Genomic DNA, 222,360 nt, shown 5'->3' on the forward strand with positions numbered 1-222,360 from the left:
GCTGGGGGGCTGTCTTCCTGCGGCAGGCTGTGGTCTCTGCCCCTCAGCAGGAACCCCTCGTTCCAAACCCACCGCCTCTGTTCTGTGCCGGGCTGGCCTCCCTCACCGGGGCACCTGTAAACTCAAGAAAAAACAGCTGAGTGCTTGGTTTTTTCATACAAAGAAGTCACTCCGTTAGACGTTGTCAGACATTTATCTGGAACAGTAACAGCTCTCTGCACTTTGTAAATAGTCCAGGCAGGATGCCTTCCCTTCGGGCCCTTGAGACTCAGGCCTGGGTGTGCGTGAGCGTCTGTGACCAAGTGGGAAAGAGGCGGGGCTGATCCTACAGAGGGGCGGCGCCCCTTCCTCCAGGAGGGCTCTGGCTCGGCTCCCCAGGCCTGTGGTCTCTCTCCTCTGGGTAGTGCCTTAGAGTGGGGGCTGTGCCAGGGCAGTGGGCCCAGAGGATGCCTTGTCGCAGAGGCAGTGGGTAGGGTGGCAGGGGGTCTACCTGGAGCTTGGATTTCAGGCCTTGTGGACCCCACCAGCCCTGTGTGGCCCTGCCCCCAGCACCGCCCCCCCCTTGGGTTCTGAGCTCGTTCCCTTGCAGGCAACTAATCCTGTGCCCCGGGTCAGATGCTAGGTGTGCAAACAGCTATCTGTTGAATCAGGACCCAGTCTAGTGGGAAACTTGGCCTGTGGGGTAAGTGGACCCCGCCCCCCCACTGGACAGCAAGTTGTGGGCATCTAAAACAAGCCCCCACAGGGTTTGGCTTTGAGCAGCCTGATGTTCGTGTCCGGGGCTGCCGTGTCACCTGGTCTTGGAGAGCTCCATGGTGTTGATGTCCCTAAAGCCGCCCTGCGGATAGGGCTCGGGGATGGGGCGGGAGGAGGGGTCTGCTCTCGCAGGGCACAAACTGCAGGTAGCGGTGTGGGCCTCTGGCTCGGAGGTGGGGTGGGGTGACGAGAGGCCCTCTCTGACTGAGGCCTCCCAGAGGGGCAGCTAAGCTAGAATGTGAGCAGAGTCACTCCGGCTGCACCTCTCACTGCCAAACAGGACACGCGAGAACTGGAGAGAGACCAGGAAACCCACCAGCAGTGCCCCTTCGTGGCCTCCCTTCGTCTGTGTGGACGTTTGTCCTGTCTGTGACCCCTCGAGTGGCTGCAGTTAAGTCCTTGCTGATGTGCATGTGGATGTTGACTGACGGTGCTGGGAGGAAGAGCTCCGTGCGCCATCTTGTGTGGTTCTTCTCTTAGAGAAGGGGTCAGAGGGCATTCCACAGCATACGTTCTGGAAGCGATCCCCAAAAACCCACCCATAAAATGTATGCCAGCCTTTGTCTCCAACAGGGTACGTTTCCCCACACCTCACACACCCCGTTGTCATGCTTCCCCTCTTTCCAACCAACCGGAGCAAAATGATACTCAGTGCCTTATGTTTTACACTCTTTGGTGGTTGATCAGCCTGTGTCTGTGTGTATTGCAGATTGGCCTTTCCTCTAATGTGAAGTTTTGCAAATTTTCATTGTAGTGTTCATGTTTCCCTTATTAATTTGTATGAGCTCTTTATATATGTAGCTTTGTACCCCCACTGAATTTAAGCTTTTTATGTGGTAAAATCTGACTGTGACTTCTGATTGTGCACTATATTTAGAAAAACTTTCTCTGCTTCCAAATTATAAAAATATTCTCCAGCAGTTTTTCCGGTATTTTATTTTTCAGTTTAGCTCTTGAATCTAGGTGGGATTTATTTTGTGTAGGGTGTGAAATAACTATAAATTTAATACTTAAAAAATTGAGGTATGGTTTACCTATGGAGAAATGCATGGATTTTATGTGTGTAACTCAGTCAGTTTTGACAGATATTGCCCGTGTAACCCATCCCGTACCAGAGAGCAGGACATTCCCGTCTCTCACCCAGGAAGTTTCTTTCTGTTCTTCCCGGCTGGTTCCTGTCTCCAAGAGGCATCTCCTGTTCAGGTTTCTTTCACCATAGGTTTGTTTTTTCCTTTTGTGGAACTTCATATAAACAGAACCATGCTGTAGATTACTCTGTCCTGGCTTCTCGCTCAGTTTTTTTTTTTGGCTCGCATTGGTTTTTGTCGAAGCGAATTCCATAGTAAGGATATGCCAAATTTGTTTACCCATCCCCCATTGCACGAACATTTGTGTCTCTAGTTGGGGCTATTATCAGTAAAGCACCTGTGAACGTTCGGGTACGGTCTGTTTGTGCGCATGGGATTTTGTCCGGGGAATAATCCCTGGATGCGGGTTCCCCTGGGGCTGTGCCGTTCCACACCAGTCATGTGTGAGACAGCTCTGCTTGTGTCCCCGCTAATACTAAGTGCTTCCCATCTTTAATTTTGCCTAGTCTGGTGGGCGCGTAGTGGCATTGTGGTTTTTATTTGCATTCCCGATGACTAATAATGAGCACCTTTTCAGACACTTCTTGTCCATGTGTAGATCTTCGTTTGTAAAGTATTCGGCCTTTTGTGTATTTTTTAATTGGACTGTCTTTCCATTATGGAGCATACGAGTTCTTTGTGTATTGTACATACAAGGCCTTGTCAGAAGTATTTAAATGTTTTCTCTCAGTCTGTTACTTTGTGTTCATTTCCTTAAGAGCAGAAGTTTATAATTTTGGGCAAGTCCAATGTCTCTTCTGGGTGGGGGAGAGGTATTTTCTCTGTCCCACTCCAAGGTTGGGAAGATCATCTGCCATTTCCTTTTAAAGCATTATAGTTTCAGATTTTATATTTTGGTGTGTGACCCATTTTCAATTAATGCTTGAGTAAAGAGGGAGGTAGAGGACATTCCTGACCAGTGTGGGCATTCAGTAGTTCTGTACTTACTTGATTTTTTTTTAAAAATCTGAAGAGTCTCCCACTGAAATGCTTTGGCTCCTTTGTAGAACATTAATTGATATGTGCATGTGGACTCCATTTATGGTTATTTGCCTATCTTTATGTTTTTATTACTGTAGCTTCATTTTGAGTATCAAAATCACATGTGGTATAAATACTCCAAATTGTTCTTATTCTTAAAGATGATTCTTTAACTATTTTAGCTATCCTAGGGCCTTTGAATTATTTTTTTAAGATTTTTTATTTATTCATTTGAGAGAACAAGCAAGAGCATGAGCAGAGGGGAGGGGCAGGGGTGGAGGGAGAAGCAGACTCTCCACTGAGCAGGGAGCCCGACAAGGGGCTTGATCCCAGGACCCTGGGATCATGACCCCAGCTGAAGTCAGACACTTAACTGACTGGGCCATCCAGGCACCCTGGGCCTTTGTATTTTTATGTAAGTTTTAGAAAGAGCAAAAAAATACTTAATAACGACAACAAAAAGCTGGTGGGCTTTTTTAAACTTTTAAAATCAACTTCGTTGAGATATAATTCACATATCATAAAATGCACTCATTTTAAGGGTTCCATGAATTTTGACGAATGTAAGTACTATAACTACCACCACCATGATCAAGATGTAAAGAACACCTTCACTGCCCCCCAAAACTTCCCAGTGCCTCTTTGAAGTCCACCTGCCCCAGGGGAGCTGATCTGCCCTTGTCAGTATAGATGAACAGTTCCCGTTCTAGAATTTTCTATAATTGGAACCATACAGCGTGCGCTTCGTTATCTCACAATTTAAAAATATATGTTAAGCCAAAGATGCCAGGTAGAATCTCACACTTTGAGGAGAGCTGCAGGACAGGACAAAGAGCCTTGCTTCTCTGAACCATTTGAGGATAGCCAGCTTGAGGCTCCGTTGTCCCTCCAAGGACATCCTCCTGTGTGACCAACACCAGGACGGTGCTGCTCTGCTCCCGTAGACCCCATGCGGCATTTGCCTTCGTCCAGCCCCACTCGCCGAAGCACGTGGGTCCAGCTCGGCACCCTGTTGCATTTAGTGGTCCTGTGTTTTCAGTCATCTTCAATCCGGAACAGTTGTGTCTCCTTGGTTTTCACTTCCGAAGACTACAAGTCAGTTTGCTTGTAGAATGCCCTCTTTTTGGATTTGTCCATGTCCTCTGGGTTAGATGTAGGTTGTGCATCTTTGACAGGAATGCCACGGAAGGGGTACCGTGTTCCCAGCGCGTCCCGTCAGGTGGCCCACGAATCGGATTTGGTCCACGTACTGACAAGGCGACCTTTAGTCATTTGATCACGATGGTGTCTGTAAGCCTCTCCCACTGCAGTCTCCATTTTCCCGTTGAAATTCATGAACAGTCTATGGAAAAGCACTTGGAGACTGTGTGAAGATCCCATCCTTCACCACACTTTGAACTTATTTGTAGGCATATGGACTCACAATTTCCTATTTGATTCAGTGGGTTGTAATCTTACTATTATTTGCGTGGGTGCCAAAAATGTCAAAAATTGGACGTGGTGGGCACTCTTTCAAGGTTGCTTCGGTCTCCTTTTGACATGTCTTGTCCTTCATGAGCACGTCTTACTTTATGGCACGTCAAAATGTCCCAGGCTCATTTTCTGCCTCCAACCTGGTAGCAGCCCATTTTCCGAAATTTAAATTGACCAGTTTTGCTACTTATTTTCTCTCTATCTCATCTGTTCTTCGTTCCTTTGTTTCTTTTTTTCTGCTTTCTTTCCTATTAAATCCATTCTATCTCCTCAGTTGGCTTATTAGCTGTACCCTTTGTCGTTTAGAGATTGCTCCAGGGTTTACAATATGAATATGCATCTTCCATTCAGCACAGTCCACCTTCATATAATATTACATTGTACCCTGTTACGTATATAATATCTTACATCTCACATGAGAACTTGACAGCAGGATAATTCCACTCCCCCAAACCTTTGTGATATTGTCATACATTTTACTCCTTAGAGTTTATACCCCAAGACGTTGTTACTACTTTTGCTTTAATTAGCCATTTATTATTATTTTAATTTGTGGCTTGTCTACTCATTTTTTCACTGGTTTCTCTTTTTTTTTTCTTGTAACGGTTTTATTAAAATACTCAAGCACGCTTGTTTGATTGTATTTGGCTTTATTGTGCTTTGCAGACACTGCGTGTTTTACGGACCGAAGGTCTGTGGAGACCCTGCTTCAGCAGGTCTGTCGGGACCATTTTTCCAGCAGCATCTGCTCACTTCTTGCCTCTGTGTCACATTTTGGTAATTCTTGCAATATTTCAAAATTCTTCATTATTCTATTTGGTATGGTGATCTGTGACCACTGCCCTTTGAAGTTACTACTGTACCTGGGGCGCGTGACCCACGCCGTGTAAGATGGCGAACTTACCCAGCAGGTGTGTGTTCTGACTGCCCTGTCGCATGGCTGGTCCCCGGCTCTCTCCCCTCGTCAGACCACCCCGTTCCCTGAGGCACAGCAGTACTGAAATCGGGCCAGTCAGTAAGCCCTGAGTGGCCTCTCAGTGCTCAAGCGGAAGGAAGACTTGCAGGGCCCTCACTTTAAATCAGATGCTAGGAAGAATTCAGCTGAGTGAGGGAGGCCTGTCGGGAGCCAGGCCTCTTGCACCAAACAGTAGCCACGTTGTGAATGCAAAGGCAGCGTTGTTAAAGGACATCACAGGTACCGTTCCTTTGAGCACACAGTGATAAGAAAGTGAAGCAGCCTCCCTGCTGACATGGACAAAGTGTTAGTCGTCTGGATGGAGGATCAACCAGCACAACCTCACCCGGAGCAAGGCCCTGACTCTTCTGTTCTGCGCAGCCTGAGGAGGTGAGGAGGCTACAGAAGAAAAGTCTGAAGTCAGCAAAGGTGGATTCCTGATGTTTAAGGAGAGACGCCACCTCCGTGACATGAGGGCAGGTGGAAGCAGCCGGTTACCCACGAGATGTGGTTGAGATCATTCATGAAGACGGCGACACTAAACAACAGATTTTCAGTGTCGACAGAACAGCCTCTGCTGGAAGAAGAAGCCATCTAGGACTGTCAGAGCGAGAGAGAAGTCAGTGCCTGGCTTCAAAGCTTTGGGGATCAGGCTGACTCTCTTGTCAGCAGCTAAAGTACCTGGTGGCTTGCAGTTGGAGCTGGTGCTCATTGACCTTTCTGAAAATCCCTGGGCCCTTGAGACTCTTGCTCCATCTCTGCCTGTGGTCTGTAAATGGAGCAAGGCCTGGATGACAGTGTGGTTTGCTGAACACTGGAAGCCCACTGTTGAGACCTCCTGCTCAGGAAAAAGGGTTCCTTTCAAAATATGCCTGCTCCGTGACTCTGTACCTGGTCCCCAAGAGCTCTGATGGAGGCGCACGATGAGATGAATGTTTTCATGCCTGCTAACATACCCTCCATTCTGCAGCCCGTGGGTCAAGGAGTACTTCCCACTTCCAAGTCTTAGAGTTTAAGAAATACATTGCGTAAGGCCGTAGTGATTCCTCTGATGGATCTGGGCAAAGTAAATTGAAAACCTTCTGGAAAGGATTCATCATTCTAGATGCCATTAAAAACACTCTGAATTCATGGGAAGAGGCCAAAATGCCATGGTAAACAAGAGTTTGGAAGAAACGGACTCTGAGGAGTTCAGGCCTTCAGTAGATTTCACAGCTGCGGGTGTGGTGGAAACAGCAAGAGAACCAGGATCAGGAGCGGCCAGAGGTGCGCAGGCTCGTGGTAGGCCGTCCGCGGCTGAGGGGCTGCTTCCTGTGGCTGAACAAAGACAGTGCTTTCTGGAGAGGGAAAGTACTCCTGGTGAAGATGCCGTGAAGACTATTGAAATGACAAAGAATTTAGAATATCGTTTTATGTGATAGTTGTTGAAGCAGCAGCAGAGTTGAGAGGATGAAGTCCCACTGTGGGTAAAATGCTATCAGACAGCATCGCCTGCTACAGGGAAGTCATTCGTGAGGGGAAGAATCGATGCCGCAAGTTTCGCTGTCATCTTATTTTAGGAAACTTCCCTGGACCCCAGCCTTCAGTGCCCAGCACCCTGACCATGGAGGCAAGACCCACCCCCAGCAAACAGATTGTGATTCACTGCAGGCTGAGTTGATGGTTAGTGTTTCTTGGCGCGTAAGTCCTTTTTAATGAAGGGATATGCATCACTTCTTTTTTTAGACGTAATGCTGTTGCACACTTAATAAACTTCATATCTGGCTTCTTGCAGTGTAAACATAACTTCAATATGCACTGGGAGACCACAGCCTTCGTTCGACTCGCTGTATTGTGATAGTCCGTTTATGGTGGTTTCTGGAACCCGGCCCTCCGAGGGCCTCTACCGGTTACTCTGAATACGAGAATTGTATGTTCCTCCAGGTTGAAAGCCGATGATTTCAAAAGCATTTATTGACTAGTCTTTCCTTCCCACAAACCTTAACGTCTCGTCTCCTGGCTTGTGTGCTCACACACGCCCTTTCCTTTCGGCCGCGCTCTCCTGGTGGTTTATTCCTTTCACGCATGTGTCTGAGTTCCTTACATTTTCACATAGAAAACATCTGTTGTCAATACAGTACAGAAAGGAAGCAAGTTTAAAGTCCACCCACCCCCAATGTCTTCCTCACGATGAACAGTTTCATGAATATCCAAATCTTTTATGTAAAAATATATCAATAAAAAGAACAATAGCTACCATTTCTCAAGCTCTTGCTGTTTGTTTGACTCAGTGCTTACCGCATCCAGACACTGTTAAGTGCAATCATTTAATAATTGTGTTGACCACACAGTACAGAGTGTCCTCTCCTTGACAGATGATGGAGCTGATATTAAGGACCATGCCCGTGGCCACACAGCTCAACGTGGCAGGGTCATGACTGACCCTCAGTCCAGTTCCTGGTCCCCTGGTGACCCCATCGGGTGCCGTGGTACGTCCAGGCCTTTGCCCACCTGGGGCTCTGCCTTATGTCATTGTAGGTTCCTTCATTTTATGTTTGTCCTTCTCTGTGAAGCAACTTTTCATGTCCTTTGCCTATTTTCAGTGAAATTGTTAATCCTTTTATTATTGATCTGAAAGAGCTCTTTGGATAGCAAGAATATTCATCCCTTGTCTTATGCATCAATAATATTTTCCAAATGTGCTTATTTACTTTGTTTATGATGGGTTATTTAAAAATATATATTAGGCTTTGAGTGCTTTTTTTGCTTCTGCCTTAAAAGAATTTCAAATTCTTCTGCAGTCCAATTTGGCAGCTTCTTCCTTGAAGTTGGTAGTTCTCAGCCCCTGGCTGTGCGGTGCTGTCGTGGGTCAGCCCACGACGCGCTGTGCAGAGGCTTCCGGACCTGGTGTCACACTTGAGCTTACAACACCCTTGCTGCTGTCCCGGGGATGTCACTTTACATTTGCACCAACCTCCCTAGAATTTCTCTGGAAGGGTACAGAAACGACACGGGCTACTGCCATTTTATCTTGTTAGGACTATTCTTTCATTGCTCTTTTCCATGTTCTATTTCTCATCTATTTCTCATCATTTTATTTGTTCGCTCTTTCAGATTAACTTTGTTACAAATTTGTCAACTTCCTCCCATCAGTCTTTATAAAAATCCCATTTCTCCAGGGGAAAATGTCCAGAAACAATGTCCAGATCCCCAGGTATGAAACTCAGGAGAGAAATCTGTATGGATTTGGGAACTACCAGGACCCGAGCAGTGGTTCTCAGTGGGGGCGACTCTGCCCTCCAGGGGACATTTGCTAGATCTGGAAACAGACCTGGTTGTCACAGCGGAGAAGTACTGTGAGATTTGCCGCCATCTAGAAGGATGCTGCCAAACAATGAAGAATCCCCTGCCTCCAAATGTCAGTGGTGTCCAGGTGGACCAACCCAGTGATGGAGAAACTAACTGAAAAGGTGGGGGTGGGGAGGGGCAGTGAGAGAGTCTAGCGCAGGCCAGTAGGAGCCCGGGAGTCACCAGCTGGGCAGTGGGGGCTGGAGAGGAGGCCAGCTGACCACAGATCTCCCAGGCTGGTCAGGGAGCTTGGATTTTGAAAGTCACAGGGAGAGTGATGTGGTAGGAGCTGTGCTTTGGACAAAAGGCTCTGGCTGCTGAGGAGAAGGGACAGGGAGCAGCCCTCCACGCTGGGCCAGGGCAGAGAGGAGGGAGGGACCAGGAGCACTTCCGGAGTTGGGGTAGGCAGGACAGGGCAGTGTGCTGGGCACAGGGAGTAGGAAGGGTCTTTAGCAAGCAGTTGTCCTACTTGTCACCCAGCATCAGGTCACAGGAGAGGACAGCAGGGAGGAGCACAGACCTCGTTCTCTTCCTCATGGGCTTGCATTCTAGCCAGGGAAACAGGTGAAAGAGTCACAAATAAATGCACCCTAAGAATGTCCGGACGCTGTGTAGGAGAAGCAGCTGTTACGATGATGCAGCTCCTGGCTGAGACCTGAGGTGTGGACCGAGTTGTCCAGGCAGGGACAGCATGTGGCACGTGTGCGGACTTGTGGACGGCAAGGCTGGCGGCTAAGTGGCAGCCACAGAGAGCCCTGGAAGGGATGCGGGTGGGGTTGTGACGCCGTTAAGGTCGCAATTTGAACAGGCCACTTTGGCTGCAGAAAGGGGACAGGACAGGGCCACGGTGTTCCTAGGTCACAGACAGCACTGGCCCAACAAGTAGGAAGGTGGCCACACTGATGAAAGGAGATGGAAGGGGCCCAATATCTTTACTTTTAAAAATTGCTTATATTTTTTTATTTAAAAGCTTTTATTAAGGTAAAATTCACTAACATAAAGTTCACCATTTTAACCATTTTAAAATGTATAATTCAGTGACATTTAATAAATTCACAATGTTATGCAATCATCACCAATATCTAATTTCAGAAAATTTTCATCATTCCAAAAAGAAACCCCACACCTATTATCAATCCCTCCCCCACTGGCAAGCACTAACCTCCCTTCTGTCTCTACAGATTTCCCTATTCTGGAAACATTTCATAGACTAGAATCATATAATAGGGGGCTTCTCATATCTGGCTTCTTTCAGTTAGTGTGATGTTTTCCAAGTTCATTCATGATGCAGAGGGGATTAAATGTACCAGGGTTTTATTAGATGGTATTAGGTGACAATGAATAGATACTATTATTACTGGAAATAAATTGGGAGACAGTGGGGAGGGGGCTGGGGGAGCCATCAGATGGGCGCAGCTCTGACTTTTAGTGAAGACAGTGACAGAAGGCTGGGTGGGAACATCCGCCATCACTGGGCACCTGACTGGCTCAGTAACACCAGCGTGGAGTCCTTGACCCAAAGAAGTGTGGCCATGGCACGAAGGCCATGATCGATTTGGAGCATATCAGCTGAGCCCCTTGTGAATTGTGTTTCTTATAGTTTGAGGACTCCTGTTTTCACGGCAGCCACAACTGTTTAAAATAATAATAATGTCCTGTGTGTGTTTCTTTTAAGAAAGGCTGAAAATTAATTAGCTAATCATCTACCTGAAGAATTGAATAAACCCAAAACAAAGGGGAGGAGAAGAAATATAAAGAGTAGATATTAATGAAATAGGAAACACACATATGATAGAGACAATCAGTAAAGCCAAAAATTGGTTCTTGGACAAGATTAATAAAAATAGCAAACCTCTGGAAAGATTGAGAGAGAGAGAGAGAAAAATACGTAAGTAATAATAGGGACTTAAAAGCAAACACAGCCATAGATACAACGTAGATTAAAAGGGTGATATGAAGAACTTTGGGCTAGTACATTTCTAGAAAAACAGAACTGAATCAAACTGACCCAAGAGGAGATAGAAAATCTGAACAGTCTTATAACCCTTATAGATAGAGAATCAGCAATTAGAATCACAAAGAAAATATCAGCCCCAGCCAGTGAGTTCCACTGAACTTTTAAAGTACAAATTCTCTATAGAAATGCTCCCCAACTCACTTAAAGGACAGCATAACCTTGATACCAAACTCTGGTAGGAATGGGCGCAAGAGGAAAACTGTGAGGTGATGTTCAGAGACCAGCTGTGAAAACTCCAGACAAATTGTTAGTAAACCAAATCTCACTAGTGCCTAAAGGCAATAATCAGTCATGACTAAGTTTGATCTGCCCGAGGAATGAGAGGGTGGTTTCACTTCAGGAGATCAATTACTGTGAGCCACCATCTTAGTGTACAGGAGAAAAACCAGATGACCCTGCTAATGCAGAAGAGACATTTGGTAGGATTCATCATCTATTCATGGTTAAAACTCCTAGAAATTAAGACTAGAGGAGAATTTCCTGATCTGATGAAGGGCACCTACTTTTTATAAGGGACATAACAAACATGCTTCATGGTGAAAGGTTGAGAGTATCTTAAGATGAGGAATGAGACGGTGTGCCCACCGTCACATTTCGGGACATCATTGTACCAGCTGGCACGGGAAGATAAGAAAAAGAAACACAAGATACAAGAATTGGAAAAGGAGAAATGAAACTTTATTTTTTCAATATTATCTACATAGAAAACAAATCTAACAATAAATAGTTAGAATTAAGCAGAAAATCTAACAATGTTGCTTATACAAAATCAATATACAAAGAAAGCTGCATTTCTAAATATGAGCAACAGAAAATGTGACTAAAAATTGAATCCTTTATTATAGCATGAAAATGTAAAGCACCGCAGAATAAAGCTCATATAAATGTGTAGGACCAATAATTTATGGAGAAAATTATAAAACTTATTGAAATAAACCAAAGACTGCTCAGATAAATGAAGATCTATATTTTGCTCATGCATTGAAAGTCTCAATATCACAAGGATGTATATTTGCCCCAAATTGATTCTTTTTTTTTAGATCAAGAGGGAGAGGGGTGGGGGGGGCAGGGGTGGGAGGGGCCGAGGGAGAGGGAGAATCCCAAGCAGACTCCGTGCCCAGCCTGGAGCCCAATGTGGGGCTCAATCTCACGATCCTGAGATCATGACCTGAGCCGAAATCAAGAGCCGGACACTTAACCCACTGCACCACCAGACACCCCCCACAATTGATCTTCTGAGTCTATGCAATTCCTGTCAAAAGTCCATTGTGTTTGTATAACCTGACAATTTGATTCTAAAAATTACATAGACAAAAGAAGAGCAAGAATAGCAAAAATTCTCCTAAAGGAGAAAACCAGGTAGGGATATTTACCTTGTTGTAGAGCTTTAGTAATTAATACAGTATGGTGCTGGCACAGAGATAGACAAATCGATCATCTGAGCAGAACCGAGAGCCCAAGGGACAGACCCACACATACACACAACTGTGGTATATAAAAGAGCTGACTTTGCAGTGGGGAAAGGATACCTTTCAACAAGTGGTGTTCTGACAATATAATTATATAAAAAATTAAAGCAGACTCCTGCCTCACATCATACAGAAAAATTAGTTGCATGTGGTTTAAAATGCAAAAAGCAAATGTACAAATTTTAGAAGAGAATATAGGAGAATGTGCTCTAAACATTCCAAAATAACATTCCAAGAGAGTATCTTCACAAGAGTAAATTAAGGAAGAATTTCCTATGATTCAAAAATCACAAAACACAAAGCAAAAATTGGGTAGATTTAGGTTACATCGTAATAAATATATCTGTATCACGAATGAGAGAAGGTTTTGCAACACTTACATCTGACAGGCTCATACAAGAACATGCAAGAACTTCTACAAGTCATTATGGAGAAAAATGACCCCATCAAAGGTGGATGAAGATTTGAATGGGTGATTTGATAAAGGGGAAGCATGCATGGGTAATAAATATGGGAGAAGCTGCTCAACTGTATGGGTAATCAACGAAATGCAGATTAAAAGCCATAGTGAGATATTTGAAATGCCCACCAGATAGACAAACATATTGTCCTGATAATACCAGAGTGTTGGGGGGGTTGCTGAAGGAGCATCAGTCGTACCCTCTGGGTACTAATCTAGTGGTACCCAGTGAGGCTGAGATCCTGTCCCATGGCCTAGCAATCCCTCTCCCCGATTTGGGTCCCCTGGAGCTTCTTGCCCATATACCAGGAGAACTATCTTAGATGTTTATTGGAGAATTCTTTGAAATAGCAGAAAACATAAAGTAGCACGTCTACATCAAAGTAAAATGGACAAATAATTGTACAACAGACTAATATATGTGATGACAACAGATGATTCACAGCTGTATGTGAAGTGACAACAGAGTATTGAGTGGAAATAAAGTTGCAGAAGGATACATGCAGTTCAGTTCTATCAACAGCTTGGAGAACTATACAAATATTGTGCAGGGACACAGAGGGAGAGAAGGGTGAGCATAAAATTCAGGAAGCCGTGGCCTCTGCGGGCAGTGGAGGTCGGGCGGCACACAGGGGCTTCCTGGGATATCCTGGGTCTATTTCTTAAGCTGGTTGGTGGGTTATTTAAACCTTATGCATATTTTATGATTTGCATGTACTTGTTGTTTGATTTTAAAAAGTAAATAGCAATATGGGGACGATTGGGGAGGGTAGCCAAGAGCGGGGGGCATGCAAAGGGGGCATTTGGGGGCCTAATTCAGAAGGGGGGTGGCCCAGTGCTTGAACACTGAAGGATGCAGATAAGTTGGAGGTGCAGGAGTCTTGGATTCCTGTTCTATTTACCTTTATTACTTAAAAAATTAAATATTAATTTATAAAAAAAAAATTCCTCTTAGTTCTCCCTCCCCAAATCCCCATATGGGAACCCAACACATAGTGGCAAAGGTGCAGTCTAGAAGGGGAGGTACATCTCATTTACATTAGCATCAAAAACATAAAATACTTAGGAATAAACTTAACCAGGGAGATGAAAGATCTGTACATTGAAAACTATAAGATATTAATAAAAGAAATTGAAGAAGATACAAATAAATGAAAAGACACCCCCCTACCACACACACACACACACACACACACACACACACACACACACACCCTGTGTTCATGGATCGGAAGAATTAATATTGTCAAAATGTCCATACTATCCAAAGCTATCTATGAATTAAATGCAATCCCTATCAAAATTCCAATGACATTTTTCATAAACATAGAAAAAATAATCTAAAATTCATATGGAACCACAAAAAATCCCAAATAGCTAAAGCAGCCTTGAGAAAGAAGAAAGCAGGAGGCATCAATCTTTCCGATTTCAAACTATATTACAAAGCTATACAAATCAAAATAGTATGGTACTAGCATTAAAAACAGACAATAGACCAATGGAACAGAAGCAAGGGCCCAGAAATAAACCCACATATATACAGTCAACTAGTATTTGACAAGGGAGCCAAGAATACTCGATGGAGAAAGGATAATCTTTTCAATAAATGGCATTGGGAAAACTGGACATTCACATGCAAAAGAATGAAATTGGGCTCCTATCTTACACCACTCACAAAAGTGAACTCGAAATGGATTAAAGACTTAAATTTAACACCCAATACCATAAAACTGCTACAAGAAAACATTGGTAAAAGTCTCCTTGACATTGGTCTTGGCAAAAGTTTTTTTGGATATGACACCAAACCCACAAGCAACAAAAGCAAAAAACAAGTGGTCGTCAAACTGAAAAAAAGCTTCTGCACAAGGGCACGTGGCTGGCTCAGTCGGTGGAGCGTGCGACTCTTGATCGAGGTGTTGTAGGTTTGAGGCCCATGTGGGGTGTAGAGATTACTTTAAAAATAAAATCTTTAATAAAAAAAAATAGGGGCGCCTGGGTGGCTCAGTCGTTAAGCGTCTGCCTTCGGCTCAGGTCATGATCCCAGGGTCCTGGGATCGAGCCCCGCATCAAGTTCCCTGCTCGGCAGGAAGCCTGCTTCTCCCTCTCCCACTCCCCCTGCTTGTGTTCCTGCTCTTGTTATCTCTCTCTCTCTCAAATAAATAAATAAATAAAATCTTAAAAATAAAATAAAAATAAAAAGCTGCACAGCAAAAGAAACCATCAACAAAATGAAAAGGCAACTTACAAAGTGGGAGAAAATACCTGATAAGGAGTCAATATCCAAAATATATAGGAAATGTGTACAACTCAAGAGCAAGAAAACCCAAATAATCCAATTTTAAAATGGGCAAAGGACCTGAACAGACATTTTCCCAACGAAGATATACAAATAGCCAACAATTACATGAAACAGTGCTCGGCACCACTAATAGTCAGAAAAATGCAGATCAAAACCACAGTGAGATATCACATCTATTAAGATGGCTAGTACCAAAAAGACGAGACAACAGGTGTTGGCGAGGATGTGGAGAAAGAGGAACCCTTGTGCCTGTTGGTGGGAATGCAAACTGGTGCAGCCACTCTGGAAACCAGTATGGAAGTTCCTCAAAAAACTAAAAATAGAGCTACCATATGATCCAGTAATCCCACTTCTGGGTATATATTTAAGGAAATGAGACTGGGATCTTGGAAAGATGTCTGCACCCCATGTTCACTGCAGCTTTATCCACAATAGCCAGGACATGGAAACAAGCTAAGTCTCTATTTACAGATGAATGGATAGATAAGATGTGAGACATGTGTACAATGACATATCTGAGTACAGTCCTAAAAAGGAAATCCTGCCGCCCGTGACAACATGGATGACCCTTGAGGGCATTGTGCTGAACGAAGTAAATCAGTTGGAGAAAGACTCACTGACATGTGGAATCTAAAAAAGCTGAACTCACAGAAACAGAGTAGGATGGTGGTTGCCAAGGGCTGGGAGGTGGGGGAAATGGGGAGATGTTGGTCAAAAGGTATAAACTTCCAGTTATCTTAATTAAGCCTTCTTACTACAACAACAAAAGGAAAGGTAACTATGTGAAGTGATGGATATGTTAACGACCCTTACTATGGTAATCATTTTACAATATATACACGTATCAAATCATCACACAGTACACCTGAAACTTACACAATGTTAAATGTCAGTTATATCTCAGTTAAGGTTGGGAAAAAAGAAGGGGAGGGACGTCTGTAGGAGATGCTGAGGAGGTGCTGGGCTTCTAGGTATAGTGGAGGGAATGGGGGCAAGGCCTCTACCCTCCAAGAATGGGCAGGGGGCTGAATTTCGAGGACAGTGGAGCATGATGACAATGCTGTCGCCAAGCATGGGGCAGTACCAACTTGGCGACCCCTGAAGACTTCCTTGGGGGGGACCAGTCTGTCCAGTGTGTGACCTTCTGCAGCAGCTGGAGCCTCATGGGGGTACTCCTGGAGGTTCAGGGTGGGGCATTTGCCAGTGAGTAGGACAGAGGGTGAGGGACCAGGGAGCCCTGGCAGGAAAGGAGGGGGCTGGGGAGTAGGAAGCACTGAGATCTGGAGGGGGCTGTAGAACAGGTGAGCTGGAAGGCCCAGGGAGGAAGAAGAGTGTAATCAGGGGGTAACGGGCTCCAGCCCCCTGTCCTAACTTCCTCACTCCCAAAGATGCTTCCCTCTGCATCCCGCTCAGCTCAGAACTGCCTGCCTCGCCACATTTCCCCAGTGGATTCTCTCTTTTGTTCCTGCGGATGAGCATTCCAACCTGCTCCTCCTCCTCTCAGCCTGCAATGCCCCTTCTCCCTCTTGGTTGATTATCTTGTTTCTTATTTCACTGAGAAAGTAGAGCAGTCGGAAGACAGTCCTCGTCCTCCCCCCAATCTACCAACCCACCTGTGCCTACAATCACGTGGCTGTTCTTCCCCTCTGCTGCAACCAAGGAACTGTCCCAAGTCCTGTGCCCTCTTACCTAGACTAGGCAACACACCCTTCTCACACCACCAATTTTTCTTTCTATTGAGTAATTTCAATATGCATATAAAGTCCAATAACATCCCCATCTTAAAAAAAAAAAAAAAGCACATAAACTCCTTAAATGCTGGGCCTCTCTTTGGCTATATTGTACCATGTTTCTGCTCCCCTTTGCAGAACAACTCACTGCACAAGGTGTGTGCCCTGCTGTATGCAGTTCCTCATGAGTCATCTGCTTTAATCCATTCCATTCAGGCTATTTCTTACTCTTCTACGGAAACTGCTTTTATCAAGGTAACAGGTGCTTCTGTCTTGCTAACAATTGAATGTTGGTCTTCATCTCTCCGGATTGCTCAGCAGTATTTGGCAGATGAGTATAACCTCTTTCTTGACATATGCTCCTCCCATGGCCCTGGAAACTGGGCTCTCCTGATCCTTCCCTGCCTGAATTCTCTGGCTGCTCCTTCTCAGGCTCCTTTTCACCTACTTGATTCTTTCTGAGTGCCCTCCTGTCCCCCGGGCTCTCTGCTCTCTGTCCACACTTATTCCCTCGGTGATGATTTCTGAGTCAGGCAGTGGTCTGCCAGGTGGCACACTCAAAGGGACTACCTACCATGATGTGCAGGGTATAAAAAAACTGCGAGGGACTGATGACTCCAGGCGCTGGCACCGCTCCCAGGTCTGCAGAAACAAGGAGAGGGAGCAGGATCCGGAAGGGGCTGACAGGAGCTGGGACCTTCAGTTGAGACTTATGGCCAACCCCAGGTGAGCCAGCAGGAGAGAGCTCGGGGGATACATACCTTGACCTTGTTCTTTTCTTCCTCCAAGTGCCTACTGGTGCTCCCCATCAGCCGAGTACAACCAAGAGCTGGATGTCAAGGGAGTGAGCTGATGCAATCTACACAGGTCAGTGCATGGCACAGAGCAGATGGGGAAGGGCAGAGAGAACGGGAGGGGCAGACACAACACAGCTTCCAGATTCATATCTCCAGCCACGACCTATCGTCTGAACATCCCTTGCAACATCCAACTGCCTACTCAGCATCTCCACTTTTATGTCAAATACAAAGTTCTTAATCTCCACCCTGTGATCAACAAGTTCTTCCCTCATTTCCCTGCTTCAGTGAAGAGTACCAATCAACAGTCAGGTAAAAAACTAAGAGCCTCCATTCCTTCTCTGGCAAGTCTTATAAGCAGCGCATCAGCCATCCAGTCAGCTGCACGATAGAGCCCCTGGGCATGATGCTTCTCATCCAAACCACACCATCTCTCCTTTGGGCTGCTGTCAAAGACCCCCCAATTTCTCCAGTGACAGGCCTTTTGGCAGCCTCCCTATACTTTTCCCTTCCACTTTGCAGCTAAGTGACCCTGTTTATGTCTGGGTCATTACGTGCCCACCTCAGTGTGTAATGTCAGTCCTCGTCCTTTTTGCTATACATCTACTTTCCCACCCTCTTGAAACCAGGAGTGGTACATGGTTCAGATCTGCCCAACAGAGTTTAAAGAGAAATTTTCTGGGGAGCTGCTGAGAAACCTTTCCTTTGTTATAAAAGGATGCTATGTGTTTACTTTTAAAAAATGGATGTCTTTTTTACACCTGCCCCTTCTTTCATTTGAGATGGTGGTATAAAGATGGGATGCTTTGGGCTGTGGTAGTTACCTTGGGCCATGAGGTGACAAGCATGAGGACAAAAAGTATACACTGCGACCATGGGAGGGAGGAAGGATGGAAAGAGTCTGTGTTCCTGAAATGGCATACTTTAGGCCTTTTTATTAAGTGAGGTTAAAACCGCACCGTGTGAGCCACCGAGAGCTGGCTTGAGTTGCTCACCTCTGAATGCATCCTGGGCAACACTCCCCAGCCCCCCGCAGTCTGTTCCCTACTCAGCAGCCAGAGGGATTCTTCCAGAACTGGAGTCATGATGACCCCTCTGCACAGAACTCTTCTCTGACTTTGAGAACCGAAGTGGGAGCCCATAACTCCATGAGCACAGCCCAAGGTTGCCCCTGGGCCCCTGTGCTCTGTGCTGGGCTCACTTGGCACCGCTCGCTTCCTGACAGAGGTCTTCCCCGACTCAGTGTCACTTGCCATCCTTGTTCTGTTCTCACAGCACTCACTGCCACCTGGTGCTGCCGCCGTATTGATTTGCTGTCCACCGGTGAAGGGGACAGTGTGCGACATCTGCTTTATCCCCTCAGTCACTCACCAGGAGTGATTCCAGGAGGCCTCTTATCTGAGTGTTGTGAGGACTGAACGAACAAATAGTGTGCGAATGGAATACAGCAGTGCCTGCACGAAGTAAGCACTGTGGAAGCATTTGTCATTCCTCGTGTGAGAATGTCAGCTCCATGAAGGCAGAGCTGGGAGCCTAGTGCCTGGCATCTGATAGCTGTTTAGCGGAGTCGCTCAATGGATGGAAGGATGGGTGAAGAGCACACAGCAGGCTCTCTTTAATTGTTACTGAATGGATGATGGAACAAAGGAATCTCAGCTGAGATTTTGGAGCTGATTCAGTGCATGTTGACAGGAAGGCCTAGGGTACGATTGAGGGCTGAGGGGTCCCAGGACAGAGTTGTGCATCCTGAAAACCCAAGACCAGGGAGTTGAGAGCATGGTCTATAAGGATGTGAAAGACTCCGAAAGGATGGCAGGAGAGGGCCCGGGAGCCAGCATCTTGGAGGAGGCCAGTGGTCCGCAGCAAGGGGAGTGAGGTGTGGGAAGAAACATGGGGAGCCAGGGGCCTAACCCTCCGCAGTTTGGGCTGGAGCTTCTCACGGCTGGTGACGCCTCCTGCTCCTGGGGGCAAAGGAGGCGTCCATTGGGGCCGCTCAGCCCGGCGGTCCGTCGAGGACAGCCCTCCCCGCCCGGCTCCCGGCCGCAGCGGCCGAGTTCAGCATCTGGCCAGCGCCCGGAGGGGCGCGAAGCGGGACGCGCAGACGGCGCCCGCTCCCGGCGCCCGCCCGAGCCCGGGGCTCAGCCCGGAGGCCCGGGGACCGAGGCGCAGCCCAGAGGGCGGGCGGCGGGGACCGGCCGCGGGGGACAGGGCGGGGGCGGCCAACTGGGGGCGGGGCGGGCGGCATTCGGGCGGGCGGGGCGAGCGCGGATTGGCCGGGCGCCGCCACGTGACCGACCCCTTATAGGGCGTGGTGCGGGCGGCGGAGTCGGGTGCGGCGGCGGGGCCGGGCGAGGTCCGGTGTGGGTCCCGCGGCTCCGCTGCTGCTCCGCTCCGAGCGCCTGGCTGGCGCGCCCCGCGCCCTCCCTGCCGGGGCCGCCGGGCCGGGGGATGCGCGCGGCGCCCAGGAGCCATGGTCCGCTTCGGGGACGAGCTGGGCAGCCGCTATGGGGGCGCCGGTGGGGAGCGGGCTCGGGGCGGCGGGGCCGGCGGGGCGGGCGGCCCGGGCCCGGGGGGCCTGCAGCCCGGCCAGCGGGTCCTCTACAAGCAGTCGATCGCGCAACGCGCGCGGACCATGGCGCTGTACAACCCCATCCCGGTCAAGCAAAACTGCTTCACCGTCAACCGCTCGCTCTTCGTCTTCAGCGAGGACAACGTCGTCCGCAAATACGCCAAGCGCATCACCGAGTGGCCATATCCTGCCGGGGGCCGGGCCGCGAGGGGGCCGGGGGACCGTCCGAGGTCGAGGGGACAGGGACCGGGCGCGGCGTCCGGCGTCCGCGCCCCGGCGGGTCTGGGAGGGGCGGCCTGGGCGGGGGTGGGGGGGAGCCCGGGGCTGGGGCGGGTCGCGTGCGGCGCCCAGTGGCCATCTTTCCCGGGGTCGGGAGGAGGGTGCGACCTGGGGAGAGGCGGCTCGGGGACGCGGCTCTCGGCGAGGAGGGGGCGGGGCGGGGCTCCGGGGCCCTCCGCGCGCCGCGTGTGCGTGTGTGTTTGAGTGTGTGTGTGTGTGTGCGCGCGCGTGCGCGCGCGTGTGGTCGTGGTGGTGGTGGCTGCGGGAGCGGGATGGACGCTGGGCGGAGCCCCCTGTCCCTGGACTCGTCCCTTCACTCCCTTGGTGTGGGTGCAGAGCGCGCGGCCAGCCTGGAGGGCACCCGAGGGCGAATCCGTGTCTGTGTAGGTGTGAGCACCCGGGTGGACGCGAGCCCAGGCGCGTGCTTGGCTGCAGGTGCTTGCGTGTGTGTGCGGGCATTACATGAACCCGGTGTTGCGCGTGCGTGCGTTCGGGACTCTGGGTACATGTATGTTCAAGTGCCTGTGTAGGTACATGTGGCTACGTGTCTCTAGGTGGGAGTGTGCGCCTGCGCGGGGTCCTTCCTCCAGCCTCGCGCGGGGGGCGCAGTCCCCTCCCCTCGGGTCGCGGGAGCCGTGCAGAGCGGGGCGGGGGCGCTGTCCGCGGTGCTGACGGCCGCCAGGACGTGCCGAGGGGCTGGCCGCCCAGATGGCCAGAGGCTCCGCCTCGAGGCGGCCCCGAGGGTGAGGGTAGGCAGGGCGGGGTAGGCTTCCGACCGGTCATCCTCAGCCCCTCCGGAGGTGGCCTCGCCGCGCCTGCTGCACTGCGCGCCGTGCGCCTCCTCGCCTCCCCTCCGCCCTGGCGCCTCCTGGCCGGTCCTTAACCCACGCACTCCGTTTGAGTACATGATCCTGGCCACAATCATCGCCAACTGCATCGTGCTGGCGCTGGAGCAGCACCTCCCCGACGGGGACAAGACGCCCATGTCGGAGCGGCTGGTGAGCGGCGGCGGGGGCTGCGGGCGGGGCTGCGGGGTGGCCGCCGCTTGTCTGATTCCACGGCCCTTTAGCATCGGTGGCTCGGTTTAGCTTCCTCGGGCAGGGTAATCTGCGTAGCTCTCTTCTCCTTTTAGTGGAGGAAAAGGTGAGAACCCAGGCAGCTGACACCTCCCTCAGGGCCAGGAGGACTGGGGTAGCTAGCGCAGCCCTGATGGGAAGGATGGCCTGAGAGAGGCCGTGTTAGCTAGCGGCTATCTGCCCTGGGCCACTAGCCACCCCGGACCTCAGATGGGCTGTTCAGTTCCACCGCCTTAAGCCCTGATCTAGGAAACTAGGTGAAACCGGGGGTGGGGGAGGGGCATTCATAATGGCCCAGGGAAATGTCAGGTTCTGGGTGAGTGCCCAACTTTCTGGCTGCCCAGGGGCTTTCCTGGGCAGGGCTCTGATCGTCTTTGGTCCCTGTGGTATGGTCCTGGGTCTAGGGATTGTCCGCCTGTCCTTCAGAGTTGTCTTTCCTGGCTCTGCTTGGAATTCCTTCCCCATGGGGAATCCTGTCCCCTTCATATGGGAAGCACTCCTTCCCAAGTATTCTTCCCAAACATCCTGAATCATTTTCACCCATTCCTGTCAAGAGCTCCACAGATCCCTGTGGTGTCCCCTGTTGCACATGACAGTCAGAACCCCAGGGGCAGGGTCTCTGGAGGGGCAGAGGGTGGTATTTGGAGCAGTGAGCCTCATTTCAAAGGTGAGGCTATGTCCCCTAGTCCCCAGTCTTTGCTCCTGACCTGAACCCTTTGCCGGGGATTGGTGTAGGCTCCTAGGCCTGAGAGCAGGGAGAGAAGCAGGTGCAGGGGTCTGGAGAGGGGGTCTGGGGCCTGGCTGGAGAGCTGCTAAAGGTCCAGGTCCCTGAGACACAGCCCAGCCTCTCCTAGGGGCATGGGGCATCGAGAGGAGAATCCCTCTTTCCTTGTACCCTGGCAAGCGATTGGTCCTCTCCACAGCTCCTTTCCCTCACTTCAGTGGAGATAGGCAGGAGGTGATATAGGGACTGTTCAGTGTTTGGCGTGGGCCCTGAACGCCCCCTCCCCGTCATCACAGGCCCAGGGGTGGGGAAGGGAGGACAGAGGGAGGCTGATTTGGGGCTGCTCACAGTTGGGCAAGGCACCAAAAGAAGGCAAGGAAATGGACGACCAGGAATGGGCGGCTCCCTGGATCAGCCTTCTGCGGTGCTCGGAAGGCCAGGGGTTTGGGTTGTGGGGAGGAGGGCTGTGAAGACAGCACAGCTGTGCCGCCAGGCCTGAGTGGGTGTGGCCCCTGTGGGTGACTCCTGCCCCGTGTGGAGCCAGATAGGGTCACCGGCTTCCTGTGGGCCCCTTGTGCGTGCTGGCGTGGCACGTGCTTGTGGTGGGCGTCTGCTCTGGAAGCTGGAGAGGAGAAAGTGAGAGCAGGGGACCTCTGCAGACCACAGGGTGTGGCCATACCTCCAGGGAAGTCTGGCAGTGGTAGGGCCAGAAGGAAGCGGGCCAGGAGATGGTGGCGGTCAGGGACAGGGAGGCCAGTGTACAGCGGGCAGTCTTAGGCTTGTCCCTGCGGGGTGGCAGGCTTGAGTGGGCCAGCCGGGCATCTGGGCAAGTCTGAACTCCTGCCTCCCAGGTGAGGGAAGGTTTGCTTTGAGGTGATGGGGGGTGGGCTCTTGGGAAGACAAGCAGAATGTGCTCAGCCTGGGCCTGGCCTGGAGGCCTGAGGAGCCCTTGCTGACCGTAGTCCTGAGTGCAGACATAGGCCTTCAGACCTATGGATGGAGAGAAGGCTGGAACACAGAGCAGGGTCTGGAGAGAAGGGGCTGTGGCAGCGTCAGGGCTCGGGCCTGGAGGCTTGCTAGGGCAGGAGGCTAGGTCGTGCAGGTGCTCCCTTGTTTGCCAGCCTGGACTGGGGTGGGGCCTCCACAGCTCCCCGTCTCTGGGGGCTCTGCTTCCCAGCCACCATCAACTGCCCACGCAGCCTGTAGCCAGAACCGTAGCTGGCAGTCCCGCTCCACCCCCAGCCAAGCCCATGGCTGTCTGCCCACCCACCCCTCCCCAAGCCAGCCCTCCAGAGTGGGGCTGGGGAAGAGTAATGAAGAGAGGGATCTGGGGGGGCCCACCCCATCTCCTAGCTCTGGCCTGCTCTTTTGTGTGTCCGGAAGCTTTCTGTGAGGATGTGTTTGTTAGAGCCAAGCTGTTTCCTGGGCCAGATGTCAGCAGCCCCTTCCCTTGGGGAGAGGGGTCCCTCCAACTAAACTAGACCTGAAGCTTCTGGGGGATGATTTCAGTCATGAGTCAGCATCTGGGTAGCAGGATGGGGGAGCTGGGCCATGATGGACACTGGGCTGACTGGGCCCCTCGGGGAGGTAGCTTCTGCCGTGCACAGCTGGGAAGGCCCAGGCGGACGGTATACCAGGTCAGATGGGGAGAGCTCTTGAGGACCAGGCTTCTTGGGGGAGGAAGGCACAGGCCGCTGGCCCTCAGTTCGAGCTGAGAGCAGCCACTAGGAGCCAATCTGGCCCGCCCCTCCCCTGCAGCCCCAAGTGAGCGATGCCCCGGTCACTTACCACACCGTCTGTGCGTGTCTCCATGTGGCATCCTCCTCCCCGAGCTCTCTACAACTTGTTTCCCACCTTGCTCAGCACCTCAGCACCAGGGGGGCCTGGCCCCAGTTGATGCTCTTGGCTGAGTGACAAGATTGCTTTGCTCACACTGTTCCCTCCACCTGGAATTCCTTTCCTTGCTGCCTAGCTGGATGTCTTGCTCTCCAGAGGCTCCCTGAGGCTGGGCTGTATTTGCTCCCCCAAGATTTGCATTTGCATGTTATGATTATCCAGAAGATGTGTGTTGAATGAATAAGTGGGTCCTGGGCTGCACTCTAGGGAGCTGAGACATTATCCAGGCAACTTCTGCAGTGGTTGGAGCCCAGGATCAGACCCAGATCGCCCCTGGGTTTGAGTACGGCTCTGGTTCCAACAAACTGTGAGTCTCCAGCCCAGTTCCTTGACCTCTCTGTGTCTGTTTCCTTTAGAAACAGATGATAATCGTGCTTAACACATGGGGTGTTGGATGGATTGCAGAAAAAGCCCACAAATGTCAACATTGCTTCCCCTTCTGCAGGGTTTCGAAGGGTAGGAGGTCCCAGGATGCCTCCCCGCTGTGACTAGGAGGTCACTGGCTGTGGGAGCAGGGCCCCATTTCCTGTTGGGACAACAGGGCAGGGGAGCAAACAGGCCCATGATGAAAGTGCTGGGCTGGAGAAGTCTGTGGGCGGTGAGGCTGAGTGGGAGGGGCAGACCTGGGGCAGTGAGTGTGGCCTGCCGGACTGGGGGTGGTGGCGACCCTCTCTCTGCTTCTCCTCAGGACGACACAGAGCCTTATTTCATTGGCATCTTCTGCTTTGAGGCGGGGATCAAGATCATAGCCCTGGGCTTTGTCTTCCACAAGGGCTCCTACTTGCGGAACGGCTGGAACGTCATGGACTTCGTGGTGGTTCTCACAGGGTAGGCGGCCAGGGCCCAGGCTGTGCCCTTCTTGGGGCTGGAGGTTGGGCAGCAGTGTCCACACTGGGCCGCGGCGGGTGCGGGTGGCTGCGTGTGAGGAGACGCCCGATTGCCCCCCCGCCGTGTGGGACTGGGCGGTTGCCCGGGTGTGGTGATCTTGGCTGAAAGGCCCACTCTCAGTGTTCTGTGTCAGGTGAAACCACTCACTTGCAGAGCCACGGGTGTGGGCCCGCTGCCTCTGTGGCTGGGCTACCGTGGGGGAGGGGCTTCCCCGGGCAGGGGGAGGGCTCTGGGCTCCAACCCTGCCCATGTCGGCCTGTGGTCTGGGGGAGGCACCACGCACGCGCTCCGCTAAGCTGTTTCCTGCCCGAAGAGCTCCCTGGGAAGCGCATTCTTAGCGCTCTGTGCTGTGTGTGGATGAGCTTGTCAACGGTATGTGTTTCCACGGTTTCTGGCTCCGGGAAGGTGCTTAATCAGTGTGTCCTTTCCTCCTCAAATGGACCCTGATAATTACCACTTTGTGATTCCCAAGACAAGCCAGGAGGTCTAGAAGTTGACTTGGGGACGGGCTGGGGTGCAGGGCGCAGACAGAGCACCTGCTTGTCGCCACTGAGCCGCTCCCCTTCGGGGTCTCAGTCTCTCCATCTGCCTGGCGGGTCCTTTAGAGCCCCTGCCCTGCTTCTCTGGCCAGCAGGCTGAAGGCTGGAGCTTCTGCTCTGGGGGTGGAGTGGGTGAGTGCTTGGGGAATTTGCTCCATAGGACCTGTTTGCACAGCCCAGGCCCCAGAGGCCCCACCCCAGGCCAGGGACTGCAGTCTCTTCTTCCCTGGGGCCTTGTGGTCCCCGGAGAGGCTCACAACCCAGATCAGAGAGGAGGGAGCAGGCCCCACTGTGGCCCAGAACACTCCTTCCCAAGGAAGGGTGATTGTGGCCAGGGCCTCCACCCTTGTGCTGGGCAGAAGCTGCCCAACGACCCCTTAACCTGCCTTGGTGCAGGTGAGCACACGTGTGGAGGTGGTTTGGGCAGAAGGCACAGGAGGGAGGAGGTGACCATGAAAGCCCCAGGTCTGGGGCTCAAGCCTCCCCGGGCTCCCTGCATGTGAGAAGACACAGACTTGGCTAGATAGCCTCTGGGCTCCCGAGCCAGGCTCTCAGGGTGCCTGCCCTGTCCTGGGGGACCTGCTTCCCTGTTTGCTCCAACTGCTGATGGCTCGGCCCAGAGTGTCTGTGGCACACGCCAGCGAGCATCAGTGCCGAGCTGGGCTCTCATCTGGCAGGTGTCCCTGGAGGGACGACGGAACTGTCTGGGGCTCCTCCTGCCTCGTGCTTTCCCCCAGGGCGGTACCCTTTCACCAGCACCGATGGCACGGGCGCCTCTGAAATCTGAATTAATAGGTTTTCTGCACAACTCTCTGATTTCCATTCCCTGTTTCACGATGACTGGGAAGGGAAGGGAGTGGGGAGCCTTCTACTGGGAGATGTGGGGTTCCACAACGTGGTGGACACAGGGGCGCTCCCTGCTCCAGGGTGGGTGTGGGGTCAGGGCGGAATTTACCAAAAGCCCTCTGAGGCGTTGTGGAGACCAGCAGCCACACCGCTGATGCTGGGGCGGGGGGGATGCTGGTGGTGAGTGCGGCCCCTCCGAGGGCAGGGCACTCCCCCCGGTCCGCTGGGCGCAGTGTAGGGTGTCTAGGGGTGTCACTGCTGTTTACATCACTCCCTCTCTCTAGACGTGAGTCCCTGAGGACAAGAATGGTGTCTTATTTTTCAGGGTGTCCGCAGAGCCTAGCTTGGGGCGGGCCCCCAGGAGAGATCAGAGAGTGTCTGCTGAATTAACGGGTTACTGAGGTGGGGGGTGCCCTGTGTTCTGCCCTGCTGGGAGCGGGCTGGGTGGTGTGACCCTGCCTCCCAGGATGCGATCTTTGGTGCTGAGTGTTTGGGCTTCTGGGAACAAGGCAGGGAGGCAGAGGAGCCCCCACTGACCCCTTGGCAGGACCCCTGGTCTTCTGATTCCCGGTCCAGGTTGCTGGTCCCTCAGTGAGGGCTGGGAGGGACCTCCTGAGGGTAGGGCACCCCGGGCTGCTCTCCTTGCTCTGGGACACACAAGAGAGAAGAGGATGGGCCCACCTTCTGGAAGCCCCAGGGAGAGGGTCCCAAGGGTCCTGAGACCTTAATGCTGGCCCCTGACCCTTCTTTGGAGACCCCTCCATCCGTCCATGTCTTTTCTCTCTGATCTTCCCTTGCTTCTTCCCGAGTACTTCTCTCCTGCCGTTCTGTCGTCCACCGCCCCCCAATCTCTCGGCGTCTCTGTCCCTCCTTCCCTCCTCCTTCCCAACTTTCTTGGTCCTGTCTCTGTATTTCTAACCCTCTCTGCATTTCTGACCCTTTCACTCTCCTTTGTCCTCTCTGTCTCTGTTTCTTACCCTCTCATTCTTTCTTGCTGTCTTTCTCTTTTTGGCCGTGTTCTTTGTCTCTCATCTGGGACGCAGACTCTCTGCTCTGTGTCCGCAGGAGGAGGGCCGGGAGTTGGCCCCGGTGGTTTCCAAGCTCCCTCTCTCTGCACATCACCCCCAGAGGTGGCTCCAGGTTGGGAGGGGACCCCCGGGTGAGTAGGGGGCTCACGTGTGGGCCCAGAGTCACGCAGGGCTGCTGTGTTGCTCCTGCTTGCAGCTCATGGGACTTGTGAACCTGGGTGTGTGTGCCTGTGCCTATGGGGTAGGAGGAGGCCCCAGGTCTGTTTCGGCGTGAGTGCTAGCCAGTGGGGAATCCAGGGAGCTACCCTGACCCAACCCCTCCTGAGCTGAGGTCCCTGTGGGTAGCCATGGGAGGGGCATTACTTCTCATTACTTTGTTGTTTTTAATTAGGGTTTACTTAATTGGTGCACAGAGGGCTGGAGGCCCATGGTAGGGAGGGGAGGGACTCTGCTTGGGAGGCCGCGTTGCTTGGTGAAGCCCAGCTTGTCCCTCGAGGCCAGCTGGGGTCCCTATGCTTCTGAGGCTGGTGTGCAGGTCATGAGAGGAGCCTGGGGTGGGACGGGGACTCCACCCCTGCCTCAGGGAACCCTCTTACCCTCATTATACTCTCCTGTAAACCAAGCCTACGTTCACCCTTGGCACGGGGGTCACGGCACCTAGTCCTAGCTCCACGGGAATGAGCTGAGGGGCTGCCCTGCCTACAGTCCCTCTCATCCATGCCTCTGTTGCTGGAGCTGCCCTCTTTTGACACTCCCCCTGCTAATCGTCATTTGTTAACCACTCAATACTCATTTATGCAGAATTTGCTGAGCCTCTGCCAGGCGCTGAGGACACAGCTGTGAACAAGACCACTGAGCCTCTGCCCTGTGGGCCGCTTTCCAGGGGGCACAGTCTCCGCAACCCTACTGTTTCTTCTTAGCATAAACAGTCTTCCTAGATCATTATCCTTCACTTACATGTGATGTTTAGTTGTGCCCTCCGCCGCCCCCGCCCCTGAATATATGCTTGACAAGGACAGGTCTTGACCTGTGCGCTTCATGGCCATCACGGTGCCTGGGGGTGGGAGCGCCATGAAGATCACTCCATAAATGGAAACACCATGCTTCAGTTTCCCACGTGGAAGAGGGAGTAAGGAGTGCAGAATGTGGGCTGGGAGGCTGCTGTGTGTGGGATGCTCAAAGTCCTCCATGATGAGTTTGGAAGGACATGAGGGGTGAGCCGTCTAGATACTCGGGGAGGCTGTGGCTGGAGGTGTCAACGCAGGACGCAGGTGTACCGATGGTCTTCCAAGCCCAGAGCTAGACGGGATCCCTGGGGACGCTGCCCACACGAGGCCAGGGACCTGAGTCTGCAGGTTGGGACTGGCCAATCAGGTGGGTGGAGAACACAAAGAGGAAAGTGGATGGTGTTTCAGGAAGGAAGAGCTCTTCTTGAACAGAGCAGGAGGGGGGCACACAGCTGAGCATGGCATTCAGCAACACGCAAGTGCTGGGTTCTTGACGGTAGCTTGCTGGGAAAGGCTCTTACGGGGACGGAGGAGGGGTTCCTGGTGAGCACCTGTGGGCAGCTCTTCTTTTCAGGGAGTTTTGTAGCAAAGCAAGGCAGAAAGCTGGGGCAGTGGCGGGAGGGAGCTGAAGGGGCAGGACGAGGGCTACAGCCTGGGTGCCGGTCCGGGAGGCAAGGACTAGCGGCGGCTGTAGACAGGAAGTGCCGGAGAGACGTCCTGGGTGGATGAGGGGAAGTGGGATCCAGAACCCTGGCATCCATGTCTGTTGATCTCGAAGCGGGAAATGGGGGAGGAGCTGAGTGTGCACTTGGGATGGCCGGTGAGGAAGCAGGGCTGGCGCACAAGTTCTCAGACTGTTGTGTTACCAGTGAACTAGGCAGCAGCCCATCGGCTGAGATGTGGTGTGGGACAAGCTTAGGGGCCGATGCACAAGGAAAGGGTATGAGATGGGGAGGGAAAGGGAGAGAATGAATGGGAGGGAGGGAAGAAGGATGGATTCCCTTTGCCCATATCCAGTCTCCCACCGCTTCCTTGGCTTCCATCTCTCTTCACGTTCTCTCCTTTACTCAGTGTCTGGCCGTCCATACCCTCGTTCACTTGGAAGGTACTTGCCAAATGCTCTAGTTGCTGGGGACACGGTGGTGACACGGAGGCTGCCTTCTCTGGGGCAGACAGTGAACAATGAGCGCGTGGCACGCGGGCTAGTGATGTGCAGTGACGAGCAGAAGGCCAGGGAAGCTTGAGGGTGACGTTTGTCCTTTTGTGGGCGTCAGGAAGGTCCCTAAGAAGCCCCTTGAGCAGAGGAGCAGGCAGGAGGGGTGGGCCTCAGTGAATGGGGAGGAGAGTGGAGGGTGAAGGTGCAGGAGGCCACGGGGGCTGCTGGGGGGCTCTGAGTGCAGGGGCCGGTGCAGAGCTGACCCTAGGGCAGTAACCCGGGAGATATGATGGGGCCTTGGGCTGGGGGAGAGCTGAAGGGAGCACTGGTGGTTGCCCACAGGAGACCCACAGGTCTGGTGGATTGCCCACCTCCCTAGGGTGGCAGCCACATCCCCAGCCCATCTGTAACTGACCCGTCTGTGTCTGACTTCCTGACCCTGTCCCATGTCGCTGCCTCCACCCTCCCAATCCCCTGGAAGCCCCGCCCCACCTTTTGGTCCTGAGGGGTTGATTCCAGCTGGCAGTCAGGGCAGGGGTGGGGCCCTGCAGACCCCAGGGACATCTTCCTGCTGGCAGAGGGCCCAGAGTCCCCAAGCCCTGAGTGTCCCTGCTCCTGTCATGGCCTCAGCCTCGTGCTTCCCTTCCTGGTCCTAGCGGACAGCGGAGAAATGTGTCCCAGCTCAGGCAGTTGGCTCCTCTAGGGGACGTTTCCAATTGCAGCTTCTCATTTTACTTCAAATTAAACTGGGATTTCTTTCCAGGACATGTAATTAGAACTCAGGGTCCTGCCTCCCTGGACTGGGCCTCCTGTGGGAAGAAGAGAGGGGAGCAGGCAGCATTGCATAGGGAGGAAGTTTGGTCCTGGGGTCTGCCCTTGGCCACTGGGAGGCCTGCTGCTTCCCATCCCGTTGGGGTGTGGACAGGCCTGCCTCCTGGCGCCGAGGAGGCCTGGCTAATAGAGGGGTGAAGGTGTAGGAGAGTGCTCCAGGGAGCCAAGTCCAGAGGATAGCTGCCCTGGCCAGAGGGGTCCAGCAAGCACGGGCCAAGGTGAGCCGTGACAGTGTGTCCAACTGTGGGACTGGGGAGCTGGGCCTCACCGTGGACGAAAAGTGACTTCACACCTGAATATGGAGTGACCCTGTGTCTGAGTTTGAGATGACAGAAGACACCATGTCTGAGTGTCCAGCAACACTGGGTTTGGACATGGGCTGCGTGTGTCCGGTGTGTCTGAGCTCTGGGTTCGGCCAACAGAGCCAGCTCCATATAAGGTCTTCCATCCTATGACTGTGATCCCACTGGTGGGGTCTCTATGCCTGGTCAGGTCGGGGGGTTGCTGGGGGAGGGTCTCTATGCCTGGTCAGGTCGGGGGTTGCTGGGGGAGGGTCTCTATGCCTGGTCAGGTCGGGGGGTTGCTGGGGGAGGGTCTCTCTGCCTGGTCAGGTCGGGGGGTTGCTGGGGGAGGGTCTCTATGCCTGGTCAGGTCGGGGGGTTGCTGGGGGAGGGTCTCTATGCCTGGTCAGGTTGGGGGGTTGCTGGGGGAGGGTCTCTATGCCTGGTCAGGTCGGGGGGTTGCTGGGGGGGGTCTCTATGCCTGGTCAGGTCGGGGGGTTGCTGGGGGGGTCTCTATGCCTGGTCAGGTCGGGGGGTTGCTGGGGGAGGGTCTCTATGCCTGGTCAGGTCGGGGGGTTGCTGGGGGAGGGTCTCTATGCCTGGTCAGGTCGGGGGGTTGCTGGGGGAGGGTCTCTGGTGCCTGGTCAGGTCGGGGGGGTTGCTGGGGGGAGGTCTCTATGCCTGGTCAGGTCGGGGGGTTGCTGGGGGAGGGTCTCTATGCCTGGTCAGGTCGGGGGGTTGCTGGGGGGTCTCTGGTGCCTGGTCAGGTCGGGGGGTTGCTGGGGGAGGGTCTCTATGCCTGGTCAGGTCGGGGGGTTGCTGGGGGAGGGTCTCTGGTGCCTGGTCAGTTTGGGGGATTGCTGGGGGAGGGTCTCTATGCCTGGTCAGGTTGGGGGGTTGCTGGGGGAGGGTCTCTGGTGCCTGGTCAGGTTGGGAGGATACTGGGGGGTCTCTATGCCTAGTCAGGTCGGGGGGTTGCTGGGGGTTCTGTGGTGCCTGGTCAGATTGGGAGGATACTGGGGGGGTCTCTATTCCTGGTCAGGTTGGGGGTTTGCTGGGGGATCTCTGGTATCTGCTCAGTTTGGGGGTTGCTGGGGGGGGCAGTCTTTATTCCTGGGGTCTGGTTGGGGGTTTGCTGGACTTTCTCTCCTCGTCCCCACCTGAGGCTGGAAATGGCCTCCTCAATGCATAGCTGGGACCAAGGGGAGGGGGGCTGAGTTCTAACAAGTAGCCCCTGGAGCAGCAGAGGGAGGCTGTCAGGACCAGCATTATTTGGGGTCTGAAGTTTCAGTCCCTCCAGGCAGCATCCATGGGGCATCTTTGATGATCCAGAACAGATCTGGCCAGGGGGTCCGCAGGCCCTCCTGGTGCTGTGGTGTCATTGAGGAGTCCATTCCCAGAGTGGGCTGGGGATGGATGGGGCAGAGGTGCCCTGTGCCCAGCCCCCAGGTGCCTCCCTCCTGACAGTGGCCTCCTTCTGGGTCTGCCGGTGTCTGGGGACAGGCCCGGGGCCCCATGCTGGATTATGTAACCCAAAGGAGGTGGGTAGGGTGGAGTCCCGGCCTCGCTCAGCAGCACACGCCCCCAGGCTGGGTATTTATAGAGGACCAGCTCACTCCCCTCTGCTTGCTGCCTCTTGGTATCTCCTCTCTCCTGTACCCCCACCCCCTTCTTCCTCTGTCTTAGGGTTCTTTATGCTATCTGGGAGCTGGAAGTAGCCAGAGCCAGGCCCCTCCTGGGCACTGCCTGCAGAACTCCCCACTCCCGCCTTGTGTCCAGGGGCATGGCTGAGGAAGAGCCCTTTCCTCCAGCCCCAAGGGCCTGGTGATCCTGGGTAGGGCAGGGGATCCAGGTCGCCCAGGCTCCTGGAGCTGAGCTGTGCTGTGGGCAGCTGACCCCAGGATTCAGGCTCTGGTCCTGGGGTGTCCTGAAAATTGGCTGGGGCTAGGCATTCCCATGTGTGATGGGGGTTGGGGGGGCTCTGTACAACTTGGGGGCACCTCTTCCATGCCACCTAACACTGCAGCCCTGAGGGAATATTGGCTCAGTCTCTGCATACCTGCTGCCGTGGGGCCCAGAGCAGAGAAGCCCCAGGCTCCGATATGGCAGACGACGTCCTGGGCAGCTGGCATCTGAGCTAGAAGGAGAGCGGGGAGTTGGCCAGTGACGCCTTCAGGTTTCATTCTGAGTGAGCCTTGAAGCCTTGGAGGTCAGACGCAGGGGACCCTCCACCCAGGGCCCACCGACTTCTTCAGGGAGGGTTGGTGGGGAGGTGGATGGTGCAGCCTGGAGATATCAATCCAGTTTTGGCTAGTGGGAGGGGGATGGGGTCCTGGAAGGCAGCTTCTGGGAAGGGAGGGGACACAGCCAGGTTGGGGCTGGGCTGGGGGCTAGGATGTGCGCACTCCTGGGTCCCGTGGTCTGACTGGCGCACTGAGCTGTCAGGGGGTGGGTGGGGGGATTGAGCTGGCAAAGGCTGCTCCCCATCTTGGATCTGGGGCTGGTGGGCTGAAGAGGCATGGCCAGAGTTCTGAGATGGGCTCTAAATTAGTTGCCAACATTTAAGAAGAAGGAGCTTTGGAGCACCTGGGTGGCTCAGTCGGTTAAGTGTCTGACTCTTGATTTCCCCTTAGGTCTTGATCTCAGGGTCATGAGTTTAAGCTTCTCTTTGGGCTCCACACTGGGCATGGAGCCTGCTTTAAAAAGAAGAAGAAGAAGAAGAAGGAGCTTTTACACGAAAATCCACATTCCCATCTGGCTTGGGAGTGTCCCAGAAGCTTCTGTTCCCTTGGGCTCCTGCAGATCTGCCACCACTCGGGGCTGGCTCACCTGAGCTGGGTCTGTGGCCTCCTCTTCAGGCTCAGGCCTCAGTGTTCTGCTGCTCCAGGCAGCTGTAGTCCTGCCCCTAGGGTCGCCATCCTGCCTGCCTCCATGGAGGTGGCTGAGGGCAACTGCTCATGTATCCTGTGGCTGGTGCACCTGCAGAGGCCACGGGAGGTTAGGCTCATGGCTGGCGAGGGCAGGAACCTGCACACATGGGTGGTGGTGGAGCAGCGGGCCTGGAATCTCCCTCCCTCCTCAGCCCCAGGCAACTGTCCTCACCAGCCCCTCTCTCACACTGGTGAGCCCAGAGCTGAAGCTCACACTGAGGTGAGAATGGTTGCTAATGTCTTCTTGTTACTAGGCCTGGAGCCAGGGCTGATAGAGCAGGTGCCGGGTGGAGGGACACGTTCAACGGCTGTGCTGCCCCATCCTCCCTGGCTCCTGGGCCCTTCTCAGGCTGTATGGCAGGGCTGGGCTCTTCAGGACCCTGTGCCTTCCTCCCCCACCTGGGCCACCCCCAACCTCGATCTGCAGTCAGACGGACCTAGAACGCTGTGGTTCCTAGGAGGTCACGGGTAGTGCGTCCGCCGGGCGTCCCGCCACTCACCCTGCCAGCGCCATCCTGACTCTGCTGCCCCACTCGGCACCTCCCGCCCCCCGTCCTGCGTCTCGATCTCCTCCCTGGGGAGGCCACTCTAGGAGCCCCCACCACACCAGCCAAGGGCATCTCTCCCCAGAGAGCAAGAGCCGGTGTGTCTGGTCCCCTGTCCCAGCTGGGGGTGGGGGCTCCTTGGTGGCTTCTTGCCATCTCCCACCCTCTCCTCCACCCTCTGGCCTCTTCATCCTTCTCTTGCCCCAAGAGGCTCCCCCTCTGGGGCTCTGGGATGAACCCATCTCTCCACTCACAGATGTGTTCCCTCCCAGGGCCGTGTGCTCATCAGCTCGGGCTGCCCTAATGAATACCACAGACATTTACTGGAGACTGGAGGTCTGAGATCGGTGCTGACAGGGTTGGTTCTGGGGAGACTCTCCTCCTGGCTCGTGGACAGCTGACCTCACGTAGTCTCTTCTCTGTGCACACACACAGAGGTCTCTGGTGTCTCCTCCTGTTCTTATAGGACAGTCCTACAGGATTAGGGCCCACCTTTATGACCTCATTTAAACTTCTCACCTCCAAATGCAGTCACATTAGGGGTTAGGGCTTCAACATGGGAATTTGGTGGTGGGGAGGACACAATTCAGTCCATAACAGACTGTGCTCAGACCCCAGGCTCGTCTGGACAAGCCTCTGTCTGTTCCTCTCACCACTGTGTGCCATTCCTCATGTGCTCACCCAGTACTGTGGGGCTGAAACCCAGCTGGGAGAGCAGGAACCCGCCTTGACCCCCACGGGCACAGGGTGGTGTTGGGCCTGATCCCAGGCCCCTGTCTGCCACGGCTGGTGTTCGTGGCTGAACATTGTCCTGCTCCCTCCTTTTGCCCTTCTTCCGACCATGGGCCCTTTCTCACCCCTCGTGGGCACCTGTCTGTGCCTAACAAAGCCACAGCCCAGCAGGACCAGCGAGCACCGAGGATGGGCCAGAGACAGGCACTCCCCCACCTGGACCGGGGCAGGAGGTGGGGGTGGGCACTGCTGACGTGGCAGGAGGTAAAGGCGTCCCCGGGGAAAGGCTGCAGCCTCCCGTCAGGTGGGGACCCTGAGGAGCCCCCAGCATTGCACTTGCTGTCAGCCGCCAGTTCTGAGAACGCAGTGATGGGGGAGGGGATGGCCTCCCGGATGGGCAGGAAGTCAGACTTTCTTTCTTCCCGTCGCCAAGTCAGTCCTGGGGCTGCACGTTTCCACTGACCCATGAGCCCTACAGAGACCCGAGGCCCAGCCTGCCCCAGCTGCCGTCCAGCCCTGCCCTCAGCCTCTGGTCTCTCTCCTTGAGGGCGGAGTCCCTCCTGGCTGGCGCGTTTCCTCCCTGGGGACCCAGGGTGGTCACAGAGACCTGCAGATCTGTCGCCAGAGCTGGTAGGAAGAGGGAAGCAGGCAGCACCAGCTCCGGAAACGGGAGGACATGAGCACTGTTTTATGAGGTCTCCCGTGTGCTGGATGCCGTTCCGGAACGATAATCCTGCAGCCGGCCCCGGGCCAGGTGCCGCTATTAACACTCCTTTTAAAGAATTAAATATTTTGTTTTGAGCTACTTGTAGATTCTCAGTATACAGAGACCGTGGTGAGACTGAGGCGCAGATCCACAGCGGGATGCACGTGCGCTTGTGCCCCCTCCAGCCACGCCCTCCCTTGCCCATTGCCATCACTAATCCATCCTCCGTGTCCATGATTTTGTATTTTAAGCACAGTATAAAACTGGATTCACACCTTTCGGGATTAGCTGTCGTCAGCGGGAGCCGGCAGGCATCCGTGCTTTCTCCTTTCCATTGCTGAGCACTGTTGCCCTGGGGCCCCAGCCTGGCTAAGCACTCACCTGCTCAAAGACTCGGGGTTGTTTCCAGGTTGTGAAATAATACACACAAGTTGCTATGCACTTTCCTATGCAGCTTTTTGTGTGAATGTAAGTTTTCTCTGGGACGAATGCCCAAGAGCACAACTACCCAACTGTTATCCAGAGGCTGTATTATTTTACATTTTTTACATTCCCACTAGCAATGTGTGAATGATCTACTTTCTCCACATCCTCACCAGCGTTTGGTGTTGTCACTACTCTTGTTTTAGCCGTTCTGATAGATGTGTGGTGAAATCTCACTGTGCTTTTAACTTGCGTTTCCCCACTGGCCAGTGGTGTTGGATGGCTTTTCCTCCGCTTATTTACCATCTGCGTGTCCATCTTCATATACCTGCTCATGTTCTAACTGAATTGATACTGGTCCATTGTCAGATAGTGGCTTGCAAATATTTTCTCCCAATCCGTAGCTTATTTTTTCATTCTTATAAAAGGGACTTTTGCAGAACAAAAGGTTTAAATGTGAATTAAGTCCAGTTTACCAGCTTTTCTATGCATGGATTGGGCTTGTGGTTTTAAGTCTGAGAACTCTTTGGCAGCCCTCAGTCCTGAAGATTTTCTCCTATGTTTTTTTTTTTTCCCTGCAAGTTCTATTGTTTGACGTATCACTTTTAAGTCTGTGACCCATTTTGAGTTAACTTTTATATCAGGTTTGAGGATTAGGCTGATACTTTTTTCCGCTCCTGCCTGTGGATGTCCAGTTGCTCCAACACCATTTGTTGAAAAGGCTTTATTTCCTCCATTAATTTTTTTTGTACTTCTGTCAAAAATAATCTGGGCATATTTGAGTGGGTATGTTTTGGGGTTCTCTCTTCTGTCCCACTGACCTGTGTGTCCATCTCCCCACTGGGCCTGTGCTATCTTGATTACCGTGGCCTTGTAAGTCTTCAAATCACACAGACTCATGCCCCCTACTTTCTTTTTCTTCTTCTTCTTTTTTTCGAAATTGTTTAAACTATTCTCGTTTCTTTTCTTTCCTATAAATTTTGGAATAATCTTGTCAATACATACACAGATCCTGATAGGAGTTGTGTAAAACCCGTATGTTACTTTGAGAGAATGGACGTCTTTATTCTGTTGCGTCTTCCAGTCTATGAGTGTGGTCTGTCTCCTTCGGCTTCTTTACTCGGCATTTTGCAGTTTTCAGGGTTCAGTACCTGCACGTGTTTCATAAGATTTACATCTAAGTTCTCTTATATGTTTGCTTGAGTATAAGTGCAATCATATTGTATTTTTAGTTTTGGTTTCCGCATGTCCATTGCTAGTATCTAGAAAGACAGTAGATTTTTATATGTTTGTCTTTAATCCTGCAACCTTGCTGAACTCACTAGTTCTAGGAGATTTTTTTTTTTTGAAGTTTTTTGGAATTTTCTATGTAGACAAATATGTCATTTGCAAGTAGGGACAGTTTTATTTCTTTTGTTCCAATCCATATGCCTTGTCTGTTCCCTTCTTGGCTCACTGCGCTGATGGGACAGCCGGCACGCTACTGAGTAGGGGTGTTGGGAGTGGACGTCTGTGTGTTGTTCCCATCTTGGGAGGAAAACGCTCAGACTTTCACGTTCAGCTTGCTCTAGGTTTCATAGGTGCCTGTCATTAAGGTGAGGCAGTTCCCCTCTATTCCTGTTTTTCTGAGAATTTTTGTCGTGAATCAGGGTCACATTTCTTTAAATGCTCTTTCTGCCTCAGCATCATCTCAGGATTCCCTAGCTTTGTAATATGGTGGATTGCAATGATTGAATTTTGAGTACTGAGCCAGTCTTTCCTCCCTGGAATACACATGGTCGTGGCTTATGCTTCTTTTTCACATCCTGCTGACTTCTATGTGCAGTTTGTGAAGGATTCTTGAATCTGTATTCATGAGGGTTATTGGTCCATAGTTGTTTTGTGTGGTGCTGTCTCGGTCTGGTCTTCATATCAGGACAATCCACACTTCATAACATGAGTCTGGAGTTGTTCCCCTCGTCATTCTGTTTTCTGGAAACTGTTGTGTCCACAATGCTGTGAATTCTTTAAATATTTGGTAGAATTCTGCAGTGAACCCAGTTGGGTCTGGAGATTTCTTTTTTGGGAGTTTTTAAATTATGGATTCAATTTCCTTAATAGTTATAAGGATATTTAAATCATCTGTTTCACACAGAACAAGTTGTGGTAGTTTGCGCTTTTTAAGGCCATGGGCCATTTGGTCTACATGGTCAGATTTATGTGTGTGGAGCTGCTCCATTCCCCTTGGACAGCTCGCCTCACCCCTCTGGACACTTGTGTCTTCTCTCTGTCTCTCTTTAGTCGGTCTCACTAGAATTCGTCCACGTTATGATCTTTTCAGAGAACCAGCTCTTAGTTTCATTGTGCGTGTGTTTTTTTTTTCTTTCTCTCTCTTTTTTCAATTTCATTTATTTCTGTCATTATTTTCTGTTTGCTTTGGGCTTATTTTACTCTTCCTCAGCTCTTGTGGTGAGAACGTAGATTGGTGATTTGGGACATTTTTTTTCCCTTTCAAATGTGTGCGTGTGTTGTGTTATAAGTCTGCCTCTCAGCACTGCTTTAGCTGCACCCACACGTCTTCATATGCCATGTTTCACTGTCATTCAGTTCCGTGTGCTTTTACGTTTTCCTTTAGACTTCTTCCTTGACCTGCGGTTTAACAAGGTGCTGTTCAGAGATTTCCCAGTACCGTCCTGTTACTGATTTCTGCTTTGGCGGCACTGTGGTGAACGGACTGTGTGATCTTGATTGTTGTAAACGTGTCTGTGTTTGTCAGGGCCCAGGCCATGCTCTGTCTCTGTGTGCGTCCCCAGGGCTCTCGAGAAGCGTGGGTGCCCTGCTGTGTGTGTGGGTCAGGTCCCGTGTGTGCAAGGTGCTACTGAGTTCCCATGCGTCCTTGCTGGGTTTCCGTCTCCTTGGTCCTTGTACGGTCGCGAGAGCGCTGCGGGCTCCGACTATAACATACACCGGCGGGGATGCTGCTCTTTCCAGTCTGCCAGTGTTTGCTTCATGAGTTCTGTAGCTCTGTTGTTGGGGACACACACAGTTGGGGCTGCTGTGTCTTCTTGGTAGATTTTATTCTTCTGTGTCCATCTGTGTCTCTGGTAGTTTTATTTGCTCTGAAGTCTTCTTTATCTGATTTACTAGGGTCATTCCAGCTTTTCTTTGATTAATATCTGCACAATATATCTTTTTCTGTCTTTTTGCTTTCAACTTGTCTGTCTCATTGTATGTGAAGTGACTTTCCTGTAGACAGCACATAGTTGGGTCATGTTTGTTTATTCATTATGCCAATTCTTTTATTTAGTTTAGAACAATTCCATGAAGTATAATTATTGATGTGTTGGGACTTAAGCTCACTGTTGTATTTTTTGTTTCTGTTTGACCTCTCTTTTTTATGTCTCTGATTTTTTTTCTTGCCTTCTCCTGGGTTACTTAAACATATTTTAGAACTCCCTTGTAACTTACCTATGTATTTTGAGTGTATCTTTTGGACAGGTTTTTTAGTGGTTGCTCTAAGTATTGCATTATATATGTAACTTATCCAGTCTGTTGATGTCATTTTACTAATTCAAGTCAAGTATAGAAATTTTCTGTACCTTTGGGTCCCATTACCCTCCTCCGCTTGTAATATAATTATCTTAAATATTTCCTCCGCTTGTGTTTCAAGATTTTTATTTATTTTATATATATATAGAGAGAGAGCAAGAGAGAGCACGGGGTGGGGCAGGGGCAGAGGGAGAGGGAGAATCTCAAGCAGAATCTGTGCCCAGCATGGAGCCCGATGCAGGGCTTGATCCCCTGACCCTGGGATCATGACCTGAGCTGAAGCCAAGAGTCAGATACTCAACCGACTGAGCCACCCCGCACCCCATCCTCTGCTTGTGTTCAAGATATGCTGTGACTTTTGCTTCAACCATCAAACATAACTTAGAAAACTCAAAGAAAAAAATTGTATGGTTTTTACCACTATTTTAATTCTTTCCATTGTCCATCCTTCATGATGGCCAGTGATTCCTTGTTTCCATCATGTCCTTTCTGACTAGAGGAATTTTTTAGTCATTCTTTTAGGCTAGGTGTGCTAGTGACAGATTCTGTTAATATTTCTTCATCTGACAATGTCCTGATTTCTTCATTCCTGAATGGTATTTTTGTTGGGTATTGGTGTCTGGGTTGACACTTCTTTTTCTTCAGCGCCGGAAAATACTGTGCTGCTTCCTTCTGTCATGGTTCATGAGGAGAAATTGTTTTTCCTTACAGGTAAGGCATTGTGTTTCTCTGGCTTCTTTCAAGAGTAAATATATATATCTATGTATATACATAGATACTGATTTATTTATATTAAATGTATATATAAAGTACATATACATACTTTTATTATGAAAGTTTTCAGAGAATAGTTGGATAGTACAATGAACAATGTATACACACACTACCTAGATTCAGTAAAAGTTAATTTTGCAATTTTTATTCTTTCTACATTATATATTTTGCTAAACCATTTAAAAGATGTAGGTAAAAAAATAAAAATACAATAAAAAATAAATAAAAGATGTAAGTGTTATGAAGCTTCATCTCTAATATTCCAAGAATAAGGACACTGGCTGACATGACTACAATAACATCATCATACCTCATAAAACAATCCCATTACCTACCACTGAATTCATTCCATTTTCAAATTTCCAGTTGTCATAATTTCTTTTTAGTTTTCAGAAGTTTGTCTCAGAAGTTTGTGATATATCTTGTTGATATCTTTGAGTTTATCTTGTTTGGAATTCATACAATTTCTTGAATCTGTAGGTTTAAGCCTCTTGCCAAATTTCAAAGTTTTCAGTCATTACATTATTTACTGCCTTTCTAGCCCTACCTTCTTTCCTGTTCCTTCCAGGAATGTGATATATTGATATTATCCCACAGATCTTTGAGGCTCCCTCCTCTCCCTCCTCCACCTTCTCTCCCTCCTCCTCCTTTTCCGACTCCCCTCTTCTCCCCCTCCTCCACTTGCCCCTCCTCCACTTCCTCTTCCTCCTCCTCCACTTCCTCTTCCTCCTCCTCCACTTCCTCTTCCTCCTCCTCCACTTCCTCTCCCTCCTCCTCTATCTTCTCTTCCTCTTCCTTCTCCTCTCCCTCCTCCTCTTCTCCCTCCTCCTCCACTTCCTCTCCCCCTCCTCCTCTTCCTCTTCCTCTCCCTCCTCCTCCACTTCTCTCCCTCCTCCTCCTCTCCCTCCTCCTTCTCCTCTTTCTCCACTTTCTCTTCCTCCTCCTCTTCCTCCTCTTCCTCCTCCTTCTTCTTTCTTGTTTCCTCTATTCTGGTGTTGAGCTCATCCTCTTAACTTTTCATTTTGGTTATTGTATTTTTCAGTTATAATTTTTTTAAAGATTCATTTATTTATTATTTTAGAGAGAGAGAGAGTGCACATGGGAGGGGAGGGGCAGAGGGAGAGGCAGAGAATCTCAAGCAGATTCACTGCTGAGCGCGGAGCCTGACATGGGACTCCCTTTCATAACCCTGAGATCATGACCTGAGCTGAAATGAAGAGTCGGACGGTTAACCGACTGTGCCCAGTTATAAAATTTTTATATGAATCTTTGATTTTATTGATACTTTCTTTTTTTTGTTTGTTTCAAGCATGTTTGCAATTGTTTGTGGAAGCATTTTTATCATAACTCCTTCAGTATCTTTGTCAGACCATTCTAGCCTCTCTTTGGTCTCAGTGTTTGTATCTACTGATGGTCTTTTCTCATTCAGTTTGAGATCTTCCTGGTTTTTGTTGAATGAGTTTTGATTGAAACCTGGACATTTCCTTATTATTTTCTGAGACTGGATCTTATTTAAATCTGTTTTAGGTGGGTCTCTGATCCTGACCCTTAAGGGCCACTGATGCTAGTGACTTGGAGGCATCTCTTCCTGGGGTGTCCGTGGCCGCTCTGATTATCCTAGGTCAGGATACCTCAGTGATCAGGGCTTTGTTGCACTTCACCAAAGTAGTAGGCCTCTTGTGAACTGGACAGCTCAAGGACTAGACGTCCCCTTGAGGGGCCACCTTCTGCCAGTGCAGGTCAGGGTGGCGAGGGTCAGGGAGGCCAGAATGAGGGGCTGTATGGCACATCCCTGCAAGGGTCACTTACTGTGCCCTGAAGGAGGTTGGGACGCGTAGCCCTTGCTGTCTGCCCTGCAGGGTCCCCACTTGTCCTGTAGCCCTATTTAGGAGAAGCGATTGGGGAGAATGACCACATGTGTCTGGACACTTCTGTGCTTTGGGCAGAGACTGTGACACTTATTGAATGTAGGGCTGACCTCATGTGTCAGTGTGTGTCACTATGAGGCATGAGGTCCTGGCTAGTGTCCCAGCTCCACCTCTTCCTGCTTGTGAGACTGGACACTGGATGTGCTCTCTGAGCCACAGTTTCTTCCTCTACAAGATGGGGGTAATAGTGCTGACCTCTCAAGTCCCTGGCACACAGTAGACAGCCCGTAGTGTTTTTGTTTGAGTGCCAAGTGAGTGCCATCTACTGCCAAGGTGTTCTCCAGGGTGGGGGCTCACACAGGCCAGGCCCAGCCCTTCTTCAACCCTGCCTGAGGCTGCCTGGATTTGGGGTGCTCAGGGCCTCTGGTGCAGGGGAGATGGGCCTGGGAGGCCTTGGATCTGTGCTTTCTGCTCAGCCCTGGGTTGGGAATGGGATGGGAGGCTGAGAGGATGCTGAGGCATCTTTGGCCAAGACCCACAGGCTGTCTCCATGGCAACTGCCAGCAGCCTCCTGGGCAAGAAGCAGCACCTGGAAAGTCAGTGACAAAGCAGTTCCTGGAGATGGTGCTGCATCTGCCAGCTCAGCTCCTGTGTCTCCCGGGGTCGGGGCCGGGGTTGGGGCTGTGGGCCTGACTCTCATGGCACCTACCCGGTGGGTCCTGGCTGGAGACCCCTAGCCTGCCCACTGTGAGCTGAGGCAGGGGCATGCAGGTGTGGATGCTTCTCCTGGGTAGAATGCTTCTGGTCTCCCATGGAGCCACCTTGCCTCCCACCCCCTCATTGATGACACCAGTGATGGTCCTAAGGATGCTGGTGCTGGCCCTTCTGCACTGGTGGGTGCTGATACCGTCAGGCACATCTTCCTTGTGTTATCTATCTCGTGGCAGCCTCACCATGGCCCATGGGACCCTCACGCTGTTATTTCCATGTCACGGATGAGAGTCTAGATGCTCAGACATGCAGGGTCTTCCCTAAGTCCTGCAGCCAGGAAGATGCAGGCTCAGACTTGAACCCTGGCTCTGGTGGTCCAGGGCTCATGTTCCTCTAGGCAAGTCCTGCTGAGCCCAGGGTGCTTTGTCAGGGTGGAGGGGGCAGCCCCAGCTCCCTGGCCTCGGCAGGGCCTGACCTTCCTAGAAGGAGCTGAGTGGTGCCTCTGAAAGGCTCCCTGCCTCAGGCCCTGGCTGGGATGGGGGCTTTGCTCAGCTCAGCCAGCCTGGAGCCAGAACCACCTTTGCTGGGTCACAGCTTTTCTGAGGGGATGAGCGGGCACCTGCACTCCAGACCCTTCTTGCTGATGTGTTGTCCAAATTGAGGTTTTTAAAAGTCAAAGGGATGTCTGTGGCAATTGTGCTGGGTCAGCGGCATAGACCAAGGCTGTCCGGGGCAGCTGGAGATCGATGGTCACCCTGTCTTTGCTCCCTTTGCTGGGCTTGATGGGATGGGCGTCTCAGGTGGACCTGGCAGTGTGGCCTGGGGATGGGCAGAGGGCACCCTCTACCATCGTAAAACAGCATGACAGTTGCCCCCCTCCCAAGGGACAGCTGTGAGGATTCTGTGAGCTTTGCATGCTTCCAGCAGGGCAGGATCTCCCAGACTGTCATCACCAGCCTTGTTTTTTTTTTAAAGATTATTTATTTGTTTAATAAACAGAGAGAGAGCATAAGCAGGGGGAGGGGCAGAAGGAGAGGGAGAAGCAGGCTTCCCGCTGAGCAGGGAACCCGATGCAGACTCAATCCCAGGACCCTGGGATCATGACCTGAGCCGAAGGCAGACGCTTAATGACTGAACCACCCAGGCGCCCCATCACCAGCCTTGTGGTGGTTCTGATGGCTGTCCCCAAACAGTTCCAGAACACGGGCTGACAAGCTTGGGGCCTGCTGGACCACACCTGGTCTCCTCTAGGCTCAGCATGGACCTTCTGAGGGGTTGGCACAGGTGGCTGGGGCGGAGGGCGCTGTCCCACAGAGGGGCAGCAAGGAGCAAGGAGGGGGAGCAGGGGCAGACCTGGTGTAACCGAGATGCGGGTTAAGGGTTAGATTGGGGTTAGGTTTGGGGGCAATTGGTGGTTTCTCTGTCCTGCCAGTTCCGCTCAGACACATAGCAGTTGTGGCTTCCTGGTCACCCCTGGCAGTTCTTGGCATTTTCAGAAACGGGTGGCCTTGTGGGGTGTGGCGGGGTTGGGTCAGGCCTCGACACTGTCCGGCTGGGATGTGAGCCCAGAGGTTACGGCATAGACAGTTGTTGAAATGCAGGGCGACCTCCGCTGGGACCCCAGTGTTTGGGGGTGTGGTGAGTTCCTGGATGAGGGTTAGGGGGCCCAGGCCAGGGCTGCAGCTGTGGGGGTCCCCCCTCCTGTGCCAGGATGCAGCTGGGGGTGCCCCCTCCACCCTGGGTGCCAGTGTGAGAGTGGATCTCTACAGGGGACTGGCTGGCGAGTCAGGGCCAGGTGCCTGTGTGGACACATCCACAGCTCCATGTGCAGAAGGTGACCTGGGCCTGGGAGTTGGGCGACAGTCACAAGAGGGGGTTCTGTGCACTCTGGGGCCCAAATCCCTGTGTATTGTGTTTATTTGTAATTGTAGTTTACATAAAAACATGTATTTTACCTTTCTCTTTTTGTATAGCAGCATATTGAGGTAAAATCTACATACCATAATATTCGTTTTTTAGAGCATATAATTCAGTGGCTTTTAGCGTGGCCAGAGTTGTACAGCCATTACCACAACTTAATTTTAGAACATTTCCATCAGCTCCCCAAAGAGACCTACCCATCTGCACTCCCTCCTCCCTGCCACCCTCCCAGCCCCTGGGCCCTCTGGTCCCCTTTCTGTCCGTGGATTTTTCTGTTCTGGACATTCCCACAAGTGCAGTCCCTTTGTGTCTGGCTTCTCTCATGTCATCCACGTGGGTCTGTTGGTTTCATTGTGTCACAAACACGTTACTCTAAGTTGTTACCATTTGCCCCGCCACCCAGTGTCCGGTTCTTCTCGTGTTGGTGTTGTGTTGTATTTCTCTGTTGCTGAGCACTGACTTATTCCATCTGAGCTTTTAACCAAAATATTGCGGTGCCTATCTTCATAACTGTGGCTTCTTCAGTTTGCATTATTTCGATCGGACAGGCTCCCAGAGTGGACTGGTGAAAAGTGTTTAAACGCGTGCATTTCATTTTGCCAAGTTGTTTTCCAACCAAATGGAAAGTGTTAGTTTACAATTCCCACCAGTTCTATTTAAATCATTAGCTTGACAGCAACTCTGCCACCACGAGATGTTACGTTTCTAAAGCTCACATTAATTTTTTGGGTGTAAAGCCCTATCTCACTGCCGCTTTACCTTTCGATTTCCATTACTGGTGGGTTTGGGTATGTTTGCACTATTACTAAATTGTGTTTAGTTTTATGAGTTACCTCTGTGGATCCTTAGCCATTTCGTTTTGGAAAGTTCAGTGCTTCTTCGCTAGCACTTATGAGTGTGCACTTCCTGCCAGGTGTGGAGCTGGTCCTGGAGGGGAGGGGAGCCACCACCCCACCCCCGCCTCCCTCCCTGGCTCATGTCACCACCTTGCTTTCCAGGATTTTTCTAGAGCCTAAGACTGGGAAGAGTAGGCACCAAGAAATACTTGCTGAATACAGGGGTGTATGCTATAACTACCTTTCTGTTATTGTTGTTAATATAACGTCTGTAATTAAAGTACCTCAAAGTTATTATTATTTTGTATTTTTTAATTTCAGTGAAGGGTTGACGTTTTTCTTTTCTATACAAATAAAAAATATTGACTTTCTCACTTTAAAATGCAAATATAGGAAAGAATAAAAACAATGACCCACAGCTGTCCTGAGATAACCACTGTTAATATTTCTTTCCAAGCCTTTTCTATGTGTAGGTCTTAAAAATACACAATTAGTATCACACCGCAGGGGTGTTGAGGGCATCCTGCTTCCACCACAAGCGGCCACCCCTCCCACAGGGTGTGCTCTGAAGATAGGGTTCTTCTGCCGCGTGGATGGGCCTCGGCCACCCTCGGTCGTCGAGCATGTAGTTTATTTCCAATTTTGCTTTTATAGATAAGACCCCAAGACATATGTGCATCTTTACCACACCTCTGATTATTTCCTTGGGACAAATGCCTAGAAGTTGGATGATGGCTTATTTCCTCTGTAAATCATATTTAGATTCTTCAGTTTCCCGTCATTTGGTTACGCTTCCTTTGTCATATAGAACAGCCCCTGCTTCAGTGTTTTGATTTGAACCCCGTGGACGCTTGCTCTGCATTTTGGTGTGCGGTCCACTTCCTGAGCTGAGAGTAAGGCTGTCGTATCTCATTAAATGAGTCCTTTACTCTTGGCTCTTCTTTTCTGAGGCTTTTCTGAACCTTTCTTCAATTTTTTGCCTATTTACTTTTCCAGATAAATTTTGAGATCAATTTGTTGTAGTTCAAAGAATTCGTTTGGGATATTGTTTCAGTTGTTGAGAATCTCTAAATTGATTTCTGGAGAGTCAAATTCTAAAAACACATGTTTTGTCTGTCTATCCAGGATTATAGTATATCTTATCATTTATTCAGTGCTCCCCTGTTTTTGTAAATAAGATGTTGTGGTTTTCTTTATGTAGGTCTCTCATATTTTTAAAGTTGTTTCTTTTTTTTTTTTTTTTAAGATTTTATTTATTTATTTGAGAGAGAGTGAGAGAGAGCAAGCACATGAGAGGGGGGAGGGTCAGAGGGAGAAGCAGACTCCCTGCCGAGCAGGGAGCCTGATGCGGGACTCGATTCCGGGACTCCAGGATCATGACCTGAACTGAAGGCAGACGCTTAACTGACGGAGTCCCCCAGACACCCTTAAAATTGTTTCTAAGTGGCTTGTATTTATTGATGCCGGTGTGATGAAGTGTTTGGCGTCATGGCATCTCGAAGCAGTGATGTCTGGTAACCCTTTAACTTGAGCATTTGTGTTCTCGTCATGCCGCTGGGCTCAGGTGTGGACGCAGGTTGCGTTTGGGTGGAGTTGTGTTTTTTGTCTTTGCCGATGGTGGGCTTCCAGCCAGCTCTGGTTTTTTCTCAGCCCAGATTTCTCAGTGCGGGTGGGGTGACCGCACCTGCACACTGCTGTTCCATCCCGTTTTTCTGTCATTGCTTTTGGTCTCACTGTGCTATACTTTTCCTTTAAGGCCCTAGGCTATTTTCTGTCTTCTGCAAAAGTTGAAGTTAGGGGCCCTCGCAAACCTGCAGGGCAGTGTTCAAGTTGATGCTGTTGGCCACCGGGCCTCCAGACCCCGAGTGGCCTCAGAGTCGCCCACAGGGCTTCTTGCGTCCCTGGTGCTGGGCCCCCCTCAGAGGCCAGGCTCCTCAGCACATCTCAGGCGAGGCTGCAGCTGCTGGTCCTGGGACAGCACCGTGAGAAAGTCTGCTCCTGACCAGGTTCCTGGGAGTTCTATCATTGTCTTTGGAAAGAATCATTTTATGTATTCATTTCCTTGTTTTTTTATTCATGTTCCCTTATGTTCGCTAGAAGTCTTTAATAAGATTAAGTGAGAATTATGGTGGCAGTTCTTATTTTATGATCTGATTTTAAAGGAAATCCTTCCTGATAAAAATGGGTTTGTTGGTACTCTTGAGAGTGGATTTTGAGCATGGAAGATTATTCAGAAACTGTTTTAGTTTCTAAGAATCAACATTCAATTGATTAAAGTTACAAATAAAAAAATGTAGTTCTTTTTAAAAAATTTAGATGAACTTGTGACAAGTTGGATGGACCTAGAGGGCATTTTGCTAAGTGAAGTGAGATGGAGAAAGACAAATACCATATGGTCTCACTTTTTTTTTTTTTTTTTTTTTTTTTTTTTTTAAAGATTTTTTATTTATTTATTTGAGAGAGAGAGAATGAGAGAGAGCAAGCACATGAGAGGGGGGAGGGTCAGAGGGAGAAGCAGACTCCCTGCCGAGCAGGGAGCCCGATGCGGGACTCGATCCAGGGACTCCAGGATCATGACCTGAGCCAAAGGCAGTCGCTCAACCAACTGAGCCACCCAGGCGCCCCCGTATGGTCTCACTTTTACGTGGAATCTAAAACCAGAACAAAACAAAGCAAAACACCAAACTCGTAGAAAAAGAGATCGGATTTGTGGTTACCAGAAGTGGGAGTTGGGGGGAGGGGGAGTTGGAGTAAGGTGGTCAAGAGGTACAAAGTTCCAGTCAGAGTATCAGGACGGCAAGTACCAGGGGTACAACGAGCAAGCCGGGGCCCGTCGCTGCCGTAGGGCACACGGGAACGCTGTGAAGGGGGCTCCTAGGAGCTCATCACATCTCATTTAAACCTGTGTCTGAGATGATGGCTGTTAGCTGGACCTGTCGCGGCGATCATTTCACTACAGAGGTAAACCAAACCATCCTGCTGCACACCACACACTCACAGTGACGTGTGCCAGTGATTTCTCAGTAAAATGGAAAAAAATTTTTAGATTCAGCTTACAAAGCATTATATTTATACATTTAGCAATTTTTAACAGTGACTTTCAAGGTGACTCTAGATAATGTTTTATCCCATTTCACAAACTTAGTGTCAAACATTTAAAATTTCATTTATAAATTTACTGTAACTGGATCTTCCTAAGTAATTAAGTGTTGTGTATCCAGTAAATTAAAGTGTAAAGATGATGAATCATAAGTTTGTTAAAATGTCCCAATACTTTTTACAAATTTATTAAGTTTTCAACTTGAAATCACAAGTCTAGGGGCGCCTGGGTGGCTCAGTTCGTTGAGCGACTGCCTTCGGCTCAGGTCATGATCCTGGAGTCCCGGGATCGAGTCCCGCATCAGGCCCCCTGCTCGGCGGGGAGTCTGCTTCTCCCTCTGACCCTCCCCCTCTCATGCTCTCTCTCTATCTCATTCTCTCTCTCAAATAAATAAAATCTTAAAAAAAAAAAAAAAAGAAATCGCAAGTCTAAATCAATTTTTCCGTTACAGTTATAAAATTAGAATCACAGGGCAAATGTGATGCTAGATGAAATCACATTTGGGATGCTGGTGTGTTCTGACAAGTTCTCTTAGTCGTAACCCAAAATATAATGCAGAAAGTTTGACTTTCATAAACATTTCCATGTTTAATTGTACGTCTTCCCAGGGGTTAAATATGCTCATCCGCTGAGGAAGCCATGAGCTTAGAACAAATGAAGTTGAGGCTTCCTTCCCATTCATTTTGGGGTGCCTCGTCGGCGGAGGGTGAGGCCGCAGCAGGCGCCTCTCTCCTCAGTGCTGGGGGCTCTCAGAGCACTCGTGGCTGCCGTTCGGCTGTCATTCTTTTATCATGGGTAGATTTTGTGTTGTTATGGTTCTTAAGATTGCAGATACATTCTTGCCTGCTTCTAAACACCTTTGAAACCTTCATCAAAAAACAAAAAGTTGTTTTCCTGTCCCATGACCACGACAACTCTGACATGTCAAAAGCAGTTTCATGTGCTAGGTGTCTGCTGGCTGGTACGGCTTCTGAGGTCCCTGTACTGACATTCCAGGGTCTGTCGTGGGGGTCGTGGTGCCTGGTGGACAGAAGGCCATGGGCGCAGGAAGGAATTCCTGCCCCTCCTGTGTATTGTGTCTCTTCTCAGCGTTGGAGCTTCCCAGGTGCCCTTCAGCAGGTGAACATGCTGCGTCTGTCCTAGGCTAGACTCCGCTCGCCGCTCACGGTGCTCACAGCCAGGCACCCCTGCCTTGCGATCCCCGGTCGATCTGGAGACTTCTTTTAGAGAAACAAAACGCTGCAGTGATAGTTGACTTCTCCTGCACACACTCCCTCAAACTTTCTTTCCTGCTCTCTCCCCTTCTTCCTGTAGCGACTGTCCTGATGTGTGGTTGTGACGCCAGTGTGTGTGTGCGTGTTCCAACTTCTACCCTGTGTGTCGGTGTCCACAAGTCATGTACAGTATTGCTCGTGTGTATGTATTGACACGGATACGTCATTACTTCATGACGTGCATTTTTACCCCTTAACATTGTTTAAACATTTTCCATGTTAATATGGGCAGGTTTATCTAATTTTACATGCCCATCCCTATGTTACACAGAATAACATTGCATCGCATTCGTATACCACAGTTAATTTTTCCTCTCTCCTGTGATGAGCTGCAGGGTTTTTCTTGCTTTTCGCTATTAGGAACAGTGCGGCTGTGAACATGCCCGCACATATGTCTGCAGGCGTTGGTGTGACATGTCTAGTATGCATTAGAAGTGGTTTTCTGAGTCACAGGGATGCTCATTTTAAAGTTTTCTAGAAGTAGCCAAATGCTTTCCAAAATGATCCTACAATTCTGTCTTCTGCTCGCAGGGCGGCTGCTCACCACCGCTTGGCTGCGACGTGGCTACGTGAAGGGAGGAAATGACATCTCCTCTGTAGTGTAATTTGAATTTCCCTGATTGCCAGTGGTTTTGAGCATCTTCTTTTCTCTTTTGCAATTTGCTGATTTTTCTGACAGGTTATTTGTATTTTTAATATGAACTTATAGGAACTCCTTCTATATTCTGGAGACATTCTATGTCAGTTATGTGCATTTTATCCATAGTATCTTCCATGTTATAGTTTAAATTTTATTGTAGTCAAATTTATCAACCTATTACTTTATGGTTTGGGATTTTTATGTCTTCTTTAGAAACCTTTCCCTACCTCACAATCATAGAACTGTTTTCTTGTTTGTTTCAAAGTTTTAGGGTTTGCTTTCTGCAATTTCTTAAAAATAAATAAATAAATAAAATAAAATAAAATGGTGGCAAAACACAAAGAACATGAACTTTGCCATCTGAGTCACTGTTTTTTTTTTTTTAAGATTTTATTTATTTATCTGACAGAGAGAGACACAGCAAGAGAGAGAACACAAGCAGGGGGAGTGGGAGAAGGAGAAGCAGGCTTCCCGCCGAGCAGGGAGCCCGATGCGGGGCTCGATCACAGGACCCTGGAATCATGACCCGAGCCGAAGGCAGATGCTTAACGCCTGAGCCCCCCAGGCGCCTCAAGCATCTGAGTCACTGTTAAGTGCAGTCAGTGGTGTTAAATGTAGCCAACACTACCCTTTGTCTCCAGGACTCTGTTCACCTTGCAAATCTGAAACTCTGTCCCCGTTAAACCCTAACTTGCCAGCTCTCCTCTCAGACCCTGGCAGCCCCCATTCTACTCTCTGTCTCTATGATTTTAACGGCTCTAAGTACCTCATGTGAGTGGAATCAGCAGTATTTGTGGGGTTTTTTTGTGACTGGCTTATTTTACCAGCATTGTGTCCTCAAGGTTCATCCGTGTTGCATCTTCTGTTAGAATTTCCTTCCTTTTTAAGGCTGATTAATACCCCACTGTATGTAAATACCATAATTTGCTTCTCCCTTCATCCATTAATGTACACTTGGGTTCCTTCCACCTTTTAGCTATTGTGAGTAACGGTGCTATGAGCTTGGCTGAACAAATATCTCTTAGACCCTGCTTTCAGTTCTTTTGTGTACATACCTAAAGGTGGAATTGCTGGATCACATGGTCATTCTACGTTCAACTTTTTTGAAGAACTGCCATATGGTTTTCCACAACGGCTGCACCATTTTACATTCCCACCAACAGCGCACAGGGTCCCAGTTTCTCCACATCCTCACTAGCACTTAAACATTTCTTTTCTTTTTTAATACTAGCCATCCTAATGGGTGTGAGGTGGTAGTTCAGTGTAGTTTTGATTTGCATTTCCCCACTGGTTAGTGATGTTGAGCATCTTTTCATGTACGTATTGGCCATTTGTGTATCTTTATTTTTTAGAAATATCCATTCAAGTCCTTTGCCTATTTTTAAATTGGGTTTTTGTTGTTGTTGAGTTGTAGGAGTTCTTTATGCATTCTGGATATTAATCCCTTATAAGACAAATGATTTGTGAATATTTTCTCCCACACTGTAGATTGCCTTTTTACTCTCTTGATAGGGACCTTTGATGCACAAAAGTTTTAAATTTTGATGAAGTCCAATGTGTTTTTCTTTTATTGCCCATGCATTTGGTGTCATATCCAAGAAATCATTGCCAAATCCAATGCCATGAAGATTTTCTCCTATTTTTTTCCCTAAGAGTTTCATAGTTTAAGGTCTTACATTTAGATAAGCAAAGATCCATTTTGAGGTACTTTTTGTATATACGCTAAGGGTCCAACTTATTTTTTTTTCATGTGGATATTCAGTTTTCCCAGCCCAATTTGGTAAAAAGACTGTCTTTTCCCCATTGAATGGTGTGGGCACTCTTATTGAAGATCAATCGACTGTATGTGTGAGGATTTGTTTCTGGGTTATTGTTTTATTCTGTGGGTCTGTATGTCTGTCTTTATGCCAGCACCACATTATTTTGATTACTGTAGCTTTGTAGTAAGTTTTGAAATCAGAAAATATGAGTCTTTCAATTTTGTTCTTTTTCAAGATTGTTTTGGTTATTCAGGGTTCCCCCCTCGAGATTCCATGTGAATTTTAGGATGAATTTTTCTATTTCTGCAAAAAGTGTCATTGGAGTTTTGATAGGGATTGCACTGAATCTGTAGTTTGCTTGAGTAGTGTGGACATTTAACAATATTAAGGTTTCTAGTTTCTGGGATGTCTTTAAGTTTGTTTAGTGTTCTTTAATTTCCTTCAGCAATGTTTTGTAGTTTTCAGTGTACAAATCTTTCACCTCCTTGGCTAACTTTACTCCTAAGTATTTCATTCTTTCTTGATACTATTGTAAATGGATTAAAAAAATTCCCTTTTTTGTTTGTTCATTGCCAAGTGTATAAAATACAACTTATTTTCTTGTTTTGACTTTATATCCTGAAACTTTGCTGAATTCATTAGTTCTGGTAGTTTCTGGTGGATATGTAGAGTTTTCTACATACGAGATCTGTTGGGATTTTTATTGCATTTGCATTGAAGTTGTAGATTAATTTGGGGAAAAGGGACATCTAATGATGTTGAATTGTCTCATCTATTAATATAGTTCATTTTTATTATCCCTTTGTTTCTTTCTTTTTTTTTTTTAATTTTTTTATTGTTATGTTAATCCCCATACATTACCTCATTAGTTTTAGATATAGTGTTCCATGATTCATTGTTTGTGCATAACACCCAGTGCTCCATGCAGAACGTGCCCTCCTCAATACCCATCACCAGGCTAACCCATCCTCCCAACCCCCTCCCCTCTAGAACCCCCAGTTTGTTTTTCAGAGTCCATCGTCTCTCATGGTTCTTCTCCCCCTCCGATTTCCCCCCCTTCATTCTTCCCCTCCTGCTACATTCTTCTTCTTCTTTTTTTCTTTCTTAACATATATTGCATTATTTGTTTCAGAGGTACAGATCTGAGATTCAACAGTCCTGCACAATTCACAGCGCTTACCAGAACACATACCCTCCCCAGTGTCCATCACCCAGTCACCCCATCCCTCCCACCCCACCCCCCACTCCAGCAACCCTCAGTTTGTTTCCTGAGATTAAGAATTCCTCATATCAGTGAGGTCATATGATACATGTCTTTCTCTGTTTGACTTATTTCGCTCAGCATAATACCCTCCAGTTCCATCCACGTCGTTGCAAATGGCAAGATCTTATTCCTTTTGATGGCTGCATAATATTCCATTGCATATATATACCACATCTTCTTTATCCATTCATCTGTTGATGGACATCTTGGCTCTTTCCACAGTTTGGCTATTGTGGACATTGCTGCTATAAACATCGGGGTGCACGTAGCCTTTCGGGTCCCTACTTTTGTATCTTTGGGGTAAATACCCAGTAGTGCAATTGCTGGATCATATGGTAGCTCTATTTTCAACTTTTTGAGGAACCTCCATACTGTTTTCCAGAGTGGCTGCACCAGCTTGCATTCCCACCAACAGTGTAGGATATCCCTTTGTTTCTTAAGAATGTTTTGTGACTTTTATTATTAAGGTATTATACTTATTTTGAGTTTATTCCTAGATACTTTTGATTTTGTTGGTATTATAAACAATATTTTTATGACAGCTTTATTGAGAGATAATTCACACACCATGAAACACCCTTCTAGAGTGTACCATTCGGGGGTTTTCAGTCTGGTCAGAGCTGTGCAGCCATCACCACTGTCTAATTCCAGACCATTTCCATCACCCCAGGAAGGCATTCCATACCCATTAGAATGATAGTTTTTTAAAATTGTATTTTCTAATTGTAAATGAAAACAATCTATTTTTGTATATTTATTTGGTATTCCATAACCTTGCTGAACTTTCTAATTAGCTCTTATGGTTTTTCTGTGTATGCTTTTAGGTTTTCTATATTGAAATCACATTATCTGTGAATATGACAGTTTATTTTCTCCTTTTAATCTTTATATATTTTATTTCTTTTTCTTTTCTTATTGCCTTGGCTAGGACCTCCATATGATCTAAATAGTATACTTGGATTTTTCCTGAATTTAAAGAGGATTGCTCCTAAAACATAATGTCAGCTTAAGGGATTTTTCTTTCTAGCCCTAGTTCTTGTCTAATGATATTGAAATTTCATTGAATAATTTTTCTGAAATTTTTGACATGATGACATGTTTTATTTAGATTTTTAGTATGGTGAATTACGTTAATAGTGATTCTACTATTGAACTCTTCTTATGTTGCTATGACAACTTGCCATTATATGCTTTAAAATATGTACTTTTGAGTTTTATTCTAATTTGTAATTTAAGATTTGTGTTCATAATTGAGATGTGTATAAAATTTTCTTGTCCTTTCCAGTTTTGATATCAAGATTATACTAGGATCATAAAATGAGTTGGGGAGATTTTCTTGTATTTTTATTCTCTGAAACAGTTTGTATAACATAGAAATTATCTTTTTTTGGATGTTCATAGAACTCGTTCATACAATTATCTGGATCAGATGTTTTGCCAGAGGAAGCCTGAATCCAAATTCAATTTTGTAAATGGTTTTGGTAGGCAGAATTCTGAGACAGCCCCCAAGGTTTCCATCCCTGTCTGTGGTCCTCTCCCCTTGAGTGTGGGAAGGACCGTGGATATGATATCACTGCCATCGTTAGTTTACTAAACAGTTGACTGAGTTAAATAAAAAGGACCAACCTAATTAGGTGATCGTTTTAAAGGGACTGAGCCTTTCATAAAATCAGAGAGTTTAGAGGTGCGAGAGGGACTGTTGAGGGCCAAATGGCGAGGACCTGAGCGTGGCTGCCAGGAGCGAAGAGAGGCCCCCAGCTGACAGCAAGACAACGCGACTCCATTCCTACTGCAAACAACATGAGGGGGCTGGGAAGCATGACTTGCCCTAGATTAGCCGCTGGATGAGGGTGAAACTGGCTGACGCCTTGATCTCAGCCTTGTGAGACCCTAAGCAGAGAACCTAGCTGCAGTGTGCCCGACTTTGACCTGCAGAGCTGTGAGCTAAAAGGTACTGTTTCAAGTTACTAAATTTGTAGTAAGTCTCTACACAGCAATAGAAAACTAATACAATTGTTCATGGTTTATTCAGGTTTTCTACTTCTTCAGTTACTTTTGATAATTTGCATTTTGGGGGGATATATCCATTTTATCAAAATTTTAACATTGACATAAAATTGTTAATAATATTTTGTGATTCTAAAAATCTCTCCTTTCCGCAGTTATGTTCCCTGTATATAAATACACTAATGTACGTGTGTACACATGTATGTGCATACATGCCCACGCGTGCGAGTGTGTGTGTTTTGTGTATGTGTGTACAGGTATGTGCACACCCTCTTTTTCTTGATGATTCCTGCCAGAAGCTTGCTCATTTTATTCAACTTTCAGATTCAGCTTTCTGTTATTTCTCTATTTTCTGATTGAACCATGTCTACACTTAACCTTTATTATTTCCATTTTTCTCTTTTCTGTAAATTTACTCTGCTATTCTTTTTTAAGATTCTTGAGGCATATCTGTGCTTGGTTTATTTATTTTCAATCTTTAAAAAAATAAAATCATTTAAGTTTATAAATTTCCCCTTAAACATCACTTTAACTGAACCCCACACATTGTAATATGTAGTATTTTCATTGTTGATGGGTTCTAAATATTTGGTAATTCCTTTTTTTACTTCTTTAGTTAATGAGTTATTTAATTGTGGATTTTGGGGGTTTCTATACATATGAATTTTCTTTTACAGTGTGTTTTTATAATTGTATTCTCATTTAAATACATTTATTGAATAGCAGAAGTGCAATAATGTGTGTTACTAATTCTTTGAAATTTGCTGAGGGTTTTTTTGTGATGTAGGATAAGAGCAATTTTCTCTCTTTTTTAAAAAGATTTATTTATTTATTCAAGGCAGGGAGGGGCAGAGGGAGAGGAAGAGAGAAACTCAAGCAGACTCCTCACTGAGCGTGGAGCCCATCGCGGGGCACCATCCCACGACCCTGAGATCAGACCTGAGCCGAAACCAAGAGTTAGATGCCCAACTGACTGCACCACCCAGGCATCCTGGACATAGGCAGTTTTCAAAGATATTCCCGTGTACTCAAAAAAGGCTACGTTCTCTATTTGTTAGGAGTAGAGTTTGATAGATAGATGAGACAGGAAAGATACAGAAGATTAGAACTATATAATACATCAAGGCTGCTAAATTTTTTTAAAGATTTATTTATTTATTTGAGAGAGAGAGTGTGCACACATGTGAGTGGGAGGAGGGGCAGAGGGGGAAAGAGAATTCTTAAGCAGGCTCCATGCCCAGCATGGAGCCCAACTCGGGGCTCCATCTCATGACCTTGAGATCATGACCTGAGCCGAAACCAAGAGTCAGATGCTTAACTGACTAAGCCACCCAGGAGCCCCAAAGCTGCTAATTTTGTTTTAATCTTATGTAGCCTTACTGAATTTGGTATTCAATCTTTCAGATTCTGACAGGAGCTTTGCTGAAATCTTCGACTGTGTTGGAATCTGGGGTGATGACTTCTTTTATATCTGAAAATATGTTTATTTTGCCCTCACTCTTCATTGACAGTTTAGCTGGATATAAAGTTCTAAGGTGACTATTACTTTCTGCTGCTCTTTGAAGGTATAACTTGATTGTCTTCTGGCACATATTTTTGCCAAAGTGAAGTTTTCTTTCCTTTTAATTATCCTTTTTCTCTAGATATCTTTTCTTTTCTTTTTCTTTCTGGTAATTCTAAGGCTGTCTTTTTATGCTTGGTGTTCTGCAGTTCCTCCCTGTTTCTAGTTGGATGTATTTTCTTTATTTGATTTGTACTTGTAGTGCACTTTGAATTTGAGAAGTTATTTTTAATTCGGTAAATTTCTCACCTGCTACCTCCTCAAATGTCGCTTCTTCACCATCTCCCCTGTTCTCTTCCACAGCTCACACTGGATGTGTGCTGGGCATATGATCTAACCGCTGTTTTGCTCAATTTCTCTCTCATGTTCCTTCTTTGGCTTTTTGATGTCTGTGGGTGAGTTCTTCAGTACTAGCCTCTGTACTATTTTCCAAATCATTAATGCTCTCAAACCGTGTCTTCAGCCCAGAGTGTAATTTATTATTATTATTATTATTGATATTATTTTAATAACTATTTGTTTATTGACAAAACTAGCTAGTCTTTAAAATACCTACCTGTTTCTGGCTGTGTTTGTTTCATAATTTGTTGATTTCATCAGAACAAAATTAATCTTCCAGTAGTCAATTTTGGTAGTTGAATGTCTCTCATAGCATTGGGTTTCTTAATGTGCTCTGGACTTTTGGTTTGAATAGATTATTTTTTGGTTGCCTCTCTTTTCCTTTCCACTGAGAGTTTCATCTTATTTTGACCATAGTTCCATCTCAATTTCTATTCTCACTGCCACATATCTCGAGCAGGGGGGCACAAAGCCTTCTTCACCAAGAGTCCAGGATGCAGAGCCGCCAGGATTGTTGGTGCATTGAATGTAAAGTGAGGGAAAGAGAGGAGTCACGGGTGAAGCCCTGGTTTTGGCTGAAATAACAATTGACGAATAGTGCTCCCTGAGTGGGTATTGGGGAAGAAGCAAGGCTGGGGGTAAGAATCAAAGTTCTTAGTCACCACAATGGAACAGCTCTGGACTTTTTAAGTGTTGAAATACATGTTTCAACACTTTTAAACATTAACGTTTAAAAAATAGTTCTTTAATTATATAATGCTTGATACACTTTTTTGATAACCAAGTGGAAATGTTAAAAAGGCAGCTGGATGTATGAGTCCTCAGTTCTAGATTTGAGTTAAAGGTGTGCAGTTATGAGTGATAAGCATGCTGTGGTATTCAGAGCTATGGCGTAGATCCTGTTGGGAGTAAGCCCCAGGGCATCCACTTCTCAAGTCTGGTGGACGAGGCAAAGGTGGCAGTCGAGACCTGGAGGGGCTCCTGAGGAATTCGAGGGAAATGAGAGAGTTGACCAAAGGACAGAGAAGAAACTGTTTAGAGAGGGAGACTTGACCTCCGGAGTTGGCAAGACACAGGCTCGAACGACATATCAGCGGAATGGTGTGGGTGAGAGCCTAATGGGGACAGGAAGATAAGGTGGTGGGGAGACCCAGGACTGACACTCTGATTGAGCTTTGGTGTGAAGGGAGCAGAGAAATGTGCCGTGCTGAGAGGTGGATATCAGATCTTTTGTTTTTTTGAAATGGGAGACATTGGAATATGTTTTCTGCTAATGGAACTGATTATGATGGCTTTCCTGAGTCCCCTGAACCCTCTCTTCCACCTTCCCTGCCCCACCCCACTGTTCTCCTGAGAGAAGGTGAAGAAGGGCATGTGTGGTGCCTGCTCAGGAACCTCAGCCTCTGTTTTACCCCTGTTTCCACTCCTCACCACCTCTTATGAGGCTGTTTGCAGTGCAGTTGGGGTTGGTTTGGGGACCTGGTTCTGGCTTGGATTTAGTTGGAGGGCAGATTCAAGGCCAGGCCAGGCGCCAGAGACCAAGTGTCCTCTCAGGGTGATTCCTTCGAGCTGGAGGGATGGTCATGCTGGAAACAGCCATTGCTAACATTACTGTGGGGATGTCTGAATTGAGTCCCTGCCTCCTCCTGCCTGGCAAGTCTCATACCCTGTGCCAGCCCTGTGTTTGGACAGTGGAGGACACAGGCAAAATGGTGTCACTGTTCTTGGGAGACAGGACATGGTGTGGTGGGGCATGTGTTCTCTCACCTGAATATGGAAGCCTTTAGTTTCCTCCTTCTCTTTTCCTGCCAGGATCCTGGCCACGGCTGGCACTGACTTTGACCTGCGGACCCTGCGGGCTGTGCGCGTGCTCAGGCCCCTGAAGTTGGTGTCTGGGATTCCGAGTGAGTCTGGCAAGAGCAATTAGGCCCAAGCCTACCTGGATCACTAACCTCCTCCCCCAACTCCACCATGGCCATGGACACAGTTAAGCCCTAACCAGTGGCCCCTTTGGCTTTGGTGACTCTAAGCTCAGTGCTCCTGACCCCCGGGAACCAGGTGTGAAGAGGCCCAGAAAGTGGCCCTGTTGTTTTGCCCTGACTTGGCTTCCCCAGCTGGAAGCTTTGCTTCTCACATTCTCTGCTATATTTCCAGCTCTTTGCTTCTATTTCTGGGGTTAAAGTACAGATAAGAGATTGAGAAGGTGGTGGGCAGGATGCCTGAGAAGATAGCCAGAGGCTGCAAAGGATCACCTGTCTTGGCTCAGACTTGGCAGGGCCATGGACAACTGACGCCAGGTTAAGACATGCTCCTGGATTCAGCTGCTCAAGGAGCCAAGCCTGGGCAGGAGGATGGCCAGGGTTACCTTGGTGTTGGGTTTCTCTCAGAGCCCCAAGTGGGCAGGGACCTAGGGCTGTGTCCCCCTGAGGCCACTTCAGGGAAGCCCCCGTTCTGCCCCACGACCCTGCCAGGCGAAAGCAAAGGCCTGTATCTAAGAGCTGGGGCCAGGTGGGAAGGAGGCGATGGGGTTGAGCTTCCTCTGTGTGCTGAGTTCCTTTGGCCTGGACAGAGCCATGCCTCATGGTTAGTGGTCCAGCACTCCCGCGAGCGGGTCCCTTGCTTCAGGTCCCTAAGGAACTGGGCCTGTTGGGAACTCCTGTACTTCCCTCCCAAGATCTCCTGCTCTCAGCCTCCAGAATCTTCTGCTTCTCTCTCCCAGCACCCCCTCACCTTTCCCCTTAGGACTCTCTGCTCTCGCTGTGCCACCCAGAGCCCTCCATAGGTCCACATCTCTCCCCAGACTTCATACTCTGACACCCCACACCCTGCTTCTCCTCTGCTTTGGGACATTGCTCAGTCCACTTGCCTCCAAGACTTATGTTTGGTCCCCTACCCTGAGGACTCTCCTGTAAGCGCATGCTATTCCCCCAAGACTCATGCTTCCCCATACTCCCTGCTCCATTCCCTACTTTGAGGGCTCCCAACTCAGTACCTTGCCCCGGGACCCCCAGTCCTGCCCAGCCCAGGCTCTGGCTGGTCTGCCCACATCCCCACCCAAGCTCCTGCACTGCCCACTCTGCTCTGACCTGCCCTGCTGTGGCTGCTCTGGCCCAGGTTTGCAGGTGGTGCTCAAGTCCATCATGAAGGCCATGGTTCCACTCCTGCAGATCGGGTTGCTTCTCTTCTTCGCCATCCTTATGTTCGCGATCATCGGCCTCGAGTTCTACATGGGCAAGTTCCACAAGGCCTGTTTCCCCAACAGCACAGGTGAGGCCTGGCAGCACCCCTCGGACTCCTTCATCCTGGAGGTAGGCCCTGCCCTGGGTGCCAGGTGAATGGGGTGGAGCTTATGTTCCAGCTGGGGACACACACCGCAACCTGGAAAACACAAATACGTGAAGAAACACATAAACACAATGATCACAGATTGTAGTAACTTCCAGCGAAAAACAGAAGGAGAATTTGCAATAGAACAATTTGGGAGCCTGCTTCACAGAGACCAGCCAGGGGAGGCCTCTCTCCTGAGGTGACCACCTAGCAGTGATCAGAGGCGGTGAGAGGGATTGCTGGGTGGCCACTGGGCCAGAGAGCTCCAGTTACAAGGAACAGTGCGTGCAGAGGCCAGAGTGAGGAGCAAAGAGAACAGAGGGGAAATCACGCGGGCTTCGTGGCTGTGGTGGGAACTCTGAGTCTTATTCGGAGAGAAGTCAGGAAGGTGGTGGAGGGCTCTGAATGAGGAGTGATGTCATCTCATTGTTCTGGGTGCTCCAGGAGGGCAAAGGCAGAAACAGGCTCGAGTAGGAGGCTAATACCTCCATCCAGGGGAGATGGTGGCTGTGGCCAGGCTGTTTTGGGGAGGTGGTCAGAACGGGTTGGGTTCTGGGTGTATTTTGCAGTGAGGCAGATAAACCATATGATCATCTCAATCGATGCAGAGAAAGCTTTTACTAAAATTTAAATCATTCATGATTTTCAAAAACCTCTTATCAAGGCTGGTGGAAGCACATGGACTCTGCAGGGGCCAGTGCAGTGAGGCCTGGGCACTGCGGCACCCCGCCAGCCTCTGGGCACACGTGGGTTGAGCTCTGAGCCGACCTGCCTGATGAGCAGGGACCGCAGGGGCTGACTCCAGCTTGGGACTGGCTCCGGAGTGACAGGCAGATCTGCATGTCGGGAGTCTTGGTGGTGGCTTGGCTGTGAGGGAGAAATTAGGGTGGTAGTGGAAGGGAGAATTGAATGTTAGGACTTTGTCTTTTTTGATTTTCAGGTGAATAAGTAAACAGTGAGGGGCAGGTTCTAGTCGAGAGGAAGAGTTTGGTCTGAGCTCAGGGGAAGGCAGATTGCAGGCACGGGGAGAAAGTCGGTGCACGGAGGGATGGTGGGAAGTTGAGGGAGGATTTCCATTGGTGCTTGATTCCTAACCCCCCCCGCCCCCGCCCCCCGATGTCTCCACAGCCCAGGAATCCCAGCAGGGGTTGGAGAATTTGGTGTTTCTGGGCTCAGGGTCTGTGCTTCATTCTTCTCTTCACAGATCCAGATCCAGTGGGTGACTTCCCCTGTGGCAAAGAGGCCCCAGCCCGGCTGTGTGAGGGTGACACTGAATGTCGGGAATACTGGCCAGGGCCCAACTTTGGCATCACCAACTTTGACAATATCCTGTTTGCCATCTTGACGGTATTCCAGTGCATCACCATGGAGGGCTGGACTGACATCCTCTACAACGTGAGTTGCATCTTGGCTCTGGGACTGTGGATGGGCCATGGAGCTCCTGGGGTCTCATTTGGGGTGATGTTTCTGACCTAAGAGCCTCTGCCCAGTCCCAAGCTCCTTTGTCCACTGTAGGATGAACTATAGGCTTTTCCTTCAGATGGCTCCACCAAGGGCCCACTGTCATCACTGTCCACTCAAACTCTGGACCTTGGTCCTAGAGTCTCCAGGACAGCTTCTCGTCTGAAAGTAACACTGAGGGCCAGGCGGACACTTCCAGAGATGCTACGGCTGATGGTCGAGATGGCCGCAGCATGACCCTCAGGCTCCCCGCAAGCTTGTTGCGAGTTAGGCCCTGCGTGAAGGGCCTCATCCCTGTTAACTCATAGAATCATCTCAAGAACCCCATCACACAAGGAAGAAACTGAGGCATGGAGAGCTTGTTTAATTTGCTCAAGGCCGTGAGACTAGCAGCAGCTTAGGGACTACCAGCGCTGCCATCCCTGCTGCGTTTTCTGGATGGAGTGAGGGGAAGTGGAGCCTGCTGGCCTCGCCTTGTCCCTAGGCTGTGGGATGAAGACAGAGCAGGGCAGGGTTCAGGGCCGCACGGAGCTGGCGTGTAGGGAGACCTCTCTGATGACGCTGGGATTCTGGGGTCAGAGCATGTGTCCTGCACATTTCTGTCTTCTCTGCTGCGTCTCTCTGGTACTGTTTGCCCTTGACCCTCTTGCCCATTAGAGTACCTGCCCATCACAGTGGCAGTCTGGGTTGGTGCCCGGGACAGAAACTGGTCTAAGGCCCTTGCCTGGTGGCCCGTCTCGCTCCCCCATCTCCCCTCCACCTAAAGCTCTTCTTGGAGGGCTCTACCCTGAATGCTTGAGCAGAACGCTGCCTCTTCTTTTATGTGACAAAAGCCCTAGCTACCTTCCACCCCCCATAGCCCTGAGAGCTGCCAGGGAATGAGCACAGTTAAATTAGGCCCTCAGGGGTTTTGGGAGGTAGAGAAAGAAGGTACACACAAGCTAGGAGTCTTGGAAGGTTTGGCTGGAAAGGTACAGCTAGTAGATGGCTGGGTTCTGGATAGCTAGAGTGTGCTCCGCGTGGGTACTGTGGGTGGAGGACCCTGCAGTACAAGATACTTCATGTTGAGCCTGCCACTTGTAAGCTGAGGTGGGGTTTGGGCTATCAGCCCCTGGAGCCCTATGCTCCTCAGCCTCAAGGAGCCTGGGGAGGAAACGATGGTGGTGTAGTCTGGTGGCGTGATGGATGGGAGGAAAGGGACAGACTGGGGCCCTTTGCTCTGTGCCTTCTCCCTGGGTTCATAGAGACCCAGGTAGATCTCAGGGCTGGGCGTCCAGCAAATGCTTGGTAAGTGCTCATTGAGCCGGCACAGGGAAGATGAGGAGTTAAGGAAAAGCTGGCCCAAAGTCCCTTGAACCAGATCCCTCTTTGGAGTGGGGGTCGTGTCTCATGACAGGCTCTTTTTAATTGAGGAAAAGAGGAATGGGCACAAAGGTGGTTATGAGGAGCTTGGCTGTTCTCTTCCTGCAGCCAATCAAAGAATAATTTCCCAAAGACGGACCCTAAAAATAGCTCTGAGCTGGCCACATCCCTGCCAACCCCACCTGAACAAGGACTGCTAGAACAGGTTTCTGCAGCTTTCGGTGCCCACTGGGACTTGGCCATCGGCCCACGTGACTCAGACTGGTGGGTCTGTGCCCTGTGGGGGAGGGGCTGGGCAGGAACTTGACCCTGGGGCAGGAGGCACTGGTCGAGAGAGCCACAGAGGATTCATCAGACACGTATTTCCATGGAACCCATTCTCTGGGCACTCCCCGAGATACTCCTTGTACAGTGGCGAGCAGGAGGCCTTCAATAAAGGCCTAATAATGGCAAGTGCTTTGAAGACAACAAAGGAGGATGAGGAGCAAGGAGTGATGAGTTAGAGAACCTTGTGAAAGCAAGGCCTGGCAAGGTCTGGAAGCCAGACATACAGGTGCTATGGGATTGTGCACTGGGGGTTTGGCAAGGCACCAGGACACAGTGACTGTGGTGAGCTATGAGGCTGGTGCCCAGAGCAGGTGGCCAAGATCTTGGTCCACTCTCCACACTAACAGGGAGGGTTGTTGCAAATCAAACAGGGTTTTAAAGCGGGTTCGTTGGAGAGAGAACGTACCCTTCTCCTCCAGCCCAGTGAGTGCGGCTTTTATGGCCCTTTCAGACATGCTCCTTGAATGTGGAGGCTCAAGACAGTGCCTGTACGTCGAGGGCAGGAGCCATTGGCCCGCAGAGAGATGGAGAGAACACTTGATGCTGGGAACGGGAGGAGGATGTGTGAGTGCTTCTCATGGACCAGCTGTAGCCAGGGGGTAGTGGGCAGCCTGGAGCCCATTTAAATTCTGACCAGGGGGATGATGAGGTCTCAGCAGAGAACATCTGTTTAGAATGACTGCTGAAAAACTGGCAGTGGTGGGTGGGGGAGTTCTCCGACTGAGGGAGAAGTGCCTTGCCTGCATTTTGAAAAGTAAGAGAAGTCAAATGGGTCCTAAAAGAACCCAGAGAAGTGCCTTGTGGGAGACAAGTCAGCAGGAAATTTCTGTCAGGCGCAGAGAGAAGAGATGATCTCAGGACAGTGCCTCGCATGGCACAACTCGCCTGCCCCCTCCTCCCCCTCCCCTGCTTGGAGGGTGTTGGGGTCAGAAACCCAACAGCAAGCTGAGGAAGAAGGAACAGTGTTAGGTGTGGAGGGGCAAAGAGGGACCATGCCCCATCTCCCCGTGAAAGCCGCCAGCTGCGGCAGGCAGCTGAAAGAGTGGATATTCTCAGTGCAAAGCATGTTGAGTAGTTTATTGCCACCTGGGACCGGACACTTAATCACTGAATTGAGACTGTTTTCTACTTGAAGTGATTTTAGAACTTCCTGTTACCCAGGAGTTATCAGAAAAGTCACAGGACTTAACCAGATTTTATCCAGGAACATGAGTATGTTCAAAGGGACAGTAGGAGGTAAATAAAGTTGGTTTATGAGTGGATACATATGGTTTTGCATATGTCCACCGTACTGGTTACATAAAGATCTGAAGAAGGGGTGTTCAGATATATGGGTGCAAAGGCTGTGTGTTGAGCACAGGGAGGGCTTGCTCGTCAATTGGGTGTGCAATGTGAGGGAAGGAAGAGCCAAAGAGGATGTGACTTCAGCCCTGGGAGAGGTGGTGCCTTTTCTTGAGAAGGGAGACTTGGGAGCGAGATATTTGCTCAGTTTTGTTTCAGTGGAGTAGTAGTGGAGCCCAAGGCCTCTGCTTTGGCCACATAATGTGTCAGAGAACTATTTTCATTCAAGGGAGTTGCTGAGCATACAGCTGGGAATGTGACAGGGACCTCAGAGGAGACGGCAGGGCTGAGGGTGTCTGTCTGAGGTCATGGATAGTGTTCAACATTTTGGGAGAGGATGTGATTGTCTCAGCAAAGTGTGTAGAAGGAGAAACAAAGATGGGCAAAGACTGAGCCCTCTCCAAACTTGGCTGTTGGCGGAATTCCAACATTCAGAAGCCAAGTAGGAAAGAAGGAACAGGCAAAAGAGACCAAGGTGGAGCCGTTGAGGCAGGGTAGGAACACCACCATGAGCTGTGTCGGAAGGAGAGCCAGGAAAAAAGTTTTCAGAAAGTGATCAACCAGTCAGATGTTGCTGAGAGGTCGAGAAAGATGCTGCTAAACTTGACAAGAGCGGTGTTAGAGGTGGGGATAAGGTCTTGGAATGTGCAGGAGAAGGCAGTATGGAATGAGGACGGCAGATAGGGTCCTCTCTTGCAAGGAGTTTCCCAGGAGGTGTAGTGGGAGGTAACTGCAGGGAGATATGGGGATTGGCTGTTTTTGTGAAACTAAACTTTGTTTGAGATAATTGAGGGTTTACATGCAGTTGTAGGAAATCTACGGAGAGGTCCCATGTATCTTCTAATGATACAAGAAGGCTTGTATCCCAACCAGAATGCTGACACTGACACAGTGGAGATACAGAAGCTTCCATCCCAGCAGGACCCCCTGTAGCCCTTCTGTAGCCACTCCCACTTCTCTCTTACCCTCCCCCTCCATCCCTGTGAACCACTAATCTGTCTGCCATAGCTGTAATTTCAAAGAGGTTATGTAAATGAAACCATGCTGTGTGTTACTTTTTAGTATTGGCTACTTTCACTCACATGATTCTTTGGGGATTCATCCAGATTACTGTGTGTCAGTAGTTGGTTCTTTTTTTTTTTTTTTAATCCCTGAGCAGTCTTCTGTGGTGCGGTGGACTTTATACTTTGCTCAACACTCACCCGTTATAGGACACGCTGATTGTTTCCAGGTTGGGGCTATTGTGAACATAGCTCTTCCACACATTTGTATACAGGTTTTTGTGCAAACATAAATTTTCATTTCTGAGATAAATGCCTAAGAGTGCAATTTCTGGTTTGTAAAACAGTTGCATGTTTAGTTTTTTAAGAAATTAAAAATTTCCCAGAGGACTGTATCCTTTTACACTCCCACCAGCAGTGTGAGAATAATGTAGCATCCTCACCAGTATTTGATGTTGTCATTGTTTTTAACTTCAGCCATTCTGGTAAGTGTGTACTGATGTGTCATTATGGTTTTAGTCTGCACTTCCTAATGGCTAATGATGTTAAGCATCATTTCATACTTATTTGCTATTCCTATGTCTTCCTCAGTGAAATCTCTCTTCATATCTTTTGTCCACAATCTGTTTGGATTGTTATTTTACTTTGGAATTTTTATATATTCTAGAAACTAGTTCTTTGTCAGATATGTGGTTTGCAAATATTTTTTCTTAGTCATTAACTTGATTTTTCATACTCTTCACCTGGTCTTTCATGGAACAAGCCTTTTTTTCACAGAACAAGCATTTTTTATTTTGATAAAGTCCAGTTTATCAATTTTTCCTTTTGTGGATTGGGCTTTTGGGGTCAAGTCTAAGAACTCTTTGCCAACTCCTAAATTCTGAAGATTTTCGCCTACTTTTTTAAAAGAAAGTTTTATTGTTTTACATTTTACATGCGAGTCTGTGATCCATTTTGAGTTAATTTTTGTATAAAGTGTGAGGTTTAGGTTGAGATTCTCTCTCTCTCTTTCTTCCTATCTCTCCCTCCCTTCTTCCTTTCCTTCTTTCCTTTCTTCCTTCTTCACCTTTTGAGCTTATGAATGTCCAGTTCCTCTAGCACCCCTTGTTGAAAAGGCTATATTTTCTCCATTAAATTGCTTTTGCACCTCTGCCCAAAAAGTTGGGTGTATTTTGTGTGGGTCTGTTTTTTCTTTTTCTTTCCTTTTTAAAGCAAGCTCTATACCCAATGTGGGGCTTGAACTCAAAATCCTGAGATCAAGAGTTGCCTGCTTCACTGACTTAGCCAGGCAGATGCCCTGTGGGTCTGTTTCTGTTCCAGTGATCTATGTGTCCCTCTCTACCAATACCACACAATCTTCATTACTGTAGTTGTGCTGTAAATAAATCTTTTAAACCAGGTAGACTGATCTTGCCCATTTTATTCTATTTGGGAGAATTGGCATCTTTACTATGTTGGGTCTTCCAATCCATGAACATGGTATATCTCTCAGTTTATGCAGATTACCTTTGATTTCTTTAATCAGCATTTTGTAGTTTTCAGCATACAAGTCCTACATATGTTTCTATGCCTTCCAGCTCCTTTTCCTGCCTTAGTGCACTGGCTGAAACTTCCAGCATTATGTTAAATAAGAATGGGGAGAACAGATATATTTCTATGTTCCTAATCTTAGGGAAAATCATTCAGTTTTTCACCGTTAAATATAATGTTAACTGCAAGTTTTTTTGTTTTTTGTGGATGCCCTTTATCATATTGAGGCAGTTCCCCTATTCCTACTTTTCTGAGAGGTTTTATCATGCATGGGTGTTGAATTTTATAAAATACTTTTTCTGCATATGATAATGTGATTTTTTTCTTTAGTCTGTTAATATGGTGGATTACATTGACTTTTGAATTTTGAAATGGCTTGACATCCTTGGAATAAACCCCGCATAGTCATGGTATATAATTATTTTTATATATTGCTTAATTCTATTGGTTAATATTTCATTAAGGATTCTGGCATCTATATTCATGTGGGCTTTGGGTCTGTGATTTCCTTCTCTTTTGAATTGTCTTGTCTGGTATGGTATGAGGGCAATACAAGATTTAGAAAAGGAATTAGGAAGTAGCTTCTCCTCTTCCATTTTCTAGAAGAGTTTATGTAAGTGGTATTATTTCTTTTTTAGAGAATTGGTAGAATTCTATAATCTGGGTCTAGAGATTTCTTTTATGGATTTTTTTTCCAAAAAGCACTTTTGTTGAGATATAATTTGCATACCATGAAATTCACCAATTTAAAGTATACAGTTAATGGCTCTTGTATGTTCACAGGGTTGTGCAACCATCAGCGTTATCTAATTTTTGAAGATTTTTGTCCACCAAAAAGGAACCCTGTGTCCATTAGCAGTCACTCCCCATTCTTCCATCCTCCAGCTGCTGGCAACCATTAATATATTTCTGTCTCTGTCTATTAGTCTATTCTAGACATTCCCTATAAATGGAATCATAGTGGATATGTCAACTTTTGTGTTTCTAAGGTCCGTCCATGTTGTAGCAAGTGTCAGTATCTCATTGCTTTTATTATCAAATATGATTCCATTAAGTGAATATACCATATTTTGTTTATATTTCATCAGTTGATGGAAATTTGGGTTGTTTCAACTTTTCTACATTATGAATCATGCTACTATGAATAAATGTACACAAGTTTTTGTGTGGAATATATTTTTATTTCCCTTATGTATATGCCTAGGAATGGAATTGCTAGATCATATGGTAACTTTGTGTGTAACCTTTTGAGGAGTTGCCAGACTGATTTCCACAGTGGCTGCAGCACCCTACATCCCAGCAGGAGTGCACAAGCATTCTAAATTCTCTACATTCTCATCAACACTTGTTATCGGCTGTCTTTTTAATTTTAAGCATCCTAGTAAAATTAAAATTTAATTTTTAAAATATTCATTCATTCATGATATAAGTGATTTCTATTATTTTTTACAGGGTTTTATTTGTTTCAGGTGTACAATATAGTAATTCAGCACCTCCATACATCACCCTGTGCTCATCCTGACAAGTGCCCTCCTTAATCCTCGTCCCCTATTTCACCCATTCCCCCACCCATGTCCCCTCTGGTAACCATCAGTTTGTTCTTTATAGTTAAGAGTCTATTTCTTGGTTTGTCTTTCTGTTTCTGTTTCTTTTTTTCTTTTTTCCATTTGCTCATTTGTTTTGTTTCTTAAATTCCACATACGGGTGAAATCATATGGTATTGTCTTTTTCTGATTGACTTATTTCACTTAGTATAATACTCTCTAGCTCCAACCATATTGTTGCAAGTGGCAAGATTTCATATTCATCTATATCTATATCTATATCTATATCTATATCTATCTATCTATCTATCTATCTATCTATCTATATCACATCTTCTTTATCCATTTGTCCATCAGTGGACACTTGGACTGTTAACATATCTTGGCTATTATAAATAATGCTGGTATAAACATTGGGGTGCATGTATCCCTTTGAATTATTGTTCTTGTATTTTTGAGGTAAATACCCAGTAGTGCAATTGCTGGGTTGTAGGGTAGTTCTATATTTAACTTTTTGAGGAACATCCATACTGTTTTCCAGAGTGGCTGCACCAGTTTATGTTCCCACCAACAGTGCATGAGTGTTCCTTTTTATCCACAGTGGTATTTCATTTTGGCTTTGATTTGCATTTCCTCTAATGACTTATGATATTGAGCATCTTTTATGTGCTTATTGCACCACTTATATATTTTCTTTGGAGAAATGTGTATTCAGATTCTTTTCCCATTTTAAAATTGGTTAATTTGTCATTTTATTATTGACCTGTGATTTTTCTCCTCTTATCATCTCTGTCATCTTAGTGTTGGCAATCTGTGTCAGTTAGGGTTCTCCAGAAATATAGAACCAATAAGATATATACATGTATGTGTGTGTATTTAGATATGTATGAAGACAGAGAAAGAGAGAGATTGATCAATTGATTATTAGGAATTGGCTCTTCTGATTATGGAGGTTGGCAAGTCCAAATCTGCAGTTTAGGCTGGCAGGTTCAAGACCCAGGAGAGACAGTGGTACAATTTCAGTCTGAAAGCCAGCAGGTGGAGACCCAATAGAGCCAATGGTACAGATGAAGTCTGAAGGCAATCTACTAGAGAATTTCCTTTTACCTGGAGGAGAGTTGGGTTTTTTGTTCTATTCAGACCTTCAACTGATTGAATAAGGTCTACCACCTTATGGAAGGCAATCTGCTTTACTCTATCAATTAAAATGTCAATCTCATCCAAAAACACATTTACAGAAATACCCAGAATAATGTTTGACTAAATATCTGGGGACCCTGTGGCCCAGTCAAATTGACACATAAAATTAACCATCATGGCATCTAATGATTGCCTTTTTTCATTCAGTTTGAGCTTTTTCTGGTTCTTGGCATGGCAAATGAGTTTCAGTTGAAAACTGAACACTTTTGGTATTATGTCATGAGACCCAGGCTATAAAAGTCATAAGGTCTGGGAGAGATGCCCTTCTTTGCATTCAGTTTTTAGATCATGCCTGAGTGCTGGCTTGTGGCTTAAGCCAGGCACATGGTGAGAACTGTTCCCTGGAGACTTGTGGGCTTCTCTTGATATGGGGGAAATATGGCATGGGGCTCACTGCCTCTGAGCTGTGGAAGCTGCTGCAGACAGAAGATCAGACTTGGGTCTGGTGCATGTGGGCTCCATTCAGGAGAAATGTCTTTAGAGCTGACTGGTATGTCCAGTAACCTGGGAAGAATAGGAAAGGTGTCCAAGCAGAGACTGGGCATGCAGCCTTCCAGGTATCCTGGGAGCCTTTGGCTCCCTGAACGACTCCTTGGCTTTTCAGCTTTGCTGGGCAGTGACCAGGAGTGCTAATTGTCCTTGGTCCTTTGAGAGCTCCAAGGCAGCTTCAAAGAAAGCTCTGTGGGGCAAGGGCAGGCAGGTCTGGTGTGGGTCCTGCCTGGACCCCCCAACACCTGAACACTCCCTGCCTAGGCCCTGCCAGGTATTTGAGGAGGGCCCAAGGGCACTTCTACATCCAGGGCTATGTGTCTTGTCCACCTGTTTTTCCTCAACTCCTTTTTGCTTCCAGACAAATGATGCAGCTGGTAACACCTGGAACTGGCTCTACTTCATCCCTCTCATCATCATTGGCTCCTTCTTCATGCTCAACCTGGTGCTGGGCGTGCTCTCAGGGTAAGAGGCCATGTGAGCTTGTGTGCTGCCTGCCTGCCCTTCTGTGTTCTCAGGCTAAGGGGAGAGATGGTGGAATCAGATGTGGGCATGTGTGATGTGGGAAAGGTGAGGCCTGGCCTGGCCTCATGGCCACGCTGTGGTGGTCACTCCTATCATCCTGAGCTCTGGTCAGCCTTTCCTTTGTGCTACCATCCTGACCTCTCTCTTCACCATCCCCTGGCCCTGGCCTCCTTGCCTCTCTCCCAACTTGGCTTTCACCCTGTCCCCTGATGGTGGGGGAGGGGCTGCTGCTGGATCTCACCTGGGTCCATGGTGGGGTTTTTGGGCAGCCCCGGTGCCTAGAGAGACCCTCTGCTGCTACAGAGGAGAGTGAGGGAGTGGTCCTATATCCTGGCTGTAGTGGTCACCAGGCTCTCCACCCCAGCCTTGACCCCTGGCTTGCTCCTCCTCTCCAGATACCTTTCTGTGCTGAGATCCTCCAGGAGAGAACAAGGGAGGGTGAGAGGCTGGGATTCCCTCCCAAAGAAAGGTGCCTTCCTGACCCTACATCGTACTCTCCTGTCCTGCATGGGGCCAATGGCTACAGAAGTGCTGTGTGCTTAGGGGCACAGATGGAGCTGATGTTTGGGGACCCTGCCCTTCCATCAGTCTGAGGAAGCTCTGTTGGGAAGGCCTGGCCTGCGCTCTGTTCCCCCGTTGGTATCATACCCCCTGTAAGACTAGAGGAGAACATCTCCGTCCTGCCAACCCTGAAGATTCCTGCTCAGGCCCAGGGCTCCTGAGATAGGCTGGGGGAGAGGCTGGTGGACCCAAGGGGTAGCTGTCCTTTTGGCCTGGAAAGGAACAGCCACTGAGAGGACAATGGTTGGGGTCCACGGCCTGTATGCTCTGGCTCTGGAACATGTCCTTAGCCTCAGTCCTCTCCTGGAAGTGGTATGTCACTAGCATGTCTTTCCAAGCACCTCCGTAGGGACAGGCACACCCACAGCACAGGGGATGGATGTACAACTTCCAGTCTGATGGAATTGCAAGGTCTGAGCTGCATGGGGCATCCAGAGGAGGCCTGGAGCTCATAGAAGCCACCTAGAGAAGGGGCCTTTCCATTGAGACTCAAAGGGAGAGCAGGAATGAACTTAGCAAAGGAGGGGAGAGGGTTTCCCAGGCAGAGAAGAGCTGGGGTGGAGGCCCAGAGGTACCCAGAGGGCTGCAGTGTGTGCTGCAAGGATGCTCAGAGCTGGAGCCAGAGGGGTGGAGGGAGAGGGTGCTGGGGCTGGCAGACGGCAGGCTTGTGGGGAGCGTGGGCTCTGTGCTGAGGACAGTGCACGGTGGGGAGGTGGTAGGAACATGAGTAGGTTCATGGCGAGTTGGGAGAGCAGCCTGCTTAGGGTGGCTTTGTGTGGCTTGCCCTGAAGAATGTACAGAGAACTGGGGGGCTGGGGCTGTGGGGCTCCTCACTGAGCAGGGCCACGAACTTTGTGACTTCCCAGCCCTCCTCCCACCTGTGAGCATCCTGGCCTCTGAGGATGGTGATATGGGATGATTTTCCTAATTAGTCTCAGCTGAGCCCTCCCTCGGGCATCCAGGCCCAGCAGGCAGACCCCAGGGTTCTCTTTCAGGCCTGGGCAGGCTTGGAAATGGCAAGGCCCCGAAAGCCAGCGGTCAGCGCACAGCAGGTGGGTCCCATGCCGGCTGCACTCCAAGGCCGCCGTGCTCAGATGTCACCTCTACGCCTGGCCCGGGGAAAGCTCGCCCTACAGGACTCCGTCCAGCCACGGGCCGGCTTGTAGCCCACCATCCTTGTTCTTCCTCATGCCCCAGGCTGTCACCCACAAAGCCTTCCAGAGGAGCAGGATCAGGGATTCCTCTTGGGGCTTTTCTTAGCAGTGAGAACTGATGCCTGGGGAGGACAGGCCCTGCTGCTGGCTGCCATGTGAGAAGTGGATGCTCTGGGCAGGGCCTAGATTGCTACAGCAAGTTTTTGCTGGTGGCTCTCAGACTGATTCAAGTGGTGTTGTCACTGCCCCACCCCTGCCCCCCAGGCCCTCCTGCCCTCATCACGGCCAAGGGACAGAGGCTGGTTGGAGAGGGGAGGAGGGGAGGGGCCCTGTGTCCCTGCAGATTGGGGGTTTGCGAGGGATGGGCGGTCCAGGCAGGACCTGGCTCCGCTTGTTGCCAGGAACACCACAGCTCAGGCCCTGGTGGACTCTGGTCACGAGCTGGGGTCAGTGCTGGCCAGAGCTGAGCTCTCTCTCCTGCCGTGGCTATGTGCCAGGAGTTAGGTCTGCTGGGCTCACTGCACCAAGCCCAGAAGCTGCTTCTCCTGGAGGAGAAACGGCCACTTCGCTGAGGACAGACATTGCTGTTTTGCTGCCGGGGTGTGCCTACCTGTCCTTTGGGGACCTGGCTCCTGCCCCAAGCCGGGGCTGAGAGGCTCGCCCTGCTGAATGCTGGGTGCACGTATACTTGGGCGTGCTTGTGCGCCTGTGTGTGTGAATGGCTTCCTTCTGGCTGTGTGAGCCCAAAAACTTGTCTGGGAAGCTGGGGCTGGGCTGCTGAGGGCTGAGGAGGGCAGAGGTCACTCTCCTGGGCATTGTGAGCCTCACAAGTTTGGCTGAGGTGGCTCTGGAATGTTTTCCTTTCGTCGTTGGCTTGCCCGCATCCAGTCCCTTCTTGCCCTGTTCCTGTCTGTCCTTCCCCTCCTAGCAAGGGCCCTGGGTGTGAACCAGCAGAAGAAACAAAGTGAAAGGTCTCTGGGCAGTTCTTGCCCAGAAGATCTCTGTAGGATGCAGATGACAGCCTGGCACTTGGAGGGTGTGCGCCTCGGCCTGCTCTGGGCAGGGGGGTGTGGAATTGTCCCAGCTCTCTGGAGCCCCCTCTGGGGACGGAGGTGCTGTCCCTGTGTGCTGGAGGAGTCTGAGGAAGGAGGGTTCACCTGGGCCCTCTGAGGGCTCAGGTTGGAAGAGGCCATGGTGGTGAGGGGCGGCCCATGGCCTGCACGTCGTGTCCCAGCCTCTTCCTGGTTCCCTTTGCCTCCGCATCCACACACCCGTGGGGCTGGTGGCTGTGCTCACACTCACCCTGTCTGCTTCCTTTTCTGGCCCCTGCACCATGCAGAGAGTTTGCCAAGGAGCGTGAGAGGGTCGAGAACCGCCGGGCCTTCCTGAAGCTTCGCCGGCAGCAGCAGATCGAGCGGGAGCTCAATGGGTACCTGGAGTGGATCTTCAAGGCCGGTGAGAACCAGGGGCTGCTGCAGCGCTCCTGGCCTGGCCTCTGTCAGTGGCCATGGGGAGGATGAGACCAGTCTAGGAGAGGGGAGCTGAGGTGTCTGAAGTGTGTTCTCCAGCCCACCCAGGGTCCTGACACCAGGCGGCCATATGGCTCTGGGGACACTGGCCTTTTTAATGGAGGCGTCTGGCATGGCCTAGCCTAGGGCTAGTTTCTGCCTGTCAGACTCAGGCGCCCTACCCGGGACCTGAGCCTGCTCTGTGCTCTGCACCTGGTTCTGGGCTTTGTCAAGCCTGGGGTTTCTGACTGCCCCCCAGCCTCAGGCCAGCATACTTTCCTCCATATGGGGCACCCGCTGCGCCTCCTTAGGTGCCTCGTCAGCGAGGAACTCACCTGGTGGGGTGGCTGCTCTCAGGGGAGGGTGGTATGAGCGTGGGAACAGGCCAGGCGCCCCTCATGGGGCGCTGCCGGTGGGACACAGAGAGGGTTCTGTCTCAACAGGAAAAGCTCAGCCATGAGCCCCACAGGCTTCTGGAATTGTAAGGGCTGAGAAGGCAGGGTCGGGCCGCAGGGGGCACCCTCATCCTGGTGTGCTCCTGGGGGGTGAGCCCTGGTCAGGGGTTGGGATGGGAAGGCTCCAACCTGAGGCTGTGTCTCACTCACAGAGGAGGTCATGCTGGCCGAGGAGGACAAGAATGCGGAGGAGAAGTCCCCTCTGGATGGTAGGTGACCACTGTTAGCACTCTGTGCCCAGCGAGACGCGTGTGCTTGACGCTCTCGCTCTCCTGGGCAGCTGTGCGTCCCCTGCACACAGTCCTGGGCAGAGCCCGTCCCCGAGGCCGCGGCATGCCCCGGGGAGTTGCGTGCCATGGACCGGACTGGAGGTGGCTGGCGGAGGGCTCTCCCACCACCCCTGTCAGCCTGGGGCTCAGAGCTGTGCTCACAGCATGCCCCTGAGGGCTGTGTTGTCCAACATGGCAGTTCACGTGTGACCGTGTAAGCTCACACATAAGTACACTGCGGTGAAATAAAAGTGAAGGACCTGTTCCTCAGCCTCACCCACCCCATTTCAAGCGTTCAATAGCTAGATGGGGCCAGAGGCTGGTCAGCATAGATCTAGACCATTTCCATCATCACAGAAAGTTCTTTTTTTTTTTTTTTTTAAAGATTTTATTTATTTATTTGACAGAGAGACACAGCGAGAGAGGGAACACAAGCAGGGGCAGTGGGAGAGGGAGAAGCAGACTCCCTGCCAAGCAGGGAGCCCAAGGTGGGGCTCAATCCCAGGACCCCGGGACCACGACCTGAGCCGAAAGCAGACGCTTAACGACTGAGCCGCCCATGCGCCCCTCCCTGTCATCATAGAAAGTTCTGTTGGACAGTGCTGCTTCTAGAAGCTTTCAAAGTTCAGGTTTAAACCAAGCTGGATCTGTCTTGGGCTCAGGGTGATGTAGCTCCCAGACAGCCATGGCAGGACTCCTAGCACAGCCTGGGGCCACCAGGGCAGGGACAAGGGCCAGTGTGGCCATGGTCAGCAGCCCGGCGACGGGCATGGCCCCAGTGGCAGGAAGGCCATCCTCTTCATAGCAAAGCCGAAGCCAGAGAGGCTGGCCACGTCTGCTGTAGCCTCGGCTGGACCCACATCTGGGGCTCTGCTGTGCTGGTCCCTCTGCGGACCTGACTGACCTCTCTGCTCACCGGGCCTCGGGGTGTGGGCTGCTGGGGCAGCCAGCTGCGGCCTGGCCTTGCCCTACACAGACGTCTCCTGGTCTCCTTGGTAGCCACTGACATCATCAGGGAGAAGAGGGAAGGTGGCATCCCCTCCAAAGTCCTTATCCCCTTGGCTCCACAGACTGAGAGGGGCTCACGGGGGCCAGGATAGGAGATCCCCAGGAAGACCCGCACACCCTCAGCTGGAAGACTCCCCAGCCCTGGGGCAGGTGAGCTGGGTGCTGGCTCATGCCGTCCCCTCTCCTCACCCTTGTTTAAAGCAGTGTTGAAGAGAGCAGCCACCAAGAAGAGTCGGAATGACCTGATTCACGCCGAGGAGGGGGAAGACCGGTTTGCAGACCTCTGTGCCGTGGGTGAGTCTCTTTGGGTCCTCCTGGCTGAACGGGGCCTGTCCTGTGACTGGGTGTAGAAAGTGCACCTAACCTCCTGCCTGTCCCCTCTGGGGCGATGTTCCTTCCCTTCCTTCCCTACGGCCCACCCTCCCGTGTCCATCCTGATGGCAGGAAGTAAAGTGCCTTCCGCCCTCTGCTGTGTGCTCAGCTTTCTTTCCCAGAGCCAGGCTGTGGGAGTGGGCTGTGTGTCCAGCTCCTGGAAGTCCCGTGTTGCCCAGGGCCTGCCGCTCCTTTGCATGCCCTGACTGCTCTTGGCTCTGCCGTCCCCCATGTGGACGCAGAGCCTCAGGCCGCATCCCACAGCTGAAGGGCTGCGAGTGTCACTGACTGTGGGGACCGAAAGGATCTGGCTGTCTTTCTACCCAGCCCCTGTCTGTCTTCCATGCTCCTGGGGCCTCTGGCCTCATCCCCATCTCCTCAAATGGTGAAAGCGGAATTCTGGTTAATTCAATCACACGGAGCCGCTTTAGTTCCCTTCCTCAGGCTGGTACCAGAAGTGCTGGGCCCCTTCCCACCGAACGCCCGGTTATTGTGCATTCTGCGACAGAAGGGGCTGAGCCGTGGGTTTCCACCTTGACAGTTGGAGAAGGGCTTGCATGGCAGTGAGCTTCTCACTGCGAGGCACCAAGTCAAACACGATGCAGGCAGCCTCGATCTCCAGCAGTTCCTGAGCGGGCCTGGGTCCGAGGTCTGCTTCTCATGATGTGGTTACATTTATGAGACAACTCTGTAATGAAACTTACTTGTGCATTGATTGATATCTATGTCAATGTCTGTCTCTATTTTTCCATCTAGCTATCAATCTATGTATCTATTGATCTATCATCTGCCAATCATCTATCTAACCATTCATCCATCCATCCTTTCCCTCTTTTTCTCCCCACACAGACCCAGTAAACATATGTCAGTAACTTGGGATTTCTCCCTGTTTCTCAGATAGAACACACATCGGCATCACACCCACACACATACACACACGTAGAGTTTTGAGATCTTTGCATGTTACAGAAATGCTTTCATACAAATTTTTCTCATCGGTACCTTTTGGGGACCACTCCCCTCAGAAGTCTAATTCTAATTCTAAGTCGGTCTTCCATGGGTTCACTATAATTTGTTTGGCAGCTCTGTGTTGATGGCCGTTCATTTATCTTTAGGATGTTTGATCTTCATCATGAAAAGTGCTGCCCAGACAAAGCCCGTAAACATCCGCCCTTCCTCCCCAGCGCTTCTGTGCCTGTGGGTAGACCCCCAGGAGCAGGGTGCTGTGCCAGTTATGTGCCGGAGATACTTTTGACTTTTGCTAGCTCGAGACCAATTTGATGGTTATAAAGTGACGTTTCTTTGGGACTGCCATTCTCATTTCACTCGCTACTAGTGATTTTGAATCTCTTTTTAAATGTTGGTTTCCCATTTGAATTTCGGCTTTGGTGATTCTTCATATACCTGTCCATTTTTCTATTGGGTGGTTTGTGTTTGCTAATTAATAAGAGACTGATGTGTGTTGTGGATCTGAGCTTTGTTACAATTTTTACAAATTTATCATGTGAGTGTAATATTTAAATAGTCCCCTTTTTTCTATTTTACCTAGAGTTTTTATTCTGATTTTGTAAAATTAATTGGAAAGATTTTTTAAAGTCTTTTCCTATGGCTTAGAATAATTCAAGTAACATAACACCTGAATAATCTGTTCTTTAAAGGTGAGATAAAACCGTGAACCCAAAATAAGAAGAACTTGGACCCGTTTTATAAACTATGCTTTGTGAGGAAATCTTCCATTTTCTCAGCGTCTCAAACTTGTTCCTGCAGAGTTGTCTGTACTTTTCTCATATAATTCTTCTCATCTCTCCTGTGTTCAGCTGCGTGTTTTTTCATTCACTCGGCAAATATTTATTAAGTGCCCATGACACGCAAGGAACTGTTCCAGGCACTGGGGCTTCAGTGTTGAAGGGAACGATGAAGCCCCTTCCTCTTTTGGTTTTTCTGTTCCAGGGGTGGCGTCAGGCCCCGAGCAGTATAACACGAGAAGTATGCCGCGTGCAGTGCCACCTCTGGAAAGGGGAAAAATCGGGAAGCGAGGGGCTTGGAGGGCCAGGGGGTTGGGATTTTAAAGAGAATGGCCACAGAAGCCCGCCCCGCACCCTCCCCCCCCCGCCCCCACCCGGGGAAAGGTCACCTTTGAGTAAAGCTGAAGGAAGTGAGGAAGTCAGCCTCATGGAAGGGAACATTCCGGCAACATGTGAGAAGACCCTGAAGCAGGAAGGAGCGTAGCACAAGTGGGGACTGTGAGGGAGGCCAGGGTGGTTGGAGTGGAGTGGCGTGGGTCGGGGGAGCGGCGTGACAGGAGATCAGAAGGTCGCGGAGGGCAAGGGCCCGGCAGGGACTCTGGCCACTGGTGGGTTTGCAGAGGGGAGACGCTGTCCGGCTCCAGCTGGGGCACAGGAGGGCCCCAAGTGCAGAAAGGCAGAAGTGGGGCCCGTTCAGAGGCTGCTGTAGGGATCCGACTGGTGGTGGCAGCCACGGGCGTGCCCAGTGGCCAGATTCTGGATACATTCTGAAGGCAAGCGCACAGGATTTACCGGCCGGCTGGGCGTGGGCATCAGAGGATGCGGGCGCCACGTGCCTGGGGGTGGGGCTGGGGGCTGACGCCCAGAGTCCGGGGGAGCATGTGCTGTGTGGGCACACGTTGGAGAGCCCGTGGGGTTGCGGGCGGCTGTCTGGAGATCTGGCTGGGCGCTGTGAAGGTGTCGACCCCTCTGAGGCTGGCCTGGGTCTGCTGACTTTGCTCTTGCTGTTTACTAGTCGTCAGAATGTCTGTCTGTGTGCGCTGTTTTATTAATTAGGATCGTGTGGGGTTAATCTCTATGAATGATCACATAAAATGACCCAATTTTACACTTCCTTTCTTCTATTTTTTGTCTTAAATGTCATGACTTCCTCTTGTATCTTTAATAAGTTCATCTTTCTAAATTATTTTGATTTGCTTTTTTATTACATTCCTAATTTCTTAAACTGTGCAGCTTGTTCTTCCTCTCTTTTTACCAGCGGGGGCTCTGAAGGCTGTGCCCGCCCCTCTGCGTGATGCTTCGCTGGGCGGCCTCCTTTCTGTCAGCGTCTAGACCTTGGTTGCTCTTCTTTACTCTGCATCCAGAGTCACCTGCCCTCTCTCTCCCTGACTTCTCACTGCCCGCTCCATGAGCGGCCACCTCCCCTCCTTGGCTCTCATCATTACTGCCATGCTTCTTAGCTGTTGTATCTTGTTTTCATACCATCCTTGCCCCCGAGATGCCTTGTTTCCATAAGGAAATTGGTGTTATTTGCCATCACTCTGCCCCTATTGGCCCCAAAGATCGAGAACATATGACCTTTGCAGTGTGTTCGCCTCCTCCCTTGCGGTTTGAGGACGTTGGTGTTTTTAGCCCTAGGCTGTTATTACTCCCTGTGGTTGCTCCAGAACCCTTGCTTAGCAGGCCAGCGTGCACCCCCAGAGGCTGACCCTTGCCCGCGTGGCTTTGCTTTCCGAGGTCCTCGCCTATGGCCGCTGCCCCACCGACTGCTTTCTCTGCTTGCTCTCTGTCCTGTGCTCGGCTGGTTTCCCCGAGGCTTCTGGCTTCTTGCTGAGCCTTGCGTGTCCTCCTCCCTGAGGTGTGAGGTCTTTTTGCTGGGTCCTCCCGCCACTCTGTGGTGTCCCCCTGGCCCCTGCTGTCCTCGTGCCACGGAGGTGCCAGGGGCCGGGGCTCTTGTGCTGTGTCAGGAGCTCCTTCTGTGCCTGTGGGCTCAGGCCTTCCTTCATGGAGGGCTTCTCCCATGTGTTTAATGAGTTCATCTCCTCGCCTCGTTCTTTTTTGCATCTGGAATCCCTATTATTTCATGTTCTGTCTCCCACTTGGCTCCTGCAAGTCTCGCCCTCTGTCCCTCATTCAACATGTGGCTTATGCTTCATCCTTCAGAGCCACTAGTTTGGGTTCTAAGAGTGAACCTCCTCTCCTTTCATCTGCTGAAGGGAATTTTATTTTTTCTCCAAAAGTTTCTCCTTTCAGTTTTATTTTGATTGGTTTGGTGCTGTACTTGAGTCCCTGGGATTTTGCTGATTTTTCCTCCTGGGTCCCTGGCAGGGCCTCCAGGCTCACTTGCTTTCAGGGCCTCAGGCCTCAGCAGGTTCAGGACGGCTTGGGCGTGGGGCTGGGCAGGGAAAGAAGAAGCCACGTGTGGGTTTCCTCATGCCCAGCACCTCCTTTGTCCCTCCGTCTGTGCGAGGATGGCGGCGTCCCGAGCGCTGGGCTTGTCACCCCTCCATCCACCCTGCCCGTGGTTGAGCCCACGTGCCCCGCGTCGTTTTGCTGACTCCCACACAACGTGCGGGGCCAGGTTACCTGTGATCTGTTTCTGAGTGAGGGCTCTCTGGGCTGTGTGACACTGTAAAGCCACGTGCCCAGGGCAGGGCTGGTGGGCTTTGTGCCTCCATGGCCTCCATGGCTTGTTGGCGAACACGACCTTCATTATCCCATGCTGGTGACTGCGGCCGCAAAGCTGGAAAGGAACGCATTTCTCCTCCGTCCCTTCACTGGCCTCTGGTGGGGTCATCGAGGGTGGGATGATCTCAGTCATCCTGCCTTCTCTCTGCCACTCAGGGCCTAAACTCTGTACACATGTGTGGAAGGAATGGGTATTGTTACGCAGGTCCAGCATAGACTTTATATTAACTAATGAACCCCTCTTTTGGGCATGATGGAAAGAAATCCGAATATTATGTACACTCATGCATTGTTCTCACTAATGCTTAACTGTGCTGATATTCATAGGTTGATTTAATTCTTGATTTCCCCTAGCTTGACGACATATTTTTTCCTTGAAATAAGCCTTTTGATTATAAAGAATATACACTGATTAAGTTAAACATGGAAAATGCACAGTATGAAAAGAAGCAGTCCCAAACTCTCATGATTTTCCCCACCCAGAGCTATGATTCTGGACGTGACGTGTGTCCATGTTCACTGTGGACCCCTGCTTTTACCAAAGAGCTGGGCTGGAGTCACTGTCCGGAGCTGACCTGAGCACATGGCAGCTGCTTACTGGGAAAGGCTGTCCTCCAGGGCACATGTCTCTGTCTCCAGAGACCCAGGACCTGTTCCATATTTGCCTGCGTGTCCCTGTTCCCTGACCAAGCGGAGGCCAGGGGGTGGGCAGGTCTCTGTCCTTGGTTCTGCCATGGTGTGCGTGGGGACACACCTCTCCCTGGGAACTGACAGGGGGGCACCTCATGCTCAGTGTGCCGGGACTCTCGCTCCCCCTTCTGTCCCTTGGAGTGTGTTAGAGGGGGGGATGGGTGGGGCTTCAGGAGCCAAGTAAGGGTACGTGGTTTTGGGCAAATGTGGCTCAGGACGTTACTGTCTGGATATGCCTCGACGAGTGAAGATGTGTGTGGTTGTTTGCATGTGGGTCCGGGCGGCTGTGCCAAGGCAGCATTCCTAGGAGGCCTTCCGCATGGCAGGGGCCTGCTGGTTCTTACTGGGCATGGTCCAGTGAGCCAGGGGGGAATGGCCTTGGAACCTCCCCTGGAGAACTGGCTGCTTGTCTCGCTGGCCACACTGCACAGAGCAGTTTGCACAGGTCACGTGTCCTCTTGACCTTCCTTCCCAGCGTGGCCCTGTGTGTGTTCCTAGGTGTGCACCTGTTGTGATTCTGTGAGTGGTTGTGTCTTTGAGAGTGAGATGGTCAGGGTGTGTGTGACTTTGTTTCTCAGTGACTCAGGAAGTGGCAGGGGATCTGAGTGTGTGGGTTCTCCGGAAGGGTCTGTGCTCATTTCAGTGAACTCAAAAAAACATCAGCCCCAAAATACTATTAGTGTGCCACTGAGAGTCTGGGTGCACTCACACACACACACACACACACACACACACACACACACATTCACACACACAGAACATCACATGACACACACACCCTCACCCAGGGACCCGATGCCCAAGCTGACTGGGTTTGAACCCTGGGAGGCTCACACATGCCCAGGCCCTTATTGAAAACACTAGAGAGACCCTGATGTGCTGCAGAGACACGGATGTCCTGAGAGACAGAGCCATGCACACTCACCACCTCCAAGCCCCCATGAAGACTGCTCAGTTGTTTGTCAGGGAGTGCAGCGGCTCTCGCGAGGGTTCTCTCCTGCCCTCACAGAGTGTGCAGTCTGGTCTGGAAGGTAGGCACAGAACAGGTCAACGAGCCAATACGGGGGCATATGATACGCGGTTGTGATTACTGCGGGTGGGCTGATGACCCTATTTCGGAAGGAGTGCCCAGAGAAGGGTGCTTTGTGAAGTCCAGATGTGAAGCTGAGAAGCAGCCTGCTGTGGAAAGGACCAGCGGTGGGAAGCATTTTACACTTAGGGTCACGGCAGGGCAGAAGTGGCGTGTACGTGGTGATGGGGGAAGGCCGTGGTAGCTTCATCGCAAACGTTCCAGAGACTGTGTTGGGTTTTGTGGGCCATACTCACCTCTGCCTCTGCACCAGGATAACAGCCATGGGCCAGATGCAAGCCAAGGAGCTTGGCTGGGTTCTAGTCAAAGTACTTGAAAATAGAGGGGCACCTGGGTGGCTCAGTCGTTGAGCGTCTGCCTTCGGCTCGGGTCATGATCCCAGGGTCCTGGGTTCGAGCCCCGCATCGGGCTCCCTGCTCAGCGGGAAGCCTGCTTCTCCCTCTCCCACTCCCCCTGCTATGTTCCCTCTCTCACTGTCTCTCTCTTTCTGTCAAATAAATAAATAAAATCTTTAAAAAAAAAAAAGTACTTGAAAATAGGGAGCCAGGGGCACCTGGGTGGCTCGGTTGGTTGGGTGGCTGCCTTCAGCTCAGATCATGATCTCAGGGTCCTGAGCTCGAGTCCCGCGTGGGGCTCTGCTTCTCCCTCTCCCTCTGCCTCTTCCCCCTGCTTGTGTTCTCTCGCCCACACTCTCTCTCTTTCAAATAAATAAATAAAATCTTTAAAAAAGACAGGTAGCCAGTTGCTGCTGATCCCTGAGTTGAAGCAGGGGGAGGACCAGATGCTGTAGTGCTCTCCAAGGCCCATGGAGGAGCTGGGATGGCCGGGAGCATCGGGACTGCTGGAAGGTGGCCGGGAGGTGCTGGGGACCATCTGGAGCCAAGTGACTGTGGAGACCACCAAGGCTCTTGGTTCCCTCACCTGTGAAATGGGGGTGGGGTCAGGACCCACTGCAGGGGGTGCAAGGGTAATCAGCTAAATGCCAGTAACACACAGGGTCTGACACACGTGGGGCCTTGAGCTAGACCCGGGCTGGGGCAAGTGCCCATGAAGGTGTTCTCATGCGGGAGCTATGTGTCTGAGTGGGAGGGGAAGCGTGTCCTCAAGGGTGTGTCCATGGGGCACACGTCTGTGAGGGAGAGCGTGTCCTCAGTGAGCCCCTTGTTCCCCCAGGATCCCCCTTCACCCGTGCCAGCCTCAAGAGCGGAAAGACAGAGAGCTCGTCATACTTCCGTAGGAAGGAGAAGATGTTCCGGTTCTTCATCCGGCGCATGGTGAAGGCGCAGAGCTTCTACTGGGCGGTGCTGTGTGTGGTGGCCCTGAATACGCTGTGCGTGGCCATGGTGCATTACAACCAGCCGCAGCGGCTCACCACGGCGCTGTGTACGTAGCTGCAGCCTGGGCCTCCCCTCACCTCTTCCCGAACCACCTCTGGTCTGCAGCCTGGAAAACCTGGTTCACAGCCTTTTGCCTTGGAATGCCCTGGGTAGGACCCCTGCACTGACCCAAGTGCCCCCTAGGGCCTCTGCTGGGGCCTGAGCTCCCCGTCCCGGGTGCCAGGAGGCCTAGCTGATTGGAACGGGTTAGAAACCCATCTGTCAGTGTGGTGGGAAATGAGGCGGGGTCCAGGGCACACTGGGAGGAAGTTGATGGGGTGAGCAGGCACAAGCCAGGCCACGTGGACCTGTGTCCTCCCTTGGAAGGGCCTCAGACCCACGGACCAGAGGACTTAGCCCCTCATTCCAATCTGCCACAAGGCTGCGGCTCCCTTCCTGGACTCCTGAGGAGGAAGAGTCCTGCCTTCTAGCGCTCTTCCTGGGCTGTTTGGCTGTTTGCATTTTTTGGTTTTTGAACCTGACCAGGGCTGACTTGCCCCATGTCCATGGGCCTAAGGGCCACAAGAGTCTGAGTCATGACTTCTCTTGGCCCTGGCTGCAGTTCCAAGGAGGAAAGGAAGAAGGTAACTGGGCTGGTTGAGGCCCCTTGCCCCTCTCCAGGGACCAGGGCTGACCTTCCAGGACCAACCCTTCATACCCTAGGGCTCTGCAGGCCATGGGGAGCTTGGTCTGGGTCTGTCGTCCCACCTCATGAGAGCTCTAGACACGAAACTCCCTAGTAGTTTCTGTCCTCTGGTCAGGCCTTCCGCCTTCCTGTTCCCTGGGGGTCAGCTGCAATAACCCTGCTTGATATCTGGGGCTGATGTGGACGCAGGGCCTACTGTGGATTCCCCTTGCTCTCTCCATGGGAGCCCTGTGTGCCTGAAGCCTCCCTGAGGTGGCAAGAGAGTCTTTTCTCCAGGGAAGAACGCTCCTGGATCTGAGTCCTGGCCCCGGTGGGCCAGCCACACTCCCCTCTTCCAACCCTGAGCCTGTCAGCTCTAAGTAGGAGCTCAGGCAGCTCTGGAAGGGTTCTTATGAGCTCCACAGGCCACCTGAAAATGTGGGTGGGGGTGACTGTTGGGGGGTGCGATGCTAGCCTGCAGTTTCCCAAACTTGTACTGAAAGCTCTTGTGTGTCATGGGGAAGGGCATAGAGGCAGAAGAAGCCAGAGGGGCCCAGGGAGCTTCCGGCAGGCAGCCTGGCTCGGGTTGCCCAGGGGAGCGAAGTGAGGAGGCGGTTTGTGTGCTTTGAACTGCCCGCTCTGGCCCCTAATCCATATATCCTGGGACCTGTACTTTGGTGTCTAGGGACTTTGTTTGGGACTGAGGTGAGTACTTCCCTCCATATCCCCTCAGGATAAAGTCTCCTCACCCTTGGGGGTTGGGTGGGGACCAGGGAGGTGGGGCTTCCTCTTGACCCCGCCAACGGTGCGGCTGTTCCTGGGGCTTCCTGGCCAGACCTTTCCTTCCCATGGAAGAAGCTGATGGTGCCCAGTCAGTCTTGTGGTTACTGCTTGTTTCCTGGGGACCTGCCACCCGACTGGCCAGGCAGCAAGCTGCAGGACCTGGTCACACATCTGTTGTGCGGGAGCACAGGCCTGGGAGTGCCCAGGTGCTGGGCCAGGCCACAGGCATCCCTGGCCACGCTTCTTCCCCCTTGCTGCTTTGTCTTCTCTGTGGTTCCCTGGGAATTCCTGAATTCATTGTCATTACCTGGGGAAAACGGCCGGCGGGAGAGATGGGTGTATGCTGGGTCTGCACACCTCTGCTCAGTGCCCTGGGCTCTGTCCTTGGCAGCTGGGCTGGAGCTGAGGAAGGCGGATCCAGCCAGGTAGGGCAGGTCTTGCAAGAGGCAGAGGCAGTGGCCGAGGTAGGAGGGGGTCTCCGCCAGGTCTAGCTTCACTGGAGCTCCCCGGGAGGCTCTGCCCTGAGACTGGCCAGCCTGCAGAGAATGGGTTGTGTGCACCTCAGCTGTGTGTCCATCCAGGGCCCATCCCCAGTACACCACCAGAACCCCTGAGACTGAAGCCTAACTGGGAGGGGGGAGGGAAGGGAAGCAACTGGCTGTAGGGCTTTGTCATCCTCTGACCCCCCGGCCTCACAGGACAGGCTTGGCCACCCTGTCCTCCGATTATGATACAGAACACCGATTAAATTCTCTGCCTCTGCCCCCTCCCCCCGCCTTGGTGTGTGAATGCCCAGAGAGACGGCTCATCTCTGTCTCCTCTGCAAGTTCAAAGCAGCAGCAGCCTGTCAGTTGGACGATGATTCAGGCGTGAATGAATGGCTGCCCTTTCTTGGCCTCAGAGGGGAGGCTGAGCGTATGAAGCCAAGGGGGTCTCTCCCGCAGGAGAGTGGAAGGGCAGGCAGGACGCTGGGGCATTTCTGGCTCCGGCTGCTCCCTTTCTCTGAGGAGGTCTTACGTCGGCAGCTCCTGTGCGGGTTCCTTGCACTGCTCTCACGTGGGTCTCCTGGGAGCAAGGTCGGTGGCCAGGCAGCTGTAGCTCCAGGGTCTGGTGTGTGGGCAGGGGCACGGCCCATCCTTGTGGCCTCCCCCTCCAGGATCTGAGCTCTTCTTCCGGGGTGCCCCACGGCGCAGGGGCAGGAGCCTTTGTGACCTCACGTAGAGAGGCTCTGGGACTGTGCAGGGTGTTGGGGCGTTCGGAGCTGGACTTGGGGGCAGGGCGCCGCCTCCCTACCCCCCTCACACCTGCTGCTCAGCACAGCCGGGCCCAGGTGCCGGTCATTCAGGCCTGGCTGCAGTGGTCTTCTGCCTAGGTCAGTGGGCATCCGTGCCTGGCACCTTGGCCTCTTGGCTTCTCCAGGGAGTCAGCTTTGCCTTCTCATTCCTTATCGCATGCCTGGCTTGGGTGCCTCAGTGACTTTTTGGCTGTCTTCAGAGGCCAGGCTTGTTGTGTGAGTTGCTACCAGGAGCTGATTATCCGTGTACTCAAGCCATAGTAGGGGGTTCCCCACCTGAGACCGTGGGCCATACAGGTCGTTGTCTGTGTGTGGCAGTGGGGCTGGTGCCTCTGCTCCTCCGCTCATGCGCAGTTGGGCTACTGTAGATCTGCCCCCGACTGAGGCTGCTGGGTCTCTGTGGTGGAGTGCATGGTGGAGAGCTGTGTAAGAAAGCAGATGTCAGGGTCCAGAGCTATGTGGTCCCCTCTTCTGTTGTCTGTTTTATCAGGAGGTGCTTGAGGTCCAGCTTCCCAACCAGTCCGGATGCCAGAGGCCCCAGGAAGGCTGGGCTAGTGGCCTTCTGGGGACTGGACTCTCTGGAGCTTACCCTCCACTCCTGCTCAGGGCCTGGGCCCTCAGGGGCAGGCTCTGCCCTGAGCTCTGAGCCGCTTCCCTGGCTTCTGCTGCTCTGGGGCCAGAGGCCATGGTACTTTTGGGCCACTGTACAGAATAATGAGCTGATTCCAGCTCAGCACCTGGGGAGGATGATCAGAGACAGTGACCTTGCTCTGCTTCCCGGACTTCCTGGTTTGACCGCTGCCTCTCTCGCTGTCCGGACGACCTGTTGTTTCTCGCTCTGGCCGTGCGTGTTGTTCGGGCCTGGCTAGGGGTTGTGTCTTGTCTGTGTGCCTGGAATTCCCAGCCTGGCCCTCAGTTCCAGTGTGGCCTCCCTTTGGTCCTGAGGCCCTTGAGGGTCTGCACTCCCAGTGGCAGGGCTCCTGGCTAGGCAGGAGGGGTCGCCTGCAGGAGGGTGAAGGTGCCCAGGAGCCTCTGTGTGACTCATAGAGCGAGGGGGCGGCAAGTGTTGGCGCCTCCTGGGAGCCCCGTGCTGGCCGGTCCAGTATTGGGTGGTAGGTGAACACATGAACAAAGTGAAAACCAAACACGGTGATGTGGGGGTTTTGGAAGGGTTTCGGGGAAGTCCTCACGGAAAGACGGGGTGATTCTGATGAGGAGGCTGAGGGTCTCCACCATGCTCAGAACATGGGGTGGGGAGCAAGCCTGAAGGCAGAAGGATGGGTCTGAGGCCGTCCTCTGGGGAGTACTGTGTGGCCCCGGAACTCACTCCCGAGCCCAGTCCCAGGCCCTCACCTCCCGCAGAGCCTGTCTCTGGGCAGCACCACATTTCAGAGCAGACAGGCATCTCTTTGGGCCCCTCCCAGTCCCAATCCGTTCATTATTCTCCTCCTGAGCTGAGATTTCTGAGCTCGGGGGCCACAGACCAGGCCTGCAGGGCTCAACCCTGGGAGGGCCCAGAGGTCTGGTGTCCTCCAGTCTGGGCTGGAGCCAGGTGGGGGGAGGCTGAGAGCTAATCCCCCTCTTCTCCGGCTTCTCCTAGACTTTGCAGAGTTTGTTTTCCTGGGTCTCTTCCTCACAGAGATGTCCCTGAAGATGTATGGCCTGGGGCCCAGAAGCTACTTCCGGTCCTCATTCAACTGCTTCGACTTTGGGGTGAGTAAGATCTTGATGAGAGGTGCCAGCTGGGGCCCAGGCGGGTCCAGCTGTGCCCTGGCTCGAGAGTCACACAGCCCCTCCCATGTGCTGTACCCAGTGTGTGTGCTGGGGTCTGTCCTACAGGGCCCAGGCCGTTGAGCGTCCTGTGACCCTGTGTGGGTCAGGAAGGCTTCCTAGAGACAGGGCGGGGTCTTGGACAAAGGGACGTCCCATCCTGGTCGGGCCCTGACTTATGGGGGCGTCAGCTGCAGGACACCCTCCTTCCCAGTTCTGACCCTCTCCGTAGAATCTGCAGATCAGCTGAAGGTGCCCCCTCTGTGCCTGGTACAGCCGTCTTTCAAATGTGCCCCTGCTCCACAGAGGGCTCAGTGTCCCCAGCAGAGCTCAAGGGGCTGTGATCCTGCTCCCTCACTGTCCTGCAGATCTGGCTCTGGGCAGCTTGGACACATGCTTCAGGGAGGACCTGACAGGGGCGTGATGGTCCAGCCCTTCTCGTGGGGCTGGCCTGGGTCCCTTCACCAACCTCTGTAGGTCAGGGAGGCCTCAAAGGCAGGTGTTCAAGACTCCCTGGGACAAAGCCCTTCCCAGGCCAGCAAGCACACAGACACCTCCCTGGTGCTGAGCCCAGAGCCCAGGGAGGAGCTCTGACCCAGTGGAGGCTCTCAGTGAAAAGTGGCCGTGCCAGCCCTGAGGAAAGTTCACGCCTCCGCTCAGAAATCAACTCGAAAATTCAGTGTGACGTTGACTTTTTCTGTCAGTGGAGTTGATGGAACATTGTGTCCGCGGCTCTGTTAAATCCTCACAAGGGCTCCTACTTTGTAGACGAGTAACTGGAGATGTTGTGTGATTGGCCCAAGGCTGCCCAGGTACTTTGTGGGGGAGGCAGTGTGAACCCAGCAGTTCCGGCCCTGGAGTAGCAGGTCTGTGCCACACAACGCTGCCTGATCTCTGGGCGAAGGAGGGGCGGTGGCTGCCCAGGGTGTGCCCTGAGACACGGACACCTGCGGTTCTTCCTGGGATGGCTTCTTGTCCCTTGCCTGCTGAGTCACGAGGAAAGCCTGTGGCGCACACAGGCCGGAGGGACCCCAAAGAGGTTAGCAGATCTCAGAGAATCCTTGATCTTGTAAATGTGTTTGTATCTTCTGGTTTGAACTAACTGGATCCCAGGACATGGGAATGATTTGCACATAAGCTAACAAATTATTCCAAAATTTAGCAGCATAAAATAAGTGTGTCTTATCTCACAGTTTCTATAGGTCAGGGGTCCAAGGCTGGCTTAACCAGGTGCCTGTGGCCCAGGGTCTCAGGGAAGTCACAGTGCAGCTGACAGCTGGGACGCAGCCATTCCAGGGCTTGATTAGGACAGGAGAATTTCCTTTCAAGCTCATCACATGGCTGTTGATGGGACTTCCAAGCTCACTCATGTGGTTGGTGGCAGGCCTCAGTCCCGGACACGTGGGTCTCTCCCCAGGCTGCCTGAGTGTCTTCAGGATGTGACAGCTTGTGATCGGAGACAGAGACTGAGAGTACCCAAGACAGAAGCCACAGAAACCCAGGCTCAGAGAGACGACCCATCAGTTCTGCCATATTATATTTGTTAGGAGTGAGTCACTTGGCCCAGCCCACGTTTAACAGGGGTGGGAAATATTACCCAGGGACATGAACCCCAGGAGGCAGGGTCACTGGGGGCCGTCTTAGAGGCTGCCTGCCAGTCTATGCTCTGGTGTAGACCACATCCTTCCTGATGTAAAAGACACCCGCATCCTCCCGCTTCCCCAGCCACCTCCCATTACAGTGTCAGTTCAAAGTCCAGGGCCGTCATCCAAATCAGGCCCAGGTAGAGTCACGGCTCCTCAAGGACAGCTGCTCAGTCCCTCCCCACCTGTGGACCCACGGAACTAAAAAGACAAGCTGTCACCTGCACGGTGGCGGGACCGGCATAGATGAATTGCCGTTGGCATTCTTGTTCAAAGGGGACAGTGGGACACACAAGGGAGTCTGTGGCCCATAGCGGTTCAGGAATCCGGCTGGGAAAAGTTGGGGATCCTGGGATTAGTTCTTAAGGACTGGGAAGCCCTCTGGGCTTTTGGTTTTGGCCTCTGCATCACCTTTCTTGTTCCAGGAAAGATAGCATGTGTTTTCAGCTGGACAGTTTTCTCAGCCTGCTTCCTACCGGTAGGACTTTAGGAATCCAAAGGCTTTTGTCTTGTACTGTCTGTGTCCCTTTCAACCCAAGCTGGTGATGTCTCTGCATAGCTAAGCCTTTCAGTGTGTTGTGGGTATGTTGTGAATCTTCCTGGATTCCACTTGATGAAAGCCCTACCTAAACTCTCGCAACAGGCCCTTCCCGGTGGGGTGCCTGTGCTGAGATGGCTGAGGCCAGCGCACGTTAGTGCCCTGGAGGACTTGCTGCTCATCACGCTGACGTGAGAGGCCATCTCCGCAGGGACGGGCTCCCGCCGTGCCACAGTCGTGCCCTGGCTTTCTCTGTGGACCATGCCATTCCCTAACTCGGCATCCCTGGTTGTCTGGAGAGGCAGCTGACAACCCTTTCCTGTGCCTCTCCCTCTTCCCACGCCGACAGTGGGCGGCAAGAGCACCCCAGGCCGCACCTGCAGACTGCTTGGAGATCCCAGAGACCTCCCCATCCATGCGGCACACTTTCTTCTCTTCACATAGCTGTGGGCAACAGTGTGGCCGAACTTCCTGCCTGTACACAACAGGACTTCTGCCCCCTGTCCTTCAGACCCTTATGTGCAGCTTCCGCACTTCCTCACTGTCCAGAACCCATGGACATGCTGGGTTCACTGACGTGCTGCTCCATGCCCATTCTCTGGCTCCAAAACCACTCCTACATCGGAGAGCACTCCATTTCTGTCTCCAAAATGTGTATTGTTTTTTCTTGATGGATGACAAATTACCCCAAAGTTTAGTGGCTTAAAACAACCATCATTTGTTATCTCTCATGTCAGTGGGTTGGGAGTCAGGTGGGACTTAACTGGGGGCCCCCAGCTCTCGCTCTCCCACAAGGCTGCAGTAACCGCAGGCTCTTTGGGGTGGGGAGCTCACACCCAAGCTCCTGCTTGTGGCCGACAGCCCTCAGTACCTGGTCAGGGGGGCCTCTCCCCAGGCTCCCTCATGTCCTACGTCATGGCAGCTGGGGACCTGCAGCAGAGCTGAGAGCACCGAGGAGGAAGCCAGTCTTTGTGACCGAATCTCAGGGGTGACAGCCAATCACTTCTGTCACATTCTGTTTGCTAAAAGTGAGTCACTGGGTCCAACCCATCCTTGAGGGACAAGGCTATACAAGGTTGGGATACCGAGTAGTGGGGATCACTGTGGGCCATCTCAGGGGCCACCTGTGTCATGGACGAATGGGAACAAATTCTGAGGATTAAGGAAAGACAGAGATGCTGGAAGACCAACAATAAGAACACAGATTTAGGAAACTATGAGCTCCAGCCCCAGACAAACATCCGGGTGCTGTGTGCATGCTGTGGAAAATTGGTGGAGGTGCTCAGGGTCACCAACGACAGGTGGCAGCAAGCTTGTCCCACGTGTTGTGCCGCCTGGGATGTACCAGGGTGCAGCTGTTCGGCTGTCTGGACGTCGCAGGACGTCAGGTGGTCTCTCCGCGATACGTCTGTGTTCAGCATGGAGAGACACGCAGAGGATGGCTGTGCATTTGGGGTGACCTGCCAGAGCAGATGTGCAGTTAATGGACCAGCATTAAACGCTACGGGGTCTCCAGTCGTGGCCAGGGCCTTGTGGCACATTCACCAGTTTCTCAGTGCTGTGGGAGAACGTTGATGCTAAGCTGATCTGATTTGCAGTTGGCCAGTCAGGAAACCAGTAGGCCTACCCTCGCTCCACATCCTGTGTCCCCGTGGTGCATCCAGGGTGGGCATGTTGGGGACTGGTGTGTGCTCCCCGAAGGCTGCAGGAGCTCAGTGTGAGGCGGGTACCGTGTGTTGTGGATGCTTACGGTGTGACCCAGAGATGCTGCATGCGGAGGTGCAGGTGTGGGATGAGTGGCACGTACCTGAGGCTGACCCTCTGTCCCGTGCAGGTCATTGTGGGGAGCATCTTCGAAGTGGTCTGGGCTGCCATCAAGCCAGGAACCTCCTTCGGGATCAGTGTGCTGCGGGCACTCCGGCTGCTGAGGATCTTCAAAGTCACAAAGTATGTTACCTATGTGCTCCCGGGTGAAGGGGAGAGGGGGAATGCTGGTCACATCTGAGACTGGCCTACACAGCATGCTTCTTCCCAGGAATTCATGGTGATGGCCTTGAACTCAGATGTCTGGAATCTCTTTTTGTGCTTATAATTGGTTTAAATACAAAAGACAGTTATAAAGCACCTGCCCAGCATGACTGTCTCGGCCCTGGGGGCCGTATCTATCCTCAGGGTTGTTCCCGATTGGCCCCAATGTTGCCGGCAGGATTCCTGGTTCTCTAGTTAGCTTGCTTCTTGCAGTTTCATACTGTGCCCTCCTTTGAAACCAGCAGTCCCATCTTTCAACTTTCAAAGGGTTACTTTGCTTCATGGTTAACAGAGAAAAAAGAAGTTATCAGATGGAAGTTTTTTTATCATCGCACCCCCAAGTCCTCCCACCTCCCCTGCAGCCCCACCCCCAGGAAGGGAGGGAGGCCTCACTGACTCTGACCTGACCTGAGCCGGCATGGTTCCTCCGTGGCTCCCATTCCCAGGCCCGCTTTCTCCACCCGTGCCTGACGCTGCCCCGTTTAAGCTGTGGCAAGAGGGCAGTGACAGGCCTTTGTCTTCTCTCTATTCCAGTTGGTTCTTTACATAACCCTGGAAGCCATTTGCACCATTTTGTCTACGAGGGGGCTGAGGCCCAGGGTGGAGGTGTGATGCAGTTACTGAGCGAGTGCTGGTCCTCTCTGCCCGGTTCTAGTGGTGGGAAGAGGGGGTGCGCCTCACCCATAGCTGTCTCACCCACAGCAAAGCCTGCTCTGTTCTCAGCTGGTCTTAGCTGTGGCCGCACACACACCACAGCAGGGACCTCGCCTACCCTGAATTTTGGACTCCTGTTGCATGAGTATGTAGCCCACACAGGCTCCAGCGTGGATTTCCATGCAGTTCTCCCCAGCAGCCTGGACCATGACAGCTGCAGGACCCAAGGAGCAGAACTGTCAATAGTGAGCCTGTGCAGGAGGCCCTGGGCTCCAGGTCACCCCTCCAGTGACCTTTCAGCACCCCACTGATCTCCCCAGGGTAGATGGGAGTTCTTTTGGTCTTCTCCAATCTGTTGTAAGTCCAAACCTGAGACCATTTGAGGACATGATGGTGTCACTGCAGGAGAGTGTGGGCGAGAGTCTGGTCCAGCTGCGTCCACAAACACTGCTGGGTGTCGCGTGCGGCATGCGGCCAGTCCTCTGTTGCTTCCCCACGCTGCGCTGGTACCTCGCTCCGGGAGGTGACTGCAAGACCTGCCTTCACCTTGGTTGTGGGGCCTGGTGTTTTAGAGGCTCTGCTTCCTTCCAGAAGCCAGGCCACCCCTGTCCTGAGGAGGGCTGGCTTTTCCAGAGTTTTCCAGCCCATCTTCCATGAACCCTCAAGTGCCTTGTAAGAGAATCCATGGAAGATAGGTGAGCCTCTGTGCCATTGGCCCTTGGGAGGACAGGGCCAGGGATGCTCAGTGACTGCTGTCTGTCCTGCCACTCCCACCTGTCCACGGTGATGGAGACGCAGAGGTGTGTAGTATGTCTCGAGGTGGCTGGAGGGAAGGCCACATGCCCCGACCTCTTCTGGGGAGGAGCTCTCCAGACGTGGACATGGGGTTGGACCCCCAGTCACCCCGTGAGTGAGCTCTCAACAGCCAGGCCACCACAGACTTTAGGGGGACCCGTGTGCCATTGGGTCCAGTTGCATGAGACATGCCCAGAGACATGGTCTCTGACCTCCAGGAGTGTTTGAAGAGTGTGACGGAGGGGTGGGCATTGTGGGATGCCAGGGAAATGGTCTCACAGCGTTGCCGCCCCCAATCCACGCTGTGTCCTGGGCCCTTGCTGAGAGGGGCATTCACAGCGGATTATACATCACGCCTCACAGCACTGAGGACCGGCTCGATGCAGGCCAGTGGGGCTGATTATGTTCTGCTCCAGCTCCTTCTCTACTCGTGGTCTGAGCAGAGATGCCTGGAAGCTGCTTGGGTGTTGAGGGGTGGAGAGGGATCGGGCGCCATTCTGCCAGGCAGAGTGACAGGGGCAGGCTCAGGAGGTGAGGGTGAGTCCAGCAATGGACAGAGGATCTCTGCCGCCCCCCCGGAACCCCCAGTGGGGGATCTGGAACTCTCTGGAGAAGAGCTCTGGCCTCCAGGTGTGGGGCCTGTGGGGTTTAGAAGGCCTCGGAAACCACAGGTGTGACTGGGAGAGCCCTGGAGTGTGGCATCTGCATGCGGGCAGGCGCCTCCGCGTGGGCGCAGCTGGGCGTGGACACACCCCACCTGCCCCGACAGGTACTGGAGCTCCCTGCGGAACCTGGTGGTGTCTCTGCTCAACTCCATGAAGTCCATCATCAGCCTCCTCTTCCTGCTGTTCCTGTTCATCGTGGTCTTCGCTCTGCTGGGCATGCAGCTGTTCGGGGGACAGTAAGTGGGCCCTGGAGGGGGTCGTATGAGGCTGAGGGCCCCACTGGGGAGGCAGAGCTCAGACCAGATGTACTGCTCAGGCCCCCTCCACCTGCCTGCCGCCTGGAGGTCCCCCAGGGGGACAATGGCGCCGAGCACACAGCCCACCCACAGCCTGGGACAGTGTTGCAAGCTGAGGTGCCAGATCCCCTGGCTTCTGGTGGGACGGCCTCCTCCCAAGACTTCTTGTTTTCCTCAGGTTCAACTTTAAGGATGAGACCCCGACAACGAACTTTGACACTTTCCCTGCGGCCATTCTCACTGTCTTCCAGGTAAGGCTCCTGTCTCTTGGCACACTCCTGGCCTGCTCAGCTCTCCAGGTATGGGGAAGGCAGCCTTCCCTGTCAGCATCTGCACAGCCACACAGCCACCATTTCAGACAGAACTTTCCAGAAAACAGGAGAGAACAAGTGGGAGATGAGCATGGGGAGGTCTCCAGTCCGTGGGACTCTCACCAAGTCTAGAGCCTGGGTCTGGAGGGAAACCGGGTCCCAAGAAGCATGAGTTCCCTGGGGGTTCAACGGTCCTGTGGCCACTGGGCTTCAAGCCGCCACCTTCTCTCCCAGCCCCTAGGACCTGGAGTCACAGCTGTCTTACCCTTTGAGAATAAAACAACAAAGTGCTATCCATGCTTCTCCCTCCTGTTTGTCAGGCCCAGGGGTCCTTCAGTTCTCTTTTGTGTCTGGAGATCACGCCTGCCATGGCTCCTGGGGAAGCTGAGTCCTCTGTGATGCAAACCTTGTCACTCAGGCGATCTCTGCCCTCTCGGAGGGGTTCCCATTTGAAGACTCTCTTGGTTGAGCGACTGGCCCCCTTGCAGGGCTGTAGCACCGGCACCCCGATGCCCCCATGACTGGCCTCACCGATAGGGTAGTGCCGAGTGTTTCTCTTATGAAGCCTCCTTGGCTGCCTGTTGAGCAGGTTGGGTGGTTGTTGTTTCGCCCAGGATGACTCTTAGGGAAGTCCAACAGGCTCAGCTTAGCCCCTGGCCTCTGGGGCTGCCCTTGGTCTCCAAGCTGGGGCCTCTAGCGGAGGGCAGCCATGACCTTTCCTGTGCAGTGTGATCTGTTCAGTGATGGGAAGGAGCTCCTTCCTGCTGTGGGGCACTAGGGCTGCCCTGTGCGACCTTGAAAGTCAGGCAAGGGGAATCGGCGGGAATGTGTTCCAGACGCCGCAGTAGGAAGGTGAGTGGAGTCAGGGCAGCAAAGGCATAGGGTTTGTGGCAGAAGGATTGGGGCTGGCAGAGGTCAAGTTGGATGGGCCTTCAGAGCCAGGCCCACAGGCTTCGCCAAAGCAGGGAGGTGACATGATCGACAGAGCTCTGCTTTGTTCTGTCTGTTGCAGGAAAGGAGTGGAATGTGGTTGGTTAATGGTGGTGGTGTGGGACAGAGGGGAAGAGGAAGTCAAAGTTAGAGGGAAAAGATGGGTTCTTCTGGTCAGATGATGCTCCGGTTTGGACCTCAGACCCCCCTCTGCTCTGGAACATGGCAGTAAGAGAATAAATACATCTAGAAATTAAAAGGATCCAGCCAAGCAGAAAACAAACTGTGGGCCGGAAATGGAACAGTAAGGAGAGATGCAGAGGCCAGGGCACCTGGGATGTGGTCCGGGCAAGGCAGGCGGGCTGGGCATCAGAAGCATCCATGTGTGGCCTGCCTGATTTGTTGCTGGGGAAGGTGTGTGGCCCTTTGAGGAGCAGAGGAGCAGAGCTGGGAGAGGGTGACTATGGCTGGAGGAGACCGAGAAGTTCGCAGGGGCAGATGGCTGGCCAGGCCAGGCTTGCACAGTCCATGGATGGTGCTGGGCCGGGGCCTGAGATCCCAGGATGGGAGCTCACTCTTGCTTCTGAACGGGGCTGGAAGGGGTAAGGAGAGTGTGTGACCAAGAAGAAAACAACATCAGGTCTGCTCATGGTGAGCAGGCAGACTGAACCATGGTGAAGCTGATCCCACCGAAGAGGGCAGGCAACATGTGCAGTCGGAAGGTGAGCTCACTCCAGAAGAAATGGGAATAAGAGAACAATGCAGGTGACTTTGCATCACATGTGCTTGAGATCTACCCAGTGTTTGAGGAAGAACTTGTAACACATAACACAGAATTATGGAAGAAAATACCTGAGAACCAAGAATAGGTTAATATGAAAAAGAACTAAGTAGAAATCCCAGGAATGAAAAATAGTGCTCTTTAAATAGAAAAGTAAAGGGCCAAATATACCGTGGACACGACCTAAGAAAGGATGGGTGAGCTGGAAGATGTGGGGGAACTTGGGGGTGAAGCCCAGCACTGTCCCGGGCGAGTCTTAGAGGGCGTGCACTCGGAGGGCCAAGCAAGAGTAATGTCAAACCTGGATGTGTTGTGATAAAGAGAGAGATTCCCCACAGAAGAATGACAGTCTGACGGCAAGGGTTGGGGAAGGAACTTTGAAATCCTGGGGGAGAGCCCCCATGACCCCAGAATGCCGATCCAGAGAGCTGAGGTTCAAGCTCAAGGGGGAACTGGACACGTTCAAATGCAGATACGGAGAGCTACCAACCCCTGATTGCTGAAGGCACCACAGACGTTTATACATTTAGCAAAGCCAATGATTTAGAAAAAATAAATAAATAAATAACATTACACTAACCCAAGAAGAAATTAAAGACCTGAACTATTTCAGAAATTGAATGATTAAAAATCTGCCTACCCAAGCCACCATGTTCTGGTAATTTTATGAGTGAATTCTACTAAAATTTAAGAAAGACGTTATTCCAGTTTTATGCAGATGACTCCAGAGAAGACAAAAAGGAAGGTACCCAGCTGGCTTTAAGAGACTAGAATAACCTTGATAAAACACCATAACTGAACTAATGTGAGTCCACTGCTTGGTGGCTCACAGGAAGAGACTACAGCGGGAGGTGGGTTGTTGCACAAAGGAAGCTTTTATTTGCAGTAAATAAAGAGATCACCGGGAATAACTTCCGAAGCCATGACTCCCCATGTGGGGATGAGTGGGTTCCTTTGATTTAGGGCTCAGATGAATATTCAGAAAGGGGAGCTTTGTCAGTGCATATAGAGGTGGGCATAAGGTCACGCATGCACACTCAGGAAACATGTCTATACATGCATCGTTCATATGTCATGCTAATGGGGTTTGTGCTCCCCCTGTGGAAGGAGACTTTCATATTAGAATGAGGCAGAGGGAACTGCCCCACACTGCACGGCCTACCTACACAGGTGGGAGTCAGTGACTGAGCTCTTCCTGAAAAGATAAGGTTAACATTCATGTGAATAAGAAGGGGGGTCAGTGGGGGTCTTAGGTCATGATTACAAATGCAGAGGCAGAAGGGAAGTAATATCTAATCAAATTGGATATGCTTGTAAATTAACAAATCATCTTTATGATCAACTTGACTTTATCCTAGAAATGCAAGATGACTTAACATTGGAAAGCCTATTAATGTAATTCATCATCTTAGCCAATTAAGGAAGGAAAAAACCGTGTGATCAGAAAAAACATGTGACTCCAGCAAGACCATGGCACAGAGTGAGAGGACAGGAGAAACAAGATCGGGAGATTTGTTCACTGTGGAAGCTGGGTGATGAGAACATGGGGATTCAGTACACTCTATGTATGTCTGAAAATGTGCATAATACATTTTTTCTAAAAATATAAGATCACATGATAAAACCCAACACTCCTTTCAAGTAAAAACTATTAGCAGATTATGCTGGTGTCTGTGGTCTGCAGTAGGACAAGAAAATATGAAACACAATTTCTCAGGATTGATAAGGAAGAAAGAATATTCACAGCTAAAATATTTGTATACACAGAAAACTCAAGTGTTGTGATTGCAGATGGTATGGGACAATTTGGTTATCCATAGAGCAAAACATGAAATTGGGTTCCTACTTTGTTCCATATTTGAAATCAGTTTGGATAGATTAAGACCTAAATGTGAAGAGCAAATCTGAAATTTTAGGGGGATGTACCGGAGTGTAATGGTACTAACTCAAGGTGGGGAAGTCCTTCTTAAGATATAAGAAGCACAGATCATAAAGGAAAATATTGGCAAATTTGACTGTTAAAATAGAAATTACTGTGCATCAAAAGACACCACGAAAAGGTTGAAAAAAAGTCATGAACTTGGAGAAGACATTTCCACAGTATTAGAATAACCACTCAAGTGTCCAAGACATATCAAGAACTTCCACAAATCAAAGAGAAAGACAAATAATATCATAGGGAAAGGCAGAGTGTAAACAAGCATCTCATAGGAGAGGAAGTTGGGCTGACAAATAAACCGGTAAGAACAATTACCAATGTTGCTAGAGACGCAAATTAAACCCAGCATGAGACAACCTCTCCACCTGTCAATTTAGCAGAAGTTAAGAAATCTAATATCAAGTTATAGAGGAGATGTGGAGAAATGAAGATTCTTTTATGCTGTTGGTGGGTTGGTAGAACCACTGTGGGTAGTAACGTCGCGAAACCTAATACCTGGAACTTGCATAGGAGTGGTTCCTGTTGTGGGTCTGTGCTCAGGAAAGTCTTCTGCCCAACTGCACAAGGAGATGCATCACAGCAGCGTCACTTATAATAGCAAAAAACTGGGAGTCACCAAAAATGTCCATCGTCACAAGAATGGGTAAGAAAAGTGTGTTGCATTATCTGTACAGCAGGAACATGGATGACCTAGAATTAAATGTGTTAACGTGGATGAATCTCACAAATATAATATTAAGCAAAAAAGAAAAAAAGAGTAAGATTCAGAATAATGCACAACATATGATACTATTTAAATAAGGATGAAAACATGCAAAACAGTGTTGTTTATGGCATCCATGCAGTTAAAGTATAAAAGCTTACATGGGAATGAGAAACACCAGATTCAGGGTGCTGTGCTGTGGGAGGTGGGCTGGAGGAGCTCTAGGGGCGCCACCTCCCTTTGAATGCTTTAGTTCTCAAGCCAGGTAGTGGGTACATGGAGCTTTGTTAAAAATTATTCATCTTTCCTTTCTGAATGTTTGAAATAGTGCATAATTAAAAAAGCAAAGGATACAAAAAGATAAACTAAGTAGAAATCATCGAAAAGAAAGCTGGTATAATAATAACATCAGCCAAAATTCAAGTTAAGGGAAAAAAGCTTTAGTAAAAATAAAGAAGTGCATTGCAGAACAACAAAAAGAAGGCAGCAATCATGAACCTGCATGACCTAACAACATGACCTAAAAATATACTGAGCAGCAACTGATAGAAACACGTGGAAGTCCACACCTTACAAGAGGTTTGTAATACATTTCTATCAACCCATAGGATGAGGCTGAGGTCTATGGAACTCTGCACCCAGCCGACAGCAAACAAAACAGTCATCGTTTGGGACACATAGGACATTCACAGAAACTGACCACTTGTTAAGTCACCCAGGAAATTCCTACGAATCTTGGAGAATTGTCATCCTACAGAGCACATTCTTGATGTAATATAAATAAACAAACCATGTGTAAAAAGTTATTTAAAACCTTCCCCAGATTTGAAAGCTGAAGGACTGAGCTAAAGAAGACATCACAACGGACCTTACAAAATACTTAAAAGTGAACAATGACACCAAAACTTATGGAATGATGGGAAACAATACTTAGAGGAAAATTTATAATCTCAAATGCAGTCATGAAAATAAAAGAAAGACTGGAAATAAACTAGTGATGTACTCATCTTAAAAACCTAGAGAAGAGAACAGGTAAACCAAAGAAAAATTGAAAGCAGGAAAAAACGGTTAATAAGCAGACATTAGTGACACAAAACTAAAACAGCAAGACAACAAAATCATATAAAGCTTGCTCTCAGGAAGACTCAGACAGTAGACAGCATCGTGGCAAGACTGGCCGAGAGAAAAGGCGCAGAAGAAAAGTATAGCCTGGAAGGGAGGCCTACCTGCATGAAGGGAGAGATCGTTTTAAATCCCCAAGAATATTATGGCCAGAGATTTGAAAACTAAGATGAAAACGCACTGTTATAGGAAAACCTCAAACACATAAATTAGCTCAAGAGAAATTAAAAACCTGGATAGCTTTCTAACCATTAAAGACAAGGGATCTGTAGAGCTCTTTTCCTGCCCTGGGCCTGGCAGGTATAAGGGGAGTCCTACCAAGTGCATAAAATTCACTTGTGCTGCTGAACACAAGATCAACATACAGAAATGTAGCTTTCCTATGACCTAACCATTCAATTAGAAAATTCAATTAAAATGAAATATTTCATTCCAGAGGCAGCAAAAGCTATGAGGCACCCAGAGATCTACAAACAGCATGCAAGACTTTTATGGGTGAAATCAGGACTTGTTGTCAAAGGACCCACAGATCTGGGTACACAGGGGGTATATTTATAATGGGGAGTGGCAAAGACATCTGCTCTCCTAATTTAGTCTCTTGGAATTCAGCATATTCATAATGTGGAAGAGTCAACGTCCAAGAACTGTCAAGACGATTCAGGAAGGAGGGGTCTGCCTCACCACGTGTCAGGAGTTTTTACGAAGCAGGAGGATTGTGAGGTATGAAGAGGAGACCAGAGAAGCCAGAAATGTGGCCAGACTAGGTAGGAAGCTGGCCGTAGGAGGAGGATGGGCACAGAGTATTTTAAAAAGTAGGTCTGTGAGACTCGGCTGTCCACTGGGAGAAAGGTTGATCTTCATCCCCGAGTGTACACAGAACAGTAACCACAAACTCCAGTTGGATTCCAAACCTAACTGTGAAAAACCAGACTTTAAAATGGTTTGAAGAAAATACAGAAGAATATTTTTATTGCCTTTGAATGGAGAGGAATTTCTTAGATGCAGGGCACTTTGTCATAAAACAGAGGCCAGCTGCGAGCATTTCCAGTAGTTCTGCAGACAGAGGGCAAGAATGAGCAAGAACACACGGAACACACGGGAAGTCTCAGTCAGTGGGAGGGAGGTGAGGCGTCCGGGATGTGAGACGGTCGAAGAGGCCCCAGAGGACGACACCTGACCAGCTGGCCCTCTCACTCCTCAGCCCAGAGCAGGGCCCACCACAGGTGTAGCCTAGGGCGAGTGCTTCGGAACCCCCTTGTAAAGTCAGAGGTGCGCACTGCCTGCTGCCTGGCCGTCCCAGCTGTGGGCAGACCTTCCACGAGTGCAGTGAGACTCGGTAGCAAAATCCTGGAAAGAAGGAAGCTGCCAGTCAAGAGGCGTGTGGGTTGTTGGCCTGAAGGTTTAGTGTTCGTGGGGGACAGGAGTAGGTGGATTTGTGTGCCTCGTGTGGATAAACTTCAAAGATACGATACTGAGTGAGGACAGCAAGCTGAAGAACGGTGTGTGTCGTTTGATACCTTCCTGTGAGTGTTTAAAACACGCGTGGTGTATTTTGTTTATAGATACATGTGTGTCGTGTGAGTGGAACTCTACTGACATGGTTCCTCACCAGGTTTGTGATTGGGGTCGTCTGTTGGGAGTGATCACGGGCAGTGGGACCTGATGCAAACGGGACAAATGTGAGCCGTGTCCATTTTGATTGGTGGACACGTGAATGTCTGTTATGTTCTCCTCTTGTACTTTTCCAAAAATACAGTAGCAAAGAGAGACATGTTTCCTAATGGGGCAAGGACTGCATTTAGCCGCCCTCTTTGCTGGACCCACGGTCGCCTAACTGTGACATCATGGCCCAGGCGGCTCTGGGAGCGGGGAGCTCTGCCTCCCCAGCCCGGCCTCATCTCCCCAGCTCATTGCTACAGTTCTCCTCCTTGCCTTTGCTCACCTTTTCCTTCGGCCTGGTGCTCCCTTCCATTTTTGGCCGAAAAGCTAGAGCATATTCATCTTTCGAGGCCGGACCCAGCTCAGCAGCCATGTCTTTCTGGAAGTTTTTCTGGAGGACTGTGGGCCACCTTGACCTCCAGAAGCACCATCATCTGGAAACCTGTGTGTCTGTGCACATGTGCCCGTGGGTTCTTGGGATGCAGCCATGTCTTGACCCTGAGCGTGCACATGCATGTGCATGTGGGTGAAGGTGGCCATGCAGGCATGCCTGTGGTGCTGTCCCTCCACAGATCCTAACAGGAGAGGATTGGAATGCAGTGATGTATCACGGGATCGAGTCGCAAGGTGGAGTCAGCAAAGGCATGTTCTCCTCCTTTTACTTCATTGTCCTGACGCTGTTTGGAAATTGTATCCTTCTTTGGGGCTGGGATGCAGTGTGGTTAGTGCTTGGTCTGGGCCTGCCTCTCCCTCTTCCCCCAGGAGGACTTGGGGGGGGGGGTTGTTGGCCACAAATATGAGAGGTACCTTCTCATCAAGTGTGAACGATATAGCTCTTCCCTCAGGGGAGCTGGTTTAAGTCTAGATGGTGAATATTCTCCAGGCAGCCTGAGCTTGGGGGTTCCGGAGGCTGTGGGAGCTGAGGTTGATGGAAGCATGAGCTGCATGTACGGTACCCAGAGGGAGATGGTATGGCCAGTGGCAGGCTCAGGAGGGTTGCTATGGGAAGACGTGGGCTTTGAACACTGATGGCAGTGGGTTTGGTTTTGTTTTGTTTGCCCACTTTAATTCAGTAATTAAATTTTGGCCCTGGGCTTTTAAAAAACTGTTCCCTGCTGAAAATATCATACCTGTGGAGAAATATGAAGAAGGTTTCCTGTGGTGGGTGGCTGTTGGGCTCGTGTTTCAGGACCTCAGGATGGGAGGGTGGGCCTGGGGTCCGGGAAAGCCCAGCAGCTTGGTGGCAGCTCTGCCTTAGGCAGGCCACCTGGGAAGAGGAGGCTGCAGGGCTCATGATGGGGGCAGTGTTGAGGGCCAGGAGAGGTGAGGTGTGAATGTGGCCCCACTGCTCAGGGGGGAAATTCAGGATAAGCAGGGGCACTTGGGTTCTCAAACTCTTCTGTACATCAGAGTCTCCCAGGGTGGTTAACGCTCAGGTTCCAGCCCACAAATGTGATGCTAACATGCTCCCCTGGGAGTGCTGGTGCTGTGGCCTGGGGACCCCCACTTTGAGGTCTGCTGCAGTAAATAGCCCGCAGAGCCCGGAGAAAGATCCGTGAGTGGCCTTCTCCCAGACTGACCTACCGGCTCGGCTGTATTTCCCTGCACGCACACCTGGACATGTGACCCTGTTTGCCCCTCCTTGCCCCTGCCTTGCAGGCTCTCACGCCAGTCTGTGACCTGTGACCCTGCAGACCTCATTCTCTTTGCCTGCATTCGCCCCAGAGGGCCTGCACCATCTGTCCACCCTGTGTAGTTCAGGGCCTGGACCCCGGGGCAGGGAGCCCCGTCTCTGTGGGGGCTGAGCAGATGGCCCAGCAAGGAGGAATCAGGGGCTCAGAGGGGCAGTGTTTGTTCACTGTTTAGCAGGCAGGTGGGACCTGGGGGCTGGCTGACTGGAAACCCGGAAGTGGCAGCCAAGGTTGTCGGAGAGGGAAGGGGCCTGCAGTGTTGACCTCAGATGATGGGGGTAAGGGTGGGGAATAACTGCTCTCCAGAGTCCAGGGTGCCACCCCACCCCCCCGCCCCGAGACTGAGCAGCGGCCTGAAGCTCATCACATCTTTCTGACCCTGCACTGTCAGGCCAGGTGTGTCAGTGGTCAGGCCTCGTGCTAGCCAGTGGGAATCGTTCCCTCTGCCTCTGTGCCCCTCTCTGGCTGGGCCCTGAGCTCCAGGTGTGGGAAGGCCTCTGAGGGTGCTCGTGGCTGTGGTTAGTGCAGGGAAGTGGCCCCCAGCCTCAGTGTCTGTCCTCTGGGCTCTGCTGGAGTCCCGAGCAGCCTTGCCTATGAGGCGGCACCCTGGCACGTGGGTCCCCTTGAGTCTCGGGGGCATCTGCCTGCCAGACTGGGTCCTGACCAGCAGCAGTCATCACTGTTGGCCTCATGCAAAGCTAGAGGCTACGCAAGCCTTGCCCTGGCAGGAACAACGGCCAGGTTGGGGTTAGGGGGGTGAATCCCCAGGCCTGTGGCTAAGGAGCTCAGTTCTAGGGCTCTGCCTGGGGTGACTTTGCCCCCAGAGGACATCGGCAATGTCTGAGACAGTTTGGTTGCCTCGAGGAGAAGGTGCAGCCGCAACCAGGTGCTGGGCAGAGGCCAGGCATGCTGCTCAACATCCCACGACACAGGGTTGCCTGGCTCCAAAAGTCAGCAGAGCCAAGGAATGAGGTGACTGGGGAGGGCCTGGGTCTGCGGAGCTGAGGCCTGACACGGGGTGCAGGGAGGGGATGGTTCTGGGAGGTGCTGTTCTGACGTGCACAGGAGGGGAGCTTGTGGGAAGAGGCGGCTCCGGCCCCAGGAGAATTGGAGTGACTCAGGTCAGTGGCCTGATCTGGAGAGATTGGAGGTGGCAGCCCTGGCAGCTGGGCTAGGCTGTGTCTGGGGGTGACAGGGGCCAGAGGAGCCAGGGGACTGGAGGGGCATGTGGCCACCAAGGGAAGGAGGCTGAAGGCTAGTCAGGCTCTGGGGAGACAGAGCCCAATTCTCCATGGGGGAGCTGGGGTATGACTGTGGGAGACTGGGGGTGGGGGCAGAAGGGTTCCCTTCCTTAGCTGGAGCCAACCAGACACTCTGCTGAATGTCTTCCTGGCCATCGCCGTGGACAACCTCGCCAATGCTCAGGAGCTGACCAAGGTACGTGCGTAGGGACACCACCTGCAGCCCAGGAGGAGCAGAGAGGGGTGGGGGGCGGCAGCCTGTGTCACTCGGCGTGAGCCCAGAGAGCCATGAAGAGGGCCAGTCCAGCGTTAGGACTCATGTGACCACTCTCCGGGGGAGCCTCCTCAATGTCCTGGACAGGTAGAAGTTAGGCTGCCACTTGGGTGTGCGAATGGGGCAGAGGAAGCGTGGGAGATGCCATGCCAGGAAGGGCAGTTCCTGGAGAAGCCAAGAGCTGGAAAGAATGGCCAGAAAGGCAGGAGGAGGTCTGAGGAACAGGAGGTGCAGCCCAGAGAGAGCCCTAAGCAGTGGGGGGCAGGCTGTGCTGGCCTAGGGGTGAAGGACCCTGAAGTGTATCAGGAGGTGTGGCTGAATGAAGCGGCAGGTGTCCCCTCAGCCAGAGGCATGCCGGAGGTGAAGACCCTAAAGGGAGGTGTGGGATTCCCTGTGCCCATCCCTGGGCGGCAAGGGGGCCCCTGCGGTCTGTCTTGAGTGTGCATTGTTGCGCTCGGGCAGTCCCTGGGCAGTTCTGTCCTCAGATGCTGGGCCTGGCTGGGCCCTGGAGGAATGGCTGCCGCCTCCTTGTCGGCTTGCCTGTGTTTCAGCAGGATGGCTTCTTCTCCCAGCCGTGCCCAGTGGGCGGCCTCTAATATTCATCTCTCATCCTGGAGCCTGGTGGGGGACGTGATTATACACGTCCTCCCCTGTGGTTCCCTTCCCGATGACACAGCCCCCTGCCTGGTCACCTTCAGCCTCACAGCCACGGACGGTGCGGCTGGCTCTCCCGCTGCGTCGGCCTCAGGCTTGCGCTTTGACAAGCCCCGGCTCCTAGTGTGGAGGGTCCTACCGCTTGGTCAGGCCCCTGCCGCAGACGCCCTGCGTGCTTGCTCTCTCGGCTGAGCATGTGGCCTGTGTGGGCACCTCTCGCCTGTGTGCTGGAGCTCACACCTGTGCACATCCCTGTGTGTGTCTGGTGCAGTCCAGCCCGACTCTCAACGCCATCTCTGTTCTGGGGCTGAGCTTGACTTGGGCCTTGCCTGAGGAGGGCAGGTGCGGGATGTGTCTGCAGTCCGCAGAGGCGCGGCTGTGTGCAGGGGCCCCCGCCGCCCCCACCCTACTCTCTGTAGAGGCAGGCCTATTCGTGTGTCTTCCTTTGCTTCTGCGGACACTTCCTCTTCTCCCGGCCCAGGCCTGGGCTGTGGAGGTGCCTGTGGGTATAGGGGCTTCCCTGGCTCTGGCTGCTGCCTTCGGAGGGCCTGGAAGTCCCACTGGTCTGCTCTTTTCTCTGTCGGCCAGGGCCGAGACGGGCTCTGCCATCCCGAGGTGGCCAGAGAGTGCTTGTCCCTGGCTCCTGGCTGGGCTGCTGGGGCAGGGGGGACCCTGTGTCCACCGAGCACCTCTCGGTGTCAGGATTTCCGGGACCACATGAACTGGGGGTACTCAGGAGCATTGGTGGTCTGGGCACCAGCTGTCTTGCGGCAGAGGTGAGCTTGAGCTCGAGGTTCTTGCTGTCTCTTCAAGTTGGGCCGTGGGTGAGGACACACCAGGGAAGGGATGTCCTTGGGGCCCTGTCTCCATGCACAGTCAGCCTGTGCAATGGCCCCTTTGCACCAACGGCCCTAATCTAGGAACTCCCTTGATTTGGAAGTTGGGGCAGGTAGAGGCCTAGCTGTGTCGAGCTGTGGGGCATTTCCTGGGCTGGCTGTCCTTCCTTTACGTTCCCACAGTGTATTACAGCATCATGTCTTTTCAAAGTGGAAATAAACTCAGTGGAGTTTGTAGAAGCTCATCCTCTGCCCTGGAGGGCTGTCAACCAGGATGGCATCCATAGCTTGAAGAAGGACCTTGATAGGGTTGTTCTGTGGTAGATTGAGCTTTGCCTGCTCTCTGGGGCCTGAAGCTTGAAGACCTCTTCACTGTGGTGGGAAATCTGCAGTCACCTAACAGGGGTCTTAGTTCTTGCCATTTGGGGGCCTCTAGGAGAAGATTTAAGGACATTTTGGGTCACATTGGGAATGTCACCTTCCATGGAAGCCAGGTGGGCTTGGGATTGGGGTTTTTGGGGAAATAATGGTGGTCTCAGCAGTCTAGCTGGATGACATGGAGGCCTTAGTTTCCCACCATGGGCCCATGGGCTCAGCCCAGAGCTTTTCATTCAGATCCCAGGAGCAGAGCATGTTGAATTTACCTAGTGACATGGGGTTAGGGCCAGAGGGTCTGCCTAGATGTCCACTCCCCTTCCCATGGAGGCCAGAGGCAGGGCAGGGCAGGATATCTACACATGTGTCAGAGAGCTGTGGGGTCCTCCCCAGGAACTTGGTGGGAGAGGGAACACAGGTACTGGAAGTGGCTGTCCAGGTGGACACAGGGAGGGACTTTCCACAGTCACAGCTGGGGACAGGTAGACACACGTGACCTGATGGGTCCAAGTAGGAAAAGCTCAAAGGCTAGGAGGTGGCCCTGCTAGACCCACTGCTGGTGACAATTCCTGTGAGTGATGCTGGGCCGGGATCTAGGCTCAGGGTACAGAGCCCTGCCCCTTGCCTTCGCTCACAGCTCTGGGACAGAGACTGTTCAAGTGGGACAGGTTCTCCTGGGTGGAGGGGCAGCAAGCCGGAGGAAAGGAGGGACAGATTTGCATTTTGACAGTGCCAAGTCGGAAACGCTGTGGGACAAACATGCAGGCAGCAGCTGGGTCCCTGCGGCTTGAGCTCACAAGTGGGGTGTAAGTTACCGGCTGTGAGCACCCCGGGAGATGGCCCATGGCAAGATGTAGTGGGGCAAGAATCTTGGGGACTGTTGCCTTGAGCAGCAGGTATAGAAGGGGGGTCCCTGAAGGCTACCAGAGAGCTCATGTGGCATTGATGCACAGTGCTGGGGCATGGGTGGGTCGTGCTCATACAGGTTCAGAGGGCAGGAAGGACTCAGAGACCACGGGAGGAAGAGCTGATGTCGTTAGCGGAGGCTAGCTGCGCACTTCTGTCTGTTCAAACAGGACGAAGAGGAGATGGAAGAAGCAGCCAATCAGAAGCTTGCTCTGCAAAAGGCCAAAGAAGTGGCTGAAGTCAGTCCCATGTCTGCCGCCAACATCTCCGTTGCTGCTGCGTAAGGCTTTTGGGGGTGGGTTGCAGGGTGGCGGGGGCTGCTTCGGAGTCTCACAGCTGGGTTCTCAGCAGGACACGCCTTCTGGGGGCTTCCTCAGAATCCCACGCATTGGCAGGGGCTCCTTAGGACACAGCCCACAGGAGCTGTGATGTGAGGGAATGGTTCCCCTCCGAGAGCAGCCTTTGAGGAGTGGGTTCACCAGGAAAAGCCTCCATGGCTTCTCCCAGTTCGAGTCGAAGAAAGATGTGGCAATGCATGGCCCTCCCATCATGGGTAGGATTGGCTCTGACTTGCTCCTCAACAGTCTTGGGTGGCTCCAGGGCCCCTCGCTGGACAAAGACTGAGAGTCAGGGGTAAGGTGTCAATATGTCTGTTCTGTACTCAGCTTTTTAGGAATGTATTTTGTGAGCCAAAAGATTCTAGCTGGTACTTCAGCAGCCCATGAGACTTAATGCAGTTTCCCCAAAATGTCTTCAAGGTTTCAGTACGGGGACAGAGGTCAAGGGGAAGCCTTGATAATGACAAAAGGTGAAGGCAGGGCCAAGGCTTCTGTGGGGAGGCTGGTCACCCCAAGGTTCAGCTGAGCCTCAAGGCACATTGCAGAACCACATTTGGCAGTATTAGGGCCCTCAGAGTTGGGACAGAGTGCCCAGCCCAGGGCCAAAGGCTGCAGGGTGCTGGGGGAGGTCACCCATGGGGGCGCAGGGAGGAATGGGAAGGAGGGAGGAAGTCTGGCCTAGTATCAGGGTGGCTGTGAGAGAGCACCGAGGAGCTCTCCTTTTGTTGGGAGCTCGCTCTCTAGGCCAGGCTGAGTCCGCCTGGGACTGCTGACTTGTCTTCGGTGCCACGCCCACCCCACCACATACCTCCCATTCCCCGTGTGGACCCAGCTGGCCTCCCTCCCTCTCCCTGTTCCCCAGGAACAGCCATGGGCACATCTGATGACACATGCATCCGTGCTGCTGAGTGGGTGGATGGGTTTGCTGGGAGCGTGGGCGTGCCGGTCAGTGAGCACGACAGCAGCCCTGTTCTTGTCCAGCAGTCCCCAGGGTGATGGCCTGTTTCCTAGGAGGGCCTTTGCAGAGGACCTGCCCCTAAGCCAACCAGGAAGCCCTGGCCTCTGTGGGGGAGAAGAAGCTAGAGGAGGCCGCAGACCCCTGGGGGGCCCAGGCAGGGATGCAGGCGGCCTGCAGGTAGCCAGGCAGGACACAGCAGTCATCACGAAGACAGCTACTGCGGGGCTCAGTGCTCAGTTGTCTGTGTTTCGTTTGGCCAATTCAACGACTTGGTCAGCCTGGTCCTGGGCTTGCTTTGAGGAGGTTGTGGTGCCCTGGAAGATGGCCCCTTCTCCTGAACTTTGTAAACTGCTGGTGGTCTGCTTTAGCAGAGGGAACAGGTGAGCCTTTGACTTATTCATGGGCCTTGTGGGTTTCTGTTCAGCGTTTGCCTTCTCTGCTCTTGGAGGTGAGTGCATTGTCCCATGCGCCCTATACCTGCCAGAGCTGCCCACGCCTTAGGGGTGTATGGCAGGGCGTCCATTCCCATCGGGGCTGAGACCTCAGAGAGGCAGGTGCTGGGGCCCTCAGCACAAACTACCTTAAAGGGGAATGATCATAGAGATTTTTGGCTTCTCTGTTGGTTTTGGAAAAGCTTCCTGAAAGTCACTGGGAAATGGCTGGAGTTACACCCGAGGGACGTGGGTTGGTGATGTAGCCTGCTTGCCCCTGGGCGGGTCATGGTGAGCTGGAGGCACCTGGTTTAGAGCCTGAGGAGCCAAGGAGTCAGGTGGGCTAGGGCAGAGCCGGTGGTCAGGCCACCAGGAAAGGTCTGGATGTTCTTCCTCTGCCCCTGTCCTCATCTGGGGACACTGCTATGTAGGTACAAGCCTACAGACTGGTGTACCCAGGCCCAGGGTGTGTTACACCAGCCGTTGGCCTGATCTCCACCTCGGTGCTTCTCTTCTCCTGGGTGGAGCTCCTGGGGTTACACAGGTGTCTGCCTCACAGTGGGGCCTGAGCTTGGTGCCAGCTCATTCATGTCGTCAGCCTGGGTGCGTGCAGGCCCTGGCCTGTGTTCCCCCTTCTTGGGCTAGCTATCGGTCCTGCAGGTTCTCCTGGGATGCAGCTTTAGGCCTTTGAACCCTGTGGCATGTCCTCAGTCTGCCTCTGTCAGATGGCAGTCTGTCTGATGTGATCACTGACGCTCCTGCACGCTTCAGACCAGGTCTGAACTCCCAGGTGTGTGGGTGGTGGGTGTGTTGGTGTTTGCCCTCCTCTTTGTGTGGAGACCTCTGAGCACTAAAGGCCGAGGCTCAGAGCTGCTGGTGTCTGTCTGTCCTCTGTCTGTCCATTGCCCCCCACCCTCCCAACTGTTTCTGTTCTCCCCGTGAGTCGTGCTGGGTGAATGGGCAACGCCTGCTTCTTCCCCACTGCTGGGTCGGGGTACGGGCGAGGCCCCTGAGTGACCCTCATCTTGACCCAGCTCCGTGCAGCCATGCCGTGTGGTCTGTGAAGTGGGAGGACTGGTCCAGATGTTCTCTGCGATGCCTTGGATGCAGACGGGCCCTTAGTGTCCTTGCTGTTTGAGAGGCTCCCCTGGGCTCTGTGCGGCTGCACTGAGCCTCCGTGCCCCCTCAGAGGGGTGTCCCTGTCCCTTGGAGTTGGGCTGCAGCCTCAGGTGACAGCCACTTCAGGCTCCTGGGAGGGAAGGGTCGCTAAGGTTGACATGGCCCTCCTGGTTCTCTGTGCTCGGTTACCCTTCTCCTCACCTGGACTTCTGAATGCTGGTACACACACTCACCCACAGTGTTCACTTACCTCACATGATTCAGTCCCCCCGACACTCACTGTCACACACACTCATGCTCACACACGATCACACCCACTGGACTCTCACACATGTTCACATGAACACACATGCTCATTCACAGCCTCACACTCGTTCACACACATCCACACTCCTACACACCATATACGCACTCACACCCAGTCGCACACTGATTTGCACACTCTTTCTCACACACGCACTTGCACAGACCCACACACCTGTTTGCATCCAGGACCTGCAGGTGGATGAGTTGCTCTGAGCTCCTCACAAATGTGTGTAGACTTGGCTTTGAGAAAGAGGAGCTGGGAAGCCATGTGGTCCTCCCCTGGGGAAACTACCTTAAAGGGGAATGATCATAGAGATTTTTGGCTTCTCTGTTGGTTTTGGAAAAGCTTCCTGAAAGTCACTGGGAAATGGCTGGAGTTACACCCGAGGGAAGTGGGTTGGTGATGTAGCCTGCTTGCCCCTGGGCGGGTCATGGTGAGCTGGAGGCACCTGGTTTAGAGCCTGAGGAGCCAAGGAGTCAGGTGGGCTAGGGCAGAGCCGGTGGTCAGGCAGCAGGACTCAGGTAAAGCCCAAAGGTAAGGTGTTCTGTGTTAGCCGGCTTTGCCCCATCTCAAAGGCAAGGCAAATGCAGAGGTCATCCCACTATGGCCCCGTGGGAGCAGGACACCAAGTGGCAGGGGAGAGCCATTTGGAATTTAGGGACACACGGTGCTGGCTCTTTCCAACCCCACTGCCCTTCGTGGGGCAGAGTGTGCTGAGCTGTAGTGGATGGGCCCCCAGATTGCAGCTTCTTGTCTTCCAGCCATGGTGGGGTGTGCCGTGTTCTTTTCAGTGTCACTGTTCCGTCGGATGCTCGTTCTTTCTCAACCTCTCTTTTACCCCGAGGTCTCAGCTGGTGCCCGTTCTGATGGAAGCGTCCCTGGCCTCCTGCCCAGATGCATACTGCAGCCTGTGCCCTGACCTGACGTGGCTTAAACGTGTTCTGTGTCCCTTAGAACCCTCTCTGGTTTTCTCACTTTTCTTTTGTTCTGTTTTTTGCATGTGCAGTTTTGTAAAGCACACTCGAGGTGCTGCATCTCGCAGCTCATCTGTCTCCAGCGTAAACTCACCGTGAGTTGCTCGGCTAGGACACCCTCTGTGCTTCATGGCAGCTACACGCGAACCTCCCTCCACTCCTAACTGCTTTCCCACCTCAAATCACTCGCTTCAGGGGCAGCTGCTGGGGGACGGTGGGCATGCTTCCTGACGTTCCCAAGTCCTGCTCACGGGCATCAGACTCTGAGTTCAGCCCCTCCTCCTCTCCCTCCTGGTCCTCTTGTCTGCTGTCTGTCCACGTGCCGTCTCTCTGGCGTCTTGAGCATGTATCTGCTTCTCCTGAGGTGGCCGTTGCTGGGCACCAATGGGTGCTGTCTCCTTGTGGTTCCCACGAGGTGGAGTGTTCAGTAGGACTCACTGAGGACATTCGTAGGGTCCTCCTGCCCCCTCCCTTTTTGACTTGGGAGGGGATGTATCTGTGATCCTTAGGAAGTTGTCCTAGCAAGAGCAGAGCTGCTGTCTCATGTTAGACCAGCCAGAGCCTGAGTAGAGCCACAGAAACCCCAGTGTGTCCCTCTTGGAGGTGACACCATTCTGACTGGGGAAGTGGTCTTGGGATGCTTGCCTCCAGGGGCTTCCTCTCAAGGGTGAGACCAACCGCTGCAGGTGAGAAGTCCCTGGAGTGGTTGGGTGTGGTCAGCCCACCTGGATGGGGGTAGCCAGGTGTCCTCTCTGGGTCCCGGTGGTGTGGGAGCTCTTGCCCTCCCTGAGCCACTTGCTCCCTACTCAGCCAGCATAGGCCTCAGGTGGGCTTGCTCACAAGCACTTGGAGCTGCTGGCTCTTGGGTCCCTGACGTCTCACAGGGTAAGAAAGTTGGGCCCCGGATGACTGATCACAGGTGGAGTCAGATGTGGTTGTAGGGACTGATGGCGTCACAGTGAGGGCTGCTCCACATTGTCCGCAGCTTTGGGGAACTGGCTCTTTCAGCCCAGAGACCTCAAAGCAGGGCCATGCCACTGAGGCTCCTTTTTGGGCCCTGCAGGCATCCACAGTGCCTGGGCTGGGTGTGACCGAATAGGGCTATACCAGCCAGCTGGGGTCGAGACATTGTGGGAGCAGCTCCCCCATGTGACTCCTTAAAGAGCCTTTTTAAATAAGGACTTCGTCTGGATTACTGTCACTCTGTGTCAGATGGTGGCCTGACACTCGCTCGCATATCCTTGCTGCTTGTGAGCTCGGTGGAGAGGTGCAGAGTGAGAGCCCAGGGGTGGCCACACTACTTTATGGGCCAGACAGAGCAAGGACAGAACAGCAACCAGGTGGGTGCAGGTCGACTCAGACACCAACAAGGAGGGGAGGCCTGGTGCACGGACTCAGAGACACACCCAGAGAGGAAGCCAGGACATCACCGAGTGGTGGGTAGGTACAGACCTTTTCAGGTGGCATTATGGCCCAGAGAGGGAGAGAGACCCAGCAGGAGCAGGGCCAGGTGGGGCCATGTGACCCCAGCTGCTCAGTGTCTTGCTCCCCTGGGAAGTTCTAGGGGAGTCTGCCAGCCCTGTGGTACCCTCTACTTTAGCAGACAAGTCACCTCTTTGTGAAGCTTAGCTGGTCTCTGGGGGAGAAGGAGCTGTGGCTAGGGTCAGGTTGAGGGCAGAACCATGTCATCGGGAGCCCATCCTCACCTGAGCTCCCAGCCACCACACTGTCCCCCGTCTTTATGGCCTGTCTGTTCTGATGGAGAACTGGCCTCCAGGTCTTCGGCTGCATCTAACACTAACTCTGCCGACCAAATGGCGCAGAGTCCAGGTCTGTGTCGAGCTGCTGGACTGGCTGTCAGCCCTCATGGGCTCCTATCATCCACTTCACATGGCTCAGCATTGTTCAGAGCTTGGTCCTTTGTTTTGGTGCCAGGCTGGGATGGGTAGGTCCCCTGGGCTCTAGACTGAGGTCCAAGAAACAGAAGGCGGTGGGTCCGCTGCAAGGTGTCTCCGGGAGCAGGGAAGCTCAGCTTGGATGTGTCAGAGGCGGCAGCTCAGGGCCTGGCGTGGCAGTTGAAGGTGTCAGTCAGCAGATGGCCAGAGAGGCCAACACTTGTCCCCCAGCCTTGCCCTGCCTGCCCACCATATGGGCTCCCAGGTGAGGGGCAGACATGGTGCTCTTCTGCTTTCATACTCTTGAGGCACTCCCCACACTGGAGCCTGGACTTCACCTCCAAAGGGGCAGGATTCGGCATCACTCACTTTGTGCAGGCCAGCTGCAGGGGTTGGGCTTTTCCCACACCTGGCCACCTCTGACTCTGCAGGTCAGCATGGTGCTCGGTGGGTCAGGGCCCTGATGCTGGTGGCCTGCCCAGCCTGGGCCCTGGTCTGGGGCCCCCAGGCTGACTGTGCTGTCAGTGTGGCTGGGGTGTGGCCAAGGCCTCACCTCTGTAGATACCTTTTTTCTGTTTTGCCTTTGCATGAGTCTGATCCTGGCTGCGTCAGTGACGTGCTGTGGGGCCCTCTATGAGTCATGCCTCCTAGGCTCAGTGTCTTCATCTGTGAAATAGGGACAAGAGGTAGTTGTGAGGGTTGGATGAGATGGGCACTGCAGCCCACAGCACAGTGTGGCTCTGAACAAGACAGATGCCACCACCACCACCATGGTGGGTCCAGAAACCTCCAGAGGCTGAAGGACAAGACTCTGGCCTCGGATGGGGTTTCCGCTTGGCCAGGGTGGGACTGGGGTCGCCTAATTTGGAGGCCTTACTCAGCACAGACTCCAGAATGCAAAGGGCTTCTCACGTACCCTGGGCTGTGGAGCCCCACATGTGACCATGTGGGTGAGGCTGGAGGGTGGTCAGACCTTTGGTAGCCTGTGCAGTGAGGGCTGAGACTGAAGCACAGGCTACTCCTGGTGTTGGAGGGCTCCTCTCTGCCCTGGTGGATGGAAGGGGCTCTCTGTGGAGCCAGGAGAGTGGAGGGCACTGAGGACCACAGGAGGTAGCATCTCTAGCGCTAGACCTAACTGCTGGGCTCCTGGGAGCAAGTGGTCACTGAGCCGAGGGGCAGCTGCCTGGATGGGGCTGACCACCTTAGGGAGCAGTCACAGCTTACCCTTTGCCCCTGATAGGGCCCACTGCCCCTGGCCCCTTGCTCCCTGGGCTACTGCCTACCCTGTTCCTGAGGGCCCACCTCTTCTCAGGGTCTCTCACAAATAGCCCTGTCTCCTTCTGGCCAGTGGCTGTTTTTCTGGAAGTGGAGATGGAGAAGCCCCTTCCTGGGCAGCTCTGCTCTATGCTGCAGCAAGGCCAATGCCCCAGGGCTGCTGCAGAGGGCTCCCTGCCTCCTGCCTCTTCCTCAGTCCTGCCCCATTTGGACGCTGATGCCCCTCCTCTCCCCATGTTGGCCTTCCTGGCCAGCAGCCCACCCGCCCTGGAAGCCTGTCTGCCACCTCATGCTGGTGCCTATCATTCCCACTGCCCTGCATCCCTTGGCCAAGGGCCCCTGTACACCTGCTCAAGGGTGGCCTTGAGCCCCCCACCCCCGACCCCCAGGCTGGTGCTCTCACAATCTTTGGGATCCTGACGGGGTGGGGGCGGTGCTGGATTCTTGTTACCCTGCGTATCCCCTACTTGTTCTGCACCGATTGCCAGGGGTCTCGAGGGCTCCGGCCACCCCTCCTCCCTCCCTCTCCTCCCTGCGCCCACTCTGCCGTCCCTCCATCGCTGCGTCCATCTGTGGCTTCCCCTGTGAGGCAGAGAGGTCGGAGGGCGGCGCAGGGGCGGCCGCTCACCGCCGGTCTCCCCACAGCAGGCCGCAGAACTCAGCCAAGGCGCGCTCGGTGTGGGAGCAGCGCGCCAGCCAGCTGCGGCTGCAGAACCTGAGGGCCAGCTGCGAGGCGCTGTACAGCGAGATGGACCCCGAGGAGAGGCTGCGCTACGCCACCACGCGCCACCTGCGGCCCGACATGAAGACGCACCTGGACCGGCCGCTCGTGGTGGAGCTAGGCCGCGACGGGCCGCGGGTCCCCTCGGGAGGCAAGGCGCGGCCCGAGGGCCCGGAGGCTGCCGAGGGCGCGGACCCGCCGCGCAGGCACCACCGGCACCGCGACAAGGCTGCGGCCCCGGCCCCGGCGGCAGCGGCGGAGGACAGGGTGGACGCGCCGAAGGCCGAGGGCGGGGAGCCCGGGGCCCGGGAAGAGCGCACGAGGCCGCACCGCAGCCGCAGCAAGGAGACCCGGAGCGAGCGCGGCCGCGGCCCGGGCCCCGAGGGCGGCCGGCGCCACCACCGGCGCGGCTCCCCAGACGAGGCGGCCGAGCGGGAGCCGCGGCGCCACCGCGCGCACAGGCACGCACCCGACCAGGGCAAGGAAGGCGGCGCGGCCGGGGCCAAGGGCGAGCGGCGAGCGCGCCACCGCGGCGGCCCCCGGGCCGGCCCCCGGGAGGCCGGGAGCGGGGAGGAGCCGGCGCGGCGGCACCGGGCGCGGCACAAGGCGCTGCCCACGCACGAGGATGTGGAGAAGGAGGCGGCGGAGAAGGAGGGCGAGGCCGAGGACCGGGACAAGGAGAAGGAGCTCCGGAACCACCAGCCCAAGTGAGGAAGTGCGCATGCGGAGGGTGGGCGGAGCCGCTGGCCGGAGAGGGGGCTGGGGGTGGGCAGGGCCCACCGGGTTCAGGGTGCAGAGCTGCCCCGCGGCACCTGTTGGGGCTGGTCCTCCCCGCCCTCTGTTGCCATCTCTCTCTGCGGCGGTGGCAATGCTGCCTTGTTGGGGGTGACGTGTAGAATGCTTAAAACTGTGTAGGGGGCAGGGTATGCTCAGTGAATGTCAGCCATTATTCTAAGGTACCCAGGTGGGAAAGAGGGCATGGGGGAAATTGTTGGGAGTGGTTTGGGACATGTTGGCGTGGGAAGAGCATAGTGGCCCAGGGAAAAGAGAAAATTGGGGAGAGACTGAGGAAGGCCTGAGGAGGCCACTGGGCCAATGGTAGAAGAGAATAGGGCCAGGCTGGGTGGCCATGGCACAGAGGGCCTCCTACCCTTCCGCAGCTGGGCCAGGATCTGACTCTGACTCTGTGAGAAACCTGGGGTAACAGGAGCCCCCAGGCAAAGGCCACCAGCCTCCCAGAACTCATGCAGCTGGAGATGACCGCTCAGGACCAGCCCAGTCCAGGCACTGTCTTTGTGCAGAGCTCTGTGTTGGGCCTCTTGGTCTGGTGGGGCTCTAGGTGGAGTAGCTTAGGGAAGCATCCTCTTACAGGCTTCTTCATTCTGCAGACAGTTCCCTTTCTATACATACTGTGATGCTAGCCATGCCTGGTCTTGTGCCAGGGACAGACAGGTGAGTCAGCCCCATTTTACCCTTCAGACCTAAAAACACAGAAATGTACAAAGTGATAAAAACCATATGAAATGCCAGAGTAGCAGAGGACGTGGTCAGGGATTTATTTGGTCTGGATAGGGGCATAAGGAGCTGGATTTTGCAGACTGAATAGCAGTTTGGGGCCGAATCAGACTCTGATGTGCATTCTTGGTTGCAGGGAGGCACACTGTGACCTGGAGGCCAGTGGGATGATGGGTGTGGGCCCTGTGCATGCATTGCCCAGCACTTGTCTACAGAAGGTGGAGGAACAGCCAGAGGATGCAGATAATCAGCGGAATGTCACACGGATGGGCAGTCAACCCTCGGACCTGAGTGCTACTGTGCATATCCCAGTGACGCTGACCGGCCCTCCTGGGGAGACCACAACTGTTCCCAGTGAGTATCTCCCCGTATTAGCGGGGCAGGGCCCACCTTGTGCAGGCCCAGTTTGCTCTCCCCACCCCCCCACCCCCTCCATGATAGCTGCTTGGGGACAGAGCATGCCTGTGTGAGAGGAAGTCCTTTGTGGTCAGCGTCTGTGCCTTGACGCCTCATTGTTTCCCAGTGGCCCAGAGGAGCACTGTTACCCTTACATACTATTACACGTCACTTAAGCTCTATTCTCCTCCCTTCCAAAAATATTTGCAAGTTACCAGCTCGGTGCCAGGCATGGTGTTAGAGGAGTGCTGGGGGACAGCAGGATGGAGCAAGGCCAGGGCTGCCCTTGTGGGGCTCACAGTCTCATCAGGAAGACAGACCTCAGGACAGTCATGACTCTTCATAGTCATGTGAAAGCTGCTACCGACCATGGCCCCAGACTTGATGGAGGCTGACAACTAGCCGGTGGTCTTCCCACGACTTATGTGCCTTATGATTCCTGCTCTAAGGTCCCCACAGGCCTTTGCCTGAGCCCTTTTCTTTTTCCACTCACTCACTCACTCACTCACTCACACATTCATGAGCTCCTGACCATGTGCAGGCACCGAGGAGGATACAGGGTGAACAAGATGCTGTTCCTGTCTTCAGGTCACTCCATCTAGTAGGGAGAGACCTGTAGGGATCAAATACAGTCCCCTCACACTGTGTGTAGAAGGTGTCTAGACGTCTTGGGAGCACCAAAGACGGAGAAAGCATTCCAGGGGAGAGGGAGAGGCCACGGAAGCAGAGCTGACATGCAAGGCCAGATGAAGATTTCGGTCTCGAGAAGACCAGGTGTCACAAGATGCCTGCCTCTGTGTGCAGATGTGTCCACACGCACAGGCGTGTGCATATGCCCCTTATCTCTTGCGCAGGTGCGCTTATCTGGGGCCTGTGAACCAGTGTACGATGCTAGGGGTAGCAGTGGGAGGTGGCCAGCTCTGGCTGCTTAGGCTCCCCTCCTCCTCGCTTCCTTGGGAGAAAGCTTTCCCTGGCCCATTCTCTTGTTTCACCTCTCATGGATACTAATGGGTCTGTCTTCCCAGACTCCTGGAAAGCAACCCCCTGGTCTGAATCTCTCTGGCTAAGCTCGAGGATGAGCCCAGGGTTCCCACCTGGCTTTTGTCCATGAGTCACGTGCAGCCCCTCCTCCCCAACTCCTGGCAACCACTGATCTTTTTAGTGTTTCTATAGTTCTGCCTTTTCTAAAATGTCACATATTTGGAATGATGCAGTGTATAGCCTTTTCAGACTGGATTCTTCCACTTACCAGTATGCATTTAAGGTTCCGCCATGTCTTTTCATGGCTTGATAGTTCATTTCTTTTTAGCGCTGAATGGTATTCCATTGTCTGGATGGACCACAGTTTATCCATCCACCTATTGAAGGATATCTTGGTTGCTTCCAAATTTTGGCAATTACGAATAAAGCTGTTACAAGCATTTATGTTCAGGATTTTGTATGGACATTCATTTCAACTCATTTGGGCAAATAGCTAAGAGCATGACTGTTGGATTATAAGGTAAGATTGTGTTTAGCTTTGTGAAAAACTGGCGAACAGTTTAACAAATTGGCTGTATCATTTTGCATTCCCACCAGCAATGAATGAGAATTCCTGTTGCTTCACATCTTCTCCAACATCTGGTATTGTCAGTGTTTTGTATTTTTGCTGTTCTAATAAGTATGTAATGGTATGTCATTGTTCTATTTTGCAATTCCCTATTGACATATGACATTGAGCATCTTTTAATATGCTTGTTTGTCATCTGTATATCTTATTTGGTGAGATACCTGTTCATATCTTTTGCTGACTTTTTAATTTTCTTATTTGAAAAAAAAATTGAGACTTAATTTTTTAGAGAGCAGTTTAAGGTTCAAAACAGAGAGGAAGGTACAGAGAGTTCCCCTTACTCTGTGCCCCCCACACATACATAGCCTCCCCCATTACCAACATTCCCCACCAGATGATGCATTTGTTACCAAGGATGAATCTACACTGACACATCATAATCACCAGAAGTCTGTAGTTTACCTTAGGGCTCACTCTTGGTGTTGTACATTCTCTGGGTTTGGACAAATGTACAATGACATATATCCGTCATCATAATAGGATACAGAGTATTTGCACTGCCCTAATAATTCTCTGTGCTCTGCCTATTCATCCCTCCCCCTCCCCAACCTTTAGCAACCACTGATCTCTTTACTGACCATTGTTTTGCCTTATTCAGAATGCAATATATTTGGAATCATACAGTACATAGCCTTTTTAGATTGGTTTCTTTCGCTTACCTTATATTTAAGGTTCTTCCATGTCTTTTCATGGCTTGAAAGCTCATTTCTTTTTGGCACTGAATAATATTTCCATTGTCTGGGTGTTCCACAGTTTATCCATTCATCTACTGGAGAACATCTTGGGCCCTTCTAAATTTTGACAATTATGAATAAAGCTGTTAAAAACATCTGTGTGCAAGATTTTGTGTGAACTTGCTTTCAACTTCTTTGGGTAAATACCAAGGAGAGTAATGGCTGGATCACATGGCAAGAGTATGTTTAGTTTTGTAAGAAACCACTGAACTGTCTATACCACTTTGCATTTCCACTAGTAATGTATGAGAGTTCCCATTACTCCATGGCCTTGCCAGCATTTGGTATTGTTAGTGTTCCAGATTTTGGCCATTCTGTAAGTGTGTAGTGGTATCAAATTGTTTTAATTTGCATTTCCCTAATGATGTGTGATGTGGAACATTGTTTTTATATACTTATTTGCAATCTGCATTATCTTCTTTAGTAAGGTGTCTGTTAAGATCTTCGGCCCATTTTTTAATTAGGTTGTTTTCTTATTTTCAATTTTTAAGAGTTCTTTGTAAATTTTAGATAACACTTTTTTTTAATCAGATGTGTTTTTTGCAGATTTTTTCTCCCATCTGTGGCTCATCTAATTGTGCTCTTGACATTGTCTTTCACAGAGCAGAATTTATTAATTTTAGTGAAGTCCAGCTGATCCATTATTTTTTTTTTTCATGGATCATATCTTTGGTGTTGTATCTAAAAAGGATCATCATCAACAAGGTCATTTAGGTTTTCTCCTATGTCATCCCCTAGGAGTTTTACAGTTTTGCATTTCACATTTAGGCTTATGAGCCATTTTGACTTAACTTATGTGAAGAGTATAATGTCTATGTCTATATTCATTTTCGCATGTGAACGTCCAGTTGTTCCTAGCACCAGTTGTTGAAGAGACGATCATTGCCCCGGTGATTATCTTTGCTTCTTTATCAATGATCAGTTGACTATATTTCTGGGGTCTATTTCTGATCTCTCTATTCTGTTCTGTTGTTCTATTTGTCTGTTCTTTCACTGATACGATACTGTCTCGATCACTGTAACTTTATAGTGAGTCTTAAAGTTGGGTGGCACTGGTCCTCTAACTTTGTTCATCTCCTTCTATATTGAAGCGTTGGCTGTTCTGGATCTTTTGCTTCTCTATATAAACTTTTGCTCGCTATATAAATCATTTTGCTGATATCCATAAAATAACTTGATGAGATTTTGATTGGGATTGCATTAAATCCATAGGTCAAGTTGGGAAGAACTAGCACCTTGACAATATTGACTCTTCCTGTTCATGAACGTGGAACATTTCTGTCTTTATTTAGTTCTTTGATTTCATACACCAGAGTTTCAGTTTTCTATGTGTAGATCTTGTAGACATTTTGTTAGATTTATACTTAAGAATTTCATTTTGGGGGGAGCTAATATAAATGATACTGTGCTTTTAATTCCAAATTTCACTTATTTATTGTTGATAAATAGGAAAGTAATTGACTTTGGTGTATTAACTTTGTATCCTGAAACCTTGCTAAAATCACATTTAGTACCAGGAGTTTTTTGTTGATTCTTTTGGATTTTCTATATAGATACCACCTTATCTGTGAACAAAGACAGTTTTATGTCTTCCTTCCCAATTTGTATATGTTTTATTTCCTTTTCTTGCCTTATTGCATTAGCAAGGACTTCCAACATGATGTTGAAAGGAGTGGTGAGAGGTGACACCCTTGCCTTGTAGACCTGATCTTAGTGGGAAAATTTCAAGTTTCTCATCATTAAGTATGAGGTGAGCTGTAGGTGTTTTGAAGATAATCTTTTATCAAGTTGGGAAGTTCCCTTCTATTCCTAGTTTACTGAGAGGTTTTATGATGAATGGGTTTTGGATTTTGTCAAATGCTTTTTTCCATCTATTGATATGATCAAGTGACTTTTCTTCTTTAATCTGTTGATGTGATCATTCAATGATTTTCAAATGTTGGAAGAGCCTTGAATACCTGGGACAGATCCCACTTGGTTATGGTATATAATTCTTTTTATACTTTTTGGGATTTGATTTGCTAATATTTTGTTAAGAATTTTTGTGTCTATTTTCATGAGAGATATTAGTCTATAGTTTTCTTGTAATGCCTTGTCTGGTTTTGTTACTAGGGTAATGCTGATCTCATAAAATTAGTTAGGAAGTACTCCCTTTGCTTCTGTCCTTTTTTTTTTTTTTTTAAAGATTTTATTTATTTATTTGAGACAGAGAGAATGAGAGAGAGAGAGCACATGAGAGGGGGGAGGGTCAGAGGGAGAAGCAGGCTCCCCGCCGAGCAGGGAGCCCGATGCGAGACTCGATCCCGGGACTCCAGGATCATGACCTGAGCCGAAGGCAGTGGCTTAACCAACTGAGCCACCCAGGCGCCCTGCTTCTGTCCTTTGAAAGAGATTGTTGGGGCGCCTGAGTGGCTCAGTCGTTGAGCGTCTGCCTTCGGCTTAGGTCATGATCCCAGGGTCCTGGGATCGAGCCCCGCATCGGGCTCCCTGCTTGGCGGGGGGCCTGCTTCTCCCTCTCCCACTCCCCCTGCTTGTATTCCTGCTCTCTCTCTCTTTCTCTCAAATAAATAAATAAAATCTTAAAAAAAAAAAAAAGAGAGATTGTTGACAACTGGTATAATTTCTTCCTTAAATGTTTGGTCGAATTCATCAGTGAACCCATCTGGGTGGGCCTGGTGCTTTCTGTTTTGGAAGATAGTTAATTTATGAATTAATCTCTTTAATAGATAGACGCCTATTTACATTGTCTGTTTCTTCTTGTGTGAGTTTTGGTAGATTTGTCCTTCCAAGGACTTGGTCCATTTCATGTAAGTTATTGAATTTGTGGGCGTAGAGTTGTTCATAGTGTTCTTTTATTATCCTTTTCATCTTCATGAGATCAGTAGCGATGTCCCCTTTCATTTCTTGTATTAGTAATTTGTGTTTTCCCTCTTTTTTCTTAGTTAGCCTAAAATAGAGATTTATCAATTTTAATGATCGTTTCTTTGAAAAGATTTGCATTGGTTTTGTTGATATTCTTTATTTATTTTCTGTTTTCAATTTCACTGATTTCTGCTCTAATTCTTTTTTTTTTCTTTTTTCTTTTTTTTTTTAATTTCTTTGAGAGGGAGAGGGATAGGTGGAGGGGCAGAGGGAGAGGGAGAGAGAGAATCTTAAGCAGGCTTCACACCCAGCTTGGGCCACCTGTGGCTTGATCTCATGACCCTGAGATCATGACCTGAGCCGAAAATCCAGTCGGACACTTAACCACCTGAGCCACCCACGTGCCCCACTGCTCTAATTCTTATTATGTCCTTTCTTTTGCTTACTTTTATTTTTATTTTATTTTTTATTATGTTATATTAGCCACCATACAGTACATCATTAGTTTTTGATGCAGTGATCCACGATTCATTGTTTCTTTTGCTTACCTTTAATGGTTTTTTTTTTCCCTACAGTGGGAGCTTAGATTACTGATTTTAGATCTTTCTTTTCTAATATATGCATTCAGTGCTATAAATTTTCTTGTAAGCATTGCTTTTCCTGCATCCAACAAACTGATAAGTTGTGTTTTCATTTTCATTTAGTTAAAAATATTTTTATGTTTGAGATTTCCTCTTTGACCCATGTGTTACTTAGCAGTGTGTTGTTTAATTTCTACATATTTGGGGACTTTCCAGTTATCTTTCTGTTATAATTTCTAGTTTAGTTCCATTGTAGTCTGAGAACAGACATTTTTGCCCACTTTTTAATTAGATTGTTTTCTAATTATTGAGTTTTAAGATTCCTTTCTATGTTTTGGATACCAGTCTTTTATCAGATATGTGGTTTGCAAATGATTTCCCCCAGTTTGTGGCTTGTCTTTTCATTCTCTTGTTGTCTACTGTTTCTGATTATTACTGGTGCAAGGGTTAATTTGGTTTCTGTCATGGCTTCTGCTAGGTGCAGAAATCTAAACTATTGACTTTTTTTTTTTTCAAAGATTTTATTTATTTATTTGACAGAGAAAGCGAGAGAGAGCACAAGCAGGGGGAGCAGCAAGGAGAGGGAGAAGCAGGCTCCCCGCAGAGCAAAGAGCCCGATGTGGGGCTCAATCCCAGGACCCTAAGATCATGACCTGGGCCGAAGGCAGATGCTTAACCGACTGAGCCACCCAGGCACCCTAGGCTATTGACTTTTATATGTCAGTTTTGTATCCTACTACTTTCCTGAACCCTCAAATTGTGTATTTGTTTTAGCATTGACTCTTGGATTTTTTTCCCCAAGTGTATTTTCAAAACTTCTACAAATATAGTTCTAACTATTCCTTTCCTATCTTGGACCTCTCATTGTTTGCTTTTTAAAAAAAATTTTAAATTTTTTTGCATGATTGCACTGGCTAATACACTATCAGGTAACAGTGGAGTTAGTGGGTATCCTTACCTTGTTTCTGCCTGTACTAAATAAGATTCTAATTTTGGGCTTGAGAGGTATGTGTGTGTGTGTGTGTGTGTGTGTGTGTGTGTTTAAGTAAAATCAAGGTACAGTACCCATTAATTCCTATTTCAATAAGTATTTGTCTGGAGTAGATGTTGAATTTTGTTGAAGGCCTTTTCAGGACCCTAGACATCATACATTTTCCCCCTTAAATATGGGGATTTATAGTAATGAACTTTCTGCTATTGAACTGTCTTTGCGATCTTAGAATAAACCCCACTTAGTTAACATTTTTTTTAAAGATTTTTATTTTTAAATAATCTCTACATTCAATGTGGGGGTTGAACTCACAACCCCAAGATGAACAGTCATATGCTCTACCGACTGAGCTAGCCAGGCACCCCAGTTAACATATTTTTTAATGTGATGTTACAGTCTGTTAATAATTTATGTAGGATCCTTGGATTGATGCTTTTTACTGACACCAATTCTTTTAGGGTTCCCAGACCCAATTCCAACATGGAGAGGTCCGCCCCCACCTAGTACCTAGCAATTCTCAGACACCAGTAGGGTGTCTGAGAATTCAACTCAATTCTGATACTACCTACCAGTAGATAGCATCAGGTTCCACAGCTTAAGGGTTCAGTCCTATAAGACTGCCTCCCACGCTCCACTTCAGACACTAGTCAGAAGCCCCAGGCTGTCACCTGTGCTTCTGACCTAACAGCTACAGATTGGAGGTTCCAACACCTCCTCCTTAAGTTCTTTAATTTCCTCACAGAACTCAGGGAAACACTTACATTTACCATTTTGTTAAAGGATATGATAAAGGATAAGAATCAATAGCTAGATGAAGAGATACATAGGGTGAGCTCTGGGGAAAGGGTGTGGAGCTTCCATGCCCTCTATTGGCATGCCACTCTTCCCAATCTCCACCTGTTCACCAACCCAGAGGCTCTCTGAACCCAGTCTTTGGGTTTTTATGGAGGCTTTGTTGCAGTCCTGATTTACTAAGTCATTGGCCGTTGGTTGATTCATCCTCCAGCCTCTATTCCCTCCCTGGAAGTCAGGGTTGGGGCTGAACGTCTCAACCCTCTAATCATGTGGTTAGTCCTCCTGGCAACCAGCTCCCACCCTGGGGTGGAGTCCAGAAGTCACCTTCATTAGTAACAGGATACCCATGTCCCCTTTATGGCTCTGAAGCGTTCTCAGGAACTGTGCATGAAGGCCAAATGCATCTGAGAAATACATTGTGGTCATCTGAGTGACCAAATATGTATTTCTTGTAAATCATTATATTGCATATTTTATTTTATTTATTATTTTTAAAATCTAAATTCAACTAATTAACATATAATGTATTATTGGTTTCAGAGGTGTAGAGGTCAGTGATTCATTAGTCTTATATAATTGCATATTTTAAAGTGAGATGTATTCTGTAGCTTTCTTATCCTATGTTCAAGTATCATAAGGTTTAGATATGAATGTTATATAATTCCCTTATGTTTAACTTCATTAATCCATTACTGAAAATTAAATGTTGTAGTGTTTCTATTTCCTGTCATTTTAAATGGGAAAATTATAATGTACTATAAAAATTATAATGTATTAAAGTTGGTTGTACTCAAAATCCCCAGTTAATTTTTAAAAATATAACTGGGGTGCCTGGGTGGCTCAGTCAGTTAGGGGTCTGACTCTTGATTTCGGCTCAGGTCATGATCTCAGGGTTGTGAGATTGAGTCCCGTGTTGGGCTTCACGGTCAGTGGGGAGTCTGCTTGAGATTTTCTCCCTCTGCCACTCCCCCTGCTTGTGCTTTCTTTCTCTCTCTCTCTCTCTCTCTCACTCTAAAAATAAATAAATCTTTAAAACTATAACTAAAGCACAAACGCTGAAAAGTAAAAGCTATCATATTAGGATACAAAATGCTTAGCACATTGTTCCCTGATCACCACAGTTAAAAAAGCTGTTAACAAGCAATTGCTTTGGACACCTCCTTTATTGAAGCTTATTGTAATTTTCAAAAACATCCACACATGGGGCACCTGGGTGGCTCAATTGTTAAGTGTCTGCCTTCGGCTCAGGTCATGATCCCAGAGTCCTGGGATCGAGCCCCGCATCGGGCTCCCGGCTCAGCGGGAAGCCTGCTTCTCCCTCTCCCACTCCCCCTGCTTGTGTTCCCTCTCTTGCTGTGTCTCTCTCTGTCAGATAAATAAATAAAATCTTAAAAAAAAAATCCACACATAATTCTAATAGTCAACCAACTGAACTTGAAATCTTGGCTGAGAGTTTTTCCCTACATTTTTTTTGGCTAAAAATATATTGAGGGGCGCCTGGGTAGCTCAGTCAGTTAAGCAGCTGGCTCTTGATTTCTGTTCAGGTCAAGATCTCAGAGTCCTGGGATTGAGCCCTGGGTCTGGCTCTGCGCTCAGTGGGGAGTCTGCTTCCTCTCCCTCTGCCCCTCCTCCCCAGCTCTCTCTCTTTCTCTCTCAAATAAATAAATCTTTTAAAAAAATGTTATATTGGGTTTGGGGAAATATACAAAATGTTATATTGTAATGCAAGATACATGTTTTCCTGAAGTGAGGGTATTATAAAATTGAGGGGCACTTTATGGGGAAAATTAACCCGAGGTGGTCTATATGATATACCTCTTACTGATTCACAAAAAGAATGAGAACGTTTTCTTTTCCTTTTCTGGGATAGTTTAGCATTAGGATTGCTTGTTTGGTTAGAATTCCCTTGTGAAATCATCTGGCTCTGGTTTCATTGTGAAGGGCAATTCTTTGATAATTTCTCTATTCTGTATGGATATTGTCTGTTTAAACTTCTTATCTCCTGAGATCTGTTTGGTAAATTACAATTTCTTTAGACGTGATCATTTGATCTAGGTTTTCCAATTTATGTATATATAGTTATGCAAAGAAGTGGCTTAAGTTTTTAAAAAAATTTCCTCTGTTTTTCCCCCCTTGTCACTTTTTTATCCTGTGTATTTTATGTTTTCCTCTTTTTTTCCCTTGATTAGATTAGTGATTTATATATTCTGTAGGTTTTCATAAAAAGAACCAGCATTTTATTTTATTTATTAGTTCTGCTGTGGTTTTGATTTTTAGCTTGTTACTTTCCAGTTTTATCTTTATTATTTCCCTCTTGGCTTTTTGTTTTACTTTGTTGTTCCTTTACTAGCTTCCTGAGTTAGAGACTTCGTTTACTTATTTTATTCTTTAATTTTTGTTACATGATTATTTAAGGTTATGAATTTTCCTCTTATTACTAATTTAATTGTATGCTATAGATTCTGACATTTGGTGCCTTCATTTTCATCAGATTTTAAAGAAATTATGTAATTTTGGTTTGTATTTCCCCCAGGTGTTTGTAGATTCCTTGGGATTTTCTGCATAAAGAATCAAGTCATCTGCTAATGAACAGTTTATTTTTCACTTTCTGATGTGTGTGTGTCTTTTATTTCCTTTCCCCCCTTGTTGCACTGCCAGCTTCCAGAACTGTGTTGAACAGCAGTGGTGAGAACTGATGTCCTTCTCTTAGTCCCATCTTAATGGGAGGAGGGAACATGTAGTCTTTCAATGTGAAGTATGGTGTTAGCTGTAGTTTTTAGCTTTTTGAGGTTTTTTTTTGGGGGGGGTATTGGTTGATGTTCTTTATCAAGTTGAGGAAGTTCCCCTCTATTCCTTTTTCTTCTGAGAGTTTTTACATTAAATCAGTGTTAAATTTTGTCAAATGATTTTCTGCATCAGTTGATGGGATCATGTAGTTTTTCTTTTATAATATGGCAGTTTATATTGATTGGTCTTCAAATATTAAGTCAGCCTTGCATCCCTGGGATAAGCTCTACTGGTCATTGTGTACAGTTATTTCTATATATTGCTGATTCGTGTTGGTTAATATTTTGTGAAGGAGTTTTGCCTCTGTATTCATAAGGGATAATGGTACTTTTCTTTCTTTCCTTTTTTATTTTTTTGTGCTGTCTTTGGTTTTGGTATCACAATGGTACTAAATTCATAAATTGAATTGGAAAGTGTTTCTTCTTCTGTTTTTTGGAGGTGAGTGTGTGGAATTGGTGTTAATTGTCCTTTAGACGTTTAGTAGAATTTGCCAATGAAACATATCTTTTTGGAATTAAAAAATAGTCCTCAATGGTGACAAGGCTGTGTTATCTATTTCATATTGGGTAAGTTGTAGTAGTTTGTGCTTTTGAAGGAATTGGTTAATTTCATTTAATTTGTCAAATGTGTGTGTAGTTGTTTGTAGTATTTCTTTATTATCCTTTTAATGTCTTTGTCTTTCATTCCTGAAATTGGTGATTTGTGCCTTCTCTCTCTCATTCTCTCTCTCTCTCTTTTTTTTTTTTGTGAGTCTTGCTAGAAGTTTGTTAATCTCACTGATCTTTTCAAAAAATCAGATTCTTTTTCATTGATTTTTTTTCTATTTACAATTGCATTTTATTTCTGCTCTATTATTTTCTTCTTTCTGTTGCTTTGGGTTTGTTTTGCCCTTTTTTAGTTTCTTGAGGTGGGAGCTTAAATTATTGATTTGAGTCTTTTCCTCTTTTGTAATGTAAACATTTAGTGCTATAAATTTTCTTTTTAGTACTGCTTTATCTGTGTCCCACAGATTTTTATATATTTTCATTTTCATTCAATTCCATTTAAAAAATTTCCCTTGAGACTTCCTCTTTGATTCATGGATTATTTAGAAGTGTGTGGTTTAGTTTCCAAGTGTTTGGAGATTTTCCTAATATCTTTCTGTTACTGACTTCTAGTTTGATTATTTTGTGGTCAGTTAACATACTTTGCATGATTTTAATTCTTTTAAATTTGTTAAGGCTTGTTTTATGGCCCAGGATATGGCATATCTTGGTATATGTCCTATGGGTGCTTGAAAAAAAGGTATGCAGCTGTTGCTGGGGGTCAGGCCTTCTATAGGTGTCAATTAGATCCTGTTGGTGGATGGTGTTGAGTTCTGTGCGCTTGCTGATTTTCTGTCTAGATCTGTCAGTTGCTGGGAAAGGGGTGTTCAAGTCTTCAACTATAAATGTGGATTTGTCTGTGTCTTCTTTTAGTTCTATACGGTTTTGCTTCATATATTTTGCATCACTGTTGTTGATTATGTACACATTTAGAATTGCTGTCTTCTTGAAGGGTTGACTCTTTTATCATTGTGTAATGTGTCTTTCTGTACCTGATAATTTTCTTTGCTCTGATGCCTACTTTATTTGATATGAATATACCTACTCCTACTTTATTTTGATTAATATTTGCATGGTATATCTTTTTCACTTTTTACTTTCAAACTAGCTATATGGTTATATTTTAAGTTAGTTTCTTATAGACAGCATATGAGTGGGTCATGTTTTTAATCCACTTTTTCAGTTCTGTTTTTTATTTGGCATATTCAGACCATTTACATTTGATGTAATTGTATATGTTATAACAAGTCCGCTGTTTAATTTTTGTTTATTCTTTCTGTTTTTTATTTCTCTAGTTTCTTTTCTTTTTTTTTTTTGCCCTTCTGTGGGTTACTTGTATGTATTTTAGAATTTCACTTTGATTTATCTGTAGTACTTCTGAGTGAATCTCTTTGTATTTTTTTTTAATGGTTGCTCTAGGTATTACATTATATATATAACTTATCACAGTCTACTGGGGTTGTTATTTTCCCAGTTTAAGTGAAATATAGTAGGTTTATCTCTCTTTTTCCTTCCTATGTATAAATGTCATAATTATTTCCTCTACATATATTTAGAATCACATCAGTGTGTGTCATAATTTTTGCTTCAACGTCAAACATAATGTAGAAAACTCAAGAGGAGAAGGAAAGTGTTTTGTATTTATCCATACTTTTACTTCCTCTATTGTTCTTTCTTCTTTCCTGATATTCCAATATTTCTTCTTTCATAATTTACTTTCTGTTTAGAGGGGCTTCCTTAGTATTTCTTTCAGGGCAGGTCTGCAGGTGACAAGTTCTCTAAGTTTTCCTTCCTCTGAGGGTGTCTGGATTTTCCCTTCATTCCTGAAGGATGTTTTCACTGGGTGTGAATTCTGGGTTGACAGTTCTTTTTTTTTCAGCACTTGAAAAAAACGTGTGCCTCTTCCTTCTGACCTCCATGGTTTGTGATGAGAAATCCACTGTCATTCGAATTGTTTTCTTCCTATAGGTAAGCTGTTGTTTCTCTCTTGCTGCTTTCAAGATTTTTTCTTTGTCTTTATATTTCAGAAGTTTGATTATGATGTATTTTGGCATGGGTTTCTTTAGGTTTATTGTGTTTGGGATTTGCTCAGCTTCTTGAATTTGTAGGTTTGTGTCTTTTTGCCAAATTTGGAAATTTTTTCATCCATTCTGTCTTTGAATACATCTTCAGCTCTGCCTTCTTTCTCTTTTCTTTCCAGGACTCTGGACACGAGTGGTAGATCTTTTGTCCTAGTCCCAGAGGTCCTTGAAGCTCTGTTCACTTTTCTCAGTCTATTTTCTCTCTGTTGTTCCGATTGGGTAATTTCTATTGTTCTGTCTTCCAGTTCACTGATTCTTTCCTCTGTGCCTTCCATTCTGCTGTTGAGCCCATCTATTGAGTTTTTCATTTCAGTTATTGTATTTTTCAGTCCTAAAATTTATATTTAATTCTTTATATCTTCTATTTATTTGCTATAATTTTCTATTTCTTTGCTGAGATTTTCTATTTTTTCATTTGTTTCAAGTGTGTTTTTAATTGTCTGCTGAAGCATTTTTATGATGGGTGCTTTAAAATTATTTTCAGATAATTCTAACATCTGTATCATCTTGGTGTCTATTGATTGTCTTTTCTCATTCAAATTAACATTTTCCTGGTTCTTGGTGTGACAAGTGATTTTTTATTGAACCCTAGATATTTTAATAATATATCCTAAACCTCTGAGTTTTACTGAAGTCTTCTGTTTTAGCAGGCCTACTGTGATACCCCTCCAGTAGGGGGGAGGGTGGGTGAGCTGCCTCATTACTGACAGATGGAGGTGAAAGCACAGGTTTCTCATTTGACTTTCCTTGACACCTACACCCAGTGGGCAGGCTCCTTGTTCCTGCTGGGCTCCGTGGCACCACCCTATCTGAGAGCGGTGGCACTGCCTTGTTGTGCTCCCCACATGACCTCCATTGACACGGGGGTGGGGGGTAGACTTCATTGCCTCTGGGTGGTGGTAAAGTCCTGGCTTTCTACTATGATTCACTCTGGCAAGTAAAAGGAAGGGATGCCTAATTATTTCTGGGTAGAAATTGCAGTTCAGACTACCCATGTGATCTTTACTGATATCACATGGGTTGGGGGGTCCTGTTCTCACAGGGTGAGGATGAAAATCTCTGCTCCCTACTTGGCTCTCTCTGATTCCACCCTGGCAGGGGCTTTGGGGTACCTCATTACAGGCTAGTGAGGATAGAAGTCTGCACTTTCGACTTGGTCTCTGCTCATATGAGCCAAGGTAGAGTTGCAGTTTTTTTTGGGGTGTTTGGCTGTAGTAGAGTGGTTATTGTTTATATAATATATAGACATATAATCTATAAGTTTCCTGTCTTGCTAGGCTGCATCTTTCCTGGTCGTGTCATTAGGGAGAGCTGGCTTTTTGGGGGGCTTTTGAAAATATGTGCCTGCTGAGATTTCTGGGCTGCTGGCTCTCCTGCACCAAGGTTAGATGAGGCATAGAGGAAAACCCAGAAAAGAAAAACTTATTGACATGTTGTTCCTCAGGCCCCAAGGTCCCTAACTGATCTGGATTCTCTCCACCTTTCAGAATCTTATGTTTGCCTTATATAGGATGCCTAGGGGGTTTCTGTTGTGCTTAGTGGGATGGATCTTTCTAAGAGCTCAAGTCTTGAGTTAATTTTTACATATGGCATGAGGTTAGGGTAGAAGATTTTCTTATCCCCTACCTCCCTCCCCCCTGCATGGACATGCATTTGTTCTGCTGCTACTTGCTGAAAAGATTATCCTTTTTTCATAGAATTTCTTTGGCATTTTAATCAAAAATCAATTGACAGGTGCTATTTCCTTTCAGGAAAAAATTCTGGGATTATAGTCTTAAATGTTAGTTCTATTACGTTGTGTTACTTTTGTTTTTCAGGTGTTCCAGTTGTACAGATGTTGACCTACTTTGTCTTCTATGTATCATTTTCTCTCTGATTCTTTTGAAAATTCATTCCCTCTTTCATACTTTTCCTCATGGCTTATTTGACCCCTGTCTTCTTTTCATCTTGCTATAATTTCAGTCATGTCTGTTTTCCCTTGGACTCCTTGTAAGGTTTCTGAGGCAGTCTTGTCTTTCTCTTTAACTTCATTTCTCAGGGGATTTCTTTTTCAGTGTCTCTCCTGAGTTTGGTCAACTCTCATCTCTCATCTCTCATCTCCTGGTTTTCCATACATTTTTATTTTGAGCTTTTAATCTTACTTGTGGTGGTTTTTCTTATTAGCAATTGCTGGTTTAATTATATTTGATTCATGTTAGAAAGTTGTGTTGTAGTTTGCTTTTCCTCTGCTTTGCAGTTGTTTTTTTGTGGAGTATTTTTTTTTTTTTTTTTTTAAAGATTTATTTATTTGACACAGAGAGAGAGACAGCTAGAGAGGGAACACAAGCAGGGGGAGTGGGAGAGGGAGAAGCAGGCTTCCCGCTGAGCAGGGAGCCCGATGCGGGGCTCGATCCCAGGACCCTGGGATCACAACCTGAGCCGAAGGCAGACGCTTAACGACTGAGCCACCCAGGCGCCCCTTGTGGAGTATTTTTATTAGCTGAAACGTTTCATCCTTACTTTGTTTTCTTTTGGTAGAAGCTTTGTAGGAATGTGGGGTTCCATTTTTTGATAATGAGGAAGTGTGTTGAATTTTCCTAGACCAGTAATTACATGTGATTTTGTGGAGAAGAGGGAGGAGCTCGGGTGGCTTCTTGCTCTCTGGTTCAAGAGCACCCTCTTCTGTCAGTTCTGTGAAATGCAGTCTCTTTATTCAGCGGGGCCTTGTTGGGCGTGCTGTCCAGTTCTAGTTCGGTGGTGACACCCCATCTCTGGAGGACCCTGGGCTGCAGCCACTTGTTTCTTTCTGTCCCTTCATCACCAAGCAACTGAAGTGTGCTTCTCCCTTCCAAGTATGCCTTTTGCCTCCAGAATCAGTGTCTTTCCGAGGCTGCTGTTGTCAGTCCCGCGTACTTCCCGAGAGTCACCAATAGCAGGGCTCGGATTTCAGTATTCCTCTGCTTAGGGTGGGGCCCCCTCTTCCACGGACGAATACCTGTTGATGGTGTGTCCGTGTCCCACCGTCACCTTGACCCTGCTGTCCTTTCCCTCCTCCACACAATCCCTGCTTGATGCCTGAGTGTGCAGGCTTCAGGGTTCATTTCCTCACTTACATGTAAGTTCAACCTTGTACTTCTTATTGCCCGTATGCTGTAGGTCTGGACTGTGGATTATTTTATTACCTTTCCTTGCTGGCTGTGTAGTTTATAGAGGATACAGGGAGAACTTGAGTAGAGGTGACTGCCATTATCTGTGGGATAGCCTCTTATCTTTTTAGTTTCTGCTGGATTTGTAGTTGTGGTCACTGCGACATTTCTAATTTCCTTCCTTCTTTCCTTCCCTTGGTAACCCCTTTTTCCCCTAAATGTTTGTCAAGTTAAATAGACTATCAATTTTTGGTAGTCTCAATTTTTGGCTTTCTTGATCTTCTCCATTGTATCTCTGTTTTCTGTTTTATTTCTGTTCTTATTTATTATTTTTTCTTCCACTTTCTATGTCTTCATCATAATATTCTTTTTCCCAGTTATTAGTTGGATACTCAGCTCCTGGCATTTAAGCTCCTCTACTTTGCTAATGTGTTTAAGTCTTTAACCTTTACTCTGAGAAGGGTTTTAGTGGTCTTACAAGTTTTCAAACACATAGTTTTCATACTTCTAAATCTTTTTCCAGATTTCATTATGATTTCTTATTTGATCCATGACTTATTTATAAGCGTAGTTTTGAATTTCCACATGGCAGAAGTTTCTTTATGTGTTTTTTTTTTTTTTTTTTTTTTTTTTGCTGTGGATATCATTATACGTTCTAATATTTCATCAATTCTTGTATTTTGGATCATCCATTTGGCTTCCCTCCACCCTTGTGTTTGAACAACATCTTTTCTGATTTCTTTTAGTGAGGTTTGATGGTGGAAATTTTTCTCAATTTGCTTGAAAAATCTTTATTTTACCATTGTTAGTAAAAAGTAGTTTTGTTTTATGTGGAATTCTAGTTTGTTAATTATTTTCTGTCCATAGTGCAACCATTCCACTGTCTTTCTGCCTCCTGCCGTTCTTGTGGAGAAACCAGCTGTTAGTCTAAATTACTCTTCTGTGTGGCTCTGTCTTCTCTCCAGGCTGTTTAAAGGAAAACTTTTTTACTGTGGAAAATTGAAGCATTGAAAGTAGAGACACAACTATAATGAATCCTCATATTCTGTCACCTACTCTTAAGCAGTTATCCACATTTTGATAATCTTCACTTTGAATCTTCTCCTTTTTTTTCCCCTATGCTTTTTGTATATTGTTTTAGGTTTAACTGTGTCTGTAAGCATCTCTAAAAATTAAGGATGTAACAGCCACAAAGTGTTGTTATACACAGCAATATTGATAATAATTTAATAATATTAATATCTATCACAAGTTTAAATTTTACCAGTTATCTAAAAAATAACTTTTTACAATTGATTTGTTAGTATCAGGATCAAAACAAGGTTTACTCATCTGCTGTTGCTTGATCTGTGTCTCTTTTACTCTATAACAATTTCTCCCCTCTTATTTTATGCATACCATTTTTTGTTGAAGAAACTATGTCATTTGTCCTGGAGGATTTCCCACGTTCTGCATTTGATTGATTGCATCATGGTGTCATTTAATACATTCCTCTATCCTCAGTATCTCCTGTTAAATGGAAATTAGATCTAAGGCAGATCTTCTGAACCTTGTTTTGTTGGTGGTGGTAGTCCTGTGGTTTTTAGGGTGTTCATCAGCATCTCTGGCCTTCACCCTCCAGATGCCAGCAGCACCCTCTGATTGGGACAAGTAGAACATGTCTCCAGAGGTTACCAAATGTCCCTGGGAGGCAAAATTGCCCTTGTTTGTAAACCACAGATCTAGAGACTTGATTGGAATCAAATTAACCTCTTTTGGGGAAGCTTCATAGGTGGCCTACACTTCTGTTGCCTTACAGCAGGAGATACATAGTATCTAGTGTCATAGTGTTTTCCTTCTGGTTATTGTTACAGTGGTTTCTCTACCAGGCTTTTCCCTGAAGGTCTTAGTAGACACTGATGTTTGTTACCCAGGTCTGTTATTTCATTATGTGTCACCCAATGGTGAATTTATGATTCTGTCATTCTTTATGCATTTATTATTTTTACCTTTTCTATAAGGAAGAACTTACCTCATCAACTATTTGGAATATAGTTTGTATTTGTATTAAGCAAGATACATACTTAATTCTGTCCCTTTATGTATGGGTATTTATTTATTTATATATTTTTAAAGATTTTATTTATTTGAGGTGGCGGGCTTGAACTCACGACCCTGAGATCAAGACCTGAGCTGAGATCAAGAGTCAGATGCTTGGGGCGCCTGGGTGGCTCAGTCGTTAAGCATCTGCCTTCGGCTCTGGTCATGATCCAGGGTCCTGGGATCGAGCCCCGCATAGGGCTCCCTGCTCAATGGGAAGCCTGCTTCTCCCTCTCCCGCTCCCCCTGCTTGTGTTCCCTCTCTCACTATGTCTTTCTCTGTCAAATAAATAAATAAAATCTTAAAAAAGAGTCAGATGCTTAACCAACTGAGCCACCCAGGCGCCCCTATGTATGGATCTTTACAATAGTGAATTGGTGCCCAGAAACTCCAAATATGGCCAATTAGAGATTTATGAGAATTATCAGTATGAGCTTTTTTTATTTTAATGTGTTTGGTGTGCTTTAGTTCTTGGAACTCACTATTACTTTTGGTGCTCAGATTGTCCCATCTTTCACCAGTGGGAGCCCCTTACAGTTGGCTTTTTTTTTTTTTTTTTTTTTTTACCTCACATGCCTAAGTTGTCTTTGATAGCTTTCTGGTTTTCATCTAAAACAAAGTGTTCCAGGATTATTATGTACCTTTTCTGCCCCAGACATGGAGTCCACCATCTCTCCAAGAAGACCTGTGTACTGGACACTGGCTGTTCCTACACATTTCCATCCTCTTACTTCAGTGGTCTCGCCTTCAGCTCCTCCTGGAGGACTGCCATTGACCACCAAGGGAGGGGACAGGAAGTGGACATACATCTCCCAGGTGACCAGAGCTAATGAAGGAGTGGTGTAAAGAGTAGGAAAGCCCAGCCCTGTGGCTTCAGGTTGGGATAACTTTGAGGTTTAACTCAGACCCCAGAGTCCCTGTGGGAGCAGCCTGACCCTGCTGTTGCACTCTTGCTTGGCTGTTTTCTCTTTCCTGTTATGTTTTCCTCACTTCCTTCCAGTTTATTCTGGTAGTAATCAGTCACTTGCACATGGCCCCTCATCTTATGGTCTGCTTCTGTAGAACCTGATCTGAGATACTGTGGCTCCTTTGATGAGAAATGGTGTTTATTTAGCAATGTGGTTGTTGCTACTGAGTTTTTATTGCTTCCAACTTTTTTTTAAGTTTTTAAGTCTTATTATTTTTTTTAAAGATTTTTTTTTTATTTGACAGAGAAAGAGAGAGAGCACAAGCAGGTGGAATAGCAGGCAGAGGGAGAAGCAGGCTCCCCTCTGAGCAGGGAACCCGATGCGGGGCTCAATCCCAGGACCCTGAGATCATGACCTGAGCTGAAGGCAGACGCTTAACCAACTGAGCCACCCAGGCGCCCCAAGCTTCCAACTTATTTAAATTCCAGTATAATTAATGTACAGTGTTATATTAGCTTCAAGTATGCAATATAGTGATTCAACAATTCTGTGCATTACTCAGTGCTCATCATGGTAAGTGTCCTCTTAATCCCCTCACCTGTTTCACCCATCCCCAACCCCACCTCCCCTGTGGTAACCACCAGTTTTTTCTTTATAGTGAAGAGTCTGTCTCTTTTTTTCTTTGCATGTTTTTTTGTTGTTGTTGTTTTGTTTATTCAGTTCCACATATGGGTGAAATCCTGTGGTATTTGTTTTCCTCTGACTTATTTCACTTAGTATTATACTCTCTAGATCCATCTCTGGTGTTTAAATGGCAAGATTTCATTGTTTTATGGCTGAGAAATATTCCATTGTGATTCCATATATCACATCTTCTTTATTCATTCATCTATTGATAGACACTTGGGCTGCTTCCATAGTTTGGCTATTGTAAATAATGCTGCTATAAACATAGGGGTGCATGTATCTTTTTTTTTTTTTAAGATTTATTTATTTTTTATTTGAGAGAGAGAGCATGCGTGTGGTGGTGAGGAGGGGCAGAGGGAGAGAGAGAATCTCAAGCAGACTCCCTGCTGAGTGTGGAGCCTGATGCAGGGCTCGATCTCACCACCCTGAGATCATGACCTGAGTCAAAATCAAGAGTTGGACACTTAACTGACTAAGCCACCCAGGCGCCCCTGCATGTATCTTTTTGAGTTAGTGTTTTTGTATTCTTTGGTAAATACCTAGTAGTGCAATGGCTGGATCACGTGGTAATTCTATTTTTAACTTTTTGATTAATCTCCATACTGGTTCCACAGCGGCTGCCCCAGTTTGCATTCATCCAATAGTGCACAAGTGCTCCTTTCTCTCTACATCCTGTCAACACTTGTTTGTGTGTTTTTGATTTTAGCCATTCTGACAGCTGTGAGGTAATATCTCATCATGGTTTTGATTTCCATTTCCCTGATGATTAGTGATGTTGAGCATCTTTTCGTGTGTCCGTTAGCCATCTATATGTCTTCTTTGGGAAAATGTTCATGTCTTCTGCCCATTTTTTAATTGGATTATTTGGGTTTTTTTGGTGTTGACTTGTATAAGTTCTTTATATATTTTGGATACTAGCCCTTTATTGGATATGTCATTTGCAAATATCTTTTCCCATTCAGTAGGTTGTCCTTTTTTGTTGTTGTTGAATGTTTACTTCACTGTTCAGAAGCTTTTTATTGTGATGAAGTCCCAATAGTTTAATATTGCTTTTGTTTCGGGCGCCTGGGTGGCTCAGTTGGTTAAGCGACTGCCTTCGGCTCAGGTCATGATCCTGGAGTCCCGGGATCGAGTCCCACATCAGACTCCCTGCTCAGCAAGGGGTCTGCTTCTCCCTCTGACCCTCTTCCCTCTCGTGCTCTCTGTCTCTCATTCTCTCTCTCAAATAAATAAATAAAATCTTTAAAAAAAAAATATTGCTTTTGTTTCCCTTGCCTCAGGAGACTTATCTAGAAAAATGTTGCTATAGCCGATATCAGAGAAATTACTGCCTTTTCTCTCTTTTAGGATTTTTATGGTTTCAGGCCTCACATTTAGGTCTTTTAATCCACTTTGAGTTTATTTTTGTGTATGGTGTAAGATAATGGTCCAGGTTCATTCTTTTGCATGTAGCTGTCCAATTTGCCCAAAACCATTTTTTAAAAATTTTTATTTATTTTGAGAGAGAGAGAGAGCAGGAGAGAGAGAGAGAGCAAGCAGGGGGGAGGAGTAGAGGGAGAAGGAGAAGTAGGCTCCACACTGAGCAGGAATGCCGACATGGGGCTCAATCCCAGGACCCAGGATCATAACCTGAGCCAAAGGCAGACACCCCAACACCATTTGTCGAAGAGATTTTTTTCCATTGCATAGTCTTGCCTCCTTTGTCATAGATTAATTGACCATATAAACATGGGTTTATTTTTGGGTTTTCTGTTTTGTTCTTTTAATCTATGTGTCTGTTTTTGTGGCAATACCGTACTATTTTGATTACTACAGCTTTGTAGTATATCTTGAAATCTGGGATTGTAATACCTCCAGCTTCGTCCTTCTTTTTCAAGGTTGCTTTGGCTATTCAGGACTTTTTTAGTTCCATACAAATTTTAGGATTATTTGTTCTAATTCTGTGAAAAATGCTTTTGTATTTTGATAGAGATTGCATTAAATCTGGAGATTGCTTTGGGTAATATGGACATTTTAGCAGTATTTGTTCTTCCAATCCGTGAGCATGGAATATCCCTCCATTTATTTATGTCATCTTAGATTCCTTTCATTAGTGTTTTATAGTTTTCAGAGTACAGGTCTTTCCTGTTTGGTTAAGTTTATTTTATTACTTTTGGTGCAATTGTAAATGAGATTAGTTTCTTAATTTCTCTTTCTGATATTTCATTAGTACTGTATAGAAATGCAACAGATTTCTGTATGTGGATTTTGTATCCTGCAACTTTACTGAATTCATTTATCAGTTCTAATAGTTTTTTGGTGGAGTCTTTGGGGTTTTCTCTTTAGGGTATCATGTCATCTGCAAATAGTGAAAGTTTTACTCCTTTGTTACCAATTTGGATGCCTTTTATTTCTTTTTCTTGTCTGATTGCTGTGGCTAGGACTTCCAGTACTGTGTTGAATAAAAATGGTAAGAGTGGACATCTTGTCTTGTTCCTGATCTTAGGGGAATAGCTCTCAGCTTTCCCCATTGAATATGATGTTAGCTGTGGGTTTTTCATACAAGGCCTTTATTATGTTGAGGTATGTTCCCTCTAAAACCTACTTTGTTGAGGGATGGACAACATGAATGGATGTTGTACTTTTTTTCTTTTTTAAAGAGAAGAATATATCATGTATTCTTTTGGCATTTGTCATTCAAATGTAAGATTATAGGATTTTTATCTTCTTTGATTTTGTATTTATATCTCTTTCCCCTTATACAAACTGTTTATCTTTTTGGTTTTTTTTTAGAGCAGTTTTGGGTTCACAGTAAAATTAAGCAGAAAGTATAGATTTGCTGTATACTCACTGCCCACGCACATGTACAACCTCCCTTGCTATAAGCAACCCCCCCGCTAAAGTGATAGATTTGTTACAATGAGCCTACACCCAAAGTTCATAGATTATATTGGAGTTCACGCTTGGTGTTTTACGTTGTAAGGGTTTGGACAAATATAATAATGACACACATCTACCTTTATAGTATCAAAGAGAGTAGTTTCACTGCCCTAAAATTCCTTTTTTTGTCTTTGTTATGTTGCTTGTTCTGTTTTTTAAATGATATTGTTTAAAAAATTGTATTTTTAAGTATGTTGGGTTTGTCTGCAGCCAGAGTTGCCAAGTAAACTTTCTTATTACCCTAAATAATTTCTCTGTAGATTATTTTGTTTTCTATGTAGACACAGTTATACTGCCTATAAATACATAATTTTTGACCGATGAACTCTTTAAAGTCTGTTTTTTAATTTCCAATCAAAAAATTTAAATCTTAATCAATCTTTTTGTTTCTGATTACTGCCTTAATTTCTAACTTAATTGCACTGTGGTTAGAGAACATGACCTGTATGATGGTTTCCTTTGAGATATATTTATAATTTCTTTATGGCTTGGCACATGGTCAACTTTTGTTAAATGTTTCCACATGTGCTTAAGAGGAATATGTTTTTGGGGTACCTGAGTGGTGCAGTCAGTTAAGCTTCCAACTCTTCATTTCAGCTCAGGTTGTGATCTCAGAGGTGTGAGATCAAGCCCCATGTCAGATTCTGCACTTGGTGTGGAGTCTGCTTGAGATTCTCTTTCCCTCTCCATTTGCCCCTCTCACTCATGCTTTCTCTCTCTCTCAAATAAATAAATACATCTTTGAAAAAGAAAAGAGGAATATGTTTTCTCTAATTTGGGGAACACTGGCCTTTTAAAAAACATTTATTTATTTTTTATTATGTTCAGTTAGTCACTGGTCTTTTTATATTTGCTAAATCAAGTTTTTAGTTGTATTGCTAAGTATGCTGTATATTCACTAATATTTTGACTGACTGAGCCATTGATAATTGAGTGAGGTACATTGAAATCTTTCTTTTTTTAGACTTGTCAGTTCTTCGAATAGTTTGAAACATGCAGCTCATTATAGAAAACAGTCCTAACAGATGACCAAGTACTGCTGTATATGTTTATACAATAGTAGCTCTATGTTTCTGAACCTCTTTTGTGGGGATTTTTGTTTTATTTCTTCATTAAAAAACCCAAAACTTCTATGAAGATATATATTGATTTCTGTATTTGGGGTTTTTTATATGTGTGTGAACCCTTACGTCTCACAAGGTCTGAGCCTCTTGTCCTCTTGTACTGACCCTCTGTCACTCTAATAATGATTTTTTCTTAAAGTGTATTTTTCTGATGCGGATAGAGAACTGAACTTCTTCTTTTTTTTTTTTTTTTTTTTAAAGAAACATTTGGCAGCTGTATCTTTTTCCATCTTTTGACTTGCAACCTTTATGTGGCCTTATATTTTAGGCGTGTCTCTTGGAAAATGCAGATAACTGTATGTTTTAAAAATCCAGCTGAATAATCTATGTCAGCTAACAACCAGGTTGAGTGGACTTGTATTTATTGTATTAGTTTACTTGGACTTGCTTCATCTGTTTTATTTTACCTTTTTATTGCTTCATCCATTTTAGATTGTGACATTTTTTCCATTTTTCCTATGCTTTTTTCTTCTTTGCTTCCTTTTAGAAATATTGAATAATTGGTTGTTTATTTGCTTACGTATCACATTTTTCCCTCTACTAGTTTAAAAGCTATGAACTCTATTTCTGTTTTATTTTTTTTTAGTGGTTACCCTTGTAATGGCTATTGTGCATGCGTAGCAAAGTCTGTAGTTATTTTTTACTCTAAGTTCCCCTTTGAGCAAGGCTATGCCCCTGTTGCAATCACATTTCTCCCAACTTCCTTTGTAGGACAGCATTGTAGTCCCTTTTCTAACCTTACAAAGTAGTTATTATTATTGTTTTGACTTTATAGAGATCATGTTTATTTAGATTTATCAGTTTCTTGGCTTTCCTTTTTATATTGCATCTTAGATCTTTTTTTATATCATTTTATTTCTTTTTTCATTGAAGTATAATTAACATGCAGTGTTATATTAGTTTCAGGTGTACAATATAGTGATTCAGCAATTCTTTTTTTTTTTTTTTAAGATTTCTCTTTTTATTTATTTGAGAGGAAAGAGAGAGAGCATGAGCAGGGGTGGGTAGAGGCAGAGGGAGAGAGAGAAGCAGACTCCCTGCTGAGCAGGGAGCCCGATGTGGGGCTTGATCCCAGGACCCTGAGATCATGACCTGAGCCGAAGGCAGACGCTTCACTGACTGAGCCACCCAGGTGGCCCTGATTCAGCAATTCTATACATCACTCAGTGCTCCTCATGATAAGTGGACTCTTGATCGCCTTCACCTATTTCACACGTTCCCCCACCTACCTCCCCTTTGGCAACCAGCAGTTTTTTCTCTGTATATAAGTGTCTGTTTTTTTGTTTGTCTCTTTTTAATTTGTTTGTTCAAATGTTTTGTTTCTTAAATTCTACATATGAATGAAATCATGTGGTATTTGTCTTTCTTGGATTTACTTATTTCACTTAGCATAATACTCTCTATATCCATCCATATTGTTGCAAATGGCAAGATTTCATTCTTTTTTTTAAAGATTTTATTTATTTATTTGAGAGAGAGAATGAGAGACAGAGAGCACGAGCGGGAAGAGGGTCAGAGGGAGAAGCAGACCCCCCGCTGAGCAGGGAGCCCGATGCGGGACTCGATCCCAGGACCCTGGGATCATGACCTGAGCCGAAGGCAGTCGCTTAACCAACTGAGCCACCCAGGCGCCCCAAGATTTCATTCTTTTTAATACTGAGTAATATTCTATTGTATATATATATACCACATCTTTTTTATCCATTCATCTATCACTGCATACTTGTGTTGCTTCCATATTTTGGCTATTGTAAATAATGCTGCAGTAAACACAGTGGTGCATGTATCTTTTTGATTAGTGTTTTCCTATTCTTTGGGTAAATACTCAGTAGTGGAATCACTGGATCATGTGGTAATTCTATTTTTAATTTTTTTGCGGAAACTCCATACTGTTTTCCACAGTGGCTGCAGCAGTTTGCATTCCTACCAACAGTGCAAGAGGGTTCCTTTCTCTCCACATCCTCCCCAACACTTATTATTTCTTGAGTTTCTGATTAATATCATTTTCTGTCTTTCTTAACTACAGACATTCCTGCTACAACATGATGTGTGCATTCCTGAAAATGCCATACCCTGGAAATAATAGGCCTTATAGTAGGGTAAAGGGCAATGATTCCACATCTGTGCAGCTCTGTAACTAGAACACTAACACAAACAGGAACAACCCTAATAAAATTGAGTGCCAGCAGAATTAAATCTCTGTTGGCATTGACATCTGGCATCAAGCCTTCAGCCTTGCCCTCTTCTTTGACACGAGCTTCCTTCAGGGCGTTTTCCTCCAGTGGAGGCCAGACTCCTCTTGCACATATGCAGCAGTGGGGGGGGGGGGGTGCGGGATTAACTGGGGCTGGTGGAGTGACTCACGTCTCCCCTGCACTTCACTCTGGGATTTTGCCCCTCATTCCCAGACACTTTGTCGTTCCCAAACTCCAGTCTTTTTCTCTTCCTCCCTGTAAGAGTGTTGCTTTCTACTGGGTTCTGTTTCCTTGCACTACAAATAGGTACATGGCCTTAGGGGAAAATCTTGGGGGAATATGGGGTCACCTCTGTGCTTCCCTTCCTCCCAGGATTGTGACTTGTTGTGCCTTTAAACACTTACATTATATATTTTGTTCAGTTTTTATGGTTGTTTTCAGTGGGAGGATGAGTCCATTTTAAGTTTCTCTGTCACAGGTCATGGAAATGCTGGGTTAATTTTATAGACTTCTATTGTTCGTTCATCTCTTTAAGATTAATTTTTTATTGATTTACATATTTATATTTAGCTACTTTATATTCTCCATCTAAATTTTTTTTTTTTTTTTAATTCTTGTTATCTGAAGTCTGTGGGGGGTGTAAACCAATTACTTATTTCTGCTGTCTTTCATTCATGGTGACCTTGCTTCCTGGTCTGTTTGGTGATATTTTTTATTTTGAGTTCATATATGACTGACCTTAATCCACCATTTCTTGGCTGGGGTTTTGTGAGATAATGAAGCCCTATAGAAAATGAACTGATGGACTGCTTTTTCAGTTCTCTCGAGGGTGGCATATAGCTCGTGCCCTTCTGAATGTATAGGAGAGAAATTCTTTCTGTAGCATGGATGTCTGTAGGGCTGAAATTCTCTTCAAGTTGAGACGGGTTGCCCAATCTGTAGGACCAGATGAGGGATGCTTGTGTCATTAATCTGCTTTCCCGGAAGCCCAGGGCACTAGCAGTCTGGGCTCACTTGAGCTCTCTTTGAAGAGAGCAGTTTAGTGTGAACCCTCATGTAGCTCCCGACCCTGTAGTGAGCCCAAGGCTGGACCCTTATCCCGGCCTCGGCAGATCACTTCCCCACGAGGTCATGTCTCAGGTCTTCATCCAGAACAGAGAGGTGGCGGCACAAGCTGGTGAGTGCTGTTATGAGGCAAAAAGCGCTTGGACCACGTCCAGCATGTGGTTGTTTCTCGTGAATGTTCTCTTCATCCTCGCTCTGTATCTGGCCATTTTGCTGGATGCAGTGTCCTGTTTCATGATTTAATTTTTGTTACTGTCAAGTCTTTTGTTTGTTTGTTTTTTTAGCAACCTGCTTCTAACAATGAACTTACTTAGTCTGCTGCAGTTCCATTTTGATCTTCTCCTGTTTTTCTTGGTCTGCTTTGACTTAATTGATGACTTTTGTTGTTGCTGTAAATCTATTTCAGGAGGAGTATTTCCATCCAGTTTCTGGCATCTTTGTTCCACTTATTTTGAGCAGCAAAATTCTTCATTGAGTCCATATTGGTCCTGCCTTATTGTTATTGTGGAGGAGTCTGAAAAGAAAAGCTGTGGTTTTAAAATAATAAACGTTTCTTAATTTAAAAATAATGCATGCTCATCATGGAAAATTTTTTCAAGTGTTAAAAGTATAGTGAAGGGAATTAAAATTACTGTCAGCTATTGAGAGATCACCACAATTATTATAATTGTTTTGGTGTTATTTCTCTCCCCATATATATTATTGTTTTGGAGTTGAGCTCATCTGGGATGTACAAGTATGCAGCCTTTTTTTTTTTTTAACTTACAATATCATAAGCTTCTTTTGTCATTGAAACTATTTGTAGGCATTTTTAATATCTGTCGTATGGTGAATCATGTGAATATTGCATACTTAGTCTTTTTCCTATGATTGTACATTTTGTAATTTTTTTGTTATTGTAGAGGAACTTACAACAAACACCTTTGTGAATACAGGTTACAGATTAAATCAATAAATAGAATTTTTTAGGACTTTATTGCCAAACTGCTCTCTGAGAAGATTATATAATGACCATCAGCAGGGAGCTCCTGCTGTTGCTATGAGCTCTTCCACGTGCACCCAGGGCTTCTTCTCGGGCTAGTTGTCCTCTCTGGGATTGGCGGCCACACAGGCTCTGGGGATAACCACCCTCGTTTCTTCTGCCTTTTAACATCCTCTTTACGTTTATGTTTCTTGTAAGAAGTAAAAATGAGCTACAGTAGTAGGCATCGGCTCCAAGTCACTGGCCTGTGTTCCCGGGCATCCCCGAGGTCTCGGGAACTCTGTTAACCCACAAGAATGGAAACATACTTTGGGATAGTGAAAAATGAAAAGTCACTGTGAGAAAAACACTACGCACAGACACCAGAATCTACTTAATAAGAACAAGAATCTACCTAAGAGAATCTACTTAACAAGACATCTTAACCCTGGGTAGTTTGATTAGTGGGAAAGCAAAAGGTGGGGGCTTAGGGACAGGGGAATGAGCAGTGAGGAGCCGAGCAGGAGCCCATACGAGATGTGGGCTCTGCTGAAGTTCTCCCTGGGTCACCGCCCTGGCTCTGCAGACCTTTGCCAGGGTCCTGAAGGAGAGAATCCCAGGCAGGGTCCACCTGGATTCCTAGGTTCAGAAGAGTGTCCAGGGCTGGCCCCTGCTCCTCCCTGTCCTGCGGTCCCGCGATCCCTGCAGAAGCAGTGGGGCATTGGTGACTTTTCTCAAGGAGGCACTGATCCCTGAACCAGGCGGGGGAGCCTGCTGGCCCTGGTCTCTGGGGCTGGGGGTGGGGGGGTGGGGTGGGGGGGGCACTTGGGTGTCAGTAGAACATCTACACCAGCGGCCCCTAGTGGAGGCAGAGGCCCACAGCCAGCCGCACAGGGCCTGGTGCTGCCCCTGCCCTGACCCTTGTGCAGTGAGAGGTGAGGAAGGGCCTCCAGTGCTGGCTCAGTCCTCAGTCGTGATCTGTCCATGATTGGAGGGAGTCTCATGTGAAGCTCTGTTCTTAGCCACACGCCCTTCCCTGGCTGGGTCCCTGAAGGCCGGTGGGGTTGGGGCTGGGACTGTGTCTGTTGTTTGGGTAACACCTGGGTGATGCGGGCTTCACGTGTACCACACCTCTAACTTGGTGGCCCTGTGTCCTTGTAGGTGGTAACGTGGACCTGGAAAGCCAAGCTGAGGGGAAGAAGGAGGTGGAAGCTGATGATGTGATGAGGAGTGGCCCGCGACCCATCGTCCCATACAGCTCCATGTTCTGTTTAAGCCCCACCAACCTGTGAGTCTCCTTCGCCTGCCCATGCCATGTGCCTGTCCCATGTCTGTGGCCGTGGTCCATGTGCACGGTAGCAGTGTATGCTAGACGTGACCTGGCAGGCACTGATTCTGTGCACTTTAATGTCCTGATGATCACAGCAATCTGCAAGCACTCCCTACAGATGAGGACACAGAGCCACGGGGAAGGTCCATGGCCTGTCCATAGACACACAGCCAGTCAGCCCTAGTGGCAGAGCTGGGGTTTGAGCCCACAGTCAGCCCCAGAGCCACTACCCCCCACTGCAGTGACTGTTCATCGCCGCACACACGCACCCAGTTTATGTCCCTCATGTGTCCACCTTCCATCATGCCCACTGTCCACGCATGCATGCATCTGTGCACCACGTTCACTCACATGTCTGCCCATTTTCCCCCTCTGTTTATCATGAAGTCACCAGCATTTCTCATCCACTCAGTCTATCTACTGCACTGGGTCACCCAGTACTTACATACTAGCAGCATTTTAGGTGCTGGGAATACGGAGTAAGGAGCAGAACAGACAAGGACCCCTGTCCTTGACAAGCTTCTGGGCAAGTAGGAGAGACAGACAGCAAACCAGACAAATAAGTAAGGGGCCTAAGACATCACATGGTGGGAAGTACTAAGAGGAAGCCAAAGCTGCCGGGGGTGCGAATGTTAGGGTGGGAAGGGCAGGTTGGGTGTCAGTGGGAGGTGAGATTGGTGAGGAAGGGGAGGGAGACCACCCTGGCAACAGATAGAGCAAAGTGTGTGGATCGAGGCCCCTGTGGTAGAGCAGGGGGGCCAGAGGGCAGCAAGATCCGATGCAGTCAGGCTGTGCCCTGCGTCCCCATCCCTCCAAGCCTGCAGTCTCTCTACCCAGCCTCCACTCCCTCCCTGTCTTCACGCTTTCACTCAGCACACATTTCCTGGGAGCTACTCTGCTCCGCTAGGGAGTGTGGCCCCTGCCTGTGAGCACTGACGTGTGAGGGAGGGAGCAGAGAGGTTGTAGGCAGCTGGGGTCAGGGGGGACACTGTCAGGCCGTACTTCAGCAGAGTCCTTGCCCAGAGCTTAGTAGGTGGTCATGGTTTTCAGGAAGAGATGGTCGAGGTCTGATGGTGGTGGTCATGTGGGGAGGTTTGGGAGTGAAATGCTTGGGAAGACATTTTGGAGAGAATCTAGGGAACTTGATAAATTAGATGTGGAAGGGGAAGGAGATGTCAGGGATGACACCCAGAGTTTCTGCATGACAGCTGGGGCTCCACTGAGCTGGGGCAGGCGAGTGCAGACCGTGCAGAGCAGGGGCAGCTAGTGGATGTCTCAGGGCCAGGGGGACTCACCTGGCTAGGGGTAGAGCTGAGGGTGGATGCTCAGTCCTGAGATGCAGAAGGAAAGACGCAGAGACCGAGTGTCCTGGAGGAAGGAGGAGAGCTGCGTCTGTGCAGAGGAAGGTGCGCCAGGAGCTCACCAGGGGCCTGGGAAGGGTGGCTCTGGTCGGCGTGGAGGCCGGAGTATGGCAGTGGTCACGGTGAAGAGGAGAGCGTAGTAGTCCCTTCAAGGCAGAGAGAGAGGTGGGTGGGTGTGGCTGGGAGGTGGAGGGTCCCTTCAGACCTGAGCCCCTAAGAGTAGAGCAGTGGTGGTGAGAGAGGCGCGGGTCGCAGAGGTGAGACGCGGGTCTGTCCCCGCGCCCCCTGTGTGCTGGTTCTGTGGCTGCCCCTCCTTGTCACCTGGGACCAGCTTCACCGCCCCCCCGAGGGTTCTTCGCAGACCTCCTGGTCCCTGCTGCCATGCTGGAGCATTTGTGAGCATCTGAGGGCCTCCTGTTGGTGTATGTCCACACTGTTTTCTGGTGCCCTGTCCACCACTGGGCCCCAGTGTCCGACATGTGCCCAAACAGAACAGAATAGTGGTCAGTAATGCTGCCTGGTGCTGCAGGGAGGCAGGTGACACACGCAGCTCTGGGGACTCAGACAAGCTGGGCCAGCACAGACCCAGAGAAGTTTCCTGAGCTCTCCAGAGAGGCCTGCTGTCCACAGGAGTGCTGGCGTTCAGCCTTGTCCTCTCTGAGCAGCCCTCCCGGGACCACCCCCCCCCACCTACAGCCTTTGTAAATCTGCAGAGGGCACCGCCGTCCACACACACAGGAGGTGAATGCGTGGGCTGACCCCTGCTGTGGGTTTCTGCAGCCTTCCCACCCCTCTTCCTGGGACACCCGCTCGAGAATCTGAGGCGCCATTGGTCACCTGGCCGCTGTCTCCCAACCACAGGGACACTCAGTAGAACTTGGTTCTGGTGTGACGCCTTCCGCAGGGAGAGGCCAGGCATGCGCTCCGGTGAGGGGGACCAGCCCAGCTCATCGGTGGGCCTCGGGCGATCTGTGCTTTGCCCTGCAGGCTCCGCCGCTTCTGCCATTACATCGTGACCATGCGGTACTTTGAGATGGTCATTCTCGTGGTCATCGCCCTGAGCAGCATTGCCCTGGCTGCCGAGGATCCAGTGCGGACAGACTCGCCCAGGAACAACGTGAGCATGGCCCTCAGGTGGTGGAGGGGCTGGGCCCTGCTAGGGTCCTGTCTGCTCCCTCTGGAGGTGTGGGATGTGGGGATGAAGGTCTGCGGGTGCCTCCTGGCCCAGCCCTGAGTTGCAGATGAAGAGTGGGCATGTGCCTGGGGCCAGGGCCGCTGCCGGGGCCGGTGGGGGGCTAGGGCTTGGCCCACATGCACACTTGCCAAGGAGTTGTCTGTTCAGAGGCCCGGAGGAAAAGCATGATGCTGCTGAAATTGTCCAGGCTCAAGCTGTCGGCCCAGCCTTTGACAGTAACCTTCCTGTTGGTTCTAGGCTCTGAAGTACATGGACTACATTTTCACAGGCGTCTTCACCTTTGAGATGGTGATCAAGGTGAGATACGTGGTTGCCCTGGTGGCCCAGTGCTCCACTCATCCTCCCTCATGACTGACACGGGCCGGGGCCTGTAGCCTCTGATGAGGGCATGTGGTGGGTGTGCTCTGGTGTGTGCTCAGTGAGAGAATGCACGCACACGAGTGTGCTGATGTGTGTTGCGGAGGGCAGAGGCCAGTTCACCAGAGATTCACCACAGTGTTACACCGGCTTTGGGAGAGCACCCCAGTGCCGTTCCTGTCTCTGCCGCCCCGCTAACCAAGGGTTACAGGCTTCCGGGAGCGTGCAAGTGTGGGCTCAGCCCACCCTCAGGATTGTCTCGTGACGTCAGGCTGGGAAGAGCGAGGGCCCCAGCACCCAAACATCATGGCGAGTGGGCGCTGAAGACTTCAGTTTCAAAGAGCTGTAGTGCTTCATGTTAGGCTACAGGCCATTTCAGCGCGGTCGCTCTGTCTCTGAGGACTGACGGGCACTGCGCCTTTATCACTGACAAGTGGCCGTGCGCGTGTGCACACACACGTGTGCCATCTTTGACTAAGGGCAGTTTAGGATGTGCCCGTGGCCTGGTGACTTCCGTGTGTGCGCGTGCGTCTGTCTATCACCTCTGCTGCTTCACTTCCTCTTGCAAACTCATGGGGGAGGTTTTTTTTTTTTTTGGTCATCCCATTTTATAGACATGGAAGCTGAGGCTTGGAGACATTAAGGTGCTTGCCAGAAATCACAGCTTTAGGGATGGCAGAGCCAGGTCCTTGTGAACCCCACCAGCTCTTCCTCCTGCTTCAGAGAGCTGACCCTCTGAGGGTCTGGGCAGGGCGTGAGCTTCCTGGCGTGGTGTATGCTTGCAGCCCAGCAAGGCGGGGGGGGTTCTCCAGGGGATTTGGGAGCCCAGACAAGATCTCAGCCAGTCATGACCATGTAGGGATATTTGGATCAATGGCATTGAGGTTTGAAGGCCCACTGAGGCCCTCAGAGGACGTGATCTGAGTGGCATCCTTCCCCCCAACCCCATGAGTCTGGGGCCTGGCCCTGCTTTTCTTTCTGAAATAGTCAGCATCTAATATGTGTTTCTCCCCTGAAGATGATTGATTTGGGACTGCTCCTACACCCTGGGGCCTACTTCCGGGACTTATGGAATATTCTGGACTTCATCGTGGTCAGTGGGGCCCTGGTGGCATTTGCCTTCTCGTAAGTACCATGTCTGCTCTGGGTCTGACGGGGCTGCAGTCCCAGAGCTGTGGTTGGTGTGGGGGTAAGGGAAGGAGGGGGCCCCACTGGCCTCCATGGGCTGTCTACTTGGGGCTGGGCTGTGTGGGGTTGAGAGCATCTCAAGGCCCACTTGTCCCTGCCACGGCTTGTGGTTCTGACATTGGGTGAGCAGGCCTCTGGTTTGTTTAGTGCCTGCCTATTGGGTCTTTCAGAACAACTTACCTGCCTTGATCTCGGCTGCACCGCTTGGTCAGCCAGAGCTGGTGGCTATCTTCCCCTGTCGGAGTGTTAGACCTTTGGTTTCTCTAACTCCCTAGTGGGCGAAACTCAGCTCCCTTGTGGCTGGGCCTGGATTGACTCCCTCAGACCCTGCATGGTGGTGGGCATGGGACACGTGTGGGGGGCTTGGGTGGAGCTGCGGAGGAGACCCAGAGATCAGGAAGATCCGAGGGACGTGTCTGCATCTTCTCTGAGCACTCGGGGAGGGCGAGGCCTCCTCACTGACTCTCTTCTCTTTGTCTCTTTGTTGCTGGACTCTCGGTAGGAGCTTCATGGGGTAATGCCTTCCCTCTGCCCCTCACACTGCCCCACATCATAGCCCAGCATGGCCCCTCCTGGGCCGGTTCACCAGCACGCCTCACCTCCGCTCGTCCTCCTCCGCTCTCCAGAGTGCATGCTGCCAGGAGCCATGTCCCCAGGCCCTGCGTTGCCGCCTCACCTCTGGGGGCTGGGTTGGGGGCTGGGTCTGGGGAGGTGCCCCAAGTGAGTGCTGGAGGCCAGGAATTTGGGCCCTGAGGGCAGTGAGGGCTCTTGGTGGGGGCTGCTGTAACCATGACTGCCAGGATGTTGGTACATTCCTGAGGTACCTTCCCATGGCTCTTCTCCGGCAAAGAGGCTCTCTTTCTTCTCTCTGTTCTCTGCAACTGCCTCCCTGCAATGCCCAGCATATTCTCTCGGGGGTCTTAACCGGTTTTCTTTGTATATAAAGTGTCAGTCAGGGGCTTAAGAGTAAGACAGGGGAAGGGGTACAGTCCAGCCAGGTGACCTCAGAGCAGGAGAAAGGCACTGAGCTGGCAAGCGAGAAATGAGGCCTCTAGACACAGAACACAGACCACCTTGAGGCCTGTCCCTGCAGAGAGCCCTCCCCTGCAAAACCAAAGCAGTGTCCCTCTCTTCTGCATCCCTCAGGTGTCTGCCCGCCCACCCTGCCCCCTCTTCTCTCTGTACTGGTCTCAACAGGGCTGTTGGAAGAACCTGGTTTGGGGGCAGGTGTCCAGAATGCTGGGGTGATAGAAACACCTGACACGGTGGTCTGGAGGCTGGGTGTTTCAGAGGGAGTTTGATCTGGTTCTGGAATGTAGACCCTGGCTGGGTCTTGGGGCAGATATAAGGGACTGGGGCTCCCCAGCTCTCCTTAACCCACAGATCCTACCTGGACCTCACAGCTCACTTTCCCTAGAGCTGAGCAGCAGCCCAAAGAAGACCACTGGAGGCCCTGTCCCCTCTCCCCATGCGCAGGCTCCTTGGGAACTTGGAGGGAGGTGACCTCTGAGCAGGATGGAATAGGATCCCCAGTCCTGAGTCCTCAGCCACTGCTGAGGGTGGGGTGTGGCCTTGCTTCTAAGAATTGCCTCCTTAGGCAGTCTATGAAGGTCACTCAGGGGACCACCCCTCACCCCCGATATCTGCCCTGGCTTTGGGTTGGTGAGAAGGCCAGCCCCCAGAGTCTGACAACAGCAGGGCCCCTGGCAGCCTGAGGGAGCCACCTGGGTCTGCTCCGGCGGCTTCCTTTGTGAGGGACCCGATCTGGGCCCACTGGTCCTGGATCTCCAAGCTTGCGTCTGGTGCTTAGAATTTTCTTTTCCTGACTCCCTGTCTTACTCCCCCAGTCTGGGTTTTCTTGTCTGCTGCTCTCTTTGTCTCTCTGTGGGCTCTTACCCCTCCCCTCCCCTCCCTCCCTCCCTGTCTGTTTCTTTCTCTTTCCTTTGCTATTTCTTTCTTCCTCTGTCCACCCCTTGCATTGCATTGTCCCTTATATTACCTCGGTATTCATCTAACCTTTTCTCTTTCTTACTCTGCTTCACTCTTTCCCTTCCTTCACGCCTACCACCCCTCTCCCCCTCTCCCTCTCAGTCAGTGTTACATCACCTGGAGGAGTGTAGGAGCAGTTGACCAAGGACAGGCAGGGAGATCCAGACATGTTCCCCTTACCCTCCCTCTACCAGGACTGAAAAGCAAAGAAGCCAGCCCTCCCAGAAGGCTCTTGCTCAAATGGCTTGTAGGCTTCCAGGTGCTGGCCCTGAGCTAGGTCTGCATTCCTGGGGCCAGCCCCCTTCTCTCCTCTTTATTCCCATTGTTGGTCTCAACATGGTGGCCAGATGACGCTGGTTTGGGGTGGGTGTTAGGGGACCAGTGGCATAGAAATGGCTGATGTGGTCTGTGAGAATGGGTTCTTCCCACCTGGAAGCCCAGCTTTCCCTGTACACCAGGTGCTGTTGACCTGGTCCTGGCCTTTGTCTGCTCAGATGAGGCCTTTGTCATGCAACCCACAGGAGGAGGAGGCCTGTGGTGCTTGCAGGGCAGAGGCCTCCCTGTTCCTAGGTATTCCGCCCTGGGGCCTAAGACAAAATGCACAGGGGAGTGCAACCCAGTAGGCTTTGTGGGAACTGGGCATGGGTGTGCATCCTGCCTGTCTGCATGTGTGACTTCTCCCTTCTAGAGGATCCAAAGGGAAAGACATCAATACCATCAAGTCCCTGAGAGTCTTGCGTGTCCTGCGGCCCCTCAAGACCATAAAACGGCTGCCTAAGCTCAAGGTGAGAGCCTGGAGTTGGGGCTCGAGCAATGTGCAGGGCTGTGCATGTACATGTGAGTGTAGGCCTGTGTGTGCATGTATGTGTGCTGTGCATGTGTGTATGTGTAGATATGCGTGTGTGCATGTCTGTGCACGTGGGTGCACAAGTGTGGGTGCATGTGTGTGTTGTGTGGAGGCGGTTGCACTGCATGTGAGTGTGCACACGTGTGTGTGCCTGTGTGTGTGAATGTGGATGTGTGCTTTGTCTTGTGAGTGCACATGTGTCCATATAACTAACCCTGTCTGGCTGCATCTTCCCACATGGGATGGGATGAGTAGACCTGAGGGAGGACCCACGCTTGTTTTCTCAGATCACACATTGTGCAAGTGGGTCCAGCTCCCTCAGTTCCATGACTCTCCCCAAAGGGGAGCTTACTCTCCGTAGTGCTCTGGAAGGTTCTTCCTTGACCCAGCAGCACCAACAGCTGTTATACAGGGAAGGAGGAGCTGCCGAGGGGTGCCTGGGCGGTTAAACTTCCAACTCTTGATTTTGGCTCAGGTCATGATCTCACAGTTGTGAGGTCAAGCCCTGCATCAGGGTCCGTGCTCAGTGGAGAGTCTGCTTGGGATTCTTTCTCCCCCTCTGCCCTTCCCCCCTCTCTCTCTTAAATTAAATTAAATTAAATTAAATTAAATTAAATTAAATTTTTAAAAAGAAAGAAGGGGCTTCTGAGAGAGGCAGAGGGTCCTGAGGGAGATGCAGGGAGGGCAGGGGTTCCTGAGAAGTGGTTCCTGGGCTGGGCCTAAGGTTCTGGATGAGGTGTGGCTGAGGTTCTGGATAAAGGAAAGAGTGTGAACCCAAACCCTTGGAGTTGTGCTAAAATATGATAATTTACTGAGTGTGTTCCTCACTGTGAGGAATGCTTTGGATGCTTAAACTCGTTTAATCCCACAAAATTGTGCAGTAAAGTATTGTGAACAGCATGCAGAAGCAAGCCTTGCAGACACAAAGCAGTGTGGGGATTACAGAAGGCAGTTTGCTTGTGAAGGGGTGGGCTGGGGGTGGCTTGAAGGCAGCCAGAGGCCCTCTGTGTCAGGTGGGGACTTGGACCTGGGCTGGCAGGTCAGGGGTGTCATGGACACTGGGCAAGTGGGCAGAGGCTGCATTTGCTGAGGAAGCTGCTGGTGTCTGAGTGTGCCAGGCAGAGTCTCAGGAGATGGTTGTGGACAGCCAGAGCAGGATGGGGGATCTCCTCAGCTCCGAGAAACAGGGACCAGGGCCAGGGTCAGCAGTCCAGGGTCAGCCAGGGAGTTCAGGGCAAGCTGAGCTTCCAGGTAGGGAAGATCCTGAGAAGAAGCCCAGGTGGTGGTGCTAAGAGACGACAGAGTCACCTCTGGGCCACACCAAAACCTGCCACAAGTCCCTGTCTTGGAGCTGGCCACGGCATCGCTGCCTTCCCGCCCCATATTGGTTCCCACTGATGGGCAGGGGCAAAGTGTGACCCACTGGCAGGCCCAGACGCAGGAGCAGAGGGCTGGCCATATCCCCATCCCCACTCCTTTCCCTCCATGTCAGCCCCTCCTGACACTGGTGGACCTGGGCGCCAAGTTGTCCTCACTAGGTGGCCTGTCCCGTAAGCGTCCCGTCAGTGTCCAGCCCATCTGCCCATGCCACCCCTTCTAGCACCTCCTGCCCACTCTTCAAGTCCTGGGAGAGGCAGCGGCAGGTGGCTTCCTGTGTTAAGGTGACGGGAAGCAGGTCCCTCTGTGATTATGGGCCTGAGGGCCCTGAGGTTCTGAGCAGAGCCCTCCTCCCCTCCAGGCTGTGTTTGACTGTGTGGTGAACTCGCTGAAGAATGTTCTCAACATCCTGGTCGTCTACATGCTCTTCATGTTCATATTTGCTGTCATTGCGGTGCAGCTCTTCAAAGGGAAGTTTTTCTACTGCACGGATGAGTCTAAGGGGCTGGAGAGGGACTGCCGGTAAGCTGAGGCAGGGCCGGGGGTGGGGAGCCCTGTGAGGGCGAGGGCGAGGGGCCTGCGTGGGGTGTACCAGAGAGCTGGGGGTGTGCCTCTGTCCCCAAGGCCACACCAAGGACTTTTGGCTCATTTTCCTCAGCAGAGTCAAGGACCAGCCACTTCTGAGGAAATGTTCTTCCTGCCCATAGACATCGGGGAACACATGGGGGCCACTGGGTATTGCTGAAGGGCTCTAGGCTAGGCTCTAGGGTCAAGGGGCTGCCCTTTCTGGACCTGGCCCCACCCCGGAGGAAACAGGAGAGGTGACCTGGGTGGGGGGGAAGGGAACTAGGGGAAATGAAGGTAGGTCCTGGTGTGGGTGCTGAGCAAGGCAGTGCGGCCAGCCCCTTCTCCACCCACAGGCAGTGGTCCCAGTTGCCTCTGTTCATGCAGTGGTCTCTTGTGTGAGTATGTTACCACATACTTACCTCTCTGTGCCTGGTGGACATCAGGGGTGTTTCCAGTCGGAGGCTCTCGTGACTTGTCCAGTGCACGTTTACTGGGAGCACACATACACCGTTCCAGGATGTGTGCAAACCTCGCAGTTGGGTTGCAGGGTTGTGCACTGTGCTTACGTTCAGCTTCTGCAGGTGCTGCAAACGTGTAAAGTCACGCTCTTGCACACGGATGAGAGCTCCAATACTCCACAGCACGGGCAAACCTGTGTTTTCTGTCTGACATTGGGCTGGTGGCATTTCTCTGCGCTGTGATTTGCACTGTGTGGTAACCAGTGGTGTTGGGCCCCTCCCCAGGTGATCGACCGCTCAGCCGTCCCTGGGAAGGGTCTGTGCAAGCCTTTGCCTGTTTCCCTGTATGGGTTGTCTTTCTCTTTCTGATTGATTTGTAGGGATTTTGTAAGGTCCTGGATAGTCATCCTTTGTCAGACCTATGGGTTGTGGTTGTCTTCTCCTCCTTTGTGGGGTGCTTTCAACTTTTTAAAACATGTCTTTTAAAAAACAAAGTCTTGATTGTAGTATAGTCCAATTTATCTCTGTTATATTTAGTACTCTTTGTGTCCTGTTCAGAAAACCTATCTGAAGGCCAGGGAGAAGTCCTCTTATGTTTTCCTCTAAAAGTTTTATTTTTACCTTTCACGTTTAGATCTGGGATCTATCTGCGGTTGATTTTTGTGTGTTAGATGAGGTATGGATAAAGATAAATTTTCTGTAGATGGATATCCAGTTGACCCAGCACCATTTATTTGAAAAGACCCATCCTTTCCCCCATTTAGTGGTAGCCTTTGTTTTCACTAAGATATAATTCATGTGATTCATCCATTGAAAGTATACAATTCAGTGATTTTTTAATACATTCACAGATATGTGCAATCATCACCACAGTCAATTTTAGAACATTTTCATAAGTTAAAAAAACATAAAAAACTGCCATATCCTTTATTACCCACTAGCTCCCCATCTCTAGCCCTGAGCACCCGTGAATCTATTTTTTTGTCTTTATAGATTTCCCTGTTCGTATAAAGGGAGTCGTAAATATGCGGTCTTTTCCGTCTAACTTCTTTCATTTCCTTCATGTTTTTGAGGTCACCCGCGCTGTAGCGTGTGACAGAGCGTCATTCCCTTTCATGGTTGGATGTTATTCTGTGCTATCGATGTGGCAGTTTCTTTATTCATCCATCTGTTGATGGGCATCTGGGTTGTTTCCATTTTTGGCTGTTATAACTGATGCTGCTGTGAACATGCATGTGAAGTATTTGTGTGGACAGATGTTTTCATTTCTCTGGAGTGTATACCTAGCCCTGGAATTGATGGGTCCTGTGGTGATTCTGTTTACCAGTCTCAGGGACTGCCAGACTTTTCCAACATGGCTGATCCATTTTATATTCCCACCAGCAGTGTGGGAGAGTTCTGATTTCTCCACAATCTTGCCAGTACTTGTTATTTTCCTTTTTAAAAATTAATTATAGCCATCCTAGTGGGTATAAAGTGATACCTCATTGTGGTTTTCATTTGCATTTCTTGGATGACTCATGATGTTGAGCATCTTTTCATGTACTTATTGGCCATTTGTACATCTTCTTTGGAGAAATGCCTATTCAGATATTTTATCCATTTTTATTAATCGGGGTATTTGTCTTTTTTATAATTGATTATAATATAGTTCTTTATATATTCTAGATTCAACTCTTATCAGAGAGACGATTTTCCAATATTTGGTCCCATTCTGTGTGTTGATGATGTCTCTGAAACACAAAGCTTTACATTTTGATGACGTCGAATTGACCTACTTTTTTCTTTTGCTGCTCATGATTTTGATGTCGTATCTAACGATCCTTTCCCTAATTCCAGGCCTCCTGTGTCTTCTTCCAACAGCTTTCTAGTTTTATCTTGTACCTTTAGGTCTTTGGTCCATTTTGAGTTGAGTTTTGTACATGGCGTGAGGTAGGGTCCGGCTTCCTTCTTTTGCAAGTGGACGCCCAGTTGTCCCACTCTCTCTGTTGAGAAGACTGTTCTTCCTCCATTGGATGGACAGCCCTTTCAAAAATCAGTTGACCATAGACAAATCAGCGTGTTTGGACCCTTTGTCTCTAACCTCTGACCTCATCTATGTTCTCATCCCCAGGGGTCAGTATTTGGATTATGAGAAGGAGGAGGTGGAAGCTCAGCCCCGGCAGTGGAAGAAATACGACTTTCACTACGACAATGTGCTCTGGGCTCTGCTGACACTGTTCACAGTGTCCACAGGAGAAGGGTGGCCCATGTGAGTGCTCACTGGCTCATTGTGGCAGATCACGCTAGAGCAGAGGGGCAGCTTGGGCAGGGAGTCTCAAACTCTGCATCCGTTTGTGTTCTAGTCATCCAGCAAATACACCATAGGCTCTTGCACCCACCAGGTAAGACATGGCTCTGCCTTCCAGGAGCGGGCAACCTGGAAAGAGGATGAGATTAAGACAAAGTACACAGCATAGTGATCTCCTGAAAATCGTTTTTGAGTGGCTGAAGGCCAGAGGGAGGTGGGGCTATTTGGTATCTCCCTGTGCTACCCTTCTGGCCTCAGTTAAGGGTAGACAGAGGGATGTATTTGTTCAGTGCCACACTGGATGACTGGGGACTTCCTTTGGGGCTGGGAGGACCACCGCTCAGAAGGTAGGATCAATGCTGTGCCAGGAGCCCAGGGTTTTCTAAAGGCAGGTGAAGCTGGGTATGAGCTGGTGAACTGGGCATGAGCAGGTGTGAGCTAGGAGTAAGCAGGGCAGGGCAGAACTCCTGGGCCTCCACCTGTCCTGGGGTTAGGACCTCCAGTCCCTGGAGACCTCCCCTTGATGGCCCTCCAACAGCCCTGAGTACAAGCCCTATCGGGAAGGTAGTCTACCTCAGGAGACTGCGGTCCTAGGGAGCGGGCTGAGGCCCGCAGTGTTGAGCATCCCCTTCCTTTTGCCATCTCCGGGCTCAGGTATGGAAGCCTCACCTGTGATACAGGTCTTGACTTTCCCATGGCTCTGTCGTCAGGGGTCCCCCTGACACTTGGTGTTTGCCCTTGGTGCAGGGTCCTGAAACACTCTGTGGACGCCACCTATGAGGAGCAAGGCCCAAGCCCCGGGTACCGCATGGAGCTGTCCATCTTCTACGTGGTCTACTTTGTGGTCTTCCCCTTCTTCTTCGTCAACATCTTTGTGGCCTTGATCATCATCACCTTCCAGGAGCAGGGGGACAAGGTGATGTCTGAATGCAGCCTGGAGAAGAACGAGGTGGGTGGCTCCCTCTTCTGCCCCATGTGCACGTGTGCATTGGATGCTCTGCTGGGCTCCCCTGATGGGCAGTGTGGGCAGAACCAATGGACTTCCCTTCCGCATGGTACTCGCTCACCACCGCATAGCTGGTGGCCAGCACAGGGGCAGGGAGAGACTGAGTGTGGCTGGTCAGGGCTGCCTGCGAGGATGGAAGAGACGGGTGTGGGGTGCAGTGGGTGCTGCAGTGTGGGTTCCCCCCACCCCCACCATGTTCTCAGTGCTCCTTTGTCCCCGGGCAGAGGGCTTGCATCGACTTCGCCATCAGCGCCAAGCCCCTGACGCGGTACATGCCCCAGGACAAGCAGTCATTCCAGTACAAGACATGGACATTTGTGGTCTCGCCTCCCTTCGAGTACTTCATCATGGCCATGATCGCCCTCAACACAGTGGTGCTAATGATGAAGGTATGTTGGCCCAGCACGGGGGACAGTGGGTGCCAGCTGGGGTGTGAGAGAGATGGAGAGAGAGAGCCATAGTTGCAGCTGATCACGTCCTGGTCAGCATGGGATGCCTATAGAAGCCCAGTGCCCTGGGTTCTCTGTGGGCTGAGATGGTGAGAGTGTCCTGGGAGAAAACGGGGAGAGCAGGGATGGGTATCCCTACCCTGGGCAGGCGTGCAGTTCTCTGTGCTCTGGCAGGAGGTCAAGGCTGGGGTGTCTTGGGGCAGCTGAACCTGTAGCCAATGGCACTTATTCCCCGTGCAGTTCTATGACGCACCGTATGAATATGAGCTAATGTTGAAATGCCTGAACATTGTGTTCACATCCATGTTCTCCATGGAATGCGTGCTGAAGATCATCGCTTTTGGGGTGCTGGTAGGTGCCTTGGCTCCCTCTTGGCCTTTTGGTGGTCTGCATTCTGGCTCCCTCTCTGTAGGGGGGATCTTCAGGGACTTGTAGCTTAGAGGTGGGAATTCCCCAAGCCCCCAGAGCAAATGTGACATTGTGGTGGCCCTGAGGAAGGGGCTGCTCCAATACCCTGAGCTGCCTGAGCTCTGCCCCTAGCCCAGCTCCTGGAGACAGGCGGGGCCAGGCTCCTCCTCTTTGGATACACAGCTCTCAGTTCTGCACCTGCCCAGACCCACAGGTGTTTGCTTACCCAGCTGTGGTGTCCCACCTGGGTGGCCCATCTGTCCCTTTGCTCCTTTCTTGATTAGGGGTACTTCCTGCAACTCCTTGCCTGGCAGAACACTTACCAGCCTCTAGCAGTAACTGCTCTTTTTTCTCTCCAGAACTACTTCAGAGATGCCTGGAATGTCTTTGACTTTGTCACTGTGTTGGGAAGTATTACTGATATTTTAGTAACAGAGATTGCGGTAAGTAGCGTTTCCTGTCCTTCCTGCAGGGCCCCAGAATGGTTTCCTTCTGGGCAGTGCTCCTCAGTGCGCCTCCAGGTTCTGAGTGTTAGCCCCTTCTCTCTTGCCAGAGTTCCCCAGGAGCCCCTGGAAAGAAGGAGGCTCCTCTCCAGAGGTGGAGTTGGGGATTGGGTATTGTCTTGGGAAATACTTTTTCTTGGATAAGAAAGTGGTTTCCAAAAGGTCTTCTAGTCTGGTGGTCTGAGAGTCACCTAGGAGCTTCATTGTAACAACTGACCAGGAAGACAACAATCTTTTAAATCTGTGTGTGTCTAACAAATCTAACAACTTGGCACCAAAGTACATGAACTAAAACCAACAAGAATAGAGTATTAGGTTTGTTTTACGTGTGTGTGTGTGTGTGTGTGTGTAAATAAAATGAGATACTCATTCATATCAAACATACACAGATTATATGTAAAAACTGACCAAGTGCTAAAATACGAAATTGTCTCGACAAATTTCGAGGAATCTGAATCATAAAGCAATGTTCTTTAAGTATAATGCATTATGTCAGAATTAAATGGCAAAAAATCTCATCTCAGTCTTAAGTTGAATTTTCTAGGAGCAGACACTAAGGTGGGGTTCTTGTACAAGTCATTTCTTAGGAAGCACTCCCAGGCAAAACCATGAGAGAGAGGTTTGGGGAAATGGATGGGTAAGAGAAGGAGGATCAGAAATGTATCTGGAGCCAAGTGTTGGGGTGCATTTGGGTCATCCCCGATGGGGGCTTGGAGACAGGGTGGTCACACCTCAGAGTTGCAGAGCTTATGCCTCTGTACTGATTAGTCCACAGCTAAGGGCTGCACCTGGGGGTTTGAATTGTCAGATACCTCCAGCCCTTCTGAGTGCACCCCACGTGCAGGCAAAGCAGGCTCTGGCCACCACTGGGGAGGAAGGAATATCAGGCTCCTTGGTAACAGGACCGCACTGGAGTACACGAGCGTCTGCTGTTACCCTGGCCCCACTCAGCTCTGCCCACATCTCACACTGGGTTCACTTCTCTCATTCTTCAGGAGGGTGCTGGTCACGATGTGTGGGAGAAGAGGGTTGGTAACCAGTTAGAACTAGTCTGAGTTAAGTTGATGTTCATTAACTTATTCTTCCTAACCCCTTTTGGGGTCCCCTGACTGGTGGCCAGCCTTCTGCCGCTCTAGTTCCTGGGCGGGATGAGGCAGCCCACACTGTCACCCTGTGAAGCCCAAGCCCCTGCTTGTCACACCCTTGTGTGGTTCTGGCTGCCATAGTAGTCCAGTCATAATTAAGACTGGTCATAGAGCACTAGAAGGGCTCTAGTGAACCCCCTGATTTCCAGATAGACTTCTTCCTACCCTGTGTAATGGTAGCTCTGCCCTTCTCCATACCCAGCATCCAGTACCCTGGCCAGCCTGGAAACTCTGCTCTGCCTGCTGGTCTTACGGCATGAGGAGCACAAGTGACAGGGGCCCACCATGACTTTGGTGTTCCACAGTGGAAGCCTTCCCTACCCCTTGAGCCAGGACCTCTAGATTTGCCAAACCTAAACTTATGGAGATGATGAGAACAGAGTCTGACCTGGGTTGCTGGAGGATAGTGAGAGGGGCCACCCCTACTTCCACCGCTTGCTTTCTGGATCTGTGCAACAGTTGGACACCCAGTACCATCTCTTGTCTGTCAGTTCATCTTGAAGGACAATATCCCAACTCTGTGAGGTACATCACCAAGCCAGCGTTTAATCTGTGCCTTTAAGAGGCTTTTTCAGTGTTTTATGAGGTTTCCACCTCCTGAATGATGTTGAATATTATATGCCAGTGGATCCAGAGTCACCTGCTTCTTTGTACCTGCTTCTGCTTGCTCGGTTTGGAGTTGATGTTATGTGGAATCCAATATGGGTAAATCTCTGATACTGGTGCCGGCCAAGGTATTCCATGGGCAAAGACAAACCCACACCCAGAGTGTGAGTGATCCCAGTAGAGACAAATCACTGCCATTTCCAGGTGAAAGGATTCTCATGTAAGCAAATTACCACCAAGTGGCTGGTTGACAGCCTAAAGCATGGTGCATTGTAGAGGCCTCGTTGACTTCTGCTCATAGTGGGCTGGGTGTTTAGTAGTGGTCATGGCTGGATCAGCCCACCTGTTGGGCTCAGGCACAGCCTTCATCTCAGCCATCATGGTCACTCCATTCATGGATCTACTATGTGAACACTGGGGCTGGTGAGGATAGAGGCTGGCTGTCATCTGTTGGGTAAACCATCTCAAGGCCTGGTTTTTAGTGCCCCTACAGCTGTGGATGCTCTGTGGTGGACACTGGTGTGTAATACAAGGACCTGCATGTCGCATCCATTCCCTAGGCCCATCTGGATGCCTTTCTCCAACCTTTGTTCCCTCCGGAGCCCTGGCCAAGCTTTAGCTCTTGCCTAAGGTCCTGTAATCCATACCACAGGCCACTTCTTTCTCCATCCGTGCCATGGCTGATCGGGTTCACCACCTAGAACTCTGCCTCACCACTGTCTTTCAGCTCGTCTCTGTGTGGGGTTCTAGTGGCACCAATGTATTGAGCCAACCGCTTCATATAACGGGCTTGAGTTTTTCCTCCTGGCTTTAGTGATCATCCCATGATATGTTGGGGTAGGAGTGAGCTAAGGAAGACAGGTGCAGCAAAGGTGCAAGGCCTGGGGCACTGGGCCACCTGTCATGAGTCTGTGCCCTCTAGATGTGCTTGGGTTTGGCCCTGGATGTAGCACTTCCATCATAACACTGGATTGTTGGCAGGCCTGCAACACACACTCATAAAGAGAAGCATTGGTGCCATAGACAGAGTTGTCTCCTGGTCGGACACGGTGTCCACCAGGGCCCAGCAGCCAGGAGTGGCCCCTCTCATTGGTGATGTCTTCAGCAGATGACATGCCCTTGCTCCAGAATCCTAGGTGTTTGCACTGACTTTTCTATGTGGGCTTTCCAGGGACTCCACACAGTGTCTTTATCTCCCACAGATACCCCAGTACTGTGGAATCTGTTGCATCTTATGGCCCACGTTGTAGGGCTCCTGGTACTGTAGCATGGATCTACTAGAGAGCCCTCTCCTGCTCTGAATCCTCTCAAACCTAGCAGCTTTGTGTCATCTGATAAATGGGTCACAGCAGTATTTCTTCGGTGGTGTATGCCATCTCCAAAACTCAAGGAAGCCTACCAGGAGTAGGAAGTGTGAGGTGTGATAACTAATTTGTCTTGCCTCATACCACTGGTTGTAGTAGTCTTATGCATTAGGTTTCTACCTAAAATATGAGGAAAGAACATTCTAATCCTAAACAAATTCTTCCAGCGAATAGAAAAAGAGTGTACATTCCCTAACTATTTATATGAGACTTGTACAATCTGTACCCCAAAATTATTTAAAAGATAGAGTATAATAGAGGAAGTCATATTCCATGCTCACTCATTAACGTAGATGCAAAATGCATCAGAAAGTCTAATTTACATTAACAGATCAAAGAACACTATTAATGGGATCCTGTCACGGGTGCAGAGAAGACATTCAATAAAACTAAAATTGTATTCATGATAGAAATTATTAGCAATCTAGGAATTATTGACTTGATGAAGAGAATTTACCAAAAATCCTGTGCTAACATCATATAATGGCGAAATTTGGAAAGAATTCCCTTTAAAATTAGAAAAGGACAATACCTATAAGCACATTGAACTTCAGGGCCTGGTCGGTTCAATAAATTGAATGTCAGCTCCATGAAGACAGAGGTTTTTGTCCAGTTCACTGCCATATTCCAGTGCTTGGAATAATGCCTGACACTTCAGGTATTCAGTAGACACTTGTTGAATGAATAAGACAAGAAAAATAAAACACCTAAGTATTAGAACAGAAGTAGGCAAAGCTGCCATTATTCATAGATAACATTATTATCTGTAGATGAAATCTGGAATAATCTCAAGCTGCTAAGAGTGTTTAGCACGGTTGCTGAGTGGAGTACCTGAGTGAGTAGTTGACTGCATGTCATAACAGCATCAGCAGTCCTGGCTGTAACCCTAATAACATCCACACACAGGATCTTTATGTGGAAAAGTGCTAAACCTCAGGGAAAGATAGTAAAGGAGACTTAAATAGATGGTGTCAGCACGTAAAACAATAAGTAGTGTCAATTTCAGAGATGGTTTTGCCCAAATTGATCTGTAGGTTCAATGTAATTTCAGTAAGTGAATTTGTTTTTGTTTTGTCTGTTATGGAAATTGGCAAGTTGCTTCTAAAACTCATCAGAAAGAGCAAAGGCCCCTTAAATACTCAAGATACTTAAGAAGCAGAAAGTGCTGCTGGGGCAGTGGGGGTGGAGAGGTACTGTTCTTGTTGATGATAAGACTTATTATAAAGCTAGAACATTAAGACTGTGGTGCTGGCTTGGGGATAGTAAATGAGCCAATGGACAGAATCAAGAGCCTAGAATCAAAATCACTCGTATATGGAAACATGATGTATGACTGTGCTACTTAGTGGGGAGACAATTCAACAACTGATGTGGGAATAATGATGATCAATATGGGGAAAGACAGAAATTGGATCTTCACACCATTCACAAAAAAAATCTATTTCAAATGGATGAAAATACTTAAATGCAAGAGGAAAAAATTTTAAAACTCTTAGAAGAAAATACAGGAGATTATCTTTAAGACCTTGGGATAGGGACTGATTGCTTAAGCAAACTTAAGGAAGCACCATCCATAACTGAAAAAAAATTCTATAAAATAAAGAGTTTCTGTTTATCAAAAGAAGAAAGGACAGTCCATGAAGAGGGAGGGGATATTTGCATCACATTCCTTTGTTTATCCATTATAAATATTTATGCACTGCCTATCATGTGCTAAGCAGTATTCTAAGTGCTGGGACAAAAGATGAAAATCTCTGCTCTTCTGGAGTTTCATTCCAGTGAGAGAGACACAGTGTTACACAATGAGAGGCACTGGGAGAAGGCACAGCAGAGAAGCGGTATGAGACACCGGATTGGGGGGAGGGGGGCTTTGATGGCTGTGTGCTCAGACAAGACGTCACTGAGTTGCTGACTTCCAAGTGAAGATGTCTGGGTTGTGAGGACGTGGAGCAGGGGGCCCTGGGGGAGCAGCACTGAGCCCTGCACCTGCATGCCTGAGGGAGGACGTGGGCACACTGCTGTAGGAGCATCATGAACAAGGGCGGAAGCAGCAAGGGCAGAGGAAATGGGGAGCAGGGAAGGGTTTGCAGTTGCAGTAAATTTTGGTTTTTATTTTGAGTGAGGTAGGAAGAGGAGTGACATAATCTGGCTTTTCAGACCAAACCTCTGGCTGAGAATATAGTGCAGGGCACAGGCAGAAGCAGCTAGGCAAGTTAGGGCTCAGTTGGGTTATCCCAGAAACAGACCCCAAGATAGGAGTTCAATGCAAGTCATTTATTTGGGAGGTGATCCCTGGAATACTAGGGGAACAAGGAAGTGAGCCAGGGAAGGGAGGCAGCCAGTACATGGTACTATGAAGTCAGTTACCACTGTGGGTCCTCATTAGGAGCCCTGAGCCTCTGTTATCCCAGCAAGTGGCGGGGTGACTGGGGTATTTTTCAGCAAGTACTGCTAGCTACTAGTTGAAGGTTGCTGGGGAGAGGGGGCCAGAGAATGTTAATTCTCTGGCACTTGTGTCCTGGCCTGGGAAAATTCTCAGGAAAAAAAGATGTGGATGCTGACAATTGAGTATGGGGCCTGTGAGGATGTGAGTGCCACTGAATGCCATAGCAGGGAGCCCGGCAGAGGGGCTAAGGTGAGAGACCGTCATTCTGGATGTATTTTCCAGTAGAGCTGCAGATGGACCAGATGTCTGTGTGAAAATTGAGCAAGAATGGCATCAAAGTCTGAGCAAGTACTTGGGAACATGGATTATCATTAATTGAAATGGGAAAGACTGTGGGTGGAACAGGTTTGTTGTGGACTGTTTGTACTTGTGGACTGGATGCAATTTGTACATGTTAGATTTGAGTTGCCTGTTGGCCTTCCTGAAGGAATCATCCAACAGGCCGTTGGACAGATGGGCCTGGAGTTTGGAGAAGAGATTCATGCCAGTCTCATAGGATTGGGAACCATGAGCATATAAGATGATATCAGATCCATGAGACTGAATGAGATCAATAAAGGAGAGAAAAGAATGAGCTACTGAGTTCTATGATGCACCAACATTTAGTGACAAAGGCGTGGCCGGAGGGCAGAGAGGTTTTCCAAACCATTAACAAAGGTTAGTGTCCAGAATGTGCAAGGCTCTTCTGTGAATCATTAAGAAAAACAAAAGCAACCAATGGAAAAATGAGCTGAAGGCATAATTGGGCATTTTACTAAAAGAATAAGAAACAGAAATGACCAATTAACATAGGAAAAGCTGCTCACCCTTATTTGTAATTAAAGAAATGTAAAGTGAAATGACATTGAGATGCCATTTCACACCCTCTGGTTTGTCAGACGTCAAACGGGAATTCCAGCCATGCTGATGGTTAGCAAGTGGGACAGCCAGAACCTCCATGCTATTGCTGGGGGTGTTCGTTGGACAACCTTTTCTGAAGAGTGTGGCAATCCCTAGAAAGCTGGACATATGCATGCCTGCAGCGACTTAGACACATAAGCCAGAGGGTGTCTGGGCAGGTGACCTGGAGACACTTTCACACAGAGGGTCGTGGCTACCTTGTTCACAGTAGCAGCGGAACGCACTGATTGTCAGGGGACGTGAACATAGTGAAGTGCCGCACGCACTGGAGGGTGGTGGTCTCCGCATCAGGAGGGATGCTTCTCAGAAGCAGAGTTTGCTCGCCGTCAGCACAAGTTTGCCCAAGTCCGCGAAGGCTGCATACGGTAGAGTCCCATTAAAAGGCTAAGAAAAGTCAAGTATAACGCATTTTAAGAGTTTGTGGTAAGACAGTAAAGAAGAGCAATCATTAACAAGAATTAAGGGTAGCTACTACATCTGGGGAGGAGAAAGGGAGACAGGACGGGCTTCAAAAGTAATGGTGACATGCTGTTTTCTTTAAGCTGGGTGATGAATATATGGACATTTTATGATTTTTCTTTGAAAATGTGCATCCATACACGTATTTATACATATTCTTTTGTGTATGTGGTATGTTTTATGGTTTAAAAAAATTAATAATCCAAATAATGCGGGGAAAGTTCTGAGCTGCCATTTTCACACAAAAACCAAGGATGTTCTGTCACACCAACCATTGGCATTGTGGCACTGCCCAAGTGCTTCTCATCCAGAAATAGTTCGTACCAGTGTGGATTCTGGGAGGAGCAAGCTGGCTGCTGATCCTTACAGGCCTCGTCCTTGGACACAGGAATCTTTGTTCCCTGGATAAAGGGATCCAGACATTGCGCTCCCATCTGCAAGGGCACAGCTCTGGGGGTTTCTTCATGCGTGTGCCTCCTGGCCAGAGAGGGCGGACTGATGAGCAGGCATCTAGGGTGGGGGTTGCCAGACATGCAGAGAGCACGATGCCCAGCTGTCTTCCAGGGAAACCTCTGCCTCCAAGGAGGCCCGCACACGAGGCAGAGACCTTCTGTAGCGCAGGTGGCTGGAGCAGCCGTGTCTGTCCCTCAGCTGTTGGACACGCAAGGCCAAGGGGGCTTGTGGTTGTATCAGACCTTACTTCCAATAAGCCCTCCATGGCTGCTGCCATCAGCCCCTGATGCCCAGCAGGGCCGGTGGGAGGGCTGAGGAGCCGCTTGGCTTGGAAGGTCTGCTGTGCCCTGGCTGCTAGTGCTCTCGGAGCTCAGTCCTTCACCCAGTTCTGCCGAGAGGGGAAAAGATGAAAGGAAGTCGTCGTGTGGATTAGTGGTGTCTTTATTTTTGTTCATTTGTAGTCACTTCATATGTTACTTTGTGAATGTACTTTTTTTTCCTTAGGCAAAAATATGAGTGTCAGTTCCCACCGCCAACTTAATCAAAACAGAGTAATAGTCTTAACCAGGGTCATGTAGAGACAGCATTCCCAAGCCAGCATAAAACTGACATTGATTTCTTTGCCTGGAAATAAAAAAATAAGTGTCTGTGAGTCATCTTTGGATTTGCATTACAAACAGGAATGCAAATGAATGCCACCCTGTCTGCATAACCTACAGATTTCAAAAATATGTTTTGATTTGATGTATTTTAAGCCAAATATGCAAAGTTTACTAAAATCCTAAAATTTTCCAGTGAGGTATTCAAAGTTTGAGTTTTTGCTTGTGTTGATGACTCATTTTCTCTTTTGTTTTCTGTTTTTGTTCTTGATTTACCCTAACCTACCTGCTGACTCACGCCATCCAACCAACATACAATGCGAAAACCATGTCTCCGTCTGTATGTTGCGCGCCTGCTGCTCAAACATCCCAATCTGTAAATAATACGCAAATATCCATCCATGAAAACATCACATATAGGAAACGGTTGGTTTCATGACTTTAAACAGTTCTTAAAACTCCTTGCTTTGCTTGCTCTACTCCTGTTCTTTCTTCCATTTCCTGTGACTCCTCACCACTGCCTTCCTAAGGTGTGTGGTCAGAGTCTGGCAGTGCCCATCCCCTCTGGCCTCTTCTCCTCGGCTCCTGGGGTCCAGCAGGGGCTTCTGAAGGCCCTCCCAGGAGCCATTTGATTCAGGAACTGGCCTTGGGTCTAGAGAGGAGGTGGAGGGTCTTCTGAGTGAAGCGGGTAAGTGCCCAGTTTTTCTTGTTGGGATTGGGCTCAGAATTGGAGGGATTTTGTAGGACATGAGTTTGGACCTGATCCTGTAGAGTCCATGGTTTCTCTTGCACCATCTCCCTTCTGCTCTGTCCCCACTGTACCAACATACAAGGCTGGTTCTCCCCAGTGGCCTCTGACGATGTCTCCCATAGCATTCTCCCTGGACATGCCCTTCTATAGGGAACCCTCTCTGGGTCTCAGGGCTGGAGGGGATTGGAGATTTTGTCTTCATGATTCAGAAAGGGGTGGTGTAAGGCCTAATGGAGTGGGAAGAGGGTCTGCCCCCAGAGAAAGTGAAGCTCAGGGCTCTTGCACCCAGGCATCGTTGATCCACTTGTGCACCCTTGCTCAGTGAGCTCGTGTGGAGTACAGGTAGCATGAACTGGGGCTTCCTTCCAGGCCTTCAGTGATGTTTGAGAGGAGAGCAGATTAAACTGAAGCTGTGACTGGAAATTCACATAAAGTAGCAAATATTTGAGATTCCTGTTACAGAAAACAAACACTAATGATAAAGTATTTCACAAGTGGAGCAGAAGATCTTGAGTTGTGAGAAAATGCCATTTGATGCCACAGAAATTTTCGACTCACTCAGGCCTTTTCGTGGCCATTTCCCGTCCACTTGGGAAGAGCACCGCCCCCCCCCACCCCGTGCCCTTCCTCGTCCTCCAGAGCACACATCATCACCTGACATGCTGCGCATGTTGGGGTGTACAGAGCTTTTCTTTTCTTCATCGTTGTCCCATGAGAACAAAGCTGATTAGGAGAGCAGTTTGTTGCAGCGTGGACTGTGGCCCCCAGCAGATGTGCACGGGTCACTTTGCTCGACCCTGACTGGAAACAGTGATGTACCTGGATGCGGGAGAGGCTGACCTGGGCCTGAGGCCTGTTGATCCCCTTTGTGCGGGCCGTGTTTCACAATGCCCGGCGTACCTTTAAATCCCTTAAATCTCAGACTCCTCACTGTCTGGGCACAATGTCCTCATGTCTCCATCTTGTGGATGAGGAAGCAAGGGGCTCAGAGGAGCCAGGGACCAGTGTACCCTCAAGGTGAATCAGCTACCACATTGAGAGGTGCGATGATGCATCTTTGGGGTGCTCTAGACCTTTCCTGATGCAGAGGCAGATGGCAATAAGGCAGGGCCTGGCTTTGAAATAGTAGGTGAAGTAGTAGGTGCTCTCTGGTGTGACAGGAACCACGGACTCTGGGAGGATGGGGCAAGCTCTGTCCACCTCCAAGGGGTTGGCCAAGGCCAGAGGCGACTAGCCGTGGGGAGGCTGCCGTGTGTTTGCTGCCCCCTGCTCTCCTGCATGCGCTCGCATGGTGGTGCCGGGCAGCTCCCGCCCTGGGCGCAGCCACGGAGTGCTCTGCCTGCCACGCTGTGCTCGGTGTGTCTGTGGCTGCTGCCGCCATCCGTCCTCATGGCTCTCTAGGCTGTCTGTCTGTTGCCACCCCCACCCCTCTCCCGAATGCCCCCTGGAGCCCCAAGAAAAGACATCTGGGTGGAGGGGTGAGAACTTGAGTCTCAACAAGCAGTAGTAGGTGACTTGTTGAGCTTTGCGTTCATGCACTAACTCTGTGGATGGACAGTGCCTTCCCCTGCCTTGTCTTCCATCCCTTCTTTCTCACCCAGAGCCTAGATTTTCCCCAATATCTCCAGGAAATCTTGTCTGTGGCAGTGGCCTGAGCAGAGTGCTTTGGGCTGGGCAAATGATAACTGTGTTATCACAGCCTTGGTCCCTCCAGACCCAAGTGAGGAGGTGCTTTAGAGGCCGGGCCCTTGGAAGCTCCCTCCCGTTCCTCTGCTTTATTGTCTTGTACAAAGGATTTCCCAGCACTGTAGACAAAGTCTCCCTTCCATCTCTGTGCCCATCCTCCCGAGGTGACTGGCTCATTTGAGAACCTGGGGCCCACGGGGCGGGTGTGGATGTCTCTTGGCCATCCTGTACCACTGAGATTCACTTTCCCCAGCACAAGCAGGTGAGGGAGTGCTAGGCAAACTGTGTGCCCTCCAGGGTCACACCTCAAGGTCCACTCCTGCCTTCTTGCTGATCTGGACCACAGTCAGCACCTCCCTGTGACTACCAGACCTCCCACCCCATGGCTCCAACATCTAGCCCTCCAGCAGAGGCAGTCTAGTCTCCAGCCACCCCGGTGGGAACCGAAGAGGCAGACAAGGGCTGGGTTGGGGCCACTGTCCTTAGAAGTAAGAGTGAGACCTGCCTCTCCACCGAAGGCCTCAGCCCAGCCAAGAGCAGATGGGCAGCCCTGGAGGAGGGCGGCCAGCTCTCCCCAGGCTCCCCATGCCTCCTGCATGTGCTCTCCTACTGCTGCTCTCATTCAACATGTCGTGTTCTTTTCTCTTCATCTGACCACTGAATCTGGCGATACGATGTGTCTAGGCCTGAGCTGCTTGCATATGTTAAAACACCAAAGTGGCAGGAAGCTGCTGTCAGGCTGCGTGCGGGCACCTGGTCTCCAAGCAGACAGAGGGTGGGAGGCTGCCCAGGGCCACAAGCACCCCCACATCATGGACACCGTCCAGAGCCATGTTCCCTGAAGGGGATGTGCCAATAACTCAAGGCGCCCCTGGGCCAGGGTGGAAGCCTCACTCCCAGGTAATCTGTGGAGTCCAGAGTTTATTGCTTCTTTTTGTGCTTGATTTTGAACCTCTTGGATGAGGGAGCAGTGCTAGATACCCTGGGATCTCTGGAGTTGAGACCATTTGCGGATTTCATAAGTGGCTTCCGTGGTGTGGGCAGCAGGATCGCCAACACTTACCCTTCCTATGGTGACTTGTCTGCAGGCACCAGGAGCAGCCCCAGAAGAGATGTTTGCCCCTCTGCCAGGTCCCAGGCAGCAGGGGCTTTGCTAGCCGTATGGAGAAGCGAAGGGCCCTTCAGAGGCTCTCGGTGAAGAAGCAGCCCTGCCCGGCACTTGGACGGCTTGGCTGTGTCTTGCAAGAGGCGGTCAGTGTTAGAGGCCCATCCACAGTTGGTCTCCTGGCTCCACCTGGCAGCAAGGAGCTGCTTCTGAGAATTTTTCTCTCTCTCCCTCCCTGTCGGGGGCAGGGGAGCCTAAAGCGGAGGGGTTTCTTTGATTTGCTGCATGAGAAGTGATTTGCAATGACAAGCTTTACTTTTGGAAGGTTTTCTGGTGGCCGATTGCTGCTTATACTGTAGAGCAGTGACGTTTTGTTCGATCTCTCTTTGTATCCACTTTTCTTCGGGACCACAGCACGCCAGGGAGAGGTGGGTGGGGAGCAGCCCCTGCAGTTGCAGGAGGCTGGTCTCTGCAGGTTAGAGAACAGCCTCTCTTCCCTACAGAACAATTTCATCAACCTCAGCTTTCTCCGCCTCTTCCGTGCTGCCCGGCTCATCAAGCTGCTGCGCCAGGGCTACACCATCCGCATCCTGCTGTGGACCTTCGTCCAGTCCTTCAAGGTGAAGCCAGGCACGGCCCTCGTGCCCTGACCCTCCCCTGTGTGATGCACAGTGCTGTGGCCACCACCTCCTCCTTGCCACCAGAGCAGCCCCTCCTCGTGGAGGCTCCTTGTTGGCACCCGTTATCCTATTGTAGTTTACAAAGACATTTTAAGTGATCCAGAGAGCATCTTGGTAATGCTCACTGACTCTGAGGTGGGTTCTATGACTGATTATAGACGAAGGAACTGAGGCAGTCTCTTGGTGGAGGGGCTTCATGGTCAGTGGGGGTGGATCTGTGGTCGCTGGGGTCTGGGTGGCCCCAGAGACCCGGCCACCGTCCACTCTGCAGACGAGGCCCGAGCAAGGTAGCTGGGCAGCCCTCCCTGGAGCTGCCCTGTCCTCCATGTGTCTCCACAGGCCCTGCCCTACGTGTGTCTGCTCATCGCCATGCTGTTCTTCATCTACGCCATCATCGGCATGCAGGTGGGTGCGCCTGATGGGACAGGGAGCAGAAGGGGCCCCTGTGCCCTGGGGCAAAAGGGCACTGATCATGGTCATCAAATGGTAACAATGACAGATTGGCACTTGGGGAACATTTCTATGTTTGAAGCACTTTATGAACTTAATTCTCAGAAAGGCTGTTCTACCGATACGGACACGGAGGCTGGGCACCACGGGTTTGGGCCTGTCACCCAGAGTCCACTAGTGAGGCGTAGCTCCACCGTCTGCGGGAAAATGCTCTGCTGTGCTCCTGAATGGAACCCCATTGGGCTGTTAGGGTGTTGATGGGCATGTTTGACTGGGTGCTGGGCCCCCGTGGTGGTGGAGCCTTTGAGCACATCTGCCTGGTGCTGAGTGGCTGGCAAAGCACCAGCTGGTCATTCTGTTAGTCCAGAGAGTTGACCTGATCCTTTACAGGAAATTATATATCACAGAAGAAAAAGTCAACAGGATCACACCAGATCACTGTACTGTCAGATTCAGCTTGGATAAGTTAGATTGCCTTTATTTTGCCGAAGAACCCTTTGTCAGCTATTTGGAAAAACATTTAAAAGACACAAAGCAGTGTTCCAGTTTTAAATCTTTGGCATCTGGCCACTTTTCAACAGTAGGGTGGGAGATGGATCCAAATGTTAAATTATAGTGGGAGAAGCCATTGTCTTAAAGGTTAGCTGAAAACTGATTTTTAAACTCTACTTCAAGGATTAAAAAGGTTCTCTTCCTTTAAAATTTGCTGAGATCTGATGCTATTTAAAAAATATATATATTTGTGCCCGCTTTGGTTTGGGAATTTATAAGACCAGAAGGGTCACTGATCTTTGTTTTTGGTGAATATGTGATAGTTCATAAATTTTTCAGCCAGATTCCAGATTTTAAGCCAAGTACAGTTACTGACTTGTTTGCATTCCTAACACTAAAAAGAAATCAATTAAAATGGATAAAAAGCCCATTGTGATATTTGCACAGAAATGTAAAAAGAAACTTTCAAGTTGACCTCATAGCTATTACCAATATAATTACTGCTTTGGAGTCATTGATGACAGAGTGAACTTTCAAGTGCTTCCTGTCTTATATATAGCGCAGCCCACATAGACTTAGCTCCGGGGGGCATTTGTACTCGGCATGCAGACTTGCGGTTGTAGACGTGCGGAGCTGGGGGGGCGGTGACGTGTTTGGCTGGAAGCGCTGGCCCCTCCAGCCCCTGCGGCAGTGGTGGTGGCTAAGGGCGGCATCCTGTGCCTTGTGGGTCCTCACGTGCACACACCCTCTTCTGCCTGGCCACAGCTCCTGAGGACCCAGCAGTATCAGCCTGCAGCCTTCTTTCTCGTTTCAGGTTTTCGGAAACATTGCCCTGGACGACGACACCAGCATTAACCGGCACAACAACTTCAGGACGTTTCTACAAGCCCTGATGCTGTTGTTCAGGTGCGTTGTCTGGGGGTCAGCGCAGGCTCAGAGGCTCCTCCGTTCAGGAGCGCCAGGGCGTGCGCCGACCCAGAGGGCCACCCCCCTCTGACCCCAGCTTGTGCTGGCTTCCCCTCAGTGGGCCTTCCCAGCTTCTTCTCCCCTTTTCCTCCTTCCTTCCCTAAGGGTTCCTGGGCCTCGGGACAGACGGAGGGGAAGCCCCTGAGGGAGGTCAACCTGAGAGCCCCAGGTGAGGCTGGCCTTGACCAGCTCAGCTCAGATCCCTGGCGGGGGCCAGAAGGCCTCTGGTGAAGCTGCAGCCAAGGGTCTGGGAGGACAGAAGGTGTCCAGCAGGGCCTTTTTCGGTGTGCTGGCCGTAGGCTTTCCATCTGCTCACCTTGTTGACTGCAGGGTCTGTGGGATCGGGGGCCGGGGGGGTGGGCGGAGCAGGGCAGGGGGACACAGAGTGTGTTACTCAGGGACCCAAGGAACTCAGCTGGCCAGAGCCGCTGGTGTGAGTGTCTCCACCTGCCCCCCATGGCTCACAGGACTGCAGTTCCCTAGGCTCCAGGCTCCAAGGCAGGCAGAGCAGCTTGTTTCTGGCTCAGGCGCCTCCCTGTGTGCTCGACAGGGCTGCGTGTCAGCCTTTGTTCCGAGACGTGGCACACTCTCTGTGGGCCATCCTGGTTTGGGGGCTGTGGGGAGGGGGTGAATGTGTCTCACGCCTCCAGGGTCCCCTTCGTTAAGGCAAGCCCACCACATGACCCTAGGAGGGAAGAAAGGAGCTCTTCGTAGGGACTTGTGGAGGAGGGGTGCTGACATAAAACCCTGCCTGGGGCTCCTTCTGGAAGTGCCCACACGTGTGTTTGTTTATGCACGTGCAGCAGGATGCGGTAAGGCCTGTGCTGGGGGGTGCCCAGCACGGTTAATCCCAGGCAGATGCATTCCAGGGCCCGTGGAGCTCTTCTTTCTATGGAGGGAGATCAGACCGATCTGCTTAGCTAAGCTGCCTGGAGAGAGTTGTCTGACTCTTGTTTTTTTAGTCAGATGGACAAATATCCTTAGGCCTACACTTTCTCCAAATGACATCATTTCTCTGGACTTTAGCTATTACGTTCATTTCATCTCTTCATTTATTAATGTCCTGCCTCGTGCTATAAGATTGAGGCAGGCCTATGAAACCAGCCTTAGTTTTAAGTCTTTGTTCTCAAAGATCTCTTTTCCTCCCTGGTCTCTGTGTCACATGTGAGCACCAGTATCAGTCAGGCCTGGCATTGGACAGCTGCCCTGCAGGAAAAGCCCCCTACTCCTAGCCATTGTTAATGGGAAGTGGGCTCAGCTTGTGCCCAGAGCTGGCCACACAGGCACACCCCGCTGGGGGCGGGGGCACCCAGGCCTCTGGTCCGCCTGCAAGTCTAGCGCACATCTGGCCTTCGTGCTGGCTGCATACCCAGGGACCAAAGTCCATGAAGAAGGGTCCTCCAGGGTGGCCCCTCAGGCTGGTGGGGTTGTTCTTGGTGTGTTCAGGAAACAGCAGACGCCGGTGTGGCTGGAGTGGACCAAGCAGAGACCACTGGGAAAGAGCAGGCCGCGAGTTTCACAGAGCTGTGGGCAGTTGTGTGAATTTTGGCTTTTGCAGTGAGTGAGGGGTCATTGAGAGGAGAAGTGACCTGATCTCACCTGTGTTTAGTGGACCCACTTGGCTGTTGGGTGGGGCAGAGCAGGAAGATCCGTGAGGAAGCTATTGCAGAAGCTCAGGGGAGGTGGTTGTTGCTTAGCCCAGGGTGTTGAGAAGTGGTGAGAGTCTAGCTGTTTTTTGGAGGTAGATGAGCTGATGAAGCTGGTGAGAAGGAGTGGAGGCAGGGAAGCCTGCAATATATTTGGCCTAAGAAACGGGAGGGGTGGAGCCCCCATTTCTTGCATCAAGGAAGGCTGGGATGGCACATGCTGGGTGAGGGAGGCCAGGAAGGGCTGTGTTGGCTCCGAGGAGCCAGAGGTCCATGAAGGGGCGCTCACCATGGTGCTCACTTTTGGTGCAGTGCCTCGTTTTCAGTAACTAGTTCTTTCCGAGTTAATGATCAATTTGAAAACCTAATGCCAGAGGATTCTTTTTAAGAAGTAGGCGTCTCTTACCCAGACCTTACATATGAGTGGGTTCTCTGCAGGAGGGAGCCCAGGGAGGGTATGCACTTGAGCCAGCTCTTCTGAGATTCCTTTTCAGGCTGGTCTGGACCTTCCTTTGTGGGTCTCATGGCTCTGCCCTTCTTCTCAGGAGTGCCACTGGGGAGGCCTGGCACGAGATCATGCTGTCTTGTCTCAGCAACCAGGCCTGTGATGAGCACGCCAATGCCAGTGAGTGTGGGAGCGACTTTGCCTACTTCTACTTCGTCTCCTTCATCTTCCTTTGCTCCTTTCTGGTAAGTCCTGGTCACTGTGCCCATGTGTCCGCCTGTCTCAATCCATCCCAGGCCCCCCCTACATCTCTCACTGATCCCTGATACTGATTCATGTCACATTACAAGCCGATTCTGTGTTGATGGTCCTGTTTCCCCAGAGACGATGACCTCTAAAAGGACCCACTCTGTAATGAGCTCCTGTGGGCCTTGCCTTTCCTTCTCAGAAAGGGTTTTAAGTTTCCACGGGACAACTGTCCTTTAGCCTTTAGCCTCTGCCATGGTGATGAATTACAAAGAAGCAGCACTCCAGCTGGTGTGCCTGGGGCAGATGAGCCTCAGGAAACTGGTTGTTGGGGAGGTAAGTGGACTAGGTTCAAGTCAGCAGACACTTCTGGGAAACTTTGAGCAGGGGCATGACACAATCTGGTTGATATTTTAAAACCTTACTCTGGCTTCTGGTCAGGAGAGGTGAAGAGTGGTCAGGAGATGGTTGGAGGTGACAGTGCCCAGAGAAGGGTGGGGATGAAGGGAGTTGAGCTGCATTTTAAAGACAGAGCCAACACGACTGATGAGTAAACACAGGCATGAGAGAAGAAGAGAAAGAAAGCGGCACCTGCCGTTTGCTGGGGTGCTGGAGACACAAGCCCTCGTTCACTGCCAGTGAGAATGTGAAGAGGTGCAGCAGCTGTGGGAGACAGTATGGTAGCTCCTCAGTAGATTGAAAATAGAATTGCAGTATGATCCAGCAACTCCACTTTTGGGCATATGCCAGAATTGAAGACAGGGACTTGAATAAATATTTGTACACATACGTTCATAGCAGCATTATTCACAATGGCCAGGAGGTAAGAGCAACCAAAGTGCCCATCAACAAGCGATTGGTACACAAAATGTGACATGAACATACAAGGGACTATTATTCGGCCTTAACAAGAGAGGCAGTTCTGGCCCATGCTTCAATATGAATGAATCGTGAAGTCGTTATGCCAAGTGAAATAAACCAGTGACAAGAGGAAAAATAACTGTATGGTTTCACCTATCTGAGGCCCCTCAAGTGAAGTTCATAGAGACAGAGAGCAGGATGGCGGGTGCCAGGGACTGGGGGAGGGGGTGGGAGTTAGTGTTTAATGGGGTCAGGGTTTCAGTTGGGGAAGATGGAAGAGTTCTGGAGATGGATAGTGGGGATGATTGCACAACAGTGTCAGTGTGCTTGATCGCCACTGCACTGTGCACTTAAAAGTGGTTAAATTGGTAAGCTTTTTGCTAGGTATGTTTTACCACAATTTAGAAAATGGTATTAAAAAAGAATTAACATAAATCCTATCCAAACTCTTTTTATTTTTTTAGAGGGGGGAGGGAAAGAGGGAGAGAGAGAATCTCAAGCAGACTCCATGCTGATTGCGGAGCCTGACGTGGGACTCCATCTCACGACCCTGAGATCATCACCTGAGCTGAAATCAAGACTCGAATGCTTAACTGACTGAGCCAACCAAGTGCCCCCTATTCAAACTCTTCCAAAAAGTAGAAGAGCAAACACCTCCTAACACATCCTGTGATGCTGCCATTGTCCTAATACCAAAGGCAGGCAAAGATGCCACAAAAAAAGAAAACTACAACCAATGTCCCTGATAAATATATAGTAAGAATCCTGAACAAGATACTAACAGACTAGTTCCAACAACACATTAAAAGGATTATACACCATGATCAAATGGGATTTATCCCAGGAATGCAAGGATGCATTTTCAACATACAGAGATTAACCAATGTGACGAGGAAAAAAACCCCACATGATTATCTCATTGGTGCAGAAAAGCATTTGACAAAATTCAACACCCTTTCATGAAAAAAACACTTAGCAAACTCGGAGTAGAAGGGAACGTCCATAACACGATGAAGGACATTTATGAAAAACCTACAGTTAACATTATACTCAGTGGTGAAAGACTATTAACTTTTTCCCCAAATAGCAGGAACTAGACAAGGATGCCCACTTTTTTTTTCTTTTTTAATTGTGTTATGTTAATCACCATACATCATTAGTTTTTTGATGTAGTGTTCCATGATTCATTGTTTGCATATAACACCCAGTGCTCCATGCAGAACGTGCCCTCTTGAATACCCATCACCAAGGATGCCCACTTTTTATCACTTTTACTCAACATCGTGCTGGAAGTCCTAGTTAGAGCAGTTAGGCAAGAAAAAGAAATAAAAAGCATCCAAATTGGAAAGGAAGAAGTAAAGATATCTCTATTTGCAGATGATACTATTCTATATGTAGAACATCCTGAAGAACACACACACACACACACACACACACACACACACACGCTACTAAAACTAATAAATGAGTTAATCAAAGTGTCAGGGTACAAAATCAACACATAGTAAACAACCTGAAAAGGAAATTAAGGCAATAATTCCATTTCCAGTAGCACCCAAAAGGATAAAATACCTAGGAATAAATAAATACCCATGGAGATGAAAACTTGTACAGTGAAAACTGCAAAATATTGCTAAAATGAGTTAAAGAAGACCTAATTAAATGGAAAGACATGCATGTCCATGGATCAGAAGACTTAATATTGGTAAGGTGGTAATGTCCCCACAAAGTGAGCTCTAGATTCAGTGTGATCCCTTGTCAGAGCTCCAGTGGCCTTTCTACAGGAATGGAAAAGCTGATCCTCAAATTCATATGGAATGGCAAGGAGCCCCAAATAACAAAAAATCTTGAAAATTAAAGACCGGGGCGCCTGGGTGGCTCAGGCGTTAAGCGTCTGCCTTCGGCTCAGGTCATGATCCCAGGGTCCTGGGATCGAGCCCCGCATCGGGCTCCCTGAGACCAAGTGAGAGAACTCACATTTCCCTATTTCAAAACTTACTATAAAGGCACCATGAGTAAAAACAATGTGGCTGAAGAGATACTTTTCCAAAGAAGACATACAGATGACCGACAGGTACATGAAAAGGTGCTCAGCATCACTTATCATCAGGGAAATGCAAATCAAAATCCTAAGAGCCAAGATATGGAAACAACCTAAGTGTTCATCAACAGATGAATTAGATAAGGAAGATTTGGTGTGTGTGTACACACACACACACGCACACATTTTTCAGCAATGGGAAAGAAGGAAATCCTTCTGTCATTTGTGACAACACAGATGGATCTTGAGGGCATTATGCTAGGTGAGAAAGGCCAGACAGAAAAAGACAAATACTACATGTATAACTTATATGTGGAATTTTTTTTAGAAGTCAAACCGTAGAAACAGTAAAAGAGTTGTTGCCAGGGACTAGAGAGTTGGGGAAATAGGGAGAAGTTGGTAAAAGGGTACACACTTTCAGCTATAATATGAATAATGTCTGAGAATGTAAAGTAAAACATGGTGACTATAGTTGATAACACTGTATTCTATAATTGAATTTTTCTAAGAGAGTAGAACGTAAGTGTTCTACCAAAAAAAATAGGTGATGGATGTGTTAATTAACTAGATGGTAGGAATGATTTCACAATGTTTATGTATGTATATATACCACAATATGCACTTTAAGTGTCTTATAATTATGTCAGTTATATATATCTTAATAAGGATGATACGGGGGCAGTACGGTATTGGCATAAGGATAGACCAATGGAGTGGGATGGAGATTCCAGAAATAAATCCAAATATCTATGGACAATTGATTTTTGACAAGGATGCCAAAGCTGTTGAGTATGGAAAGAATAGTTTCTTTAAGACATGATGAAGAGACAACTGGATATCCACATGCAAAAAAATAAAGATGGACCCATACCTCACCCCATATACAAAAATGAACCCAGAATTGATGAAAGACCTAAATGTAAGAGCTAACACTACAAAACTCTTAGGAGAAAGCATAGGGGGCAGATCTTCATGATCTCGGATTTGTCAGAGGATTCTTAGATTCAACACCAAAATCACAAGCAACAAAAGAAAAAAATAAATTAGACTACTCAAAATTAAACACTTTTGTGTGTCAAAGGGGATTATAAAAAATGTGAAAATACAATTTAAGGAATGGGAGAAAATACTAATCCACATATTTTATAAGGGGATAATATCCAAAATACATAAACAACTCTTAGAACTGTATTACAAAAGACAACCATTTAAAAAATGGGCAAAAAATCAGAATAGACATTTTTGCCAAAAGGATATACAAAGTGGCCAACAAGCACATGAAGACATTCATCATCTTTGGGCATTAAGGAAACTCAAAACCACACACTCGCTTCACACTCACTAGGATGGCTATAATGATGATAATTTTTTTAATGGAAAATAACCAGCATTGGCAAGGACATGGAGAAATAGTAACTCTTGCACATTGTGATAGGAATGTAAAATGCAGCAACCTCTGTGGAAAACAGTTCAGCCCAAAGGTGGAAACAACCCAAATATCCATCAATGGATGAATAGATAAACAAACTGGTATATACCTACCATGGAATATTATTCAGCCTTAAAAAGCAATGAAGTTCTGACCCAAATGGATGGCTGAGCCTCAGAAAATCACGCTAAGTGAAAGAAGTCAGGCACAAAAGGCCCTATATGGTCCTGTATTGTAGGATTCCTTTTATATGAAGTACCCCAAATAGACAAGCCGATAGATGCAGAACAGAGATTGCTAGGGAACGGGAGAAAGGGGAAATAAGTGAGTGACTGTTTACAGTACAAGGCATTTTCTGGGGTGATAAAGAATTTTTGAGGGGCACCTGGGTGGCTCAGTCGTTGAGCGTCTGCCTTCGGCTCAGGTCACGATCCCAGGGTTCTGGGATCGAGTCCCGCATCGGGCTCCCTGCTCAGCGGGGAGCCTGCTTCTCCCTCTCCCTCTGCTCCTTCTCCCTGCTTGTGCTCTCTCTCACTGTGTCTCTCTCTGTCAAATAAATAAGTAAAATCTTTAAAAAAAAAATTTTTGAAACTAGAGAGGTGGTTGCATAATATTGTGAATACAGTAAAGCCACTGAGTTGTACTCTTCAAAATGATTAAATGTATGTTATGTGAATTTCAACTCAATTAAAAAAAAAAAAGAAGCTGAGCTTTTGGCCTCTAGAGTCCAAACTACTAACTCCAAAGTCACTGTTTTCCTTGAAGGCTAGCTAGGAGGGGAAGAGGATGGTGATGGGAGGTGGGGCAGGAGGGGTTGCCAACATGAGTTAGGGTAGGGCAGCAGAAGCAGGGAGTGGGAGGGGCTCGGGTTAGTTTGCGGGACCTAGAACCCTGGGGTAGGAGGCTGGGTGCCACGGGGACTGGTGGTGGTGGTGGTGTAGTGGAGGCCCAGAGGCTGGGGGCAGCAGGGCTGGACGGGCTCTGGCTGAGTTTGAGTGGCCTCCGCTGCCATGATGGTTTCGCACACAGACTTTGGCTGGAGGGTAAGGGCTAGGGTAGAGGGCAGGCTGAGGTCTCTCTATGTCACCCCTTCTCCTTCCTGTCCTGCAGATGTTGAACCTCTTTGTGGCCGTGATCATGGACAATTTTGAGTACCTTACACGGGACTCTTCCATCCTAGGGCCTCACCACCTGGACGAGTTCATCCGGGTCTGGGCTGAGTACGACCCGGCCGCGTGGTGAGTGGCCCCCGTGCTCCGTGGTCCCCAGGGTGGTCCATGCCACGGATCTCGGGACAGGGCTGGGTGGCTTCAGACCTGTGTCATGTGACACAGGTTTTGTCAAACCCCCTCAGGTTTTGGTGGGGTCCGCAGAGGGTGGTGCCAGGTCCCCTTCTAGGTGGCACGCTCCTTCTCATGCCCACAGTGCTCTTATACAGCTCCCTGGGCTGAGAAATGCTCTGTGAGACCCTCAGTCCAGCACTTAGGAGGTTCCAAGGGGGCTGTGAGGCTCAGGTCTCTTGCCAAATGGGAGTGTACTGTCTCCTCACAGGTCTGTCACATGAGGGGCGTGGAGGGCTCAAGGGAGAGGGTGTGGACACAGCAGGAGGGCCTTCCCTTGGGGCCTCACCATTCTCATGAAGCTTGGAGGCCTTCATGGCAGAAATGACATTCTTCCCACCGATGGGCTCAGGCCTCTCCCTCTCTGCCATCTCTTGGGAACAGGAGCCAACATGCACCCCTGTGTCCCCAGCCCAGGCTGCAAATAGTGGGCGCTTGGTGAACTTTCACTGAAATTAAAGGAGCTACCAGGAAGGGTCTAGTATGTTGAAGACCCTTTGGTCATGGTGGGAAAGGGTTACTGTGTTGCATTAAGTGAGGGGTAGTTCATTTCCAGACAGAGCAAGTATGTCATGAGGGGACTGGCTTGGGTTAGAAGGGTGTTCCATGATCCATGAGAGAGTCCTGCACACCCAGGACACATACTCTTATCCTCGGGGCTAGCAAAGCAGCATGGACTCACCATCTGCCCATTTGTCTGTTCCTTCATCACTGGCTTCTTCACTTGCTTATTCATTCATTCACTCTCTCAAGCGGATACTTGAGTAGTTATTCAGGGCATGCTCTCTGTAAGGCCAACACAGGACATGGAGGGGCCAAGAGACCTGGCTGCTGGGGAAGGCACAGGCCTGCTCTTCGCCTCGCTCATGGTGAGCGCTCAGCAGTCATGAATGTGAATGAACAGTGCATCAGTAAACGGATGGGCGTCGTCCCTTCCCACGCTCGAAGGGAATGAGAAGACTGTGAAGATGGGGTGTAGCCACTTCCCACTTCCTCTCTCCGAGGCTCCCAGCCTGCCCATGTCCCCCTCGCACAGCTCTGTTTGGTCACCCCTTGCGTGGTAGAGGCCTGGAGGAGATGGTCAGTGTCATCGTGGTGAGGACCCTACTGCCCGCAGTTTTTCCCTAAACTGGAGCTCAGCAAGGGGATTGCTCCAGAGCTCTCTGACCCTCAAGCCCCTGGGAGCTTGGCTGGGCTCCCCCACCCTCCTCTCATTCAGCCTTCCTGGAGCCCCTACCCCATCATGTGAGGATCCAGAAGATGCTGTATGAAACCCTTCCCAGGCTGGGCAAGCCCTGAAACCACTGGCAGCACCAGCAACCCCAGGGCATTTCCATTCCTGTAGTGTCTCTGGGTGTTTTCCATTGTAGTGAAAATTGTATAATTTTCACACAGTGCAGAACAAGCGTGGCTGTTATTTATGTTTCATGGTGTAGGTGACCGTTTTTGTGGCCTTGGAGAGTCCTGTCATTTTGCTGATGCGTCAGCACATCGGCCCTGCAGTGCCCAGTCTCATTCTGGCTCAGGGGTAGGTGTGGGTTCTCTGGTCAGGAGGGCCCACTCAGGTCAGAGAGCAGGAGAGACTCCAAGTGAGGCAGGCTTGAGGCTCATTCCAGGAGGGTCATCTGCACTGTGGTCTGGAGAGATGCTGCTGTTTCTGGGCACATTGTTTCTAGTATATGTGCTGCGAAGCGAGCACTGGGCACATTGTTTCTAAAGGGTGTGTTGCAGGGAAGCAGAGACGCTGTATGGGCGGTATGTCCATACGTGCAGGACAAAGGCAAGTCAGCGCAGGCCTGTGAGTGGGGAGGACTTGCCCCAAATCTTTATGAACTGTAGACCCAGGACTTCCCCTAGTCCAGGCACAGGTGGAGCAGAATTTGGACACATAGGAAATGGACTTGGGCCAGACTGTGGTTTTGTGATGGTGCACAGGGGGCTCAGACTGTTTCCCAAATCCAGAGTTCTGAAAATGGGGCCTCTGGAAGGCAGAGGCCATTGGGAGTGTGGTAAAGAAAGTGCTATGGAAGAGTAGACAGCAAATATAAGCGTCACCCCAGAGGTGGCGTCTGCGAAATAGCACACAAGACCATGGTCCAAAAGTAGCATAAATGTGACCCACAACTAACACTCAGACTTGCTGCTCCCACATGTGGCCCGGGCTGAAAACATAGCCTGCCTCCAGATGGCAGGGGATAGGGGAAGGCCCAGCAGAGGCAGCTGAGGAGACTGAGTCCTAGGCACAGGACCGAGGGTGCTCTGAGCCCTTCCTAGCCTCCGTGGCAGATGCAAGGATGTGGTCCGCTTTATATCCCAGGCGGCCGCTCTGCTGTCTCCTCGTTCTTGGAGAGACTTAAAGAACAACAAAACTGTGAAATTTCCCAAGCTTTCATATGTGTGTGTGTGTGTGTGTGTGTGTGTTTGCGCCTGTGTGGCTCTGTGGGTGTGTGCACAAGTGTATACATGTGTGCCTGTGTGTGCATATTGCATACGTGCATGGGTGTGTGTGCACATGTGGACAGGTCTGTGTACACACGTGGCACGCATGTGTGCATGTGCGCACATGCACATGGTTTGTACGTGTACGAGCGTGCACACACGTGATCGTGTGCAAATGTGTGAGTGCAGTGCATGTATGCACATGTGGACAGCTCTGTGTACACACGTGGCATGCGTGTGTGCGTGTGCGCACATGCACATGGTTTGTGTGTACGTGTACGAGCGTGCACACACGTGATCGTGTGCAAATGTGTGAGTGCAGTGCATGTTTGCACATGTGGACAGGTCTGTGTACACATGTGGCATGCGTGTGTGCATGTGCGCACATGCACATGGTTTGTGTGTACATGTACGAGTGTGCACACATGTGATCGTTGTGCAAATGTGTGAGTGCAGTGCATGTTTGCACATGTGGACAGGTCTGTGTACACACGTGGCATGCATGTGTGCACATGCACATGGTTTGTGTGTACGTGTATGAGCGTGCACACATGTGATCGTATGCAAATGTGTGAGTGCAGTGCATGTTTGCACATGTGGACAGGTCTGTGTACACATGTGGCATGTGTGTGTGCATGTGCACACATGCACATGGTTTGTGTGTACGTGTATGAGCGTGCACACATGTGATCATGTGCAAATGTGTGAGTGCAGTGCATGTTTGCACATGTGTGTGCTTGTGTCCACGCGTGTGTGAATGCACGTGTGCATGGGTGTACACGGGCATGCGTGCTTGTGTGTGTACATGTGTGTGAACGCAGGTGTGCATGGGTATGTATGTGTGCATGTGCGTGTGCACATGCATGCTGTGGGGAGATGAAGAAGGCGTGGGCTTGTTGCTTTCTGGTGCCGCCTTCTCCCATCTTCACTGTTGCCTCACTTGGAGAAGGGTAGAGAGTCGAGAGGAGAATCACAATCACACCTCTAAGCAATCTGTCTACTCATCTTTGTGTTCATCCATCCGCCCAGTCAACATTCCTGAGCATCCGCCGTGTGCTGGGGACCAGGGGTGTGTAGGTGAAGCAAGCATGTGCTCTCAGGATGCTGAGTCCAACGGGACTGTGGGAGAACAGAGGAGCCGTAGTGTGAGCCCGGGGTGTCTGAGGAGGGAGAAACCCCATCTGGCTGGTGAGTCAGAGGAGGTGGCATTTGAGCCAAACTGAAGAGGGCAGGATGGATTGAGCTCTAGAGAAGAGGTTGGGGCCAGGGCTGAAGGGAAGGGGGTCTGATTGTGTCTGATGGAGAAGAGAATGCATTGCAAAGGGGCTGGAAGGGCGGCTGGGACAGGTTGAGAAGGTCTTGAAATTTGGGATAAACAAGGAGCTTTGACTTTGCTTTATAGACAGCGAGGACAGTTTTTTGCATTGGAGTGACAGTATGGTGCCCCCACTTTCCATCTGGTGCCATCTGAGGGATTCGATGGTGGAAGAGAGAAGATGAGCCAAAGAACAGGCTGTGAATTGGGTTGGGTGATTGTTGGGGCTGGGGGCTTCACCATGCTTCCAGACCCTTCGTGATGATCCTTTAGGTCCAGTGAGTTAGCAAGCACCTTGGGTGAGGCCAAAGTGGGGCTTCCTCTTTCTTCCCTCTTTTCCAGAAGTAATTTGGAGCTGATTGGACAGGAAAGAGAAACGTCCGTGTTGGCCAGGGTGCCCACCCTGGGACTAGGGGGTCCTTAGCTGGACCAGCAGATTCCAGGAGATTCAGGAGGTAGAGACAGTCAGGAGAGCCAGGCGTGGGGTCTCAGGCACTCAGGGAGCAAGAGTAGGGGCTGCCAGAGAGGGTGGGTGAACAAGGCCCGGGGAGAGACGGACCAATGGTTTCAGTGTGTGCACAGTGGGGGCTTGGGACAGGGGCCAGCACTTGTTCTGTATGGTGTGTCTCCTGCCTGCATCAGGCTCTGGAAATGGTCTTGGGATTGCCATGCCTCCTGGGGCTTTCTGAGCCCCAGGGTTCCCTGCAGGGAGCTGCCTGTCCAGCCGCCGGGCTCCTCTTCCTGTCGCAGGCTGGGTGGGCGGGCGGGATGGGCTCATCGTGCCTTGGTTGCCATAACCTGTGACATTTCCTTTCCAGTTGCCGGATTCATTATAAGGATATGTACAGTTTGTTGCGTTGTATTGCGCCACCCGTTGGCTTAGGGAAGAACTGCCCTCGTAGGTTGGCCTACAAGGTTTGCAACTTCAGAGCCTCCATCCGACATACTCTTCCCTGCCCGAAACGCAAACACAGCACACACTCCCTGCCTGGTTTGGGAATGACGACACCTCACCTCTCTTTCCTCCTGTCCTGCCCTGCCCCGCACTCCGACCTCCTGGACGCTTTGGTCCCCCATCTGATCTCCCGACCCCTCCAGCTGGCTGGGGAGAGGCAGCCTTCTGAGGCAGTGCACACGAAGCTTTCTGGCTGGGCCTGGAGGGCAGGGGCCGGCTGCTGGGTGGGAGCTGGGGGCCAGGTCCAGCCTGTGCCCAAGGAAGCAGCCGTCTGCCCGGCTTTGCCTCCAGGCTCTCAGGGTGGGCTAACGGTCAGACAGGCTGGAGGCCAAGGGCCCCAGGGGAGGAGAGCATGGGCACAAGCAGACCAGGAGGAGCGAAGAGCCTGACAACCGAGGGGTTTCTGGTCCCTGAGGGAGGCGAGGACAGAGGCAGTGGAGGCCCAAAGACGGGCCCTCCTGCTTCACCTCTGGATCGATCCACTCAGCCAAGGCTGGGAACCCTGGGAGGAGGGCCAGGCCCTGGGGCAGAAGTGCCTGCCAGGAAAAAGCTGTCCCCTTTCTCTCCTGGGTGGCCTGAACCCGACCTCGTCTCTGGGACCCCAAGCAGGTCCCACAGGCAGGTGTCCCCAGGGGTGGAGGTGAGGCTGCAGGCCTGGTGGCCTGTCTACCTCGGGAAGACACAGTCATCGGCCCCCAGACACCTCCCTGGATCTGGAGCCTTGTCCCGTGTGTTGGGCCCAGCCCTGTCCCTGGTGTGGACAGGAGGGTGCAAGAGTGGCTCCAAGCCACATCCCACCCCAGCTGCCCACCACGCCCCTGCCCCCTCCACCCCCCCGCGGTCTCCCATTTCCTGCCCAGCCCTGACTCCCAGCAGCAGCCCTGCCCTGGGCGGCCTCGGGCGTCTCTGGGCTTGGAGCAGGACTCACCCGTCAAGTTTGTCTCTAGAGCCTCGGGGCTCCCCCAGCTCTAGTTTTCTGGCTTGTTTTAGAGTTTTCTCCACTTCTTTAGCCTCTAGGCTAACTTGGAAGCAAATTGAGCATTAAGGAAAGCTATGTTTCTGCCGTGGTTCTCAGGCCGGCCTCATCGGTCACATAATTCTGTCTGCCGGCTCTCCCGGCATGGTGAAACAGCTCTTTTCTGATTTGGCATTATCTGTGGTTTCTAAAAGTGTAAAATCAGAAGTTGACAACCCAAAGCCGCCCCGATGCAGCCCTTCCTCATCCCTCCATGTTCATTAGCTCAGATGTCACCCCTGCCCGCTGCCCTGCGTGGGGCTGGAGTGTGGAGGTGAGGCTGGGAGGGGCAAGGAGGGGATTGAGTCAAGCAGAAAAGTCCCTCATTTTACGTATTTTGACTTTTGGCATGTAATCTGACGCTGGTTAACTGGATCTGTTTTCTTGTCTGCTTCCTCCCCCCGCCCCCCTCCTGCCGCACCCCTTCCTGTGGACCCCACCCTGCCTCTGCCTCTCTGGGCCGGGTCTCCAGTGGGCGCATCAGTTACAATGACATGTTTGAGATGCTGAAACACATGTCCCCACCCCTGGGGCTGGGGAAGAAATGCCCTGCTCGAGTTGCATACAAGGTAGACCCCGACCCTGCACCCCGAGGCTGGCTGTGCTGGGGCTGGTCTCCCGTCTCCTCTCGGGGCTTATCCGTCTGTCTGTCTGTCTGCCGCTCTGCTGTCTCACTGTTTCTTCCTTTTCTCTGCTCCAACCATGTCCTCTACCTTCCCAGACAGAGGGACACAGATACCATGATGGTGTCTGCACCCGCCCCTTGTGCCCGCAGGTCTGCCCCCTCTGAGAGCCCCTGAGAGGCTCAGGAAGACGGAGCCGGAGCCCTCCACCTGCCTTTTTTCCTTTCCTTCTCTTTCCTGGAAATGAGGGGACAGACCACCTTTTTGACAGAAGCTGTTTTTGTTCTGGGCTCAGGACCGCACTCAGCTTCTCTGTCCCATAAGCACCCGATGAGGGTGAAGTTATCCAGCCCTTTGGGTCTGAGCCTGGGGTAATAGGGGCCTGCAGGGCCTCTGGCACTTCTGAGGAACCCACACCCAGCTCCGCACATGCAGAACTTCCCCAGGTCTGGGCTGCGTCAGCCTGGGGAGGCAGCATCCCCAGGGCTTTGTAAGTTCCACAGCGGGAAGGAGGCACTGTGGCATTAAGAAGGAAAGGATGCCAGGGAGAGGCGTTCTGCTGTCATTCCTGGGGCTTCAGAGACTGCTGCAGGGTAAGGACAGGTAGTCCCATGCCTCCTCCCTCCATCGCTGAGGAGCCCAGGAGGCTGAGCGGCAAGGAGGGGGTAAACTGAAGGACATCTCCAGGCCTCCCTCCTTGGGGGGGCGAGCAGGTCACAGGGCCCAGCCCCAAGCCTGCTCCCACCTGCCCCATGTGCCCTTTGGTGTGTAGGCACCTTCCATCCCTCCAGCACCACCCGCCACCCGTCGCCCCGCACCGAGAGCCCTCCTGCAGCTCCCATTGCTCCCAGAAAACAGAGCCAGCCCGAGTTCTGCGGCTCAACCAGCATGTGTCTGGAGCATCTCTGCCACCGCCCTCTCTCTGAGCGAGCTTCCCAGCAGAGCTTTCTCTGGTTCTGTCCACGATGTCTGTCTCTGTGCTCTCAATCTGGGCCTGCCTCTGTCACCTGGCTCAGCACAGCCTCTGGAAGCTAAGTGGCTCCTTCAAGCCATCGGCAGATGCCTCTGCCGTCTTCCTCAGCCCTCCCCTGCCTGGCATGCATGTTGCGCCTGCCTGAGGCCTGCATGCGAGACTGTAGCTTTGTTCCCAAGAAGGAGAGTTCTGTCCACACTGATACCTGGGGCCAGGCTGGGCATGCAGGGCTCTGATGGGCCAGCCTTCAGGGCCCCTCCCCAGCTGTGCTGGCCAGTTCCAAGGTTCTGGTCATGAATAGACCAGGGGAGGCCTCAGGGTGGGTAGGAATGGATGGGCTTGGGGAGCTGGGGAGGGTCCAGGAGATGCTCAGAGTGCTATGACCAGGAGGGTCTAGGCCCAGGGCAGAGATGCCTGTCTGTTTACCCTGGCCTTGTCCTTCTGCCGCTTCCTGAGATCCCCGCCCTTCTAGGGCCTGGACAGGCAGAAGAGAGCCTCTGGTGAAGGTGCCCTGGACAGAGCTCTCTTCTCTTGGAAATCACCTGCTTGCTCCTCCTTCACGCTGGTACCCGACTCCCTGACTTCCCTGGAGAGGAATCCCTCTGCCTCTCTTACTGCCATCGGTGCTGGTCTACAGGGACACTGTGCTCTGGAAAGCCGATTTTCCTGGTGTGCGTCACAAAGGTGATGTGTGAGGTCCTGGGACCACGATTGGATGTGCCAGGTGGGGCTTTGCCAGCATTCAGGGGGGCAGAGTCTGGGCTCGTGTCTTTAGCCACCCAGTCTCTACTAGGCTGAGGATTGGATTTAGGGCCCAGACACTGGGGGCAGGGCTGGGGGCCCTCCCAAGAGGGGAAGAGAGGCTGCTGTGTCATGGGATGTGGGCTTGGCCGAGGACAGGCACAACCCGGGGAGGGGCCCGGTGCCCCCATCTCTAGCTCTGTCTTATGGTAGATGACAAGAGACTGCTGGGAGAAGACAGGTGGGTCACGGTGCCCCTAGGGCTCTACCTGGTCAGCTAGGTGAGCCCCCATGCTGAGACCGTTCCAGACACACCAAGGATACTTTCCTTCCTGGACATCACCTAAGTTCTCAGAGCCTCAGGCTCTGGGCAGCTGCTGCCTATACCCGGAGGTCTGTGGTACAGACACACATCTGTCTCCCGCTGTTCTGTCCTTGAAAAATGAGGAGAGGAAAGGGGCTGTTCACCTGATGGGGAAACAGGGAGCAAAGCAGCAGGGCACTGCCCCCAGTCTGGTCCAGAGTACTTTTACTCCTGTGCGATGGCCCTGAGCCTCTCCCTAGCAGCCTTCACGCTGGCCCTGTGCAGTACCATCTGTTCTGGGTCCTTCTGACTGGAAGGTGCTGGCCGCCTCTGCCAGGCCCTGTGGCTGGGTGGTGAGAGGCAGAAGCCTTCCTGGGGTGAGGGGATGCCTCACTGGGAGCTGGGGCTCAGAGCTGTGCTCTTGGCTGACCCGCCCCTTGTCCAGTGCTCCAGGCTGCCGGTGGAGGAGATGACATTGGGCAGAGCTGTAAGGACAGGGGTCTTCCCTCCTGTCTGTGGGCCATCCCAGGGTGCCCCAGCCTCAGTTCTGCAGCCCAGATCCCTCCCTCTTCAGCCCAGGCCCCACGCCCCTTATTCCAGCCTTGGGCAGGGGCCCTTCTGGCTAAGCATGTGCCTGTTCTTTCAGAGGGATCCAGGCTTCTGGCTTGGTGCTATGCTGCAGTCTTTACCTGGACTTCTGTTTTTCCACAGCTAGGAGAAGACTCAGCGCCAATGGGGCGGGGGGGCGGTCCAAGGGTGAGTGTGAATGCTGGCAAAACTCCCAGCCACCCAACTTTGCCTGGGCACCTGCAGAAGCCACCCCCAGGAGGTGAAGCCCAGCCTCTAGGGGCCTCCAGCACCTTGTAGTCCTGTGGTGGAGGGACCCTGGTAGGCCTGGCCCTGACCTGCTCCCCTTGTCCCTAGCGCCTGGTTCGCATGAACATGCCCATCTCCAATGAGGACATGACTGTCCACTTCACGTCCACGCTGATGGCCCTCATTCGGACTGCACTGGAGATCAAGCTGGCTCCAGGTGAGCAAGGCAGCATCTGGGGAGGGCACCAAGCCAGGACCGGGCGGTCTCACTCCAGAGCCACCCCCAGGTGGGTGTGCAGGGAAGGGGCGTGAGGAGGCTTGTCTGGAGGCGACCAAGGACAGCTGCCCATGGTGCCTTTGTTGGGCCTGACCTTATCCCCTGATAACCGCCCTGCCTCTGAGCATTGTAATGATCCCATTTTCATGTGCGGGAGCTGAGGTGCAGGTTAAATGACCTGTCCAGGTGACCCAGAGCTAGAGCATGTGGCGGCAGAACATAGGTTCACATGAGGTAGCATCCTTCCAGGGTGCAGCGTCTGTGTGCCTTCTGTCCACTCCCCGTAGTGACCGCGGGCCCGGTCAGGTCCTCTCCTGAGCTGACAGGACTGCGTAGCCTGTGCCAAACCTAGGAGAGAATAGACCTCCAGTGTATCCTTTCCACCTTCACCCTCCTGTGAAAATTAGAAAAATTAGAGCCACCAGAGGGGATCTGCACTGTCCCTGCCCCCACACCACCCTCCTGGCTGCACTCGTGCCCTTGAGCTCAGCCATTTCGTTTGTAGTGGATGAGTCAAGGCCAGTCCCGTACCCTGCCCCCCCCTTGAACTCTAGGTCCCGTTCTCATCATCTACCCAAAGATGTCATGCTAGAAATTCTGCACCCTGCTTCTTGCCCTGTCAATTTTTTCCTCCCTATTGAATTCTTTGTATCAACATATAAACAAGCTATGATCTCTCCCATCTTTAAAAGGTTTTCTTCTCCCTCCATTGGCTTCCCTATGTTTATTCTTCCCCTCCTCACGACCAACTCCTTGAGAGACTGGTCTGTATTGTCTGTCTGGTCTCTCTTGTTTGGTCTGCAGGTGGGTTTCCACTGCAATGCTGCTGGAGCCGCTCTTGCTAAGCTGTTCAGCGACCTCTGTGTGCTCGGTCCTTATCTTACCTATCCACAGCTCAGCCTTTCCTCAGTTGTCATGTCCTTCTTTTTGAATCCCTTTGATGTTTCCTGTTCTGTTTTCTCATGTCTCCCACCCTCTGAATGTCACTGTGCCCCTCAGACTGTTCTCTTTGCCACGTTTGTCATTCCACCTATTTTCATGGCTGTAAATACTGGGACTTCCAACTTTGTGTTTTTAGTGCAGGCCTCCTGAACTCCAGACCTGCATTCTGCATTCTCATGTGAATTTTTACTGTCTCCACTTGGAGGCCCAGTAAGCATTCCAAAGTTCACTTGCCCAAAGTTGATTGCCACGTGTTCCCCATGGTCTTTCCCGTCTCCATCAGTGGAAACTCTGTTCTTCCAGTTAGTCACTCAAGACAAAAACCTCTGGAGTCATTCTTACCTCCTCTTTCTTTTTTTTTTTTTAATCCTTTTCCCAATTTTGATCCATATATGATCTCTTGTCCTATCTCTTGACTCCACCTTCATAATATACCAGAATATGGTCACTTCTTTGTCTTCTCCCACTGCCAGCTCCTGGTCCAAGCCACTCTCTCTTGGGTCTTGACTAGATTGTTACAGTAGCTTCCGACTGGTCTGCCTCTGTTCTTGTCTGCCTTCAACATAACAGCTAGAGTGATCATGTTAAAAACCAAACCGATAAAATTAATAAACCTCAGGTAGACCAATCAAGAAAATAAGAGATAAAAATAACCAATATAAGGAATGAAAGAGAGAACACCACTGCAGGTCCTGCTGCCATTAAATGGATAACAAGGAAATTTTATGAACAACTTTCTGTCAATAACTTCAACAACTTAAATGAAATGGAAAAATTCCTTGACACCAACTATCAAGCTCATTCAAGAATGGATAACCTGAGTGGGTTAAAAAAAGGAAGAGATAATCTGAGTAGCACTATAGTTATTAAAGAAATTAAATTATAGTTAAAAGCCTTCCAACAAAGAAAATCCCCAGCCCAGTTAGCTCCATAGGTGAAGTCTACCAAACATTTAAGGGGGAAATAATACCAGCTCTATATAAACTCTTCCAGAAAATAGAGAAAAAGAGGATATTTCTCAACTTACCATATTATACTTACATTACTCTGATACCAAGATGAGACAAAGACATTATAGGAAAAGAAAGTGACAGATCAATATCCCTCATGACTATAGACACAAAAATATTCAACACAATTTTCTCAGACTGAGTCTGGCTATATATATCTATTTGCTTGATGACAAAAGTAGGGTTTATCCCAGGAATGCAAGTTGAGTTCAAGTATAAAAAATCAATCAATATAATTTAATATATCAAAGAAGTAAAACTATATGATCATCTCAATAGATGCAGAAAAAGCATTTCACAAAAACTCATGATTTTAAAAATTCTGCATAGAGTAGAAACCGAAGGAAGCCCCCTCAATCTGATCAAGGATATCTATGAAAAACCTTCAGCAAATGACACACTTAACAAAGAAAGACTAACTCCTTTTCCCCTAAGATCAAGAACAAAGGAAGGATGTCTAATGTGACCATTCTTGTTCAACATCATACTTTAGGTCCTAGCCATTGTAATAAGTTAAGAAAAATAAATAGGAGGCATACCAATTGGAAAGGAAGAAATAAAACTTCCTGTATTCACAATTGACATGATTATATATGGAGAAAATCTGAAAGACTCTAAGAAAAAGTGAATAAAATGGAGGCATCTACAGGCCAAGGAATGCCAAGGATGGCTGGGAGCCACCAACATGTAGAAACGGGCAAGGAAGAATTCTTCACTAGAACATTTGGAGGAGGCATAGTCATGCTGACACCTTGATTTTGAGCTTCTGGCCTCCAGAACTGAGATAATAAATTTCTGTTGTTTTAAGCTATTAAAAAAAGTTACTAAAACCATCCACAAGTATAGAGCAAGGTCACAGGATACAAGGTCAATGTGCAAGAAGCAAATGTATTCCTATATATTAGCAGTTAACAATTGAAATGGGAAAAAGTTCCATTAAAATCACACCAAAAACATGAAGTACTTCTTTGTTGCTGGATAACTCTAAAAAGTATATATGTGAGATCTGTATGTTGCAAATTTCAAAACATTGAAAGAAGCAAAGAAGATCTAAAAATTAAGCACTGCATCATCTTCATGCATTGGAAGATTCCATATTGTCATGATGTCAGTTCTTCCCACATTGATCAATAGAATAAATGTTCACCCAATCAAAATCCAACAGGTTTTTAGGTAGAAATGTACAAACGAATTCTAAAATGTATCTAGAAAAGCAAAAGAACTTGAGTAACAAACAATTTTGAAAAAAGAACAAAGAAAACTTACTCTACCTGAATCAAAGACTTTCTATAAAGCATGTCAATTGAGGCATATTGTGTTGGTGACAGGACAGAGACGTGGGTCAGTGGAACACAATAGAGACTCATACTTACATTGCCAATGGATTTTTGATGAAGTTGTAAAGGCAATTAATGGAGAAAAGATAATTTTTTCAACAAATGGTACTGGAAAAATTTAGAAAACTGTATGTCCAAAAAAGGGAAAAATCTTGACATTTAGTGTCTTAGTCTGCTTGGGGTGCCAATAACAAAGTACCACAACTGAGTGGCTTAAACATAGAAATTTATTTCTCACAGTCTGGAGGCTGAAAGTCCAAATCAAGGTGCCAGGAAGGTAAATTTCATTCCTGGGCCTGTTCTCCTGGTTTGTAGGGTGGTCACCTTCTCACTGTGTGCTCACATGGTCTTTCCTTGAGTGCATACAGAGAGTGAACGAATTTTCTGGTGTCTCTTCTCATAAGGACACTAACTCTCTGGGTCAGGGTCCCACCCTTCTGACCTCATTTCACCTAATTACCTCCTTCTCGGCCTTATACAGTCATAATGAGGGTTCCGGCTTCAACATGTGAATGGGGGCAGCGCACAATTCAGTCCCTAGCACATACCTTTTACCTCCTACAAAAATTAACTTGAAATTGATCATAGACATAAATGTAAAATGTAAAATTATAAAACCTCTAGAAGGAAACACAGGAGAGACATTTTGGCAATTTTGAGTTTGGCAAAGATTTTTGAAGACACAGAAAGCATGAGCCATAAAAGAAAAATTGATAAATTGAACTTTATCAACATTAAAAACTTCTGCTCTTCAAAAAGACATTTAAGAAAATGAAAAGACAAAGCTAAAGCATTGGTGAAAATATTTTTGAAACATGTATCTGCTATAGGATCAGTTTCCAGAATAGATAAAGGTCTCTCACAACTCAGTAATAAGAAAATAAACAACCTAATAAAAATGGGCAAAGGATTTGAATAGACATGTCACCAAAATATATATATGGAAGGCAAATAAACACCTATAAAGATGCTCAATATCATTAATCATTAGAGAAATCCAAAATGAAGCATAATAAGATAACCCTACATGGTTATTAATATGGCTAAAATACTTTTTTAAATGACAATATTAAGTCCTGGTGAGAATGTGTAATATGGAATTCTTGTGATCCTAGCTTGGCAGTTCCTTACCGTATGGCCCAGCCATCCCACTCCTAAGCGGGAAGAAAAGAAAACATACATCTGCACAAAAACATATATGCAAATGTTTACAGCTTTCTTTCATAATCACCTCAAAATGTAAGCAACTCAAATGTTCACAGCTGGTGAATGGATAAACAAATTGTGGTCTATCCATACCATAGGATAGTACTCAGCAATCAATAGAAATAGGCTACTTATGTATTCAACAACATGGAATGAATCTCAAATGCACCATGCTGAGTGGAGAAGTCCTACTCAAAAGCCAATACACCCGATGACGTTGTTTGTGTGGCATTCTGGAGAAGGCAGAACAAACCGAGACAGAAAACACTACGGATGGGATGGGATGGGATGAGAGGAGGCCAAGGGGTTAGCTACAGAGCGAGCACAGAGGGACTTTGGCAGTGGTACCAGGTACCACGTCTCGATTGTGAGGGTGGATGCGTGGCTTTATGCATTTACCAAAGTTCATAGAATGGGATAACTGAAAAGGGTAGATTTCATTGTATGTACATTATACCATAGTAAACCTGATGCTAAAAAAAGATAAATCAGAGTATTTTATCCCTCTGCTTAGCACCCTCTGCTGCTTTCTATCTCAGCATCTGCTCCCTGCAACCCCCCACCCCCACCCCCACCCCCTGCTCAGTGAGCCTTGCCTTCCTGGCTGGTTGTGTGACACATCAAGGCCTTTGCACTCCCTGGTCCTTTTCTGCCTTCGGGGTCTTACACACACACCACCTTCTCATGAGACCTTTCCCGACTACCCTGTCCAAAATTGCAGCCCTCCTGATATTTCTCATCCCTCCCTACTTAAGCTTTTTCTGCACCCAACACACTAGGTTTTGAACTTACTGCCACTTTATTGTTGAGTCAAGCCACATGGTGCCACAAAGGCGGCCCCTTTGCTTGTGGTCCATCACCTAGAATAGTCCCTGGCATGGGAGGGTGCTCACTCGATAGTTTTGAACGGTTGGATGAACAGCTGGACCGCCACCATATCCCTTCTCCACTCCCAGGGCCCACGCACACAGGCCTCTGTCTCTGTGCGTGCCCATTAGGGACGCTCTGCCAGCCACCGTGGCCGTGCTTCTCCCCGCTCTGCCCTTTCTCCTAGCACTGTCCTTGCCCCGTTTCCCCTCACACCACACCTCTTCCTGCCGGCTCCCCCAGGGGGGCCATGAGACAGCTCCTAACATCTCTCTTCCCCTCCACACCCTTGTCCTGCCCCAGCCGGCACCAAGCAGCATCAGTGTGATGCAGAGTTGAGGAAGGAGATTTCCTCTGTGTGGGCCAATCTGCCCCAGAAGACCCTGGATTTACTGGTGCCACCCCATAAACGTAAGTGAGGGCAAGAAATTCTCCTTGTGCACCCCCCTTCTGTGTCCCTCCCAGAGGCAGAGCCAGGAGGCCTGGGCCAGGGTGACCTCGTCAATAGTCTAGACTTAGTTTCCACCTGCAGGGAGAACGGTCTTACCAGTGGGTGCATAGGGACTGTGGGAAGGGATGCCCTGGGCTTTATTCTGTTGACCACAGTCACCCACGTTCCTGGTGGGGGTGTATACTTAAAAAAATCCAGAGAACAGCAGGGAGACTCCTACAGTTAGAGATGAGGTGCTTAAAGATTAAACCCTACATCCACTTCATTGGGAGGAGATGGAGGGCCCTGTGGAGAGTCAGTACAGCTGCAGAGGGCACGTGCTCAGTGTCCAAAGATGCAGCTTTGGCTAAGCCCTGTGCCCTTTCCTGAGCATGTCCAGGAGTCCTTGTGGTGGAGGCTGTTCCCTTGCCCCACCCCACCTCTCCTTCCTCCTCCACACTCCATCCTCTGTTTTCTCTCCCTCCAGCCGATGAGATGACCGTAGGAAAAGTGTATGCAGCTCTGATGATATTTGACTTCTACAAACAGAACAAGACCACCAGAGACCAGATTCACCAGGCCACGGGAGGCCTGTCCCAGGTACCGAGTTCCAGGACTTCCAAGAAGTAAACCTCAGACTCTGGCACCCGTCAGTTGTTTTGACAACAGAGGAAACCCACACCCTCCCTGGAGATTGCACAGCGGGAAGAGGAAGATGAGAGGTTCTTACTGCAGCCTCACCTCTCCAGCCCCAAAGTCAGAGGCTCCATACAGCCTGTGTGCTTTCCAGCGGCTGGTCTCCTGCTGGTACTGGGGGCCTCCTGACTTGGAGACCTAGTGTTCAGGAGCAGTAGACAGGGGGCTGATGGCATGTTCCCTGGAGATACCACTTTTTTAAGTGGTAGAAGAAAGAAGTTTGAAGAATATTTGCGGAGGTGCAAGGAGAACCTGATTACCCTGCACCTGGGCAGGGACCAGAGAGATTCAAACTGATGGGTCCAGGGTCATGATTTCTTCCACTCATGACTCTGACTGGGCTGGTTTGGGGCCCCATCTTCCTGATGTCATCCTTCAAAGATAACAACTTTCCCATGCAGCCAAACCATCAGGGACCATACGTAGACTGTCTAGAAAGTTGCCTGGTGTTTGGAGCTTACAGGGACATTCACCCTTCTTGGGATGGGAAGTATCTGATGCCCACACCACATCCCCTGTTCCCCTGTCTGTTGCAGACACCCATCAGTGCCCCCCCTCTGCCCCCCCGAGCCCTGAAATGTCCCCAGAATTCTGCTCAATCTGGGGCTCGTGCAGCCTCTACCCGTCAATCCAAGTTGATGATGAGATGAAATCTTTTTACCATTTGTAATTGGATGAGGTCCCCAGATTTTGTAGGTAGGGAAACTGAGCCTCCAAGAAGTGAAATGACTTTCCTGATGTCACTCACAGGCCAGGTTGGGAATAAGCCCCTGCCTACCTCCTATGTAGGGCTGGGGCAGGGCAGAAGAAGCACCAACCCATGCTGTGGGGTCAGGCCAGCTTTCTGGCGCACCTGTCTCTGCCCTTAGAGCTCTTCCTCTTCTCTGTGTCCCTTCTACAGATGGGCCCTGTGTCCCTGTTCCACCCTCTGAAGGCCACGCTGGAGCAGACACAGCCGGCTGTGCTCCGAGGAGCCCGGGTTTTCCTTCGGCAGAAGAGCTCTGCGTCCCTCAGCAACGGCGGGGCCGTGTGAGTACCTGGCCAGGGTGCGAGGGGCACGGAGGAGGCAGGACTCCCGGTTTCTCCCCCTCCCAGAAGGGCTCCCTGTAGGCTGTGCTGCAGGACAGGGAGCCCTCAGGTCCCATCAGCACTTTGGGAGACTGGCCTCTCTGTCCACCCTGTGCCCACCTCCTCCCAAATGGTTCCCCGTGGATGCTGCCTGAAAGCTAGTCCAGGCCGGCTGCTGGAGCGGTCCATGGCGGACTCCAAAGCTAATTCCCGAAACGTCACACGGGTGCCTCTGACGGCACTGAGGTCAGTGGATTTAGACAGTCGGTGGTCCCCACTGTCACCTCCCATTGTGCGTGCCCATTTCCCTTTCCGGTGAGGGGCCTCTGCCTCTGCTTCCTCACTGCCCATTGAGAAATGATTTGTTTTGACCCCATTCTGTTGATGGCCTGTATGTGTCTAGTCTTTGTAACTCCTCTAAGACATTTTTCCTCTCAGATCTCCACTCCAGTAGTGATTTCTGAAGTAACTATATTTTGTAGACAAATTGGTAACGGCCTTGTTACCTAACCCCTAACTCTTGCCACAATAATTCTTGGTAATGAACCACCCAAAACCAAGTGTTGTGACATAACAGTCACCTGTCTTGCACCGTGTGTCGCTGGGGGGTGGTAGCAGGCAGGCTCCCCTCAGCCACCCCCCTCAGGGCCAGCGGGGTCCCAGGTCTGCTAACACCCTGTTGGCTAAAGGAAATCATTGGCTGAGCCCAGGGAGGGGGTCCTGTGCTCTGCCTCATCCAGCAAGGGCTGAGGTGTGGGGCCTGATACCAGACTGGGCACAGCATGCGTGTTTAGGGCTCCTGATTTCCTCCTCATCTGTATGTGTTTGGACGTTCTTTTTTGAAGCCTGGCTGTGGGTGTTGGACTGTTAATCAGGTAGGTTCTTCTGAGTACTAAGCTGCCCCTAACTTAGTGGTCAGGGCTCGCTGTGCACCAGCATAGGCAGGATGTCCGTCCTGTGCCTCATGCAGGCTGGACACCTGTGGCCTCGTCCTTGCCCAGAACCATCCCCGCTCCCACTACACATGGGAGGCCCTGTCTAGGGCCGAGGAACCTGCTGGATGTCCCTAGACCAGGAAGCGGTGGGCCCAGACCTCCCTCGGACTCGTGTCCGGGGACCCTCTCTGCCCATCTGCTCTGAGCCCTGGTCCTGGGTCCGCATCCCTTGCTGTGTGGCCACTTGAGAGCCTGTACCTGAAGGGCCTCACGCATCTGGGCTGCTTCTAACCCAGAGTAGAAGGGGCCAGGATAGGTTCCTGGCAGGTTGCAGCCAGGTCCTTGCTGGGCATTCCATGGCCCACAGACCTCTGAGCCAACAGCACAATCCTCTCTTCTCTACAGACAAACCCAGGAGAGTGGCATCAAGGAGTCTGTTTCCTGGGGTACTCAGAGGACCCAGGAGGTACCCTATGAGGCAAGGACACCCCTGGAGCGTGGCCACTCTACAGAGATCCCAGTGGTGCAGCCAGGAAAACCGGTGAGGGCTCCCAGGGCTGGGGAGTCAGGCTGGGGATGGGGGATGAGATAAGGATTGGGGTGAGACAGGGATGGTGGGAGATGGCAGGAATGTGGCGGGGAGCCCAGGATGGGGGAGAAGGTGAGAGTGGGGTGGGGGCTGGTGTGACTGCGGGCTGCTATATGCCCAGGCTGTGGATGTCCAGATGCAGAGCGTGGCCCTGAGAGGTCCTGACGGGGAGCCCCAACCCGGACTGGAGAGCCAGGGCCGAGCGGCCTCCATGCCCCGCCTGGCTGCAGAGACTCAGGTGGGTGGTCTGGGAGGGTCAGGGTCGTGGGAGGGTGGGGGAGTGGGGGATGAGGAGACCTGGCTTGGGGAGGGCTTGTGTCCCCCGTGAAGGCTCCCTACCTGCACTGCAGCCTGGACGCTGTCAGCCCTGTTGGGAGCTCCCGGGAGGATGGTCTCAAGAGGTGCAGCCAGAGTCCTCTGAGGCCTGCCAAGAATCCCCACCACCCACCTGTGCTCAGCCTCCTGTTGGGGCCCTGGGGCTTCCATCTCCCAGCCCAGTGTCCCTGACCCAGACTTTCCCTCTCTCCAGGACATACCTCTCCCACGCCAGCCCGCATCTCCCCCCCCCCCCCCCCCCCGCCCCGCCATGCACACGGTGCCTCACAGCTTGGTCCTCCCTTTGCCCCATCGATGCTCTGGCGATGACCTGCCCTGTTCTTTCTCTGGACGCTGGAGGTGGCACCACCTCCGTCCCCTGCTCCTTCGGGAATGCTTTGAGTACCGAGCAGGAAGCTCCCGGGCAAGGGGCTGTGGGCCTATTCACAAGGACTCAGAGAGGGGCCTGCAGACCTGAGGCTGTGTCAGGGGGCCCTGCTTTCACTTCCTGGGATGGTGAGGGGCTTTAGAGGGGCATGTCCTGCGGCCTGGGACCTTCAGTGCTTGCCTGGGGCTAGCCCTGTCCCTGCCTCCTTTTGTGGTTCCTGGTTCTGCACATTCAAAATGACTTCATTCTCTAAACTTGTCTCTGCTTCCCATTGGTGGTGGCTCTTGCCCTCTTCCCCTTCCTGACCCTGGCCTGCTGGGTGGCCAGCTTGAGGATGCCGAGTGGAGGCTGTGGGTCAGCTCCTCTTGGAGGGCCCATTTCCGCAGGTCCCGATTTCAGCCCAGGGCAGGAGCCCCATGGCCCTGGCCCAGCAGAGCCATCACACGCAGCCACCCCTCAGGGTTCTCCCAGCCAGGCCCGCAGCCTCCCTCTTCCTGGTCCCCCAGGGACACTGAGGCCAACAGCTCTCTGGGCCCTGCTGGCAGAGATGGACAGCACCTTGTGCAGCGTGCTCTGGGAGAAAGGGTGGGCCTGGGTGGGGAAGAGCTTTCCGGGGAGAGGGAGGGGCCTGGTGGTTCCTGAACCCCAGGCCTTCAGTGCCGCCCTGGAGCCTGCCCCAGGCCCCTCTCTCAGACTGTGTGCCAACCCACATCCCACCCGCAGCCGGCCCCCAACGCCAGCCCCATGAAGCGCTCCATCTCCACACTGGCGCCCCAGCGTCCCCACATGGCTCATCTCTGCAGTGCTGCCCTGGACCGTGCCCCGGCCAGCCAGGCTGCGCCCCATCACCACCACCGCTGCCATCGCCGCAGGGATAGGAAGCAGAAGTCCTTGGAGAAGGGGCCCAGCCTGTCCGCAGACACAGATGGCGGTGCGTGCGGGGTCCCTCAAATGGCCAGGGCCTGAGGCATTCCTTTCTGTGCCTCGACCATCCAAATGGCCCTGAGAAGGGGGCGGTGAGTCCCAGGTCTGGGGACCAGGCAGGATCACCCACGCACCTCAGCTCTCCCCCTGGGTCCCCCTGCTGGCCCTGGGGACAGAGTCTGGGCTGGGGGTCTGTCTACCCACCTGGCTCGCTGTGCTGACTTCTCCTCTTCCTGGCCAGCACCTAGCAGTGCTGCAGGGCCAGGCCCACCCCCGGGAGAGGGGCCCACAGGCTGCCGGAGGGAGCGCAGACAGGAGCGGGGCCGGTCCCAAGAGCGGAGGCAGCCCTCTTCCTCTTCCTCGGAGAAGCAGCGTTTCTACTCCTGTGACCGCTTTGGGGGCCGGGAGCCCTCGCAGCCCAAACCCTGCCTCAGCAGCCACCCCACGTCACCAACAGCTGGGCAGGAGCCAGGACCCCCGAGACCGGTAAGACAGGACCCTCCTCACTGCCCCTCCTTACAAGCCCCCCCTTCACCATGCTCCGAATCCTCCTTCATGTCCTGGTTCCCAGGCCCGAGTCTGCGCTCCCAGCTTCCTTGCCCCATTCCTCCCCCACCAGCCCAATCCTCCCCTCCCAGCTGCCCTGGACTGGCCTCTGGTCTCTCTTCTCCCTGAGCTGTGCCTGTCCCTTTGTTACCCACTGTTCCCCAACCACCTCCCCAGGCCTACCGGCACCTGTGGCTTCCCCCCCCCCCACCACACACCCTACCGGTCCCCTCCCAGGGCGCCTGCCTCTCTCCATGCCTCACCCCCAACCTCCATGGTTCTCACCTGCATTGGCCTCTGGTCTGGTACTTTGATTTTTTTTTTTTTTTTTGCTCTGTTCTATTTTCTTGTAGGGTGGTGGTTCAGTGAATGGGAGCCCCTTGTTGTCAACATCCGGTGCTAGCACCCCTGGCCGTGGTGGGCGGAGGCAGCTCCCCCAGACTCCGCTGACCCCCCGTCCCAGTGTCACCTACAAGACGGCCAACTCTTCGCCTGTCCACTTTGCTGGGGCACAGACCAGCCTCCCCACCTTTTCCCCGGGCCGGCTTAGCCGTGGCCTTTCCGAACACAACGCTCTGCTCCAGAGAGACCCCCTCAGCCAGCCCCTGGCCGCCGGCTCTAGGATCGGCTCTGACCCTTACTTGGGGCAGCGTCTGGACAGTGAGGACACTGCCCGCACCCAGCCCGAGGACACGCTTACCTTCGAGGAGGCTGTGGCCACCAACTCAGGCCGCTCCTCCCGGACTTCCTATGTGTCCTCTCTGACCTCCCAGTCCCACCCCCTCCGCCGCGTGCCCAATGGCTACCACTGCACTCTGGGACTCAGCTCGGGCGGCCGCGTTCGGCACAGCTACCACCACCCCGACCAAGACCACTGGTGCTAGCTGCACCGCCTCCGCCACGCACCTGCTCAGCGGGCGCGTTCCAGTCGATGAGTTTTATCATCCACGCTGGGCTCCCAGGGACGCTCAGGGGCACCGAGGCAGGGGCAGCAGCCCCTGGGAGGAGGGGCCCCGCCTTTGGGGCCGGCTGGGGGGAGGCCCCGCTGCTCCCCCCCCCCGCCTCCTCTTTCACGCTGGACCAATTCCTAAAGCCCTTTCGGAGAGGGACGTGGCTCTCTCTGTCCCCTTGTATGCTGCCTGCCTGGGTCTCATACCACAGACCCTACACGGGAAGTCGCTGCATGTGCTGAGTGGGACCCTGTCAGTCTGAATCCTGTGTGATGGCTCCCAGCGTCTGGGGTGTGTGCCCGGGGCCACTTTTAGGAGGTCTGGATCTGGTAGAGACCATCCTTTATCCAAGTGTGTGGTACGGAGCCTGGCATGTTTAAACGCCTGGCCAGACAAGATAGAGTTGATGGTCAACAGTAGTAGCCTTGGGAGCCCGGCCTGTGGCTCCTTGCATTCTTGTCGGCGCCCACAAACACAAACACATCCGGCGTGGCTCTTTGTACCTGAAACAGCAGATGGACACCAGAAATACACTCACACCCTCTCTGTCCTCTCCCAGATGCTGTCAACCTTGACAGGGACCAAATCTGGAAAACATTCTTGCTGTTGGTTTTGGTTTTTAATCGAAACACCCTTCCCTCTTTTGTCAATTCCATATACTTGATCTAGAAAGAAGAGCAAAACAGAAAAATGGGGAAGGAAATAGTAACAGAACTTAAAAAAATCCAACCTGTAGGAAGCTCTCAGCTCTTTGGTGTGTGTGTGTGTGTGTGTGTGTGTGTGTGTGTGTGTGTGTGTGTGTGGCTTGTGCGAGGAGACGCTCTTGCGTCCAGCCTGGGTGGCCCCCCAGCTCCCCTGGCTTCTGCTGCTCTCGACCAAGTGCCTGACTTCCGAGCCCTCTCGTGCCAGGCTCCTGGGGGTGGTGACATGAAGCCTGTGTGAAGCGTGGGTGAATCCTTGGAACTGTTTCCAGTTCCAAATATCAACCAAGTAGAAAGCTGGTGTCCATGGAGAACACTCATATAACATCCAGTGGGACGGTTGTAGCTGGAAACGAAGCGACCATTTCCCTGTTTTCCTCCCACGAGTGGAAGGGTTTCCTGGGAAGCCACAGAGCAGTGTAGAGCGTGTCCTTGTATGGGGTGTTTTCAGTCTGTTCTACATCTGAATCTCAGGGACGGGATGCCTGCCAAAGGGGGCATGGTATCTGTTGTCGTGAAAGTTTCTTTTCAGATAAGGCCAGAGAGAGGGAGAGGTCGTGGGAAGAGGGAGAGGTGGGGGAGTGGAGGTGGACCCATCGGGGCAGGAGGTAGGGCCTGTGTCTGCAGATGCGGGCACTTGGGATGCCCCGACTGAAATGAGGTCAAAACTCGGAGGAAGCTATGGGGCAAGGAGAAGCTTGGCGACTGAGGCTCAGGTAGGAGCCATCTGAAGCCCAGCACTGTGGCACAAGACATGGGAAAGCGGGAAGCGAAAAGGAAATCCAACCTCATGGCCACTGTCAAAAGGGAAACACCATAGTTAGGAGGCTGTGCATAAAATGCTGGGAGATCCTTTGTTTTCGTGAACAAAAGGAATATTTAGATGATTAGATTTTGGTGCATCCTCCATGTTTGGAAATGTCAGATGATCTCTTTGCTGGATCATTTGAGTGTTCCCATTGGCTGTTGCCCCATGACTCACCTTAAAGAAACTTGGCCTGTGATGTGTGTGTGCGTTTCTCTGTGTGGAGGTGTGTCCCAGTGAGTGGATGTCGTTAACCCATAGGGCTATGCAACAAAAGACACACATTCAATAGAAATAAATCACGTAAGACCACCACCTGTTCTAGGGTTTCAGCATGATTGTGACCAAACCATTTTATAGAATTTCCTTACTGGAAGGCACAACACTCTGAAACTTTAAGATTACAGAGTATTTTACTGCAATAGGAAATAATAACTGGAATGGTATCTCAGACTCTGCATGAGATAGCTGTGTTCCTGTTGCAAAGCAGAAGGATGTGTATTTTGATACTGATGTTTCATCTCTGGCCCATGTTATTTTGAATGTATCCATTCTGTGCAGAACCACAGCTGCTTCCCAGGCCATGTTGGGTGGAGAATCACTGTTCTAGCCCCACACAGCCTCACCAGTCTGTCTGGATTCTTCTAGACACTGGAATTGGTGAAAACTACAGGGAGTGGGGGAAGAGATACTGTGTCTTGTTTTCCTGACTTTGGGTTTTGTTTCTGTATCGTCTCTTCTCAGCTATCATATGTTTCCACTGAGATCTCATAGTGAGTTGCCAAATTTGAAATGCATTAACCAGTTGTCTGCATCTGGACCAGTCAAGCAGTGGCTGTAGTTTGAATAAGTTATGTGTGCATGTAAAATATATACATATATACATATATACAAGTATGTGCATGAAATGTATATCTTCGTACTTTTTGATACAATGTACTCATTTGTTAATTTTTAATTATATTTGATATAAATCAAAGGTTTGTTGCAAAACTTTATATTTAAGAACAGTGTTAAAAAAAAAAAAAACCCAAAAAGAAGTCCCAACCATGCAACACAACTGGGACCTGCTTTAAAACAATCCTGTGATTGACGAGTTTGCTGCCTGAGTAATATTGATCACCCAGACTTTGGATTCTGCTATTGTTTCTACAATGACATTTTGTATGAATCAAAGTCCTTGGATTAAAATAAAACTTAGCAAAAAATCAAAACAAACCCCACCATGCTGCTGGGTGATGTATGCAAGAGGTGTGGGAGTCAGCAACCTGTGCGTCCTCAGGAGGCAGGGCCCCCTCCATGGGCATGTGGGCAGGAGTGCACAGCTGAGCAGCTCTCTGGAGAAAATAACCCTCTAAAATGGATTTGGGCCTGTTCATGATGCAAGTATGGATCAGCCTGAGAATCTGGGTGGGGTTGGGGTGAGGGTCATGGGTTGGGGTCAGGGCCAGGGTCTGGATTGGGACCACAGTCTGGGTTAGGTTTAAGCATAATTGGCTTTCTTCCCCCTCCTCCATCTCCCTGGGCCTCCAGGATAGACAGGACTCACCCAGGGTCACACATGAGTCAGAGGTGAGCTGGAGCATTGGTTTTTGGCCCCTCACTCCTGGGCTCTAACAGAAGAAAAATGAAATGTCCACCTGATCACTGACTGTTTGAGATCCAACTCAACCCCTGTCAAGGGTTATAGAGGGCCTCAGAGGTTATACAGGGTACTTCCGCCCTCCCACCTGGAAAGGGTGCCGCTGGCCCCACTCTGCCTGGGCAGCCGCAAGTTCCAGCACGGCCCCACCCCACGAGGGCACTCAGTAGACGCGAACGGATTTATATAGGACTGACTGCCGTGGCCTGCCCGCCCCCATGTGCAGCCTTCTTGCGGACTGTTGGGGCCCCCCTGGTGCTGGCTAGATCCTTCGTCCCATCTGAGTGATCAGCAGGAAACAGTCAGTAGACAGGATAGCCCTTGGCCTCTGACCATCCAGGGAGGCATCTGTGGCCCTCCAGCTCAGGCCAGGCAGGGTCTTGACAACCCCCATGGCAATGACTGAGCTGACTGTGCTCCTGGCAGTGTAACAGGTCCATGGGCAGTATAGACAGCCCCACAGGATGTTTCCATTCCCAAGGTCTGTGTGGTTGAGACAAGTGTCTCCTCCTTCACAGTCTCTTAACCCTCCAAATGTTGGCTGTGGCCCTGTCCACAACAGCCATACAGCAGACTGGCCCTGCAGTCGTTTGGCCTCCTGATTGTGATGTAAACCTTTGACATACGTATTTGTTAAGAATTAAGGTTATGTGAGTAACTGTGTCTCCCAGCAGGCAGTTTCTCAGTGAGGCTGCCTGGTTTCAGAGAGTAACATGCATGATTCAGGGACTGTGGCCTCCAGAAAGTCTGCCACTGTGGATTCGTGGTATGGAATAATCCTTGACTTGAGCCTCCCACTGTTTCACTGAGGGATAATTTCCTTATCATCCTCACATTTGGTCTCTGCTCTTCGTAAAGGAGAGAGAAGAGACTGGAGAATGAGCCAGTTTGTTCTTTGGGAAGGAGCAATTAATGTGGGGGGGCAGGTGTGACTCTGGGGCTCCGTCCTCCCAGGGACACGAGTGAGGTCTGTGTGCCTTCCAGTCTCTGAGATGCGAGGACCCAATATCCAAGGCACGAGCCTTGAGTTTCCTACCAACAGCAAAGTAGCTTTTTCAGCAAGCGGAAGAGCGCCTCACCGTCATGGGAAAACAGCAAGAGCACTGGATGGGCGGCTGCAGCCCGTGACCCTAAGTGACCCCTTCCTTCCTTGGGCTTCAGATTCCAAAGCCGTGCAGTCAGTCACCAGTGATGCGGAATCTGCTGCTTTCCCAGCCCGGCATCTCTTCTCACGTCCGAGTCTAGCACCTCAGCTTGCTTTTGGGAACACCATCTCACCTGCTTCCCATCCAATCGGTTCCAGAGGGCAGACCCCACTTTCCACCCACCTCAGAGACGGGCATATGATCCAAGTCTACCCAACCCCTTGCTCTATCTTCTGGGTGCTCTGATGGCTTCAGGGATGAGAATGTGACTGAAGCTGGGCCAAAGACACTTAAAGCCATGAATTTTCATGGAACCCAAGGGAAAGAGAAACACTTCCCAGTAGAATGGATGGTGAGTGGGTGTCAGCCTGGAGTTGTGGGAGGCCCCAGATGCAGTGAGAGAGACTGTGCCTGTGAATGGGGCCACCCCAGAGCACTTAGCAGGATGGAGGGTTGGAGAGGGTCCAGGTCACATTGTGAGAGTGTGAGCCCCTGGGCCTGCCAGGTCCAAGCCCACTCTTGTCTCTTGCAAGTATTAATGTATTTCTACCATTAAAAAATATTAACTTCTTTTACTTCAGTAAGTGTGTCCAGTCCCTTGCCATCCAAAAAGAGCTAGGTGACACATCAGGATCAACAATCCCTGAGACTCCCCAGGCACGGTGTCCTCACTGGGCAGGGCATGGCTGGGGGAGAGGAAGACAGTGAGTGGGGTCAGGTGTCAGGGCAGCTCCAGAACAGTTCTGTCCCTGTTCCTTTTCTGTCCTGGGAGAGGAAAACCCCAGAACAGTGAGAGGAGAACCAGCAGGAGGAAGAGGCCCTGGACAGTTAATTGGTCTGCGTGTTTTTTCCTTATTTTAGGGTCCATTTTGTTATTGGGCATTTTTATTAGGAAATCACCCATTTCCTCTAGGCTTCCAGTCCAATGCAATAGGTTTCCCTTATTTGACCTTTAATGTCTACTTTTTTTTTTTTTTAAAGATTTTATTTATTTATTTGACAGAGAGAGAGAGAGCGCATGCCCAAGAGAGAGCACAAGCAGGGTGGGAGGCAGGGAGAGGGGGGGAGAGAGAGCCCGATGTGGGGCTCGATTCTAGGACCCTGGGATCATGACCTGAGCCAAAGGCAGATGCTTAACTGACTGAGCCACCCAGGTGTCACTAATTTCTCCTCTTCTTCTAGTTTTCTACAAAATGTAACAATTAATGAACAAATATTGATATGTTATTTTTAGCTAAAGTCCGTATTTTATTCAGGTTCCCTCTGTTCTACCTTTTGTTGCTTCAGGATCCCATGCAGGGCACTACATGACATGTGTTCATCATGTCTCTTCAGGCTCTCCTTGGCTGTGACAGTTTCTCAGACTCGCTTTGTGTCAATGACCTTGGCAGTGTTGAGGAGGACTGGTCAGGCATTTGTAGAAAGTCCCACATTGGGTTTTACTTGTTTTCCTCATGATTAGACTGGGGTTATGGGTTCTGAGGAAGCAGATCAGGGAGGTAAAGTGCTTTGTCATTACTTTATAACAAGAGAACACTTGTCACTGTCGTGTTGACAGTGGTCACCTGGCTGAGGCAGCATTGGTCAGGCTTCCCCACCAGGAAGTTACTCTTTCCCATGTGCAGGAAGACACTGCTCTGAGCCCACACTTTAGGAGAGGGGAGTTAGCTCCATTTCCTTGATGAATGGTTGAGTATGTACATCTATTATTTGGAATTCTTATAGGAGAGATCTATTCAAGCCCACTTATAAAAAAAACTATGTAATTTGTTAATAAAAATGCAACCAAGTAATTTAAAAGATCCCAATCCCATTGGCTTCATTGAACAATTCATGAAACAGGCAGCATCCCGTTTAGCAAAAAAAAAAAAAAAAAAAAAAGGGAGGGCTCCTTTGAACTGCAGGGAGGGGAAGGATTTTAAAGGCAGAGAGGGGATTGAAAAAAAGAAATTACTAGAAAAGGATGCACTATTTTAGGCAATGTCCCCCCCCCCCCCCCCACCAAGGGGAACAGAAGGGGCCATTCAGTTCATTTTCCAGGTTGACTGGTTAAAGTTTATGTGGAGGTGAGGGTGTGGGAACTGTAGTTAGGTCAGGTGGCTTGGGTCTCTTGACATAAGTGGCTCCATTTTGGGCCTGTGGTTTCTTTTTAAAAAATCATTTATTTTTACTAGTGTGAACACCAGGGTAGGTTATGCTCCAGCACTACAGTGTTTGGTCACTGGCTCATTCCTGCTTTGGTGATGGAGAGCGCTTTCCATTGGCTCCTGTTTTCCGTTGACATCATTCCATCTTTGTGGCTCTTTTCTTAGTAATTCCTTACTTTCTGATACGTCAAGATTATCCTGGCTCCTATACTTACTGTCTCAGTTCTAGTGTCAGCAATTCTTCAAGGAGCCCCGGTTAGTAGAGAATGGTATTAAAGTCTTACATGTGGGAGCTAAATGTGCTCAGCGGACAATGCAAGGCAACATATGCCTGTATTCCCACCTATGTCGACACACCTAATGATAAAGATTTCTATGTGGAACCGTCTGTGTCCATATTAAGCTGAAGATGAGTTTATATTGATGTCTCCAACCTGGTCTGTCACCACGTGGAGATTGTGATCTTCTCCCTTTGCTGATCTGTAAGTTCCTACTCTAACAGTGACAAACCTGGCTCTCACCACCGGCCCTTTATTTAATTCATTGTTCCATTCCAGATTACAGATGTGGTGTTTTCAGAACTGTTAGCTACCACTCTGATGGGAAAGAACTTTATCAAATAGAGTCCACTGTGCACGTACAGTACATTTTTTTCTTTAATCTACAGATTCCACTCATTTCCAAAGTTACTTAGGTCAGCGCCTTTTGTCATACAACCTACAGTGAGGGTTTTTCCCCCCATATGTTTCTAATACAGTTAGATTATGTGTCACATTCTATATTCCACTGAAGGGGAGGAAGAAATTTTCCTTGGTCCGAAGTTCTTACCATGGGACTAAGAATGAAATTGACATGAGACAGATTAATAGGAGAAAAAACCCCAAAGTGTTGATGTGCACGTGGAGACCCATTAATAAACTGAGGTCTAAAGAAATGACCAAGGAAGCCAGGTTTTATACGTTTTGGACAAAGAAAAAATAACCTGTGCTGAAATCACAGGACAAAGAAAACTTAACCTTGGGAGCTTCAATTAGTAAGGAATTCTAAACAGAATTTGGGCTGGGGTCGTAAATTAGGAAAAAGTAACAAGGGTTGTTTATAAAGCCTTATGGGCTCCAAATCTCCCATCTCTGGTGATGTTGAAATCTCTTTACCTCCTGGTACAGGGACATATTCACATGGGAGATAGATTTCCTGCTTCCAGGGGGACAGAGGAGGGTCTAAGTGTCCTCATTGCATAGGCTGTCTCTTAAGTAACTTTTATTTAAAATGATCCATATGTCAAAGTGGCAGATTTGGGGCAGTCTTTGCTTGGCCCCTACACCATCCTGTGACACTCCCACATCCTAAATAACTTAATTTCAGTAGATTATGATTTACTCTTTGGGTTGTAAAAATGTTTGTTCTTTTTAAAGATTTTTTTTTTCAAGTAATCTCCACACCCAACATGGGGCTCGAATTCACAACCCCAAGATCAAGAGTTGCACGCTCTACCAACTGAGCCAGCCAGGTACCCCAAAAGGTTTTGGGTTTTGACAAATGCATAGTGGCAGGTATAAATCATTAAAATATCATGGAATTCATCCCCTGATCCTTTTATCATCTCTAGTTTTGCCTTTTCCAGAATCTCCTACAAATGGGGTCACTCAGTGAAAAAGAATCCTTTTCAGACTGGATTCTTTCATTAGAAAAATACATGTAAAGTTCATCCATGTCATTGTATGGGGTGATGGTTCATTTCTTTTTATTGCTGAATAGATTAACAGGAGAAAAACAAGTTGAAGTGTAATATGCATACTTCCTGTATTCATGGGAGATACCCAGGAAAACGGAGTAACTCCTTGAAGTGGCCCAGCCCTCACCCTAAATGCCATCTTCAGCTAAAGACCAAAAGATTTTGGGTGGTGGGAAGGCCAGTTAAGGGATGTCATCAGGTGAGTACAGTAAACAAGGGTATGGTTGTTACACAGATTTAAGTCTGTGCCTTCTCTTTTGGGAGGGTTTCCTGAGATTTAGTAATTCTGTTCCTGATACAGAGGGAGACAGGCTTACAAGTGGAGCTTTCCTTTATAAGTGTACATTTCACTCACCAAATGGCAACTTTTCCCCAGTTTTCAGAGATTCTCCCATGTCTTCTGTTTCTTAAAATTAATCAGCCCAAATAACCTTTGTGCCAAAGGGGCATATTTTGCGTGGCATATTCTGCTTCCTTCACGTGGTTGCACTCAGTTTGCTTATGGAGTCATTTATGGAAGGACATCCTGGTTTCTTTAAGTTTGTAACCATTATGAATAGAGCTACTGTGCATAACTGCATGTGAGTTTTTGTCTGGAAATAGTTTTTCAAAGCAGTTGGCTAAATACTAGAAGTGCAATTGTTGGATCATACCATGAGACTTATTTAGGTTTGGAGAAAATGGCCAAACTGTCTTCTGAAGGGAGAGTTGCTGCCATTCCTCACCTTCCAGCAATTGGTATTCCTGTTTTTGGAGTTTAGCATTTGTGATAGGTGCGCAGTGCTGTCTCACTGTTGTTTAAATATGTACTTTCCTAATGATGATGTCGAGCATATTTTTGTATGCTTATTTTGTATCTGTATATCTTCTTTGTCCGGGCATCTGTTCAGATCCTTACCCATTATCAGTTAGGATGTTTATTTCCTTATCGTTGAGTTCTGATAGTTTTTGTATTTTTTAAATACAAATCTTTTACAGATTTGTGCTTTGCAAATATTTCCTCCCAGTTTGTGGCTCGTCTTTTTTTAGTTTTCTGAGCAAGGTCTTTCACAGAGATGAAGTTTTAATTTTAGGAAGTTCATGTTATCAATTTTTTTCTTTTGTGGATTGGCTTTTGGTGTTGTGTGTTAAAGCTCATCACCGAACCCAAGGCCACGTGGATTTTCTTTTATGTTTTCTTTTTGATATTTTAATACTTTTACAAATTAAATTTATCTACAATTTTGAATGAATTTTGGTGTAAGTTGTAAAGCCTGTGTCTGCATTTCACTTAATTCCGTATGGTTTCTAATTAATTGTTTCTATTTCTGGAGAAGTCAGGGGATAATCGGACTCCATTGCAGTTCGAATTTCCAAAATGTAATGGATTCAGCTGGACCCCAGAAGGGACAGGTGCCTCCACTGAACTGAGCGCACCGCATCCTGCACTGCCCCCACCTCCCGCAGGGGGCGCCCGAGTCCCGCTCCGCGATCCGTGGGGGGCATGCGCGCTCAGCCCTCCTCCTCCCAGCGCTGACGGGCGACCTCAGGACCTCAGGACCGACCCACTGTGCTGACGCCCAGGCTTCGGGAAGACGAGGGGCCTCATCCACAGTCAGGAGCCGGCCTCCTCAGGACCCGCTGTGGAGGATGTGGGTCAGCGTCCGCGCTGACAGGACAAACAGTACCTTGAAATTCTGCTTCTGTTAGAACCTGAGTGTTGGGGTTCGGTTCTTTCCCTTGCTGGGCTGATGAGACACACACAGTCTCCATGACTCCTCCTCAAATGAAGAGCTCTTGCAGGGTCCCAGGCATCCTGACCTGGGGAGGGGAGAGGGGCCAGTCCCCTCCCTGGCTCCTGACGGAGACCTGTCCTCCCAAAGACAGGATGGTTTTGGGTTGCGATCCTGGGCCAGGGCTGGAGACAGCCCCTCACTGCCCCTGACTCTAGGGCTGAGGGGGCCTTTCTCTGGCACAGCAACGCCCACTGAAGGCGGGGGCTTCAGAAAGAACACACTCCTGGACCCGGTCCTGCCCCAGGACGGTGGCTGCCTTCCCCAGCTCCGGAGGAAGAGGGACATCCTGTGCTTCTTTGGGCAGTAGTCTTCTGACCCACGAGGAAGCACTGGAAAGTTTCTCGTCTGCCTCTGGAAGTGCACCAGCCAGTCACTGTGCACACACAAACATGGACATCGTGCTAAGGAAGCGCGGGAGGTGATCCTATGCAAATGGCCTGTGGGTCGGTGGGGCTGGCTGCTTCATTGCCCTCCAGCGGGCCCCCTTTCCCTGGACGGGAATCCTCGTGGAGTCTCGTCTCCGCCCTCGGAGCTCCCTTCCTGCTAGTTTTAGGACCATATCTTGAGAGCATTTCACTTGCAAATCTGAAATTCTGTACCCATTATTATTTGGTTTTCATGTAGAAAACATATTTATTTATTTACTCATTTATTTAATTATGTTCAGTTAGCCAACATATAGTACATCTTTAGTTTTTGATGAAGTGTTCAACGATTCATTATTTGCATATAACACCCAGTGCTCATCACATGTGCCCTCCTTAATACCCATCACCCAGATACCCATCCCCCCACCCCCTCCCTTCTGTAACCCTCAGTTTGGTTCCTGGAGTCCATAGTTTCTCATGGTTTATCTCCCTCTCTGATTTCTTCCCATTCAGTTTTCCTTCCCTTCTGCTCTGGTCCTCCATGCTATTCCTTATGTTCCACATATGATGAAACCATATCGTAACTGTCTTTCTCTGCTTGAGTTATTTCAGTTAGCATAATCACCTCCAGTTCCATCCATGTCAATGCAAATTGTAGGTATTTATCCTTTCTGATGGCTGAGTAATATTCCATTGTATATATGGACCACGTCTTCTTTATCCATTCATCTGTTGAAGGGCATCTCGGCTCCTTCCACAGTTTGGCTATTGCGGACATTGCTGCTATGAACATTGGGGTGCAGGTACCCCTTCTTTTCACTACATCTGTATCTTTGGGGTAAATACCAGGTAGTGCAATTGTTGGGTAGTAGGGTAGTTCTATTTTTAACATCTTGAGGAACCTAAATACTGTTTTCCAGAGTGGCTGTACCAGCTTGCATTCGCACCAACAGTGTAAAGAGGGTTCCTCTTTCTCCACATCCTCGCCAACATCTGTCATTTCCTGATTTGTTAATTTTAGCCATTCTGACTGGTGTGAGGTGGTATCTCATTGTGGTTTTGATTTGAATTTCCCTGATGGCTAGTGATGTTAAATGTTAGTCATTTGTATGTCTTTTTTGGAGAAATGTCTGTTCATGTCTTCTGCCCATTTCTTGATTGGATTATTATTATTATTATTATTACTATTTAGGGTGTTGAGTTTGAGAAATTCTGTACAGATCTTGGATACCAGCCCTTTATCTGTAATATCATTTGCAAATATCTTCTCCCATTCCATGGGTTGCTTCTTAGTGTTGTTGACTGTTTCCTTTGCTGTGCAGAAGCTTTTTATCTTGATGAAGTCCCAAAAGTTCATTTTTGCTTTTGTTTCCCTTGCCTTTAGAGATGTGTCTTGAAAGAAGTTGCTGTGGCCGATGTCGAAGAGGTTACTGCCTCTGTTCTCCCCTAGGATTTTGATGGACTCCTGTCTCACATTGAGGTCTTTCATCCATTTTGAGTTTATCTTTGTGTATGATGTGAGAGAATGGTTGAGTTTCAATCTTCTGCATGTGGCTGTCCAATTTTCCCAGCACCATTTATTGGAGAGACTGTCTTTTTTCCATTGGATATTCATTCCTGATCTGTCAAATATTGGTTGACCATAGAGTTGAGGGTCCATTTCTGGGGTCTCTATTCTGTTCCATTGATCTATGTGTTTTTGAGCCAATACCATCCTGTCACAGATTTGTAATATAGATTGAAGTCAGGCATTGTGATGCCCCCAGGTTTAGTTTTCTTTTGCAACATTTCCCTGACTATGTATCCTTGGCTGCATGTTCTCATTTAGTAGCGTGAATATGTCTTTCCAGCCCTTTCTGGCTTGCCAGGTCCCTATGGACAGGTCTGACGTTATTCTGATGTTCCTCCCTCTGTACGTAAGAAATCTCTTCCCCCTGGCTGCTTTCTGGATTGCTTCCTTGGTTCTAAGATTTGCAAGTTTTCCATGTTTAAATCTAATAGTGTATTTATAGACTACTTTGAATTTTCTATGTACACCATCCTATTATCTGTGAATAGTCACAATGAGCTCCTCAATTCTTATTCTTTTTGTTTCTCTTGGCTTATAACACTTTGGAGATTCTCCAATGCAATGTTGACTAGAGTAGCATTGTTTGAAGATTTTAATATACCTTTCTAGAAAAAGCAGACAAAACATTGGTAACAAATGTGACCTCATTAACATATATGGAACATTACATAGTAAGTGCAGAATACATTATTTTCAAGTGGTCCTAGAGTATTTATCCAAATAGATGATACGTTGGGCCATGAATCAAGTCTACACATTTTTAAAGCCTGAAATTAACTAGATTGTATTCTTAGACCACAGGGGAATTGAGCCATAGTCATAATGAAAAGAAAACCAGGAAGTCCCTCAATGTTTACAACTTAAATGTAACTTTGCTATATATCCTAAGGGTCAGAGAAGGAATCACAATAGAAATTCTCGATATTTCCTACATCAGAGCTCACAGACAATGAGGCATTCTATCCGTGAAGAGCACTATAAATAAGGTAGACAGGAGTTGAGCCTTAAGTCCGAGTTCTGCCTGCTTCAGGCACACCTGGCAGCTTCAGGCACACCTGGCAGCCTTGGCCTGTGGTCGCGCCCAACTGCCTTTTCCAGTGGCCCTGAGCTAAGAGGGAGAACATGGCCATATGGAAATGGGAAGCTCTGCACTCCTAGTGATGACGGTGCCTCCCACCCAAGCTGCCCTCTCTGGTGGCCCTGAGCTAAGGGGGACAACATGGCCATATGGAAATGAGAAGCTCCCCACTCCTAGTGATGATGGGTTAGGGTTAGGGTTACAGTATGGGTTAGGGTTAGGGTACGGGTTAGGGTACGGGTTAGGGTTAGGGTTAGGGTACGGGTTAGGGTTAGGGTTAGGGTACGGGTTAGGGTACGGGTTAGGGTTAGGGTTAGGGTACGGGTTAGGGTTAGGGTACGGGTTAGGGTTAGGGTACGGGTTAGGGTACGGGTTAGGGTTAGGGTACGGGTTAGGGTTAGGGTACGGGTTAGGGTTAGGGTACGGGTTAGGGTTAGGGTTAGGGTTAGGGTTAGGGGTTAGGGTTAGGGTTAGGGTTAGGGTTAGGGTTAGGGTTAGGGTTAGGGTACGGGTTAGGGTTAGGGTTAGGGTACGGGTTAGGGTTAGGGTTAGGGTTAGGGTTAGGGTACGGGTTAGGGTACGGGTTAGGGTACGGGTTAGGGTACGGGTTAGGGTACGGGTTAGGGTACGGGTTAGGGTTAGGGTTAGGGTTAGGGTACGGGTTAGGGTTTAGGGTTAGGGTTAGGGTTAGGGTACGGGTTAGGGTACGGGTTAGGGTACGGGTTAGGGTTAGGGTACGGGTTAGGGTACGGGTTAGGGTACGGGTACGGGTTAGGGTACGGGTTAGGGTACGGGTTAGGGTACGGGTACGGGTTAGGGTACGGGTTAGGGTACGGGTTAGGGTTAGGGTTAGGGTTAGGGTACGGGTTAGGGTACGGGTTAGGGTTAGGGTTAGGGTTAGGGTTAGGGTTAGGGTTAGGGTTAGGGTTAGGGTACGGGTTAGGGTACGGGTTAGGGTTAGGGTTAGGGTTAGGGTTAGGGTACGGGTTAGGGTACGGGTTAGGGTTAGGGTACGGGTTAGGGTTAGGGTTAGGGTTAGGGTTAGGGTTAGGGTTAGGGTTAGGGTTAGGGTTAGGGTTAGGGTTAGGGTTAGGGGTTAGGGTTAGGGTTAGGGTTAGGGTTAGGGTTAGGGTTAGGGTTAGGGTTAGGGTTAGGGTTAGGGTTAGGGTTAGGGTTAGGGTTAGGGTTAGGGTTAGGGGTTAGGGTTAGGGTTAGGGTTAGGGTTAGGGTTAGGGTTAGGGTTAGGGTTAGGGTTAGGGTTAGGGTTAGGGTTAGGGTTAGGGTTAGGGTTAGGGTTAGGGTTAGGGTTAGGGTTAGGGTTAGGGTTAGGGTTAGGGTTAGGGTTAGGGGTTAGGGTTAGGTTAGGGTTAGGGTTAGGGTTAGGGTTAGGGTTAGGGTTAGGGTTAGGGTTAGGGTTAGGGTTAGGGGTTAGGGTTAGGGTTAGGGTTAGGGTTAGGGTTAGGGTTAGGGTTAGGGTTAGGGTTAGGGTTAGGGTTAGGGTTAGGGTTAGGGTTAGGTTAGGGTTAGGGTTAGGGTTAGGGTTAGGGGTTAGGGTTAGGGGTTAGGGTTAGGGTTAGGGTTAGGGTTAGGGTTAGGGGTTAGGGTTAGGGTTAGGGTTAGGGTTAGGGTTAGGGTTAGGGTTAGGGTTAGGGTTAGGGTTAGGGTTAGGGTTAGGGTTAGGGTTAGGGTTAGGGTTAGGGTTAGGGTTAGGGTTAGGGTTAGGGTTAGGGTTAGGGTTAGGGTTAGGGTTAGGGTTAGGGTTAGGGTTAGGGTTAGGGTTAGGGTTAGGGTTAGGGTTAGGGTTAGGGTTAGGGTTAGGGTTAGGGTTAGGGTTAGGGTTAGGGTTAGGGTTAGGGTTAGGGTTAGGGTTAGGGTTAGGGTTAGGGTTAGGGTTAGGGTTAGGGTTAGGGTTAGGGTTAGGGTTAGGGTTAGGGTTAGGGTTAGGGTTAGGGTTAGGGTTAGGGTTAGGTTAGGGTTAGGGTTAGGGTTAGGGTTAGGGTTAGGGTTAGGGTTAGGGTTAGGGTTAGGGTTAGGGTTAGGGTTAGGGTTAGGGTTAGGGTTAGGGTTAGGGTTAGGGTTAGGGTTAGGGTTAGGGTTAGGGTTAGGGTTAGGGTTAGGGTTAGGGTTAGGGTTAGGGTTAGGGTTAGGGTTAGGGTTAGGGTTAGGGTTAGGGTTAGGGTTAGGGTTAGGGTTAGGGTTAGGGTTAGGGTTAGGGTTAGGGTTAGGGTTAGGGTTAGGGTTAGGGTTAGGGTTAGGGTTAGGGTTAGGGTTAGGGTTAGGGTTAGGGTTAGGGTTAGGGTTAGGGTTAGGGTTAGGGTTAGGGTTAGGGTTAGGGTTAGGGTTAGGGTTAGGGTTAGGGTTAGGGTTAGGGTTAGGGTTAGGGTTAGGGTTAGGGTAGGGTTAGGGTTAGGGTTAGGGTTAGGGTTAGGGTTAGGGTTAGGGTTAGGTTAGGGTTAGGGTTAGGGTTAGGGTTAGGGTTAGGGTTAGGGTTAGGGTTAGGGTTAGGGTTAGGGTTAGGGTTAGGGTTAGGGTTAGGGTTAGGGTTAGGGTTAGGGTTAGGGTTAGGGTTAGGGTTAGGGTTAGGGTTAGGGTTAGGGTTAGGGTTAGGGTTAGGGTTAGGGTTAGGGTTAGGGTTAGGGTTAGGGTTAGGGTTAGGGTTAGGGTTAGGGTTAGGGTTAGGGTTAGGGTTAGGGTTAGGGTTAGGGTTAGGGTTAGGGTTAGGGTTAGGGTTAGGGTTAGGGTTAGGGTTAGGGTTAGGGTTAGGGTTTAGGGTTAGGGTTAGGGTTAGGGTTAGGGTTAGGGTTAGGGTTAGGGTTAGGGTTAGGGTTAGGGTTAGGGTTAGGGTTAGGGTTAGGGTTAGGGTTAGGGTTAGGGTTAGGGTTAGGGTTAGGGTTAGGGTTAGGGTTAGGGTTAGGGTTAGGGTTAGGGTTAGGGTTAGGGTTAGGGTTAGGGTTAGGGTTAGGGTTAGGGTTAGGGTTAGGGTTAGGGTTAGGGTTAGGGTTAGGGTTAGGGTTAGGGTTAGGGTTAGGGTTAGGGTTAGGGTTAGGGTTAGGGTTAGGGTTAGGGTTAGGGTTAGGGTTAGGGTTAGGGTTAGGGTTAGGGTTAGGGTTAGGGTTAGGGTTAGGGTTAGGGTTAGGGTTAGGGTTAGGGTTAGGGTTAGGGTTAGGGTTAGGGGTTAGGGTTAGGGTTAGGGTTTAGGGTTAGGGTTAGGGTTAGGGTTAGGGTTAGGGTAGGGTTAGGGGTTAGGGGGGTTAGGGTTAGGGTTAGGGGTTAGGGTGAGGGTTAGGGTGGGTGGGGTTAGGGTTAGGGTTAGGGAT

General features: G+C 49.8%; 1 protein-coding gene across 7 annotated transcripts; it reads left to right on the top strand.

The window, feature by feature from the left end:
• The first annotated feature begins 19,861 nt into the window (after nt 1-19,861).
• Nucleotides 19,862-208,623, top strand: CACNA1B (calcium voltage-gated channel subunit alpha1 B). 7 transcript variants are annotated; one of them, XM_078062110.1, is made up of 47 exons: nt 19,862-20,141; nt 21,131-21,237; nt 24,624-24,763; nt 59,242-59,333; nt 60,544-60,696; nt 61,961-62,151; nt 71,373-71,476; nt 74,591-74,706; nt 75,367-75,423; nt 76,693-76,785; nt 84,250-84,459; nt 88,755-88,867; nt 92,940-93,052; nt 95,352-95,483; nt 95,722-95,794; nt 103,561-103,678; nt 106,049-106,116; nt 109,136-109,245; nt 116,908-117,121; nt 117,161-117,690; nt 118,635-118,852; nt 148,143-148,269; nt 150,660-150,789; nt 151,105-151,164; nt 152,243-152,349; nt 155,090-155,186; nt 156,987-157,147; nt 159,764-159,901; nt 160,688-160,889; nt 161,171-161,335; nt 161,636-161,746; nt 162,163-162,246; nt 174,324-174,440; nt 174,840-174,905; nt 176,257-176,348; nt 178,600-178,744; nt 184,187-184,314; nt 190,613-190,709; nt 193,706-193,814; nt 199,540-199,647; nt 200,154-200,266; nt 201,264-201,391; nt 202,771-202,906; nt 203,076-203,192; nt 204,381-204,588; nt 204,823-205,067; nt 205,481-208,623. In XM_078062110.1, the coding sequence occupies exons 1-47, from the start codon at nt 19,862-19,864 to the stop codon at nt 206,009-206,011; spliced, it is 6,954 nt and encodes a 2,317-aa protein (XP_077918236.1). In that variant the 3' UTR covers nt 206,012-208,623. The 7 variants fall into 7 exon arrangements, with proteins under 7 accessions (XP_077918236.1, XP_077918231.1, XP_077918230.1 ...); XM_078062105.1 differs by lacking the exon at nt 190,613-190,709 and adding an exon at nt 188,989-189,085 and having other exon boundaries at nt 116,908-117,690; XM_078062104.1 differs by having other exon boundaries at nt 116,908-117,690.
• Nucleotides 208,624-222,360: the final 13,737 nt, after the last annotated feature.

This window comes from Halichoerus grypus, chromosome 14 (genome assembly GCF_964656455.1).
Source record: "Halichoerus grypus chromosome 14, mHalGry1.hap1.1, whole genome shotgun sequence".
Classification (NCBI taxonomy): domain Eukaryota; kingdom Metazoa; phylum Chordata; class Mammalia; order Carnivora; family Phocidae; genus Halichoerus; species Halichoerus grypus.

Excerpts from the sequence above, each read along its gene's own strand:
- CACNA1B (XM_078062105.1), top strand. The coding sequence starts at position 19,862 with ATGGTCCGCTTCGGGGACGAGCTGGGCAGCCGCTATGGGGGCGCCGGT. Across the intron at positions 62,152-71,372 it reads GGACTGACATCCTCTACAAC|ACAAATGATGCAGCTGGTAA; the intron begins GTGAGTTGCATC and ends TTTTGCTTCCAG. Across the intron at positions 157,148-159,763 it reads GGGCTGGAGAGGGACTGCCG|GGGTCAGTATTTGGATTATG; the intron begins GTAAGCTGAGGC and ends TCTCATCCCCAG.